General features: G+C 36.8%; 12 protein-coding genes and 5 long non-coding RNA genes across 31 annotated transcripts; 5 read left to right on the top strand and 12 right to left on the bottom strand.

Annotated features, from left to right (window-relative positions):
• Positions 1–1,312: 1,312 nt before the first annotated feature.
• On the bottom strand, positions 1,313–10,401 carry LOC106159360 (cytochrome P450 2J4-like). Its single transcript, XM_013535631.2, has 8 exons — positions 9,732–10,401; positions 6,751–6,982; positions 5,757–5,862; positions 5,383–5,539; positions 4,985–5,121; positions 3,877–3,973; positions 3,407–3,613; positions 1,313–2,688 (listed from the first exon to the last, which is right to left on the bottom strand). The coding sequence occupies exons 1-8, from the start codon at positions 10,114–10,116 to the stop codon at positions 2,507–2,509; spliced, it is 1,503 nt and encodes a 500-aa protein (XP_013391085.2). The 5' UTR covers positions 10,117–10,401; the 3' UTR covers positions 1,313–2,506.
• Positions 10,402–22,086: 11,685 nt separating this feature from the next.
• Positions 22,087–23,832, top strand: LOC106159247 (uncharacterized). Its single transcript, XM_013535470.2, has 3 exons — positions 22,087–22,390; positions 22,701–22,899; positions 23,172–23,832. Exons 1-3 carry the CDS (start codon positions 22,328–22,330, stop codon positions 23,702–23,704), a joined length of 795 nt encoding a protein of 264 aa, XP_013390924.2. The 5' UTR covers positions 22,087–22,327; the 3' UTR covers positions 23,705–23,832.
• A 2,364-nt stretch (positions 23,833–26,196) lies between these two features.
• LOC106159141 (uncharacterized) lies at positions 26,197–44,398 on the top strand. Of its 3 annotated transcripts, none has more exons than XM_086994914.1 (19): positions 26,197–26,789; positions 31,781–31,930; positions 32,407–32,516; positions 32,778–32,951; positions 33,567–33,654; positions 34,679–34,808; positions 35,333–35,517; positions 35,877–35,999; positions 36,626–36,763; positions 37,571–37,659; positions 37,770–37,949; positions 38,518–38,596; positions 38,906–39,196; positions 39,922–40,278; positions 41,339–41,404; positions 41,918–42,056; positions 42,433–42,552; positions 42,815–42,956; positions 43,279–44,398. In XM_086994914.1, the coding sequence occupies exons 1-19, from the start codon at positions 26,717–26,719 to the stop codon at positions 43,444–43,446; spliced, it is 2,802 nt and encodes a 933-aa protein (XP_086851040.1). In that variant the 5' UTR covers positions 26,197–26,716; the 3' UTR covers positions 43,447–44,398. The 3 variants fall into 3 exon arrangements, with proteins under 3 accessions (XP_086851040.1, XP_086851041.1, XP_086851042.1); XM_086994915.1 differs by having other exon boundaries at positions 26,198–26,789; positions 39,922–39,978; XM_086994916.1 differs by lacking the exon at positions 39,922–40,278 and having other exon boundaries at positions 26,200–26,789.
• A 40-nt stretch (positions 44,399–44,438) lies between these two features.
• LOC106159133 (polycystin-1-like protein 2) lies at positions 44,439–81,539 on the bottom strand. Of its 6 annotated transcripts, none has more exons than XM_086994908.1 (28): positions 81,397–81,539; positions 80,740–80,966; positions 74,587–74,802; positions 74,116–74,261; positions 73,159–73,279; positions 72,570–72,640; positions 72,038–72,163; positions 70,973–71,064; positions 69,735–69,840; positions 68,719–68,838; positions 68,002–68,184; positions 67,158–67,308; positions 66,620–66,810; positions 61,634–61,802; positions 61,219–61,341; positions 60,879–60,985; positions 60,461–60,691; positions 59,908–60,028; positions 59,284–59,786; positions 58,305–58,931; positions 55,564–55,622; positions 51,625–51,799; positions 50,813–50,894; positions 48,376–48,680; positions 47,895–48,063; positions 47,440–47,646; positions 46,632–46,866; positions 44,439–46,186 (listed from the first exon to the last, which is right to left on the bottom strand). In XM_086994908.1, exons 1-28 carry the CDS (start codon positions 81,510–81,512, stop codon positions 45,337–45,339), a joined length of 5,829 nt encoding a protein of 1,942 aa, XP_086851034.1. In that variant the 5' UTR covers positions 81,513–81,539; the 3' UTR covers positions 44,439–45,336. The 6 variants fall into 6 exon arrangements, with proteins under 6 accessions (XP_086851034.1, XP_086851036.1, XP_086851035.1 ...); XM_086994910.1 differs by having other exon boundaries at positions 59,608–59,786; XM_086994909.1 differs by lacking the exon at positions 61,219–61,341.
• A 3,761-nt stretch (positions 81,540–85,300) lies between these two features.
• Positions 85,301–94,354, bottom strand: LOC147759935 (semaphorin-5B-like). Its single transcript, XM_086994907.1, has 2 exons — positions 91,275–94,354; positions 85,301–90,355 (listed from the first exon to the last, which is right to left on the bottom strand). The coding sequence occupies exons 1-2, from the start codon at positions 91,597–91,599 to the stop codon at positions 89,763–89,765; spliced, it is 918 nt and encodes a 305-aa protein (XP_086851033.1). The 5' UTR covers positions 91,600–94,354; the 3' UTR covers positions 85,301–89,762.
• Positions 94,355–96,991: 2,637 nt separating this feature from the next.
• On the bottom strand, positions 96,992–99,563 carry LOC147759934 (semaphorin-5A-like). Its single transcript, XM_086995618.1, has 2 exons — positions 98,593–99,563; positions 96,992–97,584 (listed from the first exon to the last, which is right to left on the bottom strand). The coding sequence occupies exons 1-2, from the start codon at positions 99,161–99,163 to the stop codon at positions 96,992–96,994; spliced, it is 1,164 nt and encodes a 387-aa protein (XP_086851744.1). The 5' UTR covers positions 99,164–99,563.
• Positions 99,564–99,980: 417 nt separating this feature from the next.
• On the bottom strand, positions 99,981–102,549 carry LOC147759933 (semaphorin-5A-like). Its single transcript, XM_086995617.1, has 2 exons — positions 101,579–102,549; positions 99,981–100,573 (listed from the first exon to the last, which is right to left on the bottom strand). The coding sequence occupies exons 1-2, from the start codon at positions 102,147–102,149 to the stop codon at positions 99,981–99,983; spliced, it is 1,164 nt and encodes a 387-aa protein (XP_086851743.1). The 5' UTR covers positions 102,150–102,549.
• Positions 102,550–106,304: 3,755 nt separating this feature from the next.
• On the bottom strand, positions 106,305–170,347 carry LOC147759929 (clotting factor C-like). Its single transcript, XM_086995616.1, has 9 exons — positions 170,221–170,347; positions 126,377–126,609; positions 121,767–121,946; positions 120,992–121,171; positions 120,662–120,883; positions 114,705–114,885; positions 107,611–107,846; positions 106,815–106,994; positions 106,305–106,606 (listed from the first exon to the last, which is right to left on the bottom strand). Exons 1-9 carry the CDS (start codon positions 170,274–170,276, stop codon positions 106,341–106,343), a joined length of 1,734 nt encoding a protein of 577 aa, XP_086851742.1. The 5' UTR covers positions 170,277–170,347; the 3' UTR covers positions 106,305–106,340.
• On the top strand, positions 129,769–132,667 carry LOC147759932 (uncharacterized). 3 transcript variants are annotated; one of them, XR_015331128.1, is made up of 4 exons: positions 129,769–130,034; positions 131,431–131,523; positions 131,635–131,715; positions 131,934–132,667. It is a non-coding gene; the product is annotated as an uncharacterized LOC147759932 (long non-coding RNA). The 3 variants fall into 3 exon arrangements; XR_015331127.1 differs by having other exon boundaries at positions 129,771–130,034; positions 131,635–131,708; XR_015331126.1 differs by lacking the exon at positions 131,635–131,715 and having other exon boundaries at positions 129,783–130,034.
• Positions 131,943–133,144, bottom strand: LOC147759931 (uncharacterized). Its single transcript, XR_015331130.1, has 2 exons — positions 132,344–133,144; positions 131,943–132,035 (listed from the first exon to the last, which is right to left on the bottom strand). It is a non-coding gene; the product is annotated as an uncharacterized LOC147759931 (long non-coding RNA).
• On the bottom strand, positions 133,863–136,890 carry LOC147759930 (uncharacterized). The gene is made up of 3 exons (XR_015331129.1): positions 136,708–136,890; positions 135,208–135,300; positions 133,863–134,795 (listed from the first exon to the last, which is right to left on the bottom strand). It is a non-coding gene; the product is annotated as an uncharacterized LOC147759930 (long non-coding RNA).
• On the top strand, positions 140,391–145,166 carry LOC106159264 (uncharacterized). Its single transcript, XM_013535488.2, has 2 exons — positions 140,391–142,130; positions 143,786–145,166. The coding sequence occupies exon 1, from the start codon at positions 141,007–141,009 to the stop codon at positions 142,123–142,125; it is 1,119 nt and encodes a 372-aa protein (XP_013390942.2). The 5' UTR covers positions 140,391–141,006; the 3' UTR covers positions 142,126–142,130; positions 143,786–145,166.
• A 189-nt stretch (positions 170,348–170,536) lies between the features above and the next one.
• LOC147759928 (uncharacterized) lies at positions 170,537–177,593 on the top strand. Of its 2 annotated transcripts, none has more exons than XR_015330983.1 (3): positions 170,537–172,003; positions 173,829–174,027; positions 174,410–177,593. It is a non-coding gene; the product is annotated as an uncharacterized LOC147759928 (long non-coding RNA). The 2 variants fall into 2 exon arrangements; XR_015330982.1 differs by lacking the exon at positions 170,537–172,003 and adding an exon at positions 173,188–173,570 and having other exon boundaries at positions 173,879–174,027.
• On the bottom strand, positions 176,430–178,278 carry LOC147759927 (uncharacterized). The gene is made up of 2 exons (XR_015330981.1): positions 177,714–178,278; positions 176,430–177,051 (listed from the first exon to the last, which is right to left on the bottom strand). It is a non-coding gene; the product is annotated as an uncharacterized LOC147759927 (long non-coding RNA).
• A 2,443-nt stretch (positions 178,279–180,721) lies between these two features.
• On the bottom strand, positions 180,722–187,526 carry LOC106159272 (lysosomal amino acid transporter 1-like). Of its 2 annotated transcripts, XM_086994906.1 has the most exons (5): positions 187,442–187,526; positions 186,988–187,122; positions 185,866–185,997; positions 185,251–185,421; positions 180,722–184,284 (listed from the first exon to the last, which is right to left on the bottom strand). In XM_086994906.1, exons 4-5 carry the CDS (start codon positions 185,389–185,391, stop codon positions 184,159–184,161), a joined length of 267 nt encoding a protein of 88 aa, XP_086851032.1. In that variant the 5' UTR covers positions 185,392–185,421; positions 185,866–185,997; positions 186,988–187,122; positions 187,442–187,526; the 3' UTR covers positions 180,722–184,158. The 2 variants fall into 2 exon arrangements, with proteins under 2 accessions (XP_086851032.1, XP_086851031.1); XM_086994905.1 differs by lacking the exon at positions 185,866–185,997.
• Positions 187,527–189,661: 2,135 nt separating this feature from the next.
• Positions 189,662–232,554, bottom strand: LOC106181901 (polycystin-1-like protein 2). Of its 4 annotated transcripts, XM_086994899.1 has the most exons (25): positions 232,391–232,554; positions 231,870–232,015; positions 222,888–223,008; positions 222,416–222,498; positions 221,945–222,070; positions 220,929–221,020; positions 219,683–219,788; positions 218,641–218,760; positions 217,936–218,118; positions 215,667–215,817; positions 215,127–215,317; positions 214,346–214,514; positions 213,433–213,539; positions 213,013–213,243; positions 212,460–212,580; positions 211,837–212,339; positions 210,852–211,478; positions 210,658–210,716; positions 209,790–209,964; positions 209,033–209,114; positions 208,490–208,794; positions 207,284–207,452; positions 196,810–197,016; positions 196,010–196,244; positions 189,662–195,556 (listed from the first exon to the last, which is right to left on the bottom strand). In XM_086994899.1, the coding sequence occupies exons 2-25, from the start codon at positions 231,897–231,899 to the stop codon at positions 194,707–194,709; spliced, it is 5,043 nt and encodes a 1,680-aa protein (XP_086851025.1). In that variant the 5' UTR covers positions 231,900–232,015; positions 232,391–232,554; the 3' UTR covers positions 189,662–194,706. The 4 variants fall into 4 exon arrangements, with proteins under 4 accessions (XP_086851025.1, XP_086851026.1, XP_086851029.1 ...); XM_086994900.1 differs by lacking the exon at positions 213,013–213,243; XM_086994903.1 differs by lacking the exons at positions 220,929–221,020; positions 221,945–222,070; positions 222,416–222,498; ... (1 more) ...; positions 231,870–232,015; positions 232,391–232,554 and adding an exon at positions 220,390–220,852.
• On the bottom strand, positions 232,422–249,721 carry LOC106179922 (uncharacterized). Its single transcript, XM_086995610.1, has 11 exons — positions 247,268–249,721; positions 239,250–239,491; positions 238,462–238,641; positions 238,074–238,253; positions 237,370–237,496; positions 236,904–237,017; positions 236,608–236,721; positions 236,238–236,351; positions 235,607–235,833; positions 234,076–234,213; positions 232,422–232,606 (listed from the first exon to the last, which is right to left on the bottom strand). The coding sequence occupies exons 1-11, from the start codon at positions 247,360–247,362 to the stop codon at positions 232,422–232,424; spliced, it is 1,716 nt and encodes a 571-aa protein (XP_086851736.1). The 5' UTR covers positions 247,363–249,721.
• Positions 249,722–252,187: the final 2,466 nt, after the last annotated feature.

The raw sequence follows: 252,187 nt of genomic DNA, 5'->3' as shown, positions 1-252,187 counted from the left end.
TTGTGATTTTGATATACATGTAATGTAATGTGATAGGAACATTTTGTGTGTACATATATATATATATATATATATATATATATATATATATATATATATATATATATATATATATATATATATACTGGGAATAGAAAAACACAAGTGTTTGACCGCTGTAAAGCTTCATTTGTGACTCGGTAAAAAGAAATGGTTGCAAAATATGCTCTTTCACGTTTTTATGTGGTTGCACAAAGCGTTTGGTTGCGAAATGCGGCACTACAGCCACATTCAAAAAGGTTTTCACAAAAACTCATTATAAAACTAAATGTTAGGGAATAACTGCTTGGTTGCATCCGCCACTATATGAAATCTGGGTGTGATGCATTCGAAGTTAGTTATACGTATATTCTACTTGGTATCGGTAATTTAGCCCTTGGTACATAAGGTGAGCTGGGACAAGTAGCGGTAGTTGTAGTGCCAAGACTGATAGAGGTCAAAGTATTTGGAACGATAGGCAAGAAGCACATGAAGGGCGTTTTCCAGGCAAGATGTCTAGTATCTAGAACCTAGCGATGTTTCGATGTTTCTTTGCTCTCCTTCTTTTCGTTATTTAGTTGTTGATAATACTCCAAAATGTCTCTGGGTAATTCAGCCCCTCCCCCAAGATAAAATAATTATAACACAATAAAAGATAACTAAATAAATAAATAAATTGTGAGCTATCTGTTCCGAAATGTATGTCAAGGGGATGACAGTAATTATGATTTATACACATGATTTATACACCAGCATGACGGTAAATATTGGAACAGTCTTTAGATATATGTACGTTGAACTTTCCTGGCTTCGCACACACATTCTGCCTAATATGAAACGGTCCCAGATATCAATTACAAGCGATGTTTGTGTTTCGATTAGCTGTCTTTGGGTTAAAAAGTCTATGACAAGTTTGCGCGTAGACAGCAGAGCTGTGCCAAAGTTGACACTAGGACTTGTGACACCGATTCCATTGTCGATGGCACTTTTCGGTGTGGTGTTATGAACACTCGAAAGCACTCGTGGATGCAGGATTTTCACAAGCAGCAGGTGGAAGGGGTGGCAAAAAGATAAAATATTTTGCTTCACGACAACAATAAACGGGGACAGTTTCACTGGAATTAATATAAAGGAAAAGAATTTGGTTTTGTCTTATTTCGATCGTTTTTTGTTTTTAACTTTCATTAATATTAATGCCTTATCGTCGAAACTTCTTAATCGAAATCACCAAACAATGAAAATAAATAAAAATAATAAATAAATGATTCATTTAAAACTTTAAAGTTAAAAAAGATGTTTTTCGTTTGTTTTTATTCTTAAAGGCTTCATATTTAAAGGCCTTGGACCTTTATAAATATAAGAAATAGCAACACTGCTGGCCTTTAAGTAAACACATACTACACTGTAAGTACATGTAAAATTAGCGATTGTTGTCAATGTTGTATGATACACATGTACAGTCAGGCCCGTAGCCCCCCTCACACGCACACACACACACACACACTCACAACCATACCCTGGCTACGGACCTGACAGCACAGTGTTTCTCCATTTCGCAATCTGCTGATATTGATACAACTCGTGCACTCGTGGATCCATAAATTTTGGAAAGTAAGGGGGCAAAAGTGAAATACTGGGTAGCGGGGTTTTCCCTCCAAGTGAAAGCAAATTAAAATCATCAAAACTGTATGTGGGTCACATCAATTATATGTTTAAAATGATTATTCACCTCAATTACGTATTAGTATACATAGGGATATGATCAATGGACGTAAAAGAAACATCCTCGGGCTCTAGATGATAACTGAGGGAGAAATAATTTTGTTTTCTGGACTAATGAAGATACTCTGACAATAATGAGGATTGTGTGGCTGGTTCAACAAGGTGCAAATCAAGTACAAGCTGTCAATGACATCTTTGCTTTTCCAGTCCAAGTGCAACGATGAGTTACATTGAGTTACGTGAAACACCCTCTTCAGCGCCAGCTGCAGCTACAACTGAAGCACCAACAGCCACTTATTTTGCGTATGTACAAGACACTCAACAAGAATCCAAATTTTACACTAAATTGTTTCAGCTCCCCAGGGAGCTTCAGAGTAAAACGCACGACAAGAGGTGACACCCTGCCGTTCATTTGCTTCCAAATTACCGTTATCCACGAAAAGAGGACCAGAGAACCGATTAGTTATTTACTCTGAGCCTCACCGCCACCCGCTCGCGTTACCACTTCACATGCCACTTCACCGTTGAATCTCCCACTTTCTTACTCGAGATTATGTGAGATTTCGGATAAACCCACGCTGTATGATAAACTGATCCTTTGGCCACAAGTCCGACATATAGGATCATCAACTGACCGCTGGACACTTGATACTTGAACCACGGAACAATACGTTAAATATTTGGGTTACGAGACCGTACGTTAAGGCTAAACTGAAGTTCCTTGACAGCTTTGTCGTTTTGTCGTTTGGGTCTATGTGCCTTCATTTTAGCGTCTGACGGCGCACACGTTATAGGCGTATGGTGAAAAGGTGGCTGCGTTGAAACCTTTTACTCCATCCGGAGGTTTCTCGCCCTCTGGTACCTTGAAGGTAAAATTCTGAAGCAACGTGGTGAAGAAGATGAAAGATTCCATTTCAGCCAGCCCCTTGCCCAAGCAAAGACGAGGTCCTGATATGAAATAGACAATAATGGGATAAATACATTAGTAGAAAATTATAAATAAATGAAATAAAAAATGATGCTGAAAAGGAAGTTAGATATCAGTACTTTTGACGCTAAAAAGCATGTGGAGTATGGTGTCCAAGAACTGAACTGAATTTAAATTTAATATACACTTTTGATCAAAAATGTCATTTCACCTTCAATTCTAGTGCACTTGTGTTTGTTTACTGACGGGTACCGACGGCTAACTCTAAGAGCCCATTCCCATACCCTGTCGTACAAACTGTGGATCAATCTATCTCCGGGGGGATTCTCGCTAAATTGCAATCAACTTATGCTGCTTAAATGTCTGTCACGCCTACTGAAGCTGCTAAGGGATATTTCATTTTTAAGTCGCTAAAGCTGAAAGCAATTTAGCGAGAAACCCCTCGGAGATGGATCGATCCTGTTACATCGATCCAGGTATGGAAACCTACACCCCATTTCCATAGATTTTTAGATCGATCTATCCCTGTGGGGAGTCTCACTAGATTACTGTCAGCTTGGCCGGCTTAAGCGTCTGTCCCGCCTACTAAAAGCTGTAAAGGGGTAATTAACTATGGTGCCCGCTCGGCTGACTGCAATTTAGCCTGAACCCCCAGGGAGTTAGGTCGATCTAAAACTTAATCTTTAGATCGATCTAAATCTCTGAGAAAGCACCCTAGTCTTACATAAAACAACCTACCAATGGAAAACGGTATCAGTTTGTCGGACTTGGTCACTTTACCGTCACCATCCAGCCATCTTTCTGGTTTGAACTTGTAAGGATCCTCGAAGTTACTCTTATCGTGGAGAACCCGGTACAAATCTCCCAGTATTATGGTGCCCTTGGGAATGGTGTATCCGCCCAATTTGGTTGTTTCACTGGTGGCATGTGGAACTCCCAGGGTGACTAATGAGAGGGATAAAAAAAGATTATTTTAACTTTTAAAGGTTTAAAATGCGTATTTTATTCTCTTATAAAAGAAAATTTCCTGGGAGTCTCTGCAATTGCCTCATATGTCAATAGCATAATCTACCCTAAAGTTAAAACCGTTACCGAAATTACGATGTATAAACCGGGTCTCTACAGAGTTATTCTATCTCGAGGTAGACTCATAGAAAATGTGAACATCTAAATTGGAAATATGAAATAAATGCAAATAAATTACTAACCGACAGTTGACATACGAAAGACTTCCAAGATGGTTGCCTCAGTGAATGGCATCCTGGCCTTGTCCTCCATCTTGGCAACACGACCTTGACCTATGACCTTAATAAAGAAACATTTATCAAAATATTAATTAAAAAGACTAAATTGAGCACATTTATCGTAGCATGAATGTTATTTTGATAAAACCCACAAGTTTTTAGTTAGCACACTACATTTATATTGTAAATTATTTGAAACACAGACGTGCACGTGTTCGAATTGCACACGTTGAGCACACAAGCCGGTCGCTGCCCCCCTCTCCCCGTCTCTCTCTCTCTCTCATTAGCACAGGATTCAAACGACTGCGCATGCGCGAAACGTGCGCTGTTTGAAATGAACATAGAATTTTCTCTACTTCTATGAAATGAACAAGTTGGTGAAATTGACAAAGCCTGCCGGTGTTTACCGTCTGGTTGATTTTATTTCATTACCTCTCTGGTGTCTTTTTGAAAGTTTATATAAGAAATGTTCTATTGATTTTATGTTGTAAAAAGTAAATCCGTCTGAATTCCTTAGAAAAACATTTATTTTACCTTCATTTTAAGGGGATTCCCATTGTATTTATAGTGTTATATGTGGCCCCAATGGGGATTTTCACACCTCCCCCACTCTTGATTAATAAAATTCTTCATCTGGAGGATTGTAAATTATATTGCAAAATACATTGAAAATCGTAGGAAGGTTAACTGCAGATAATGCTTCGAGGATATTCTTAACAGTGGGGGAACTCGGCCAATATAAAATTTTTAACTTCGTTTTACGATTTTGGAGCGCCTGTTCTAATTTTTGAAAGCGAGGCAATGGAACCAAACAATGCGATACAATTTGTAATCTCGTACAAATTGCTATTTTTAAAATAAAGGTCATAGCATGGAGTACATCGAAATGCGACTTGTTTATTATTATGATCTTAAATAATAATTAATATAAAACAAACGATATAATACGTTCTTAACGTTAGCCTATTTATTAGCTTAATTGATTTTTTTTCGTATTTGGAGATTAAAAACACAAAAGTTGTCTGATTTCATATCGAGGCACTACGTTTCGTTCGTGTGCTTCTCTCATTACCTGATCAATTTCCTGTTGCACCCTCTTCTGAACGTCTGGCTGATTTACCATATGGATGAGGGACCATCTCAAAGTGTTAGAAGTTGTGTCGGTCCCGGCCAAATAAAGATCAATAATGATTCGGAATACGTTCCATTCTGAAAAATACATCAATTTAAAACTAGGAGATTAAAAGCAAGTTCTTAATATCTCTTTTTAGGAGACAGTACATTAACCTCTATTCGCTTAACAATGACTTTATAAAAGCAAATTAGCTGGCGTGCGTGTCTGATTGAATGTGTGTAGTCGAATACACGTCGTTGTTAACAAGTCTAAGGTGATTGGCAATCATCGATTAGTACATGGGGGTATAAGTTGTAGAACCAGCGTTGTATTATAAAAAATCGTCTGGGGCACACCTGTGTAAATCTCGGGATCTTGTCCCTCTTGGGTGACCTTTATGAAGAGGTCAATAAAGTCCCGGATGTCAGTTGGATCAAAAGACTGGCGGTGTCGTTCAACTTCTTGTCGTGCCAAAGAATAGAACTTGTCAATGAGAGCGAATATCTTCTTCAGCTGCAATACAAAGCATCCAAATTTATAGGGCACAAAACTTTATGTTAGAAATTTCTATTTAAAAGTACGCTTATGAAGTAAATAATTAAGATAAATTAATAAACCAATAGTCTTTAAAGACCGTATTTAATATGAGAAATGATTAAGGTATGAACAAATAAATGCAGGTGAAATAAGAAATTTTGTAGAAAAATATTGATTAAAGCAAAATGTTTACCGGTAGAAAGAACCGTGCCAAGTCGGTAAGGGAGAGTGCCCCTTCCCCAAGTTGCATGAATTCCTCCAAAACTGGAAGCATTTCTGGGGTGTCATTGTAATCATATCTAAAATCATTGCAAAGAAAAAAATCGTTAATGATATTTTACATTTTTAAATATAATGCAAAATGGTTCAGTGGATTATAAATTCGTGTATTGTCTTTTGGGAAAATTTGATTTCATGTGTGTGCTGGTTAACAGCGGCTAAATCCAAAATCAATGAATTTGCTGAGTACGTTGTTAAATATCATATGTACTAGGTAACTGTTAGATTATTTTACCATCTTTTGTTAATCCACTTGAGAAAAGACAATAGGCATAAAAAACGCTGGAATTCAATTTTAGTTAGCTGTGAATCTCAGTTTCAGAATTGGAGGTAGTGTAATGCAAGCAAGCATCTCGACTAGAACGCCAGGTCATCAATATATGGCCGATCCGTTTAAAGAGCAAAATTTGCTGCCGATTCCGGCATTTATATGTATTCTTTTTATAAATTAATTTTAAATTTGTGCACATTCATGTTTATATGTATTTTCTCTAATCTTTGAGAACTACATTCATTTCATTATCCCTTTGGTCGCTTACGTTCCCTGATCATTCGATTTTAAAATTAAAACCTGGCTGACTAAAATTCTAAGGTTTTAAAGCTCTACTGTATATAAAACTATTTATATACCTTAAATGCGCCCTTTAATTTAATATCTTAATTGTGGTTTTATAATTTTTATCTTAATTTAAAACTTAAAATCGTAATTATTTAACATTGCATAGTCCACGGATCTTCTGAGGTTTTAAACATTAAATAAATAAATAAATATTATGACACTTAAAATAGATATTATTATACTGGTACATGTAGCAGCATATCTCTGTATGTAACGACATCCCCTCTTTTCTCATCAATTATTTTATAACATGTACAAAAATGTAGTGGTGAAAGTGCTCTTTGATTACCTTGTTCCAAATACAACGATAGAAATAATGTTGCTGACAGCTTTTGAGATCTTGAACCTTGGAGAGAAAGGCTTTCCATTTTCATCTTCAATGTTTTGCACCAAGTATCTTGCCTCATCCTGAATTCTCTCTTGTAGACTCTTTCTCCCGAGGCCGAGATCTCGGAGAGACGAGAGCGTGAATCTCCTCAGCTCTTTCCATTCGTGCCCGGATTTTAATAGAACTCCAGCCCCTGCAATTTAGATTTCCTCAAGTTGAGTATATGCTCGCTAAAAAGACCAAAAATGCACGTACATGTACTTGTACAACCTTCAAATATACTTTTTTTCAAATTCTGTTTTACACTGGATAATACCATCGTTTCCAAGGAGCTGCAAGTTTTCATCTGATAACAAGTATTACATCATTTCTTTTATGCTCACCATGTCTTCCTTTTTCGTTGTATGTTTCTTTATTCATTTTTTATTATTGTTGTTGATGATGATGATGTTGTTATGTTTTGGGTGAAGACAATCTTTCATATCTGTGCCTTCGTGCCTTTCACACATAAAACATTGAAAAGGGAAAAATGACGTTGTCAACTGGCATCTGTTTTCGCCCATTCCAAACAACACACGTGCGACACCTGTCGTCTTTTTGAACAGTTCAAAGACAGAATTCGGAATGTTTTTGAACAATAAGTAAGTTACTACTGGTTTCTCCATCCCGTCTACACCAAACAACCAATAATGAAGTCCTCGGGTTCTTAACGATAACATAGATAATAAGAAAACTTGTCAGATGCAGGGGCACATCCAGGATTATTTGAAGGGGTCCGGTTATCAGGAATGACAGGCCGCGGACGTAAAGCCGACCTCCGCCCCCCCCCCCCCCCCCCCCCCAATAGTTAAACTTAAAGGAAATTAGCTGTCTGATAGCTATTAAAACCTGTCACCCCTCACATTTGTTGGTTTAGTTTAAAGCGCCAAGCACTATCAGATCATGCAGTCGGATTACTTCAGCGTATTTTATTCTGTCGACATTCGGGATGTAGGCCCTAATACATAGTAGTAAAAATAGAATAATTTCAAAACGGGACCATTGGTGTGATTTTTCTTTCAGGACCCCCCTGACACCTAAATCCGCCACTGAGATGTCATGTCTGGAAATCGAAGTGGCGAGAAAATGCGTCAGTTGTGATCTTCCTGTTCAATCCAAGCTGTGTGCATAGCCTACACAGGACCCCCACTTCAAAAATACTACATCAACGGGTCACGAACTTCACTATAAAAGTTTGAGGACAAAAAGTAAATTATGTTAGGAAGGGCAAAAACTAGGATACTGCTGGATTATACTAGGGTGGGTGAGGGGGGCACAAAGATTTTTAAAAAATTAATAGAAATGTAAAACCTGTTCAATTTCTAAAATAACTTGGTTTTGTCTGGTTCCGCTCCAGTAACTCTTTCTTGGGGTTGAGAGAGAGAACTTTAGAAGCTAAGCTTGGGACAACTAAGCAAGACAGATTATTGATGTTTTGTATGTACTATATGGGATCAAATTTGAACAGGAACTTGAATAGTTTGATATAGTGTGTAAAATGTTTACTACTGGGACGTCCGTTAATCCAACATCATTTTAGAAAACCGGTTTTAATTCGAATAATCCACAAGTATGCATTCTACGAGAAGAACGACTTTGTTGTTCGGAATAACAGAAATGAAGTTTTCCTAAGACTTCAATACAGTTATGAGTGCATGCACGTTCGCATTCCACCCAAGCCCACGGGGCCTAAGACTGGGTTCCCATTCCTCGATCTAACAGGATCGATCCATCTCCGATGGGTTTCTCGCTAAATTGCTTTCAGGTTAAGCGGCTTAGATGTCTGACACGCCTACTGAAGCGGCCAAACGATAATTATTTACCCCTTAGCAGCGTCAGTAGGCGTGACAGACATCTAAGCGGCTTAAGTTGATTGCAATTTAGTGAGAATCCCCTCGGAGATAGATCGATCCACAGTTAGAACGATAAGGTCTGGGGATGGTTCCCAATGTCTCAGTTCCCGTATAAATGTAGGTCAAAACCTGGATCGATAAATTGAATCTTAGGTTATGTAAATACTACAAGTATTATATGTGCGGCTTTTGACACTTGGTGGAGATAAGTCTATCCTGTTACCAGATGAAACCTAGACAAGTCTCGGCTGCTTCTCTTTCGTATCAAGATTCTATTCTATGAAATTTTCAGGAAAAAAATGTTCCGTCTGCTTAATGTAACGACTGATACAATGTAAGTATTTGTATTTCAATATGCCGCACCTTTAGGTGATTACTTAATTAAATTTTATTTATCGTGCTTGCTTAATGTACTGGCGTTACATAAGTTTTAATCAGTATAATTTTATGACGGACTTTAATAAATATATTAAAAACAATTTTAAAAACTAATATTCAGCACGCCGATTGTCTCGAGTAGCTAGATTCCTTGAATATTAAATTCAACCTACATGATAATGATTGTTACTCCACAGGTGATTAAGAGCGGTGACAATAAGAAGGATGTCTAGAATATTGGACATATCTTGCTGTCAGACCAAAATATTGATCTTTTCCTCTGTTATATGACCATGGCAATCTTGGCATTAAATCTCTCTAAGAAGAACAGATTAACATCACCGCGAATACTTGGAAGTGACTATGGGTTTTCATCTGAGCGCCACAGGGATATCAAAGAAGCCATGGAGTCGAAACGGTTTTATTCTGGACACTATATGATTAGTAAAATTAAAATAAGGTGAAATTTGTGAACTATCCTTAAAATCCCATCAAAATCAGTCCATAAGTGTTTGCGTAATGCTGTACAAACAAACAAATCCCACTAAATAACGCAAACAAAAACATAACAGCCTTGTCGGAGGGAATAATAATAATAATAATTTTGCAACAATCTATACGACATATAAAAAACGTAACATGGGATTACCCTGCTACATTTCACTTACTTACCGTCCTTTCCAACTACATGTTTCAGAAGATATATCCAAGTAGGTCTAGCGCTGACTGTGGCTGCATTCTTCACGAAAGCCTCTTGGATCAGCTCATAAGTCCCCAGCATTATCATGTGTTGCTCACCAATTCTTACGTGCATGATATCTCCGTATTTATCATACCAAGGAAAAAGATCTGTCGGTTGTCGTCTCCTACCAGTGTACATCAGCTGTGGGAGGCATCCCACCACGGGGAAACAGACAGGTCCGGGCGGCCATTTCACCCGAGGATTCCTCGACGACAGCATCCACAGACTTAACAACAACACTGCCACGAATATCAAAACAGTCGGCAGACCGACAGGAGAAATATACGCCAAGAAGTCCTGCACGAGGTTGGCCATGTTGGCTCGCTGGTATCGTTTGGGAAGTGCTTGAGGACGACGTAAAATCGCCGACTAAATATCTATCAGATCTATCAAAGTCCAAAGTAAAAAATCAGAAAGATCTATCTAGTATTGCAAGAGCTATATAATGCGCTCACGTCATTTGTCACTAGCGGCTCAAGGTCACTTCTTGAAAGTTGGGTCAAAAACTGGGTCGATGTTTTGAAATTGTCATGTAAACACTAATATATATAACATTTACAGTACTTAGTGAATGTCAGACAGTTCACGAGTGCATGGTCATCGTCTCATTTCTGGTGAATTTTAAGAAAAAGTTTCAGTCGTCTGTCTCCACATGCTCACTGTGTTATGACACGACCAACAGACATGTAGGCTAGTTATCTGAGCGGATTCAGATATCTTTACCCCTTCTTACTCTTGGTGATAAAATAATAGCATTCAAGTAGTATTTTTATTATATTGGATAAAAATAAAGATGAATAATAATAATAATAATAATTGTATGTGCTTTTACGCAACTCAGAGTTGGTGTTATGATACTTAAATTGTTATCATGCTCAAGGAGATATATATAAGAGACATTTTCTAGAACATCATAAAATTTCATATTTTATATTTTAAAAGATAATCGTTAACAAAATGACAAGGTTGCCAATGCCCAGGGGAAAAAAGTCTTGTAAATTTCACATCACTTTTTGGGCACTGGTAATTCTTAAAATTACTTTGGTTACTTCCAAGCCAAATTATTCTATATTTATTTATTTATTTATTTATTTGAGGATCTCTTGTTTGCCTGAGCAAAGGCCTGGCTGAAATGGAATTATTCATTTTCTTCACCACATTGCTTTAGAATTTTACTTTAAAGTTACCAGAGGGCTAGAAACCACCCGTTAGAGTGGAAAGCTTCCTCGTGGCCACGTTCACGCCAAACGCCTACAACGTGTGCGCCGTTAGAAGCTAAATGAAACACACATTTGGTCCCAAACGACAAAAGGAGGTACGCTCACAACCGTTTATCTTCCAATATTTCTAAAACTATTGATGTTCAAATGAAAAGTTTTTCGCCCATTTTCTCTGGTAGAAACGTTCTTTATATTTGTCATGTTTTCTAGACATTCCTTCCTACAACTGCTGGCATCTGGTCACGGATTGTGTTTGCAGCTAGAGAACAGATTGAACTCAGACGCGGTGTGGTTGAGACGTTCATTGTGATTGAGATATCCATGTTACGTGATACATTGTAGGTACATTTTGTACATGTATACTGGCACTAGAAAAGCAATGACAAGTGTTTGGTCGTTGTAGAAATTAATTTGTGACTAAGAAAAAAACTGGTTGCAAAATGCGCTTTCACGTATTTATATGGTTGCACAATGCGTTTGGCTTCAAAATGCGGCTCTACAGTCACAGTATTCACACTTACCCACTGTAAGATGAAATGTTCAGAAATAACTGCCTGGTTGTATCCACCACTGTATGAAATCTGGATGTAATGCGTTCGAAGTTAGTAATACGTATATTCTAATTAGGAGTTGTAATTTACCCCCCTGTATATATGGCGCGCTGGGATAAGTAGCCGTAGTTGTAGTGCCAAGACTGATAGAGGCCAATCTATTAGGAGCAATAGCAAAGAAGCACATGAAGGGCGTTTTCCAGGCCAGATGTCTAGTATCTAGAACCTAGCGGGAGGAATGTCTATGCTTTCCTTCTTTTCCTTATTAAGTCGTTGGTAATACTTCAAAACGCCTCTAGAAAATTCAGCCCCTCCACCAAGAAAAAATAATAGAAAACAATAAAAGATAACTAAATAAATAAACTGTGAGCTATCTGCTCCGCAATGTATAACAAGGGGACGACAGTTATTATACTCACAATGGACAATAGAAGCAGGCCCATAGCCAGGGGGGTTCGGGGGGTTCGGAAGAACCTCCCCTTTTGCTGGGAAAAGGTCCACTTTGGGTAAAATTTGATCTAGGTACTTGGCGTTTTTATGGGAAAAGGTCCACTTTTTCAGAAAAAGAACCCCCCTTTTGAAATTGCTGGCTACGGGCCTGAGAAGTGTCACCCCCTGAATCAGAGTAATCAAATAATAATCAAGTAATCAATAATCAAAGTAGGCAGATCTTGAGTAGTTATAATGCCTGGTCTACATTTTTTTCTTGTGAAATTTGATGTTAATAAAATGATACCAGGAGCATATCATTCCACAGTCATTTATCTCCCCCAAAGTATTGGTTCAGTAGGGGTGACACTTCCAACGTCCAGTGTGTGTAGTTTATTTAAATACACATGTGCCAGTAAATGTACAAATGTTGGAGCAGCCTTTGAATACTTGTACGTTGAACCTTTCTCGCACACATACCGCCTAATTTGATACGGCCCGAGAGAAAATGACAAACAATACTTGTGTTTCGATTAGCTGCGTTTGGGCTAGAAAGTCGATGACAAGTTTGCGCATAGATAGCTGAGCTGTGCCAAAGTTGACACTAGGACTTGTGACACCGATTCCATTGTCGATGACACTTTTCGATGTGGTGTTATGAACAGTCGAAAGCACTCGTGGATGCAGGATTTTCACAAGCATGAGGAGGAGGGGTGCAAATGGATAAAATATCTTGCTTCGCGACAACGATAAACGGGGACAGTTTTACTGGAATTAATATGTTGTCTTATTTCGATCGTTTTTAGTTTTTAAGGGGTGGAGAGAGGGATATTTCTAAAGTTAAGGGGGTGGCCCTTGTCCGCGGTGACCTCTCGTTTTTCGTGCTCAAGGAGCGCATACACGTTTGCAAGGGGAGTTAGCTTCATGCACTGGTGTAATGCCCGTTATGTGATACATTGAGATTATACTGTAAGTCAGCTTAATGCCTTATCGTCGAAACTTTTTAATCGAAATCACCAAAGAATGAAAATAAATAAAAGAATATATAAATGATTCATTTGAAATTTTAAAGTTTAATAATATTTTTTTTTTTACTTTTACTCTTAAAGACTTTATTTTTAAAGGCATTGAACCTTAATAAATCTGAGAAATAGGAACATCTGCTGGTCTTCATGTAAACACATACTACACTGTAGGTACATTTACATGTGAAATTAGCAATTGTTGTCGATGTTGTGAGATGTACATGTGCAGTCAGGCCAGTAGCCCCCCCCCCCCACACACACACACACGCACACACACACGCACACACACACACACACACACCTGGCTACGGACCTGACTGTAGAGTACGTGTATCTCGCAATCTTGCAATCTGCTTACATTAATACAACACGTGCACTGGTGGAAAGAAAGGGGCCAAAAGTGAAATACTTGGTACCGGGGTCTTCCCTCCAAGTGAAAGCAAATAAAAATGATCAAAACTATTTGTGGGTCACATCAATTATATGTTTAAAATGATTATACACCTCAATTACGTATTAGTATACATAAGGATATCAATGGACGTAAAAGAAACATCCTCGAGCTCTAGATGATAATTGAGGGAGAAATAATTTTGTTTTCTGGACTAATGAGATTCTCTGACAATAATGAGGATTTTATGGCTGGCGCAACAAGGTGCAAATCAAGTACAAGCTGTCAAGGATAGTTTGGCCTTTCCAGTCCAAGTGCAACGTTGAGTAACAGTTACGTGAAACACCCTCTTCAGCGCCAGCTGCAGCTACAACTGAAGCACCAACAGCCACTTGCATATGTACAAGACACTCAAGAAGAATCCAAATTTTACACTAAATTGTTTCAGCTCCCCAGGGAGCTTCAGAGTAAAACGCACGACAAGAGGTGACACCCTGCCGTTCATTTGCTTCCAAATTACCGTTATCCACGAAAAGAGGACCAGAGAACCGATTAGTCCACGGGGTTTATCTACCCTGAGCCTCTCCGCCACCCTCTCGCGTTACCACTTCACATTGCCACTTCACCATTGAATCTCCCACTTTCTTACTCGAGATTATGTGAGATTTAGGATAAACCCCTCTCACGCTGTATGATAAACTGACCACTTGGCCACAAGTCCGACATATAGGGTCATCTACTGATCGCTGGGCACTTGATACTTGAGCCACGGAACAATACGTTAAATATTTGGGTTACGAGCCCGCTTGAGAACCTTACGTTAACGCTAAACTGAAGATCCTTAAGAGCTTGAGTTAATCTTAAACGATAAGCTGCTTTACACCACTTTGTACAGCGCTGTTGCATCGGGTTGCGTGTTAAATGATACGAGATTTATGTTCTCGCTCTCTATTTGTATTGTGTTATTCTCACTTTCTTTATTCTCCCACACAACATGTTGTCCAAAGGGGTTTATATTAAAAGATACAGCGCACGCGCGGACTTATAACCGCCCAAACTGTACAAAAGTAATGTTTGTTAGATTAATATTATATGTGGACATTTTACCTAGTTTGTGTACATAAATAATCTGAATTATTTCTGTCAATTTATAATGACGTAGAAATCTTAAGTGTGCCATGTACCAGTACAACTTACAAATCATTTCTTAATTCTGATTGTTCTGATGGAAATTGGTCATAGAGTGAGGCTACCAGTGATACCTTTGGTGTTTTTCATTTTTTACTTACTATTAGCATTTTTTGTTTTTTGTTTTGTTTTGCTAGCAAAACTGAAAATCAATTGCCTGAAGTATAAGGGAATTTTGACGTTGATTCGTAACGACTAGAATACTGTATTGTTGATCTTATTGTTACAACAGATGAAAGCCATAAATATTCAATACTGAATAATGTTATGTTCAACTATTTTTGTAAACATATTCTTACCTTCATTTAAGAGTAGAATATGTTATTATTGCAATAGATAATTATTAGCCTGTGGCCGTTTGTAAAAAAAAGTGTACTAGAACCAACAATAGATAGAACCTTTATTGTGATAATTAATAATTTTATTTAAATTTGCTTATTCTCTTTTTACAGGTGCCCATCGTGTTTTTTCCCGTCATATTCGACATGTAAAGAGGTTCCCACATTTATCCCCCTCAACCTCCTCTGCATTTATTTTATACAAAACGATTCATCCCCGGGCAAAAGCCAATCGCGTTAGGTTACAAAAAAGACGCCAGCTAATCCCTTAAGGCAATTACTACATCTCTTGCTGTCTAATCGTTGTATCTTGGCGAGAAGTTTGAAAACATGGGACCCAAAGTTGTCCCTTTGTCAGAGTGTAACCATTGAGTAATTGCCGCGCACCCCGGGCGATAAAACCCGGTTATTAAAATTTGCCCAGAATAATGAAGACAAAATTTCTGGTCTTAAGCCGGTGTTTTGAAAGGAGCGCTCCGCGTCGTGCAGCGCGCCATGCGCTGATGGGTCTTGCTGCTGTGAATGTCGTTACGAGGTCTTTCAGTGAGCCACGCGGGGCGCTCTCGCCTTCCATCAACAACACCATATGGTCACCTTAGCTGAGGGGGAATACCCCGCACCAATGACTTTTTGGAATTCAATTTTTGTTACATATCAAAAATATCTTTTAAATGACGTTTCAAAAAAAAAACTAAATATTGCAGCTTAAACCTCAGAAGACTAGTGTGACGGTGTGCATTATTAACATAAATACTGTTTATTTTACAATTATAAAATAAGAGTGAATCTAAAACAATGTACTGTACTGAAACAAATTATTTTAATAAATAATAAGAATGATGACTATTTTTCACCTTTAAACTACTGATAACTTTCTTGTGATTATCAGTTGAACTCCATTGCAAAATTGAAATACACTTAGTGATAGATGTGTCGGCATGTGATATTATTTATGAACCAAAATAAGAAAGTGAAATCGAAAATCAAAAGAGTTTATTAAGTTTCAGACACAGAATATCAAGATGAGAAGGGTGCACATGCTGAAAATGTCTTAAAGCGGTGGCATCTTAAATGATCCTCTTGTAAGGATATAGAAAAGCTAAATCTGATAGACTTATGAACGCTATACAGGTGAATCAGTGTTTTAGTCAGGTCGAAAAATTATCAAAATTTAACATATTTACTAATAACAAAATTAATATATAAATCATAAAAGGGAAATGAACTAAAGGAAATATATATTGATATTGCGAAAGGGAATGCTTCTCACGACTACGCTTAAAATATATCGATGATTATACAAATGGATTTCAAAAAGGACTATAAAGCAACTTTTTTCCTCAAATTTGAAACTTGAAAGTTCCTTGCAAAAGGAAACATGTAAAACGATTGAACACAAAAATCAAACCATAAAAATCTATAAAATATGATGTGATTTCAAGAAGAATGTATTAAAGCGAAAAAATGAGCTTCACAAAGTGGGATAACTAATGTAAGTATCAGTGTGTAGAAGCAAACAGTCATTCCGAATATGCTGCTCCGCCCAAGACGAGCCGCTCTCGGCGGATTAATTGAACATCGACAAATAGCTCCCTGAAAGGGAGGCGCAAAACGCGAGATAGAATAACAGTTTCCCATTTACCTCCTTGTCACAGTAGGCGCTGGAACTAAGAACTCTTCACAATAGAAAGATCGGAAACTCAATTACGCCCGTCAACAATCGAGCTCCATTGAGAGTTGACTCGGTCATAAAATTCATTGGTCAGGTTAACATATGGGCGACCGCTCGCTGGCATGTTATCTCGCTTCAACAAATTGCCTCGATTTATTAAGCTCGGATAAAAGTCGACGTCTTACCTTGTTTGTTAAATCCTATTTGATGTCTAACCTTTCGCTGCCCCAGGAGAAGGGAACGATCTTTTGTTAGTAATTTCTCAATTAGCGCACCTCGTGCTGAGAGTTAGGGGACTTTGCGCGCGTTCAGCGTTAAGCCAGAGTACACGACAAACCTTTCTCGTGGTTAGATACACATAATACTATCAAGTTATCCTTAAGGATCTGAAATAACATTTCTGATAAGTATCTGAAGAAGAACTTACCAGATTTTATTCAATGATTGCGAAGTGACACTCTTTGATAACACTTGAGATTACATCAGAGTTGATGTTGAGTTAGAAGTCATGGCATTTTAGGAACAAAATACCCACTGCTGCGATTCTTTAAACCGCAGATGTTTTGCTCTTAAAGCTATCATTACTTCTTCTTATCATTGTGGGTATTACCGATCCAGTTGCAAATATGTTGCTCAATTTTCAATCACCCTGTTAACAGAAACAAATTTCCTAAGCCAAAAGAGCGTCGATAAGGAAAAAGGTTGTAATCACTTCACAGATTTATGAAAATCAGTAAAAAATGAGTTAACAATTTGTTTTTAATTTGACATAAGGTTTTGTTGAACAAAGAATTAGGAACATAGCAGATTATTCATTTTAGACATATTTTGCAAAATGGTAATATTTCCTTTAACAATTCGCCCTCTTCACAAAAAACAGTGAGTAAGTAGCTTGTGTATATTTTTATGTCACTTTTCGGACTTTCACTTATATTTTTAACAGAAAAGACCGATATGAACAAGAAGTGAACAGGAATAATACTATTTGCTAGTGTTTTATCAGAGAAAACACTATTTTTCATATAAGTTAAGCACTTTCTGTTGTGTTGTTTTGTTTTGTCTGTTGGGGGAAAAAAGAAACATTTTTTGTCTGCAGATATCATTACAGGCAATTGAGAAGACTCATTTGTCATTTTATCAGAATTAAATTCAATTCAGATTAGCATCAGAATAAAGCATTTTTGCAAAAATTTGTTTCCTTCCTTGCGCTTGTTTCCCAGGTGCGTCTCACGCCGCGCTCTCTCTGCGCTCACGCCGCGTGTTGTACAACTTTCGACCTCCGCCATTGTGCTCTCTCATATCCCCGCTCTCCAGGAGACGCTGCGCGCGCCGCGTGACCACCTTTGTCGTCTGCGCGCTAATTTTTGGTGTACAGGACAAGGAAACAAAGGCGCCGCCGGAGGAACGCTGCAGCTATGAGATTCCCTGACATTATTTTATAAAATTCTTCTGGATTCTCCCTTCGGGAATGCCTTATTACAGCACGGAGGCCATATGCTGTTACAAAGTTCCCACGCTGGCGCTCTTGAAAAATGAGCAAAATTGCTGAAAAACGGCGAACAAAGGAACAAGCCATAATGAGCGGGGAATCAAATGAAATTTCACTAAATTGATGGGCAACCTTATGTTTTGGCCATACAAAGGCAGATGGGCCCCGCGTTGGGGAATGTAAGTGGCTTCGGGCACGTGCTACTGCGACATTCCACCGCATGTAGAGATTTCGTCCGTTATCTTTTCTCTTAGAATATTCTTGCAAAATTTTCTATCGTATCTCTTTGTCTATTTGTGCACAAAGGACTTAGTTATAAGAAATACTTTAAGAGAATAAAATTATTTCACAATCTGAACTACCAAACTGCCATATTAATACATGTACAAAAGATTGAAAAAATGGAAACAACAGAACTTTTTTTCATCTATGTCAACCGATAACATAAACGTAAAAAAGAGGGATTTATAGTTTAATATGTAGCAAAATTATTCTTTTTTCCATCACATCAAAGTAGAAACCCGTTTTCCGTTTCTCAGTGAACTTAAACAGAAATGCATAAGGACCCAAGGCAGTCCCCTTCGATTCAAGTCACACAAACTGTTTAGAGCTAGGAAAAATCAACTGAACCAGCTCCACAAAAAAGTAAAGGAATAAGAGGAAAAAGAGATAACATAGATATAAGAAAAAGCTATACCTACTAACGAATTTTGACCCTATAAAAGATAATACCAAGTTTTACCATATTTTACAATAAGGTGATGTGCCTTTCCTGTTTTTTTGTTTTTTTTTTTTCAATTATCCCACCTGTTTGGTAATGGTCCACGTAGGCCTACTTTTAGACTTGATCGGGAATGAATAAGAATGATTGATCGAATCAATAAAAAAACAGGTGCTTGTTTGCTCTCTTTGTTACAAAAAATGTGAACTAAAATGAGCAGCAAAAAGAACACAAAGGTGATGGTGATGGCGGTGATCGACTGAGAAACCAACAGGTGATAAAAACGGAGAGTGGAGGGAATTGAGGATCGTTTTCCGGCAAACACTGTTTAACGAAATATAAAAACCGTCGCAGCGTTCGTGGACAGGGGTGAGAGCAGTGAAATTCTAATTACAATAATTTGTCAGCGATTGACTGCTAATTGACCAGTTGACATCTCGTTTAGCAGCAGGGAAAATCGCCGGGCATGCGGAGAGATCTGGTAATATTAACCCTGGATTTCTTCCAAATGATCACCCCGGGTAGACGACACAAGGCCGTAAACAGACGACAATTACTGGAAGCAGACGATGCGCCGTCGCTCTAATCGTCACGCGCAGACGGAGTAGAAATTAAAAATGACCAACGCTGACAAAATAGTTAATAATCACAACTTCTTTCTCGTCACTGACTGCGGGAGGGAAAATTGGACATTTTGTTACGCAGACGACGCCTCGTGCCATTTTCTTTCAGGGAGGGGTCTGAGATACCATGTCGACACTTGAACGTGCTTTCCGTTAACTGGACCCATATAGGCTAATGAATTATCAAATGAGAGAAGAAATTATAACTTAAGGCAGACTGAACGCCAAAAAGCGTGTCAGACAATCATAATGAGGAAAAGCGTTTTGGTGCAATTATGTATTATTATAAAACTTAAGTGCTCAGAGTGCGTGCCGTTAGTGATTTGTCAACGATTTACCATTAACAGTCTCTCAAATGCAATTCATTCCCAATTACGCTCAACGGGTACAATTTTCTGGATTTGAAAACCCCGATAGACTGTTAGATGACAAGTTAAAGCTGAGAGATAGCTGGTCCACATCACTTATTCCTGAAGCAAAGAAAAACATGCAGCGCCTAGTTGTTGTAATTTGAAATATATGTGCTTTCAAATTGTGTTTCAATATTTAATTCACATTTTATTCTTTCATTTTTTCCTGATGTATTTTAAGAAATGTGTTAAAATCTAAGCAACACCATATCCAACTTCAGAGTGATGATTGATGTATGGGTGTGTTTAACATATACATATATATATATATATGTATGAGATATTTCTCCTTTGAAATACCCATACGTTTTTTTCCAATTGTGCATTGGTGAGTAATCACTCCAAAGAAACAAACTAGAGTTGGCCGGTTCTCTTAAATCAATACTAATGATATGAGACATATTTAATGTAAACAATGCATTTCATCGATATCTCACTAGCTTTCGCAAGCATGTGTGAAACTGAATCCCTTTATATAATTCTATTATATTTTTCCCGATTTCTTTTTTTACGTAGTCCGAGCACACTTACTATATTTCGCTATGAACATCTCGTAACTAGGATTTATATGTCATCTACTAATTGGCGTGTGGACAAAAATAAATTATAGTAAGTGCGCTATTGCAAACAAACAAATCTCAGATTTTCGCGCCAATTTATCCTCTTAGTTTTCGGCTTATCCTTCTAATGCTCTGGCGGATCAGTGTCAGGGTATTTTACCTGTAAACCCAATGGTCAGTATCATAGCCGCTGGTCAGTACACGCCCACGCGGTGACCAGTGAGAGCTCGGACGGTATTAGGGGCTTTGTGCGCGTGCCAATGTATCTCATGCCACAGTGGGAAGTTTATTAATTATAGATCGTGTGTGAGTAGTGGTTTGGGGATTATGTAGGAAATTATTATTCGGTGAGGTTGATAAAGACGGTTATGTGAAATCGCTTATGGCAGGCAGGTGCGGCCGCTGAACGTTGTAAATGAAATTGTGCTACATCCTAAGTCTTAAACTGTTAGAAATTTATCTTAGCCAGGGATACAGTGTCTTTCCTTTTGATCTGGAATGAATGCCTCCCATCGTTAAAAAGTATAATATTGGTCGTTCCTTAATGTTTCCACGCAACAGCTTTCTAAAAATAATGTTGAACATGAAATAAAATACAAAAAATATCTTTTGGAATCGTCACAAGGCTTCCATTCTATGACTTGGGTTTGTCGTAGTCTCTTTTGTAATAATGACAAAAAAAATGTATCTTTCCCCCCAAAAAAATCATGTGTAAGAGCAATAACACATTTAACCTCTTTAGAAACCATTCATTTTTTTATCAAGGATCGTATTGTGGAAAATGCGTCGGTTTTTATCCCGTTTATTGTGGTCTTCAATCTGCTTAAAGTATTTTGCATCCATTAAACTAGTAGACTGCATTTAAAAACAAGTCAACGAACAGCGCAGTCGGATGTGGTAACATTTCCACAAAGTGACAAATAACGGAGATGCTGAAGGACACCGAAATTGGACATTCTTGCGGTCAGTTTGTATGCAAACTCTTGACGGAAACTGAAGTGGCCTGACTGGGGCAATCATTTGCTCTTTCACTTTTTTAATCATCGTGTTTAACAAGCTATGGCCAGCACGAATATACTTTAAAATACGTATGTCTTTTCTCACAGATTTTAAAGCAAAATTTAAAAAAGGACAAATGTGGTGTAAAAAATCAAAATCTAGGACCCGACTTTATGTAATTTTTCATATATTATCACCATTAAAATCGCCATTTTGATGACTGACCACAGACGCTGATTTCATGTTAAGATAAAGAATATTATCTTTATTTTTCTTCTCGTGACGTTTTTATTTGACAGTGTCAGCATTAGTCTGTGGTGCCAAGTTTGTTCCAAGGTACATAATTCTTTTCTTATGATTCTGTCGTTATCCATATTGTTGGCACAATTTTAAATCTTATTGGCCCGGAAACGGGATAACATTAGTAATTTCTTTCACATACTGATTGATATGCTTGAAATGTATATGATTAAGATTGGGAACCTGGATAATAAATAACAGAAATGTTTCGAAAGTGAAAACAAACATCACATTTGATTGGTTGAATACAACGGCTAGCCCCGCCTGCCAAGTAATCTCCATGGTTACGATGATTGATTAGTGAGCAACAAGTGGATTAGCAACACGTGGGTTAACTCTGCCGGCGTGTGGTCACCCCCTCCACTTAAAAACTGGACATTCCGCCAGACGAAGACAGACTGCCTCAGATCATCAGTTGGTCTCGGAAAGCAGTTTACTGTGTACTTTACTGTAGGACGAAGGCAATATTCAACACTGGTGGATAAAACACAAAATCAACGAACGAATTCTAAGACAGAAAATTAACGCTGGCCGCACCGTTGGATTACTTGTGGACCTGCGAAGTGTAATTAACAAGATTTTACAGCAGTGGTCAGTACTGTCGGCTAGCATGGGTTGTACGCGTGAGATCTCTACAGAAGAAGACATTGGAAAAGATAGAAGTCGTAGAAAGGTAAAAAAAACGCTCAGTTATTCAATAGCCAATGGATTGTATGTGCCCTGTTGCACAGTTTACATTTATGCAAAATGCGTTCTTTCTTGAAAATTATTTATGACTGATTTTAAAATGCCTGAAACGGCATTTAACTTACATGTTGCATTACCCCATCCATCTAAATTTTACCATCACAGATTGTGAGTATAATTCTTGAAAATATTAAAATGAGGTGAAAATGAAACGCAATTATTTTCAATCCTAACAAATAAATGATCACATAGGCCTTCTTCCTGGTTCTATACATCTGAATGATTTTTCTTCACAGTGTGCCAAATCTCTGGCCGAGAAACGCCGCCGGGGTCGAATCAACTCGTGTCTGGTTCAGTTAAAGCGGTTGCTGCTGGCCAGTCAGGAGGGGGCAGACGACAAGGCCTCCAAGATGGACCAGGCTGACGTCCTAGAGATGACGGTGAAATACCTGCGACGGTTGCGGCGGGATGAGACGCAGGGGAGGGGTGATGAAGGTAAGCGTGGTACGCAGGGTACTTACGGCTGAATTGAAAGCAGTTTAAGGCCATATTTTGATTATACTTGGAGTAAGCGGCGAAGTAGGACCTTAAATGAGATAAGGTCAGATATAGGCCTATCCTCAAATTATTAAGGCCACGACACGTAATCACCCAGGAATTTATTACTTTTTGTTCCTTTTAAGACCTCACACGCAATATTTAACGACACTAACAACATCACGTATTAAATTTTGTATGTAAATTAAAGCTCCGTTTGTTATTTTCAGAACACACACCGTCAAAAGAAAGCGACAATTACATACAGGGATACATGGATTGCACAGACGCTATTACGACATGTCTGAAAAGAGAGGGGAATCTAGACAAATTTATTAATTTTAGAATGTTGGATGAAGTGAGAAGTTACCACCGGTCTCACAACTCTCTTACTAAAGATGACTCCATCCAGGCAGATTCAGCATTCATTTCATCTACTCGGGGCCTGCATTATAAACACGAGGGGTCACGTGAGGAAAATCTGTCGTCTGCTTCACACAAGACAAGCCTCATGTCTCCTAATGTGCAAAAACTTGGTACCTTAACTGGAGAAGAATTGCCAAACAGTCCCACGACGAAAAAACTAACATGTTTACCGTTGTTTGTTTTTGTGAACACAGAACTCAAAGGCTCTTCAGACGTCGCAGACGGGAAAATCGTAACAAAAGGACAACCTTTCGAGTTTATGCCATCGCCGACTGCCGCCAGGGAATCCACGGAAAATTATAGCGACGAAAATGCATCAGTTTGGCGACCATGGTAGACTGTAATGAACCGATATCTTTATTTCAATTTGACAGACATTTAAAAATGCATTTCTTTGTATTATATTCTGCATTTTCAGAGACATCTGTATGTGTCAATAAAAGTGTGTGAATAGATTCAAGACCATTTAATGATTTATTAGGCTAGTTTATTATTGGGCCAGATTTATTTGTAACCAAGAGACAGCAAAACAGATGCTGTATTTGAAAGAATAATAGTTTTGATATTATTTTTGTTAACATAATGATACATGGTGTCTTTCTGGCCTAGTACTTAACAAATAAATTTCGAAGTCAAAATGGAAAATAATAAATTCTTTGATTCGTAGCCTACCATTTGTGTTATGTTCTGTTTCAACAGCGTCACAAAAATTATTCAAATACGCTTTGATGGCACTTGACTGAACCAAAGTCAATGAGGAAAAATAACTTTAGAATAAAAAAATAGAAAATGGAAAAAATACTTAAACAATGGAAGTATTGCACTGTAGTTACTGTATAGGGCCTACACAGTAACGCAGCAAACGATAATTTACATTTGATATTTTTCCAATATGTAATTGAATTTCCCTTTGTATTCAATAAGTGCGTAAGTCACGTCATTCATGAATTGGTCGGTATATTTCAACGGATTAGGTAAAATAGTTTCACTATCAGCGAGTGCGTACAGTGGGAAGGCGGGTTAGGGGGAGGCGCCTCCCTCCAGCTATGATGATGATCATGAAGGCATGGAGTTTTATTTTAATTTATTTTTTATTTATTTTTACTTTATTTATTTATTTTTTGTTAATCCTGTTTCACCCTCATCTCCCCTCCCCAAAGCATATTAGATACGCCAAAGCATTTCGTTCACAAAATTTTCGAAGCTTTACCAAGATAAACACACAAATAGTCACCTTTCTTGTGAGTGAGGCAACACAACCAAGAATGCGTAGCGGCACAACTGCTGCAATTCAATCTACCGCGCTGTATCTGCGTCCAATAGCCAAATCAGGTTTCGTAAACTTCTTTATGCTGTTTCAAATGAAATTAAGATAAAATATCAAAATACTGGAAGACGTAGAAATTGCCAAGTGGTGAGTGCATTATACATTAACTTATCTTAAAGAGGTAACATTATTGATCAATGTTTTGCATGCTTCTCTTCTCTTGCAGTATGAATGTGTTAATCATTAATAACGAAATTAAGAGGTTCACGAAAAATAACTTAATTTTAAACAATTATACAGTAAAACTGAGGCATGAGTAATAATAATAAAGTTTAAGATAACCGTTGACTGCACAATTTATCAAGCACTTCAAGTAACACCTGCTGATAATCAACATCGATAATAATTGAATTTTGAGAATAATAAACTAATGTAAGTTAGGTATTGGCAGCTTCATATTATCAAGGAGTTCATTGAAATTCATGAGTCAAAAATATGTCTGGATTTCGAGATTGGTGTGTCCATATTTGATCAATGATAAATTCGTAGTAATCCACCGTAATGTACACTGTAGTACCCTCGACAAGGGCCACAGATTGATTTTTCACCAGATATTCACAGATATGTCTTTGGTGAAATTCACAATTATTCTCCGTAAACCTCAGAGAAAATGTCCACATAATAATAACTGCAGCCCTGGTAGAGGGTAGCAATGTAGCAGTCGTCCAGGGCCGTACCCTCCGGGGGGGGGGGGGGGGGGGGGAGCAGGGGGGGCAGCTGCCCCCCCCCCCCTGGAATTTGGAATTTTACACACCACACCCTCCCCCCTCGGTAGCTTCGCCCCCTCGTGTCCGCTTACTGCCCCCCCCCCCCCCTTGCATTTTGCTCAGGCTACGGCCCTGGTCGTCGCCTTGAGACATTAGTCATTTCATAGTATTTATCTTCTCGTTGTCCGCAGGGTGCGTTACTAGTCCGTTACAATACTTAAATTTTGTATACTAAGTTAGAAGCCCATGATACAATGTATCAGAGGGTAGTATTCATCCATTATCCTATAAAGAGAACTGTTTTTCACCCTGAGTTCTAGATCTCAGTCCTTTTATACGTCCTTTTATACGAGTTTCGATGTTCTCTCGAAAGCTGAATTTGACTACATAAACACAGAAGGTGGGCGGGCCTTATTTGTTTCCTAATTTTATATCGATTATGCTTATTTCATATTTTTTCAACTGATCTTGTATTTCAAATGATGTATTTTCTTTTATAAATGGTACCCATGCACTGGAGGAAATAATTTACACAAGTGGCCGATTCAATTTCCCCCCCAAACTACTATTATGCAACAGTGTGCTGATAGTAGAGAGGAGAGTCAGGGTCCTCTAACACTCGGGACGATTGCTCGTAGTTTGGGGAAATTTACGGAAGACTCTTCCGTGATCCGCCCTGCGTTTCACAGAGTTTCTAGAAACTCAGCTCTGTTATGAGAGCTTCCAGAAAACCATCTGAAACACAGGGTGCTGAGGTCACACCAGGAAGTTACTCTTGTTGCTATATTGTCCTGATAAACCTATCCAATATGCAGCTCGGGTCTGGCCTGATAACACCACGCTATGAACGCAAGCTTGGCACATTGAAATCCGCGATAAGCCCCGTTGAAGTTTGTCCTGCGCAGAGAAAGCCATTTGTCATTTGTCAACATGGAGTTATAAGACGTCTGTAAGCCCGAGTATAAAAACGAAGTACAGTGTAGTCGTTTACATGGTTTTCTCTTAAGTACAACAGAATTATTACCGCACTTCTTTGCGAACTGAGGACATGCGTCAAGTCGATACAAAGGAATTTCGTGTACAACTGACAATTATCATGAAAGTAAAATTGGAACTGGACTCCACACATTTTAGTTAGAAGTCCATAGAATATAACAGCACGACATTTTGGTGACATTGGGGATGTTCGATTGGTGATAAATATTTCGGCTGGTGATAAATATTTCGACTGGTCTAAATATTAACACGGCGTATCTCTGTCATTAACACGACGTGTGTTTAATAAGGCACAAATGGTAGAGACGACACTGAAAAGATGGCGACGCGGATGTCATGGAATATACGTGTACTGCTAGCAATACTAAGTGTGATGAGATGTGCAGCAATAGGTAAGGTATAGCCTTTAGTCCTGACCATACATGTTACTGTATGTACAGAAGTTATAATTTGAAGTTAAATTAAAGAAACTGGAGTTTGGGGAGGGGGTTATTAGATCTAAAAGAGATCGCTTTCGTTCTCATCGTTATCATGTGACCATTTTCCACCATACTGGAGTATATGCCCTACTATTTTTTTTCGTAATTAAAGCGAGAATCGCCGGCTTAAAAATGCCCTTTTTCGAATGAATAACAAAGAAACGAAAAAGAAATAAAAAATCACAACACAAGTTTTTTATTCTCTCTTTCATGGTAATGATAATTGCGCGTAAATCATTTTCAAGAGACTAAACTCTGTTTTCCACACATTTTAGTCACTTCAGAAACTATTGGATTTCTGAGCATCAAATGCATCAGTAGTTATATCTTATATAAGACCACGACACTTGTTCATAATATCAAAATGCACAACTTCACTTTTTTTCATTTGTTACGAAGAAGAAAAAAGAAGAATTTTTTTTTTTAAAAACCAAGAAATTAAAAATTGTTTGGAGACCCACTACTCAACTGCTGTAAATTAAAACTGACGTAAATGCGCTTATTGTTTGTTTCCTATCTCCCCTCCAGATGACCCAGTTGATTATCACAATATATTGGAATACTTGGGCAGGTATTTTATTAGCCAAATATTTGTAGATTATTTTCCAAAGGTTGCAAGAATCAGAGAACTCGGAATGATTTATTTCGTTCAAATAACAACCATTAGAAAGGCACCACGAAATTTACGCAAAAGAAAGCTGAGCAGCACTGTCAGTAATCATTTTTCCTTTTTGTCTATTACTGCTTATTACAATGTACCATGATTTACATTTATTTGTTTGTTTGTTTTGTATTTATTTATTTATATCACCTTTTATTTATTATTATTATTTTTTTTGCAAGTTCCCTGCTTTACTGTTCGAATACTCATCATTTTTACTATGCAGAATTATTACCGCACTTCTTTGCGAACTGAGGACATGCGTCAAGTCGATACAAAGGAATTTCGTGTACAAGTGACAATTATCATGAAAGTTAAATTGGAACTGGACTCCACACATTTTAGTTAGAAGTCCATAGAATATAACAGCACGACATTTTGGTGACATTGGCGATGTTCGACTGGTGATAAATAGGCCTATTTCGTTCAGTTTAGATCATGTATAAAAGTTGAAAAGCATGACAAAACGTAACCAGTCTAAGTGTAAATTAAACAATCTCACAGTAACATTTAGCTGCCAAACAGAAAACAATTGCACTAGACAACCAATTTAAGGCCGGTGATAGTAAAAGGACCAAAGTCATAGAAACAAAGCCCTGGGCTTATAAGTTTTTATAAAAAATTAAAACAAACTTCCCAAAAGGCCAATTAAAGACGGGGATTAAGTACAGTGTCCAACGGAAGACGCTCTGGCGCCAATTTGAGGGGAAAAATGCCGTTTTCGGTATTGGGATTTTCTCTATAACCAAGACAGCTATTCAAGTGATTCAAAAGGCCTCATAAAGCTGGGTGAAAGCACTTCAGCGCGGTACCAGGGAATTGTCTTAAACTATTTACTTTTGATATTATCATCTTTTACGTTAAATTACCCCATATTTCAATGGCTTATTCACTTCAAAAGGCGATATCTTTCAAACAAACAATTTTCTCTTAAACCCCTGATATCATGCTGTAGTCCACATTCCTAACAACAATAGGTGCAACTTTTGTAACGATCGGTTGCTCAGATAGTGAGATATACTTGGCAGCGATTCACTTATCTCGTCAATATAGAAAGCTGTTAAAACAGCCAAAAACGTTCACAGGTTGGTTAACAGGGCTTATTAGTCAAATGCTTAGCTGGCAAATTTACCTGTTATCGGTTATACGATCAGCTGGAACCATTGCTTATTGTCATCTAAAAATATTTTGTTTGGGTGCTTTGAAGGGGCAGAAAATCGTGCTTTTGTTACATTTTCCGACCACTCGTTAGGCATGTAAGCGTGCCGCCATTTTGATTGACAGCTCTGGAGAGGGCCCTAGCCTTGTGATGCCCAGTAGGGTGTCAAGGATATGTAGAAGGAAGCGCTAACAAAGGCGATTACGTTTAACCGCAATTAAGAGGTGTGAAGTTGCATTTGAACGTTTCAATGGCTCTTCCTCGGCAATCGAGTAATTTTACCTGAGAGATTCCTTCTTTGTTATCGGCAAAGTGATCAGATAAAACTGTGTCGAGAGCAAGTGTCCGTCACTTGTGTTGATACGAGTTTTTTGACGGGTAACGCTGCAGGATTATTTTGCACGGCACTTGGTAGTCGTCAGATCAACGGAAAAATCCAGTGATTACTTCAGAGCGGTCTCGCTCAAAATGCCAGCTAAGATAAAGCGGAGACGCTCAGCTGCACAAGATTCAGCGGTAAAAGTGGCTGAGAGAAGGCTTTTGAATAAATATTTTATTTTTACACACATGACACTTAGACCCTATTTGCTTTTTACCTGCTAGCCTTGACTATTCTCGGGGTCTTTTTGTGATTTTCATTTTTGGACACTTGAACTCTTTCTTCCCGCTTGATCAGTGATTTTGAAATTGTTTTTCTCCAAATATCGCAAAATGCAAAGCCGCTAACATGCGTTTTTATTTTTATTGTTTTAATCATGCTGTCAACCTTGGATTTCTCTTGTTTGGATTTCTCTTGCTTGGATTTCTCTTGTTTGGCCATTCAAATCACAATTTTTCGCGTGTCTCTCAAGCTCCATGATATCATATCTTGGAGAATAAAATTTTATTTTGTCAACATTAGATTTACCTTTTGCAAACGGCGACCAACAATCATTTCCGGTTTCGTAACGTGTCGCAGATACGCTCGACGATATATATCGCAAAAATTAAAGGCTAGGCTAAAAGTATCCTTTTTTAGCTTTTTTTATTTATGTTTTTATCGATTTTTCTTTCATTTGTCAATTAATTTGGACGTTTCGATTAACTCTTTCACCCATTTATTAGGTATACAGAAATCAGTCATCCGACTGAACAAATAGGGCCGGTTTTCCCCAACCATAGGCCTTACTCTCAAAATTTTCCTTCTTTCCTCTGGAAAGGGACTTTTAACACGAACTTTTCTCTTCCCCATAGTGTACTAGCTAGACTTCTTCGCTGCTAAGCTGATGTAAGACTTATGACCTATTACCGCACACGTAATCGGCTTATAACTCATTAACTGTGCTCCGACCCCCTCATGGCAACGGCCCTTAGTAACAGAGGCGTGGCTTAGTTGTCAGCCTGACTGGGGCGCGTGCCGGTTGAAAAACTCATCAAAAGACGCATTTTGCGATGCAAATTCATAAAAATTATTACATCCAACGTTAGATACTTTTTTGATTAATATAAACACACAAAAAACTCAAAAACACGATTTTAAGCGTATTTAACCCTATCACCGGCCTTAAAATACTACTCCTGCGCATACGGCGATGTGCCTGCTGAGTTAGTGTCCAAGCGAGGAAAGGGACATGTAGTGTGCGTCAGATTAGCCGCATTCAGAACATTGGACTAACAAGTCTGCAGGTCAAATATGGCGACCCAGTACAAAGCATGCCGTCTAATCCGCTAATAGACATTGAATAGATATCCTGTGGGGAAGTATTCAAGTGGGTCGGCCATATTGAACCCTCGGACTAGTTAGTTCACTGTTCTGAATGCGGCCATTGATCCAAAGAACACCTTACTTATATAATCATATTATCGGCAGTGAATAAGAAAACAGTCATCTGAGCTGAGCTGTATGCACTGACGCCGGTACATCAGCATGTCGCTAAAAGTGTAAGCCGGCCTTAAGAGCCCTGTCCTGGTCCTCAGAAGAGGTACACTGTTAACACGGTAGCTTTGTTTGCCGAAGATTTTGCCGCTTATCACCACAATATTGATTTTAAAACACGTGTTGTGTTTGGTTTCGAACGGACGTGCATTATCTCAAGCCTAATTTGTATACGACGTTACCCAATAAACTCTGTACCTACATCCGAAAATACATAAATGTGTTACTTATAAAGGTAGGTTTTAAAAAGCAAACAGAGATATAAAAAGTCGCTTCCGTTGCAAGATATTTCAACATTTAAAGGAATGAGCAATTTGTTAACGTTCACTTGTAAAGAGGGGCAAGGGTTAAACCAAAAGCGCGTCTCCTCAATGTTCGTCCGGAAGAGTTGTAATTTGGATTCCGAACGTGCATTTAATCAACTGCAGCTCTGGCAACTTTTTAAGTCTGTCACCTTTATCAGGGAAAGTGGATTTCCAGAGAACAGTGCACACTGCCGTACTCTTGTTGACCTACCGTCCCCACGCACACTGCCGTACTCTTGTTGACCTACCGTCCCCACACACACTGCCGTACTCTTATTGACCTACCGTCCCCAAGCACACTGCCGTACTCTCGCTGACCTACCATCCCAACGCAAACTGCGGTCATCTGGCTGACCTACCGTCCCAGCGCACACCACGGTCTTCTCGCTGACCTACCTTCACAAAGCACTCTGCGGTCCTCTCGCTATGCGACTCATAGTTGGTTTAAAAGTTGGGACCTGTATTTTAGCCTGCTTGATCCAAGATTAATCAGCTGCAGCCCTGTCAATTTCTATAATCTGTCACCTTTATTAAGGAAAGTTAATGGCTTTCCAGAGAACAGAGCACACTGCGGTCCTCTCGCTGACATACCGTCCCAACGCACACTGCGGTCGTCTCGCTCACCTACCTTGCCAGCGCCCACCACAGTCTTCTCGCTGGCCTCCCTTCACAAAGCACACTGTCGCTCTCTCGCTGATCTACCGTCCCGGCGGGATCTTTCCACTAGATATTTTATTGATATATAATGCCCAACTGCCTTTCTTATACTGAACTCACTTCGTGGTTTTCTTTTTATTTGTCAGTTTTATTTTGCTGTTGCCATTATTAAATTTTTCCTAAATTGAACATTCACGTTACCCTTAGATGCCATCGTTCCACCGGATTGCAGCTTCGAAAGTGGCGACCTCTGCAGTTGGATCCAGATGTCAGACGATGATTTTGATTGGTCATTAAGGCGGGGAAGGACGCCCACTGGAAGAACTGGACCTGATGCTGACCATTCATATGGAAACAGTGAGTGTAATGGCTAAAATGCGTCTTAACTGCCTGGCCACAGTTAACATGCAAGTAATCAGTATCGTGTTTAAGAGTCCTTGGGTCTTATTATTATTATTATTATTATTATTATTATTATTATTATTATTATTATTATTATTATTATTATTATTATATGATGTTTTCCAGGGCGCAATGTTGGTTGTATTGACAATATCCATTGTTACTTGTGCGCCTTCAAAGAGTTATGTCTAATCAGCATATTCGGAGGGATTCGGTATTTTGATGAGGAAGAGGGTTTCAGGGGTTGGGGATCAGAATATAAGGACAACGCCTGATACCGATATTGTTTTAATTCGCAACCACGACTGAATTATGCGAAACAATTTTTGTATTTAATGATTAACTGCTTCATCATTTATTTATCTATTTATTTGTTTGTTTGTTTTCTTATTCATTTAGCATTTACTTTATTTATTCATTTATTCATTTAGCTTCCGGAACCTACATCCATATAGAATCTTCTAACAGGCTTTTCATGGAAAGGGCGAAAATAGAGAGTCCGATAATGAATTCGTTCCTCCTCGGTCAAAACCAATGCGAGGTATGTCTGCACTGAATAAAAAAGATAAACATGAAGTATCTGTATTGATCCAAACGAACTCATGTTCAGAATTTTGTTATTTCTAAATTCCAATACATGTATACAAACTGTAGTTAGATGTACGTATAATCAAAACTGTGAGACGGTTAAAGACATTCTGTTACTCATCATATTTCCACGCCAAGCCAAGCACAATTTTAGATGTTTTTTAAAATACCGGTAATTATAAAGGATAAGTTTTGTCGTCATTTCTATCCACAGTTCAGTCTCTACTATCACATGTACGGAGATGATGTCTGGGAGTTAAGGGCATGCGTACAGATGTTGGCGGACGGTAGCTGTTTCCAAGGCAACCCAGTTGTCGCAAGTTCCAACCAGGGAAATATATGGAAAAAATACACGCAGGCACTCCCCGCCTCACAGGGGCAGTTTAAGGTACATATGTACAGTAAGAACAACATCAGATTAATGTAAGAACAACACACGGACAACCAGCAATACCCACTGCCATGTTCCCCATTCCACGGTTCTTTCTCGTCGTAACAGATCTCTTTGTCTCATTCACAGAAATTTTGTCGCTGTTGCTCCAACCGATTTTAAGAACTAGACTGAGTATTTTCTATTAAAAAAGAATAATAAAAATATTTTCCTGAACCAAAATCATGTACCTGTGTAACAAATAAAATAAATGCGAATGTCAATGGGGCTGTATATAAAAAACAACAACAACAATTTTTAAATAATTCCCAAACCTTTTCCAGTTGTTTTCTGAATAAGCCCCGTATACAGAGGCTCTGTTTACATTGTATAACATATGTCTACTGGTATAAGTTCTTGGTTTGAACATCTGCCAGTTAAATTAAATTCACTATCTGGGCCAAGCATTTTAATGGTGCTAAATTTTACCACTTTATGAAATCTCCCTAGCCAAATGTCATAATGCTTACATTGCAATATAAGTAAGACAAATACCATTATTTCCAGTTTGCATTTCTCTTTAAATTAATTGCATGATTAAAATGTGCTATATTTGATTCCATCACCTTGCAGATCGTGATAGAGGGCGTTGTTGGCACAGGCAGTAGAGGAGACATCGCCATAGATGACCTGGTGTTTTCAGAAGGCTGCCATCTCACAGGTGAGGACGAATACAGCCGGAAAACTTCGGCTAATTCCGTAATTGAATCATACTAGTGGCGTGGGGGTACGCAAAGGGCCGGGATTACCCGAATGGCAGACAATCTACAATGCTTTCATCTTGTGGAGTTTCTCAATCGTGCGTACTTGGCCATGAATACATTTTGAATTTTATGGTCTATTGGAAAATACTCGAAGGAGGATCTCAAACAGAAAGTGTAAATTTGGAAGACAGAAATAATCTTCAAGAGTACTAGTGTTTTAAACGTCTGTCATATAAAAAAAACTCTTGCCACCTATCCTAGACACAATTTTGGGTTCAGCCATAATCCGTGACCACGAAAAGACAGAATATTATCTTGGTCCCACAATTCCAAATGCCCCTAGCTGCCCCATACTGAAATGTTTCTTAGCAGTAAAACAGGTGTTGCGTACTGATATTATTTCACTTTCTGACAGTGCCCCCTCCCACCCGGTTTGTAAAATGCATGCTATAGATAAAGTATGTCATATTGGCCTAAAATAAAAAGAAAATCAAAAATAATCAACTAGACAAAAGTTATTTCACTAAAATGAGAATCTGAATGTAGGCATTACTTACAAGAAGTGAAATGTAGTTTGTAAGAATGAGAAAGATACAGTATATTTGTCACCCTGTCTGTAACATACCACAGTGGCGGATTTAGAGGGGGCTCAGTGGGGTCCTGACCCCCCCCCCCTTCGATTTCTGGTCCCCTCTTGAAATAAGAATCATATTTCTAAACCGTACTAAATGGCACCGTTCGCCCTTTAAAATACCAAAATTTTTCGGGGCCCTTCGGCAGACAACGAACCCAACGCCAAGTGACATCCGCAGACCCCCTTCAAATAATCCTGGATCCGCCCCTGTACCATCACCCACCCCACCCGTTCCCACCCCTCCTCCACCCCCACCCAGCCAACCCCACTCCCACCTCCTGTGTTTTCGTCTTTGCCACAAGGAACACGTGGTTTCATAGACATATGGTTTCACTATGTACTTTCAGGGGAGTTCTCTGTACTTTTGGACTCCGATGCAAGTCTGTCAGCGGGGATTCTTCAAGTGTTCCACGGGGGTGTCACAAAGAGAGTTTGCGCATCGCAGAATATGGGAAACATCGCCACCGTCGCTTGCAGGTATGATACTACATGTACATACATGCAGCTGAACAGTCAATATATAATTACGGTCAATATATCTTCCTTTTTATCGTCATCGGTACTTCTCATTTTTTTACTACGACATGAAATTCATATTTTTTCATATACATAGTCTGTACTGTTAAAGGTTATATATCAATCCATATTTGACAAGCACTATTGCAGCAGAGAACATCAATTGACTTCACGCTACCCCACATATGGAGGCCATCTTTGATTTGAGACACAAAATGACCGCCGATTGCTTCCATAACGTTAAAAAGGCTTCCTTGTCCCAAATGTACAGTAGTCAGGTTTGAAAATCTTCACATGTCTTAAGGCAAAAAACCTGATAAAAATATGAAATTTTATATTTATGGCATCTAATTTTGCATAATTTATGCTAATTATGCTAATTTATGCATCAATAGAGATTGTCTCCATGAATAAGAAAGTTAGACATTTGTAGTAAAAATGCAGCGTTTGACCCCTCAACAAGCCTGCTCTACTTTTTCCGCCAGGGAATTGGGGTACAAGTCCGGGACAGCACAGAGGTCTACAGTCACAGCTCCCTTGCTGCCATTACTGCCCTTCACCTTCGAATGTACCGCAGTCTCGAGGAGACTTCGAGACTGTACGAGACAATCCGCCACACCGTCCTGTCAAACTGCCGGGGAACAAGAGGTGATAAATGTACAGTGCGAGGGTAAGTTCTGCAGTAGCTGGGCCCAATAAGGGCCCTTTATGGGTAAAACGTGGCTTCAGTTAGACTGGGTACCAGCGGGATCGAACTGTCTCCGAAATGATTCTCGCTAAATTGCATTCATTTTAAGCGTGCACGAAAGTTAATTACCCCCCCACCCTTAGCGTTTCGTGCCAGACATTGAAGCCGCTAGCTTTTATACTACAAGCCGCATGGTCTTCGCTGAGTGTGTTTACAGACATTTTTATCACATGAGGAGTTTACAATGTACTCGTTAAGTACTTATTTATATCTTCAGTCATGTTATTACTTATATGGTTCTCCTTACGCTACTTTTTATAAAAGTTTATCGATTTCCCTAGGTTATCAGAGACAGTGTCAATCGCACGACGAGTTCACGTGTGACAACGAGAACTGCATACCTCAGAGCGGTGTGTGTGACTTCAGGGACACGTGTGGAGATGTCTCGGATGAAAAGAACTGCAGTGAGTTCATTGATGTTTGTAATAGTTTTGCAAGGGCCGATAAAATGGAACAAAGAGGACATGTGCTGTTTGCCCTCGTCAAATTACCTTTTAGGGCACCTCCTTGATTCCCCCACGTCTCCCTCACAAAATATTCTGCAAGTACAGGTAGCTTATACTGGCCGATGCCAGAGAAAACCGAGTTTTTTTTTCCACCACCATCATCATTCAAAGCTTAAAGTGTTCCACTACTGGACAAAAGCCTCAGCATGCTTCTTCCAGTGTTTCTGTGTATTCTACCCTCATAGCAGTGTTTATAAGGTATTTTAATAAAATAATTAAATAATTAAAATTAGGCCTAAGAGAACAGTCTGAGTATATACGATGGTCTGGGCATGGTTCTTCCCAGCCATGTCACATCGCCAATACGCCATTATGGCCCCATTCAGAATAGGGGACTAACTAGTCCGAGGGTCAAGTATGGCCGACCTACTTGAATACTTCCCAATGGGGAATCTATTCAGTGTCTATTAGCGGATTGGACGGCAAGCTTTGTAATGGGTCGGCCATATTTGACCCTCAGGCTAGTTAGTCCCCTATTCTGAATGAGGCCTATATGTGTATTGTATTTTCATTCTATTTTACAGCACATTTTCCCGCCAGATGTGATTTTAACGAAAGCTCTGCTTGCATGGCGCAGTGGATTGTGGGAACGGGTTGGACCTCGGCAAGGGGAGACTCGTCAGGGTCAGGGGGACCAACTTCTGACCATAACGGAAGAAATGGTATAGGCTAGCCGTGTTTGAACAAAAGCAGTTGATAGCGTTTGAGTTCATGGATAACTTGTTTAGATTAGACTTTTTATTTCAACGATGTCATAATGTTCAACATGTTTATGTTTATGCTTTAGAAATCGATCAAGGGTTATGAAAAAGCATTCATTTTGTGTTGAAAGAAAGTGATTTGATTTTTCTGTTTACCTATCTCCCACGTGAATAACAAGCATTTGGCATCAGTTTGTTATTCCCTTTTTAATTTAGCGGGGGTTTTCATAATTCTTAAAATAATTCATCACTTATTAATATACAAACATACGACAAACATGCTAAAATGTTTGACGTGATATTTTTTTGTATTGACATACAAGCCATTTCATATTTTTCTGGGGTTTATTTCCAATGTAGACCATTTACTCAAAGATTAGACGTACCTTCAATAAAATGATAATCAATTTTGTCACAACAAATAAATTTCATTGGCACATTCTCATTTTTATGACATGTATGACCCGAAGCTTTTGGACCCTGTATTGAAACATAAATTTGTAATTATTTTCTAGTATATATCCCGTTACATAAGATTTCGATTGATCAAAACATCACACATTTTATATCCGAGTATACGTTTCGTGTGTGTGACATTCAAACAGACAGAAAAGTGGTAAGCTTTAAATACGATGCTACATAAACATTTGCATTAAAAAACTGCAGAATAACAGTACATATGTGAACATGTCTTATGACGCTCTCTGTTAAACGTATTATTGAATTAACAAAACTGGCGATATGAAACGTTGTTTTCTTTTTATGTAGATACAAATTATCTTCTCATGGCTATCACGTCAGCTGGACAGAAAACAGTCACCTTCCCACATACTATAATACCAGACCAGCATTGCAAGGTACAATAATAGAGAGATTAAGTTTTGGCATAAACATATTAAGCTTATTAGTTCGCCATATGGGTGGTAAAACCGCATTACAATTTAAATCGCGCCTTATCTACTTTCAGTTTCGTTTCTACTATTGGGCCAACAGACATTCGTCTGTGATGAGCGTATCAACGCCATACGGCAGACTGATGTACCCATTGTGGTCAAGTTATGGGCGGTACACAGTGGACATGGCCGGGACGTGGCAGTATTACGAGGTCCCCATCAGTGTTGTGAACTCCCAACTTCCAAATGCAAAGGTACGGAAAAAATTTTTCCTTTGGCCCGAGAAACATTCATGTCAAGTTAGACATTTGTACTATAAAATGCAGCGTTTGACCCCTTAACAAGCCTACTATATTGGTATACATGTAATTGTTCGTTTTGTTAGGGAAATTTGCTGTGCCACTGTCAGGTTAACCACTACTCTCACATTGGGAAACGTCAAGGACCAATATCAGAGGCATTTCAAAATTAAAATTAATAAAAGTATACCGCGGCGATTACAAATGTCCTTCTACGGTAGATCACGAATTCCGGATAACTGGAGGCTCGATCGTCTCTGACTGACTCGTTTAACTTCAAACTAAATTCTTAAAGGTCAGATTTTAAAAAAAGCGTGCACATACCGAGTACAGCAGTTTGAAGGTAAAGAAGCTGACGCTGCTTGAGCTTAGAGTAGGCAAAACTTTGATCGCTCGGCAAACTGATTTTCATAATTTTAGTTGTAATGACATCAAAAACGATCAGATGTAAAACGCATTTTCTTTCCTTATCTTTGTAGATTTATAGTTGCTCTTTAATGATAATATTTCCACATTTGTTTAGATCTCTCTGACGGCCAATCCAGACGGCCATACTGTCGTCGCCATTGATGACGTCACTCTGACCCCAAGCTGTCGACTGGGCAAGTTATATTCCTTCATTTACCGTTTTCTGTGTCATTTATTGTTTCCTGTGTGATTAAATTAAGTTGTGATTTATTGGGGTTTGGTACCTGTACGGGAAATAACAAATTTCAGGATAAAAAGAAAAAGGAAAAAAATGGGTTTAGTCGTAACTGATTATGAGCAATTATTATGCGAAAATAATCATTGTGAGAAGCAAGACAGCGTATTCGTCAAGATCTTAAAAGATCTTTACTTGTGATCTTGGGCACATTTAACTACTGTTTTGGTGGGACTTTTATGTTATAGACTATGTTTTCGGATTTTAGTTACTTCGGTAACCACCGCCACTTCTTCAATACACACGACGAAAAACACCGCACGTGTGACGTTATCGTCCACCCTTCCAAGTAGGTCTACAGTGCGGTCAAGCACGACCACGAGACCGCTCGTTACAAAAACTTCTAGCCGTATCACGCACAGTTTCACCACCGAAGAAGGTCCCTTAACATCGACCTCGACTACAGAAGGACGGGCAAAATCAACGGCAAAACTGGGGACCGTTGGTTTGACCACCAAGATGAAGCAACCGACGACAACAACGCCAAAGGGTACAACCGGTAATTTAAAAAAATGGCACCTGGCAAATGAACAATTTTAAAGAATTTCTTAATCTAGACCATAGATGTAACAGGAAGAGTTGAATAGAAATGCTTTATGTGAAGTGCGAGGAGCCATTCAGAAAAGAAGATCCAAGTTTCAACTGACCCAAGGATAAAATGTGGCGGACTCTACAAGAAAGGAAGACCGCTTAATCCTGAAATGGTCTCCCACGCGTCATCCCTCTGAAAGGACACAGTAATTAAATCTCGGCTCCATTTGACCGGACGCGTGGGGAGGCGTGTGAGAGGATAACGCCGTCTTCCTTCTATGGAGGGTCCGCCATATTTAATTCTTGGATCAGTTGATACTCGGGTCTTCTATTCTGAATGGTCCCTAAGTTTTGATCTAAATTTTGGTTTTGTGTCTGTCGAAATGTATGCTCTGTGCCTCCTCCAGTTGTGTTCTGTTTTTTGGCGTTGCTGTGTAATGTGTATGAAAAACCCATCTCCTCCGCTCTCACTCACTCTCTCTTTCTCTCTTTCCTTTCCCACTTTTTTCTTTACTTGTTGTTATTTTAGTTTGCTTGGATTATTGGCTTGCTTTTGTTTGGCCAGTGAATGATCTAGCTACTAAAAGTACAGTACTACTTTCAGAGTGCAGTGATTTATTAATGGTCATTTTCATCCGTGTGCAAGTCGCCAATAGCAAAAATAAATGAGAATTATAATTGTTGGTTTTTCAGATATTCCTAAACTCAAAACGGAAACAATGGAAATTTCTAGTAGTAATATAAACATAGGTGCATCCTCGGCGATCAAAACGCAATCCACCACAACCACACTGTTCTCCTCTAACACAATGCAATCAATAATAACGGTATCTGACTCCACGCAATTACCCACATACGCTGGAAACACATTAATATCAACAACAAGAACAACACCAACATCACCTGATAGTAAAGCAAGTACTCCGAGACAGACTGCTTACTGGACTGCGTCTTCTGCTGCTTTGCCTTCGTCTTCGTCCACTGCTTCGGTGGGTTCTTCTCGGCAGGTTCTCTCCTCTTCGCCAACGCTCGTAGGATCCACCTCTTTGTGTAGGCTTTGGTTTTTTACTCAGAACCATGCTAGTGAGGCTGAAACCTCGCAAGTGTTCGAAAATTCATAGGCCCACGAGATGATAGACCTTTTGCGATCAATGCCACTTGTGATTTGCCTGTCTGTCGTATATTCGAGCTGAGCCGACTAATTACCTGGCTAATTACGACACGTGACCCTATCTGAGAGAGCGGGTTTGATTTTGTATACTGGCAATATTTTGATTAGCGACACATGATAAGATTGATAAGCAGGTACTTTAAAAAATTTATTTCCATTTTCATGAAAATTCTGAAGACACAATGATGACATAAATAGACCTGTAGGAGAACAGGGATCCCCTCATAAAACCTCGAACTCCGCACGCTTTCAAAGAAAAAAAAAATAGATAATAATAATAAATAAATAATAAACAGAAACAAGGCTGTGGTTTGGACATCTCGGCACCTGCCAGTGAGTGGTTTCAGAAGTGATGCTTTGTGGCATTGATGCAAAAGGTCTATTATATAGTGTGCATTTTGTTAAGGCTAAGCCTCGTGAAACAGTTTTCCAAAAAAAGAACCCCAGCAAGCACGTCACGTTCGGATCGCGTGGCTAGCACGTTGCTACCACATTATAATAACGTCATAACCACGGATTAACCACGTGGAACCAGGAACCAACGTGACGTGTTTGCTGGGACCATGCTGTGAGTTTACTTACATTACGGTTTCACCTCACTAGAGTGCACGCCTTTTTATGCTTTGTCATGCTTGTTGTGTATCATTATGGGATGTATACTGAGGTATGCAAAACGCGAAGCTCAGATTGACGACTTTAACAAAAAATGTTGATGTGAGTGTCTAAATAACGGCAGTCTTGTTAACTATAAGTAAAATTACCATGCTGAACTTTTGTATACATGTGATCAAACATTGTTTATTTGTGCAAATGCTAAACACGTGTTTTTGTACCTTTTCTAATTATGTTAATTAAGTCTTAGACATCATACCCCAAGGGTATCATGATTTGCATTTATGGCTCCAATTTTTAACATCAATTGTTTGCTAATGTTTCCAGTTACCGAAAAAACTACGCCTAAAGCTGTACACGGGCAAATCACGACTTCATCTGGAAACATAAAAAGTGGGTGTTAATTCAGGAGCAAAATAGTACGGTTGACTGCTGGTATACTAGAAATCAAAGTGGTACTTCAGATGTTTTAATAAATGTTTTTATTCCATTAACTAGTATGCGTACATATTTATTCTTATGTTAATTTAAAAGTAATTTTCCCTTTTCATTAACTTGTTCAGTAGTTTTTAGATATATAGTACCTGTTGATTATCAGTTCTTCGCTTAATCATTCATGTTCTTATCTGTTCATGAGTAAATGTCTGTCTATTCGTTTGTTAGTTGTCCGTCCGTCTGCTGCTTTATTTATTGTTCCTTCTTTATCGCAGATATGCTTGCGGTTACATAGTAGGCCAGCATCTACCGGACCTACTTGATATAATCAGGCACAAATACATGTACCATAAAAAACTATCAACCTTGTTTTAATGTGATGTCCACTCAGTCAATTTATTCATTCTTAATAGAATAATTTATTCATAAAGTCTTCGTTTTTTCTTCTTTTATTTAATGATGGGCGGTTAGGTACAAATAGCGGTCAAAATAGTGTAGATGGAGGCCTCATGGCTGGTATAGTGGTCGCCGTGCTGTTGCTGGGGATCATCGTTGGGGGCCTGGTGATATTTTTTGTTTTCCGGGCGAGGAACCAGAAACCAGCCCAGAGGTAAGTACCACGTGACCCAACGTGGCTGACTACGTCATACCTCGTGACCACAACATGACAGACCATTGTCATCTCCGTGTTTCACTAAGGACAGATCTTATATTATTTTACAAAATGCGGAGATTTGTAATTGTTCGCCTGCAGCTTAAATGTGCCGCATGTCGATGAAATAGTTTAGAATTTGCCTAGATGTTTTGACAACCCTACAGATGGTGTGCCAGTTAGTGTCACACAAGAATTGCCTTAAATAACTAGAGGAACCCCAAAAAAGTATTATACAAGTCAATTTTTTTAATAAAATAACCATTTATATATATATGTATATAAATTTACATTGTAATTCACACGTTGTTCTCCTTATGTATTCACTGTGCAGTGGCAGTGAGCCGGCGGTGGCCTATTATCCAGAGCCCCATTACCAGTCGCCAAGTGACTACGCCGATGTAGAAAACACTTACGCAACTCTCGATTCTATCCACGGGGAACCCGATGACGGGTAACTTATGCTCTCTCTCTCATCAGCATATATCAATAGAAATGTGCTTTTTTTAGAAAGCATTATCAAAAACGTTTACATTTTGAATAAAAAAAATAGTAACAGCCTTGATAAATTCATAAGTTATTAATTACTTTTAATGGAAGCATTGTGAAACCTGTTTAGATTTTGCAGTTTTAAATATTGTCACAGCCTCGATAAAATCAGATACTTCATTGTGTGATGCTCAACCTTAAAGTATCACTGCATGTTTTGTATACAGTTACTGCTCGCCCTCGTCGCACTATATGACGCTGAACAACGCAACATCTCGGACGCCAGATGGCGGGAGTGACGATTACGACGATGACGCTCCTTATGCCAAACTGAAAGAGAAGACTTCAGGAAACGCTAGAGTCAGAGAGGTAAGAGTACTCTTGAAAGGAGAAATTTCAGTCGTTTTTTTTTAAATATTTGTACCATGTGTACTAGTATGCACTGTGCTTGGGAAGCATTGTGGCGTTACAGGTACCTAGGCTCATAATGACCATTGTGCATGGTGTTTCTGGAAAAGAAAAATGAACTGGGTCTAAAACGCAACCAACATTAATTCCATGAAGAAATAACAAGTACGTGTTGTACATGTGCGGGTCACTCATTCTGAATGTAATTAACTGGTTTTTCTTCGGCTTCATATACATGTAATTATCGAGTTCACATGCCTTTTTTTTTTTGCTCTATTTTCAGGGTACCAACCTAAAAACGGAAAACCCGAGTTATGGAATGGCACCGCTCCCACCTGCCCCTCCCCCGCCACCACCGCAAGCTACCCCATATAACAGACAGTCCAGCTTTAGAAACCCTCTTTACGGCAGCCAACTGACAGCAGCAACTATGACAGAAATCGATATGTGAAAATAATCATAAAAAAAAAGGATGAATTAGGAAAGTTTTTTCAAACAAAAGATGTATCAACAACCGTTGAACCATGAAAAAAGTGCGAAAAAAATAGTGACAGGATAAAGGCTGTTAGTTTGGATTCTTCTATTCTGAACAATTTGTATCAGCAACCTTTAATGGTACATACTACAGTATGAACCAAACACCGGTGGAGCGTGGATTCCCGATAACACGTATAAACAACTTCTACTAGTTTCTTATACAGCTCAAATTAAGTCGACATGCCAAGGGATAAACTGCATAAAACACTCGATCAGCTATAAAAGAGCTTTAGACTGCTCCCTTCTTTAAATTTTTGGTCAGAAATTTAACCTACTTATGTGACCTACTTTTCTGCCCCACGTGTAAACAGCATAGAAAGCTAGCAGAAAATCAGTTCAAATATCATTTTTCTGGTAATATTAAAGAATGTCTTTTGGTAATTCTCTTAGTTATACTATTTGAAATTAAACTATATGGCATTTGGTTGGTTTTTGCGGCAAAACATTGACTTCATATATACATACATGTATATAATGCATCTTTAAGTTTTTAGCTTCAGCCTTTTTTAAATTTTCAATTTGAGATCTATATTTAAGAACAATATTTTAGTATTTTTTACAGAGAAAGAATTGTGAAAAATGTCCGCGTACAAACTCAAATAGCTTAAAATAATAGGGACATTGGTAATAACTTTTAATTTTTGAATGTTTACAAGGTAGAACTATATTTTTGTGGCTTAGTTCCCACAGACATCTAGATCAATCTATCTCTCTCTCTATATATATATATATATAAAGCCCATAATTATCTTTGATAAACTTTTTTCATATCAATTGTTTGTGCAGGAGTATAACCATGTGAAACATGCAATATACCTAACAAAGACATAACTGCAGTTTATTTCTTAATAAATTCATACCAAATGCTTCTTTAACATGTAAAAATTCCATAAAAACCAGAAACCTTATAATTAGTCGAGTATTACAAAACCTGCAATTACATTTAATTAACAGGAAAGATAACATTAATCATGACACTAAATTTCAAAAAGTGAATATCAAATTATTGGAATAAAATACAATATTAAGAATATCCACAAATACAGCAGCAACTATGACAGAAATCGATATATTTAGAATATCCACAAATACATAAAAATTTAAAACTGAGGGGTCACAACAACAACAACAAAAATAAAAATAATAATAACAACAATATAAAGAGTCTTAAAATGGGCAAACATTGTGTCAATTTTTCTCTCTTGATCTAGTGTACTTCTATTACTAAACATGTTCACACCAGAAACTCAAGTCAAACCCATTTCTTTCTTAAGTAGTACTGTCTTAATATCCAAACTGAGTTTTTACTGCATCTTAAATTTGGCATTTAGTTTATTTAACCCAAAATGTCTCTAACTGGCTTTTTAAAATGCAAATTGTGACTTTAGTGGATGCTGAAAATAAATAATACTTAAAAAATCAAATAAAAGTCTGCTACTAGTAAACACAAAACATACATCCATGTGGGGACCACCAACAGTCTGGTCCATTTAAAGTATACAATTTCCTGCTTTCAGCAAGCGGCAATAATAAGTCAATTATACACAGAACTCTGATCATACACTCAATATACATATCAAATATTGTTACCTGTTGAATTATTCAAACAAAATTAACTAAACATAATTCTAGAATTATATCAACTAGTTTGGAAAATTTCAAAACTAAGCTTCTTGTGGTTGTCAAATTCAAAAAAAAAATAGTTGTTTGTGGAATAAGTTTAAAATCAGTTCTGGTGCTTAGATTCCTACAGCATCAATTTGTTCAGAAAAAGAAAATGTAAAAAAATCAATTCTCTAAAATGTCAGTTATTTGTATTTGAACCAACTTCACCCTGAGTCTCTTGTTGCAGTGTCTTCAAATCAATACTGGAAGGAATGGTGACCCCTGCCCCTGTGTGGAGACCAAGAATCACCAGTAATCTCGTCCACATAAAGTCCACCATCTCCAGCTCATTGGAAGTCTCCTTGGTGGCCTTCAGAACATATCTGAATGACTCGTCAATAATGGCAATGAACATATTGATCAGCGTCACCTGGATTATCATGGCAAAGGTTATCAGAAACACAATACCAATGACACGGTTTGAGTCTCCCAGAATTGCAAACTCAAATCCTCCCATGATCAGAGTGAACAAAGTCTGTAACGTGTCTATTAAGGATTTGAATTTTTCAATGTAGTGACCAAAAGCACATTGCCCAAAGAAGGCATAGGCCATCATGAGGAGAGCTAGAACTAGATAGAAATGTAGTGTAGGCTTCCATGATTTCTTTAAAGTGGCAGACAACATGTTCATGCGGACATTAAACCGTAGCAGCTTGAAAAACTTAAGCACTGTCAGCACCAGCATGGCTGCCAAGGTGTAGCCCAGGATGTAGTCCCAGAATGCTGCTGGGAAAAAGTTCACAAATTCCTCTCTGCCATGTTCATGGAAATTGGCAATGGTGAAGTTCACTATGACTAAACGTTGAAAAAACAGACCAATAGCTGAGTATCCCAGGCAGACAATTGCCACCTCTGTGTAACTCCAGGGATCTGAGAAGTATTCCTTAGAACCAGTGTTTCTGAATTTGCTGAACTCTCGGTATGTGGATGTCAGTATAAACAGGATGAACATAACTTCACAAACTGCGACAAAGATTTCCAACCCATTCCTGAAATGAAAATAATTAAAAATAAATAATAAAGAGATTGATACCTGATCAAACTCACAGAAATGATAAATTGCTGATGAATAAAATTAATGATGAAGATTTATCAAATCACCACCTTTCTGGCAACAAATGTATACCTACTGACTTCAGGGCTGTTGTTATAAATTTGTTCTAAATAAAATTTCATTTTAACTGTATCTCTTTACTTGCATTGCTTTATAATGTATATTTTATAACACTTTATTCATTTTATACTAAAATTATTATTATCCTATATATATATGTACTTAGTAGTTAGAAAGCCTTAAAATTATAAGTTAATCCAAAAATTTTAAAAATAAGCACATAAGCCTCCACTTTATCTTTAACACTCGTTCTTTATGAGTATTAAGGTTAATTGCTGAAGATGTGATAGAACAAGAAGACAGCCCCAGCAATAACTTACCCATATTGGTAAAATTTACATGTAAAGATTTGATAGAAAGGGAAGATGGCCCCAGTGGGGTGGAACTCAAATAGTAACTGTGCCACACTAAACAGGTTAACCTGGGGGTTGTACAGGGTAAACTCCAGGAACACGGCACGTGTCCTCTGGTCTATCCACTTGAACTCCTGCAGGTCCGCAAGAATTGACAGGCTTTTATTTCTGGTGTCACCAAGGAGTTTAACATATCCTCCACCTAAAATATCATATACATATAGTCATAGAGAGTTTTTTTTCCTCCAGTGTCATCAAGGAGTTTTACACATCCTCCAACTAACATGCTAAAGTATGGATACAGAGAATGTTATTTTTTTCTTACTTGAACCAAAAATGTGCCCTCCAGGTTCAAAATATACATGTATGGTCGTGTATTGGTTTATTACAACTGCTTTAACATTCTAATCAATATTTTCATTTCATTGGTATTTTTCTTGTCAACAAATTCAGCATAATACGGATTCAACAAAGACAGCCCAATAAAAACACAAACCTATATTTATATAGTAAATATCAAAGGGCAAATAAAGCAAGGATAGCAGCAAAAGATAGAGGGAGATGGTAAAGGATGCTGACAAGTCTTGAAGAGGATAAGTAATAGTAAGCAATGCAAGCATGAATAAAGAACATACATTTTCAAATTAATTACTTTAAAATAAACATTTATGCTATTCTAGAAAAAAACCAAGCCACAAATACCCGTAGCAGTTTGAATTAACCATTATTATGCACTTAATTGCTACATGTATAGTCAAAGGGAGAAATAGTTTACCATTGTAAGTGCCATGTTTTCCAGCAAATGGAAGTGACCTCAGCTTGAAAGCAGACTGGTATGTCCACTGGTCAGTGGGGTGGTCAGTTGTGTTGACCAGGGGTGTCCATGAGGTGTTATAGTCCCTGCTGTCATCAGTGCCCCATTCATATCTCACTGTACAGGAGTGGATCATGGACTGGAACGTAGGGGGCACATCACAGACATCTGAAATACAAGAGATATGATACAGAAGCTCAATGAACTCACTACTGCAGGGTCATAATACGACTACATGTACATACTCTCACAAAGTCATAACATACCCTGTGTGTGTTTGTGTGTGTACAGAGGTATGTGTGCCTGCATGCACTATCTGTATGACAGAAGAAAGAGAGACACACAGATCCTTACAGTAACTCCACAGTTATAATATACTCAGTGTAGAACAGTAGAGAGGGACTATAAAATATAACCTTTCACTCTCAGCTGTCTGAGTCTGGCTGCCCCTACATGGAGTGACACCATGTCAGCTGTCAGGCTGTCACTCTCTGTCACACTGTCACCATTATACCAGGTAGAAGTGAACAGGGAAGGTACAAATGTCTCCTCTAGGTACTCCCACATGGAGTCAACATCACTGACCTGGGGGAATAGTGAAAATACATGTAAAAGGTAAGTGATAGTTTATACGGCAGATTGCAACTGTTATAGTACCAGTAATGATCAAATTATTCTCTCAAACAAACTTTGCAATAGAGAGCCACCAGTACCATGAAACTCAAGGCTCTGTGTAATCTCTATCAGTACAATGAAACTGAAGCTTTTCAAGAATTGCCATCACGTAGTACGTTCCTTGATACTGAAGGTCTTGAAGAATTTGTATCAGTTCCTTAAAACTGAATGATTTAAAGAATCCCATCAGTACCTTGCAATGTCCAGTCCCGTCTAACTTACCTCTTCAAAGGCTGGACCATCTGCATACTCCACCGTGATAAACACATCTTCTGTAGACTTTGTCACATAGAATGCCATAGGGTCTCGGTGGCCATATGTCACAAATACCAGGGCCAAGGTGAAGGTCACATACAGCGCCAGCTCTACCAGTATTTGATACATCCTCCTCTCTTTCATTCGTATGCCGCGCATGTGTTCTACCACGGGCTCTGGTAGAGGCTTGTACATGTGCTGAGCACGCTTTTGTTGAAGATTCTTTCGATAATTAGCTATGTTTTCATCCTTAAGGTATTTTTCATCTTCAGCTGTGGGGGTAAAACAAAATTAAAAGGAATTACTTTCACACTCCTTTTCACTCCAGTTCTAACTAGAAAAATTTTTAATCTGAAATTAATTTTTCTATTTTCAGCACCAACTTAGGAAGTACTTAGTTTAACGTACACAGGAAACTAGAGGATCAGAGAGGCGATACCGCCTCCGAATATTGTTCCACCAGCTGGAGTAAGCGCAATCGTATAGTCCCCACACACACACACACAAAAAAAAAGGGACACCACCACCAGTTTTGTACAATCAAACTTCAGTTAGTAGTAAGGTAGGTCAAAGGTCAATTTCAAGGTCACAGTAAATTTCCAGTATATGACTTCCTATTCAAGTTCAAAAGTAACTATGTACACATCTCTGCCAGTTTTGGGGATAAAAGGGAACCAAAATTTGTAAACTTCAATTCATGATGAAAAGTAGGTCAAAGGTCAATTTCCAGGTCACACTTAGATTGCCTCTAATGACTTCTATTCAAGTTCAATAGTTACTATGGGCGTATTTTTGCCAGTTTTGGAGATAGAAGGGAACCAAAATTTGCAATGTTGTTCATGGTAAAAAGTAGGTCAAAGGTCAATTTTAAGGTCACGAAAAAATTGCCTCGTATGAATTTCTTTTCCAATTTTATAGTAACTATGGGCGTATCTCTGCCAGTTTTGAAAATAAAAGCATTAAAAAGTTGCAAAGTTCAGTTTATGGTGTAAAGTAGGTCAAAGGTCAATTTCAAGGTCACACTTAGATTGCCTCTAATGACTTCTATTCAAGTTCAATAGTTACTATAGGCATATTTTTGCCAGTTTTGGAGATAAAAGGGAACCAAAATTTGCAAAGTTCAATTCATGATGAAAAGTGGGTCAAAGGTCAATTTCAAGGTCACATTTTGATTGCCAGTATATGATTTCCTATTCAACTTCAATAGTAACTATGGACCTATCTCTGCCAGTTTTGGAGATATAAGGGACTAAATGTTATAATTTTGGAGTTACAATAATGTGCCATAAATTTCGTACAGAAAAAATTAATTAAAATAAAGAAAAGGTCATTTTGGTCAAAAATTCTTGAAATGGGAGGTGCTTTGAAGTTCCAGATGTTCAAATTTGATGAAATAATGTCATTTTTGACCACAAGTTGTCTGCCTCGCCAAGCCTTATGTTTTATTTTTCTGGAGTTCAAAATTTATTATCCATTACCGTATTGCACATTTTGCTTTCACCACCAATATGTAATTTTTGAGACAGCGTAACTCGAAAACCGTATGGAATACAAAAAAACGGAGACCACCTTCAGTGTTGGGCTTTACATGCTCTACAAAATGCAAAAAAGAATGGGTCTCTAGCATTAACGGTTCCCGAATTAGAGACAGTTTTCAGTTTCGGTATCTTATGGCCGCTACTCCCGTGAAAATGCACCGATTAACCCCAAATTCACGGAGATGAAAGATGACCTGAAGGGTAACACTTTCCAATAATATTATTGGTTAAGTCTGTGTGGTGTCTGAATAACGGGGCAAATAATTTTTTTTTTTCGTAAAAAATTGTTTTTTCGAAACTTTTGGCCCGTTTGACCTTGAAATAAAGGTCAAAGGTCAAATCCAAGGGCATATTTGAAATCTACATATATGACTTTTGGAAAGCCGTCTGTAGAAATTTTTCCCATAATTCCTTCCGTAGGGTAGATAATTAGCATTTAATTTTGCCATTTTTAGACAAGGGTGCATTGCAATGAGTGCCACACCTAGACCCCAATACCGACAAAGCCCAAATTTTACATGGAACGAGTTGAGATTATAGGTGACCTAAATCCAAGAGATGGGTACGGAGGCCCTTACCATCTAGGAGGAGAAGCGGTAACGGTAGCCGTCCGGCGGAGCCGGCGGAACGATCCGGACGGGACTAAAACCATGTGTACCGCCAGCGCTAACGCTGGTGGTACAAATAGCCAACTTTCCTTAGATTGCAACAATTGAAATGGAAGACTTCTTAATTCAAGTTAGGAAGTACTTAGTTTAACTTACACAGGAAAATAGCCAACTTTCCTTAGATTGCAACAATTGAAATGGAAGACTTCTTAATTCAAAGACACAGGTAACTGATGAGAACATGAACCATATTCTTACTCTGAGGTATATCCTTCTTCCCCTCATTTACTGCAACTGATTTCTTCAGGATCAGACTCACCAACAATGCAATCAGGATGACCTGAATGTGAAATTTTAGATAAGATATAGCAAAATAAATAAATAAATAAATAAATAAATAAGAGAACAAATTTATCAATATCACAGCAATCTTATGCCATGCAAATGTTTTCTTAAATAGATATTCTTCTTCTTATTATTATTATTATTATTTATAGTAACAGTAAATAATTTCTCTCAATATGACTAGAAGTTGTTTAAAAAGTACTGACTGTTGTAATTAATTGAGCTCCAAATCAAGCTGCTTAATTTATATCATACTCTTTATTCCGTTCGTTTTTACAGCTTACATTGTCATTGTGTTGGTATAAATGCATTTTTTTCATTTTTTTTTTCATTATACTTTTTATTTTGTTGTCTGTTAACAAGATAACAAAGATATATTTGCAAATCCCATTTTAACTGCCTGCATTTAACACTTTATACAAAGGTAATCAATGCAAACAAGTAACCTGTTTCACAACATAACTCGATACCAAAATGTAATTTAAATTTCTAATCAATCAATCAATCAATCAATAAATGAATAAATAAATAAAAAAGCTATTTATTTCTTTAAATGAAGAGTCCTACTGCTAGTTTACCCTAAAACAAAACAGCCTAAACATTTTTAAACTAAAAAATACAAAAAAAAAAAATAATAAATAAATAAATAAAATAAAAAATAAAAGCCTAGTAATTATACAAAAAGAACATGAATCTAAAATGGCCTCCTTTTTGCTGCTACTCACCTTAATTGGCTGTGTAATGCACACACTTTGGAAGAACCCTGTAAAGAAGGCAACCACCCATTGCACACTTTTCTTGTGTCCGTACTTGAGTCCGTACAACATGGTGTAGTAAGAGCAGACCAGACAGGTTAACACTGCCACCACCCAGGCTATGTAGATACACCACCATGGAAGTCTAAAGACAAAGTAAAGCTACAAGTTATCACAGCCACCACCCAGGCTATGTAGATACACCACCATGGAAGTCTGAAGACAAAGTAAAGCTACAAGTTATCACAGCCAACACCCAGGCTATGTAGATACACCACCACTGAAGTCTGAAGACAAAGTAAAGCTACATGTTATCACAGCCACCACCCAGGCTATGTAGCAGGGGCGGATTTAGGCCGTCTTCTGGGTCTTCCGGAAGACGGTCAGATTTTCAAGTTTACATTGTCGGGCATCTAATATTTTCTGTCGGATAATTTGGAAGACTGTCAAAAAATATCTCTGGATCCGCCCCTGTGTAGCACCCTGAGCTTCAGATATAACTTGACACTAACCTCTTCACAATAGCCTATCTTCATCGTGTCAAGTTACCTCTGACCACATTCGACTGCCCCCGCCGCCCGCCAATCAAATTTAAAGCCCGCACTCAATGACTCATTGAACGATCTAGCCAATGAACGCGAATGAGTCAAAGTGCGCTTTGTTCAAATCTGGACCAATCAAAGATAAGGCTGAATATCAGGGACTTGCCGTAACCTGTGGGCAGCACGCAAAATACATCATCCCACAGTAGATAATGATGCAGGGCCTCAAACTGCTCTGGTTTGAATTCCGATATACTCATATTTTGCAAAGAATCAAGAGATAACTTAACACATTATTTTACGTAGTCATTCGTAGGAGACGCCATGCTTTCTTTGTGTATGGAACTACTCGGATGTCTCCGCACAAGACAATAACTTTGTTGTTAGTATGGAGCTTGCGGAATCAGACGAGGATTACCGATTGACGGTCAACCAATCAGCGTATTCACCAAACTTTGGTGAAAAATTTTGAAACTTGGATTCGATTGGCTTATATAAACTAGGTCAAACTATTTTCGTCAGAGGTAACTTGACACGATGAAGATAGGCTATTGTGAAGAGGTTAGTGTCAAGTTATCTCTGAAGCTCTGAAGCTGTATCTACATAGCCTGTGTAGATACACCACCATGGAAGTCTGAAGACAAAGTAAAGCTACAGAGCAGAGTCATCTAATAGAAGAACCAGCCAGGGGTGTGTGGATGGGGGTGTCAAACAGTCAAACAGTACATGCGACTAATATTCAGTCCTGGTACCTATACAGCATGAGATCTTTATGTGTGTGTGCGTGTGTGTGTATGTGTGTGTGTGTGTGTGTGTGTGTGTGAGAGAGAGAGAGAGAGAGAGAGAGAGAGAGAAAGAGTGCATGTTCGTGCATGTACCGGTATGTGAGTGAGCATGCATGTTTTTGTGTAATAGGAGAGAAAGAGAGGATAAAAGTTAAATTACACTCACAAGTTCAGTAGTAATACTTCTTTTAATTGTAAAAATAAAAAAGACAAGGCAGCAAAGCTGTCAAATGTACAGACAAAAAGAAGGGAAAAAACAAAATAGGGTACAGTCAATTCTGATGCAAAAGTATATTATGTTAAACTGCAAATCCAACATCAAATTTTAATTATGCTCAACAGGTAATTCCAATGTAAGTAAAATGTGTAACAAGCATAAGGCTTCAGCCCCATAGGAGTTCAAGTTCACACTCTGAAAATGTATAACTTCCAGGAAAGAAGTCAATTAGACTGCTTTTCCAACTCAGGCTGCATTTTAGTCCTGTATTTCTTTTTTGAAAGTTTGGCAATCATAAGTAACATGGTTTTCCCATAATGGTTTTCATGGCAGCAGCACCCAAAATTGTGTGTTCTTCTATTCTGATGCAATATTACATAATGCTTAACAGCATAATGACAATCAATTTTTAATAATAAAATAAAGGTATCATGGATTTTCAGAAAATGTGACTAGCATGGGTCTTCAAGCCTGTGGAACTTCAAAGTCACACCTTGAAAATGCCAATATGTGAAAAATCAAACTTTCACAAAAAAATGTTTAACCGGCAGAAAGAATTACCAAACAGATTGCATTGCCTACTGAAGCTGTATTTAAGTCCCATGTTTCTTTCTGTAAGTTTGAGAACAGTAAATGACATGGTTTTCCTTAAATGGTCATCATGGGAGCAGTGCCCAAAATAGGTTTATTTTCAAATTTTGATGCAATATTACATAATGTTTAACAGCATAATGATCATCAATTTTTAATAATATCATGTATATTCAGAAAATGTGACTAGCAAAGGTCTTCATGCCCATGGAACTTCAAAGTGACACCTTGAATATGCCAAAATGTGAACTAGACAGCACTGTTCTGAAATGGGTTTATTTCCATTTTTAACACTTTTTTAATATAAGATGAAATAAACAGTTTACTGCCATTTTTATATGATCAACTAAGGAAATTGATGAGATGGGACAAATATCAATAGAACTGTGTCAAATGTCCAATTTCCTCCATTCTGAACATAGTAAATGATTGAATCTGACTGATATGAGTTTATTTCCATTTTTGACACTTTATTACACAATACACGATAACAAGTTTACCATCATTTCTACATAATCAACTAACAATGTTGTAAAGATGCAGGAAATGTCAAACAAACACTTTTATGTGTCTTATTAATTAAATAATAAGTATGTTAACATGCCTAAGAATTGAATTTGAGGAAATGTGAAAAAACAGCATGACTTCTAAAACAATGGCCCGATTATACTCATTTTTAAACTCAACCTGCATTTTAGTAAGATTGACCACTCCTGTGACTTTAATGACAATTGGTCTATCTGTTTTTCTTATATTGTGTTTACAGTGTTGCATATATGCTAAAAAGTGAAACAAGGCAGCAAAGCTGTCAAATGTACAGACAAAAAGCAGGAAAAAACAAAATAGGGTACTGTCAATTCTGACGCAAAAGTACATTATGCTAAACTGCAAATTTAGCATCAAATTTTAACTATGCTCAACAGGTAATTCCAATGTAAGTAAAATGTGTAACAAGCATAAGGCTTCAGCCCCATAGGAGTTCAAGTTCACACTTTGAAAATGTATAACTTCCAGAAAAAGAAGTCAATTAGACTGCTTTTCCAACTCAGGCTGCATTTTAGTCCTGTATTTCTTTTTTTTTGAAAGTTTGGCAATCATAAGTAACATGGTTTTCCCATAATGGTTTTCATGGCAGCAGCACCCAAAATTGTGTGTTCTTCTATTCTGATGCAATATTACATAATGCTTAACAGCATAATGACAATCAATTTTTAATAATAAAATAAAGGTGTCATTGATTTTCAGAAAATGTGACTAGCAAAGGTCTTCATGCCCATGGAACTTCAAAGTGACACCTTGAATATGCCAAAATGTAAACTAGACAGCACTGTTCTGAAATGGGTTTATTTCCATTTCTAACACTTTTTAATATAAGATGAAATAAACAGTTTACTGCCGTTTTTATATGATCAACTAAGAAAATTGATGAGATGGGACAAATATCAATAGAACTGTGTCAAATGTCCAATTTCCTCCATTCTGACATTCTGAACATAGTAAATGATTGAATCTGACTGATATGAGTTTATTTCCATTTTTGACACTTTATTACACAATACACGATAACAAGTTTACCATCATTTCTACATAATCAACTAACAATGTTGTAAAGATGCAGGGAATGTCAAACAAACACTTTTATGTGTCTTAAATTACTATTTTAACAAGGAAAGTGCACGGCGCCGGCATCGGCGACGACAGACGCAGGTGATGGCAATATGTACAGACACATGTGTGTCTGTACATAAAAAAACAAGACAAAAATTTCATTCACCTGAAAGGTGTATTCTTTTCCTCCTCCAATGTTATCACAGAAACTTCATTTGAATTGTCCTAAATAAGAAAAAAAGAATAAATTTATAGCAATAAAACAAAAGGAAATGAGACAAAAAAAAGTTTAACCACATTCTATATAGTTTAAGTACACAAACTTATAGCACCTTAAAGTCATAATAACTCTTCGTTTTGGCAAAAAATTAGATTTTCCTGGAGTAAACGGCAATTTTCCCGTACTTACCAATGGTGAACGACCCCATTCCTGCATTCAAAGTTACATGTAGTCCAGGGTTTTTTTCCTAAACGTTTGGTTTTTTGTTAAAATCTCTTGGCTCTCAGCAGTACGGTTTCTTTAATTCTTTTCACAATTTTTGACAAACCATAACTAACCATAGTCATTTTTTATTTGCATTTTATATCATTCATATTTTACTGTATATAAACATAGAGACGAAAGCTTAAAATATCAACATTTTAAGGCTCATGTGATATGTATTAGGTCTCTTGTATTTCTCAATCTCCAAGATGTAAGATTGATTGAATTAAATGATACCTCACGGTGTAACCAACGATAAAAAAAGGTCATGAAATTGTCGGCACTGTTGTAAAATTATAAGAAGAAAGCAATGCTGGCTTTTTTGCATTATTTTCAGACTCAATAGTTTCGATTACAAATGTGAAGGTGTTCAAATCCATTAATAGAAATACGTACTGCCTGCAACGCGTTTTTCTCATTTACAACAGCATACTATAATAGCATACATAGCACACTATAATAATATTTTGATTTGGAATATATTTACAATTTTATTGCTATATATCCAAGGCAACAGCAAAGTTAAAGTATTTTAACGTTCTTATTTCTAAATCAAAATGGAATAATTTAGCTCATGAATTTTTCTGTCACTGAAATGTTCCTTTTGTGTTTATTTATGTCATCATTCCATTATGACTGCAGCTGAGAACTCCTCATTTGCCCAATTATACCATCCACGTATTGTTGGCCAATGATGCAACGGAGCATTACTCGGGCGTAGTTGCGACGATCAGTTTTTGTCTTGGTGCAACTGGCGTAAGCAGGGAGAGTAAACCTGGCGCACGGATGCCAGGCGTTGCGGTTTACAACATTCGTAACCGAGTAAATTTACGCCCTGTTGGTGCAACCAGGCCCTGGACTGTATTGCACCCTGCCCTTTCAGTGCCTCCTCATGTTCTATGCACACAGTGCAAGTCATGCCAATTGGTGTATTTTTTAACCAAGGCCTGCCAACTGTCCACTTTGGCAAAAATTGCCTACTTCTTTTTTGTTTTTCATAAGAAGCATAATATTCTTTCTTTTTATCTTTGTTTGTTTCCTCATCAGGGGCTATTTTTCTTTTTGGTGCAGGTTTTGACACACCTTCAATGAATCGCCACATGTTTTTTTATTAAATGTAAAAAAAAGTACATTTAACATTGCCGTGGTGTGACGTCACGGCTGCTGAACGCAAAACGATCTCTTATTGGTGGACATTTGCTGCAGCGACGCGAGGGAGCCAATCACAGCGCTCGAGCCAAAAGATGTTCGGCCTGCTGTTAAAATGCAATATGGCCGGGCTCATGTGTTTTGATTTGAGAGAGACAAGAAATACTTCAATAATTGACCAGATTTTGCCATTTGATAGTGAAATATATGATGGGATTGGCAATGATGTTCGGCACTTTTCAGCGGTCGCTAAAACGGACCAGTACCCCTGACAGGTAGTCGCCCGGGACATTTCTAAGTCGCATTGGTGAGTGGGTGACCGTCTTTTTCTACCCCTGTTGAGGATTGCATCATGTGTCTGTTCATATGGCGCCATATGTTATTTTGGTCTAGAATGAACGTGAGAATCTGTGTGACACCCCAACGTCATTGGCAACAGTTGCCTTGACGACTGGGAAGAAAGGCATCGAAAGCCCTATTGATTAGCCGTTTTAGGGACCCCTCACATGAAAAATCTATTTTCTAAAAATCTAAAAATCTGGAGGTACTTTGTGATCATGGTCTGTGTCGTGAATACTTCATGGCTTAATTACTGGCAGTGCAAGTCAGTTACTTCCAAAGCTGTAATCAATTCTCAGCTGCGCTCGGAGGAGATTCTGACACCTTGACGCATGCGCAGTAGTATCTCTAAGCTGTGGAGTTCATCAGTTTAGTTGTGATGACTCAACCATACAGACGCGTAATACAGCTAGTGGTAGTGCTTGTTGTTGCACAAAATCGACAAACACATTTTTCAAAGCAACTGCCACCGCCATTTCTAACTTCCTACTGTGCATGCTTCAAGGTATGAGAATCTCCTCCGAGCGCAGCTGAGAATTAATTACAGCTTTGGAAGAAACTCGCTTGCTCTGCTAGTTAATTACGCAGTGAGGTATTCAGGGCACAGACCGTGATCACTAGATACCGCCAATAGATTTTTAGATTTTCAGAAAATAGATTTTTCATGTGAACGGTCCCTTAGTGGTAAAATACAATGTAATATATTTTCATGCGTTGTTTACAATGTATTTCTTGTGAAATCTTTGAATCTCAAAGGAAGAGTTATTATTGCTTTAAATTATTTACAGTACCAGTACAAGAGAAAATTACATGTAGTAGGAGACAGATGAAACAGATGGAAGTGACAGGGGGGGCTTAAATATCCCCCTTTTTGAAAAATTTAAAAAAAATCTGCAATTTTCAAATTTTTCTTTTACTCTGAGCACTGCACCTACCATATGTATCAATGGTATGTCAGGGCTTTCTCCATAAAGTAGGTCAAGGTCAAGGGTGAGATTAAGGTCAGATGGCCTGACACCAGCACCCGATCCACACCATGTGTTGTCCTTCTCCACAGTCTTGCTTTCTTTCTTACACCCAGTAAAACATCCATCCATGTCCAGAGACTGGTCAGTAGACACTTGACCCGTCACTTCTCCTGCAGCAAGGATGGCCACACCCAAAGAACAAGGCCAGGAGTTGTTCTCACTTTCATTTTCAATAAAGAGTGCAATGTTTCTCTCTGTAACAGCCTGGTCATCAGAATTTAAACTATTTTTATTTGCACTGTTAGAGGTTGCATTTGGTAATTTATCTACATCACCATCACCAATCTCACTCTCCAAGACCCTACTGTTATTTCTGCTCCGTGAATGGTTAACATCTGCTCCTAGCACTGACATCTGAGCTGAATCTCTTTGTTCCATGGAAGTTCTGGGCATGACGTCTTCCTTATGTGTACTAACAGGTCTTGGAGCACACATTCTGAATAGCTGCACTATGACCAGGTTCACTGGGAACATCAGCATCCCACTCTCAATACCAATTATTATGTCAGATAGAGAAAACTGGAAATCTGCTACCTGGAATTGACTTCCCCTCATATAAATTCTTAAAATCATGTTTTGAATGTAAGAAATGAAATTACCTAAACCAATAATAAATGTCTTTCCAATAAAAATCATACCTAATACAATGTCATAACCAATCAAACATTTTAAGCAAACATTTTCTAAAGCAAATGCAACAATGACAGAATCTTTTTTTTAAATTAAAATATATAAACAAACAAACAAAACACCTAAAACAAACAAACAAACAAACAAACAAACAAACAAATAAATAAATAAATAAATAAATAAATAAATAAATAAATAAATGAATGAATGAATAAATAGATATAGCTGGGTAAAAAGATTAATCAAATAATTTTACTTGGTACTGATCTTCTGGGTCATCAGTTGGGATGCCATAAAACATGATATTGGTCAGCATGGTGGTCAGTAGAAGGGTCAGAGCACAGGTCAATCTCTGGGTCCTTGTGAAGGGACAGTTTGGTGGACAAGAGAACACACTGACCCACAAATGTTTCTCCCTCATGCTGAAGCCACTGTTACTGGAGAACAGGTACGAGAACTCCTTCATCTCCTCTACTGAGGCAGGGCGCAGTGTGCGCTGGATGCAGAAGTCATCCAGGTCTAGAGCAAGCCAGCGGTTACACAGGAACTCAAACACCTCATTTCTCTGCAAGTCTCTTACCATCAACTTCTCCAGAAACCAGGCAGGAGCAGCTCCAGAGTTGTCATGCCAGATGGTGACAGAGAGGAGGTCACCCAGGCACTGGGCACTGGTCAGTAGGAAACTGTCCACGCCACCACTCTCAAATACTGGACGTCTGGGGTCACTCAGGACATGACGGTCACTTTCACCATTTTCACCTTTGAAATGGAAAATAAAAATTGAAAACAAGCGATAAGTTTGTTACTGTACTATTAAAGTTTGAATTGGTTTGTAATTCATTTTCACCACTTTTTTTTCTAGTGCAGCATTTAAATTCACCTTTAATAAAACAGCCCACATTAGCTGTGGTCCCTGCCCCCGTCCTCCAGCCAGTGATAACTGTCACAAGGTAGCCATACTTATTCTCTGGATCATTGTCTTCTAACACTGTCACTCCAGCCTAGAGACATGAAAAGAATTGTTACTATTAATGTCATTAGCAACAGTGAAGCCCAAAAGCTTGCAACTGATTTAAGCTAAAACTTCTGTTGTGCAGAATGCTCAATCTATATACTTAATCTACATTTAAGTGTTTGAAAACATCAAAATATGAGCAACTGGAAGCTTTGCTTTAATTGAGGGGTTACTGATATAGATAATGCCCGATACTGAGTTTTATTTTGTTGCATAAATACCAAAATAAGTATACAACATCAGCTGTTATTGGGTGGGATGGGGTGGAGTGCATTAACTTTTTCAATCACATATTACATGGCTGAGAAGGAGTCAAAAAGGGACTCTCCTGAGACCCATTAAAGTCATGGTAAACTGAAATAAAATCCCCTCACAATCCCCAAGCAATTTTGTATATCAAAAACAGAGGTTCATTCACCTTAAGAAGGTCTTCCCTGTCCTTCTTGCGTGCCCAGATAACAACTGCCAGGTAGATGCCCCATACACACAGCACAATGCTCACCACCAGTGGGTTCTCCAGTAAAGTCAAGAACAGAGCAGAGTCTGCCACAATGTCAATGGCATTAGGCAGAATAAAGAAACCGCCAGAAAACACAGTCATGTGATGACACATACAGTGTAAAGTAACAGCTGTGCTGAGGGGAGAAACCTGGATACAGGAAGTGGGAAATGTGTTAGGTGAGATATAGTTGGATTGTGTTTGGAGAAGACATCTTCTATAAGAGACTTGGAAGCAAAAATTGGGAAAGTATCAACGAAAACTCTGGTGTTTTCCTATTTATTTATCTATTTATTATTCTATCAATCCATCTATATTTAAACAAAAAGCTGACTACCTTACATCCTTCACTACTCCAGATTTCTTTCTGCTCATCCCAGAACAGACAGGCACTGGAATGGACTGTGACCAGAAGTTGGACATTCTCATTAACATCAAGGTGCCCTGTTGTATTGTAACATAGAAACAATTGCTTATTATCAGAAAGGGGGCACAGTAAAGGGAGATGAGGAAAAAGTCATCAAATTAAAATGATTGAAAGTAAATAAAAATATATTACAGTGTACAGAGAGAGAGTGATGGAGCACAGTATCCAATACCAATAAGCTATCATCCATCACAGACAGTAATGGAGTATAGTACCAATACCGAATCAGCTCAGGGGTATAGATAATTACCCGCTAACAGCTTTATTAGGTGTGGCAGATATTTAAGCAGTTTAAGTTGATAGCAATTGAGTGAGACTCTCCAGGGAGATAGATCGATCCAAATATCTGTGGGAATGGTCCCTAAGATATCAGCTAAAATGTTGAAGAGTGATCTTGTTTTATTGGAATATATTTGTGTTAAAATCCCTAATAAATTACAGTACCATAAAAAATGTCCTGTAGTTATATGAATTTATTTGTACTTGACCAAATGTAAAATTGACTTAAAATAAATTCCATTACATAAATAACTTAACATACAATAAAATGTATAATTAAATGCAGTATATATTTTAAATGAACTTGAAAAATTAAGAATTAGTAAAAGTCCACAATAATTTAAAAAATCAATCTTTTAAAAAATCACTGTTATGTCCATACTCACTGTTCCCCAAATCACTGGTATTTGATAAAGTGATCCCAATGTAATATACAGTGTCTGCTTCAGTGGTTTCATTTTCTGGGACAAACAGAACATAGCCACTGGCACTTTGGTTGCCATGATGATAACGCATCTCCTCGGGAATAGGGATAAGTGTAGTGCTGTTTAGGATCTAGAAAATCAATCAATTAGAAAAAAAATTTAATGAGTACTCACATAATTTAATTGTAACTGATCATATTAATTAATTACTCACTGATTTATTACATTTTTGCATTATGCTTTTGAGGTGATTAAAGGGATAACAACTCTACATGTCAAATCTACATTTCACAATAAATACATAATTGTAAACAACTCACAGAAATATATTTTATTTTACCACAAAAACGGCAGTTGTAGAAATTATTCTGAAATCTGTACCTTGTGACCTACATAGATAGCTATACTCTGTAATAATCTCTTAAGAGATTATAACAAAAAAAAAAAAAAAAACTTTTAGAAAAAAAAGGGACTAACTTTGAATGTAGAGATGGGTTCATTAACTATTGGTTATATGGGAAAATTGTTATTTACCACAGGAATATTCAATTTTTGGTCAAAATGAACAGTTGTTATCCTTTTAAATTTATGTATACTTTTTGAAAAAAGTACCTATTCAATACTTATAATTCAACAATAACTGACCACATAATTTACTTCAGAAAGAGCATATCTGTGAAAAAATATATTAAAAATTTATCATAACTCTTTTTTGGTTACACATAGGCCGCATTTACATCGAGAACAGCCAAGGCTCTTGTTATGTTCCTCATTGAACATTAGGATGGCAGGGAAAATAATAACACACAACAAGCAGGATTCTTAGTCTAGTTTAATGTCTGAGCAACAACGCGTCTCCCGAGATTACATCATATGCTAGTCATGTGACATGTGTAAATACTAGTACACTACGCTTCTCTCTCTTTAAGTCTTTGAGTCCTTGTTCTTGAACATTGCTTCCTTTACTGCAACTTATGGATCGTTTAAAAGACTGCACCATTCTTTCTGCTGCTCCATTGCTAGCTGCTTGGTATGGTGCAACTTTCAAATGTTTGACCCCATAAATTTTCATAAAGTGTGCAAACTCCTCACTCGTGAATTGAGGACCATTATCACTAACAACCTGTAGTGGAATTCCGTATCTACTAAACAAGCCTCTCAGGACATTAATTGTGGCATTCGATGTAGTGGATTTCATTAAAATAATCTCTGGCCACTTGGAATGTGCATCCACAACAATTAGAAATTCATTTCCATCTTTTTCAGCAAAATCAATGTGCACTCTCTTCCATGGCTGTCCTGGCCATATCCAAGGCATTAACGGTGCTACTGCCGGTAGATTCCTGGTTTGTTGACAGCTAACACATTGACGTACGGTGCTCTCAATATCCCTGTCAATCTGTGGCCACCATACATAACTGCGAGCTATTTCTTTCATTCTGACAACTCCTGGATGTGCCACATGAATTTCCTCTAGAATCTCATTCTGAAATTTGGGTGGTATTACAACTCGACGACCCCACAGAATACAGTCTTGTTCCACAGAAAGCTCATGACGTCTGTGAAAATACCATTTGAGTTTCTCGTCATCAACAACTGTTGGCCATCCATATCTAGTAAACTCTAGTACACGCAATAACACTAGGTCTGCTCGCGTTGCCTGACTGATCTCTTTTCTGGTAATTGGCAAACTGTTGATCATTTTGTCTTCCACCTGGTACACAGCATCTTCCACATCAGCGGTACTGGGCAATGGTAATCGTAACAATGCATCCGCAAATACATTCTGCCTTGATGGTATGAACTTAAAATCATAGTCAAAAGCAGACAACATAATGGCCTATCTCTGTAATCTTTGTGCGGCCAAGGTAGGTATTGCTGTCTTGGGTCCCAGTATACGTTCTAGTGGTTTATGGTCAGTTCTAATTGTAAAGTGCCTGCCATAAAGGTATGTTCGGAAACATTTAACACCAAACATAATGGATAATGCTTCCTTATCCAACTGCGCGTAGCTCTTCTCGTGTTTATTAAGGCTTCTCGATGCATACACAATGGGTCTACATGTGCCATCATCATACACATGCAATATTGCCGCGCCTAGGCCGTAAGGTGATGCATCTGTAACTAATTAATTTCCACTGGCAGTCTTCCATCAAAGTGTGCCAGCACTGTCTCAGAACTAATAGCTGATTTCAGCATCTTGAATGCCCTGTCACAGCTTTCCGTCCACTGCCATGGTTTGTTACCCAAGAGTTCATTCAGTGGATGTATCATTGTTGATAAATTGGGAATGAACTGCCCTTGAAAATTGACCATTCCAAGCCATACATATAACCCGATAACATTTTTTGGAATTGGAGCGCTGTGAATAGCTTCAACTTTGTCTTCAGTTGGCTAAATATCCCTCTTTGAAATCTGACTTCCCATATACACCACACTTTCTTGCATAAAGAGGCGTTTTTCTGACTTAAGTCGGAGACTGTAACTTCTGAATCTCTCAAACCCTCTTTCCAAATTGCGCAGGTGTTCTTCATCATTCCTGCCTGTCACCAACACATCATCCATTGTAGCACATGTGCCCTCTAAACCTTGCAACACTTGCTCAATGAATCGCTGCCCTATTGCTGGACTAGAAGAAACACCAAAAGGTAAACGTGTGTACCTGAATAAACCCTTGTGAGTGTTTATTGTGACCAGTTCTTGTGACTTCATGTCTAGCAATAGCTGTTGGTAGGCGCATTTCAGATCTAGTTTTGAAAATTTTTTCCACCTGTTAGTGTGCTGAAAACTTGCTCAGGTGTAGGTATGGGAAATTGATCTGTGTGGATGGCTGTATTCACCGATACCTTGTAGTACGTCTCTACACAATCTCACAGTTCCATCAGTTTTAGGTATGCAAACTAATGGTGTGGCCCAATCACTGAAGTTGACCGGATAAATGATTCCCTCTTCCTGCATTCTGCTTAGTTCTCTTTCAACTGAATTTCGTAATGCGTAGGGAACTGGCCGTGCTCTATGAAAAATTGGAACTGCATCTTCCTTGACATGTAGTGTAGCTTTAACATCAGTTACACACCCAACGTAATCCTGCTTGGAAAATGTCACTATAGTTCCCCTTTAATTCTGATACTGGATCCATGTTCACAGCATTCACCACTGGATACTGGGAAAATAACTCCGTCCAGTCCAACTTGAGAACTGTCAACCATTCATGTCCCAACAAGGTAGGTGTATATCGCTCGGAATCTCCATGAATAATAAACAATGTTAACTTAGCACTTTGCTGTTGACTTTCACTTCAACTGTGCCTGCAATTTTCAACTGATTACCAGAGTGACCATATAATTTGCGTTTCGTTGACTGCAAAGGAATTCTGGGAAGTAAAGTCTCATAGTCCCTGAAGCTCATAATAGACACACTTGAACCCATGTCCAACTCCATCTTGACATTAACTCCCTCCATTGCTACTGGTACCTTGATTCTGGGTGCTCTGTCACTCTCATTGTTGACCTTCAATATTGACAAACAAAAATCGCCTTCATCTGTGGCCACACTACCAGTTCCACTATCAACATAATGTGCCCTGTGCTTCTGGTAACTTCTCTTGTAACTCTGGGGTTTCTTGATGCCATCCGGATTGTGACCCTTACTCTTTTTGATATCTTTCTCAGGCCCGTAGCCAGGGGGGGTTCGGGGGGTTCAAAAGAACCGTCCCTTTTGCTGGGAAAGGTCCACTCTGGGTTAAATTTGAACTAGGTACATGGAGTTTTTATGGGAAAAGGAACACTTTTTCAGAAAAGTACCCCTCTTTTGAAATTGCTGGCTACGGGCCTGTTTCTTACAGATACCTTTCAAATGTCCCACTTCTCCACAATTGAAACATTTCTTATCTTTGTGTTTATATTCCACAGTCCTGTGATTTGTGTTGGCACAGCATTCACAAGGTTTGACATAACGCACCTGCTGCTTGGGCTGGAACACCTTATGTACTTCTTCACCTCTTCTATTGAGATCAAGCACATTTTTCTCTGCACACTCTTGAGCTAGAACTATATCCACAGCTTGCTGTAAATTGACATTTTGAGAGAGCAATTTCTTCTGGATATTTTCTGACTGAATCCCAACTATGAACTGATCTCTTAGACTATCTTGAAGATTTTCTCCAAAATTACAGAACTTTGCTTTCTGCCTTAAAACTTGGGAGAAATCTGTCACTGACTGCCCTGGAAGCTGCACTGTCTTATGAAATTTAAATCTTTCAGCCACTACCAGTCTTTTAGGCCTAAAGTGCTGCTTAAGCAATTCCACCAGCTGGGCATAACTTTTATCTTTCGGCTCGTCGGGAAAACACAAATCTCTTAACGTGCGGTAAGTGTCAGAGCCAATGCTACTAAGTAAAACTGCTCTTCTTTTACTTCTGTTATCGGCATTATCTAGTATATCCACCGCTATGAAGAATTGATCTGATCTGTCCAAATAACTGTCAATATCACCGGATTTTTCGTTAAATTGCTCGAAAACAGTCTTATTAATACCTGCCATGCTGAACTTTCATAACGTCACAGTTACGTTTTCCACGTGCTTCATTTCCCCAGACCGTTTTCATCTAACTGTCCTTCAGGCTTACGACGGCAACTCCCTGAATTGTGAAGTCTTGTCACTCGGTGTTGAAAGATCCATCATCCTCGTCACCAGTGTTATGTTCCTCATTCCTCATGGTCTCTCCGCCTCTCACACGCCTCCCCACGCATCACCCCTGTGTGGGTACAGTCATTAAATCTCGGCTCCATTGGGATGACGCGTGGGTAGGCGTGTGAGAGGTGGAGAGACCATTAAAGGATTAGGTGATTTTCCTTGTACGTCCACCATATTTAGTTCTCAGCTTTGTAGAGCCTCAGCTTTTCTCGATGCGAATGCGGCCATAAATGCACTGACTAAGCAGCATACCTCTTCCTTGCTAGGCCTGGCATTGGCTTTCAGGTAAACTTGCAAGGTGGTATTATTGTCTACTGGCCAGATGGTGATCTGATGTGATTTGTTGGTCTCAGCATCAAACTTGAAGTAAATGACGTCCTCCATGGTCCCGTTAGTCCTTCCTTCAAGTTGGAGGAGGGTGATACCACAGTTCATGTCAGCTTCTGTGAAATAGAATTAAGGTTTTTTTCAAATCTTTTTCGTGGTTTTATTTAAATCTCATGTAAACTTGTTCCCAACTGAAACTGTAAGCCAGCTTGCCACATGTAGCAGTATCTCTATACTCATGTTTTAAACTTGTTAATTCAAAATCCAATATCTAGCAGCATGCCAAATTTTTTTTACAAACATGTAACATGGACAATATTTGTATAAAGTGTATTGAGAGAATATGAAAGTAAAACTGAAATTTGAGGACAAAGTATCAAAAGTATAAACAAAACAAATCCCTTTTATGGAATATTTTGTAGCAACAAGTCACTAGTCTACACGACATCTTTTAGTTTCTTACTTCCAACAGGGATGTAAATATCCATTGGTTCTGGCAGCCAGGCAGGCTGGTACCTAGCACCATCTATAATCACTTTAATACCAGAGCAGCTGGAGGTGACATCTTGAGCTGAAACATCCCAGGTGAATGGATTCTCCGGCATGTAGAACATCTGATAAATAAATTAATTAATAAACACCCATTTTACTGTAAGATACTAAAATGTGCCTTTGTTCAGGGAATCATATGTAAGGAGGGCTCTCTGAAAGCATTTACATTGTTAAATAAATGAAAAAAATAAAATAGCATCAAAGAGGCTGTCTATCATTACAACCCCCCCCCCCCCCCCCCCCACACACACACACACACATAAACACACACTATAGTGATGCATGTGACATGCTGGTATTCAGTAAAGCAGTAACAGACTGTGCCATTAACTTTTCAACCTACTGGCCAATTGGACAACCACTTTTCTTAAATGAATTGGTCCAAAGTGATGCATGAGTCCAATAAACATCAGAAAGACTCAACATTTTCTCTCTATTACAGTGATATCATAAATAATTAAACCATGTTTTTGTCATGTATTTTTAATAAGAATATTCATGTAACAGTAACTTTAAAAAAATTAAATCAAATCAGCAGCTCTTTTGAAAAAATCTTAAGCCCCTGTCAGACCACTAAATTCACACGTTCTGAAAAATCTACTGGTCTAATCAAAGTTTTACCATCCCTGGGCTTAGAACAAATGGATAACCTTGCAGATTGTGCAAGCATGTGAGCAATGAGCAGTTAAATAAATAAATAAATAAATAAATAAATTAATTAATTAATTAAATCAAATTAGAAAAAAATATAGTACCTGCAAATCAACTGCAGTGGATATATTTTTATGCCCATCACGAAGCACATTTTGAACAGGAGGTAAAGCAAAGCTGCCGACCATACATGGTGGTGTCTCATCACTCCCCCCTTCTGCTGAAATAAGCTGGGGCACCTGCAGTTGGCGGGAACTACTCATTGTGTCCAGGTCCAATTTTTGACACTAAAACACAATTTCTCATGGCATAAAGTATCTGATGCCAAGGTTGAGTTTTAAAAATGAGTGAATCACAGAAGAATGGTGCAAAACTGATTCAAGTTGAAATAAAAATTGATAGGGAAATATTTTTTGGGCTCTCTATCAAATGATAAGAAAGTTGCACAAAAGGGTTTAATTTCTTTTCAACAAACATTTTTGCTACCATATTACTTACAAATTGGTAATTGTTTTTTAGGTAATAGTCAATATGATTAACTTTTGATTAAATGATAAAGTAAATATTTGTGTCTAACCATATCATTTCTATACTTAAAGATGCTGAACATTTCTTAAATTTTCATGAGTACGGCTTTAATTAGCATTCTACTCTAGCCTTTTAATGAAACTGGGGCATCATTACTGAAAGATACATATTCTGTAACCCTTTGAACCAAGGCGAGGGCAAAACTGACAGCCTTACCACAATAGTGAAGACATACTACATGTTAAATCTTCAAGCATGTGGGTTCAATTTTGTTCTTGGCAAAGCTCACCCACCTTGACACTCAAAGTCTTGGTGGCTATAACAATGGGTTCCTCTCCTGGTACCTTCTTTGCCAGCACAGTGTCTGAGATAGTGCTGATGACATTCAGTGCTTTATTTGCTATGTATCTGGTCTGCAAGATGAAAATATACATTTAACATCTTGTTTGGAGAGGTTTATAATTAGGGATTGGACTATTTGGTATAGGAACTTTTTCTTCCTTGCTTTTGACTTATGGGATAGTTTGTTGTTGGTTGTTTGCATGTTTGGTAGAGGCAATTGTTTTGTTTATTCTGAGCAAAGAATGTGCCAATTTTTCTTCTTTCTCTTCCTTTTTTGTGTTTGGTACAATAAATGTGATTTATTTGGTTGACGTTGTCGGTTGTTTGGTTGATCTGGATGGTTGTTTAGTTGATGTTGCTGGTTGTATGTTTGACCTGGCTGGTTGTTTAGTTGATGTTGCTGGTTGTTTAGTTGATGTTGCTGGTTGTTTGGATGATTTGGCTGGTTGTTTGGTTGCAGCTTTTTTGCCTGTTAAATTGCAGGCCCATAGCCAGGGAGGTAAGGGGAGTTCAAACATTTGCCCTTTTTGTTGGAGAAAAGGTCTGTGAAGGTAAGAATTATTAACCTACATGTATAGGTACTCTAAGTTTTGTGGTAAAAGATCCACTTTTTCAGAAAAAGACCCCCCCCCCCTCTTTAAAATTCCTGGCTATACAAGCTTGTATTGTCTGGAAGAGAAATTAATCAGACAGCTGACTAAGACTAGGTTCCCATACCAAGATTGATCTAACAGGACCTATCCATCTCCAAGGGGTTTCATGCTAAACTGCTTTCAGCTTAAGTGGCTTAGATGTCTGGCATGCCTACTGTAGTTGCTTAATGAGAATTAATTATCTACTAGCAGCTTCAGTAGGCATGAAAGACATCTAAGCTGCTTAAATTGATTGCAATTTAGCAAGAATCCTCTCGGAGAAAGACTGAACACAGTTAGTACAATAGGGTCTGGCTTCTGATCTTTCTTCTCACCTTCTGCACTTTGACCCTCTCAGGTTGTGTCATGTTGGTGATATTCAGTTCTCTCGACTCCTCCATGGAGGCATTTAACAAGTTAGAGGTGGATTGTAGGATCATACTAAATAATAAGAAACAATATTTTAAGTTAAACGATGAACATAACTACATTTATTTTTAATTTTGTTAAATATGATCAATAAGGAGTTTTCAAAATATTGTTTGTTTTTTGCCTCAGCCAATTGAATGCAGAGAAGTCCTCTTGTTTGCCTTATAGTTCCTAGTTTGAAGTTTCTTTTTTTTTTTTTTTTACTTTAAACATTTAAATCACGGAAAAGAGCAGAAAAATTAATATTGTTATAAATAATGATACATGTATATCAAAATAGAAAATGCACTTAGAATGAGATGGATCTGATGCCATGAAAACAAATCAAAGCTTATAAAGATATTAGTCCAATGTAAGTGTTCAGGGCTCCATTTCACAAAAAAACCTAAGTCGGGTTCCCTGACTAAAAGCTTGATTATCAATGTGATTAAGTCCTTACTTCACTTAGTCATGTTTCATGAAGAATCTAAAAGGTCCCTTACATCGGTTTTTTCTTAGCTGCTAGTCGACAAATCCTAGCTTCCTTGGGAGGTGTCTAAGTCAGAAAGCTCAACTAAAACTTGGTAAATGAGGGCATAATCAACAAAAATTGGGAAAGAACATACCTCCATCAACATATTGTGTTATAATATCCTTGAACAGTACTGAAATTAATTGAATATTTAAATAAAAAAAAAATTAAAATGTAACTTCATCCAGCCAAGCACGGGTTTGTTTATATTTTTGACCACTAGATGTCCTACAGCAGCATTCCAAGACAAGCTAATGTTTTCATGTTACTTTGAAGTTCTTTTGAAGTTAAACTAATCAATAAAGCTCAAAAACAAACTTTGTTTTACGTTTTGACTGATTTTTATTGTTGATTTATGACCGTTCTCGGCCAAAACTTAATGGATTTTTACATCTATTTTTGTTGAGTTTCTTGTGTACATTGACTATGGTAAGAGCACCGAGCTAAGACTTAAGATTCTTTGTGAAACACGCCTAGTTGACTGCAGAGTAATCGACCTTGTAATGTCACTCAGCTCAAGCCAGTCAACTACGGATTTAAGATTCTTTGTGAAATGGGGGCCAGGAAGACTGGTGTCTCTTCAAGTCTTAGCATGCTACAAAGTTTTTTAAAAGAGTTTCTTTTCTGGCTTACGTGGCAGTGTCCTCTACTTCAGTAAAAGTTGCATTCCTCTGTCCACTGCTCAACACTAGGGATAACCTTTCAACTGTGTCCATGCCTGAAGTCTGAAAATTAATCTAATCAATATGGAGGTATGGTAATCTTCGATCTTTTCAATAGGAAAAATGATGTCTGAGCAGTGTACACATGATACCCATAAATTCCATTTTGTGCAGAATAACAATAGTGAAGATTTGTACAACTTAGTGTAATTCACATGTATGATTTTTATGTTGAGTTTCTGTAAGTTGACGACGTGGGTGCAAAAAATCGTAGGGGGGGGGGGGGGCTTCCCAAACACGTATGGATCCCCTTAGCAAAATTTAAAGTTTGCAGCAATATTGCAGCAAAATTGCTGCAAATTAAAAGTTTGCAGCAACTAGTGAGCAGGAGTTTGCAAGAAAAATATGTATTGCTGCTAATTTGCAAATAAACTTACGTTTGCAGAAAGTTTGCAAGAAAAGTTTTATGTTTTGGCGAATTTGCAACAAATTAGCAGCAACTTTCATTATGACAAGTACATAACACATTACATAAAACACTACGAAATGAATCCACTTGCAGTGTCTGCAGATAAAACAAAAAAATCCCTTAGCAAAATGAAACGTTTGTGGCAAATAGTTTGCAAGGAAATTCTTTTTTGCTGCTGATTTGCAACAAATTTGCAATAACAACTAAAGTTTACAGCAGGTTTGTAAGAAAGTTTATGTTCTGGCAAAATTGCTCCAAATTCACAGCAAATTAGCAGCAAGCTTGCAGCAAATTAGCTGAAAATTCACAGTAAATTAGCAGCAAGCTTGCAGCAAATTAGCTGCAAATTCACAGTAAATTAGCAGCAAATTTGCGATGAATTTGAGAGAGAGTTCCCAGAAGGCCTGATATTTTGCTAAGGGAATTCATTTACCAGAACCAGCATGTACAATTTTTAACCTGATATAACAAGTTTTGAGGATTAAACATAAAAACTGAGCCTGAAGAATATAAATACTAGATTAAAGGCAACTATCTACAAAGCCAAAGACACCAAGTGCTCAGTACCTGTGAGTCTGCAGTAATCTCTTTGGTGTGTTCTGTGAGTTTGGTCAATGTCTCTGCTGCTTGCTGGGCAGTAGATAGGCTGTCAATAGTTAAATTACCTACTGCCTCCATCATATCACTGCGTATCTGTGGAAGAAAAGACTTCCTGGTGCTACACAGTAATTACTCGCTCTTTTAAATATAGGACAATTGTGAATTTTACGTATATAGTATTTTTAAAATTGTAATTTCTTAAAATTAGCTAGAACATTCATATTGTACATGTGGTAGCCGGCTAGCGTGTAGTTCTATTATGTGAATTAAAACATCACAAAACTATACAGAAATACAATTTTTGTGATTATTAAATGATTTGCATGAAAGTTTGATAGTTTTTGCCCATAGAAAAGATTGACTAATTACAATACCTTTCCTTTGTATCCGTCAATCAAAATGTTATTTATTTCATTAATATATTTTCATTTATTTGTCCATATATTTCTGACATTTATCTTTTTTTGTCTTTTTCATTTTCATTTATCTATTTATTTACCTGTTCCCTTGCTAATTTTTCTGTCCCAGAATTCAGCAAGGAACTGACAGCATCAACCAACTGTAGAACAGCTAAAAGCCAATATCACAGGGAAGTATGTGACCCAAGGTAATAACATATAGATCTTAACATATGACTGACAAATTCAAGGAGCTGCAGGACAGCTATAAGCCAATATCACAGAGAAGAATGTGAATAACATACAGAACTTAACACAGAGAAGGATGTGAATAACATATAGAACTTAACACAGAGAAGGATGTGAATAACATATAGAACTTAACACAGAGAAGGACGTGAATAACATATAGAACTTAACACAGAGAAGGATGTGAATAACATATAGAAATTAACACAGAGAAGGATGTGAATAACATACAGAACTTAACATAACTGACAGATTCAAACAGCTGTAGGACAGCTAAAAGTCCATACCACAGGGAAGGATGTGACAAAATATTAACATATAAAACCTAGCTAGCAAACATTCTGTTATTCAAATAAATACACTTTAAAAAAATAATGATTAAGTAAAAAAAATCACAACCCAAGGGTTGACGGTTTACAATTATATAGACAGAAAGAGAACCTGTGTAGTCGCCTTCTCTCACAGCAGTCCACAAGATGCCGTTCAAATCCCCTGTTATCTCCTCCAGAAAGGTACCAACATCTCTGTCCGCTAAATCAGGATGGTCACCTAATGGACGGACCTTAAACAGAAAATACAGGTACACCAAATCTAATCTAAACTATGAATATGTTGATCAGTAGACCAACAGATCTGCAGATCAAAAATGGCTCACCTACTTAAAAGCAATGCCAACTGATCTACTGATGGTCTCTCAACATCCTGCAGGGGCCTAGTAATAAAACCACTGAGCCAAGATTTAATCCACTTTATGGTGTGTGGAGGCGGGATGACCATCAGTGGATTAGAATGCTTGCTTTTAAGTAGGGTTGGCCATATTATGTCTACAGATCAGTAGCTACGTGGATCATGTGTTCTGAATGTGACCACACACACACACACACACACACACACACAATAAAAAGAAAAAAATAACAGCAGCTATTTTGCCCAACCGGTTTCATTGCATCTTCAGGGGGTTTAAAGGCTGAATGTGTTGTTATCAGTCGTGGCAAAATAGCTGCTGTTATTTTTTTCTTTTTATTATATATATTTACTCGTACAGGAAAAACACTTTTACTTTATATATATATATATATATATATATATATAGTAAATTTGGTATCAGGGTAGTGTAAATAACATAAATTTGTTCAGTTGCTGTCCTTAATATCCCAAAGGGCCAGTAGGTTTGAAAGTTCTTCTGGTTGACATGGACTGCATATTTAATGTCAAATTATTTCCACAGTGGAAGTCACCAGTATCCCCATACCATTGTCATTGACAGCATGCACACACTAACCCCGGCCTACAGATAATGTCAACATACCTGGACAGTGGAAGTCACCACTGTCCTCATACCATCTTCATTGACAGCATGCACACACTAACCCTGGCCTACAGATAATGTCAACATACCTGGACAGTGGAAGTCACCACTGTCCTCATACCATCTTCATTGACAGCATGCACACGGACCTCTCCCTGACTGTTCTCACTGGCTGGGGACACAGACAGGGCAGAGATGTGGATATAACCACCAGAACTGCTGCCTAACAGGATACCTGAAGGAAATATGAACATTTTTACACAAATATTGGTGGATACAAACAGGTCAACCCTCAGTGCTGGAATATTACAATGCGCTTCTGAATCAGGTATGATACATGAAATCAAAGCTTCTCCATCTCCATATGTGGATACATATCACACTCAGATATTTGGCTAAAGTTTGGTTGAAATTTCCAAAGACCATATGTTATGCAGATCCTATGATTATGTAAGATCAACTTGCCTAACAATTTTAACTGCTGCCATTTATAATGAAATGGCTAACAATTTTAGCTATTGCCATTTAAACTATTCATTTACAAAATGCAGACCAGTTACCTGATTGATTCTTGGTAGCAGGATCTCCATCCCAAAAATGGTAGTTATAGTGGAGTTGACTAGTGCTGTCACTGAACCCAGAGCAATTCACTGAGAAATTGGTGACAATCTCAAAGCCAGTGGAAGGAGAAACTGTGCATATTCCTGGACTAGGGCTGGTCCCCATTTGTATGAAACATGATGTAGACAGCACTGTACCAGCAGACTGACTTGTACCTACAGATACACATGACATGTTGAAGACCGCACTGTGCCAGCAGATTGGCTTGTACCTACAGACAGACATGACATGATGTAGACAGCACTGTACCAGCAGATTGACTTGTACCCACAGACGCACATGATATGATGTAGACAGCACTGTAACAGCAAACTGACTTGTACCCACAGATACACATGACATGATGTAGACAACACTGTACCAACAGACTGACTTGTACCCACAGATACACATGACATGATGTAGACAACACTGTACCAGCCGATTGACTTGTACCTACAGACACACATGACATGATGTAGACATCACTGTACCAGCAGACTGACTTGTACCTACAGATACACATGACATGATGTAGACATCACTGTACCAGCAGACTGTTTGTACCTGCAGACACACAATATGATGTAGACATCACGGTACCAGCAGACTGTTTGTACCTGCAGACACACAATATGATGTAGACATCACTGTACCAGCAGACTGTTTGTACCTGCAGACACACAATATGATGTAGACAGCACTGTATCAGCAGAATGACTTGTACCTACAGATACACATGACGTTGAAGACAGCACTGTACCAACGTTTTATGTTCATCTACGAATACGAGTCAATTTGTTTATTCCTCACTTTATTTACATGACATTTAAAATAGTTTCACTGCTTCCATTAAAATCTACCAACAGTTTATCTAAATGACTCTTAGACATGATGTAGACAACACTGTACCAGCCGACTGACTTGTACCCACAGACGCACATGATATGATGTAGACAGTACTGTACCGACAGACTGACTTGTACCACAGACACACAAGACATGATGTAGACAGCACTGTACCAACAGACTGACTTGTACCCACAGAAACACATGACATGATGTAGACAACACTGTACCAGCAGACTGGCTTGTACCCACAGAAACACATGACATGATGTAGACAGCACTGTACCAGCAGACTGACTTGTACCCACAGAAACACATGACAAGATGTAGACAGCACTGTACCAGCAGACTGACTTGTACCTACAGACACATAAGACATGGTGTAGACAGCACTGTACTAGTAGATTGACTTGTACCTACAGACACATAAGACAAGATGTAGACAGCACTGTACCAGCAGACTGACTTGTAGCTACAGACACATAAGACATGGTGTAGACAGCACTGTACTAGTAGATTGACTTGTACCTACAGACACATAAGACATGATGTAGACAGCACTGTACCAGCAGACTGACTTGTACCTACAGACACATAAGACATGGTGTAGACAGCACTGTACTAGTAGATTGACTTGTACCTACAGACACATAAGACATGGTGTAGACAGCACTGTACTAGTAGATTGACTTGTACCTACAGACACATAAGACAAGATGTAGACAGCACTGTACCAACAGACTGGCTTGTGCCTGCAGACACACATGACATTATGTAGACAGCACTGTACCAGCAGACTGACTAGTACCTACAGACACATAAGACATGGTGTAGACAGCACTGTACTAGTAGATTGACTTGTACCCACATACACATATGACATGATGTAGTCAGCACTACAGTTATTACATCCCAAAGCTTCAAGCTGCTAGATCGGCAAGAATTTTATCCAATGGACCCTCAAAAATTTTAATGTACAAGCTATTAACTACTTTAATGAAACTGAATGAAGTGATAATTTAATAATTGAATTCATGTTATTTTTCTTTTTTGGAGAAACTGATTGATTTAATATTTTCATAGTGATTGAGTCTGTTTGGTATAATTGAAGCAGCAGTTTTGAAGTTACTAGCAGTAACCGTTTTTCTAACCACCAGGCAAATCGGCCAAAAAGTGGCAAGGTTGGGTTCTCACGGTATACACTCATTTTGCTCACAGTTAATCACCTTTGTGACCTTAATTAAACTGTAAAATATTAAAGCTTTCTGTTGCGTTTTTGTCAAGATACAGCCACATGCGCATTTCACTGCCTTGCGTGGCTCCCGTCTCAATTTTCAACTGTGTGAGTGACACCTTAGATATTATCACTGATATTTACTGAAAATATGGACAAGGGGTCTATCATAAATAAAAACACTGGCATGACCTTTTGAAGCTTTTCCCTAAAAATCTTTGCTTCCCACAGTTTTGATTTGCATTCAGACTTTTTAAGTTAATTTCAATGTTGGTTAGCGACTGAACGGCTGAAATAGTCTTCTGTAGTTTTTATTCATTGATTCTTGGATATTAAGTATATACCAAGTTCAAGTATGGGGGTAAACAAGCATTCAAAACTAAATTCGATTAGGCAGCAATTACAGTTTCAAGTAGCAGTGGTGGAAAACACACGATGAATGCACTGCAGATTTTCCAAATTTCAAGCAGCAAAGAGCACACTTAGTTTTTCTGTAGACCATTACAAAGACAAAAAGGTTGTGTGATACTCAGGAGATACGACAAAGATGATTGGGGTCACCTCTCTATGCTAAGACTTGCATGCAGATGAGAGGCCAACGATATGTACAAGGTACAATAGGCCGACCAGCATCGGCAATATCATCATCAGAGGAAATGGAGAGTGAGCTCAACTCAGTCGTGTGTCCAGCGCATCATGACATGCTATGGATCCTTTGGGGAGCTGCAAGAACACGTCAACTAATTCTTCGGACCAAGTAACTATTGTAGGACTTTCTTTGCTCGGACCAAGCGGGAGCTTTCATGCACAGTGTATCCAAATTTTTATCAAGACGAAGCAAAAATATTCTTTTCATCGGGCTCAGGTAATTAAGAAGTTGACATTCATCACATCTTTATTATTAATTTACATACCAAATTCACATCAGACAGAAGGTTGATAATGATATGATATCTGTGTTGTTTGAATTAAATATGCAAAGTATTTGGACAAGTTAAACTACAGGTAAGTCATCATCTAAATACTGCTATCTTTGACCCTCAGAACCATGTAAAATTTCTTATTACATATAGTGAAAAGAGCTTATGTTTTGTACTGTACATGTTAGCACTGTAAACTTTTTTGTTTGTAAGAGCAACAAGTTACAGAACCCTCACAACTAAATAATACTGCTTTTGTAGATCATTGCTGGTGATTAAAAGAGTAACAATCATGTCACAATTATATGAATAATATTTTATATAAAGGCCTATATTTGAAATAAAGCTTAGTTGTAGTCTAAAATGGGGTTTCATGGTAAATTTTGTTGGTTGAAAATTAAAAACATTTAATAGATAGGAGAATAAATTTTTGTTGTTATTTTAGCTATAAAATGGAGACTGGTCAGAAAGAGCAGCCAGGAATCGGATATATGGCAAAGAAAATAAAGTGATTAATCCAAGCACTGGAAAAAGAAGTTTTGTGAAGAGGATTGACTTACCGGTACTGCCCAACAGACTGAAATGTATTTTTGATGTTTATCTACCTTGAACAATTATTTGTATCTACAGTTGGAGGACACCAATGACCTGACAGATAGCTAATGTCAGCCATGAAGATCCAAGCAAACAGCAAGAAGATCCCCCACAAGAAAGTACAGTAATGTATTGGAGCTTCATTAAATGATGAAAACTGACACTTTTTGATGAACTTTTTTTTTTTTTTACAAGGAGCTTTTCAGACATGAATTTTTGCCCCAGAAATGTGGAATTCCACATTTTTTAATTCAATTCAAAGGCATCCCCGGACCTCTGGCCGCTTAGGTGTTGGATCCCATGATAAATGTTCGGAGTTCTTTTTTTTTTTTTTTTTTTTACTCTGAAAAATAGGATCATGTCTGCTTTTTTTCTGTTTCATTTTACAGAAGATATCCGTAAATGCCAGCTTTAAATGGGATAAGATCTTACTGAGATATTGAATATTGAATATCATATTTTTATTCCTTGGAGCAAAAGATCAGTTTGACTTAAATATTTGAAATCAGCAATATATGTTCCTGGTCCTGGATAATGCAAAATAATCCATGAATTACACCATTACATAAGTTCTTCACAACTTATTTCTTCATTCTTCTCATAAAGGGGAATCAGTTGGATAATATAGATTTGCATTTCTTTGATGTTTTTGTAGAATGAAAATCAAGTGTACTTTTCTTTCTTTGAACTTTCTTTGAAACATTCACTTTTGAGGGGTTAATAACTCTTTGTTTCGGCCAAAAAATGAATTTTCCTGGAGTAAACAACAAATTTCCCATACTTACCAATGGTTAATGAATCCATTTTTACATTCAAAGTTTGTCCCTGTTTTTATTCTAAAAAGTTTGGGTTTTTGTTAAAATCTCTTAGGAGATAATTACAGAGTATAGCCATCAAAGGAAGTCACGTGATCTGAAGACAAGCTCAGATATCAGAATAATGGCTACAACTGCTTTTTTCATCGTAAAACAGAATATATTATATTTCTTCATTCTTCTCATAAAGGGAATATATTATATTCTGTTTTACGATGAAACAGAATATATTATATTTCTATGAGTTATTCACAATGTTTTTATTGTGAAATATAGATTTCATACGAAGAGTTATTATCCCTTTAATCTTGAGTCAAAACTTTGCCAGTGTCTTATTCAGTTAAAGGTGACAGGTGTAGTCTTGAATGGCAGTTACAATGCCTTCCACCCATTTATTAAGTTATCCGTTATAAGCATTTTCCAGTATGAAGGTTTGTATTGTTTGCCATACTTCCAAATAATTTGCTTACTTATACTTAAAGATCCAATAAAGAGATGATTATGCACTATAAAACATTGTTGATTGATTATAAGCTTTGTGTGTGGTTGGTGCCCATTTGTGTCCAATAATTGTTGAAGTAGTAGATCTAAAGAAATGTTAAAGAAATACAGTTTTCTTTATATGATTAAATATATGAAAAATATGGGTTGTTTGTTGTTTTATTTTCTGAATAATTAAATTTATTAGACCAAAAATATTTTAAATTCATTTTGTAAGCTACAGTATTACAGGGAATCCCATTCCCAGTTGTACAATCGAGATGGAAGCTACTGAGCAAAGGGTATACAGAAACTTGATGCCAAGTAGCAAGTTGAAAAGGGTTAATTAATTTGTCTTGACCAAAGCTACATAAATTTCTATCACAAGTCATCAAAATATGAATATGAATGTTTAAATCCCAAAGGTAGGCTCTGTTAGAGGGCAATTGCCTACTCTTGTAAAGCATATTGTTCAATTCTGCCATGATTAGAGTAAATGAGCAGGTATTACTGGCCAAGACAAGAGCAACACCCATCCAAATTTTACAATTTTCAGATATCAATATATCGTCAACAAAAGAAAAGGCCATGAGGATCTCTTTTGTTATTTATATCTTTTTGACAGTCACAGGACCTCTACTAGTGGGTATATGACTCTCTGAAAATTGCCATGCTTAAGTTTTGGGGGGGCGGGGTAAAAAAAGTGGGTACAGTGTGGGCAAGGTGGGTTATATTTTTTGTTTGAATGCCTTGAGGGGAAGAATATTGATCAACAAAATACATCATATATGTACATAGTAATTATATAACTAGATAAGAGTATAATACATATGTATGTCTGATTTGTATGATGACTGAAAATCTGCTTTGAAAGCTAGAAAAACAGAAAATTGGGCATAAATCCCCTGAAATACAGTTTTGGGGCATAACATTTGGCAGAAGTGAAAAGGGTCCTCAGGCAAGTATTTCAGCCCAATAAGATTAAATTCTGTGAACCTTCACCTTGCCGCACTTGTCTGGTGCTTAGAAAAAAACTGGCACTTAATATTTTAAGTGTTCTATTTTTTCATGTTATAACATGTTTCAGTTGTTTTTATCTCTGTTTATAAGTCACATGTAAAATCCAACTTCAAGTGACAAGAATAAACATTATTGAATATACAGCATGCCCAAAAGGCTAATATTAAGCTTAAAATTTGCATCTGTTCTTACACTACTTACCATTAGCTGTGACCTGGTAGAGCTCCCCAGGTACAAGAACACCTGGTTTAACACCCAGTCCTCTCTCTGTTCTATCAGTGGTGGTGTCCTGCCTCCAGTCCAGTCCCTGCACTGTGGTGTTCACTGGGCTGAGGTCCCATAGATAGTCCATAGGGTCACAGTGATAACACACAGCCTCTAGGGACACCTTGGCTCCAGGGTCAGACAGCTTACACTGACCAGTACACCTAAAGAAACAACTGGACAATTAAGTATGGACACCTTGGCTCCAGGGTCAGACAGCTTACACTGACCAGTACACCTAGAGAAACAACTGGACAATTAAGTATGGACACCTTGGCTCCAGGGTCAGACAGCTTACACTGACCAATATATCTAGTTAACAAACAAGTAAGGTATATTTTTAATTCTAAGTTATTATCATATTGTTATAAGAATATGTTTACTTTGAAAAAACAACTGAACCATTAAATAAAGTGACTCATTAATCTTAACTTGTTAACAATAAGCTATATTATGTTGATTGAGTATGCCAAGTTCTACATATATAAGCAATCAAAAAAGAATATTACTCAGAAGTAAGCAGCCCACAATTTAAGAGCAGTAAGGAAAAAGACAACATTATGTTGTGAGTGGTTATAATATATTGTGAGTCACCTCTGTGTTATGAAGAGTGCTGAGTCTTCAAAGATACCAACTTTATCTTTCACGCTGTCAGGGCAGAGACAGTAGGAGTGTTGATCTCTGACAATACACGCCCCTAAGCAGTTCATTGTGCTGCAATCTGTAACAATGTTTAACAGTAGCTTGTGTGGTCACAAGATTCAACAGAAACTAGTGGATCAGAGAGGCAATGCTGCCTCCTGGTTATATCCCACCAGCTGAATAAGGGCAATAAAGAGGATAATAAAACAGAAAACAAAGGTGAAAAAAAAAGAATATTATTCAGGTCTAGCATGTAATATCCTCTCCTCTGCTAAAAATGCTCCAGTTGATTTATTAGTTTTTCGTGCAATTTTTGTTGAAAACTTTGTCACATTTTACAATATGAGTTAAGAAGTGGCAAGTGAAATTTATGTGCAAGTATATGTTCAATATTTCTCAATGCCTTGGCAATATTTTTCAAAGCAGGGCAGATTCTGGGTGAAGAATAAATACCTGGACAGTATTGTTCAAAGCAGGGCAGTGTCTGGGTTGAATATAATTACCTGGACAGTATTGTTCAAAGCAGGACAGTGTCTGGGTGGAATATAATTACCTGGACAGTGTTGTTCAAAGCAGGACAGTGACTGGGTAGAGTTGGTGGCTCCACCTGTACATAGTGCCAGTTCACTGGGCAGATTTGGATCATGACAAATACGATTTCTAAAGGAGGTTCCTGTACCACATATCACTGAGCAGCTGCTCCAGGCTCCCCAGGCCAGCCAGCTCCCTCCAACTGGATGGAGAAACGTATAATACTTGGTCAAAAATGATCAATCAAATTTCTAAAAATTATTCCTCACTACCCATACCTTCAATATGATGTGTCTCAGGTGTTTGAACCATGGATATTATTTCAAAATAATAAATCTTGCACATTCAACATTATATTGGCAGACATAAAGTGCTATGAAAAAAAGAGGAGTTAGTTTTCCACCATATTCTTACAGTCGCAGACAGGGGGTGAACCGCTCCATGTTCCACCAGTTAGACATGTCCTCATCAGGTCTCCAGAGATCAGTGTGTAACCTGCATGGCAGGTGTAAGTTATAACATCTCCTTCCAAATTCCCGCCCAACACTTCATCTGTATTTGGAGGACTGCTTGGGGAAAATTCACACACTGGAACAATCACAATCTTACATACAGCAATAGAGATGTCAGTCTATACAAATCACCATGATATACTGATCTTCTGCTTCAACTAAATTCCTCTAAAAGCCAAAATACATTGAATTCTAAATTATATAAATAAAAAAAAAATTACTACAAATTATGCCAGGTGGCCCCCCAAAAATTATATAAACATCAGGGCAAACAGAACAGAGAGAATACAGGCAGATAAATAATGGATAAAATTTTTAAGATGCTGGTTGTATTTGTAATTTTTTATTGATATACATTACATATTATCATTAAGTTTGTAGAAAAAAGATGTTTTTTCAAACAATACCAGGATTTTAAATTCATGCAGGATTAACAGTTTTGTATTATCAGTTTATAGAGATTAAAATTATTAAATGATCAAAAAAAAAAAAAAAAAAAAAAAAAAAACATTTAGAGAAAATGGTTATTGTAAATAAGGTGCTTTTTCAATTCGGAACTCAAATGATGGTCTGTCAAACTAACATAAAAACAAACAAACAAAAAATATAGATTGAAAAATGTTGAAAAATAACCCTTTTTAAACCAAAGTGATGAAAACTATAAAAATGTGATCAAAGCATTTATATTCTAATTCGCTTACGCTTAAACATATATCAATTATTTATCGTCTAATAACTCTCAACGAATAAAACCACTTCATCTTCAAACACCAAATCATTTATTTATAAATAGGAATGAGTCGATGTGCCTCTGCCTGTGTACAGATGATACAATATTACATACAAACATTTGCTCCGTCACCAGTTACATTTCCCGCATAGCCTAATTCCAATTCCGGTATAGTTCGTACTTATATGAATCTGATAATTGTATAACGCATAATCAAACCCCATCTTTATACAAATGTTTTTATACAAAAAATTTTATTTGGAATAAACTGGAATGTCTGTACAGTAGCGTAGCTCGACTTCGAATGATCGTTTCCCTTCCTCACGTGATCTGTTCACCTTTTGAATACAGCGCCCCCTGTACATCCTAATGACCTTTCTCCTAAGACACGTCATCGTTGACCCGTTAAACGACAATAAATACATGAAATTTGTGTACAAATATATAGTCAACATACCTAAATACCTGGACAGTATTGGTCAAAGCAGGACAGTGTTTGGTTGGAATATTAATACCTGGACAGTGTTGGTCAAAGCAGGACAGTGTCTGGGTGGAATATAATTACCTGGACAGTGTTGTTCAAAGCAGGACAGTGTCTGGGTAGAGTTGGTGGCTCCACCTGCACATAGCGCCAGTTCACTGGGCAGATTTGGATCGTGACAAGTACGATTTCTAAAGGAGGTTCCTGTACCACAGGTCACAGAGCAGCTGCTCCAGGCTCCCCAGGCCAGCCAGCTCCCTCCAACTGGATGGAGAAATGTATAATACTTGGTCAAAAATGATCCATCAGCTAGGGATATTAATTTAAAATAATTAATCTTGAAAATTAGACATAATATTGGCAAACATAAAGTGTCATGAAAAAAAGTAGAAGTTAGTTTTTTTATCATATTCTTACAGTCACAGACAGGGGGTGAACCGCTCCATGTTCCACCAGTTAGACATGTCCTTGTCAGGTCTCCAGAGATCAGTGTGTAACCTGTTTGACAGGTGTAAGTTATAACGTCTCCTTCCAAATTCCCACCCAGCACTTCAGCAGTATTTGGAGGACTGCTTGGGGAAAATTCACACACTGGAACAATCACAATCTTACATACAGCAATAGAGGAGATCAGTCAGTCTATATAAATCACCATACTACAATTGGCTGGTAACACAACTATGATGTTCTACCTTATACATGTGTACTTAAAACTGAAGAAGGAGTAGTATTGATCCTCTGTTTCAACTAAATTCCTCTAAAAGCCAAAATACACTGAATTCTAAATTCAAAAAATATTTTACTGCAAGTTATGCTAGATGGCCCAAGAAAAAAAAATAAATATCATGGCAAACAGAACAGAGAGAATGAATGCAGGGGAATAACTGATGAGAGTTTTAAGGTGCTGGTTGTAATTGTATTTTTAGACGTATATTACATATTATCATCAAGTTTCTACAGAAAAGTGTTTTTCAAATAATACCAGGATTTCAAATCCATGCAGGATTTACAGTACCCTAGGTTCTAGATTCCGGTATTGCCAGCTCGATCTTGATTTCATATATAACCCATAGTAGCAATACCAGACTCTAGCGAACAGTGGCAACTCGGGGGCATTCTTCTTCAAAATTATGCCTGGGGCGCTTCCATATTTGGAAGTCACACGTCACAGCTGTGTCCGCCTGGATCCATATTTGGAAGTCATAAGTCTGGTACGTCACAGGTTTGGCCGCCTGGAGCAGCCTTGCGCTGAAGTCTCGTGCAGGCGAGACAAGAAGCAATTAAAGTGCCTGACGCGGAGTTAGATGTTTGAAATGAAAATATCTTGCAGTCGAAGGTCAGTGCCACAATACAAGCAACATTCTGCTGTAAAAACTTATTTTCGTGTAGCCATTGCGCAGCCCTTATAGTGGTATCGGGCATACAGTGTAGCTGTCAAATTTGGCACACGGCAAGCACATGTATTGTGCACGTGTAGGACTAAATGTTCTTTGATAAGCAAAAAAATACAAAAACATTGGATATACCTTTTCTTTCAGAAGAATTTTATTTATTTTTCACTTTACATCTTAAATACAGCAAATAAAATTAAATAAAGCAGAATTAAATTTGTTTTACGTTTTATTTTGGTCTGATGACATTCAACTGCATTTTCACTGCGGAGCAGTTCTATTTGATTGATGGAAAACTTTCATGGCCGCTGGTCTTCAGAGTTAGTAAAAGCGACTCCACCACAAGGTATATTTAGCAAGCTAGCTTTTACGTTGCTCTGACGCTCAGGGTAGATTTACAGGTACCGTCTAGCTCTTTAGTCCCCGGTCACTTTAATAGCCCACGCTGCCTACATCTAACTTGCGTCCTTCAGTCTTGCTGTTGCGGAAGCGCCGGCGGGACATATCTCCACCTTGCCGATATTTATCCCGACTCTCGACTTTAAAAGTATTATTGGTTTTGATTTTATCAAAGTCTTATTATATCAGAAAACCTGCATATTTTCATACGTAAAGAGATTATAGAAACTGTAGAAAAAGCTACTCGTACATCAGGGATAGAAAACAAGACCTTGCAGCACTATAACCTATTATTCATCACCAGAAGTTCCTGTTTCACTTTTTTCTCCCAAATTACAAAGTCTGATGACAACTGAAAGGTTTTAGCCATACCTCAGGGCAGTGGGAGTCTGGATTTGATTAAAAGTAAGAAAAGTATATTTTGAAGAATTTTCCTAGCCTTCGGCAATTTCCGCAAAGCTTCGGCATGCGCGGCAATACAGAGCTGTCGATATCAGCGCGAGAGAATAATAGAATTGGTGGAACAACGGTTTACGTCGTTGCATACTCAGTAGTTTACCCGACTGGAGTTCGTGCCCCTAAAGGTACTTTTGAAGATTTTGAAATTGTCATTAATATAGATATCTATTAATATAAAACAATTGTGGCTTATTGTTTTTGCAACGGAGCACAGAGAAGGGAGGTTTGTTGTTATTGTTGAAGTTATTATGACTGGGGACATAAATTAGTATGCTAATCTCTTATCAAGGTATAATGATTGATACGATGGGTATCAGCTAGTTTTCATTTCATATAAACAACGAAAGAGGGGCCTTCCAAATATCTTTGCTGAATGTTTATAACATAGATACTATTATGCGCATAAATATTGATACATGACGCAAACGACATTTACTAATTTCGGTAATTTCAATTTTAATTAAAATCAAAATTAAAATTAAATTTAATTGAAATTAAAATTAAAATTCGTCTAAACGTGCATATTACCATACACCGTGTTTAAAGGGTTCTCAACACTTAACATCCTAATACAGTTTGCCAATTTTCATGTTTGCTGGTTTATTTTGATTTGAGAGAAAGCGAGAGAAGACCCTCTACTAAGGCCACAAATTAATTATGAGTATTTTTTTTCAGTGCAAGAGACTGTGTAATGAAAAATCAATATGTAACTCTGGTATAGGGTGGCCTTGTGTGTGTAATGATATACAAGTTGGGGCAAGGGTACAGTTTTATAGTACAATAAGTCATTTTATACTGTACATCTAATTGATCTCATCGTCGGGGCATTGTTTACAATAGCGCTTTTTCGCTGTGCATGCGTACCTTTTTGCATTTGAGTTAGACTCAGTCAGTAACAGCTGGTGATTTTGTCTTTTTTGCGTTTCATTGACAATATTTTGGTCACCTAAGTAGGTGTTTTGAAATGACATTTCCATTGTTCCTTTGAACACGCAAAAGTCTTCACAAGGAAGCAGATAACACTTACGTCAACATACTTGCTTTGTAATAACCACCAAGGGGAAGAAACAAAAGCCTCATAAGGAGTCGTCCTTCACTCTGTAAAAGGTGTTAATTTCTTGCTTCTATTGTTTGCCCATGAATCATTGTAAAATTGTAGGGTTGCCAGATCACTCGCGCTTCATTCAATTCTCCATATCTGCCCTGCAGCCTGGGATGAGTGATACTTGACTGACCTTTGTTTACATATGGAGCTTCTCTTTTTAATTCGATCAGTATGCATAAATTATAATATTTTCCACCTGGAAAAATATGTGATAATGTAACGACTCTTATTTTACTGATACATAATTACAAAAATTAATTCCTGATATAATACCCCCTTTTTCAGCACCTATTCCTGGCTGCGTTAATTATGGGGGGTTAGAAAGTTATCCGTTAGGACGCGGGAGTGATGATTGCTACTCTTACCAACGGTACATCACCGATCATCTAAACTCAGCCACCAGATTTCACGATCGAGCAAGTGATCATGAGGAGAGTGTAGCATGCTATAGTAAACTACCCCAAATATATACCCAACACCTACAGGGTTTCACGATCGAGCAAGTGATCATGGGGAGAGAGTGTAGCAGAGAACTTCATTAATGGTCGTCATAATTGGTGGTTGCCTTGGGAAAATGAGTTACATGATTACATAATACAGATACATGATAACATAAGATTAATACTAAAATTTTCCCTGATACAAAATCCCCGATTTCAGCGCTTATTCCTGACTGCGTTAATTGCGGGGGATTAGAAAGTAATCTGTGAGGACGCAGGAGCTATGATTGCTACTCTTACCAACGGTAAATCACCGATTTACTTGACTCCGCTACTTCGAGCAAAATCAACACCAAAAGACAAATTAGACTACGTTCGTCCTCTTATTAAAACAAAGAACGTAAAAATGTGATGTCGGTCAAAGAAGAGGCCTAGGCTACGTGCTTCATGGTTTATTAGATATTCACCGTATTTTTTTAGTTCATTATTATAGCTTCACCTCGCGAGACCCTTTTTATATATTTAAAACACACCACTCCACGGGTTTCGCGATCATGAAGAAAGGGAGTGTAGCAAAGAACCTCATTAATGGTCGTAATAATTGGCGGTTGCATTGTAGGCCTAAACTTGTTCATTTTAGTCAACAGACTAAGCTAGAAGAAAGAACAGATCATTATCTCCTCTCTTTACTTAGGAACAATAACATTGGCTAGTGGCAGCATTTATAAGTTCTTTTATTTGGAAACTTTCCGATCCTTTGTCTGGGACTGCCGTTCAACGCCGTATAAATGACGTCCGAGAAATGGCGATAACGACAGAGACGTCCTCGAACAGTATTTGACTCAGTGAAAATAAAAAAATCCGTTAAGAAGTAACCTATTCATGTCCTGGCAAATAATGTTTCGATGGCTCAGAGAGTTCTAGAATGAATGACAAGAAACAGCATTAGGTTTAATAATATACTAAAAACTATCAGAGTGTATGCCTGTCTTAGGCCTACTTCATTTCTAAGGCCATCTTGTGATGCGAGCCATGCTACACTACAATAGAGGGGGTAGCAGGTAGCAGTGGATGATTTAATACAGGGATACCATCGGTAGTATATCAGTAGAAAATCGTGATCCTCAAATGTTTTTTAATTCATTAAATATAAACAGTCTTTTCTCATGCAATGGGTCTGGTATAGTTGTATTGGCCTATCAGTTGGAAACCCGTGGTTCGTCTACAATTGCAAATGGCGGAGGTGCCGTGGAAGTTATTGTCCTAAAATTAGCTGGATACGTGCACGTGAGAAAATTATTCATTAAATTTAGTTTTCGAGCGTCAGCTTAACCTGGTAAAATGCGAGTCGAAAAAAATCATAGATAGAGCCTTATGACCCACTGTAGAATGATGCCGAATAATACATCAACGACGTAGTTTATCGGCAGATAAACGTGTTTCCATTCTCGGCTGACTGAGGAAAGGTTTGAGAGAGCATTTAAAGAAGAGGCAGGCGAACCAATAGTGAGTAGGAAGTGTGCTGCAATCAAGACGAACAATACCGATCATAAGTGGACAGCCAATAACCCCTAATTAAGCCCGGGTTACGCGCTGCTGTGTTGACTCCTTGCTGGGGAGCGGTAGCGGCCTCCTACTGCTATGAGTAATCACGCATTGTCTTCTAACTTGCGGCTTAGTTGACTCCTTGCTGGGAAGGGGTAGCGGCCTCATACTGCTGTGCGTAACCAACTAACTTGCGGCTACACGTCGGTTGCATTGTATTAATAAAGTAATACCTATTCATAAGGAAGGGGGTGGATGGTAATCTTACGAGAATTAAATCAGTTATCGTTCTAACGCGTAACAGTAGTCCTGTTTTTTAATAGCTATACTGTATGTAGTAGCCTTTTAAAGAAATTAAAATTATTGAATTATCAAAATAAAAAAATTGAAAAAAAAAAAAAAAAACAATTTGTAGAAAATGGACATTTTTAATGAGGTCCCTTTTTATTTCAGAACCCATACGATGGTCTATTAAAATAACAACAACACAAAAATAAGATTTAAAAATGCAGAAAAATAATCCTTTTTATATCAAAGTGCTGAAGACTATAATAAAGTGATCAAAGGTAAAACATAAAATATGTGTACAAATATTAGTCAACATACCTCAATACATGGGGAGCGTTGTTCAAAGCAGGACAGTGTCTGTGTAGAGTATTACCTGGACAGTATTAGTCAAAGCAGGACAGTGTCCGGGTGGAATATAATTACCTGGACAGTATTGGTCAAAGCAGGACAGTGTCTGGGTGGAATACAATTACCTGGACAGTGTTGTTCAAAGCAGGACAGTGTCTGGGTGGAATACAATTACCTGGACAGTGTTGTTCAAAGCAGGACAGCGTCTGGGTAGAGTTGGTGGCTCCACCTGCACATAGCGCCAGTTCACTGGGCAGATTTGGATCGTGACAAGTACGATTTCTAAAGTAGGTTCCTGTACCACAGGTCACAGAGCAGCTGCTCCAGGCTCCCCAGGCCAGCCAGCTCCCTCCAACTGGATGGAGAAATGTATAATACTTGGTCAAAAATGATCCATCAGCTAAGGATATTAATTTAAAATAATTAATCTTGAAAATTAGACATAATATTGGCAAACATAAAGTGTCATGAAAAAAAGTAGAAGTTAGTTTTTTAATCATTTTCTTACAGTCACAGACAGGCGGTGAACCACTCCATGTTCCACCAGTTAGACATGTCCTTGTCAGGTCTCCAGAGATCAGTGTGTAACCTGTTTGACAGGTGTAACTTATAATGTCTCCTTCCAAATTCCCACCCAGCACTTCAGCAGTATTTGGAGGACTGCTTGGGGAAAATTCACACACTGGAACAATCACAATCTTACATACATTAATAGAGGAGATCAGTCAGTCTATACAAATCACCATATTACAATTGGCTGGTAACACATCTATGATGTTTTACCTTATACATGTGTACTTAAAACTGAAGAAGGAGTAGTATTGATCCTCTGTTTCAACTAAATTGCTCTAAAAGCCAAAATACACGAATTCTAAATTAAAAAAAAAATTTACTGCAAGTTATGCTAGATAGCCCAAGAAAAAAATAAATATCACGGCAAACAGAACAGAGAGAATGATTGCAGAGAAATAACTGATGAGAGTTTTAAGGTGCTGGATGTAATTGTATTTTTAGACGTATATTACATATTATCATCAAGTTTGTACAGAAAAGTGTTTTTCAAATAATACCAGGATTTCAAATTCATGCAGGGTTTACAGGTATGTAGTATCCTTTTAAAGAAATTAAAATTATTGAATTATCAAAAAAAAAAAAAAAAAAAAAAAAAATTTGAAAAAAAAAAAAACAAATAAAAACCAATTTGTATAAAATGGTCATTTTTAATGAGGTCCCTTTTTATTTCAGAACCCATATGATGGTCTGTTAAAATAAAAACAACAGTAAAAGAAGATTTGGAAAAGCAGAAAAGTAATCCTTTTTAAATCAAAGTGCTGAAGACTATAATTATGTGATCAAAGGTAAAACAAAATATGTGTACAAATATTAGTCAACATACCTAAATACATGGGCAGTGTTGTTCAAAGTAGGACAGTGTCTGTGTGGAGTATTACCTGGACAGTATTGTTCAAAGCAGGACAGTGTCTGGGTGGAATATAATTACCTGGACAGTATTGTTCAAAGCAGGACAGTGTCTGGGTGGAATATAATTACCTGGACAGTATTGTTCAAAGCAGGACAGTGTCTGGGTGGAATACAATTACCTGGACAGTGTTGATCAAAGCAGGACAGTGTCTGGGTAGAGTTGGTGGCTCCACCTGCACATAGCGCCAGTTCACTGGGCAGATTTGGATCGTGACAAGTACGATTTCTAAAGGAGGTTCCTGTACCACAGGTCACAGAGCAGCTGCTCCAGGCTCCCCAGGCCAGCCAGCTCCCTCCAACTGGATGGAGAAATGTATAATACTTGGTCAAAAATGATCCATCAGCTAAGGATATTAATTTAAAATAATTAATCTTGAAAATTAGACATAATATTGGCAAACATAAAGTGTCATGAAAAAAAGTAGAAGTTAGTTTTTTAATCATTTTCTTACAGTCACAGACAGGCGGTGAACCGCTCCATGTTCCACCAGTTAGACATGTCCTTGTCAGGTCTCCAGAGATCAGTGTGTAACCTGTTTGACAGGTGTAACTTATAATGTCTCCTTCCAAATTCCCACCCAGCACTTCAGCAGTATTTGGAGGACTGCTTGGGGAAAATTCACACACTGGAACAATCACAATCTTACATACATTAATAGAGGAGATCAGTCAGTCTATATAAGTCACCATATTACAATTGGCTGGTAACACATCTATGATGTTTTACCTTATACATGTGTACTTAAAACTGAAGAAGGAGTAGTATTGATCCTCTGTTTCAACTAAATTGCTCTAAAAGCCAAAATACACTGAATTCTAAATTTAAAAAAATATTTACTGCTAGTTATGCTAGATGGCCCAAGAAAAAAATAAATATCACGGAAAACCGAACAGAGATAATGATTGCAGAGAAATAACTGATGAGAGTTTTAAGGTGCTGGATGTAATTGTATTTTTAGACGTATATTACATATTATCATCAAGTTTGTACAGAAAAGTGTTTTTCAAATAATACCAGGATTTCAAATTCATGCAGGATTTACAGGTATGTAGTATCCTTTTAAAGAAATTTATATTATTGAATTATCAAAAAAAAAAAAAAAAAAAAAAAATTTGAAAAAAAAAATAAATTAAAACCAATTTGTACAAAATGGTCATTTTTAATGAAGACCCTTTTTATTTCAGAACCCATATGATGGTCTATTAAAATAACAACAACACAAAAAGAAGATTTAAAAATGCAGAAAAATAATCATTTTTATATCAAAGTGCTGAAGACTATAATTATGTGATCAAAGGTAAAACATAAAATATGTGTACAAATATTAGTCAACATACCTAAATACATGGGGAGCATTGTTCAAAGCAGGACAGTGTCTGGGTGAAATATAATTACCTGGACAGTATTGGTCAAAGCAGGACAGTGTCTGGGTGGAATATAATTACCTGGACAGTATTGGCAAAAGCAGGACAGTGTCTGGCTGGAATATAATTACCTGGACAGTATTGGTCAAAGCAGGACAGTGTCTGGGTGGAATATAATTACCTGGACAGTGTTATTCAAAGCAGGACAGTATCTGGGTGGAATACAATTACCTGGACAGTGTTGTTCAAAGCAGGACAGTGTCTGGGTAGAGTTGGTGGCTCCACCTGCACATAGCGCCAGTTCACTGGGCAGATTTGGATCGTGACAAGTACGATTTCTAAAGGAGGTTCCTGTACCACAGGTCACAGAGCAGCTGCTCCAGGCTCCCCAGGCCAGCCAGCTCCCTCCAACTGGATGGAGAAATGTATAATACTTGGTCAAAAATGATCCATCAGCTAAGGATATTAATTTAAAATAATTAATCTTGAAAATTAGACATAATATTGGCAAACATAAAGTGTCATGAAAAAAAGTAGAAGTTAGTTTATTAATCATTTTCTTACAGTCACAGACAGGCGGTGAACCGCTCCATGTTCCACCAGTTAGACATGTCCTTGTCAGGTCTCCAGAGATCAGTGTGTAACCTGTTTGACAGGTGTAACTTATAATGTCTCCTTCCAAATTCCCACCCATCACTTCAGCAGTATTTGGAGGACTGCTTGGGGAAAATTCACACACTGGAACAATCACAATCTTACATACATTAATAGAGGAGATCAGTCGGTCTATACAAATCACCATATTACAATTGGCTGGTAACACATCTGTGATATTTTACCTTATACATGTGTACTTAAAACTGAAGAAGGAGTAGTATTGATCCTCTGTTTCAACTAAATTGCTCTAAAAGCCAAAATACAATTAATTCTAAATTAAAAAAAAATATTTACTGCAAGTTATGCTAGATAGCCCAAGTAAAAAATAAATATCACGGCAAACAGAACAGAGAGAATGATTGCAGAGAAATAACTGATGAGAGTTTTAAGGTGCTGGATGTAATTGTATTTTTAGACGTATATTACATATTATCATCAAGTTTGTACAGAAAAGTGTTTTTCAAATAATACCAGGATTTCAAATTCATGCAGGATTTACAGGTATGTAGTATCCTTTTAAAGAAATTTATATTATTGAATTATCAAAAAAAAAAAAAAAAAAAAAAAAAAAATTTGAAAAAAAAAATAAATTAAAACCAATTTGTACAAAATGGTCATTTTTAATGAAGACCCTTTTTATTTCAGAACCCATATGATGGTCTATTAAAATAACAACAACACAAAAAGAAGATTTAAAAATGCAGAAAAATAATCCTTTTGATATCAAAGTGCTGAAGACTATAATAATGTGATCAAAGGTAAAACATAAAATATGTGTACAAATATTAGTCAACATACCTAAATACATGGGGAGCGTTGTTCAAAGCAGGACAGTGTCTGTGTAGAGTATTACCTGGACAGTATTAGTCAAAGCAGGACAGTGTCTGGGTGGAATATAATTACCTGGACAGTATTGGTCAAAGCAGGACAGTGTCTGGGTGAAATACAATTACCTGGACAGTGTTGTTCAAAGCAGGACAGTGTCTGGGTGGAATACAATTACCTGGACAGTGTTGTTCAAAGCAGGACAGCGTCTGGGTAGAGTTGGTGGCTCCACCTGCACATAGCGCCAGTTCACTGGGCAGATTTGGATCGTGACAAGTACGATTTCTAAAGTAGGTTCCTGTACCACAGGTCACAGAGCAGCTGCTCCAGGCTCCCCAGGCCAGCCAGCTCCCTCCAACTGGATGGAGAAATGTATAATACTTGGTCAAAAAAATGATCCATCAGCTAAGGATATTAATTCAAAATAATTAATCTTGAAAATTAGACATAATATTGGCAAACATAAAGTGTCATGAAAAAAAGTAGAAGTTAGTTTTTTAATCATTTTCTTACAGTCACAGACAGGCGGTGAACCGCTCCATGTTCCACCAGTTAGACATGTCCTTGTCAGGTCTCCAGAGATCAGTGTGTAACCTGTTTGACAGGTGTAACTTATAATGTCTCCTTCCAAATTCCCACCCAGCACTTCAGCAGTATTTGGAGGACTGCTTGGGGAAAATTCACACACTGGAACAATCACAATCTTACATACATTAATAGAGGAGATCAGTCAGTCTATACAAATCACCATATTACAATTGGCTGGTAACACATCTATGATGTTTTACCTTATACAGGTGTACTTAAAACTGAAGAAGGAGTAGTATTGATCCTCTGTTTCAACTAAATTGCTCTAAAAGCCAAAATACACAAATTCTAAATTAAAAAAAAAATTTACTGCAAGTTATGCTAGATGGCCCAAGAAAAAAATAAATATCATGGCAAACAGAACAGAGAGAATGATTGCAGAGAAATAACTGATGAGAGTTTTAAGGTGCTGGATGTAATTGTATTTTTAGACGTATATTACATATTATCATCAAGTTTGTACAGAAAAGTGTTTTTCAAATAATACCAGGATTTCAAATTCATGCAGGATTTACAGGTATGTAGTATCCTTTTAAAGAAATTAATATTATTGAATTATCAAAAAAAAAAAAAAAAAAAAAAAATTGAAAAAAAAAAATAAATAAAAACCAATTTGTATAAAATGGTCATTTTTAATGAGGTCCCTTTTTATTTCAGAACCCATATGGTGGTCTGTTAAAATAAAAACAACACTAAAAGAAGATTTGGAAAAGCAGAAAAGTAATCCTTTTTAAATCAAAGTGCTGAAGACTATAATTATGTCATCAAAGGTAAAACAAAATATGTGTACAAATATTAGTCAACATACCTAAATACATGGGCAGTGTTGTTCAAAGTAGGACAGTGTCTGTGTGGAGTATTACCTGGACAGTATTGTTCAAAGCAGGACAGTGTCTGGGTGGAATATAATTACCTGGACAGTATTGTTCAAAGCAGGACAGTGTCTGGGTGGAATATAATTACCTGGACAGTGTTGTTCAAAGCAGGACAGTGTCTGGGTGGAATACAATTACCTGGACAGTGTTGATCAAAGCAGGACAGTGTCTGGGTAGAGTTGGTGGCTCCACCTGCACATAGCGCCAGTTCACTGGGCAGATTTGGATCGTGACAAGTACGATTTCTAAAGGAGGTTCCTGTACCACAGGTCACAGAGCAGCTGCTCCAGGCTCCCCAGGCCAGCCAGCTCCCACCAACTGGATGGAGAAATGTATAATACTTGGTCAAAAATGATCCATCAGCTAAGGATATTAATTTAAAATAATTAATCTTGAAAATTAGACATAATATTGGCAAACATAAAGTGTCATGAAAAAAAGTAGAAGTTAGTTTATTAATCATTTTCTTACAGTCACAGACAGGCGGTGAACCGCTCCATGTTCCACCAGTTAGACATGTCCTTGTCAGGTCTCCAGAGATCAGTGTGTAACCTGTTTGACAGGTGTAACTTATAATGTCTCCTTCCAAATTCCCACCCAGCACTTCAGCAGTATGTGGAGGACAGCTTGGGGAAAATTCACACACTGGAACAATCACAATCTTACATACATTAATAGAGGAGATCAGTCGGTCTATACAAATCACCATATTACAATTGGCTGGTAACACATCTGTGATATTTTACCTTATACATGTGTACTTAAAACTGAAGAAGGAGTAGTATTGATCCTCTGTTTCAACTAAATTGCTCTAAAAGCCAAAATACAATGAATTCTAAATTTAAAAAAAATATTTACTGCAAGTTATGCTAGATAGCCCAAGTAAAAAATAAATATCACGGCAAACAGAACAGAGAGAATGATTGCAGAGAAATAACTGATGAGAGTTTTAAGGTGCTGGATGTAATTGTATTTTTAGACGTATATTACATATTATCATCAAGTTTGTACAGAAAAGTGTTTTTCAAATAATACCAGGATTTCAAATTCATGCAGGATTTACAGGTATGTAGTATCCTTTTAAAGAAATTTATATTATTGAATTATCAAAAAAAAAAAAAAAAAAAAATTTTGAAAAAAAAAAATAAATTAAAACCAATTTGTACAAAATGGTCATTTTTAATGAAGACCCTTTTTATTTCAGAACCCATATGATGGTCTATTAAAATAACAACAACACAAAAAGAAGATTTAAAAATGCAGAAAAATAATCCTTTTTATATCAAAGTGCTGAAGACTATAATAATGTGATCAAAGGTAAAACATAAAATATGTGTACAAATATTAGTCAACATACCTAAATACATGGGGAGCGTTGTTCAAAGCAGGACAGTGTCTGTGTAGAGTATTACCTGGACAGTATTAGTCAAAGCAGGACAGTGTCTGGGTGGAATATAATAACCTGGACAGTATTGGTCAAAGCAGGACAGTGTCTGGGTGGAATACAATTACCTGGACAGTGTTGTTCAAAGCAGGACAGTGTCTGGGTGGAATACAATTACCTGGACAGTATTGCTCAAAGCAGGACAGTGTCTGGGTGGAATACAATTACCTGGACAGTGTTGTTCAAAGCAGGACAGCGTCTGGGTAGAGTTGGTGGCTCCACCTGCACATAGCGCCAGTTCACTGGGCAGATTTGGATCGTGACAAGTACGATTTCTAAAGTAGGTTCCTGTACCACAGGTCACAGAGCAGCTGCTCCAGGCTCCCCAGGCCAGCCAGCTCCCTCCAACTGGATGGAGAAATGTATAATACTTGGTCAAAAATGATCCATCAGCTAAGGATATTAATTTAAAATAATTAATCTTGAAAATTAGACATAATATTGGCAAACATAAAGTGTCATGAAAAAAAGTAGAAGTTAGTTTTTTAATCATTTTCTTACAGTCACAGACAGGCGGTGAACCACTCCATGTTCCACCAGTTAGACATGTCCTTGTCAGGTCTCCAGAGATCAGTGTGTAACCTGTTTGACAGGTGTAACTTATAATGTCTCCTTCCAAATTCCCACCCAGCACTTCAGCAGTATTTGGAGGACTGCTTGGGGAAAATTCACACACTGGAACAATCACAATCTTACATACATTAATAGAGGAGATCAGTCAGTCTATACAAATCATCATATTACAATTGGCTGGTAACACATCTATGATGTTTTACCTTATACATGTGTACTTAAAACTGAAGAAGGAGTAGTATTGATCCTCTGTTTCAACTAAATTGCTCTAAAAGCCAAAATACACGAATTCTCAATTTATAAAAAAATTTACTGCAAGTTATGCTAGATAGCCCAAGAAAAAAATAAATATCACGGCAAACAGAACAGAGAGAATGATTGCAGAGAAATAACTGATGAGAGTTTTAAGGTGCTGGATGTAATTGTATTTTTAGACGTATATTACATATTATCATCAAGTTTGTACAGAAAAGTGTTTTTCAAATAATACCAGGATTTCAAATTCATGCAGGATTTACAGGTATGTAGTATCCTTTTAAAGAAATTAATATTATTGAATTATCAAAAAAAAAAAAAAAAAATTGAAAAAAAAAAATAAATAAAAACCAATTTGTATAAAATGGTCATTTTTAATGAGGTCCCTTTTTATTTCAGAACCCATATGGTGGTCTGTTAAAATAAAAACAACACTAAAAGAAGATTTGGAAAAGCAGAAAAGTAATCCTTTTTAAATCAAAGTGCTGAAGACTATAATTATGTGATCAAAGGTAAAACAAAATATGTGTACAAATATTAGTCAACATACCTAAATACATGGGCAGTGTTGTTCAAAGTAGGACAGTGTCTGTGTGGAGTATTACCTGGACAGTATTGTTCAAAGCAGGACAGTGTCTGTGTGAAATATAATTACCTGGACAGTATTGTTCAAAGCAGGACAGTGTCTGGGTGGAATATAATTACCTGGACAGTATTGTTCAAAGCAGGACAGTGTCTGGGTGGAATATAATTACCTGGACAGTATTGTTCAAAGCAGGACAGTGTCTGGGTGGAATATAATTACCTGGACAGTATTGTTCAAAGCAGGACAGTGTCTGGGTGGAATACAATTACCTGGACAGTGTTGATCAAAGCAGGACAGTGTCTGGGTAGAGTTGGTGGCTCCACCTGCACATAGCGCCAGTTCACTGGGCAGATTTGGATCGTGACAAGTACGATTTCTAAAGGAGGTTCCTGTACCACAGGTCACAGAGCAGCTGCTCCAGGCTCCCCAGGCCAGCCAGCTCCCTCCAACTGGATGGAGAAATGTATAATACTTGGTCAAAAATGATCCATCAGCTAAGGATATTAATTTAAAATAATTAATCTTGAAAATTAGACATAATATTGGCAAACATAAAGTGTCATGAAAAAAAGTAGAAGTTAGTTTATTAATCATTTTCTTACAGTCACAGACAGGCGGTGAACCGCTCCATGTTCCACCAGTTAGACATGTCCTTGTCAGGTCTCCAGAGATCAGTGTGTAACCTGTTTGACAGGTGTAACTTATAATGTCTCCTTCCAAATTCCCACCCAGCACTTCAGCAGTATTTGGAGGACTGCTTGGGGAAAATTCACACACTGGAACAATCACAATCTTACATACATTAATAGAGGAGATCAGTCGGTCTATACAAATCACCATATTACAATTGGCTGGTAACACATCTGTGATATTTTACCTTATACATGTGTACTTAAAACTGAAGAAGGAGTAGTATTGATCCTCTGTTTCAACTAAATTGCTCTAAAAGCCAAAATACAATGAATTCTAAATTTAAAAAAAATATTTACTGCAAGTTATGCTAGATAGCCCAAGTAAAAAATAAATATCACGGCAAACAGAACAGAGAGAATGATTGCAGAGAAATAACTGATGAGAGTTTTAAGGTGCTGGATGTAATTGTATTTTTAGACGTATATTACATATTATCATCAAGTTTGTACAGAAAAGTGTTTTTCAAATAATACCAGGATTTCAAATTCATGCAGGATTTACAGGTATGTAGTACCCTTTTAAAGAAATTTATATTATTGAAGTATCAAAAAAAAAAAAAAAAAAAAAATTTTGAAAAAAAAAATAAATTAAAACCAATTTGTACAAAATGGTCATTTTTAATGAAGACCCTTTTTATTTCAGAACCCATATGATGGTCTATTAAAATAACAACAACACAAAAAGAAGATTTAAAAATGCAGAAAAATAATCCTTTTTATATCAAAGTGCTGAAGACTATAATAATGTGATCAAAGGTAAAACATAAAATATGTGTACAAATATTAGTCAACATACCTAAATACATGGGGAGCGTTGTTCAAAGCAGGACAGTGTCTGTGTAGAGTATTACCTGGACAGTATTAGTCAAAGCAGGACAGTGTCTGGGTGGAATATAATAACCTGGACAGTATTGGTCAAAGCAGGACAGTGTCTGGGTGGAATACAATTACCTGGACAGTATTGTTCAAAGCAGGGCAGTGTCTGGGTGGAATATAATTACCTGGACAGTATTGTTCAAAGCAGGACAGTGTCTGGGTGGAATACAATTACCTGGACAGTGTTGTTCAAAGCAGGACAGCGTCTGGGTAGAGTTGGTGGCTCCACCTGCACATAGCGCCAGTTCACTGGGCAGATTTGGATCGTGACAAGTACGATTTCTAAAGTAGGTTCCTGTACCACAGGTCACAGAGCAGCTGCTCCAGGCTCCCCAGGCCAGCCAGCTCCCTCCAACTGGATGGAGAAATGTATAATACTTGGTCAAAAATGATCCATCAGCTAAGGATATTAATTTAAAATAATTAATCTTGAAAATTAGACATAATATTGGCAAACATAAAGTGTCATGAAAAAAAGTAGAAGTTAGTTTTTTAATCATTTTCTTACAGTCACAGACAGGCGGTGAACCGCTCCATGTTCCACCAGTTAGACATGTCCTTGTCAGGTCTCCAGAGATCAGTGTGTAACCTGTTTGACAGGTGTAACTTATAATGTCTCCTTCCAAATTCCCACCCAGCACTTCAGCAGTATTTGGAGGACTGCTTGGGGAAAATTCACACACTGGAACAATCACAATCTTACATACATTAATAGAGGAGATCAGTCAGTCTATACAAATCATCATATTACAATTGGCTGGTAACACATCTATGATGTTTTACCTTATACATGTGTACTTAAAACTGAAGAAGGAGTAGTATTGATCCTCTGTTTCAACTAAATTGCTCTAAAAGCCAAAATACACGAATTCTAAATTAAAAAAAAAATTTACTGCAAGTTATGCTAGATAGCCCAAGAAAAAAATAAATATCACGGCAAACAGAACAGAGAGAATGATTGCAGAGAAATAACTGATGAGAGTTTTAAGGTGCTGGATGTAATTGTATTTTTAGACGTATATTACATATTATCATCAAGTTTGTACAGAAAAGTGTTTTTCAAATAATACCAGGATTTCAAATTCATGCAGGATTTACAGGTATGTAGTATCCTTTTAAAGAAATTAATATTATTGAATTATCAAAAAAAAAAAAAAAATTGAAAAAAAAAATAAATAAAAACCAATTTGTATAAAATGGTCATTTTTAATGAGGTCCCTTTTTATTTCAGAACCCATATGGTGGTCTGTTAAAATAAAAACAACACTAAAAGAAGATTTGGAAAAGCAGAAAAGTAATCCTTTTTAAATCAAAGTGCTGAAGACTATAATTATGTGATCAAAGGTAAAACAAAATATGTGTACAAATATTAGTCAACATACCTAAATACATGGGCAGTGTTGTTCAAAGTAGGACAGTGTCTGTGTGGAGTATTACCTGGACAGTATTGTTCAAAGCAGGACAGTGTCTGTGTGAAATATAATTACCTGGACAGTATTGTTCAAAGCAGGACAGTGTCTGGGTGGAATATAATTACCTGGACAGTATTGTTCAAAGCAGGACAGTGTCTGGGTGGAATATAATTACCTGGACAGTATTGTTCAAAGCAGGACAGTGTCTGGGTGGAATATAATTACCTGGACAGTATTGTTCAAAGCAGGACAGTGTCTGGGTGGAATACAATTACCTGGACAGTGTTGATCAAAGCAGGACAGTGTCTGGGTAGAGTTGGTGGCTCCACCTGCACATAGCGCCAGTTCACTGGGCAGATTTGGATCGTGACAAGTACGATTTCTAAACGAGGTTCCTGTACCACAGGTCACAGAGCAGCTGCTCCAGGCTCCCCAGGCCAGCCAGCTCCCTCCAACTGGATGGAGAAATGTATAATACTTGGTCAAAAATGATCCATCAGCTAAGGATATTAATTTAAAATAATTAATCTTGAAAATTAGACATAATATTGGCAAACATAAAGTGTCATGAAAAAAAGTAGAAGTTAGTTTATTAATCATTTTCTTACAGTCACAGACAGGCGGTGAACCGCTCCATGTTCCACCAGTTAGACATGTCCTTGTCAGGTCTCCAGAGATCAGTGTGTAACCTGTTTGACAGGTGTAACTTATAATGTCTCCTTCCAAATTCCCACCCAGCACTTCAGCAGTATTTGGAGGACTGCTTGGGGAAAATTCACACACTGGAACAATCACAATCTTACATACATTAATAGAGGAGATCAGTCGGTCTATACAAATCACCATATTACAATTGGCTGGTAACACATCTGTGATATTTTACCTTATACATGTGTACTTAAAACTGAAGAAGGAGTAGTATTGATCCTCTGTTTCAACTAAATTGCTCTAAAAGCCAAAATACAATGAATTCTAAATTTAAAAGAAATATTTACTGCAAGTTATGCTAGATAGCCCAAGTAAAAAATAAATATCACGGCAAACAGAACAGAGAGAATGATTGCAGAGAAATAACTGATGAGAGTTTTAAGGTGCTGGATGTAATTGTATTTTTAGACGTATATTACATATTATCATCAAGTTTGTACAGAAAAGTGTTTTTCAAATAATACCAGGATTTCAAATTCATGCAGGATTTACAGGTATGTAGTATCCTTTTAAAGAAATTTATATTATTGAAGTATCAAAAAAAAAAAAAAAAAAAAAAAATTTTTGAAAAAAAAATAAATTAAAACCAATTTGTACAAAATGGTCATTTTTAATGAAGACCCTTTTTATTTCAGAACCCATATGATGGTCTATTAAAATAACAACAACACAAAAAGAAGATTTAAAAATGCAGAAAAATAATCCTTTTTATATCAAAGTGCTGAAGACTATAATAATGTGATCAAAGGTAAAACATAAAATATGTGTACAAATATTAGTCAACATACCTAAATACATGGGGAGCGTTGTTCAAAGCAGGACAGTGTCTGTGTAGAGTATTACCTGGACAGTATTAGTCAAAGCAGGACAGTGTCTGGGTGGAATATAATAACCTGGACAGTATTGGTCAAAGCAGGACAGTGTCTGGGTGGAATACAATTACCTGGACAGTGTTGTTCAAAGCAGGACAGCGTCTGGGTAGAGTTGGTGGCTCCACCTGCACATAGCGCCAGTTCACTGGGCAGATTTGGATCGTGACAAGTACGATTTCTAAAGTAGGTTCCTGTACCACAGGTCACAGAGCAGCTGCTCCAGGCTCCCCAGGCCAGCCAGCTCCCTCCAACTGGATGGAGAAATGTATAATACTTGGTCAAAAATGATCCATCAGCTAAGGATATTAATTTAAAATAATTAATCTTGAAAATTAGACATAATATTGGCAAACATAAAGTGTCATGAAAAAAAGTGGAAGTTAGTTTTTTAATCATTTTCTTACAGTCACAGACAGGCGGTGAACCGCTCCATGTTCCACCAGTTAGACATGTCCTTGTCAGGTCTCCAGAGATCAGTGTGTAACCTGTTTGACAGGTGTAACTTATAATGTCTCCTTCCAAATTCCCACCCAGCACTTCAGCAGTATTTGGAGGACTGCTTGGGGAAAATTCACACACTGGAACAATCACAATCTTACATACATTAATAGAGGAGATCAGTCAGTCTATACAAATCATCATATTACAATTGGCTGGTAACACATCTATGATGTTTTACCTTATACATGTGTACTTAAAACTGAAGAAGGAGTAGTATCGATCCTCTGTTTCAACTAAATTGCTCTAAAAGCCAAAATACACGAATTCTAAATTAAAAAAAAAATTTACTGCAAGTTATGCTAGATAGCCCAAGAAAAAAATAAATATCACGGCAAACAGAACAGAGAGAATGATTGCAGAGAAATAACTGATGAGAGTTTTAACGTGCTGGATGTAATTGTATTTTTAGACGTATATTACATATTATCATCAAGTTTGTACAGAAAAGTGTTTTTCAAATAATACCAGGATTTCAAATTCATGCAGGATTTACAGGTATGTAGTATCCTTTTAAAGAAATTAATATTGTTGAATTATCAAAAAAAAAAAAAAAAAAAAAATTTGAAAAAAAAAATAAATTAAAACCAATTTGTACAAAATGGTCATTTTTAATGAAGACCCTTTTTATTTCAGAACCCATATGATGGTCTATTAAAATAACAACAACACAAAAAGAAGATTTAAAAATGCAGAAAAATAATCCTTTTGATATCAAAGTGCTGAAGACTATAATAATGTGATCAAAGGTAAAACATAAAATATGTGTACAAATATTAGTCAACATACCTAAATACATGGGGAGCGTTGTTCAAAGCAGGACAGTGTCTGTGTAGAGTATTACCTGGACAGTATTAGTCAAAGCAGGACAGTGTCTGGGTGGAATATAATTACCTGGACAGTATTGGTCAAAGCAGGACAGTGTCTGGGTGAAATACAATTACCTGGACAGTGTTGTTCAAAGCAGGACAGTGTCTGGGTGGAATACAATTACCTGGACAGTGTTGTTCAAAGCAGGACAGCGTCTGGGTAGAGTTGGTGGCTCCACCTGCACATAGCGCCAGTTCACTGGGCAGATTTGGATCGTGACAAGTACGATTTCTAAAGTAGGTTCCTGTACCACAGGTCACAGAGCAGCTGCTCCAGGCTCCCCAGGCCAGCCAGCTCCCTCCAACTGGATGGAGAAATGTATAATACTTGGTCAAAAAAATGATCCATCAGCTAAGGATATTAATTCAAAATAATTAATCTTGAAAATTAGACATAATATTGGCAAACATAAAGTGTCATGAAAAAAAGTAGAAGTTAGTTTTTTAATCATTTTCTTACAGTCACAGACAGGCGGTGAACCGCTCCATGTTCCACCAGTTAGACATGTCCTTGTCAGGTCTCCAGAGATCAGTGTGTAACCTGTTTGACAGGTGTAACTTATAATGTCTCCTTCCAAATTCCCACCCAGCACTTCAGCAGTATTTGGAGGACTGCTTGGGGAAAATTCACACACTGGAACAATCACAATCTTACATACATTAATAGAGGAGATCAGTCAGTCTATACAAATCACCATATTACAATTGGCTGGTAACACATCTATGATGTTTTACCTTATACATGTGTACTTAAAACTGAAGAAGGAGTAGTATTGATCCTCTGTTTCAACTAAATTGCTCTAAAAGCCAAAATACACGAATTCTAAATTAAAAAAAAAATTTACTGCAAGTTATGCTAGATAGCCCAAGAAAAAAATAAATATCACGGCAAACAGAACAGAGAGAATGATTGCAGAGAAATAACTGATGAGAGTTTTAAGGTGCTGGATGTAATTGTATTTTTAGACGTATATTACATATTATCATCAAGTTTGTACAGAAAAGTGTTTTTCAAATAATACCAGGATTTCAAATTCATGCAGGATTTACAGGTATGTAGTATCCTTTAAAAGAAATTAAAATTATTGAATTATCAAAAAAAAAAAAAAAAAAAAAAAAAAAAAATTGAAAAAAAATAAATAAAAACCAATTTGTATAAAATGGTCATTTTTAATGAGGTCCCTTTTTATTTCAGAACCCATATGGTGGTCTGTTAAAATGAAAACAACACTAAAAGAAGATTTGGAAAAGCAGAAAAGTAATCCTTTTTAAATCAAAGTGCTGAAGACTATAATTATGTGATCAAAGGTAAAACAAAATATGTGTACAAATATTAGTCAACATACCTAGATAGCCCAAGAAAAAAATAAATATCACGGCAAACAGAACAGAGAGAATGATTGCAGAGAAATAACTGATGAGAGTTTTAACGTGCTGGATGTAATTGTATTTTTAGACGTATATTACATATTATCATCAAGTTTGTACAGAAAAGTGTTTTTCAAATAATAACAGGATTTCAAATTCATGCAGGATTTACAGGTATGTAGTATCCTTTTAAAGAAATTAAAATTATTGAATTATAAAAAAAAAAAAAATTTGAAAAAAATAAATAAAAACCAATTTGTACAAAATGGTCATTTTTAATGAGGTCCCTTTTTATTTCAGAACCCATTTGATGGTCTGTTAAAATGAAAACAGCACTAAAAGAAGATTTGGAAAAGCAGAAAAGTAATCCTTTTTATATCAAAGTGCTGAAGACTATAATTATGTGATCAAAGGTAAAACATAAAATATGTGTACAAATATTAGTCAACATACCTAAAAACATGGGCAGTGTTGTTCAAAATAGGACAGTGTCTGTGTGGAGTATTACTTGGACAGTATTGTTCAAAGCAGGGCAGTGTCTAGGTGGAATATAATTACCTGGACAGTATTGTTCAAAGCAGGACAGTGTCTGGGTGGAATATAATTACCTGGACAGTATTGTTCAAAGCAGGGCAGTGTCTGGATGGAATATAATTACCTAGACAGTATTGTTCAAAGCAGGGCAGTGTCTGGATGGAATATAATTACCTGGACAGTATTGTTCAAAGCAGGACAGTGTCTGGGTGGAATATAATTACCTGGACAGTATTGTTCAAAGCAGGACAGTGTCTGGGTGGAATATAATTACCTGGACAGTGTTGTTCAAAGCAGGACAGTGACTGGGTAGAGTTGGTGGCGCCACCTGCACATAGCGCCAGTTCACTGGGTAGATTTGGATCATGACAAGTACGATTTCTAAAGGAGGTTCCTGTACCACAGGTCACAGAGCAGCTGCTCCAGGCTCCCCAGGCCAGCCAGCTTCCTCCAACTGGATGGAGAAATGTATAATACTTGGTCTAAAGTGATCAATCAAATTTCCAAAAACTATTCTTCACTACTCATACCTTCAATATGATGGTTCTCAGACGTTTGAACTATGGATATTATTTCAAAATAATGAATCTTCCACATGTAACATTATATTGGCAGACATAAAGTGCTATGAAAAAAGGAGGAGTTTTCCACCATATTCTTACAGTCGCAGATAGGGGGTGAGCCGCTCCAATTTCCATCAGTTAGACATGTCCTTGTCAGGTCCCCAGATATCAGTGTGTAACCTGTTTGACAGGTGTAATTTATTGCGTCTCCTACCACATTACAGCTCAGTGATTCCAGAGTATTTGGAGGAGTGCTGGGAAATTCACAGCCTGTTGGAGCTAAAATCACATAAACAGCAATAGAACAGATGTCTATATACAAATAATTACAAAGCAATCTGCTGCCAACACAGCCAGTTTCATTGAATACACCTGATACTGTAGTAGGAGTGGTAATATCACTCCTCTTCATTAACTAAATTCTTTCAAAAGTCAGAAATATTTGAATACTAAGGGGTCATCCATTTTAATCACAACTTTCAAAAGTCTACAACCTTACATTGGGGGGTTGGGGCTGGGGGAGGTGAAATTCCCTCTGTAAGCATTTGGAAAAATGATTAAAATCATGATCTTCATCAGCAGAGATGTGTTGACAAAGATTATAGCCTTTTTTACCTTTTCACCTTGTAACTCTCTGAAGCGGTGGTGGTGGTGGTTGCCAGGGGGATGGGGGGGGGGGGGGGGGGCGAGCAGTCTACAAAATGTCTAGACTTGTAAAAATGATTACAAAAATACACTGCCCCTTAGCTAAAATATGATAATATTTACATGTAGCCCAAGGAAAATAATCTAAACATCAGGGTAAATACATGCAAAACAGACTGATGGTAGAAGAAAAATGGATGACAATTTTAATATATTACAAATAATAATCAAATTTCAATTTGAACCCCACCTGTTTTTTCACATATATAAAAGAGATATTGATTACAGTCATCCCTTATCCACTGGAAGGAGACACTGCTATCTAAATAGAAACAGGGAGCTATGTCTGTGTGAACACAAGTAGGGCACATGTTGCTGTACGTTACTGGTGACTTAGTGTAGTCATGCCATATAGTTGCACCACTTAAGGACACATACAGACCAATCCAATACCTAGGATGTTGTCCATGACTGGGAGGTGGTGGCCTGGAGTGGAAGAAGAGAAAATGGTTCTTTTTTTTTTTCTTTTAAGACTTAATTTTTATCATTTACTGTTAGGATGGTTAAAGAAGCGAGTAAAGCTTTCAAATTACCAGACAAAAGCGAAAAAAGGGTAATTTTGTCAATTTTAATAATGGTTTTATACACATAAGGTAACAGAGATATTAAGAATATGAAACTAGAATAGGGCTTCAGCCCCCATGAGAGTTCAAATTCATACATAAAAAAAGGCCAGAATGACAAAATTAAAATTTTCACAAAAACTGCATATAGTTCAAGAAAAATAATCTATCAAGCTGAGCTGAACACATTCTGAGCTGTATGGCAATCCTAAGAATCATTCTTTAGAGTTAGAAAATAATTAACCAACGGTTTTCCTTTTCTAATTATTTAAAGGTCAGTTTACTAACAGACTATTAAGGTCTGGTTAGAGTTAAACACTGGTTAGTGCTAAACGTCCTTTATAAAACTGGGCCCAGAAGTTTTTAATTGTGTAATATATATGTAATATATATATAACCACACCAAGTCATTAAGGGACAGAAAAAAAATACTGTAGAAACTGAGCTATCTAAATATACTTGGAAATTAAAAGAAAGTAACATTCAGTACGACATTAGGTGGGAAGTCATAAAAAAAAACCTGTACTACAAAGGAGAAATCAATACCTATGCAACCTTTGCCTGGAGAAAAAAATGCTAATAATGATGCAGGAGATCAGGAAAGTGAAGCTGACCTATTTGAGCAGTGGAAAAGCTCTACACATACGGTACATCAAAAAGGTAACAATATAGAGAACTTTATTAAATACTTTCATGACTAAAAAAAAAAAAAAAAAACTATAAGCATATCAGGAATCCACATGTAAAAACTCTCAGCTGCAGTTTGCTGTATTGTGACAAAAGTGACTAAAACTGGTGTGGATCTCTCACTCACTTTGTTCTGGAAAAACAAGATGGCAGCCCTCATACTTTGAGGAATTATTTTAAGCTGGTTGCAGTGTATCAAAAAGTCTAGATCTAGACCTCTTCAACTGCAAAGGAACTCCTATTTAACCTTAAGAAAAGCAGCTTATATATTCCAAAAGAAATTTTTGGCAAAAAAAGTGATTTAACAGCCGTCCTAAACGTGCAGAGAAATCTAAGCAAAACCCTGACTTTGTTTATGATTAACCATCATCACCAGTGCAAATGCCAAAATCTCCAGGAAACAAGAAGAAGACTGCAGGTACATAAACTTATGCTCCAAAAACCCTGAATCTATATACTTTGGCAGACAAGTTAGATGCAATTCTGAAAATATTGAATTTGAAGAGGACATTATTTGCAATGCATGATTCCATACTACAAGACTGACACAGTGGGGAAAATACTGCCAAAATTTATTTCCAAAGAAAGTTTGAAAACAAAGAGTTGTCTTCACACCCATTATACCAGAAAACAGATGGAGGCTTTCACCTAAAGATGCAGACCACAAAGGAAGATGGAACTGAAATTACATATACTGTGCTGAGCTTTTACACCAACAAAGGAATTATTGTGGCAAATGGTGCCAAGTTTATGGACTTTGTAGAAAATGATTTTCCGAATATCAAATTACTTGTTGACGAGACAGAGCAAACAAAAATGAAGAACTTACACCCCATTCCCATAGATTTTTAGATCGATCTATCCTTGTGGGGAGTCTCACTAGATTACTGTCAGCTTGGCCAGCTTAAGCGTCTGTCCCACCTACTACAAGCTGTAAGGGGGTAATTAACTATGGTGCCCGTCAGCTGACTGCAATTTAGCGGGAACCCCCAGGGAGTTAGGTCGATCTAAATTTTAATCTTTAGATCGATCTAAATCTCTGGGAAAGCACCCTTAGAGGCAGATCTCAGCCACCTTTGTTGCCCAGCCTCTCCCCAAAGGGTCGTCTGGAGTTTCTACCCAGGGGGGACACTGATGTGGAAACAACACCATCTCCCTATGAAGCCACTATCAACCATGACAACTTGACCCCCCCTACCAGCTTCACTTGATCTCAGTGAATCAGACCACGAATATTTGATGGATTTTGAAAATATTGAACAAAATGAGATTGAAAATCCAGCTTGGGATTTGCAGAAGCGCTGACATCTGTTGCATTGGAAGTTGCATGGTCTGGCTGGTGAGTGGCGACGATCATGTGCACGTTGGTATTCTTGCTGGCGCTGATCTTCAACAGCTGACAGGGTCTTTTTAAGTAGAGCATGCCATTGTTCTCTCTGGAGAGCCTCTGCCTCCCAGGTGTCTTGTGGGATGCCAGCTCTCTTCATATGGCGCTTTATAACATCCTTGAAGAGAGTCTGTCCACCATGGCTCCTTTTTCCTTGGTATAGTTCAGAGTATAGTACAGCTTTTGGCAGTCTGTCATTTGTCATCCGACAGACATGTCCAGCTCAACGGTGCTGTGACACAGTTATCAGGGCTTCAGCACTGACTGTGTGAGCATGTCGTGGTACTTCAACACCAGGAATATGGTCTTGCCACTTGATATTGAGGAATGCACGAAGATGACGAAGCTAAGGCTCTGGTCACTTCTTGGTGGTTCTTCACATCTGACAGCTTATTTATGTCCAGTTTCCTAGGTTTAGCACTTGTGGGAGTTTTTCTCCATGGCAGATTGATTCTCATTCTAAGTTGGCAGCTAACAAGATAGTGGTCTGTAGCACATTCTGGTCCGCGTTTTGCTTTTGTACATAGTACGTCGACCATATCTGACTTTCTCATGATGACATAAGCAAGCAGATAATACCCCGGTAGTGACCTGAGCGTGGGTGTTTCCAGGTGAAATAGTTTTTGTCAGGTTGGAAGAAAAAAGTGGTGGTTATGCTGAGATCTAGTTGTCCACAGAGATTTAGCAGAAGCTCCCCATTAGAGTTCTTTTTCACATTCCCAAATTTGCCAATGACACCCAAGTAGATTTTCCAGTCAGCCCCAACTCTAGCGTTGAAGTCTCCTAGTATAAGGAGCTTGTCTTCTCTGGGGACCTTAAGCACTACATCAGTGAGTTCTTGGTAAAAGGCCTCCTTCTCATCAACTGTGTAGGTCATCTTGGGTGCATACACATTCACTAGAGACAAATAACGTCCTCGCTCAATAGGTATTCTCATGGACATAAGTCTGGGTGAGATCCCAGTAGGAAGTGTTGTTAACTTCTTGGCAATCGTGTTGTGAAACGCAAAAGCAACTCCGGCTTCTCTGGGTCCAGTGGTCTTCCCAACCCAGAAGAAGGTGTATTCGGCTTCTTGGAGTTAACCCTGTGCATCAAGACGCGTTTCTTGAAGGGCTGCAATGTCAATGCAGGACAGCTGCAGTTCCCTTGCAATCAGGGCAGATCAAGTCGATCAAGTCGATCATTTTTATCAAGCATGGTACGCACATTCCATGTTGCAACAGTTATCCTCTTCTTCTTTGATTTGGAGTTTCTACCGCATCAAGCGAAGTCCTGCTGACCTGAGTATGCTTTCTTTACACCACCTTTTCTAGGGGCTTCCCTTACAAGGGCAGGCAGTGCTATCCCTAAAAAGGGCTGCCTGGACACTCGCATTGCTGCCTCAACGTACTGGTACTCAGGAGTCAGTTCAGTTGCGACCATCAGATGCGAGCCGCCTGAGTGCAGAGCTTCTAGCAGCTCCCAGCTACTTGAGCCTGCTGCCGTTACATAGACTCCATTGCCCCAGGACTTTCCCACACTCAAAACAGAACGCCGCGCACAGAAATAAAATCCAGTTGGTGTTGTACCTTCACCAGACTGCCTCTCTGGTCCTCATCACCTAATACAATGCGGTACGCAATAGCACAACATGCCTTGCTGGAGAAGAGGTTGCCCCGCAGTAACAGCTAACTTGCTAGTCAATGCCATCCGTTGGCCTCATCTGTTGAGGCTCCTCCGCATGCCATCTGGAGTTCACGCCATTGGCTTGGGAGCTCATCTGCTGCTTGCACCGCTAAACATCCTGCTGCCGATGTCTAGACCTGTAACCCAGGGTAGGGAGGCATGAGGGTACTAACACTTGCCCAAGGTGAACCCCCAGACTAGTGGAGGGAAGGAGTCGTCTTACTTCTCCATTCTAAACTGGCATTTCAGTCTAGCCACCGCCGTCAGATGACATAATGTCTTGTAGTCTAATAGCTCTTGAGTAATGCGGCGGTCTCTGTGTATGACACGGAGTTAAAGAAATTACTTATACAATTATCGACCATATATGTACATAAGAAATAAGTATATAAGCGATACCTGGAGACATGTAGAGAGATGTAGAGGGAGACATGGAAGGAAGCAGCAAAGGAGGTTGGGAGCGGCAAACTACAAAGCAAAGTAATTACGAGCTAGACTTCACTAAGAATATGTAGCTACTGAGCATCAACAAATAAATCATTTAACTGGTCATTATGTGGACTTGTGTTTTCTTTGCACGACCTTACGTAAATTTGACACAAAGCGTGGAATCTTTGGATTACGTTATCCTTTAAGTTAGACGGAAATGTTATGTCCTATTTCAAGCCCACACTTGAATTAAGCATACAAAATCCTATAAATGTGTGGAACTTCCGTCATGTGTATATGAAAATTAAGGTTCATTACAACCCTCCATCCCTACATGTGCACGTAAAAACAAAATTGATAATAATACATGATGTAAATTGAAAAAATTAAAACCTTGTTAATTTGGATTTGCTTTATACACAATATGATCATGTTACGTATTGTGTTCACGACAAAAGCCAAACAGGTGTCATTTACTCCTAATGATATGTTGGGTCGCACTCTCCTTGACAGAATTTGCACATGTATCAGCTGAAGATATTTTTTTAAATTAATCTATTTCATAACTCAAGGAGTTGTAGTAAGCAAATGCGGTTATATGACCGATCTAGCACAAAACTTAAGCCCTTGCCATTAGGCAAATTGACACATTCTTAAGTCATTTTTAATAATTTCTTCTAATGTCCCAAAATAATTTTTGCTTGGAATTACTTTTGAACTGCTCCAGAAATATATTGTGAGTGCATTGTAGTAACTGATCAGAGGCCATGGTAGATACAACACTCGTCACCGAGCTGTACCTGAAAATTACTCAACCTGCGGCTTGACAATACACTCGTAATATTTCACGTTTGGCTCAGCGACTTGTACTGTATCTATCATTAATTGCAATGTTCAGGGCCCGGTTTTATCAAGGCTGAATAGCACTATCCTATGGATAAAAATGGCTGCTACACTCTGGATAGAGCTATCCAGAGGACAATGTGTTTCATCAACAGTGGATAGTGTTATCCAGAGGATAAACTTGTCCGCTCAAAATAGGTGGGCTAAGTCTCCTATCATGCTGTCAAATCATCAAAAATGGCAAACCTTCCTTTATGAGTAAATCCTATGAGATTTCACAGGTATAGAATTGCCCTTCAACTGCAAATTGTAAACATTGCATGAGGCACAACTAATGCAATGTGGTCTGTTTTTGACACTGACACTAAAATATCCTGTAGATATTATTCCCATTATTTAAATGAGGGTACTATCTTGAAATAAACTTATAATGTTTATTATGGGTAATTTATTTTTCAAATATAGTATAGATCACTTTTTTGTTAGCAATCGTCATATGGCTTTTATAATGTTTATAGCAACCAACTGCATTATGGAAATGTCTTTTTCCAAATATGGAACTGGATAATTTCTTTATCCACTGGATTACTATCATGCTTTTTATCCAGCCTTTGTGAAACAAATTTATACAGAGGATAACTATACAGAGGATAAGAAATTTATACCTTGGATAGTGTTATCCATGGGATAGCCTATCCAGCCTTGATGAAACCGGGCTCTGAATGCTTACCCAGCTGTGGTTTTATTTAATTACCACTGTTAAGGTTTCTTTTGGAACCAGCTTCGTCTCCATGAAAACAACATACCTGTACAGCGTTTAAGATGTTTCTCACACAACGACCAGGTGCAGCTTTGTCATTGGCAATTTTCTTTTTATTGTTTACTGCTATCTATACCCCCATAACTAAACTGAGAAAGCAATTATGTTACAGCGCATTTCCGTGGATAAAATCACTGAGCCTCCTAATGAAAATACAAGTGTGATAGAGAAGAGTGTGATATAAAGATTTTTAGTGTGAATTGGGAGATCAATAGATATGTCCCCAAATTAGGGAGACCCCCGACAAGATCGGGAGAGTTTACTGGTATGGGCCACAGACTGATCGGCGTTTGTGAAATTCATAGAAACTACAAAAAAAAAATAATAAATAAATAAAATAACTCCATCAAATTTTAAAAATAGATAGTATAAATAAAAAATAAAAAATAAATAGATCTTTTTTCGGGAAGAAATTCTTCCTCTAAATTGTTTTATTATTATCATCTTCATCATGGGCAACGTCTGCCATATCGACCATATGATCTGAATTCTAAGCTTCACTGGCATTATCCGCAATCGTGGATGCGCCATTTTCATTTCCCACAATAACGTTACTCAGGGTCAATTTTCAATTCTGTGTTATAATAAGTGATGCTTTACTTTTGACTTCCCATTGGAAGGTTTTGTGGCCATGCGGAATTTTTTATTATTTGGTCTACTTTCTACCTTATCAGCCATAATATTCATTGAGTTTTGTGCCGCTCTCTGGTCACACATGCCATGCTTGATCGACGAAAATGAAAGTGAAGAAAAGAGATGCGTAAGTGTATAGAAACAAAATAGAAGTAAGATCGCTTGTCATTATATAGTTCAACAAGAAGTGGTATAAGCACTTATTAAAAAAATAATAATCTTACGTTCTGTCCCCTTCATTTAATGAACATACGTACGTTACTACAGCTTCCAGTGCTGCCTGTAAGTCTTCAGTCTTTGGCATGGCTAGGAGTGCATCCATATCCCTGCAACTCATGTATGCATCAAGTCGATTATCTTGCCTACTGGACACATTATAACATCTCCCTATGACATTATATATCCATCCACTGGGGCAGGGAGAGGAGGATACACAATCTAAAGTGAAAAATAATAAACAGGGATATCATCCTAAGTCTACAGAGAGTCCATCAACTGCACCCTGAGCTTCGGAGATAACTTGACACTAACCTCTTCACTATAGCCTATCTTCATCGTGTCACATTACCTCTGACCACATTCAATTGCCCGCACTGCTCAAATTTTAAGCCCGCCCTCAATGACTCTTTGCCAATGAACGCGAACGAGTCAAAGCGCTTTGTTCGAATCCAGACCAATCAAAGATAATGGAGATATTTTGTGCTGCGAATATAAACAAACCCACGTGCTAGTGAAGATGACGTCGGCAACCGGGATGGCAGAGCCTATCTGCAGCCCGTCAAAAATTCCAGTTGTTAGTTAAATACGACATGAAGTAGCCACTACACCGACGAAGAAGGTAATAGGGAAGGAGTGTTTACTTTGCAGTCAACAAATATCGGTTTATTCCCGTCACTATTTATAGTTATGCGGTAAATCAGAAGAAGACCAGGGGAAAAGTAAGCTATATATTGACGGACTCTCTAAATTGTTTAAATATGAATTGACTGGGGATAATTGCCCCTCACATACAGTGTGCCTGAAATGTAAGAAAAAGGTTGACCTGGCACTAAAGAGTGAAGAAGAAACAGAGAACATGTGGCGTGTTGTTGGACAAAAGATCCTAGAAAACCCAAGAACTAAACCTTCTCTTCCAACCGATGTGCAAAGGTCACCTGTAGCTCTGAAGTCAATTTCGTTTGCACGCACAGAACCTCTGAAGTCACAAGATGCAGCATCGTTTCCTTTTACCGAAACCAGTGGTGCCCGCAAAATCAATTAGCTTTCCAGAAAAAGACAGGACCCAGCACTGGGAAAGTTGAAGTAGATACACCGTTTTCGTTTTAAAAAATGTTGTTCAAATTATTTTAAATACCGACCCAATATGTAATTCTAATTTATTATTATAGTATGTTTATTGCCAGTATAATAATTTACGTTTATGTTAATATATATATATATATATATATATATATATATATATATATATATATAATGTTTTATTGAAGAGAAATTAAAATTAAAAGGTGAGTCAATTAACTATTTAGGGAAAGCTAAAGGATTTGCTTCATACCGTCAGAATGGCCTCAACGGAACATATTCTTCAGAAAACATGCCCAACTAACGATATCTTTATCCAAATACACAAATTAAAAGCTCATTTTGTAAATTTTTGGCTTTAAAAAAACGTACTATTTGCTCGGCCTGGGAGTTAATGAGCTACGTGGTCACGTGGTCCGATGACGACAATCGAGCCACTGGAGAACAGAGCGTGCTTAGCTGTCAAACTGAGCTGCATTGTCTACCTGTAAGATGACTTCTCTGGCTTCTGATAAAAGTTAATACTCATTCAAATCTCTTACCCGAGGGATCTAAATCCTCATGAAGCTGTGTAAAACCATTCCCGTCTAGTCAATTCTTTAACGAGCATTTAATTATGGTTATCCCAAGTTGTATAAAACACTGCATTTGAATGAGTAAAGGGTACTGTGGATTATTGCATATGAGGGCCATGTTATTTGTGAAATTCAATTAATTTTATTAAACCGCTGACACTCTGTCTTGGATACTTTTCTTAAACTGAGGTAAACGATGCCCGTTACCTTTACAAGTCCCATCTTAATCATCCATCTAACTGGAACTTCCTTTACCTCTTAATTAGAGGGTTAAATGGCTGGCGATATTTATCTCAGGTAAAAATCTACCTGTGCTTTAGTTTCAAAGAGCAGCTCCCGCAGACCTGAGATTATGCAACTTGTGTAAAAATGAAATAGGGGATGAATTTCATTATGTCTTTAGATGTACCTTTTTTGCAGAAAGTCGAAACTTATGTATTCCAAAAAAAGCATGTATTAGACCGAATGTAATTAAAATGTATGAAATATTTTCAACGAAAAATAAGAAAAAACTGAATAATTTGTACAAATTCATTAGTATTGTGAATAAGGGGGTCAAGCCTTCAGGTTGATGTATATATATATATATATATATATATATATATGCTCTCTAAACTGTAAATGTACAGTAAATGAGAATAAACTATTTCAGGGTACTAGATAAAATCTGAACACCGGGCTTATTGAGGAGCTAGAGAAATAAAGGAAGAATTTTTCCTGCACAGCTTCATAGGAATTTTAGCACGGACTTGATCCAGCTTAGACCTTCTAATTAACAGGGTGACATGGGCAATTTTCAAAAACAAAATAAACAAATAATAAAACTATATTTCAGTTAGCCTCCTCTTAAATAAATATACCGTTCTGGATAAATTAGAACATTTATTAAATCGACAGAAAATTTTTGACTTAAATGATGATTTTATTATTAATGGAAATTAAGCTACTATTTGGGGCACATTTGCTGAGATTACGCTGTTCTTGATGTTTTGCGTTAGTCTACATTTTGCTGTGCGTGCTTGGAATTTTTTTATTTTTTATACTCACGCATGTAAAACTGCACAATTAGTAAACATTCAAGTAATGATTTTTCCCATGCTACTTATAGCAAACAATGCTCTTTTACCTTGATCTGCTACATGTTTTTGGGTTTGACAAAGCATACAAATTTGCAAAAAGTTTTGTGTACAGACGCAGAACTTGTATTTCAAGGTATAAAATGATAAATCTTTTAAATTATTTTATACTTCAGATGAAATAACATTCAGAAACAAATCTTCAAAGCATAAACGAATTAGGTTTACGAACCATTTTAGTACATAAGTTCCTATTTTTTCTTTAATATACCGCTCTTTTTTTCTGTTTGTTCTTCAACACGTTTTCTTCCACGGAAGTAATGCCTGGGCATACGCATGCTTCAAGTTACCCTGAGAGCAATTACTTTTATTAATGTTCGCGGCAGTGTTTGAACTCAATTGTTTAAATATTGATATTAAACGTCATTAACAAATACCAATAAAATCACCCCGTGAAATAAAAGAGATATTTTGAAAAATATGAAAGCCCACAAGACGATTTCGATACCTGTTATTACCTGGGTTGGGAAGTGCAGCGGTGCATAATTAACAGGTTTGTTGTAAACGAGCTTTTGGTCAACTACAATGCATTTAAAATGCATCAGCAATCAGTAAGTTTGCCAACTGATGACAGTTAATCTGAAAGACTACCACCTCTTGATATGATCTACATTGTAAACCACCTGAGGTGACCATGATCTAGAGCATCGCAACTATTGTCACCGAAGTTAGTAAGTCACGGAAGACCCTCACAGACAAAGAAAGATTGTCAAAGAGAGCTGCAATTTTGGTCAATCCCACGGCAACACACCGAGGCATAACGAAAATTCCTCAATTCCGTTCAACACAACTTTCCTTTAACTTCTCCGTCTGTATGCACCATGCAGCTCAGTTGAGTCTCATAGACCTTTATCGTGATTGTCGTCACAGTACCACGTGACCCAGACCTGTTGCTACGTTTATGCATATCAAGAAGTTATAATGAGATATATAACTTCTTGTGCATATTGAGGTGAGGTTTACTAAAACGCTTTTTGTCTACTAATAGATTGTTTTTATAATTTTTAAATTACGGGGATCGATTAAAACATAACTGTAGTGTATAGATTAAGTGCTGGATCTTCAGAATTCGAGAAATAGATTTTTATATGATTATTGTCCTTTAACTATAGAAATGCAGCTCGTACTACTACTACTACTACTACTACTACTACTACTACTAGAATCTGTATTTCTATATGCTTTATTGCTATAAGATGATCTTTGAAAGTCTTAATTTAGCCTTTATGCTTGCAACAGATTTGGGCTGCTTTGAAATTGACATGGTATTCCAGAACTTGTTTTTTACTCAACTCTTTGGTAGATTCTTGCTGAAATGCATTCACTGTACTCAGCTTGATAGTTTAGCATGTCTCCTTGAGTGGCTGGAGTTCAGTGAATTTCCCCCAAGCAGCTCAATGCAAGAGGCATGTCAGACATTTAAGCCATTCAAAGTTCTTGCACTGAGGGAGAATCTTCCCCAGAATTGGATTGATCCAGCTATTACTTTTTGCCAGCTTCATGGTATAGAAAATGCTATCATGTAAAATGCCTATATCAAGTTTTTACATTAAAAAAAATAATTTGAGAGATTCTTATGATGAAAATATTTTAGATGCTTCAGTATATATGCTTATAGGTTATGGCTTATGTGTTCTGTGCTTATTTTCAAGTGTGTGTAGTGGCATCCCCCCCAGTAACTCACAAAAAAAAAAAAAAAAAAAAAAAAAAAAAAAAAAAAAAAAACAGCAGATATTGATTGTGAAAAGACTTGAAAGTGATCTTATAGTTCAAATCACTAGAAGGGTTCGTTCACGTGAAGAATCTATTTTCTAAAAATCTATTGGCGGTTTCTTGTGATCACGGTCTGTGCCCTGAATGCCCACGGCGTAATTACTGGCAGCACGAGGGAGTTACTTCCAAAGCTGTAATTAATGCTCGGCTGTGCTCGGAGGAGATTCTGATACCTTTATGTCTAGTCTCTTATTAAGTGTTTTGTCTAATTTATGTACGTTACACGTTCATTTGAGCACTTACTTCTTTTAAAAATGCACAATTGATATCAAAAGTCCTAATCATCAGTGTTTTCTTTACTATTTTCCATTAATCAATTTATTGAAATTATACATTATTATTATTATTATTATTATTATTATTATTATTATTATTTTATTTATTTACTTTTTTTTTTGGTTGGGGTGGGGGGGGGGCACCCTCTGTTGATCAAACTGAAATCTCCTTTCTTGGCCTTACAAATAATTTAAACAAATTGTCTCTGCTACTCTTTTTTTAAGCACCCCGCACACGGTGAGCACTTGCGCTGCGCTAGACGCTCGCGCTCCTCGGCTATACAAATCTATACAAATCACCATACTACAATTGGCTGGTAACACATCCATGATGTTTTACCTTATACATGTGTATTTAAAACTGAAGAAGGTGTAGTATTGATCCTCTGTTTCAACTAAATTGCTCTAAAAGCCAAAATACACTGAATTCTAAATTTAAAAATATACTAGTATTTACTGCAAGTTATGCTAGATGGCCCAAGAAAAAAATAAATATCACGGCAAACAGAACAGAGAGAATGAATGCAGAGAAATAACTGATGAGAGTTTTAAGGTGCTGGATGTAATTGTATTTTTAGACGTATATTACATATTATCATCAAGTTTGTACAGAAAAGTGTTTTTCAAATAATACCAGGATTTCAAATTCATGCAGGATTTACAGGTATGTAGTATCCTTTTAAAGAAATTAAAATTATTGAATTATCAAAAAAAAATAAATAAAAAAATTTTGAAAAAAATAAAATAAAAACCAATTTGTACAAAATGGTCATTTTTAATGAGGTCCCTTTTTATTTCAGAACCCATATGATGGTCTGTTAAAATGAAAACTACACAAAAAGAAGATTTGAAAAAGCAGAAAAGTAATCCTTTTTATATCAAAGTGCTGAAGACTGTAATTATGTGATCAAAGGTAAAACAAAATATATGTACAAATATAAGTCAACATACCTAAATACATGGGCAGTGTTGTTCAAAGTAGGACAGTGTCTGTGTGGAGTATTACCTGGACAGTATTGGTCAAAGCAGGACAGTGTCTGGGTGGAATATAATTACCTGGAAAGTATTGCTCAAAGCAGGACAGTGTCTGGGTGGAATATAATTACCTGGACAGTATTGTTCAAAGCAGGACAGTGTCTGGGTGGATTACAATTACCTGGACAGTGTTGTTCAAAGCAGGACAGTGTCTGGGTAGAGTTGGTGGCTCCACCTGCACAAAGCGCCAGTTCACTGGGCAGATTTGGATCGTGACAAGGACGATTTCTAAAGGAGGTTCCTGTACCACAGGTCACAGAGCAGCTGCTCCAGGCTCCCCAGGCCAGCCAGCTCCCTCCAACTGGATGGAGAAATGTATAATACTTCAAAAATGATCCATCAGCTAAGGATATTAATTTAAAATAATTAATCTTGAAAATTAGACATAATATTGGCAAACATAAAGTGTCATGAAAAAAAGTAGAAGTTAGTTTTTTAATCATTTTCTTACAGTCACAGACAGGCGGTGAACCGCTCCATGTTCCACCAGTTGGACATGTCCTTGTCAGGTCTCCAGAGATCAGTGTGTAACCTGTTTGACAGGTGTAAGTTATAACGTCTCCTTCCAAATTCCCACCCAGCACTGCAGCAGTATTTGGAGGAGTGCTGGGAAATTCACAACCTGTAGGAGCTAAAATCACATAAACAGCAATAGAACAGATGGCTATATAAAAATAATTACAAAGCAATCTGCTGCCAACACAGCCAGTTTTATTGAATACACCTAATACTGTCGCAGGAGTGGTAATATCACTCCTCTCCATAAACTAAATTCTTCCAAAAGTCAGAAATATTTGAACACTAAAGGGTCATCCATTTTAATCACAACTTTCAAAAGTCTACAACCTTACACTGGGGGTTGGGGTGGGGGGGGGGGGTGAAATTCCCTCTGTAAGCATTTGGAAAAATAATTAAAATCATGATCTTCATCACCAGGGGTGTGTTGACAAAGGTTATAGCATTTTTTTTACCTTTTCACCTTGTAACTCTTTGAAGCGGTGGTGGTGGTGGTTGCCGGGGGGATGGGGGTGGGTGGGTGGGTGGGGGGGGTGTGGCAAGGAGTCTACAAAATGTCTAGACTTGTGAAAATGATTACAAAAATACACAGCCCCTTAGCTAAAATATGATAATATTTACATGTAGCCCAAGGAAAATAATCTAAACATCAGGGCAAATACATGTGTCATGAAAAAAAGTAGAAGTTAGTTTTTTAATCATTTTCTTACAGTCACAGACAGGCGGTGAACCGCTCCATGTTCCACCAGTTAGACATGTCCTTGTCAGGTCTCCAGAGATCAGTGTGTAACCAGTTTGACAGGTGTAAGTTATAACGTCTCCTTCCAAATTCCCACCCAGCACTTCAGCAGCATTTGGAGGAGTGCTGGGAAATTCACAACCTGCAGGAGCTAAAATCACATAAACAGCAATAGAACAGATGGCTATATAAAAATAATTACAAAGCAATCTGCTGCCAACACAGCCAGTTTTATTGAATACACCTGATACTGTCGCAGGAGTGGTAATATCACTCCTCTCCATAAACTTAATTCTTCCAAAAGTCAGAAATATTTGAATACTAAGGGGTCATCCATTTTAATCACAACTTTCAAAAGTCTACAACCTTACACTGGGGGTTGGAGTGGGGGGGGGGGGGGGTGAAATTCCCTCTGTAAGCATTTGGAAAAATAATTAAAATCATGATCTTCATCACCAGGGGTGTGTTGACAAAGGTTATAGCATTTTTTTACCTTTTCACCTTGTAACTCTTTGAAACGGTGGTGGTGGTGGTTGCCGGGGGGATGGGGGTGGGTGGGTGGGTGGGGGGGGGGTGTGGCAAGGAGTCTACAAAATGTCTAGACTTGTGAAAATGATTACAAAAATACACAGCCCCTTAGCTAAAATATGATAATATTTACATGTAGCCCAAGGAAAATAATCTAAACATCAGGGCAAATACATGCAAAACAGACTGATGGTAGAAGAACAAGGCAGCAAAGCTGTCAAATGTACAGACAAAAAAAAAAAAAAAAAAAAAAAAAAACAGAAAAGAAAGATGCAAAATAGGTCATTTTGTCAATTTTGATGCAATAATAAATTATGCTTATAATAGCACAGTCAGTCAACACTGATTTTTAATCATGCACAACAGGTAACATGGTCAATAACAGGAGCAGATCCAGAGATATTTTCTGACAGTATCCCAAAGTATCTTTGTTGATCTATCCTCCATTTTGATGGTCTTCCAACAGAAAAAAATAGATACCCATCGATATAAACTTTAAAATCTGACTGTCTTCCAGGAGACCCAGAAGATGGTCTCAATCCACTCCTTCAATAAGATTACAGTTTCATGACCATAAGAGTTAAAATTCACATGATGAAAGTCCCAATATATGAAAAATGATGACAGTGCATAAAATAATATTACATAGTGTTTAAAGACAAAAATACCAATACAGCTGCTTATGTGGAAATACAGAAAATGTGCAGAGTCTCAGGTAAAAGTCATATCTTATAAATGCCAATGTTGGAGAAAAAATTAAAAAGAAAACAACAAAAATATATAATTCCAATGAAGCTGCTATTCACTGCTTCCTTATTATGGACATTATGTTATCTAGCAGAGAGCTTAACCTTTGGGAGTTTACAGGGAAATATCAACAAGTGTGCTTCATTAAATCTCATTTAATGGTCAATTAATTAGGCAAATGAGTTTATAGCACTGAACTTAGCCCAGTGAATACCCAAGGGGAATTTACAGACTGACCACAAGGTCAAAGGTCTTCAGGCCCATAAGTCACACCTTAACAAAAGCAGAAAACAATAATGCACAAAAACAGGAGAAAATTCTGATGCAATAATATATTATGTTTTACTGCACAGTCAACATCAAATTATAATTATGCACAACAGGTAACACTGATGAAAGTAAAAGCATAAGGCTTCAGGCCCATCTGAGTTCAAGTTTACAGTTAATAAGTGCCAGAATGAGAAAAATGAAAATTTCACAAAAAATGCAAAAATTTAATAAAAATGATAATCCAATAGAGCTGGTTTTCTAACATGAGCTGTATGTCAATCCTAAGAATTATTCTTGTAAGACATGTTAAAAAAATAGAAAGTAACACTTTACATAATATTAATGGCTGCAGAGCACAAAGTAGGTTTTTTGTCAATTTTGATGCAATATTACATAATGCTTAACTGTATAAATACCACCAATTTTAAAATATCTACTATTAAAAACATGGACGTTAAGAAAATTTGATAACCACTGGGCTTCATGCCCAAGGGAGCTATAAGTTCCACATTGAAAATTGCAAGTTGTGAAAGATAAAAATTTTCACAAAAAAAACCTGTATTACTTCCAAACAATTAACTAATGAGACAATTTTTCAACTAAAGCTGTATTTCAATCGTATGTTTCTTTCCTGTAAGTGTGAGAAGAGCAAGTCACATGGTTTTCCTTTCACCGCCACTACGGAGGCAGTGCCCGTAATAGGGTTTTGTTCAATTTTGATGCAACATTACACAATGCTTAACAGCTTAATAACCGTAATGGATATTAAACCGTAATGGATATTCAGAAAATGTGACTAGCCCATTGAGTTCAGAGTCATACTTTGAAAATCCCAAAATGTAAACAAGAGAAAACTGTATTGAAAGAGTTTTTTTCCATTTTCAACATCTTTTTTACATAAAACAAAATTATCAATTTACTGTCATTTTTATATGATCAATCAAAAAATATGTTGTCAAAGCAAAAATATCAACAGAACAATTATAATTGTCCAACTTGCTCCATTCTGAGATTCTGAACATAGTGAATGGTTGAATCTGACAAACTGTAAAGATATGAGTTTTTTTTTCCATTTCTGACACTTATTACACAATACACAATATCAGGTTTACCATCATTTTTATATAATCAACTAACAATGTTGTTAAGATGCAGAAAATGTTAAAAGAACAACTTAAAATATCTGTTGTCGACATCGACAAATACCGTGTATATCACGTTATCACACCTGCTACAATGTCGCTGTAATAGGGTCATGAATATTTGAGTACTTTTTGCCAACGCTCACTATAAAAGCGAGCACACACCACTTCTGGGTGCGGTCAGGTTTTTTATTTCTTCTAAATGTAATAAGGTAAGACACGTAGAACACTTTGGATATGTACATATTTAGTTGTTCATTTATTTTGATATAAAAGATTTGTAAACCGTCGTCACCTATTAGTTATTCATTAAGTCAGGTGATATTAGTATAAAGTCATCTTTTTTATATCAATATATATATATTTAGTCGACATGTACGTTATCCTTCTAGACAATTGCTTTCCTCGCCGCCACGTTACTGTGTACTCAATCTTTAAGTTGCCGAATGTTGTGTAAGTACTATAGCTATATATTTAATTTCATAGTTTTAGTCATATTGTCGATATTTGCGAGTTTGTATCTCTCTCTCTCTCTCTCTCTCTCCGTTCTTTATATTTGCATTTGTGTGTACACTTAATGTAATATATTTATTTATTTATTTATTATTATTATTATTATTTATCTATTTTACTTATTTTTTATTTAGTTTCACCACATCAGAAAACACCTCAGAACTCACTTCAGAACTCGCCCTAGAATTCACTCCAGAATTTACCTCAGAATTCAATATAGATAGCTACAATGTGTGCCTGAAAAATAAAGGTGAAATTTAAAGATTTGTTGTTGAGTTAGTGAATGGTACGCAGTAACAATATCTAATTAGTTAAAAAATGAGACTGTTAACATGCCTGAGAATTAAATTTCAGGAAAAAACACTTATATACAAATAAAATGGCATAACTTCACCAAACTTTAACTGATCAAGCTTATTTTCAAAACTTAATCTGTATTTCAGTAACAATGATCACTACTGTGAATTTCAAGACAATTGGCCAATCGATTTAAAATGTGTTATAGGTGTTGCATATATGCTGAAAAAAGTGAAAAAACAGCAAAACTTTTATAAAAATGCCCTGATCATGCCAATTTTCGAACTTGACTTGCGTATTATAGATATTCATCAGTTCTGTAAGTTTCAAGCCGAAAAGTAAAGTGGTTTTTCACTTATTGTGTTATCAGGGTTGCATATATGCTGAAAAAAGTAAAAAAACAGCAAAACTTTTATAAAAATGCCCTAATCATGCCAATTTTCGAACTTGACTTGCATATTATAGATATTCATCAGTTCTGTAAGTTTCAAGCCAAAAAGTAAAGTGGTTTTTCACTTATTGTGTTATCAGGGTTGCATATATGCTGAAAAAAAGTGAAAAAACAGCATAACCTCCATAAAAATGTTCCTATCATGCTGATTTTCGAACTTGACCTGTGTATTATGAATATTTATCAGTTCTGTAAGTTTCAAGCCAAAAGGTAAAATGGTTTTTCAAATAATGTGTTATCAGTGTTCCATAAATGCTGAAAAAAGTGAAAAAAACAGAATAACTTCCATATAAATGGCCCAATCATGCTGATTTTCGAACTTGACCTGCATATTATGAATATTCATCAGTTCTATAAGTTTCAAGTCAAAAGGTAAAACGGTTTTCCACTTATCGTGTTATCGGTGCCACATAAATGCTGAAAAAAGTGTAAGTTAGTTCTGTAAGTTTCAAGCCAAAAGAAAAACGATTTTCCACTTATCGTGTTATCGGTAAAAGTGCACGACGACGGCGACGACGGCAACGACAGACGCAGGTGATGGCTATATGTACAGACACATCTGTGTCTGTACATAAAATGGATGAAAATTTTAATATATTACAAATAATAATCAAATTTCAATTTGAACCCCACCTGTTTTTTCACATATATAAAAGATATTTTGATAACAGTCACCCCTTATCCACTGGAAGGAGACACTGCTATCTAAGTAGAAACAGTTACTAGTGTGAACACAAGTAGGGCACATGTTGCTGTATGTTAGTGGTGTCATTCCTCCGGGGCTCTGCCATGCCATTTCTTCACGATAGTTAATTGTCAGACTTATCCAATACTTAGGATGTTGTCCATGACTGGGAGGTGGTGGCCTGGAGTAGAAGAAGAGAGAATGGTTCTTTTTTTTCTTTTAAGACTTAAGTACCAGTCTCTGAAAGGTTCAGAATAGGGTGGCACATGACCCTCTCAGATTTTGATGAAAATTGGTGTATTTGTTCATTATAGCCCCAAACCAACATAATGGATATTGGTTTGTTTGAATCAACCTCGGTTGCCATGGTAACAGTACTTAAAAATTTTCACCAAAGATGGCGGAACCCAGATTGCAATATTTCAATTTCAGCTATATTTGAGCTAAAAAAACCATAAATGTGGATAAATAATCATTTTTCATTTTCAGACATTGTTAAATATCATATCCTATGTGAATTAAAAACATATAAATAAATGTTTTTGGTGGCCTTTAAAAGTTAGAAAAATAACTTTGAAAATGGGGAATTTTCAAAAATTCAAACTTTTGGTAAAGTGCCCAAATATGCCATTTTCAAATACATTTTTCATAAACTGGCCAAAGCCACCTATTATCGACATACATAACATAAGGAAGTACATAAACGGAACTGTTTTAATCAAAAAAATTTTTTTTTTCAAACACATTTTTCAAAAAATTATTCAAATTTTAAAATTCTTAATCCAAGATGGTGACAATCAAATGACAAAATGTCCCTATTTCTGCTTTAAACTAAACAAGCATGGATAAAAACACACATTTCTTTTCTGTATCCTGCTAAATATTATATCTTAATTTAGTCAAAAGCATATTACTTAATATTTTAAACAGTCCTAAAAAATTAAAAAAAAAAAACAACTCTAAATATGGCAGATTTCCAAAATTTCAAATTTTAGCTAAAATGCCCAAATTTTGCCATTTTCAAATACATTTTTCATAGACTGGCCAAAGCCACCTAATATTGTCATACATTAAAAGTGAATGTTTTGAGTTAATATTTAAAAAAATCTTTTTTTCAAACATTTAAAAAAAATATGCAAAATTTAAAATTCACAATCCAAGATGGCGTCAACCAAATAGCAAATTTTCCGTATTTCCCTATTTCTGCTTTAAAAATGGATTAAAATACAAATTTGTACTTGTGTCCTGATAAATAACTTGATTTAGTCAAAAGCACACAGGTAAAAATTTTTGTGATCTTTAAAAAAACTTTAAATGATGAATTTTCACAATGGGACAATGGGTGTTAATCTTTCAGAGTCATACAATAACAGCAATGTGGTGGTATTCTTTTGGTTGACATCTTATAGTTGAGAAATATCTCCTGCCGATCTCAGCTTCAGTTTCAATCTCTTGTGGACATTCTACCACTGTCCAGGAAAAAAAATTCCCTTAATCATTATCATAAACTACTATCTATAATGTGCGTGGATTTAGCAGTGCCCACCCCAGATTAATTAACATTTTTATTTGATTCTTTTAATTGTATATGAATATATTGTAAACAAGTCACAGTGAAATAAAACTTGTATTTAGTCTTTCTTATTTGAAGGAAATGAGGCATCTTTTCTGCATAGTAGTAAATTATATGAATATTTATTATGGTGTTCAGCATTTTTGTCACAAACTTAAAATACCAATATATATTTTCTCTCATGCTCCTTGCCCTAAGATGTTCATAATTTATTAATTTTGCTAATTTTCTTTTGGTATACAACTTATTTGTAAGAAAATTTGGTGTATAGGTAAAGTCCATTGGTAACCAGCTACACTGTTAGAAGTTGTGATATCAAAGCAAAGCAGTTATCAATGTTAAGGGTGCCTCAACATGATAGTATTTGATGCTTTTTGTCCCGAGAATCATGCATGATCATACATTTTGACGATTCCAACATCTGCCTCAGCACTGAGGACTAATTTGGCATGTTACAATCAGGTAGAAAGTATCGATCATTATGATAATTTCCCCTATTTAAGTTACTATTTACAATTTTTAATGTTCAGAGTAAAGTTAGGTCACGTACCTGCTAGTTTTCAGTAAAGAAATATGAGAAAAATTTATGGATAACACAGACTTTATGATATCAAAACTGTGGGAGCATTATACCAAGCAGGACTTGATTAGGTGAGTCTTTAATACAATTAGCATGATTATCAAGGCTTATAAAGCAAATCGTAAAGTAATGCTATCTTGTTTTCTCATTTAGTATTTTTTTGTGACTGAAAATCTAATGTACTGCTATATCTTTCCGAGAAAAACTGAGCTGCAAGACTGGTTTGTCAAATAAAGTGCAATAGTACACACCATATCACTCCCATTCTGAAAGGATAAAACTGGCTGCCTGTGAAGCAGATGATTGAATATACAGTACTTTGTATCATTTTTAAGGCGATACATACACAAGGACCATTATATTCATCTGATCCTATCTATTTTAACTCACCATGGCAGTCCACACATTTTAATACTGAGAATGACCTTATTTTAGAACAGTCCATTTTAGAGAAGGGTTGCTTCAAAAGTTATGGAGATCGGGCTTTTATAATCTATGCCCCCAAATTATGGAACGCCTTACCAAATTTAATAAGAAAAGCAGACAACTTTGACAGTTTTAAATCCCTTCTTAAAACTCACATTTTTAAATCTGTCTATATATCTTATATATATATATATATATATATATATATATATATATATATATATATGTTTATAATGTTTTAGTAGTGTTAATTTTAAATGGTTTCCAAGTGTTACAGATTTAAATATTGTTGTGATTTTAATGATTTTAGTTTTATTATTGTAAGGCACCTTGAGGTAGCACGTAAGGCACCATATAAGAATATTATTATTATTATTATTATTATTATTATTATTATTATTATTGACAGATATCTTTTACATGTCTATTTTATTTTACAAGTTTTTTTATTTAGAATCCTGGTTGTGAAGAAGTAGAAATTTCTTTCACTTGTATGAGTACCAATTTCTACTACATATATTAAGTATTCAAGTAATCTGTTCTGTTATCGACTTCAAGTACCTGAGAGGGCACGACGGGCCTTACAGGGCGCTGTTTTAAATTGGAGGTAGACCATACTCAAGCAGTAAATAGCCATAAAACACAAACTCACGTTGAACATCAAAACTTTATTAGAAAACCTGTATCAAAGTTGACACTGACTGTAATTTAGAGTATAGAAACTGACAATAATTTACTTGTTTGTCGATTATATCAAGGAGTTATAACAGAAGGAGATTACACGCGTGGGGGCGGAGCCCGTATTACGGTCTCTCATTGGTCGGAATGAATAGAACCCAGAGAACAATAGATGCCTATCTCTGTTACGCTTAATTGCTACTCTCGTTTAAATCTCGTTTGTTAGTATCTGTGCCTTCGTCTGTTGATTTTTGAGGACAGACACAGAAACGGAGTCCCAAGTTTCTAAAAAATGAGAGAAATACAGAATTTATATGATATTACGTTGGACAAGGTTTTCAAAAAACAGGTAAGTGCTTTTAAATGCATAACTACACGAAATATGAAGATAAATTGCAACTTTTATGTCGTAGGGTCTCACTGTGTAAGTGTCCCGCTACACGTTGATCTCGCGAGGTGGTGTGTGGAGAATAAATATTGCACGAAAAATATTTCCCACTCATAACAAGTGCCTATAAATATAGTATCAGATGAAGAAAGTTTGGTCTTTATACAGTTGCAATTGTTAAGTAATTTGTGGCAATAGCAAAGAATAAAACTTAGGTGCACTTTCAGTAGCCGAATAACAAGCAGATGCTTAAGCCGCCATCTTGTTAATATTTCGAAAAAAAATTACTCCAAAAGACATTTTCCTCCTACTTTTGGAAACTTGTGTCACATGACAGTCATAAAATTTAACTAATTGTTATGTGTGCAACACACTTGCTTGAGCAGTATTGTTTTTTTTTTGCGATTTTACATGTGGTCTAGCTTGGATACGACAATTGACAATTTTCATGAGTTCCGATCAAAAGTGTTACGCTTGTTACGGCCAAAAGCCTTACCGCTTTTTGTACTTTTTAAATGCAAGATTATAAAAATTGTGGTGTGTTTAGATTCTTGAACATCTTGGTCGTGGCGTGGTATATATTGCATGGGTATTGCTCCAATATTTCTTGAAAAAAATAACCTGATTTGTTCAGAATACCAATTTTTTACTCTAGTGTTATGGGTAAATGTACCATTTTGGCCTTTACCTTTTTCGTGTTTAAAACTAAAAAGACTTATCATGACAGTTGGTCATCATTTTTCTTCTCACCATGATGGGTGGCTTTGGAGTGGTAACTTTGTTGTTAAAGTAAGGTGCCCAGTTATTTTGACTGGAAAAGTTTTGCCTCCACCCAGCATTTTCCATCATGGCGGTCCAGTATCTTTGGTATAGTTATTTTAAACTTATTTAGTCTTCCTTTTACATATATATGTTTTAATTCATATTAAACCTTTGAAAAAAGAACACACATGAATCCTGGTGCTGTCTTAATTTAAAGTCTTAAGGTTTTAAGTTCACCTAGGCTCCACCAATTACTCTACCTGTTATCTCACTACACATCTCCCTTTGGGTCAAGGTGTGTAAGACACACCTTATTGTGTAAGACACCTCTATAATTAAGGGTACTTGCTTCTCTACTTTAATTATACTTCACTACTTTGGCATGTTAGGTGGCAAGCTTGGATGTTTCAGTTCATTTTAAGAAAGAAGCTTTGCCTTGGTGGTTACAAAAGAATAGAACTCTATTAAGGTTTATTCATTACTTGAAAGTAAATATTTCATCTTGCAGTGTTGAAACAGAAATTCTCTCAAAATTGATAATGAATTTTACATGCTTATCTTAACACTGCTCAAGTTTTTTTCCCTTCTATTATAGATATGGGAGAAGGCTGCATTGAATGTATGAATTATGGTCAGGCTGGAAAAAATTAAAAAATGTCAATGAAAAAAGGAGGTCAGCGTGTCTGGGGTAAGTTACTTTTCTCATAATGCCTACGATGCATTAAACATTCACTAACAACAGTACCCTTTTTTTTTAATTTTTTTCAAAATACAACAACCTTGGGCATTTTCCTTTTAGCAACCGGCCTCTCTGAAATCCCCTTTTTGTCCTGTCAGAAGAGTAGGAACCAGGGCGGATTTAAATAATTTCTTGTAATAAGTACAATTTCTTTCAATTTCTTGGAGTTATTAGCTTGTGATCATGAATCTTGATATTCTATATAAATTTAGTTGTAAATTGTTCATTTATGTGGTGAACATTATTTCAGTCAAGTCATAACAAGATACATTAAACTTCACTGCGTAATTCCATAATGTCTACATGGATACTAGTAGTTCATTATACTATTATGATGTTTGTTTTTTTCTAACCTACAGGTTTCTCTCTTTTCTGAGTGGCATGGCATTGGCAGGCAGAAGAAAAGGTCCTGAAGAAATTCTCACTTGAGTTGTCCTTTTTGGAGAAGAAACTGGATAAGACTGGCCAACAGAGATTGCATTAAATTAAAAGTGCTCCTTCATGACATTTTAAAATATTTTCAGTCACCTAACTGATTCTATACATTTCAAAAGTTGACATAAATTTTATGTTACTGTCACGTGGAAAAAAATTCAAAACCTATATATAATTTGTTGAGTGCCATGGTATAACAGTCTAATTGATTGCAAGTAAAATTTGGACTGTTTCAGTGAAATTTCTTTAAAGCAGTTAATTTTTTCAGCTGTAACATGTACTCCAGTTCATTTTATAAATGTTCTTACTAAGTGTTGTCTTTACTTATAATTACCTTTTGAAAATCCCATGTTTTTTATCCTATTTGTAAGAATTAGCCACTTTAACTTCTAGGTTTTTTTTTCACCCAGCCCATTAGATTCTCAGACCTTGCTGGCCTGTGAGTGGAATAGTATCTGGCACAGACTGGTATCAGCAAGTCAGATAAAAAAGAATATAATTATTTCTATTTGCTCGGTTGAAAAAAATGCCAACATAGACTGCATAAAACTGGAAAACTATAGCAACTTAATCATTCTTATGACTTCATTAATTACTGCTTATGTGTAAAATTTTGTTTTTGTTCTTCTATTGATATAATAAAATGGTTTTACTCACAGATGCTACTATCATGATGCTTGAGTATAGAGTTGACTTAAAAGATATTTTAAGTGAATATAGTAAATAATACTTTGAAATTAAAAATTCTCATCTTTATTTGTTTCACTTTAAAAAGCTCAGTTAATACTAAAATTTCTGATATATTTTGTACATAAATATATTTATGAATGAATATTCATAATGTTTAGCACTGTGTACTTGTTTACCGACAAATATGAAGTGTTAGTATGTGTCAAAATAATCCTAAAAAAAAGGGAGATTTCCAAGATAAAGAAATTTATAATGAGTATTTAGTAAATTGACATGTCGTGGCATTGCTTCAACCTTTGATTAAAATTTCACTTCAATGCATTAGGATATTAAAATTATACCGAGTGAGAGAAAAAAATACTTAAAGAAATTTAAAACCATGCAGTCACAAAGCTTAGGCACTGTCTCAATGTATATGTTTATGGGACCCAAGGGCAGGAGGGTCCAAACGTTTACGTATTAGTATTATGTTCTTTGGCAGTGAGGACAGACGTTCACTTGAATGTCATTTTCACAAACCACAGTTGGGACGTTTTCTTTTGACTTATCCTTGGTGATTTTTCACTGTGTTGTGCAAAAGAAAAGCCATCTATCACCGACTCGAAAAAACTCATGGCGACCATGTATGCTGACGATTTTTTTCACAGGTAATTATTTGGACGATGTGCTGGAAGGGAACGATATCATAGAAAGCAGTTATAAGGTGGTGACTGAGGATGGTCGCCATGAGCTTTTTTGAGTCGGTGATAGATGGCTTTTTTATGGCACAACCCAGTGAAAGAAAACGTCCCAACTGTTGTTTGTGAAAATGACATTCAAGTGAACGTCTGTCCTCACTGCCAAAGGACATAATATTAATACATAAACGTTTGGACCCTCCTGCCATTGGGTCCCATAAACATATACATATACATTGTGACAGTGCCTAAGCTTTGTGGCTGGTTTTTAATTTCTTTAAGTATTTTTTCTCTCACTCGGTATAATTTTAATATCATAATGCATTAAAGTGAAATTTTAATCAAAGGTTGAGGCAATGCCACGGCATGTCAGTTTACTGAATACTCGTTATAAATTTCTTTATCTTGGAAATCTCCCTTTTTTTCAGGATTATTTTGACACATACTAACACTGTTCATATTTGTCGGTAAACAAGTACACAGTGCTAAACATTAAGAATAATTTTTATTCATTCATAAATATATTTGTATACAAAATATATCAGAAATTTTAGTATTAACTGAGCTCTAAACAAATAAAGATGAGAATTTTGAATTTCAAACTATTATTTACTATATTAACTTTAAAAATTTTAAGTCAACTCTTTACTCAAGCATCATGATAGTAGCATCTGTGAGTAAAACATTTTATTATATAAATAGAAGAACAAAAAAATTTACACATAAGCAGTAATTAATGAAGTCATACGAAAGATTAAGTTACTACAGTTTTCCAGTTTAATGTTGTCTATGTGGCATTTTTTTCAAACATGCAAATATAAATAATTTTATTCTTTTTTATCTGACTTGCTGATACCAATCTGTACCAGATACTATTCCACTCACAGGCCAGCAAGGTCTGAGAATCTAATGGGCCGAATGAAAAAAAAAAAATCCTAGAAGATAAAGTGGCTAATTCTTACAAATAGGATCAAAAACATGGGATTTTCAAAAGGTTATTATAGATAAAGACAACACTTAGTAAGAACATTTATAAAATGAACTGGAGTACATGTTACAGCTGAAAAAATTAACTGGGCCAGTAAGTGACTGCTTTAAAGAAATTTCACTGAAACAGTCCAAATTTTACTGGCAATCAGGTAGACTGTTATACTATGGCACTCAACAAATTATACATAGGTTTTGAATTTTTTTCCACGTGACAGTAACATAAAATTTATGTCCACTTTTGAAATGTATAGAGTCAGTTAGGTGACAAAATATTTTAAAATGTCATGAAGGAGCACTATTAATTTAATGCAATCTCTGTTGGCCAGTCTTATCCAGTTTCTTCTTCAAAAAGGACAACTCAAGTGAGAATTTCTTCAGGGCCTTTTCTTCTGCCTTGCCAATGCCCTGCCACTCAGAAAAGAGAGGAACCTGTAGGTTTGAAAAAAAAAAAAACAACATAATAATAGCATTATGAACTACAAATATCCATGTAGACATTATGGAATTATGCAGTGAAGTTTAATGTGTCTTGTTATGACTTGACTGAAATAATGTTCACCACATAAATGAACAATTTACAACTAAATTTATATAGAACATCAAACTTCATGATCACAAGCTAATAACCCCAAGGAATTGAAAGAAATTGTACTTATTACAATAAATTATTTAAATCCGCCTTGGTTCCTACTCTTCTGACAGGACAAAAAGGGAATTTCAGAGAGGCTGGTTGCTAAAAGGAAATGCCCAAGGTTGTTGTATTTTGAAAAAAAAATTAAAAAGGGTACTGTTGTTGGTGAATGTTTAATGCATCGTAGGCATTATGACAAAAGTAACTTACCCCAGACACACTGACCTCCTTTTTTCATTGACATTTTTAAATTTTTTCCAGCCTGACCATAACTCATATATTCAATGCAGCCTTCTCCCATATCTATAATAGAAGAAAAAAACTTGAGTATTGTTAAGATATGCATGTCAAATTCATTATCAGTTTTGAGAGAATTTCTGTTTCAACACTGCAAGATGAAATATTTACTTTCAAGTAATGAATAAACCTTAATAGATTTCTATTCTTTTGTAACCACCAAGGCAAAGCTTCTTTCTTAAAATGAACTGAAACATCCAAGCTTGCCAAAGTAGTGAAGTATAATTAAAGTGGAGAAGCAAGTACCCCTTAATTATAGAGGTGTCTTACACAATAAGGTGTGTCTTACACACCTTGACTCAAAGGGAGATGTGCAGTGAGATAACAGGTAAAGTAATTGGTGGAGCCTAGGTGAACTTAAAACCTTAAGACTTTAAATTAAGAAGCACCAGGATTCATGTGTGTTCTTTTTTCAAAGGTTAAATATGAATTAAAACATATATATGTAAAAAGAAGACTAAATAAGTTAAAAATAACTATACCAAAGACACTGTGAGGTCAAACTTCCTGTTAGACCGCCATGATGGAAAATGCTGGGTGGAGGCAAAACTTTTCCAGTCAAAATAACTGAGCACCTTACTTTAACAACAAAGTTACCACTCCAAAGCCACCCACCATGCCGAGAAGTAAAATGATGACCAACTGTCATGATAAGTCTTTTTAGTTTTAAACACGAAAAGGTAAAGGCAAAAATGGTACTTTTACCCATAACACTAAAGTAAAAAATTGGTATTCTGAACAAATCAGGTTATTTCTTTCAAGAAATATTGGAGCAGTACCAATGCAATTTATACCAAGCCACGACCAAGATGTTCAAGAATCTAAACACACCAAAATATTTTATAATCACGCATTTGAAAAGAACAAAATACGTTTAGGCTTTTGGCCGTAACAAGCGTAACACTTTTTGATCTGGACTTGTGAAAATTGTCCCTTGTCGTATTCAAGCTAGACCACATATAAAATTGAAAAAATCAACAATACTGCTCAAGAAAGTGTATTGCACACATAACAGTTAGTTAAATATTATGACTGTCATGTGACACAAGTATCAAAAAGTAGGAGGAAAATGTCTTTTGGAGTTATTTTTTTTCGAAACATAAACAAGATTGCTGCTTAAGCATCTGCTTGTTATTCGGCTACTGAAAGTGCACCTAAGTTTTATTCTTTGCTATTGCCACTAATTACTTCACAATTGCAACTGTACTGTATAAAGACCAAACTTTCTTCATCTGATACTATATTTATAAGAACTTGTTATGAGTGGGAAATATTTTTCGTGCAATATTTATTCTCCACACACCACCTCGCGAGATCAGTGTGTAGCTGGACACTTACACAGTGGGACCCTACGGCATAAAAGTTGCAATTTATCTTCATATTTCATGTAGTTATGCATTTAAAAGCACTTACCTGTTTTTTGAAAACCTTATCCAACGTTATATCCTCTGCACTCTGAAATTCTCTCATTTTAAGAAACTTTTGACTGCGTTTCTGTTTGTGTTCTTTCCAAACGACAGACGAAGGAACCTATTCTGACAAACGAGATTTAAGCGAGAGTAACAGAAAGGGTAACAGAGATAGGAATCCATTGTTCTCTGGGTTCTATTCATTCCGACCAATGAGAGACCGTAATATGGGCTCCGCCCCCACGCGTGTAATCTCCTTCTGTTATAACTCCTTGATAATATCGGATATTAACGGTGACGGCACGTGAGGGAGAAGACGAGGTTTTCACAGTGGTACATGTACCTGGTAGTTTTCTTGATACTCCAGGGCTAAGCACAATATATGACTGTAATTTCTTGTTCTTTGTTGATAAACAGATTTAACAATATTTCTGTTGGCACGTCTTTAAATGTAACTCAGAACCTGTCTTTGTAGAATTAATATAAACTGATTGAAAACGAGTGAATAAATTTAAATTGTGCCATAAAATATTTAAATTAGTGTGCAAGAAAGTATGCAAAAAAAGCGCAGGAGGTGTGCAAGAAGTGCTCAAGAGGTGTGCAAAAAGTACGCAGGAGGTGTGCAAGACGTACGCAGGAGGTATGCAAGAAGTACGCAGAAGGTATGCAAGAGCTATGCAAGAAGTGTGCTGGTTGGGGTGTAGGGGTATGCAGGAAGTGTGCAGGAGATGTGCAAGGAATGTGCGGGAGGTGCATATTTTACCATGCAAATGAGGCGTGCTGCACATCCGCAGAAACCCTTACTGTGAATCTGCTGCGCATCCGCAGAAACAGTGTGCGGGAAGCTTTAAAATTTTGCTAAGGGTATGCCACCACTGGCCAACAACAGGGTAGGTTATTACTACATAGAAGACAGTACCTGAAATAGTGGCAGAACCGACTTTGTCTGTTTATATATATATATATATATATATATATATATATATATATATATATGATCACTTACCTTACAACAAACATCCAGAGCTAAATCCATGAGCTGGATATATTGAGGAACCCAAGCCTGACAACAGTCTGAAGTCGGTTCAACAAAAAAATGCACATTCTAAGGACGACCAGCTGGCAGTGGCTGCACAGCTGCTATGGTCATTTCTTGTTATATTCTGGTGCACACTAATCCTAAGCATCTCTAGTGCGTGTTCTTCATAAAGTTAATAAAGTATTATGTTTTAACACTGTAAAGACGATGTGCTTTGCTCCACAGTTGCTCCGGTGATAATCCTAGTACCCGCCATGTTGAAAATAGGTCACAGAGTTAGCATTGTTATTTTACATTTAGTTTCTACAACATAAACAAATTTTTAAAAAATGTATTTTTGCTTCATAAGTTTGTCTGCAGGGCAAACATGATCATTTTAAGGGCTTTTCACAAACCTATACATGATTTTGACTTATTAATTTAGTTGAAGAAACAGTTTAGCATTTAAGTATTATGAAAATATTCATTTTTAGGCCCTTTTTAAAATTGTTACAGTTCTAATTTTACAAGGTTTAACACAGATTTTATTTCACAAAATTTATTTTTCAACCCTTTTCTATCAGCACATACCAAAATCATGTGGATACAACCTGCAAAAAAGAAGTTGTGTGCATTTAAAGAAGGGGGGGGGGTCAAGCATACGGAAAACAATCCTTTATTATAATCAACCTTGTGTGGCCATGTCAGTGCCCTTTCGAAAAATCTGTACTGGGTATTAAAGGTCTTTCCTTAACCTATCATGTGGCTTACCTAAATAATTCCTTATGATGTACATGATTTTTTAAAAGAATATTTAAAATTATAACTTTTCAAGAGCTAAAAAATGCTATATTTTGGCAAAATTGCCAATAAAAGATCTGCCCCCATATCTCTAAAACTAATGATCCAAAATAAGAAAGCCAGTGGCTCACAATATCTTTCATGTTGATGGTTACCACACCAAAAATTATTAAAATCTGCCGACCCCCACCTTGCCACCTTCTGACCGATCTGTCTGGCTTTCTCATGGACGCGCTCTTAATACATCCCGATCAAAAATAGCTTGGAGAAGTGCAGCATATATGTTGTCTGTCTGATAAATTCTTCTAATCCAAGTACATTTAAGAGAAGCAATAAAGTCAAATAAATTTAACATCTTAAGACCACCTTGTTCATAATTACCAGTTATTACACTCCTTTTCACTTTTTCCGTCTTTTTGACCCATATAAATTGAAAGAACATTGTGTTTAATATTTTCATGTATGTTTCATCTGGATTGGGAGGGGAAATGAATAGGTGGTTTAACATGGGTACAACAAGGGTTTTCAGTACAGTGATTTTGCCAATGGGCGTCAAAGGTCTCCTTTCCCATTGTTGCAACATTCTTTTAATTTTTACGATGTATTGTTCAAAATTAATTTTTATCATATCCTGCAAATTCAATGTAAATTCAATACCTAACAAATTAAAACTGTCATAAACCCAATTCATCTTCCATCGTACATGGTGAAATACCTCCTTGCTAAACTCTTTTACACCAATCCAAATTAGTTTAGTCTTAGATCTACTCTTATTTATTGCCAAACCTGATATTTTTGAAAAGAAATCAAGTGTATTAAATGCTGCAAGAAATAAGAGTCTACTGCCGTTGAGAATGAGGGAAGTGTCGTCAGCATATTGTGATATTCTAAATTCTGTATTCTCTATCTTTATACCAGTAATATCACTATTATTCTTGATCAGTAACGAAAGTATTTCAGCACATAAAATAAAAATGTACGGGGAGAGGGGGTCACCCTGTCGGCATCCTCTTGAGATTCTGAAGTATTCGGATAAATGACCGCACTGACTAATGGAGGCGCTGCAGCCGAAATTTAATATCCTAAACCATTTTTTAATTGCGTCACCAAAATTGAAGAAGTCCAGGGGCAGTTTTCTCGAAAGGTTGTAACTTACAAATTCTTGTAACTTTTCACGTAAGTCTGATCGTTCTTCTAAGTTGGTATTCTCGAAGGTTTGTAAGTTACAAACTCTTGTAAATATGCACGTAAATTTACAACTGCCTCCGACCTGTTGTAAGTCGATACGAAAAGTTGTACGCATGCGCACTTGGTGAAAAGTCGGGGAGAAAGTGTTGTCTGCGGGAATTTTATGCTTGTGTTTATTGTCGGATATTTTTGACAGCAAGTAAAATTATTAAAACATGGATGTATTATTATCAGCGAGAAAGGCTAGCCTTTCGGATATTTCAGGTTAGTTGCCTAAAGTTAACGATTTAGTCTGTCGATCGCGCAATGGCAACATGGCAGTTTGGTAGGGTGTCCGAATTTTTAAATTAAAACGAAAACTTGTATTTTTTAAAGAAAGTGGAAGAACTATTAGTGCTGTGAGAAAGCCAAGTTAATGAGCTTTTTGGTTATATAAGGCACTTCAGTTGTTACTCAAGATTAATAAATTGAGCCGCGGTTGAATTTCAGATTTTGAATCTTCGACTTTTTTTAGGGTGAAGATACATGTTTAGTCAGTGAATAAATTAAAATTATATCAAAGCACCAAGTTTTATAGATGAGGTTTTGTTCGGAATATTGTTGTCTTTCAACTGATGTATAATGTTTGCTGTCATTATATTATTTACAAAAATTCTGTGAGATTTTGTCGTGAAGGTGTGTCTAAAAATCGCCATTTTTATCGGCAATTCATTGACTCAGGTTCTTGTGCCTCTATTCCATACATGTGGTGAAGAAAATATATGTATTCTATTCACTCATCCAGCATTATCGATCAACCGAGATTGCGCATGCGCTCTGGGAACGTCATTGCGTGGTCATCTTTGAGGACGTCATACACGTGGGAAGAGACGCTCTAAGTTTTTGACGGTTTATTATTTTTTTTGTCAGGAAGACATTTATACCGTATTTACATTCTAACTGGGGTGGTACTGTGCCTCGGCAGGCGCACCTCAAGTGTCAACTGAACGCTCTTATACTGCGTGACACAAATATTTTTATCTGAGCCATGGCTGAAACGGCCAATATGGCTACACGTGCAACTTCAGACAGCACGCTAAATCCACCTGTTGTAGTCGCGAAAGGCGACTTGGTGGGTGAAATTCTATCGAACTCGATGAACGAAGTGCCACTGAGAGTCCTATAATAGACTTCTCTCACAAGAAGGCGAGTTCGGACAAAAGGAAGGCCGAAAGGTCAAACAGCTCGGCTGCTAAGAGCAAATCTAAATCTGAACTGACAGAGATTAAAGATCAGTTAAAAAATATCAATGCAGCAATGGCAAAACTGACGCCTGTTGTAGCCGAGATGAAGGCCGCGTATGATGAGGCAAGATGTTACCATTTACAAGATAATGACTCTGACTCCGATGGGGGCAGAAATGACAGTGAGTTACAAGTATTGTCTGATGGGGAATTACAGGAAGATCTGCCAGATCTAGAACCCCATAGGAAAAAACACAAGCCTGATACTCAGGGTATAGAATTGTGTGACAGACCTCACGTAGCCGGCGCAGTCAAAACCGGAATTGGGGACGTTTTACGCAACCAAAATGGCGGCGCCCAGTCACAGAGCAACGCCGAAACGAAACTTAAAACCTGCGACAGGTTTGTTGTAAAAAAGAACGTCATGTCTGGTAAAATAGACAGCGCTCTAGCAGAGAAAATTTCCGGTTATTTGATGAATGGGATTGACAAAACTGAGAAAGAAATCACTATGAAAAACGTTCTGTTTTTGCCACCAATAAACTGCCCGCGCCTAGATGTGGTACTTGTTAATCAAGGTGTGTTCAACAAAGCGGACAGGGAAACTAGGACGGGGGATGTGATCCTACAGAATTTCCAGAAATCCCTTCTTAAAGGTATTACTATTTTAGCAAAATCCATGGATAAATTTATTAAAGCTGAGGAAGGTGAAGCTGACCCTCCGTCTATTGAGGAAACTAAAGATCTACTTTCAGAGGCATTAGCTATTCTGGGAGACACCTCCCATGAAATTGATCTCAGGCGGAGAGTTCTTTTTCGTCCTACCATTGATCCTGCACTCGCACAGGCTCTGTGTGGGGACAGTGCACCAGTTGAGGGTCAACTTTTTGGTTCAAACTTGTCTCAAAGAGTTACAGAGTTAAAAGACATTAACAAAGTAACCAACAGTGTGGTAAAACCAAGCACCAGTATTTTAGGAAAAGGACATTATCCTAACTATAAGAGACTACATTCACAGGCTGCCCCTCGCTACAAGCTCAAACATGGAACTGGTAACCCTTTTTTAGGGCCAAGCTACCTGTCTCCACACAAGAAGGCAGGGTATCAGAGCAACCGGGGAAAGCAGCAGGTACAAAGGTACAAACCAAAGCCCCAGTACCCACAGAAACAGCAAAAACATCAGTGGTACTAGATCAGGTGAGCTTGAAGCCTTTTCAGGCTGGCAATATTAAAAAATTTCTACAAGAATGGAGAAATATTACATCTGATTCTAACATTCTGAACATAGTGTCTGGCTGTGACATTGATTTCGAAAAAATCCCTTCACAAAATACTGTAACACCCTGTTTTTTCTCTGAATCTGAATCTGCTCAGATAAGGATTGAACTGGGAAAACTATTAGAGAAAGGTGTAATTTCTATTAGTAAACCAGAAATGGGTCAGTATATTTCACCCATCTTTCTTAGGCCCAAAAAAGATGGGAGTCACCGGGTAATTCTAAATTTGAAAACTCTGAACAAACACGTCAGGTACAGGCATTTCAAAATGGACAGTATTCATACTTGCACACAACTTATGACTCCTAACTGTTACATGGCTTCTATAGATCTATCAGATGCATACTATACAGTGCCTGTCAGTAAAGATGCACAAAAATACATGAAGTTTGAATTTGAAAACACCTTGTATCAGTTTCAGTGCCTAGCTAATGGATTGTCATCTGCTCCTTTTCTGTTTACAAAATTATTGAAACCTGTGCTTGCAGAACTGAGATCTAAGGGTTTTGTTTCTAGCAATTATTTGGATGATTTTTTCCTCACAGGGGACAATTTTGAACATTGTTTACAGAATGTACAAGAAACTTTGAATTTACTTACAAAAGTGGGTTTTTTCATCAATATCAAAAAATCAGTCATAACACCAACAAAAGTTCTTGACCATTTGGGGTTTATATTGAACTCAGCTGACATGACAGTCAGCATAAATGAGGATAAAAAACAAAAAATTGAACTTTGGGCAAACAGATTGTTATCACTCAAACAGACTAACATTAGAACTGTGGCCAAAGTAGTTGGCATTCTAGTTTCTTGCTCTCCTGGAGTGCAGTTTGCACAGCTATACTATCGACAGTTGGAAATTGATAAAATCTTTGCACTCCAGAAAAGTAAAGGCAATTTTGAAAAGAAAATGACAATTTCACTCAAAGCCAAACATGATCTCCACTGGTGGATCGATAATGCGCACAAGGACAAAAACCCCATTTCTCATGGAAATTCAATGTTCACCTTACAAACTGATGCTTCCATGCAAGGTTGGGGGGCAAAATGTGATGGTTTTGAACCTACAGGGGGAAAATGGGCAGGCACAGATTGTTTTGAACACATAAATTTCCTTGAACTCAAAGCTGCATATTTGGGGATACAGGCCCTCTGTCAGAACATTACAAACTCCCATGTGCTTCTTTAAATGGACAATGTCACAGCCGTTGCTTATGTAAAGAATATGGGGGGTACCCATTCTCTTTGCTGCAATAATCTAGCAAAACTTATCTGGGAATGGTGTAAGGAGAAAAACATTTGGTTATCTGTTACACATATACCTGGAATTATAAATGTTGATGCTGATCGAGCAAGTAGGAAATTTGATGATCGAACTGAATGGATGCTAGATAGTTGTGTTTTTCAGAGGTTAACAATGTTGTGGGGGAAACCTAAGATTGACATGTTTGCCTCTAGACTTAATTTTCAGTTAGATACGTATGTTTCATGGAGAGCTGATCCGGGGGCAGTAGCAATAAATGCTTTCTCGGTTAGTTGGAATGATAATTTTATGTGGATTTTTCCTCCTTTCAGTTTAATGAGTGCAGTATTGAGAAAGTTGAGAGAAGACGAGGGGGAGGCAATAGTGATAGCACCAGTCTGGAACACTCAACCTTGGTGGCCCCACATTTGTCGAATGCTGGTAGAACAACCAATCCTTCTACCCAAGAGGAAAGACTTATTAAGGCTACCGTCGGATCCTCTCAGGATACACCCACTGTGGCCAAAACTTCAGATGATGGCCTTTCGCTTGTCAGGGAAAGATTACAAAAACAAAGTGTATCAGTACGAGCCCAGGAAATTATATTGAATGCTTGGAGATCTGGCACTAAAGTTCAATACAAAATATATTTGAACAAGTGGGAACAATTTTGCACACAACGTAACCTTGATAAATTAGATCCCATGATCAGTGATGTTCTAGATTTCTTAGTATTGCTTTATGATTCAGGTATAGGTTACTCAGCATTGAACACTGCCCGGTCAGCACTGTCAACTATTGTCAGAGTTCAAAATTGGACAGAACCTCTTGGAACTCATCCACTCATAAAAAGGTTTTTAAGATCTGTATTTCAATCCAGACCAAGTTTGCCGAGATACACAAAAACTTGGGATGTCAGAGTGGTTCTTGATTACCCTAAATCTCTTAAAACACCATCAGAACTCACATTAAAACAGTTGACAGAAAAACTGGCCATGTTGTGTGTTCTGGTGACTGGTAACAGATGCCAATCTATCACATTAATGGACATTGATCACATGGAAAAACTAGATACACACTACAAGTTTCATATTAGAGATTTAGTTAAACAGTCAAAACCAGGCAAGCATATGGCAGACCTGCTTATACCAGCATATCCTGTGGACAAAGATGTTTGTGTCGTGACGTTATTAGAGGAATATCTTGTTAGGACTTCTAATATTAGGAACAGTAATAGATTATTTGTGAGTTATGTCAAGCCTCACAAGAACATAAGCACTGCTACCTTAAGTCGTTGGATAAGAAGTGTGCTCAGTAAAGCTGGTATAGACACAGACATGTTTAAGGCACACAGTACACGGGCTGCATCAACTTCAGCAGCGAAATCGATGAATGTACCACTAGAACAGATTATGAAAACTGCAGGGTGGAGCAGACAATGCACATTCAGCCGATTTTATGATAAACCTGTTGATGAACCAAACTATGGTTGCAAAATTTTGGACAGAGTGAAATAAAAAAATAATAATAATAATAATAATAATAATAAAAAAAAAAAAAAAAAAAAGTTGAAGTAGTTTAGGTATTTTGAAGTTCAGGTTGATGTAGTTAAACTAGTTAAAGTTCTGGTTAGAATAAAATATGTCGCTTATTACATTTTGATACCAGTTAAAAGTTTTATTCAGATTTTGTAATAAACAAAAGTTGAATCTGTTTGGTTGTTTTTTGTTGTTACTATTGTTGAAGTCAAACCATGTGAGCTTTGAAATCTCGGTTGATCGATAATGCTGGATGAGTGAATAGAATTTTAAAATTAAACAAGACTTACCTGTAAGTTGAAGTTTGATTATAATTCTATTCACTCATCAGCAGCATAGAGATCAATCGCCCACCTCAGATCCCACCCTGACAACATCTTTTCACATGGTTTTTCCTGCTTTAAATAATGACGTTCCCAGAGCGCATGCGCAATCTCGATTGATCTCTATGCTGCTGATGAGTGAATAGAATTATAATCAAACTTCAACTTACAGGTAAGTCTTGTTTAATTTTAAAATTCTACATCACAAAAAAATACATTTCAAATGCTTTAAAATGATATACTGCACACTATGTATCAAAAAGTATCGAGAGGCTGCCAAAGGAATAGCTGATGACTGCATTTAAAACTATGTATAAGTTTCATTAACTTTATTTTGTAGGTTTTGTAAATAATAATGTATTGGCAGCATTCAGGGATGATTATAATGACTTATCATCTACTTTCGAATGATTTTTATATTTTAGCAGTATTTTAACTAATTTAAAAGGCTCGGTTTATCCATTTAAACGAAGGAGATCCAGTTCAAATAATGAGGTAATCATCATTAATGGAAAAAACAAATGACTTAAAACTATTTTAAATACCCAAAATGACTTAGGCCTACTAGTAATGTGTGAGTTAGTAAAAGATTTTACATATTGGCATTTGTGATAGTATTCCACTTATGACTTACCTTGCATAACACTGTAATTATTAAAAAGTTACAGAAGAAAATTCCAATTTAGAGTAAAATGACACTTGCTTAGGTTACACTTTTAAATTGATAATGACAACTGTAGCTGTTTTCTTGGTACTATTTCATTTTGTAAATTGATTCCATATTGCAAAATAAATTCCCTGCATTAATTTAGTACCATGTACTTGCTGCAGTCCTAGGGAAAATAAAACCAGAATACAACTTAATTAAATCTTTAACCAAAGGAATCACTGCATGTACATATTCATTATTAACCTTCGATTTTCATCATGAAATAAAAATTTTCAGTCTTGTTACAATAATAATGAATGTAAAATGATTTATTTATTTCATCACAATAAGAATAATAATAACTAAGTTTAAATGCTTATTATTTTGAAAAAAAGCATGCTGAAACATTTCTCTTTTATGATGCCTGTGCACACACTCACACATACATGCGCACACAAACAAGATTGTCTCTTTCCATCATATATATTGCTTATTAGGAATTATTTTGGGTTTTGTTTTTGGATAAAGATAAAATATGCATTTCTTATCACAATCGTTATGGCTAAAACTAAAATTGCAGTGTACTGTACAGTGAATTTTATTATATTTTCAGGTAACTGAATTATTCAATTTGAGTAAACAAAAAAAAAATCTTATAATTATGCTTTGAAAAATATTTCAGCTATCGCTTGTAATCAGTACTCACAGAACAAGTTGGTTTAGGGATAATTACTACCTTTCACTTTATATTTCATTTATCATGAGTTATCATGGATGTTTGTACAACTTTCTATGATTAAAGTGTGCAAAGTAAAGATTCATATATGAACACTAAGGACAAATTTAAGGATTTTATAAGAATTTTGAGACAGTCACTTTAATTCAATAACTTTTCAAGGATTCTCTGAATGCAAATGAGAACAATGTACAGTCACAAGTTTACATACCAAAGGAAAAAAAAAACAAGAAAGATATCATTTAAATAATTTTTACACACTGGTGATGAAACATTAAAAAAAAAAGAAATTAAATGATGTCCAAAAAAGGGTCATCTCCCTACCTGTGAATTACTGCCTTCATGCATCCAGGTTAAAAACTATGTAAGATCAAATTCAAGCACTTTTCAAGGACAAAAATGATTGAATACAACTAAAATGACATAATTTTGGGTGTACACAGCAACAGAGTCATGTGTCATTAATGTATACTGTGTCACACACACATAAATATACAAACACTACTTAAATCTTTGTCAAGATTTTGTAAGTCTCAGCTGCAGTGAAATAAAACAAGAACACGGGCACTTGCAAAGTATTTACATTTCATATGACAACTTTTGGTGAAAAATTCAGAAGGAAAGAAAATATTTGGTTTTCAGTGAGTGTAAATTAGTAGATATTATAAATATAAAAAATACCTGAAATTATTGAAAATGTGATTGAGTAATGAGTGATCAATTTTATTATTATTATTATTATTATTATTATTATTATTATTAGGTTTTTATTTATTTAAAATTTCCTTAATTTTCATTTTTCTTTATTGATTGCACTAACCAACCTGTAGGTACATGTTCATTTGTACCAGTGCAATGTAACTTGCATTTTTTTCTGACATGAAAAAAAAATGTACTCACTCTTCATGGTAGCAACAAAAGTATAAAGAAAGAAATATTTCTACATTTACATCACCCCCATTAATGAATCAAATGTATCATTTGTATTAAAGGAAATGTCATTTTTGGGGAAAAAAAATGGGCCATTAACTTATTCATGTGACTTTATTTCTATTATTAATATTATTTGTGGCTTAACATGAAAATAACATTCACTTCTCATGATAAAAATTGATATCACAGGAAAGAAAAATCATTTATACACACTCACACTTAGTAACAATGTTTATATATTAAATTTTAAAATACATTTTCATATCAAATTGAATGTCATATATTCAGTGAACTTATTTGTATGACTTTGGAACTTTGGTGTACTAAGACAGCATGAAATCCACGCAGGTGTCAAATTTGAACAGTGTGGTGAGTGTTTATTATAAACTACTTACTTTAGGGAATATATTCGAACGTTTTCATTGCAAATTTAATGAATTACAGTGCTTTTTGCCAGCGGCAAACGTGGGGAATCCCAGCTGGGGGAACCCCACAAGAGGAGCCAAGTCCGATTTCTGAGCTTGCATGTCGGAGGATGCACATTCAATATGAGTGGATTTTATGATGAGAACTTGAAAGAAGATGTCGGGGCACATTTTTCTGAATGATTCTCAATACATTTCAATAGACTTTTTGTCTAGATAATCGTTTTATCGATGCAAAGCATGGCAGTGGAATACGTCGTTGTGGGTTATTCATGGACCAAACGTCACTTCTGGAAAGTTACGTGAAAAGTTACAAGAGTTTGTAAGTCCGAGACTTACAAGAGTTTTGAGAATACCGTGTAAGTCTAAGTTACAAGTTCACGTAAATAGTTACAAATTGTTGTAAGTTACAAAGTTTTGAAAATACGGCCCCAGTACATTAATTATAAAATCCCAGTCAACCGAATCGAAAGCCTTTTCAAAATCAATTTAAACAAGCAAGCCTGGAATATTTCTTTTTTTTCTGTGATGTGCATTAGGTCATATATCAACCGTGTGTTTTCTCCTATATAGCGGCCAGCTAAAAACCAACATTTAGAAGGGGAAATTAGTTTGTCTAATATAGTTTTTATTCGTTCAGCTATATCCGGATATTAGTTTATAAAATACATTTAATAATGTTATAGGTCGCCAATTTTGTAAAAATTTTCTATTCTTGTCCCCTTTCGGGATACAAGTAATAATGCCAAGTTTCTCGCTAGTTGGTAACCTTTCTTTACGAAATACTTCATTTACCATTCTGATCATAAATTCTTTCAAGTCTGACCAAAAAAATTTGTAAAACTCAGTTGTAAAACCATCGGAACCCGGAGATTTGTTATTCTTCATTTTCTTTAGGACTGTAAGAAGTTCTATCTTGGAGATTTCTCCCTGTAACAGTTCTTTTTCGGTATCATTTAATTTAGGCACGTTAAATTGGTCAAGAAGGACTCGAAGATCAGTTTTTTCTACAAATTCTTTTTTTGAGGAATACAGACGTTCATAAAATAGTTTAGCTTCATTAGGTATTTCCCTTTGATCAAAAATAACAGTGCCGTCTTGCAGTTCTAGATTTTGTACAGTTTTGTTCACGTAATGTCTAGATTCTAGAAAATGGTGCTTTCTTTCAACACACAGTCCATCTAGTACAAATCCTGAAACGTTTCTAGATAGACTTGGGAAAGCTGTTGATTTAGTCCTACGAAATTGTGAAAATGTTGCAATAATTGGTGATTTAAACTGTGATATGAAACATGAGCATTGGAATGGTAAAATTCTACAACAGTTCTGTGATATTTATGATCTAAGAAATATTATCACTGTGCCTACTTGCTTTAAATCCTCAAACCCTACCCAAATAGATATTGTTTTATGTAACCATCCCAGAAAATTGAGAGAAGAGCTTCATTAGCTCTGTATGTATCAATTAAAATTATTGTTTTTCTTTTTATCAAGAGCTTATAAAATATGTAGGTTTTACCTCCAATATTTCTGTGACTGTCAGTCACCATCATCAGGGAGTAAATGACTAGGGTCATTTCACCTGGAATGAAAATCCAGGTCAATTGCCCCTAATCACTATCTCACGGTGCTCCAGAGGGATGCAGAGGAGCCCCGGGGGGAAGGTGTAACAGTTACAACACAAGGCCAGTGATTAGGGGCAATTGACCTGGATTTTCATTCCAGGTGAAATGACCCTAGTCATTTACTCCCTGATGATGGTGACTGACAGTCACAGAAATATTGGAGGTAAAACCTACACATTTTATAAGCTCTTGATAAAAAGAAAAACAATAATTTAAACATCCCAGAAAACATTTAAAAACAGGGGCCTTTTATTGTCAGGCCTACCCAACTACCAGACTTGGCACCTAAGGATCCTGAATTAACCGGTATATCGGACCACACTACCCGTTTTCAAGGTGTGTGTCAGATCGCATTTCGGAGTATCAGCCAGAACATCGACAGGATGAGCCCTGGCATGCTCGGCTGTCAGTGTGTCACCTTGATTGGATAGTAAACAATTGTCATAAAATCGCTATATGATTTTAAAACTGGGTGCATAAATTTGAAAGCCACCTAGATGAACCTTACACTGCCACATTAATCTAATACAATGCAAAAAAGCCCTATCAAAAGTGGTTAAAACATTCAAACCAAATGTCGTAAAGTCCCCATCAGTCCAGGCAATCTAAGCCATTTTAGGGCCAAACCTCAAAGTAATTGCAACAGTTTTTATTTTACCACAATGCTTTCCTTTGAAGTCCCCAAAATGACATACTAAAAGTCCTAAGGAATCCTAGCATGGGAAATATGAAAAAAACAAGATGGCCGCCAATGCCACAGAAATATATGGACAGCAGGGGTATGAACTACAAGCAGGGAGACAAAGTACCCATAATTCGATTTAGATTGTTAATCAGTGTTTTCTAAATTTTCAATAACCCTATATCACATTTATGAAACATTTAAGTTGTGTTTTCCTCAGCACTTTGAGAAAATCCAAGATGGCTGCCGTTTTTTATAGAAATTTATGGGTTTAAAATATAAAAATACCTGAAGGATAATGTTTATTATCAAATAAAGTTTCTTTTTGAAAGTGTTTTCCAAACCCTAATTAACCTTTTGGTATATATCTGGTGGGGAACAAGTGGATTTCAGTGTGTAACCTTAGATGGATGATTAGGTATTTAGAGAAAATCCAAGATGGCCGCAATCTACCATTGGACATGGGTTCTTACTACCCTCAGGTAGATATAGTGTCTATTGTCAAATTAAGTTTATTTCTCGGTGTTTGCCTCTCCCTTATTACTCCTTTAATATTTATCTGTCGGATAACAAGCATGTTTTAGAAGGTTTCTTGAAAAAATCCAAGATGGCAGCAATTTACCATTAGAATACAGTACATGGATTTCAGATACCATCAGGGATATTTATTGTGGTTACAAGTGGGTATGTAAGAGCATTTTTAGACATTTCAAAATGGCCTCCATTTGACACAATATTACCAGCACATGGGATTTCAAATACTGCCCGGGGCATATGATGTTCATAATCAAAATATTTCATTGTTTTCTTCAAATTTATCACCACTATGATTTAAATCTATTTGGTGACAAGTGTGAATCCTTAGTATTTTGAAAAAATCCAAGATGGCTGACATTTGCTATATCAATATACACATTCATAGGTTTCTATTATCCACGCTCATTCTCAATATTCTGAGAGGCCAGCAAATGAAAAAAAATCATTTCTCATGGGATCAGTATACCGATCTCAAGGACGCGGTAGACCTTAAAGGACAATAATCATATAAAAATCCATTTCTCGAATTCTGAAGATCCAGCACTTAATCTATACACTACAGTTATGTTTTAATCGATCCCCGTCATTTAAAAATTATAAAAAACAATATATTAGTAGACAAAAAGCGTTTTAGTAAACCTCACCTCAATATGCATAAACGAAGCAGCAGATCTGGGTCACGTGGTACTGTGACGACAATCACGATAAAGGTCTATGAGACTCAACTGAGCTGCATGGTGCATACAGACGGAGAAGTTAAGGAAAGTTGTGTTGAACGGAGTTGAGGAATTTTCGTTATGCCTCGGTGTGTTGCCGTGGGATTCACCAAAATTGCAGCTCTCGTTGACAATCTTTCTTTGTCTGTGACGGTCTTCCATGACTTACTAACTTCGGTGACAATAGTTGCGATGCTCTAGATCATGGTCATCTCAGGTGGTTTAGATCATATCAAGAGCTGGTAGTCTTTCAGATTAACTGTCAATAGTCATCAGTTGGCAAACTTACTGATTGCTGTTGCATTTTAAATGCATTGTAGTTGACCAAAAGCTCGTTTACAACAAACCTGTTAATTATGCACCGCTGCACTTCCCAACCCAGGTAATAACAGGTATCAAAATCGTCTTGGTGGGCTTTCATATTTTTCAAAATATCTCATTTATTTCATGGGGTGATTTTATTGGTATTTGTAAATGACGTTTAATATCAATATTTAAACAATTGAGTTCAAACACCGTCCCGAACATTAAAAAAAGTAATTGCTCTCCGGGTAACTTGAAGCATGCGTATGCCCAGGCATTACTTCCGTGGAAGAAAACGTGTTGAAGAACAAACAGAAAAAAAGAGCGGTATATTAAAGAAAAAAATAGGAACTTATGTACTAAAATGGTTCATAATCCTAATTCGTTTATGCTTTGAGGATTTGTTTCTGAATGTTTTTTCATCTGAAGTATAAAATAATTTAAAAGATTTATCATTTTATACCTTGAAATACAAGTTCTGCGTCTGTACACAAAACTTTTTGCAAATTTGTATGCTTTGTCAAACCCAAAAACATGTAGCAGATCAAGGTAAAAGAGCATTGTTTGCTATAAGTAGCATGGGAAAAATCATTACTTGAATGTTTACTAAATGTGCATTTTACATACGTGAGTATAAAAAATAAAAATAAAAATTCCAAGCACGCACAGCAAAATGTAGACTAACGCAAAACATCAAGAACAGTGTAATCTCAGCAAATGTGCCTCATATAGTAGCTTAATTTCCATTAATAATAAAATCATCATTTAAGTCAAAAATTTTCTGTCGATTTAATAAATGTTCTAATTTATCCAGAACGGTATATTTATTTAAGAGGAGGCTAACTGAAATATAGTTTTATTATTTGTTTATTTTGTATTTGAAAATTGCCCATGTCACCCTGTTAATTAGAAGGTCTAAGCAGGATCAAGTCCGTGCTAAAATTCCTATGAAGCTGTGCAGGAAAAATTCTTCTTTTGTTTCTCTAGCTCCTCAATAAACCCGGTGTTCAGATTTTATCTAGTAACCCCATGTCTGCGGGAGCTGCTCTTTGTAACTAAAGCACAGGTAGATTTTTACCTGAGATAAATATCGCCAGCCATTTAACCCTCTAATTAAGAGGTAAAGGAAGTTCCAGTTAGATGGATGATTAAGATGGGACTTGTAAAGGTAACGGGCATCGTTTACCTCAGTTTAAGAAAAGTATCCAAGACGGAGTGTCAGCGGTTTAATAAAATTAATTGAATTTCACAAATAACATGGCCCTAATATGCAATAATCCACAGTACCCTTTACTCATTCAAATGCAGTGTTTTATACAACTCGGGATAACCATAATTAAATGCTCGTTAAAGAATTGACTAGACGGGACTGGTTTTACACAGCTTCATGAGGATTTAGATCCCTCGGGTAAGAGATTTGAATGAGTATTAACTTTTATCAGAAGCCAGAGAAGTCATCTTACAGGTAGACAATGCAGCTCAGTTTGACAGCTAAGCACGCTCTGTTCTCCAGTGGCTCGATTGTCGTCATCGGACCACGTGACCACGTAGCTCATTAACTCCCAGGCCGAGCAAATAGGACGTTTTTTAAAGCCAAAAATATACAAAATGAGCTTTTAATTTGTGTATTTGGATAAAGATATCGTTAGTTGGGCATGTTTTCTGAAGAATATGTTCCGGTGAGGCCATTCTGACGGTATGAAGCAAATCCTTTAACGCGATACAGCGACGATCTGACGGACCTCTGCAGGTCCATGGTTCAAGCGGGTGGGGGTCGGCACCAACCAAACCGTTCTTCATAATTGATGATGATTCTCATTATAAAAGTTCATTTGAAGAAAACAAAAGTGAAAAATGAAGTTAAAGATTTAGTCACAAATTCTACTTTTTTCTGAATCTCTATGGACAAAAAGTGATATGGACAATTAAAAAAATTAATTCATGCCTTGCTAGTATGGGGTTGATGAAACGTTGGTGTTTTGGTATCAAAAGTTTTAGAAATTACAATCTTTTGGGATACTATCTCCAAGGTATTAAAAATATTTACAAAAAATCATAGTGTGCCAAAGGAGTATACGATGTACTGTACAAAATGCATGTTTCTTTTACTGAAACATTTTTTCACAATGCCTGCAAACGAAGGTGTGATAAATATTTGGTAGATAGCAAGTGTGTATCCTTGTGTATTTTGAGAAATTTTTAAATAGCTGTCGCTTGCCATAGGAATACTTATTCACGCGTTTCTACCAAAGAAACTAAGTTTTTTTCAGTGTTTGTTAAATCCTTATAACTTCTATTATATATTTCTAGTGTGTATCCTTGTGCATTTTGAAAAAACTCAAAATGGCCACCAATTGACATAGGAATACTACTGGTAGCTCTCGGAGTTCAATTACTTTTAGAGAATCATATGGTTCATTATAACATTTAAATTAAATTCAGTTTGTTTCTCAGTCTTTGTAACAGCATTATTAACCCTATGATACATATTTTGTTAAAAACAAGTATGTATCCTTTGATATTGAGAAAAATCCAAAATGGCTGTCATTTCCCAGAGTAATACTATTAACACAAGGGATTCAGTTTCTGCCAGAGAGACGTATTGGATCCATTCTCAACTGAAGGTACCATAACTTAAGGTTGTTTTCCAGTTTTTACTTATCTTTATTTCTTCTGTGTGCATATCTGCTGTTTTAACAAACTCCAAGATGGCTGTTATTAACCTTAGGAATAGTAGTACATTGGGTTTCAATTGCTGCTAGGGAGAAATAAGTTTTGTTTGTTAGTGTTTTCTCACATCATTAATATCCCTTTGACAAACATCTGTTGTGGATCAAGTGCATTCACTTGGGTTTTATGAGAAAACTGCTAGGTGACTGCCGATTAGTAAGTAAGTTTATTTAGGCATAGCAACCAAAAGGTTGAAGTGATACATAAAATGGAGTAAGAATAAAATTTAAAACTTTGCAAATTAAAATATTGATATATAATACAGGATATGCGAATAGATCTTAATGAGATTAAAAAAGGATAAAATAAGATAAATAAATAAAATAAATTTTTGCACAGGCATCTGCAAGTTAATGTAAAAGAAGATCGAGTAATGAAAATTAAATACAATAAAGGTCAAAATAAGTTTCAAAGGTAAAACTCAGACCATTAATGGTTTAATAAAGAGAGTGTTTTTAAAACGTTGTGTTCTACTTTTTGGTATGGTATATGACAGGCTATTTCTTAGTCTCATGTGTGGATTGCAGGTTAAAAGATAGTTCAGCTTGTCTGTGTCATTTTTTACTTTTGCAAAGAATGATTTGCAGAGTTCAAATCTGCGCTCTTTTAATGTAATAAGTTTTGCTTTGGCTAGAGCATCAACATAAGTTAATTCAGGGAAAATGATCCTAAGTGCCCTTGACTGGATGGATTCTATTATTTTACATTGTTCTCCAGTTAATCCAGGGTGCCACACAGGACAAGTATATTCAACCATGGTCCGAATTAAACTCTGATATACCTGAACAAGATGAGATGAGGACAGTTTAACACGTTTAAGCTGGTGCAGAAAAAACAATCGTGTGCATGCTTTTTTATAGATAAAATCAACATGTTCAGACCATTTTATCAGGAAAACTACATGTAGTATATCCTCATTTCCTCAAGCACATGGTAGCCATTTTTCTTTCTCAAAATTCTCAAAGATATACACTTTTAACATACCAGCATCATAGGGAAGATAGAAGTATGATAAATAATGAGGAACAGACTAAAGTTTATTACATACAAAAATTTTGTCTCGCTGGCAGTAATTGAAACCCATGTACCAGTATTTCAAATGAAATGGTGGCCATCTTGGATTTCCTTGCAATACCCAAGGTGTCATGTTTGTTCCCCACTGGATAAATATCATGTGTATATCAAGGATGTTATAAAAGCTAAGAAACCAATTAACTTTTACTTAATTTTGGAATGGCTTTTGTATCACCCTGCAGATGTTGAAACCTATATGCAGTATTTATAAAGCAAATGGCGGCTATTTAAAAATTTTATTCAAATACCTAAGAAAACATACTTGTTACTCTCCACACAATAATTTATATTCAATGTGGGTAACAAGGAAAGATTCAGAATCAAACTATATTTGTTAATGGACAATAAATTCCTGGCAGTAGTTAATGTTATCGTATGGTAAATGGTGGCCATGTTGGAATTTTTCAAAAAATAATCGAAGAATATACTAGATACCAACAAGATATATATTATAGGTCTTATAACCATGTTGGGAGCAAAGTAAGTCAAACTTTATTGTATAATGAACACTTTTCCCGCAAGCATATACTTTCGTAGCTGAAGCACATAAAATTACTATGGGAAATGGCAGCCGCCTTTGATTTTCTCAAATTGCTGAAGGATACACAAACTTCTGCCAACATATACATATATTAAGGGTACTGAAGATATAGAAATTGCTGAAAAGCTATTTAAATTTGATATTGGGCACTTTTTCTCCCTGGTTATAGTTGATAGCCATTTATAACTATGGAATTGGTGGCCATCTTGGATTTTTTCATATTTCCCATGCCAGGATTCCTTATAGGACTTTTAGTATGTCATTTTGGGGACTTCATACAAAAGCACTGTGGTAAAATAAAAACTGTTGCAATTACTTTGACCTCAAACCACAGATTGCCTGGACTACATATATCCCTATAGAGACAATAAAATAGAGTACTCTAAGAGTACAGTTTAAGGTTGTTCAGCAGAGAGTGGATGAGCCCGCAGTCGTGCTACAAAATTTGTTCTGGGGTATGATACTCCGAAATGCGATCTGACACACACCTTGAAAACGGGTAGCGTGGTCTGATATACCGGTTAATTCAGGATCCTTAGGTGCCGAGTCTGGTAGTTGGGTAGACCTGATTGTGGTCTGAGTGATTTTCATTATGTGGTATATGTAGTTTTTAAGTTGTATGTACCTGTAGATGTAGAGAAAATCACAACTTATAGAAGTTTTAAAATTTTTGATGTCCATATGTTTAAAGATGAACTTGAGAATGCTCCTTTTGAACAACTATGTGAACTTTTTGATGATGCAGAAGACTCATATAATGCTTTCAGTCAGCTTTTCTCTGAGACAAGCATGCACCACTCAAAACAAAGAAGGTAAAGGGAAAAATGCCCCTTTCATGAACAGAGAATACAGAAAATGTATTCATAGAAAACATCAACTAAGAAACAAGTACTATCAAATCAGAACGCCTCAGAACTGGGAAGCATTCAGAAAAATGCACAACAAATGTGTCACACTTCCGAGACAAAGTATAAAGAAATATTTCCTGGAAAGGTGCTCAGGAGGTGCAAAAAATGGTGACTTTTGGAAAACTATCAAGTAATTTGTAAGCAAAAAACTGACTTTGGTAGCAAAGAAATTGTTTTGATGGAAAACGACTCAATTCAGGCGAAAGTGTCAAAGTGGCTGATATTTTTAATGAACATTTTGTAAATGCTGCTAAGCATATAGGAAATGGACACAATCACACAGCCAGAGACCACAATGAATATAAAAAAACATCTTGTCATTGATAAAATAAGGGACAACATAACAGAAGGAAAATATTTGAGTTTCAACCAGTTACTGAAACAGCTGTTCTGCAAAAGCCGAGAAGTGTAAGTGCAAAAAATCTACAGGCCACGATAACGTCCATAAAAATTATGAAACATATAACAGTGAAAAAACAGCATAACTTTCATGAAAATGGCCCAATCATGCTGATTTTAGAACTTGACCTGCGTATTATGAATATTCATTAGTTCTGTAAGTTTCAAGCCAAAAGGTGAAACAGATTTTCACCTATCGTGTTATCGGTGTTGCATATATGCTGAAAAAAGTGAAAAAACAGCATTACTTCCATACAGATGGTCCGATCATGCTGATTTTCGAACTTGACCTGCGTATTATAAATGTTCATCAGTTCTGTAAGTTTCAAGCCAAAAGGTAAAAGGTTTTTTCACTTATCGTGTTATCGGTGGTCAAAGTGCACAACGGCGACGACGACGACAGACGCAGGTGATGGCTGTATGTACAGACAGATCTGTGTCTGTACATAAAAATGTTTGTCTTTAAAAGAGATTTAAAATTGTCAATTGTCTGTTTTTCTAATAAAATTTGGTAGGGCATTCCACACTTTTGGGGCGTAGATTATAAAAGCACGATCTCCCTAACTTTTAAGGCACCCCTTCTCTAAAACAGAATGTTCTAAAATAAGATCATCCTCAGTATTAAAACGTGTGGACCACCGTGGTGAGTTAAAACTGATAATATCAGATAAATATAATGGTCCTTGTGAATGGATCGCCTTAAAATAATACAAAGAACTTTAAAATCAATCCTCTGCTTCACAGGCAGCCAGTGTAATTCTTTCAGAATGGGAGTAATATGGTGTGTACTATATTGCACTTAATTTGACAAACCAGTCTTGCAGCTGAGTTTTGAATAACTTGTAACTTTTTTTATCTGATAGTCACAAATACCAAAGAGGAGACTATTGCGGTAATCTAATCTTGATGATATAAATGCACATACTAATTTTTCAGTGGTTTTGTTATTTAACACTTTAATTATTTTTCCAATGCGCCATAGTGCATAAGATGCTGATTTTCACACTTCAGATACATGCTTCCCCACAGTGCCATTTTCATTGAGGGTAACTCCCAGATCTTTTACAGAACTAGATGGTTTTAAAAGAACATCTCCTATGCAAATGTTGGCATTACCTGCATTTGTATAGAAACGAAATAGAAGTAAGATCACTTAAAGAATCACTTGTCATTATATAGTTCAACGAGAAGTGGTATAAGCACTTATAAAAAATAACATTCTTACGTTTTGTCCCCTTCATTTAATGAACATACATACGTTACTACAGCTTCCAGTGCTGCCTGTAGGTCTTCAGTGTTTGGCATGGCTAGGGCTGCATCCAAATCCAAGCAATTCCAATAAGCTTCAACCCTACCCACTGGCATACTGGACACATTATAACATCTCCCTATGATATTATATATCCATCCACTGGGGCAGGGAGAGGAGGATACACAATCTAAAGTGAAAAATAATAAACAGGGATATCATCCTAAATCTACAGAGAGTCCATCAACTGCACCCTGAGCTTCAGAGATAACTTGACACTAACCTCTTCACCAAAGCCTATCTTCATCGTGTCACGTTACCTCTGACCACATTCAATTGCCCGCACTGCTCAAATTTAAAGCCCGCCCTCAATGACTCATTGCCAATGAACGCGAACGAGTCAAAGCGCTTTGTTCAAATCCAGACCAATCAAAGATAATGGAGATATTTTGTGCTGCGAATATAAACAAACCCACGTGCTCTAGTGAAAATGACGTCGGCAACGGCAGAGCCTATATGCAGCCCGTCAAAAATTCCAGTTGTTAGTTGAATACGACATGAAGTAACCACTACACCGACGAAGAAGGTAATAGGGAAGGAGTGTTTACTTTGCAGTCAACCCATATCGGTTTATTCCCGTCACTATTTAAAGTTATGCGGTAAATCAGAAGAAGGCCAGGGGAAAAGTAAGCTATATATTGACGGACTCTCTAAATTGTTTAAATATGAATTGACTGGGGATAATTGCCCCTCACATACGGTGTGCCTGAAATGTAAGAAAAAGGTTGACCTGGCACTAAAGAGTGAAGAAGAAGCAGAGAACATGTGGCGTGTTGTTGGACAAAAGATCCTAGAAAACCCAAGAACTAAACCTTCTCTTCCAACCGATGTGCAAAGGTCACCTGTAGCTCTGAAGTCAATTTCGTTTGCACGCACAGAACCTCTTGAAGTCACAAGATGCAGCATTGTTTCTTTTTACCGAAACCAGTGGTGCCCGCAAAATCAATTAGCTTTCCAGAAAAAACAGGACCCAGCACTGGGAAAGTTCAAGTATATACACCGTTTTCATTTTAAAACATGTTGTTCAAATTATTTTAAATACCGACCCAATTTGTAATTCTAATTTATTTTTATAATATGTTTATTGCCTGTATAATAATTCACACACACAAACATATATATATATATTCAAGTTCAATAGTAACTGTGGACCTATCTCTGCCAGTTTTGAAGATAAAAGGGAACAAAAATTAGCTAAGTTCAATTCATGATGAAAAGTAGGTCAAAGGTCAATTTCAAGGTCACATTTTGATTGCCAGTATATGACTTCGTATTCAAGTTCAATAGCAACTATGGACCTATCTCTGCCAGTTTTGGAGATAAAAGGGAACCAAAATTTGCCAAGTTCAGTTCATGGTGAAAAGTAGGCCAAAGGTCAATTTTAAGGTCACAGTAAATTGCCAGTATAAGACTTCCTATTCAAGTTCAATAGTAACTATGGACCTATCTCTGCCAGTTTTGAAAATAAAAGCATTAAAAAGTTGCAAAGTTCAGTTTGTGGTGTAAAGTAGGTCAAAGGTCAATTTCAAGGTCACATTTAGATTGTCAGTATGTGACTTCCTACTCAAGTTCAATAGCAACTATGGACCTATCCCTGCCAGTTTTGGAGATAAAAGGGAACCAAAATTTGCCAAGTTCAGTTCATGGTGAAAAGTAGGCCAAAGTCAATTTTAAAGGATTTGCGTCTTGCCGTCAGAATGGCCTGAACGGAACATATTCTTCAGAAAACATGCCCAACTAACGATATCTTTATCCAAATACACAAATTAAAAGCTCATTTTGTAAATTTTTGGCTTTAAAAAACGTCCTATTTGTTCGGCCTGGGAGTTAATGAGCTACATGGTCACGTGGTCCGATGACGACAATCGAGCCACTAGAGAACAGAGCGTGCTTAGCTGTCAAACTGAGCTGCATTGTCCCTATAAGATGACTTCTCTGGCTTCTGATAAAAGTATATACTCATTCAAATCTCTTACCTGAGGGGTCTAAATCCTCGTGAAGCTGTGTAAAACCATTTCCCGTCTAGTAAATTCTTTAACAAGCATTTAATCATGGTTATCCCAAGTTGTATAAAACACTGCATTTGAATGAGTTAAGGGAAATGTTGATTATTGCATATGAGGTCCATGTTATTTGTGAAATTCAATTTATTTATTAAACCGCTGACACTCCGTCTTGCATACTTTTATTAAACTGAGGTAAACAATGCCCGTTACCTTTACAAGTCCTATCTTAATCATCCATCTAACTGGAACTTCCTTTACCTCTTAATTAGAGGGTTAAATGGCATTCAATTTGTCTTGCTTGTATCGAGCGCACTCTCTATCTAAGTGTGCGCATGCGTCAAAGCTTGTGGACGCGAATTTTATGAAGTCCAGATGTAACCTTGATATCTAAAGTTTCTAAGGGAGTGGAATGTCGCAAAGGCTACAAGATACGGTAATTCTCCAATCTATACGAACGATTTAAATTAATTATTTTTGGAAGATAATCGTTTTGTTCGTAAGGCTTGAAATTCAGTCTGCTAAAAATTGCCACGCGTTCGTATCCATTGAAATACGAATGGAATACGGCTGTACCGGAAGTTATTTCCACTTACCTAACATTGCTAAGTGTAAGCATTACTTTCAGATTAAATCACTGTGATCAACTTTTAGCACAAACAAATTATTCTTGCGATATTGCAATGAATAAAAACAAACTAAACAAAAGTCGGGAATTCAACAATTTCTTCATACTAAAGAGTTACATTTCTCCCAAGACAAGACAACATCGTTTTTCCCTGTTATGTTTTACCAAGACAGGACAACATCGTTTTTCCCAACTTCTGTCAAAAACAGACAAGAATATTTGCGAATCCAGTTGCATATTTTATTCATTGCGTGTTTACTTTTAATATGATTTCACATATAGAAAATTTGCAATATTAATAATGTCACCCCCCATTAGGCTTACATAAATTTCTTCCACCAAAACAAAATACTTGAAACTCCTCACAGTAGATATCACTGATGTTAATAGAGATTATACTTGATATAAAAAATAACATCAGCTCAATTCACGTCTATTTATGAAAGTCTTTTACAGAATATTAATTTGCACGCAATCAATGTATACTTTATTAGAAAAAATACAGAAAACTGCAGGCAAATTTGTATAAAGTCATACGACACCTTTATTTTTCACAATCACCAATATCAGTAAGGTTTACCTAATAGTTGTTGACAAGGTCTTTAACAAGGAAAAACAAACAAACAAACAAAAAAAGCATGAACTTTGTCACAACTCAAATTAGAAAAATAAATACAGTACAATACAAGAAGGAACTTCTCTTAAAAAAATTAATTTCCGAATGACTACCAAAAACAAATAAAAAACTCGATCATTGACTATGGATTTCTCATACTCTTCTGTTGTGCGTGGGGTTTCACGTTTATAGATTTTACTGGAAACCAGATATCGGTGAAACACCGATGGTGGATGTTGATGATCTAGTCGGCCGGCAGAAGTTAAGAAATGATAATAAACAGTAAGTAATTTATGTGTACTGATGCTTTCAATAATTTCTAAATAACAATAGGGTTTTAAAACTGGCCTGCAGCTGCCGGCGGGCAGGTTGAGTCCTTCTATCGTCTCATTCAAAAACAGCACAAATACATGATAACAATCTCTCCTGTCAAGTGGCACTTCCTTTGTTTAGAACGGTGGTCTAAAAACTCGCTTTGACGAATCATGGGGCGAATTTCTTGCGTTCGGAAAATTTAAATTGTGCCCAAGGTGAGTTTAGCGATCGTTCGTACAGAACGGAGACAAAAAATTCAGATTCAGAGATAAAACGTTTCGTTCGTAATTATTGCGGCGTTCGTATAGATTGGAGAATTACCGTACTCATAAATCGCCCAGTGGAAGAACGCCACCCCGAAAGAGAACTCGGAACAGTAGTAAACAAGCCCCCTGCCACCCAGCCGGAGAGATTGTCGACTCCGAACAAATAAAAATGGCGGACAGTGGAGTAAGTACCGCAACCTCGCTCATCAGTAGTCAGTACTTAGACCTGGACACCCAAGAAACTGTAACGCTCACACAGATGCCTGAGACTCAAAACACTATGGCACAAGATTTCGTTGACGCGGTAATGACTCCAACCCCCACTTAAAACGAGCCAGGTGACCACAATATCATGTCTACGGCCCCCCAGTGGGCACAGTTTTTCGCTGCCCAGCTCAATGATCAACTCAACGAAATAAAGATGACTACAACTGAAACACATAACACAATACAGCACCTTACTGACAGAGTATTTCAGCTAGAAACTGAAAAATATTCACTTAAGCAAGAGATAGCCCAACTTTCATCCGATGTGGATAAATTAACCAAGACCGTGGCATGCCAGCAGAAGTTTCTGGAGCACCTAGATTACAAAGAATGGGAATGCAATCTAATCATTACTAATTTGCCTGAGGATGGAACACCCGTTCATAATGCATTAAACGATACAGAGCAAATGGCCAGTCTTTTTCGGATTATCAAAAAAGGGAACCCAAGCACCAGTGTTATCAAATGTTTAGGAAAAAAGCGTGTAGATAATACCCCCCGACCGTGTTTGGTCACCGTACAGTCAGGAACGGAAAGAAATGATATAGTGAAAAACGCTGCTAAACTGCAACAGGATCCATCGTGCGCAGAGATTCGCCTAAAAAAGGACCAACATCTGGCATTCCGCAAAGAGTGGCGCAGATTATTTTCTTCTGAAACGATAGAAAAGCAAAAGCCTGAAAACGCAGGCCACCAGATCGTACTTGACAGAAAAAAACGCGTTTTACTAAGAGATGGAGTAGTCATTGACCGTTGGGACTTGGGGAATTTTTAATAAAAGGGCAAAGTGATTGTTATATACTTAGGGTAGCGCATTGGAATATAAATTCCGTAAAAAACAAATTAGAAAACACTGATGTAAAAACATTATTTAACCAAGCGGATATAATTTTATTGAATGAAACAAAAAGATGCATGATGTTTTATATCCCCGGCTATAAAACGTATCTTAGCGGCGGGGAAAATCGTCACCGAGGAGGTTGCGCAGTGCTTTTGCGGAATAGCCTTGACTTTCAGATCGAGCAAATGAACTGTTCTAAAACAGACATGATAACTTTCAGTTTAAAGCCTTATCCTGACGTTATCTTTGTGTCATGTTACATACCCCCCAAAGGGTCACCTTATTTTAATGTAGACACAATCTCTGAGCTAAGCAGTCTCGTGAACAACGACGTAGTCCAAAACAACAAGTCCCTTGTATTACTGGGAGACACAAACTCTCGTTTCTCACATCTGCGAAAATCGTTTTCAAATTCTCTAGGCAGGGGCTACTCATATAGGATGCCAAACGATAGGGTGAAAACTCCAAACGAAAACGCAGTACTTATCGTGGGAGCATTGAAACCGTTAGTGCTGGTGAACGGCCTACAGTGCAACAGAAAAAATTATCCCTGCGATCTTACTTTTAGAATGAGGGATAGATGGATATCTGAGTTAGACCATTGCTTCATATCACCTGACCTAATACATTGTGTTTTAGAGTTGGATATCATGCGTAACCTCACCTTACCATCTAACCACGCACCAATTTTCATCAAATTTGACACGCGCGGATGGTCATCGAGAAGGGGAACGCTTTTAAACGCTACGCTAGAACGCGCTCAGTTGTTATGTGATCACACCACAAGCGGTGAAGCCGCCAGAAACGCGAAAGTTCACAAGCACTTCACATGGTCGAGTGTAGACCACAAAACATTCTATGAATCAATCGAACGGACCGACCCACCTGATATTGATACAGAAAATTTCGATGTGAACAAAATCTGTAACGAATTAGATCTAAAGATGCGCGAGGCATTAACCGCAGCATCGACCAGTCAAACCAATAATGCGACAGACAGAACTTCTAGTCCATGGACATCGCAATGATTCATGACTCAAGAGCCTTGTGGCAGAGAATAAATTGGAACGGAACCGTTAAGTCGCGGAGCGAACCTGAGAACATAACCCCCAGCGAATCAGATTTTAAAGTGCACTTCGAGAATCTACTAGCCCCAGCCGGAGCGGAACCGGCTCCCAACGAGATCGCGTGCCCCTACGTCCCAATCACCGACGATCCTATAAATCCAGGGGAGATAGTGGATGCTATAAGGTGCGTAAAAAGTGACAAGAGCGGTGGTCCATCAGAATCCCCCCCCCCCCCCCCCCCGGGGGTACTGAAAGCATTCTCCGCCAAGTGGTTAATTTTTATCACCATTATATTTAACCTAATATTTGTTAACACAGTTGTGCCAACTACATGGACTGTGTCGAGACTAGTAGTTTTATTCAAGAAAGGCGCACGGGACGTCTGCGGAAATTATAGGGGGATCTCGATTATGGACACGTTTGCCAAGTTGTACGACCTTGTATTGTTTAAACGGCTCGAAAAATGGTTTAAACCTCACAGAGAACAAGCAGGGGCCCAAAAAGGCAGAAGCTGCTCCGAACATATTCTCACTCTCCGTTTATTGATCGATTACGCAATGTGCAAACGTCAAAAACTGTACATTATCTAAGTGGACTTTACTAAAGCGTATGACAAACTTCCAAGGGACTCCCTCATTAAAGCCTTGTGCAGCCGGGGGTGCGGTCACGCGATGACCGCCGCCATCGCAGCTATGTACTCGAATACAAAACTAGCACTCGGGACCGCGATGATTTCAACTAAAATAGGAGTACTCCAAGGATCACCGTCGAGCTGTTTTCTATTCACTATGTACATCGACCAATTAGTGCGCGACCTGCGTGATCAGTGTCAGCCGGACGGCTACCTCGGCCGACTGCACGCCCTACTTCTTATGGACGATACTATTTTACTTTCCACAACCAGAGAAGGGATCACGCACAAATTTAACATCTTAAAAAACTTTTGTTTGCAGTCTGGGATGGTAATTAATGAAACAAAGACACAGTTTATGGTTATCAACGGTGACGCTAGCGACCGGGAGACAATTCATGTGCCAGGCTACAATGTGGAAAATTGCGAATTATATACATACTTAGGCGCTGTGTTTAGCCAGGACGGCAAAGTCTCCACCTCCGTAAAAGAACAGGTATTACACAAACATTCACATTTATTCAAATTTGCCGCATTTATACAAAAAAAACCAGGACTTCCCTTTTTGGATAAAACGTAAAGTGCTTGACGCCGCTCTTATGAGCTCCATTTTGTATGGCAGTGAGGCATGGCTGTGCGGCGGCGCTATGCCAGCCAATGTTATATACCTGGCAGCATTAAAAATCCTACTGGGAGTTAGGACATCGACGCCTAACGACCTCGTATTGGCAGAGCTCGGTGTTCCTTCGTTGTCAGCCAGAGTTAAGAAAACGCAGAAAACATTTATGTCCAAAGTACTTTCTGAAAGATCAGATCTACCAGACGACCCCCTGATGACTGTGTGGACACTCTGTAAAAATGCCCGGACGAAGGGCGCCAATTACTTGACCAACGTGCTAAACGAGGTTGATGACATTTGTATCTCTGACATCACTAAGAGACAGTTAGCTATTAAGAACTCCCGAAGTAGTAAAAGTGTGTTTTATACCGAGATAAACCCCAGTGTGAGCGTACACGCCATGTACGAAGGGGCGGTTCGGGAGGAGGACAGAATCCCAGCCACTAGATTAAGATTATCTGCACACAGTCTGGCTATCGAGACAGGCAGATGGGCGAAAAAGCCACGCGAACAAAGACTCTGTGAGTGCGGCAACATACAAACGGAGAAACACGCAATATGTGATTGTATTTATACGGCTATTTGCCGCAACAAATTCCCTACAATAGACTTTACAAACTTAGAAAGGGTTTTCAATGACGTATGCAGATGTATAAGAATGTGTTTAACTAAATATTAAAGAAAAACGAAAGAAAGGTCAAACCCGTATACAACAAAATCTTTGCCCGCGCAATGTAATTCGTTTTGCTTATATGGGAATAAAATTAACTAACTAACTAACTAAGCTTTACTCCAGTTATCTCAGGTAAAAATCTACCTGTGCGTTAGTTACAAAGAGCAGCTCCCGTAGACCTGGGGGTACTAGATAAAATCTGAACACCAGGTTTATCGAGGAGCTAGAGAAAGAAGGGAAGAATTTTTCCTGCACAACTTCATCGGAATTTTATCACGGACTTGATCCAGCTTAGACCTCCAAACTAACAGGGTGACATGGGCAGTTTTCACAAACAAATCATAAAGCTATATTTCAGTTAACCGCCTTTAAAATAAATATACCGTTCTGGGTAAATTAGAATTGTTATTAAATCGCGAGAATATTTTTGACTTAAATGATGATTTTATTATTAATGGAAATTAAGCTACTATATGAGGTACATTTGAGGTACATGTCCTTCATGTTTTGCGTAAGTCTACATTTTGCTGTATGTGCTTGTAATTTTTTAAAATATGTGCGTACAATTTTTGCAGGTCTAGTTACCCCCCTGTTATATGATGAGAGTATAAATTTGGCAATTAGTTCCTTAGCTTATTTAAATAGAATTGCAGTGTAAAATTTTCAACAAGATGTTGGCGAAATAGCCCATTACTCTTTGTAGGTATTTCCTCCGTCAAAGTTTGTCTAAAATTATCTTTCAATCTTTACTCTTTCAAAGACAGTATAAAGTTACCTGACATATTTTCGTGTAAACTTAATGACAAGCCAAGTGTCTCCAGTTCATTCCGTACTCAATTTTACCCAAGCAAATTTTTTCTTGAGTAGATCTTTATAGCACGGTGTTCTAAGCTTACAAATTTGCAAAAAAAAAAAAAAAAAAAAAAAAAAAAAAAAAAAAAAAAAAAAATTGCGTACTGACGCAGAATTTGCGTTTCAAGTTATAAAATGATCAATCTTTTAAATTATTTATATATATGTATTTTATATTTCAGATGAAATAATCTTCAGAAACAAATCCTCAATGCATAAACGAATTAGGATAACGAACCATTTTATTACAGCAGTTCCCATTTTTTTCTTTAATATAACGCTCTTCTCTCTGTTTTTCCTCAACACGTTGTCTTCCACGGAAGCTTCAAGTTACCCTGAGAGCAATTTCTTTTATTATTGTTCGCGACCGTGTTTGAACTTAATTGTTTAAGTATTGATATTTAACGTCATTTACAAATACCAATAAAATAACCCCATGAAATAAATGAGATATATTGAAAAATATGAAAGCCCACCAAGACGAGTTTCATACCTGTTATTACCTGGCTTGGGAATTGCAGCGGTGCATAATTAACAGGTTTTATTGTTAACCAGCTCTTGGTCAACTACAATGAATTTAAAAATGCATCAGCAATTAGTAAGCTTGCCAACTGATGACAGTATCTAAAAGACTATCAGCTTTTGATATGATCTAAAACACCTGAGGTGACCGAGATCGCGAGGATCTCAACTATTGTCACCGAAGTTAGTAAGTTAGTCATGGAGACCGTCACAGATAAAGAAAGATAGTCAAGTGCTGCAATTTTGGTGAATCCCACAGCAACACACTGAGGCATAAAGAAAATTGCTCAACTCCGTTCAACATAACTTTCCAAAATCATTCTGTCTGTTTGCACCATGCAGCTCAGTTGAGTCTCGTAGACCTTTATCCCAATTGTCGTCACAGTACCGCGTGACCCAGATCTGTTGCTTCATTTATGCATATTGAGGTGAGGTTTACTAAAACGCTTTTTTACTACTAATAGTTTGTTTTTATAATTTTTTAATGGCGGGGATCTAGTGTATAGATTGAGTGCTGAATCTTCAAAATTCGAGAAATGGATTTTTATATGACCATTGTCCTTTAAGGTCACAGTAAATTGCCTCCTATGACTTCCTATTCAAGTTCAATAGTAACTATGGGCGTATCTCTGCCAGTTTTGAAAATAAAAGCTTTAAAAAGTTGCAAAGTTCAGTTTATGGTGTAAAGTTGGTCAAAGGTCAATTTCAAGGACACATTTAGATTGCCAGTATATGACTTCCTATTTAAGTTCAAAAGTAACTATGGACCTATCTCTGCCAGTTTTGGAGATAAAAGGGAACAAAAATTAGAAAAGTTCAATTCATGATGAAAAGTAGGTCAAAGGTCAATTTCAAGGTCACATTTAGATTGCCAGTATATGACTTCCTATTTAAGTTCAAAAGTAACTATGGACCTATCTCTGCCAGTTTTGGAGATAAAAGGGAACAAAAATTAGAAAAGTTCAATTCATGATGAAAAGTAGGTCAAAGGTCAATTTCAAGGTCACATTTAGATTGCCAGTATATGATTTCCTTTTCAACTTTAATAGTCACTATGGACCTATCTCTGCCAGTTTTGGAGATATAAGGGACTAAATGTTATAATTTTGTAGTTACAATAATGTGCCATAAATTTTCTACAGAAAAAACTAAATAAAATAAAGAAAAGGTCATTTTGGTCAAAATTCTTGAAATGGGAGGTGCTCTGAAGTTCCAGATGTTCAAATTTGATGAAATAATGTCATTTTTGACCACAAGTTGTCTGCCTCGCCAAGCCTTATGTTTTATTTTTCCAGGGTTCAAAATTTACTATCCATTACCGTACTGCACATTTTGGTTCCACCACCAATAGGTACTTTTTGATACAGCGTAACTCGAAAACCGTATGGAATACAAAAAAAAAAAAAAAAACGGAGACCACCCCCAGTGTTTGGCTTTACATGCTCTACAAAATGCAAAAAAGAATGGATCTCTAGCATAAACGGTTCCCGAATTAGAGACAGTTTTCAGTTTCGATATCTTATGGCCACTACTCCAGACTTTACGAAAGGCCAAAAAATCTGTCAGACATTCGGTCTGACAAGCCTGAAAATTTTGTCAGACCGAAACAAAATCTGTCAGACCGAAGTAAAATAATAGAAATATAAACCATTATTCGTGTTTTCATGTGTATTTTCTAATGTTTTAAATCATTGACATTAAATCAAATAATAATTTTTTGATAAATATTTATCTGTAGAAAAGTAAAATAAGAAAGAAAAAAAATAGGCAAAAAATTACTTGCATAACAAGTTTTTTTTTTTTTTATTATTTAATGAAAAAGACGATGTGGAATGACACAAGGACTAAAAACATTACAAGTATGAAGAATGTGTAGCTAGTAATATCAAGTGGGAAATATTTTTCGTGCTATATTTATTCTCCACACACCACCTCGCGAGATCAACGTGTAGCTGGTCACTTACACAGTGAGACCCTACGGCATAAAAGTTGCAATTTATCTTCATATTTCGTGTAGTTATGCATTTAAAAGCACTTACCTGTTTTTGAAAACCTTATGCAACGTTATATCCTCTGCACTCTGTAATTCTCTCATTTTAAGAAACTTTTGACTACGTTTCTGTTTCTGTCCTCTCCAAACGACAGACAAAGGGAACTATTCTGACAAACGAGATTTAAACGAGAGTAACAGAAAGCGTTGTTCTATGGGTTCTATTCATTCCGACCAATGAGAGACCGTAATACGGGCTCCGCCCCCACGCGTGTAATCTCCTTCTGTTATAACTCCTTGTGGTAACTAACTAGTAAGATCCACACCCCCATTGTCTGATGCTAGAATCCTTAATTTTCCTTGAAACCACAATATAACAATGACATTTTGTGTAATTTAATTTTCTGGCACCAGTCCACATTCATTAGTTTAACTGTTTCCGCTGAAGCAGATGAGAGATAGAGAGCTCAACTCTAAAAGAGCAAGCTAGCCATTCATGAGAAAGTACTGACAGTTTTATTCAATAATTATTAAAGTGGATCATTCAATCTGTAATCATTCATCTAACCTAAATTCATTTCTACACATGATTTTCACTGAAATATCTATAATTATGAAAACATTGGGGGTGCATTTAATTGATGTTGTTGTGGCAAAAAATATAATGTATGAAATATCATTGATTTAATTAATTTATTCAACAAAAGTTTTCCTACCTATGAGCACGGCTAGGAGCCAAAACGGAACTACTATGATGTGACCACTGATAAAATTCACTGAGAGATTATTCTTCTTAATTTTTTGGCAAAACATGGACAACATGCTGGCTTCACTGCATCATCTTGGACTGAAAGTGAAAAAGACACCTCTTTTCATTTGCCTAGTGTACCCATAACATTCAATACTAAGTGCTGTGTACTGTCAAAGCAACTCACAAACCTTAATCTATAAACTGTAATGTGCACAGCCAGTAGCATTTCAGAACTGTCAATAGGAGTGCTACGCATGAATTTTCGTGCTATCGCTGATGATGCTTCACTCTTAATTTTTTACGAAAAAGGCGAGAAAAAGATGTTTCAGGTTGACTTATCCCCCAAAACGTTCTTAAATTGAGGAAAAAATTCAACAGCGTTAAAAATTCTTTTAGGTTTACTACCTTGTTGCTAACTTTATACTTTTGGCAACTAAAACTTTTCCATCGTCTGCGCCGTGGTGTTGTGCTTATATTGACGATAGGTGGCAGTATGAAATATCGTTTTAAATAAAATTCCAAAGTAAAATTCAAGTTAATGTCTCAAAAGTAATCGCTGAACCATAAGAATTGTTATTGTAATCAAAAGAAAAAACACCTCCCGATGCATTTTGACAAACTTACGAGTTACAATTGGAACTGCATTCTAGCATTTCCAGCAAGGTTAGCTAGGGCCCATACGTAGCAGTGGCAGGTACTCGGAGAGTGCGTCTACCAGTATTTTTTCAATCATTTTCGTACTTCCAACATTTTCTTGTACATTTGTGTCCAACAATTTCCTAAATTTGTGTCTGCTAACTTATTAGGTCGTCTGTTGAATTTGAGACAAATTACTGGACAGTTCCCACACCCCTTTGCCTACTATTTCAATCATTTGAAAAATCTTGATGGCAATGAATGCCCTCTATCGAGTGCTGTACTCAATTTTCCAGGAAAAGCCAGCACATTAGTACTCAATTTTCCAGGAAAAGCTAGCACATTAGCTGAGCGTGAAATACGTCACGACGTTGAAGACGCCGGGATTAATATCAAACTTTCTCTGCAGTGAGTCTATTCTTCATTAGGAGCGAAAACTAAGATGGTTGTACTTTGATTTGCCTCAGTTTTCGGCCTTACAAGCTCACGGTACCCTTACCGCTGGTAAGGCCTCATAGCAGTATGTACAAAAAACTTGAGACACTTAAGTACCTCGAAATGTCCACGTTCTGACAATCTCTGTGGGTCCTCCGTTGTACCTTGTAGTATGTAAATCCAATTAAAAGTGTTTTCGTGTACCTTCAGGCACGAAGTTCATAAAGTTTTGGTCACTTTATTTCAGCTTCCTCCTGCACCGACACAACAGCACGCCATATTGTGGTACACTTGCGGAAAGGACGACCACCTTTTCAAGGTCGACCTCGAAATGGAGTTGACCTGTTTCACGTTTCCAATGTAAACTTTTAGCGCCCTCGGGTGACGAGTTGTGAAAAATGGTGTTTGATCCATGTAGGCAACCTAGCTCCAGTTTATGTTTTACAAGCATTTGGGCATCCATTTGCGCTTCTGACGAATTTGGCCTACCTTTGCCCTAAAACCTACTTGAATAAATATTTGAGAAATTTTATAATTATAGTATTTTATAGCAATAAAAATATATTTAAAAATCACGTATTGTTTTATATTTTTTAATTATTAGTAGTATTATATTTTCGCCCTTAATCAAAATACATACATGAATTACATTAAAAGGAAAAAATGTTTTTTACTTATTTTTTTTATCAATTTTTTTATTTTTTTATTTTTATTTCTTTGTTTTGTTTATTTATTATTTTATGGATGACATGCTCGAGCTCTGGTGTTCCAAACACTCCTGGGAGAGGACAAAAAATGATAAAATAAAAATAAATAAATAAATTGCAGCTCAAGTCAAAAATACAAGACTGGAAATGAAAAATGAACCGCAAAACGAATAGGCGTCATTCACTCTGGGAACATCAAACAGTTACCAGTCATTTATTTCATTTTTGCATCACACAAACGACTTCAAGGCCTCTGTACACCTTAACCTCTTCCTCAAAAGAAATAAAAATAAATAAATTGAGAAAAAAATAAGTAAAAAACATTTTTTCCTTTTAATGTAATTCATGTATGTATTTTGATTAAGGGCGAAAATATAATACTACTAATAATTAAAAAATATAAAACAATACGTGATTTTTAAATATATTTTTATTGCTATAAAATACTATAATTATAAAATTTCTCAAATATTTATTCAAGTAGGTTTTAGGGCAAAGGTAGGCCAAATTCGTCAGAAGCGCAAATGGATGGCCAAATGCTTGTAAAACATAAACTGGAGCTAGGTTGCCTACATGGATCAAACACCATTTTTCACAACTCGTCACCCGAGGGCGCTAAAAGTTTACATTGGAAACGTGAAACAGGTCAACTCCATTTCGAGGTCGACCTTGAAAAGGTGGTCGTCCTTTCCGCAAGTGTACCACAATATGGCGTGCTGTTGTGTCGGTGCAGGAGGAAGCTGAAATAAAGTGACCAAAACTTTATGAACTTCGTGCCTGAAGGTACACGAAAACACTTTTAATTGGATTTACATACTACAAGGTACAACGGAGGACCCACAGAGATTGTCAGAACGTGGACATCTCGAGGTACTTAAGTGTCTCAAGTTTTTTTGTACATACTGCGGGGCCGTAGCGATAGTCCGAAGGTTCAATAGTCCGAATGTTCACTATAGAACCTTCGGACCAATGAACCCTTGATTAAAAAAATCGACGAAAATGTTACCACTTTTCGGACCAATGAACCTTCGGACCAATGAACCTTCGGACTATCGAGACGCCCCCCATACTGCTATGAGGCCTTACCAGCGGTAAGGGTACCGTGAGCTTGTAAGGCCGAAAACTGAGGCAATACTTTGATTAATTTCCCGTAAAATGCCATTGAATTCTTTCTTCAGTGTGAAAACTGTAAAAAGTCGGAAACGCTACACTAACAATGAAATGATGAGGCTGAAAAACCGTAGACTTCGTGGGAGCAATTTGAGTCTTTGTAAAACGTCATTCAAGCTTTATTTTGACGAGATGGGAGTACATCTGGACCAAAAAGGTGAAGGACACATGTTATAAAGATTGTTTCAGCTGCGCTCTAGACGTTCTCATCACGATGCAATGTGCTTTTGACTATTTATTTTACCATATGCCTCAGTACGTACAGTAGGACGACGTTGAAAAAAAAAAAAAAAAAAAAAAACAATACATTGTTAGTGTTCTTTGCCATTTTGTTTTCATCTGTCTCTATGCGAAATTTGGACTATGAGGCTGAACTGATAAATCTGGTTGTGTCAGTACTAATGTCAGCAGTGGACTTAGACTCGGATGCTCTCAGTGATGTTACTGTTAATTTGACTTCCAAGTTTTTTTTTTCTGCTGTAATTCATAATGACATCTGCTGTGGTTTTAATGTATGAACTAATACTTTTTTCTTTCAGATTTCTTTTGGCAACAGAAATTCTCGTAGAATGACCACATATATTTTTAAAATAGAATTGATGATGCTATAAACTTAGTACATAGATCTCTGACTCTGGATGTGATTGCCAAATTTTTTGTCATGTCAGGCTTAATGACACAGAGGATAGTGCTGTCTAGTGTTGATGAAATTGGGACCAGGATTGCTACCACAATGGAACTACTGCCACTATAGTATAGAACGTCATAAGAACTCTTTTATAGACACTGATCGAAAAGTGAATTATTGATTTCCGCCTTGGATGTACAAATGACAATCAAAGCATCTTAAGTTAACAGACCAACTGGAAGGCCATTCTGAAATTTTACATGGAAGACATGAACAAGAAGAACAGCCTAGTTACTGTCTTTATCCCTTTCTGCATTGGGAAGGTGGTTGTCCCACTGTGTGTCCCAGACTCCAAGGACAGTTCCCCTGCCCACAGCCATTGTACCGCCACTCAGATGTGGATCCCTTGGGTAAGAGTAGGTCTGCATTGAGGAGGTGGTTGTCTCACTGTGTGTCCCATCTTCCAAGGACAGTTCCCCTGCCCACAGCCATTGTACCACCATTCATGTGTGGATCCCTTGGGTAAGAGTAGGTCCTCATTGAGGAGGTGGTTGTCTCACTGTGTGTCCCATCTTCCAAGGACAGTTCCCCTGCCCACAGCCAATTGTACCTCCACTCAAATGTTGATCCCTTAGGTAAGAGTAGGTCTGCATTGGGAGGTGGTTGTCTCACTGTGTATCCCAGCTTCCAAGGACAGTTCACCTGCCCACAGCCATTGTACCTCCACTCAAATGCTGATCCCTTAGGTGAGAGTAGGTCTGCATTGAGGATGTGGTTGTCTCACTGTGTGTCCCATCTTCCAAGGACAGTTCACCTGCCCATGCCATTGTACCGCCACTCAAATGCGGATCCCTTATGTGAGAGTAGGTCTGCATTGAGGATGTGGTTGTCTCACTGTGTGTCGCAGCTTCCAAGGACAGTTCCCCTGCCTACAGCCATTGTACCTCCACTCAAATGTGGATCCCTTGGGTAAGAGTAGGTCTGCATTGAGGAGGTGGTTGTCTCACTGTGTATCCCAGCTTTCAAGGACAGTTCACCTGCCCACAGCCATTGTACCTCCACTCAAATGCTGATCCCTTAGGTGAGAGTAGGTCTGCATTGAGGATGTGGTTGTCTCACTGTGTGTCCCATCTTCCAAGGACAGTTCACCTGCCCACAGCCATTGTACCGCCACTCAAATGCGGATCCCTTAGGTGAGAGTAGGTCTGCATTGAGGATGTGGTTGTCTCACTGTGTCGCAGCTTCCAAGGACAGTTCCCCTGCCCACAGCCATCCCAGATAGCATGCAAACGTTGGGCCAACGTTGGCCCAACGTTGCCTTGGTTGACCATGCATACGTTGGCCCAACGTTGGGTTTCCATCTAAGTGCTCACTTTGGCCAACGGTTGGCTGAACGTATTTGGCCAACGTTGGCCCAACGTTGGTCAATATCAATGCTAACGCATTGCCAACATATTCCCAACCAAACTACGTTGGCCCTACATTGGGCCAACTAATATTCAACGTTGGCCCAACAATTATCCAACCTGTAACCAACAGTGTATTTACGTTGGTTCTACTAATAACCAACATCGACCCAACGATTACCCAACCTCAAACCAACATTGCATTAACATTGGGCCAACGGTAGGCCAACTGGTATCTGCAATTTGCACAATGATTAATGACCCAACCTAAAACCAGGGGCACAGTGATTTACATCATTGAACCAATGGCAAAATAATTTTATCCAGAATCACATACAGTACATAGTAGGGCACTGTAATAACATGTCTGATGCACAGGCAGATCAATGTCCTGATGAAATATCTTAAGCATCTGAAATCTGCAGACTGCAAGGTATAACTGAAAAATTAGCAAGGTAATTAATGGATGAATTCTTCAGAGGACTTGATCTGCCTGTGTTGCAGTAGAAACAAAAAGATTAGTGATATATTTTAAACTGTTTAATTAATTCATAACATTACACTGAACAATACCTTCAACCAACTATATAATGTGATGTGAATGGGAAAATAATACAAAAAGACATCTCAAAGAAACTTTTTTTATAAAAATATTATAATATTAAATTTAAACAATCATAAATGTATTTTATATGAATTGTTTAATGATTCATGTCAAGAAAATTATTACCAGTCCTGTGAAAGAACTTCCCACCTTATTCCTGGAGTCAAGGCAGTTTTTTTCACTATTATGGTATTTTTCACCCAATCCAAGATTCACGATTATTTTTAAAAAATCTTCATTAAATTAAATTTGAATCCAGAAACCCTTGATTAATATCAGGCAAGGTGTTTAAAATTCAAAAGAACTGTCATTAAGTAGATAAGTTACTAGTAAGTCTATAAAATCACATAAAGTCTCTTTCTTCAGGCAAAATCTCAGACATTGTCTCTTCAAATAAAATCAGTGGTCATATGAATGCAATCTTCATTTTTTCTCTCTCGATCTTTCCAGTGTCCTGCGCCTGCATGATCTTTGGCAAAGCACGATTAGTTAGGTGTATCTTCAACATCTTTTTCTGAACAGTCACAAAAGAGTGTGCTGCATCTACAAATTTAAATATAAAAAATTTAACTTGAAATATAATGCTGGAATTATTATGCATATGTATCATATGCATAACATTTTTACATGCTCTTCCCACATCACTTTGTTCATATACATACTAGTAGTTGTGTATTATAATATAATATGATAATCTCCCCATGTTCTCTAAGTTAGGCAAAAGCTAATATCTTTAACTTTTACAAGTGAGTGTCTGTGTGTGCAGTAATTTATAGCAAAATTACTAGTAGTTCTTCCATGTACACTTGACCATGGATTCAGTTTTAAAGGGTTCAAAATCTCATACAACTGTACTGTACAACTGAATACTATATTATTTAGTACTACCAACAACTCTATCACAGAATTCACTGGCAAGGATTCATACAGACATTAAGGCTCTAATTCAAGTAATTTTCAGGGAAAGGTATTATCCCCATCTGTGAATTATTGTCTGTATATATGTCAAGCTTGAAGTAATATTTTACCAAGGGCAAAAATGGTGAAATACAAACCCTTTTCAAACCTAATAGCAATGCAAGTACTTTTCAAAGTCACAAACAAAAATCAAAGTGCTGGACTAAATTTGAATACTGTTCAAGGCTGTATGGATCCTGGTGCATCAGTAAATTATATGGAGAAATACAAAATTGAAAGACACTTACATGCTCACTTCTTATCCTGTCTCTTTATCTCTTCATTTTCTTTCTAGTTTCCAAAAGATGTATTCTTTTTTAATCCAGAAATCAATGTTTTCAGTCTCTTCCTTATAGAACATTCTTGACCCTCTGGCTTGGATGTTTGAAATGGCTTAACCGTTGCGCGCTTAAACTGACCTGATTGAGCATGCTGTAGGCAAACAGTTTATGTCAAACTGACAGTTAAGATAAACACCTGGCTTGAAATGAATTTGGTCTATTGAAAGTTACCAGTTTATTTTAATCACAAGTCCAGCTTAAATTGATGCTAACTATGAGGTTTACAATTTATATATCATATATACAATGTATAAATCAATTGTCTGATTTCAATAATAATAATAATAATAATAATAATAATAATAAATATAATGTTTTCGCAGCATTATTGGAAAAATATTTTTTTTCATTCAGTTCTTTATATAGGTGAAGTACTTGTAGTAGTACTATATATGAATGTTTATTGCTTGGAGGATAAATTAAAGCAGAAAACTGATTTTAACTCAAGGAAATTAAACTCATAATGAAAAAAAAATTATATTTTTCTTTTAAGCCTAATAACACTATGTATATGATCAAAAGATAGGTATATGTGCTTCTCAGTTGTGAACAGAAACACTTTCAAATTAACTATTGGGTTGTTAATTGCATACGTTGACTACGTTGGCCCAACGTTGGCCCAACGTGTGCATATTGCAGTTACGTTATTTCATAAAATGATGTGGTTGGGCCAACGTTGGGCCAACGTGTACATATTGCAGTTACATTATGCATATAATGATGTAGTTGGGCCAACGTTGGGCCAACGTAATATTGCCAACGCCAACTATGTGCCAACAAACCAACCATTCCCCAACGTTGGCCCAACGTATGCATGCTATCTGGGATTGTACCGCCACTCAAATGTGGATCCCTTGGGTAAGAGTAGGTCTGCATTGAGGAAGTGGTTGCTCCACTATGTGTCCTGGCCTCCAAGGACAGTTCCCCTGCCCACTACTTTTGCCTTTAAGATGTTTTCCTTATATTAAGGATTACTTTCACCAATTATCCAGGTGATGGTTTGCTACAATTGTACAGTTTAGTACAAGATTCAGGTCTCTGCAAGTATCAGTGTATCTGTCCCTCTACCTATGTCTATCTTGTGAGACTCTGCCTTGTCTTTTATGATTGATTTTTATTTACATATGATAATTGACATGCAACCTGACGGCTACCATGCTTATACATATCAAATTAAAACATTGCACATGCATTCCAAATAAAGCATGACATGCAAAGTAATAATTACCAATACCCACTTTTTGGGTTAAGTATAGACTTTCACATTTTATGGTTTTTTGAAACTGACACTTCTTTTTTTTTCTGCATTGATTAATTTCCACCCTATGGTTGAGCCCTTGGGCAGAAGAATCTCCACCCTTAGATAAGGATGTCCTTATCAGTGTATCTTGAGAAGTTAACTCTACGCTGTGTTCCTCAGAATCCCTGGGCAGTTCCATGGTCCACAACCTTGCATTTTACAGGGCTGGTTTTTTTAAATCATTTTCTGTGGCCATGGCTGTTATCTTTTATTAATTTTTCATTTTCATATTGCTTTGCAAATTATAAGAAAGTCTTTTTAATCTAGGATCATTATTGAGTTATTTTAGTGAATAAGACTGGCTAATCCATTTTCTGCATTGATAATAATTTCCACTCTATGGTGGAGCCCTTTGGCAGAAGAATCTCTACCCTTAGATAAGGAACGTTCATATCAGTGTACCATGGCTGTGTTTCTCAGCATCCCTGGGCAGTTCCATGGTCCACCACTGTATTTTACTAGGCTATTTTTTAAAACCATTTTCTGTGGCCATGGCTGTTATCTTTTATTATTTTTTCATTATCATATTGCTTTGCAATTTACAACAAAGCCTTTTCTCCTGGGATCATTATTGAGTTAATTTAGTGAATAAGACTGACAGTTCTATTTTCTGCATTGATAAATTTCCACTCAATGGTGGAGCCCTTGGGCAGGAGAATCTCCACCCTTAGATAAGGGACGTCCATATCAGTGTATCTTGAGAAGTTAACTCTACACTGTGTGCCGCAGCATCCCAGGGCAGTTCCCTTGTCCACCACCTTGCCTTTTATGAGACTTCTTTTTTCAGAATTACTCCCTTAGTGACCATGACTGTGATCTTTTATTTATACATTATTATTATCATTTTGTAATTTACAAGAAAACATCATGGTGTTATTTTAGTAGATGATACAGTACGACCTACAGACACTTTCATGTTGTGGCTTGATAAATTTCCACTCTATGGCAGAAACCTTGGGCAGGAGAACCTCTACTCTCAGAAAAGGGACATCCAAATCGATGTACCTTGATAGATTAACTCCCCACTGGTTGCCCCACACCCTCCCTTGCTCACTACTTTTGCCTTCTGCATATTACTTGAAATCTTTTTCCTCATAATAATAATTTCACCTATGATAGGGGAGTGTGGGAAGAATTCTTTGCACTTTTTTTTTTTTTTAGTCATATTGGAGTTCAAAATGGCTGCAAACAAAAATGGCAGTGATAAGCATATTCATTTGTTTAGCTAGTTTTGTGACCACTTGTTTCTCTCCGCGTCTACCTTGAGCAATTTTTTAAATAAAAAATGTTTTCTACTGTTTATGTACTGGTATAGACCAAGCATCACTTCTGTGACTTTTTTTGTAAAACTTTCACTTGGTAAGAGTTTTTTCTTATCTGTGAGACTGGTGTGGATTTATTTTCTTCTAGTTGTACAATGTGTTTAAATGAATGCAAATGTATGGTTCCAAGTGTACTGCACCATTATCTCAACCAAGAAATTGTGTTCTTGAATAGATTTGTGTACATTCCATCGGTATATTAAATGAACACTGTATTTACATATAATATGTCATAGTTCCTTCATCATGTCTCTTTTTGTTTATAAAAATGGCTTCAAATAAAACTCTGAGACTGAGAGAGAGAATGGGAAGTTCTTAGAAATAAAGATTATCTTGAAATCACATACTAGTTAGTATTGTATGACATAGAAGTCACAATGTAAAATGTAGAATAAAAGTTGTATGAGTGACCTCGTTCCCTCATGAAGATGCTCTAGACAGACATTGAAATATTGGAGATAAAAATTTCAATATTAGCTCCTTACTGAAGAAAAATTACTTCCTTCTTAGACAAAAATACATCTTTAAATTACTAGCAATCCAGCAAAATACTAGTATATTTATTCACTTCACATAGTCTCCTAATAAACTTATTTTCAAAACATGATTGGACTTGGCTTCTTGAACAACTTAACCCCCAGTTAATTTGAAAACCTCCCTTTAAGGGCAACTCACTTGTATGGTATTGTTAATAATAATAATAACATGTAACTGCACCCATAATACAATAAGAATTAAAAATCAAAATAATAATATTAACAATAGCATGTCACTTCATGCTCATAAAGAGTGCTAAAATTTCAGCAGCAAATTTCATAAGAAAAAACAGATGATAACTATAATAAAATAAGTACTATAGTAACTAATTAATAATAACAACAAAATCCCTATACTGACAAATACTGTGCATTTATGAAAACCCTGCATATTAATCAGTTTGGCATTTAAATGTTTTTAAACTAATGTGTGAAGGATTAGTGATATAAAATAACCTAATAATTTAAATGCTGGTTTAGTGCTATAGATCTATATGTACTGGAAAACCAAAAACATTAACATCGCCTTGCCTTATTACTTGGAGTGGAAATGGGGAACATCCCAGAGAGACCAAAGCACAGTTCCACGACTGTGTCATTTCACCTTATCATTGTTTTGTATTCATTTTTATAGGACAAATGAAGAATGGTCGACATGTTTTAGTGACATACATTTAATGCTGATGATGTCAAAATTGCAATAATTACACCATAAATCAAAACTATAGCCTCGGGTATACGTATCTGCTACTACTTGTATGTAGCAAGCAAGTTATAAACTTACAGTAAATAGGGTATAAGACTGATGCATCTATGAAGATCTACTAGGCCTTCTTCAGGGATTTTGAAAAAAAAATAGACATTTGAAAAAAATGACTTCATAGATCTTCATAGATGCATCAGTATTATAACTTATTTACTCCTTAAAGATCTATAGGTGATCTGACATGAATAAACTTACTGTGATATATATACTTATACATTCAGCAAAGCAATGTTAAAGCATTCATTGGTATATGTTCATGTTATTTGAGTTCAAGGGAAGACAACTTAATCACAAAATTAAGATAAAATACTAACAGCTTTTAAACATTAAGAAGTGAATTGTAGCATGTGTAACTTGCTTGCAGTTTACCACCACAATTTCTTTATTTCTATGACATGGTCTGAGGTGGCAGATCCATCCCACACTGGATACAAATATACAGTAACTCTTTCTGACAGCTGATGTATGTGAATTGTCAGAGATGAAATAGTGCTTACCCTCTACCGGGGTGACTGATAGATTTTTACAGATCCATATTCACAGATATGTCTCTAGCTAGATAGATGGTCATTTTGGGCTAGAGTCACCCTGTTGAGAAATCTCAAGGCTGATTACATGCCTGGTAATTGTCTGCATAACTGCTCAGGCACTGCCACTAAGCAGGTCCAGTCTTAGTCTGCGTGACAGCAATCAAGACAGTTTTAATATTGCTCTGACTTTAATCACTTGCTCTTCTGTGACAGATAAAAAGCCTTAGACTGGTTGCGTAATGAGCAGTTATCACATTGTTGTGAAGCTCAGCTCATGCAGAGCGAGTACAAAGCCTTTGGCGCGCGCACAGAGATAATTGTTTCCACATGGGATTTCTCAACAGGGTGACTTTAGCCCAAAATGACCATCTATCTAGCTAGAGACAGATCTGTGAATATCTGTAAAAATTTATCAGTCACCCTGGTAGAGGGTAAAATACTGCTACATCAAGACATTTCAGCCAGATTAGACTAAAACTCTATTGTTTATTTGTCAACTGTTGATTACTTTGTCAACATAACCATAGCATATACAACTTTTTAAAGCAGTAAATACTATGATCGGCATCTATGTATAAATTATATTTCATCTTCTACTACTTGTAAGAGTTTCAAGTGCAGCTGCCCTTGGTTCTCCACCTACATTGTATTGCCTGACAAATTCTTTTTTCCCCTACTTTTCCTCATTTTAGGCCACCTAAAATGTTCCCCATTAAAATAGTATTCAATATTTTTAACACAGTTACAGTGAACACAAGCAAGCACCTTCAGATTTTACCATAAGAATAAACAGGACTTAAAAAATAACTTTTTGAACTTGAAATGCTTCCTGTTTTATCTCTTTCTTTTTCCAATAGTAAGTAAACCTATACCAAAAAATAAAATTATTTTATAAACATGCCTTTTTTCCAGCCCCCTCCGACTGAAATAAATTGTTATTGCACTATGTTTGTTTGTTTGTTCTGAAAAGGTACAATATCAAAGGCATAGTAATAACTTCTTAAATTCAAACAATTATTTACTCCATTTTTTTAACTGCCCACAAAAAGTATACTCTAACTGGAATCCAAGAAACATGGAGGAATCTGTGTATTGGAGTATTATTTAAAAAACAACTTTTTGGAAAAAATGTCCATTTTGTTTGAATTCTGGAAGTATTTACCATAGGTCTATGAATATCATGCTCATTCCAATAATTTAAGGCAGTTCACTGCTGTATAGCAAAGATTTCCTTTCCCATAATAAACTATTTGTAGTTGAACTAAGGGAGAAATCTTTGAAAAAAAAGGATTGACAGTGTTTGCGGTTTTCTGAACACAAATATTTTTCAAGTTTAATAGAATATCAACTTGACTACCATACATAACATTCTCAGCACCCCCCCCCCCAAAAAAAAAATTTTTTTTTTAATTAACTTTTGCATCCGTGCATAGTAGAATGGAATGTCAAACATTAAAATCACCTAAGTTACGAATGCCTGTTTATCACTAATATCATCTAATTTTGTTCAAATTCAATGAGAAATAGAGCTCCACTGGGATGTAAAGCATCAGTCATACATAATTTTAATGACTCTAAAACACCCAGTTTGTATGACATTTTAAAGTGCTTCAGAAAAATAAACAGCTTTCAGTCTAGAATTACGATCGTCTCTTAAAGACCTTTAAGCCAGATTTCAGCATCATTTACATTAAACCCTACTTTATCATATAAATGAATGAAAAGAAATTAATCTAATAAAAGGTTTGAATATCACAATTATATGGCAGCTGTACATAAAGATTAATAAAGCAATGAGTACAATTTTAAATTTCCAGTCCATGTTTTTCTTTTGATGAAATACTGCTAATTTCATACTTCTAAGACCTAAAACCAAAACTTTTAGCACCAAAATAATATCAGTATTCCACACTATGCTCATCTTCATCCAATAAAGGTTTCTCTGATTCATTCTCATAATCCTCAGTGTTTTCATCCAGGTGTATTGCCTTGTTGCCACGGTAATAGTAAAACTGAGAGAATGTCTGAGGACATAATCAAGGAAAGATGTGGAAACTGAACAACGGGCGTTTTCAGAACAAGTTCATCAGTGGACCTCCTGATATGGGGATCAAATAGGGCCAACCCCTTTAAAAGCAATGCCGCCAAATCCCTTAACTCCCACTCTTGTCGTCCTAATAATCAAACCTAGGAGTTTAATTACTAGGCCCCTGCAGAGCTGGGTAGGCGGTGAGACCATAAGGGGATTAGCAGTATTGCTTTCAAGTGGGGTCTACCATATTTGATCTGCAGACCAGGGGCCCGTTTCACGAAGCAGTAGTTTGTAAGAATAACTAACTACTGAACTATCTCGCTAACGAGAAAACTTTAGGGGTGTTTCACGAAGCAGTCGTTTACTCATCGCTAAGTTCAGTTGTAAAGTTCGGTCGTTAGTTCTCTCGTTATTCACCGTAGTCTCTAAACAGTTTACCGGAAGTGGAACTCTTGCAGAAAAGTGTCGCGAAAGCACTAACTCTTCAATTTCCGGCAGCTGGTCTGACCAGTCGTTAAATATCCATGGTAACAACGACACAATAACGAGCAAGAGAACTAGTGATAGCTTCGTGAAACGGCTCTCATAACTAGCGAGAGGCTAACTACCAATCTCCAACTAACTACTGCTTCATGAAATGGGCCCCAGTTTGCCTGCAAATCATCTGTTCTGAATACTGCCTTTGATGGGGGGAGATCAACAATGACTGAATGCTTGACCTGAAACGAGTTTAAAAGTGCAAATTATTCTGTTTGACATTGAGAACTGAAAAGAAAGAGAAAGTTTAGATTTGAAAATATGAATCATGCAAAAAGAATCCCTTAAAATAATATCAATAACAAAAAAGTTGCAAGATCCCTTTGGCCCCCACCCTTCACAGTTAAATAGATCATACAGTAAAGGGCATGGAAATGTTCTTACTAACATCAATTATAAAACAATATCACTCCAAGGATACAATGATATCAATGAGAATCATGCCATAGCTTCCTACTATCCAGGGTAAGTGTTGGAGTATAAACACCTCCTCCGTGGACTTCTTAATTATGCTGCTGCTATAGGGCAGGTTGCCGCTCACAATCAGGATGAACATGCCCATGTTAACGCCCTCTGTTGACTTACGGCGGAACTGGAAGTAAAAATTATTGGGCCCCAATCAGAATGGATGATCTGAGTGCTTACTGATCCGCCAACTAAATACGGCCGACCAAAGTTCAAAAGTGATGCCATTGGTTCTTGATGGTCTCTCATACTCCGCATGACTTTAAATGGATTGAATATCTGCTCAAACGACCATGCGTGCATGTGGAGGCGTGAGACTATCAAAAATTGGCGGCATCGCTTTTGAACTATGGTCAACCATATTTAGTCGGCGACTCAGTAAGTACTTGTATCATCCATTCTGAATTGCCATTGAAAGACATGTTAAGTGTTTATAAATGCAGTATAAAAAACATAATTTACAGACAATTTACAGTCACCCCAACTTAATGTCCTTCAGTCTGGCTAATTTTTCATAACTGCAGGTCTGAATTTTTCAGCATGTCTGTAAAATCAGGCACTTGTGAAATACCTTAAAAAACTAGAGGATCAGAGAGGCGATTCCGCCTCCGAAAATTGTACCACCAGCTGGAGCAAGCGCATTCGTATAGACCCCCACATACACAAAATAAGGGACACAGCCACCAGTTTTGTGCTTGACAAGCTGTAAAAATGCAATCAACAAGAATTTTCAAAATATGCCAAAAATATATATGACTAAAAATGGTACAATCAAAGTTAAGTCAACGTAAGGTAGGTCAAAGGTCAATTTCAAGGTCACAGTACTTTGCCAGTATATGACATCCTCAAGGTTCCCAAAAGAGCAAAACTTACACCCCATTTCCATAGATTAGATCAACCTACTTTAGATCAACCTAACTCCCTGGGGGTTCACGCTAAATAGCTGTGAGCCGTGCGAAACGAAAGTTAATTACCCCCTTTACAGCTTGTAGTAGGCGGGATGGACATTTAAGTCGGATTATCTGAAAGTAATCTAGTGAGACTCCCCGCGGGGATAGATCGATCTAAAATCTATGGGAATAGAGCCTTACTTCTTAAAGGATAGTGATGAGTCCATCCACTGGAGCAGGGAGTTTATAACTTATAACAGGGAGGTGATCAGTTAATCATGTCTACTAATTAAAGGATAGTGAGGTGTCCATCAACTGGGGCAGAGAGTGTAGAATAAGAGAGGTGATCATTTCACGTCTACTAAAGGAAGTGATGAGTCCATACACTGGGGAATAGAAGGGAGGTAAAGGGTTGTAAAAAAAAACTTAAGACTCCCCCCCCCTTCCCATAAAAAGTAATTTTATTGTGCTTTGATGCTAGAATCCTGAAGATTTTCTCTCAAATCACAAAATAACAATGTTTCAGCTGTAGCAGATGAGAGATACTCAGTAGAGAGCTCAACTCTTAAACAGCAAGGCCATTCATGAGAAAGTAATGACAGTTTAATTCAATATAATTATTGAAGTGGATCAACCAATCCGTAATCATCCAACCTAAATTAATTTCTACTTGTGTACTCATTTTCATTGCAATATCTATAATTATGAAAACATTTGTGTGCATTAAATGTTGTTGTGGCGAAAAATATAATGTATGTAATATCATTGAATTAACTGATTTATTCAACAAAAGTTTTTCCTACCTATGAGCACAGCAAGGAGCCAAATCAGAACGAATATGATGTGACCACTGATATAACTCATTTAGAGATTACTCTTCTTAAATCTTTGGCAAAAAATGGTCATGCAACATGCTGGCTTCACTGCATCATCTTGAACTGAAAGTGAAAAGATACTGTACCTCTTAAAAAACTAAAAGGTACCCATAACATATAATAATAAGTGATGTGTACTGTCAAAGCAACTCGCAAACATTAATCTGCAAACTTTAATTCATCAATTGGTGTCTCGGATGCCAGTTTCCCTGTCACTGAGTGTTACTGTCAGCCACTGGTTTTGCTTCCCTCTTATTATTTTAGACATTCTACGAACCTGGTTAGAAAAAGATGTAACAGCTTGAATTGACCCCCAAAATGTGCATGAATTGCCACAAAATATTAACAACGTTGAAACTAATATCAGGTTAAGATCTACTACCTTGTTGCTAAAATTTTGGCAACTATAATTTTGGTAAAAGCATTTTCCATCGTCTGCGCCGTGTTGAGCTTATATTGACGATAGGTGGCAGTATGAAAGATCGCTTTCAATAAAATCCCAAGCTAAAATTTTGGTTAATTTTTAAAAAGTAACAATACCGCTGAACCATATGAAGTGTTATTGTAATCAAAACAAAATCCCCCTCCCAATGCATTCAGACAAACTAACGATTTACAGCTGGACTTGCATTCTAGCATTTCCTGCAAGGTTGGCTGGGGGCCATAGCAGGGGCAGGTACTCGGAGAGTGCGTCAACCAGAATTTTAACATTCATTTTACTGCTTCCAACATTTGTGTCCGCTGACTTTTTAGGTCACTGTCTAAATTCCCATTTTTTAAATTTGAGACAAATAACCGGGCAGTTCCCACACCGCTTTGCCCGCTATTTCAACAAATTTTGATGGCAACGAAGACTGCCCTGGGCGTTCCCCAGGGGGGGTCAATGGGAGCACTTGACCCTCCCCCCCTGAATTTTGGAACTGCATTTTTATTGCGGGTACCCAGCCAATCATTATCTCCCCGTATGACTTTGACCCCCTGGAAAATTTTCTGCGGACGCCCATAAAGACTGCCCTTTGTCGGGCGCCGTGCCCAAGGGTGAATGCGCCGTGACGTTGAAGACGCCGGAATTATAATCAAACTTTCTCTGCCTGAGTGAGTCTATAAATTCCTCACGAGGAGAAATGTAAGATGGTTAATTTTCTATTACTTCCCCTGTAAAATGCCATTAAATAATTTCTCAAGTGGGATATCTGTAATGTGAAGTCGAAACGCTACACTGAAAATGAGATTACGAGACTGAAAAACATTAGGCCTACATAGCAGCAATTTGAGACTTTGTAAAACGTCATCTAGGCTTTATTTCGGCGAGATGGGAGTACATCTGGACTATATACTATAAAGTGAAGGACGCATATTGTAACGATTGTGTCAGTTGTCCTCTAGATGTTCTCAACACGATGCAATGCGCTTGTGACTATTTTTTTTTTACCAACGGTATCTACGGTTTCAACTCATCAGGGTACACAGCTTTTATGCTTTGTCATGCTTGTTGTGTATCATTATGGGATGTATACTCAGGTACAATGTAACATGTATGCAAAAATGTTAGCTTACGAAACGCGAAGTTTGAAGTAAATTTTAAAACGACTTAAACTAAAAATAGTGTTGATACGGGTGCCTAAATAGCGACAGTCTTGTTGAGTGGAGTTGCTTTTGAAAGGAAAAGTTTCAACCGTTTTGCGAGAAATCGAAAGAAATGATTCTTAAAACAAGAAATAATTGTTACACAATGTAGAGTCAACGGATATAATTCCTAGACCACGCATTGCTTACGAGTTATGTGATCAGAAAAATCGTCTAATACCTTGCGACGCCCTTTTTTTAAATAATTATATAAATGGTGTTCGTGGGAAGAAGACAGTGCACCATAAGAAATAAACGCGGCGGCGTCAAGGTGAAACAGTGATGTTTTTCTCAAGCCAGCATGTAGCGCGAGTCTTGTTAAAACAAGAAGTTGAAGCCGCAGTGGGACGCCAACACCACTTTATCATTGACTGTTATGTAATTCGGTAAAGGACTCGTTGAATCATCTAATAATGATTAAATCATATATCTCGCTAGACAACTTAATTGACTTATTTCATTATGGATTTGTCGAGCAATACTAAACATTTTCCTCAACAGTTTTCCGGGCGATCTCGACAGCGTAACCCTCACATTGCAGGGCATGACTCGTGTAAATGCGCAGACCCTGCCTGTTATGAATTATACTAAAGCTGTAGTGGTTTAATATGTTCCTTAAAGTTTCACGTACGTTACACTGCTAACATCTCTTTGACAGGCCATCTTTCACAGTAAACTTATTTACAAAACATCAACTACCGTACATTCTGTATCAGGATGCGCTATTTTTAGCGCGTATGCAATAACCTGTTGCACTTTTTGGTAAATGTATGCGCTATTTAATATTAGCGCAAAAACGTGACCCAACCTAATCCCTGGGAAAGTAACGAACACTTTGCAGGACTGATTTAGCAGAGCATTTGTTTTGCGGGGTTTTTATCAATAAAAATGTACAGCCAATAATTATCTTTGATATAATAATTTTCATGTCAATTGTTTGTGCAGGAGTATAACCATGTGAAACATTCAATATAACCAAAAAAAAACATAACTGCAGTTTATTTCTTAATATATTCATACCAAACGTTTCTCTAACATGTAAAAATTCCATAAAAATCAGAAAAAAGTTTCTAAACCTTATAATTAGTCCAGTATTACAAAACCTGCAATTAAATTTAATTAACAGGAAAGATAACATTAATCATGACACTAAATTTAAAAAGACTAAAGTGAATCTCAAATTATTAGAATAAAATACAATATTAAGAATACCCACAAATACATTAAAATTTAAAACTGAGGGGTCACAACAACAACAAAATAAAATAATAACAACAACAATATAAAGTGCCTTAAAATGGGCAACTATTGTGCCAATTTTTCTCTCTTGATCTGGCCCCCTTTTCACAAAAAAACTTAAGTCGGTTTCCCTGACTAAGAACTTGGTTACCAACGTAATTAAGTCGTTACGTCACTAAGTCCCGTTTCACAAAGAATCTAAAAGGTCGCTTACGTCGTTTTTTTATTAGCTGCTAGTCGATGTCTAGCCTCCTCGGGAGGAGACTTAAGTCGGCAGGCTCAACTAAAATTCAGTAAATGAGAGTATAAACAACAAAAATTTGGAAAGAACATACCTCCTTTAAGATACTGTGTCATAATATCCTTGAATAGCACTGACATTTATGGAATATTGAAATAACAAGGCAGCAAAGCTGTCAAATGTACAGACAAAAAACAGAAAATAAAGATGCAAAATAGGTCATTTTGTCAATTTTGATGCAATAATAAATAATGCTTATAATAGCACTGTCAGTCAACACTGAATTTTAATCATGCACAACAGGTAAAATGGTCAATAACATGAGCGGACCCAGAGATATTTTCTGACAGTATTCCAAAGTATCTATTTTGATCCATCCTCCATTTTGATGGTCTTCCAAGAGAAGAAAAAATAGATACCAGGCAATATAAACTTAATAACCTGACTGTCTTCCGGAAGACCCAGAAGATGGTCTCAATCTACCCTTTCAATAAGATTACAGTTTCAGGACCATGAGTTTAAATTCACATGATGAAAGTCTCAATATTTGAAAAATGATGACAGTGCATAAAATAATATTACATAAGTAACATAATGTTTAAAGACATAAAAAGCTATACAACTGCTTATGTGGAAATACAGAAATGTCAGAGCCTCAGGCGGATGAGAGTTAAAAGTCACAAATGCAAGTGTTTGAGAAAAAATTATAAAGGAAAACATAACAAAACTAGAAAAGCGCTCCGAGAGTGCGGACCTCTGCCAAGGTAGCAATTGTTGATTATTATTGATTATTGTCCTCTTTGGCCCACTTCTGACAGTTCCTGAAAATTTCAGCAAAATCGGTCCATAACTTTTTGAGTTATGTTGAAGACAAACAGGGATGAAAATATAACCTCCTTGGCAGAGGTAAAAATAATTCAATGAAGCTGCTATTCAAACTTTTAATCTTTGAGTTTGATATATATATATATATATATATATATATATATTAAAAACTTATTTGCAATATTAAACAAAATTCACCTGCATAATTATCACTGCTTCCTTATTATTAATCTAGCAGAGAGCTTAACCTATGGGAGTTTACAGGGAAATATCAACAAGTGTGCTTTATGTAATCTCATTTAATGGCCGATTAATTAGGCTAATTACTTTATAACATTGAAATTAGCTAAGTGATACCCAAGGGAAATTTACAGACTGACCCTCTCAAAGGTCTTTCAGGCCCATAAGTCACAACTTAAGAAAAGCACAAAACAATAATGCACAAAATAGGAGACTACCAATTCTGATGCAATAATACATTACAGTCAACATCAAATTTTAATTTTGCACAACAGGTAACACCAACGAAAGTAAAAGCATAAGGCTTCAGGCCCATCAGAGTTCAAGTTTATACTTAGAAAGTGCCAGAATGAAAAAAATGAAATTTCACACAAAACTGCATAAAATTCAATAATAAATGATAACCCAATTGACCTGGCTTTCTAATTTGAACTGCATGCCAATCCTAAAAATCATACTCATAAGTTAAATATAATAATAAATAACACAGTTTTCTTTTCATAATGTTTGCAGTAGCAGTGCAAAAAGATTTTGATGTAACATTACATATTAAATTATAGAATAATTATCACCAATTTGATTATTGACTATAAATAGCATGAACATGTAGAAAATTTGATTACCATCCGGCTTCATGTCCATGGGAGCTCCAAGTCCCACAATGAATATGCCAAAAAGATAATGAATATTTCACTAAAATGTATAACTTCCAGAAAAAGAAGCCAATTAGACTGCTTTTCCAACTCGGGCTGTATTTTAGTCCTGTGTTTCTTTTTTGAAAGTTTGACAATCATAAGTAACACGGTTTTCCCATAATGGTCATCATGGCAGAAGCACCAAAAATTGTGTTTTCTTCTATTTTGATGCAACATTACATAATGCTTAACAGCATAATACATCAATTTTTAATAATAAAATATATGTGTCATGGATTTTCAGAAAATGTGACTAGCATGGGTCTTCAAGCCCGTGGAGGTTCTAAGTCGCACCTTAAAAATGCCAACGTGAAAAATTTAATTTTCACAAAAAACTGTTTAACTGCCAGAAAAAGTTACCAAACAGACTGCATTGCCTACTGAAGCTGTATTTTAGTCCCATATGCTTTTTCCTGTAAGTTTGAGAACAGTAAGTGACATGATTTTCCTTAAATGGTCATCATGGGAGCAGTGCCCAAAATAGGGGTTTCTTCAAATTTTGATGCAATATTACATAATGTTTAACAGCATAATGACCATTAATTTTTAATTATAAAATATTAGTATCACAGATATTCAGAAAATGTGACTAGCAAAGGTCTTAATGCCCATGGAACTTCCAAGTCACATCTTGAAAATGCCAAAATGTAAACAAGACAGCACTGTTCTGAAATGGGTTTATTTCCGTTTTTAACACTTTTTTAACATAAAACAAAATAAACATTTTACTGCCATTTTTTTATGACCAACTAAGAAAATTGATGAGATGAGAAAAGTATCAATAGAACAGTGTTAGATGTCCAATTTCCTCCATTCTGAGATTCTGAACATAGTGGATGATTGAATCTGACAAACTGCAATGATATGTGTTTATCTCATTTTTGACACTTCATTACACAATACATGATAACAAATTTACCATCATTTTTACATAATCAACTGACAATGTTGTAAAGATGCAGGAAATGTCAAACAAACACTTTTACATATCTTATTAGTTCAATAATGAGACTATTAACATGCCTAAGAATTGAATCTGAGGAAATGTGAAAAAAAAAAAGCATAACTTCTAAAATAATGGCCTGATTATGATGATTTTCATACTCAACCTATGTTTTAGTAAGATTGACCACTCCTGCGAGTACAATGACAATTGGCCTATCCGTTTTTCTTATATTGTGTTATCAGTGTGCATATATGCTGAAAAAAATGAAAAAAAAGCATAACTTCCCTAAAAATGACCCGTTTTGCACTTATCGTGTTTACGGTGTTGCATATATGCTGAAAAAAAGTGAAAAAAAAAAAGCATAACTTCCCTAAAAATGACCCAATCATGCTGATTTTCGAACTTGACCTGTGTATTATGAATGTTGATCATTTCTGTAACTTTCAAGCCAAAAGGTAAAACAGTTTTCCACTTATCGTGTTTACGGTGTTGCATATATGCTGAAAAAAGTAAAAAAAAAACATAACTTCCCTAAAAATGACCCAATCATGCCGATTTTCGAACTTGACCTGCGTATTATAAAAATTCATCAGTTCTGTAAGTTTCAAACCAAAACTGTTTTCCACTTATCGTGTTTACGGTTAAAGTGCACGCCAACGGCGATGGCGACGACAGACGCAGATGACGGCTATATGTACAGACACATCTGTGTCTGTACATAAAAAATAAAATGCCCCTTCACCCAGCCGATCGCGTGTTTGTTTATGTTTTTGACGGCTAGACGTCCGTCAACAGTGTTCCATGACAAGCTAATGTTTAACTGTTACTTTGAAGTTGTATCGAAGTTAAACTAATCAATAAAGTTCAAAAACAACTTTGTTTGTGTTTTGGCTGATTTTTATTGTTGATAAACGTTCATTCTCGGCCGAAAGAGGCCATGAAACGTCATGTCTTGTGAAACTTTTCAAATTTTACACTTCCTTTTCTTGAAGAGTTTCTCGTGCGCGTCGACTACCGTAAGCACGCCAAGCTAAGACGTTAGATTCTTTGTGAAACACTCCTAGTCAACTGCAGCATAGTCGACCTAGCTAGGTCACCTAGCTCGAGCTAGTCGACTAGAAATTTAAGATTCTTTGTGAAACGGGGGCCTGGTGTACTTCTTAACATTTTCACACCAGAAACTGGTTTAACTGGTAACATGTAACACCTGGATCTCCAAGGTTATATGATTACCCAAGTCAGACCAATATCTTTCTGAAGTAGTTCTGTCTTAACAGATCTGAACTGAGATTATTTAACCTAATAAGTCTCTAAGTTAAATGGCATTATTTTAATTTTCTTCCTTTTTTTTTTTTTTTTTTTTTTTGATCATGCAAACTGTGACTTGAGTGGATGTTGAAAATAAATAATACTTACTAAATCATTTACTATAATTAACTAAATATACTAAATCATTTACTATAATTATTCTAGTAAACAAATATACATCCATGTGGAGACCACAAACAGTCTGGTCCACTTAAGGTATACAATGTCCTGCTTTCAACAAGTGACAATAATAAGTCAACTATACACAGAACTCTGATCATATACTCAATATGCATATCAAATATTCTCATTTATTGAATTATTCCAACAAAAATTATCAAACATATTTCTAGAACATCAATTTGTTCAGAAAATCCCAAAAGTTAGCTTCTTGTGGTGGCCAAAATTAAAAAAAAAAAAAATAGTTGTTTGTGGAATAAGTTAAAAATCAGTTTTGTTTATTTTATTCCTGCAGCATCAATTTGTTCAGAGGAAAAAATAAAATAAAAAATCAATCCTTAAAAAGGTCAGCTGTTTGTATTTGAACCAACTTCACCCTGAGCCTCTTGTTGCAGTGTCTTCAAATCAATACTGGAAGGAATGGTGACCCCTGCCCCTGTGTGGAGACCAAGAATCACCAGTAATCTCGTCCACATAAAGTCCACCATCTCCAGCTCATTGGAAGTCTCCTTGGTGGCCTTCAGAACATATCTGAATGACTCGTCGATAATGGCAACGAACATATTGATCAGCGTCACCTGGATTATCATGGCAAAGGTTATCAGAAACACAATACCAATGACACGGTTTGAGTCTCCCAGAATTGCAAACTCAAATCCTCCCATGATCAGAGTGAACAAAGTCTGTAAGGTGTCCATTAAGGACTTGAAGTTTTCAATGTAGTGACCAAAAGCACATTGCCCAAAGAAGGAATAGGCCATCATGAGGAGAGCTAGAACTAGATAGAAATGTAGTGTAGGCTTCCAAGATTTCTTCAAAGTGGCAGACAACATGTTCATGCGGACATTAAACCGTAGCAGCTTGAAAAACTTAAGCACTGTCAGCACCAGCATGGCTGCCAAGGTGTAGCCCAGGATGTAGTCCCAGAATGCTGCTGGAAAAAAGTTCACAAATTCCTCTCTGCCATGTTCATGGAAATTGGCAATGGTGAAGTTCACTATCACTAAACGTTGAAAAAACAGACCAATAGCTGAGTATCCTAGACAGACAATTGCCACCTCCACATAACTCCAGGGATCTGAGAAGTATTCCTTAGAACCAGTGTTTCTGAATTTGCTGAACTCTCTGTATGTGGATGTCAGTATAAACAGGATGAACAGTACTTCACAAACTGCGACAAAGATTTCCAACCCATTCCTGAAATGAAAACAATTAAAAATAAATAATAAAGAGCTTGATACCTGATCAAACTCACAGAAATGATAAATTGCTGATGAATGCGATTAATGATGAAGATTTATCAAATCACCACCTTTCTGGCAACAAATTTATACCTACTGACTTCAGGGCTGTTGTTATAAATTTGTTCTAAATAAAATTTCATTTTAACTGTATCTCTTTACTTGCATTGCTTTATAATGTATATTTTATAGGACTATATTCATTTTTTCATTTTATACTATAATTATTATTATCCTATATACATATGTACTTGGTAGTTAGAAAGCCTTAAAATTATTAGTTAATCCAAAAATTCTAAAAATAAGCACATAAGCCTCCACTTTATCTTTAACACTCGTTCTTTATGAGTATTATAGTTCATTGCTGAAGATGTGATAGAACAAGAAGACAGCCCCAGCAATAACTTACCCATATTGGTAAAATTTACATGTAAAGATTTGATAGAAAGGGAAGATGGCCCCAGTGGGGTGGAACTCAAATAGTAACTGTGCCACACTGAACAGGTTAACCTGGGGGTTGTACAGGGTAAACTCCAGAAACACGGCACGTGTTCTCTGGTCTATCCACTTGGACTCCTGCAGGTCCGCAAGAATTGACAGGCTTTTATTTCTGGTGTCACCAAGGAGTTTCAAATATCCTCCACCTAAAATATCATATACATATAGTCATAGAGAGTTTTTTTTCCTCCAGTGTCATCAAGGAGTTTTACACATCCTCCAACTAACATGCTAAAGTATGGATACAAAGAATGTTATTTTTTTCTTACTTGAACCAAAAATGTGCCCTCCAGGTTCAAAAGATACATGTATGGTCGTGTATTGGTTTAATACAACTGCTTTAACATTCTAATCAATATTTTCATTTCATTGGTATTTTTCTTGTCAACAAATTCAGCATAATACGGATTCAACAAAGACAGCCCAATAAAAACACAAGTAAATATATTAAATATCTAAGTTAAGGCAAATAAAGCAAGGATAGCAGCAAAAGATAGAGGGAGATGGTGAAGGATGCTGACAAGTCTTGAAGAGGATAAGTAATAGTAAGCAATATAAGCATGAATAAAGGACATTGATTTTCAAATTAATTACTTTAAAATAAACATTTACGCTATTCTAGAAAAACCAAGCCACAAGTAGCCGTAGCAGTTTGAATTAACCATTATTATGCACTTGCTACATGTATAGTCAAAGGGAGAAATAGTTTACCATTGTAAGTGCCATGTTTTCCAGCAAATGGAAGTGACCTCAGCTTGAAAGCAGACTGGTATGTCCACTGGTCAGTGGGGTGGTCAGTTCTGTTGACCAGGGGTGTCCATGAGGTGTTATAGTCCCTGCTGTCATCAGTGCCCCATTCATATCTCACTGTACAGGAGTGGATCATGGACTGGAAGGTGGGGGGCACATCACAGACATCTGAAATACAAGAGATATGATACAGGAGCTCAATGAACTCATTACTGCAGGGTCATAATACGACTACTTGTACCGTATAGCTAAAAAAAAACACGACTATTGGTACGCGTATGATCGATAACTGATTTAATTCTCGTAAGATTACCATCCGCCCCCTTCCTTATGAATAGGTATTACTTTATTAATACAATGCAATTGTCGTGTAGCCGCATGTTAGAAGACAATGTTTGATTACGCACAGCAGTAGGAGGCCGCTACCCCTTCCCAGCAAGGAGTCAACACAGCAGCGCGTAACCCGGGGTTAATTAGGGGTTATTAGCTGTCCACTTATGATCGGTATTGTTCGTCTTGATTGCAGCACACTTCCTACTCACTATTGGTTCGACCGCCTCTTCTTTAAATGCTCTCTCAAACCTTTCCTCAGTCAGCCGAGAATGGAAACACGTTTATCTGCCGATAAACTACGTCGTTGATGTATTATTCGGCATCATTCTACAGTGGGTCATAAGGCTCTATCTATCATTTTTTTCGTCTCGCATTTTACCAGATTAAGCTGACGCTCGAAAACTAAATTTAATGAATAATTTTCTCACGTGCACCGTATCCAGCTAATTTTATGACAATAACTACCACGGCACCTCCGCCATTTGCAATTGTAGACGAACCACGTGTTTCCAACTAATAGGCCAATACAACTATACCAGACCCATTGTACGAGAAAAGACCGTTTATATTTAATGAATTAAAAAACATTTGAGGATTGTGATTTTCTATTGATATACTATCGATGGTATCCCTGTATTAAATCATCCACTGCTACCCCCTCTTTTGTAGTGTAGCATGACTCGTATCACAAGATGGCCTTAGAAATGAAGTAAGACAGGCCTACACTCTGATAGTTTTTAGTCTATTATTAACCCTAATGTCGTTGCTTGTCATTCATTCTAGAACTCTCTGAGCCATTGCAAAATTATTTGCCAGGACATTTAAAGGCTACTTCTTAACGGATTTTTTTTTTATTTGCACTGAGTCCAAAATGTTCGAGGACGTCTCTGTCGTTATCGCCGTTTCTCGGACGCAGTCCCAGACAAAGGATCGGAAAGTTTCTAAATAAAAGAACTTATAAATGCTGCCACTAGCCATCCTTATTGTTCCTAAGTAAAGAGAGGCGATAATGATCTTTTCTTTCTTCTAGCTTAGTCTGTCGACTAAAATGAACAAGGTTAGGCCTACAATGCAACCACCTATTATTACGACCATTAATGAGGTTCTTTGCTACACTCCCTTTCTTCATGATCACGAAACCAGTGGGGTGCTGTGTTTTAAATATATAAAAAAGGGTCTCGCGAGGTGAAGCTATAATAATGAAATAAAAAAAAAAATCCAATGAATAGGCCTATCTAATAAACCATGAAGCACGTAGTCTAGGCCTCTTCTTTGACCGACATCACATTTTTACATTCTTTGTTTTAATAAGAGGACGAACGTGGTCTAATTTGTCTTTTGGTGGTGTGTGATTTTGCTCGAAGTAGCAGAGTCAAGTAAATCGGTGATTTACCGTTGGTAAGAGCAGCGATCATCGCTCCTGCGTCCTCATAGATTACTTTCTAATCACCCGTAATTAATGAGTCAGGAATAAGCGCTCAAATAGGGGTTTTTGTATCAGGGAAAATTTTAGTATTAATCTTATGTTATTATGTATCTGTATTATGTAATCATGTAACTCATTTTCCCAAGGCAACCACCAATTATGACGACCATTAATGAAGTTCTTTGCTACACTCTCTCCTCATGATCACTTGCTCGATCGTGAAACCCTGGAGGTGTTGTATATATATTTGGGGTAGTTTACTTTAGCATGCTACACTCTCCTCATGATCAGCTGCTCGATCGTGAAATCTGGAGTGAAACCCATGGTTTATCTAACAATGGTTTAAATAAATAAAAAGGGTGTCACGGAGGTGAAGCTGCTTAACTCATAAGAATAACGAACGAAAAAACACGATGAACATTTAATAAACCACGAAGCACGTATGTTTTGACCGTTATCGCCTTTTTTACGTAAGATGTCTCAACAAGAAGGCAGATGTAGTCCAATTTGTCTTTTGTTGGTGATTCTGCTTCAGCTGGCTGAGATTAGTTGATCGGTGATGCACCGTTGGTAAGAGTAGCAATCATCACTCCTGCGTTCCAACGGATTACTTTCCAACCCCCCATAATTAACGCAGCCAGGAATAGGCGCTGAAATAGGGGGTATTAAATCAGGAATTAATTTTTGTAATTATGTATCTGTAAAATAAGAATCGTAACATTATCACGTATTTTTCCTGATGGAAAATATCATAATTTATGCACACTGATCGAATTATAAAGAAAATCTCCAGATGTAAACAAAGGTCAGTCAAGTATCACTCATCCCAGGCTGCAGGGCAGATATAGAGAATTGAATGAAGCCCCAGTGATCTGGCAACCCTACAAATTTGTCATAATGATTCATGGGCAAACAATAGAAGCATGATATTAACACCTTTTACAGTGTGAATGACGACACCTTATGAGGCTTTGTTTCTTCCCCTGGGTTGGTATTACAAAGTAAGTATGTTGACGTAAGTGTGTTGACTTTTGCATGTTCAAAGGAACAATGGAAATGTCATTTCAAAACAAAGAGCCACATTTCCCTACTTAGGTGGCCAAAATATTGTCAATGAAACGCAAAAAAGACAAAATCACCAGCTGTTACTGACTGAGTCTAACTCAAATGCAAAAAGGTACGCACAGCGACAAAGCGCTATTGTAAACAATGACCCGACGATGAGATCAATAAGATGTATAAAATGACTATTTGTACTATAAAACTGTACCCCTGCCCCTACTTGTATATTATTACACACACAAGGCCACCCTATACCAGAGTTACAGATTGATTTTTCATTACACAGTCTCTTGCACTGAAGAAAAATACTCATAATTAATTTGCGGCCCTAGTAGAGGGTCTTCTCTCGCTTTCTCTCAAATCAAAATAAACTAGCAAACATGAAAATTGGCAAAATGTATTAGAATGTAAAGTGTTGCGAACCCTTTAAACAAGGTGAATGGTAATATGCACGTTTAGATAAATTTTAATTTTAATTTCAATTAAATTTAATTTTAATTAAAATTGATATTACCAAAATTAGTAAATGTCGTTTGCGTCATGTATCAATATTTTTGCGCAAAATAGTACCTACGTTATAAACATTCAGCAAAGATATTTGGAAGGCCGCTCTTTTGTTGTTTATATCAAAGGAAAACTATTTGATACCCATCGTATCAATCATTATACCATGATAAGAGATTAGCATACTAATTTATGTCCCCAGTAATAATAACTTTAACAATAACAACAAACCTTCCTACTGTGCTTTCCGTTGCAAAAACAATTAGCCACGACTGTTTTATATATTAATAGATATTTATAATAACGACAATTTCAAAATCTTCAAAAGTACCGACAGGGACACGAACTCCCGTCGGGTAGGTTGCAGACGACTCAACGACGTTAACCGTTGTTCCACCAATTCTCTTGTTCACGCAAACAGATATCGACAGCTCTGTATTGCCACGCATGCCGAAGCTTTGCGGAAATTGCTGAAGGCTAGGAAAATTCTTCAAATATATTTTTATTACATTTAATCAAATCCCACTGCCCTGAGGTATGGCTAAAGGCTTTCAGTTGTCATCAGACTTTGTAATTTGGGAGAAAAAAGTGAAACAGTAACTTCATATTCAAGTTCAATAGTACCTATGGACCTATCTCTGCCAGTTTTGGAGATAAAAGGGAAGAAAAATTTTCAAAGTTCAGTTCATGGTGAAAAGTAGGTCAAAGGTCAATTTTAAGGTCACATGTAGATTGCCAGCATATGACTTCCTATTCAACTACAATAGTAACTATGGACCTATCTCTGCCAGTTTTGGAGATAAAAGGGAAGCAAAATTTGCAAAGTTCAGTTCATGGTGAAAAGTAGGTCAAAGGTCAATTTTAAGGTCACATTTAGATTGCCAGTATATGACTTCCTATTCAACTTCAATAGTAACTATGGACCTATCTCTGCCAGTTTTGGAGAAATAAGGGACTAAATGTTATAATTTTGGAGTTACCATAATGTGCCATAAATTTCCTACAGAAGAAATTAATTAAAATAAAGAAAAGGTCATTTTGGTCAAAATTCTTGAAATGGGAGGTGCTCTGAAGTTCCAGATGTTCAAATTTGATGAAATAATGTCATTTTTGACCACAAGTTGTCTGCTTTGCCAAGCCTTATGTTTTATTTTTCTGCAGTTCAAAATTTATTATCCATTACCGTACTGCACATTTTGCTTTCACCACCAATATGTATTTTTTGATACAGCATAACTTTGGAGATAAAAGGGAAGCAAAATTTGCAAAGTTCAGTTCATGGTGAAAAGTAGGTCAAAGGTCAATTTTAAGGTCACATTCGGATTGCCAGTATATCACTTCCTATTCATGTTCAATAGCAACTATGGACCTATCTCTGCCAGTTTTGGAGATATAAGGGACTTAATGTTATAATTTTGGAATTACCATAATGTGCCATAAATTTCCTACAAAAAAAAAATTAATTAAAATAAAGAAAAGGTCATTTTGGTCAAAATTCTTGAAATGGGAGGTGCTCTGAAGTTCCAGATGTTCAAATTTGATGAAATAATGTTATTTTTGACCACAAGTTGTCTGCTTTGCCAAGCCTTATGTTTTATTTTTCCGGGGTTCAAAATTTATTATCCATTACCGTACTGCACATTTTGCTTTCACCACCAATATTTCCTTTTTGATACAGCGTAACTTTGGAGATAAAAGTCAAGCAAAATTTGAAAAGTTCAGTTCATGGTGAAAAGTAGGTCAAAGGTCAATTTTAAGGTCACATTCGGATTGCCAGTATATGACTTCCTATTCATGTTCAATAGCAACTATGGACCTATCTCTGCCAGTTTTGGAGATATAAGGGACTTAATGTTATAATTTTGGAGTTACCATAATGTGCCATAAATTTCCTACAAAAAAAATTAATTAAAATAAAGAAAAGGTCATTTTGGTCAAAATTCTTGAAATGGGAGGTGCTCTGAAGTTCCAGATGTTCAAATTTGATGAAATAATGTTATTTTTGACAACAAGTTGTCTGCTTTGCCAAGCCTTATGTTTTATTTTTCCGGGGTTCAAAATTTATTATCCATTACAGTGCTGCACATTTTGCTTTCACCACCAATATTTCCTTTTTGATACAGCGTAACTTTGGAGATAAAAGTCAAGCAAAATTTGCAAAGTTCAGTTCATGGTGAAAAGTAGGTCAAAGGTCAATTTTAATGTCACATTAAGATTGCCAGTATATGACTTACTATTCAACTTCAATAGTAACTATGGACCTATCTCTGCTAGTTTTGGAGATAAAAGGGAAGCAAAATTTGCAAAGTTCAGTTCATGGTGAAAAGTAGGTCAAAGGTCAATTTCAAGGTCACATTTAGATTGCCAGTATATGACTTCCTATTCAAGTTCAATAGAAACTATGGACCTATCTCTGCTAGTTTTGGAGATAAAAGGGAAGCAAAATTTGCAAAGTTCAGTTCATGGTGAAAAGTAGGTCTTAGGTCAATTTTAAGGTCACATTTAGATTGCCGGTATATGACTTCCTATTCAAGTTCAATAGTAACTACGGACCTTTCTCTGCCAGTTTTGGAGATAAAAGAGAAGCAAAATTTGCAAAGTTCAGTTTATGGTGAAAAGTAGGTCAAAGGTCAATTTTAAGGTCACATTTAGATTGCCAGTATATGACTTTCTATTCAAGTTCAATACTAACTATGGACCTATCTCAGCCAGTTTTGGAGATAAAAGGGAAGCAAAATTTGCAAAGTTCAGTTCATGGTGAAAAGTAGGTCAAAGGTCAATTTTAAGATCACATTTAGATTGCCAGTATATGACTTCCTATTCAAGTTCAATAGTAACTATGGACCTATCTCTGCCAGTTTTGGAGATAAAAGGGAAGCAAAATTTGCAAAGTTCAGTTCATGGTGAAAAGTAGGTCAAAGGTCAATTTCAAGGTCACATTTAGATTGCCAGTATATGACTTTCTATTCAAGTTCAATAGTAACTATGGACCTATCTCTGCCAGTTTTGGAGATAAAAGGGAAGCAAAATTTGCAAAGTTCAGTTCATGGTGAAAGTAGGTCAAAGGTCAATTTCAAGGTCATATTAAGATTGCCAATACATGACTACCTATTCAAGTGCAATAGTACATATGGACCTATCTCTGCCAGTTTTGGAGATAAAAGGGAAGAAAAATTTTCAAAGTTCAGTTCATGGTGAAAAGTAGGTCAAAGGTCAATTTTAAGGTCACATGTAGATTGCCAGCATATGACTTCCTATTCAACTACAATAGTAACTATGGACCTATCTCTGCCAGTTTTGGAGATAAAAGGGAAGCAAAATTTGCAAAGTTCAGTTCATGGTGAAAAGTAGGTCAAAGGTCAATTTTAAGGTCACATTTAGATTGCCAGTATATGACTTCCTATTCAACTTCAATAGTAACTATGGACCTATCTCTGCCAGTTTTGGAGAAATAAGGGACTAAATGTTATAATTTTGGAGTTACCATAATGTGCCATAAATTTCCTACAGAAGAAATTAATTAAAATAAAGAAAAGGTCATTTTGGTCAAAATTCTTGAAATGGGAGGTGCTCTGAAGTTCCAGATGTTCAAATTTGATGAAATAATGTCATTTTTGACCACAAGTTGTCTGCTTTGCCAAGCCTTATGTTTTATTTTTCTGCAGTTCAAAATTTATTATCCATTACCGTACTGCACATTTTGCTTTCACCACCAATATGTATTTTTTGATACAGCATAACTTTGGAGATAAAAGGGAAGCAAAATTTGCAAAGTTCAGTTCATGGTGAAAAGTAGGTCAAAGGTCAATTTTAAGGTCACATTCGGATTGCCAGTATATCACTTCCTATTCATGTTCAATAGCAACTATGGACCTATCTCTGCCAGTTTTGGAGATATAAGGGACTTAATGTTATAATTTTGGAATTACCATAATGTGCCATAAATTTCCTACAAAAAAAAAAAATTAATTAAAATAAAGAAAAGGTCATTTTGGTCAAAATTCTTGAAATGGGAGGTGCTCTGAAGTTCCAGATGTTCAAATTTGATGAAATAATGTTATTTTTGACCACAAGTTGTCTGCTTTGCCAAGCCTTATGTTTTATTTTTCCGGGGTTCAAAATTTATTATCCATTACAGTGCTGCACATTTTGCTTTCACCACCAATATTTCCTTTTCGATACAGCGTAACTTTGGAGATAAAAGTCAAGCAAAATTTGAAAAGTTCAGTTCATGGTGAAAAGTAGGTCAAAGGTCAATTTTAAGGTCACATTCGGATTGCCAGTATATGACTTCCTATTCATGTTCAATAGCAACTATGGACCTATCTCTGCCAGTTTTGGAGATATAAGGGACTTAATGTTATAATTTTGGAGTTACCATAATGTGCCATAAATTTCCTACAAAAAAAATTAATTAAAATAAAGAAAAGGTCATTTTGGTCAAAATTCTTGAAATGGGAGGTGCTCTGAAGTTCCAGATGTCCAAATTTGATGAAATAATGTTATTTTTGACCACAAGTTGTCTGCTTTGCCAAGCCTTATGTTTTATTTTTCCGGGGTTCAAAATTTATTATCCATTACAGTGCTGCACATTTTGCTTTCACCACCAATATTTCCTTTTTGATACAGCGTAACTTTGGAGATAAAAGTCAAGCAAAATTTGCAAAGTTCAGTTCATGGTGAAAAGTAGGTCAAAGGTCAATTTTAATGTCACATTAAGATTGCCAGTATATGACTTCCTATTCAACTTCAATAGTAACTATGGACCTATCTCTGCCAGTTTTGGAGATAAAAGGGAAGCAAAATTTGCAAAGTTCAGTTCATGGTGAAAAGTAGGTCAAAGGTCAATTTCAAGGTCACATTTAGATTGCCAGTATATGACTTCCTATTCAAGTTCAATAGAAACTATGGACCTATCTCTGCTAGTTTTGGAGATAAAAGGGAAGCAAAATTTGCAAAGTTCAGTTCATGGTGAAAAGTAGGTCTAAGGTCAATTTTAAGGTCACATTTAGATTGCCGGTATATGACTTCCTATTCAAGTTCAATAGTAACTACGGACCTTTCTCTGCCAGTTTTGGAGATAAAAGAGAAGCAAAATTTGCAAAGTTCAGTTTATGGTGAAAAGTAGGTCAAAGGTCAATTTTAAGGTCACATTTAGATTGCCAGTATATGACTTTCTATTCAAGTTCAATACTAACTATGGACCTATCTCAGCCAGTTTTGGAGATAAAAGGGAAGCAAAATTTGCAAAGTTCAGTTCATGGTGAAAAGTAGGTCAAAGGTCAATTTTAAGATCACATTTAGATTGCCAGTATATGACTTCCTATTCAAGTTCAATAGTAACTATGGACCTATCTCTGCCAGTTTTGGAGATAAAAGGGAAGCAAAATTTGCAAAGTTCAGTTCATGGTGAAAAGTAGGTCAAAGGTCAATTTCAAGGTCACATTTAGATTGCCAGTATATGACTTTCTATTCAAGTTCAATAGTAACTATGGACCTATCTCTGCCAGTTTTGGAGATAAAAGGGAAGCAAAATTTGCAAAGTTCAGTTCATGGTGAAAAGTAGGTCAAAGGTCAATTTCAAGGTCACAGTAAGATTGCCAGTATATGACTTCCTATTCAACTTCAATAGTAACTATGGACCTATCTCTGCCAGTTTTGGAGATATAAGGGACTAAATGTTATAATTTTGGAGTTACCATAATGTGCCTTAAATTTCGTACAGAAAAAATGAATTAAAATAAAGAAAATGTCATTTTGGTCAAAATTCTTGAAATAGGAGGTGCTCTGAAGTTTCAGAAGTTCAAATTTGATGAAATAATGTCATTTTTGACCACAAGTTGTCTGCTTTGCCAAGCCTTATGTTTTATTTTTCCAGAGTTCAAAATTTATTATCCATTACCGTACTGCACATTTTGCTTTCACCACCAATATGTACTTTTTGATACAGCGTAACTTGAAAACCGTATGGAATACAAAAAAACCGAGACCACCTCCAGTGTTGGGCTTTACATGCTCTACAAAATGCAAAAAAGAATGGGTCTCTAGCGTTAACGGTTCCCGAATTAGAGACAGTTTTCAGTTTCGGTATCTTATGGCCGCTACTCCCGTGAAAATGCACCGATTGACCCCAAATTAATGGAGATGAAAGATGACCTGAAGGGTAACACTTTCCAATAATATTATTGGTTAAGTCTGTGTAGTGTCTGAATAACAGGGAAAAAAGAAATTTTTTCGTAAAAAATTTCATTTTTTTGAAAATTTTGACCCATTTGACCTTGAAGTAAAGGTCAAAGGTCAAATCCAAGGGTATATTTGAAATCTACACATATGACTTTTGGAAAGCCGTCTATAGAAATTTTTCCCATAACTCCTTCCGTAGGGTAGATAATTAGCATTTAATTTTGCCATTTTTAGACAAGGGTGCATTGTAATGAGTGCCACACCCAGACCCCAATACCGACAAAGCCCAAATTTTACGTGGAACGAGTTGAGATTATAGGTGACCTAAATCCATGAGATGGGTACAGGGGCCCTTACCGTCTAGGAGGAGAAGCGGAGCCGGCGGAACGATCCGGACGGGACCGAAACCATGTGTACCGCCAGCGCTAACGCTGGTGGCACAATAATACTTTTAAAGTCGAGAGTCGGGATAAATATCGGCAAGGTGGAGATATGTCCCGCCGGCGCTTCTGCAACAGCAAGACTGAAGGACGGAAGTTACAAAGCAAAACATGTTTAGTCAAGTTAAAGACTTAATTACCGGTTTAACTTCGGCGGCAGTGCCTACTGCTGTGAGCAACATGCGCTGTCCATCGTAATCCCCCTATCATTAACACTGTCGGAGACGTGCGCATTAGCGCGTCTGATGTAGACAGCGTGTGCTATTAAAGTGACCGGGGACTTATTAGCTATAGTGTACATACTCTCACAAAGTCATAACATACCCTGTGTGTGTGTGTGTGTGTGTGTGTGTGTGTGTATGTATGTGTGCCTGCATGCACAAAATCTGTATGACAAAAGAAAGAGAGACAGAGAGATACTTACTTTAACTCCACAGTAATAATATACTCAGTGTAGTTCAGTAGAGAGAGACTATGAAAATCTAACCTTTCACTCTCAGCTGTCGGAGTCTGGCTGCCCCTACATGGAGTGATACCATATCAGCTGTCAGGCTGTCACTCTCTGTCACACTGTCACCATTGTACCAGGTAGAGGTGAACAGGGAAGGTACAAATGTCTCCTCTAGGTACTCCCACATAGAGTCAACATCACTGACCTGGGGGAATAGTGAAAATACATGTAACAGGTAAGTGATAGTTTATACAGCAGATTGCAACTGTTATAGTACCAGTAATGATCAAATTATTCTCTCAAACAAACTTTGCAATAGAGAGCCACCAGTACCATGAAACTCAAGGCTCTGTGTAATCTCTATCAGTACAATGAAACTGAAGCTTTTCAAGAATTGCCATCATGCAAATACTGGAGGTCTTGAAGAATTTCTATCAGTTCCTTACAACTGAATGATTCAAAAATCTCTATCAGGCCCCCGTTTCACAAAGAATCTTATCCGTAGTTGACTAGCTCGAGCTGAGTGACCTAGCTAGGTTGACTACCCTGCAGTCGACTTGGAGTGTTTCACAAAGAATCTAACGTCTTAGCTTGGCGTGCTTACCGTAGTCGATGCGCACGAGAAACTCTTCAAGAAAAGGAGGTGTAAAAATTCTAAAGTTTCACAAGACATGACGTTTCATGGCCTCTTTCGGCCGAGAACGAACGTTTATCAACAATAAAGATCAGTCTAAACATAAACAAAGTTTGTTTTTGAACTTTATTGATTAGTTTAACTTCAATGCAACTTCAAAGCAACAGTAAAACATTAGCTTGTCTTGGAACACTGCTGTCACACATCTAGCGGTCAAAAACATAAACAAACCCGCGATCGGCTGGGTGAAGGTGTATTTTATTTTTTATTTAAATATTCAATAAATGTCAGTGCTATTCAAGGACATTATAACACTATATATATTGAAGGAGGTATGTTCTTTCCAAATTTTTGTTGTTTATGCTGTAATTTACCGACTTTTAGTTGAGCTTGCGGACTTAAGTCTCTTCCCGAGGAGGCTAGACATCGTCGACTAACAGCTAAGAAAATAAAGACGTGAGCGACCTTTAGATTCTTTGTGAAATGGAACTTAGTGACGTAACGACTTAATTACATTGGTAACCAAGCTCTTAGTCAGGGAAACCGACTTAAGTTTTTTTGTTTAACAGGGGCCAGTACCTTGAAATGTCCAGCCCCGTCTAACTCACCTCTTCAAAGGCTGGACCATCTGCATACTCCACTGTGATAAACACATCTTCTGTAGACTTTGTCACATAGAATGCCATAGGGTCTCGGTGGCCATATGTCACAAATACCAGGGCTAAGGTGAAGGCCACGTAGAGCGCCAGCTCCACCAGTATTTGATACATCTTCCTCTCTTTCATCCGTATGCCGCGCATGTGATCTACCACGGGCTCTGGAAGAGGCTTGTACATGTGCTGAGCACGCTTTCGTTGAAGATTCTTTCGATAATTAGCTATGTTTTCATCCTTAAGGTATTTTTCATCTTCAGCTGTGGGGGTAAAACAAAATTAAAAGGAATTACTTTAACACTCCTTTTCACTCCAGTTTTAACTAGAAAAATTTTTAATCTGAAATTAATTTTTCTATTTTCAGCAACAAGTTAGGAAGTACTTAGTTTAACTTACACAGGAAAATAGCCAACTTTCCTTAGATTGCAACAATTGAAATGGAAGACTTCTTAATTCAAAGACACAGGTAACTGATGAGTACATGAACCATATTCTTACTGTGAGGTATATCCTTCTTCCCCTCATTTACTGCAACTGATTTCTTCAGGATCAAACTCACCAACAATGCAATCAGGATGACCTGAATGTAAAATTTTAGATAAGACATAGCAAAATAAATAAATAAATAAATAAATAAATAAATAAATAAGAAAACAAATGTATCAATATCACAGCAATCTTATGCCATGCAAATATTTTCTTAAATAGATATTCTTCTTCTTATTATTATTATTATTTATAGTAACAGTAAATAATTTCTCTCAATATGACTGGTAGTGGTTTAAAAAGTACTGACTGTTGTAATTAATTGAGCTCCAAATCAAGCTGCTAAATTTATATCATACTCTTTATTCCGTTCGTTTTTACAGCTTACATTGTCATTGTGTCGGTATAAATGCATTTTTTTCGTTTTTTTTTTTCATTATACTTTTTATTTTGTTGTCTGTTAACAAGATAACAAAGATATATTTGCAAATCCCGTTTTAACTGCCTGCATTTAACACTTTATACAAAGGTTATCAATGCAAACAAGTAACCTGTTTCACAACATAACTTAATACCAAATTTTAATTTAAATTTCTAATAAAAAAAATAAATAAATAAAAAGCTATTTATTTCTTTAAATGAAGAGTCCTACTGCTAGTTTACCCTAAAACAAAACAGCCTAAACATTTTTAAACTAAAAAAAAAAAAGCCTAGTAATTATACAAAAAGAACATAAATCTAAAATGGCCTCCTTTTTGCTGCTACTCACCTTAATTGGCTGTGTAATGCACACACTTTGGAAGAACCCTGTAAAGAAGGCAACCACCCACTGCACACTTTTCTTGTGTCCATACTTGAGTCCGTACAACATGGTGTAGTAAGAACAGACCAGACAGGTTAACACTGCCACCACCCAGGCTATGTAGATACACCACCATGGTAGTCTAAAGACAAAGTAAAGCTACAAGTTATCACAGCCACCACCCAGGCTACATTGTATGTACATACACCACCATGGAAATCTGAAGACAAAGTAAAGCTACACGTTATCACAGCCACCACCCAGACTATGTAGATACACCACCATGGAAGTCTAAAGACAAAGTAAAGCTACATGTTATCACAGCCACCACCCAGGCTATGTAGATACACCACCATGGAAGTCTAAAGACAATGTAAAGCTACATGTTATCACAGCCACCACCCAGACTATGTAGATACACCACCATGGAAGTCTAAAGACAATGTAAAGCTACATGTTATCACAGCCACCACCCAGACTATGTAGATACACCACCATGGAAGTCTAAAGACAAAGTAAAGCTACAGAACAGAGTCATCTAATAGAAGAACCAGCCAGGGGTGTGTGGATGGGGTTGTCCTGGTACCTATACAGCATGAGATCTTTATGTGTGTGTGTATGTGTGAGAAAGAGAGAGAGGGAAAGAGTGCATGTTTGTGCATGTACTGGTATGTGAGTGAGCATGAGTGTTTCTGTGTAATAGGAGAGAAAGAGAGAGAGAGAGAGAGAGAGAAAGAAAGGATAAAAGTTAAATTACACTCACTCACTCAAATTCAGTAGTAACACTTCTTTTGTGAAAATAAAAAATAAAAAACAAGACAAAAATTTCATTCACCTGAAAGGTGTATTCTTTTCCTCCTCCATTGTAATCACAGAAACTTCATTTGAATTGTCCTAAATAAGAAAAAAAAAGAATAAATTTATAGCAATAAAACAGAAGGGGGGGGGGGGGGGAGAACCCTTAAACATCCTCCTTTTTGAAAAATTTCATTAAAAAATTCTGCAACTTTCTCTGAGCACTGCACCTACCATATTTATCAATGGTATGTCAGGGCTTTCTCTGTGAAGTAGGTCAAGGTCAAGTGTGAGATTAAGGTCAGATGGCCTGACACCAGCACCCGATCCACACCATATACTGTCTTCTTCCACAGTCTGGCTTTCTTTCTTACACCCAGTTAAATGTCCACCCATGTCCATAGACTGGTCAGTAGACACTTGACCCGTCACTTCTCCTCCAGCGAGGATGGCCACACCCAAAGTGCAAGGCCAGAAGTTGTTCTCACTTTCATTTTCATTAAAGAGTGTAATGTTTCTATCTGTGACAGCCTGGTCATCAGTATTTAAACTACTTTTATTTGCACTGTTAGAGGTTGCATTTGGTACTTTATCTACATCACCATCACCAATCACATTCCCCGAGACGCTACTCCTATTTCTGCTCTGTGAATGGTTTACATCTGCTCCTAGCACGGCCATCTGAGCTGAATTGCTTTGTTCCATGGAAGTTCTGGGTGTGACATCTTCCTTATGTGTACTAACAGGTCTTGGAGCACACATTCTAAATAGCTGCACTATGACCAGGTTCACTGGGAACATCAGCAGCCCACTCTCAATACCAATTATTATGTCAGATAGAGAAAATTGGAAATCTGCTACCTGGAATTGAATTTCCTTTATATAAATTCTTAAAATCATACTCTGGATGGAAGAATTGAAATTACCTAAACCAATAATAAATGTCTTTCCAGTAAAAATCATACCTAATACAATGTCATAACCAATCAAACATTTTAAGCAAACATTTCCTTAAGCAGTTGCAACAACGAAAGAATTTTTTGTTTCGGTACAATATACAACATTTTAAGCAAATGCAACAATGACAGAAACTTTTTTTTTTGATAAAATACATAAACAAACAAACAAAACACCTAAAACCAATAAATAAATAAATAAATAAATAAATAAATAAATAAATAGATGTAGCTGGGTAAAAAGATTAATCAAATAATCTTACTTGGTACTGATCTTCTGGGTCATCAGTTGGGATGCCATAAAACATGATATTGGTCAGCATGGTGGTCAGTAGAAGAGTCAGAGCACAGGTCAGTCTCTGGGTCCTTGTGAAGGGACAGTTTGGTGGACAAGAGAACACACTGACCCACAGATGTTTCTCCCTCATGCTGAAGCCACTGTTACTGGAGAACAGGTACGAGAACTCCTTCATCTCCTCCACTGAGGCAGGGCACAATGTGCGCTGGATGCAGAAGTCATCCAGGTCCAGAGCAAGCCAGCGGTTACATAGGAACTCAAACACCTCATTTCTCTGCAAGTCTCTTACCATCAACTTCTCCAGAAACCAGGCAGGGGCAGCTCCAGAGTTGTCGTGCCAGATGGTGACAGAGAGGAGGTCACCCATGCACTGGGCACAGGTCAGTAGGAAACTGTCCACGCCACCACTCTCAAATACTGGATGATTGGGGTCGCTCAGGACATGACGGTCACTTTCACCATTTTCACCTTTGAAATGGAAAAAAAATTTGAAAACAAGCGACAAGTTTGTTACTGTGCAATTAAAGTTTGAATTGGTTTGTAATTAATTTTCACCACTTTTTTTTCTAGTGCAGCCTTGAAATTCACCTTTAATAAAACAGCCCACATTAGCTGTGGTCCCTGCCCCTGTCCTCCAGCCAGTGATAACTGTCACAAGGTAGCCATACTTATTCTCTGGATCATTGTCTTCTAACACTGTCACTCCAGCCTAGAGACATGAAAAGAATTGTTACTATTAATGTCATTAGCAACAGTGAAGCCCAAAAGCTTGCAACTGATTTAAGCTAAAACTTCTGTTGTGCAGAATGCTCAATCTATATACTAAATCTACATGTAAGTGTTTGAAAACATCAAAATATGAGCAACTGGAAGCTTTGCTTTAATTTAGTGGTTACTGATATAGATAATGCCCGATATTGAGTTTTATTTTGTTGCATAAATACCAAAATAAGTATACAACATCAGCTGTTATTGGGTGGGATGGGGCGGAGTGCATTAACTTTTTCAATCACATATTAAATGGCTGAGAAGGAATCAAAAAGGGACTCTCCTGAGACCCATTAAAGTCATGGTAAACTGAAATAAAATCTTCTCACAATCCCCAAGCAATTTTGTATATCAAAAGCAGAGGTTCATTCACCTTAAGAAGGTCTTCCCTGTCCTTCTTGCGTGCCCAGATAACAATTGCCAGGTAGATGCCCCATACACACAGCACAATGCTCACCACCAGTGGGTTCTCCAGTAAAGTCAAGAACAGAGCAGAGTCTGCCACGATGTCAATGGCATTAGGCAGAATAAAGAAACCGCCAGAAAACACAGTCATGTGATGACAGATACAGTGTAAAGTAACAGTTGTGCTGAGGGGAGAAACCTGGATACAGAAAGTGGGAAATGTGTTAGGTGAGATATAGTTGGAATATGTTTGGAGAAGACATCTTCTATAAGAGACTTGGAAGCAAAAATTGGGAAAAGTATGAGGTGAAAATCCTGGTGTTTTCATATTTATTTATCTATTTATTATTCTATCAATTCATCTATATTTAAACAAAAAGCTGACTACCTTACATCCTTCACTACTCCATATTTCTTTCTGCTCATCCCAGAACAGACAGGCACTGGAATGGACTGTGACCAGAAGTTGGACATTCTCATTAACATCTAGGTGTCCTGTTGTATTGTAACATAGAAACAATTGCTTATTATCAGAAAGGGGGCACAGTAAAGGGAGATGAGGAGAAAGTCATCAAATTAGTGTACAGAGAGAGAGAGAGAGTCAGGCCAGTAGCCAGGGGGGGTTCGGGGTTTCGAAAGAACTGCCCTTTTTGCTGGGAAAAGGTCCACTTTGGATAAAATTTGATCTAGGTACATGAAAGTTTTATGGTAAAAAGTCCACTTTTTCAGAAAACGAACCCCCCAATTGAAATTGCTGGCTACGGGCCTGAGAGTGATGGAGCACAGTATCCGATACCAATAAGCTGTCATCCATCACAGACAGTAATGGAGTATAGTACCATTACCAATACCGAATCAGCTCAGTGGTATAGATAATTACCCGCTAACAGCTTTACTAGGTGTGACAGATATTTAAGCAGTTTAAGTTGATAGCAATTTAGTGAGACTCTCTAGGGAGATAGATCGATCCAAATATCTGTGGGAATGGTCCCTAAGATATCAGCTAAAACGTTGAAGAGTATAAATCCTGTTTTATTGCAAAATATTTGTGTTAAAATCCCTAATAAATTACAGTACCATAAAAAAAAAATGCCCTGTAGTATATGAATTTATTTGTACTTGACCAAATATAAAATTGACTTAAAATAAATTCCATTACATAAATAACTTAACATACAATAAAATATATAATTAAATGCAGTATATATTTTAAATGAACTTAAAAATTAAGAATAAGTAAAAGTCTACAAAAAATCAAAATAATCAATTTTTTAAAAAATCACTGTTATGTCCATACTCACTGTTCCCAAAATCACTTGTATTTAACAAAGTGATCCCAATGTAATATACAGTGTCTGCCTCAGTGGTTTTATTTTCTGGGACAAACAGAACATAGCCACTGGCACTTTGGTTGCCATGATGATAACGCATCTCCTCAGGAACTGGGATAAGTGTAGTGCTGTTTAAGATCTAGGGAATCAATCAATTAGGAAAAAATTAAATAAGTACTCACATAATTTAATTGTAACTGACCATATTAATTAATTACTCACTGATTTATTACATTTTTGCGTTATGCTTTTGAGGTGATTAAAGGGATAACAACTCTACATGTGAAATCTACATTTCACTATAAATACATAATTGTAAACAACTCACAGAAATATAATATATTTTATTTTATCACAAAAACGACAGTTATAGAAATTATTCTGAAATCTGTGCCTTGTGACCTCCATAGATAGCCATACTCTGTAATAATCTCTTAAGAGATTATAACAAAAAAAAACTTTTAGGAAAAAAAAGGGACTAACTTTGAATCAGAGATGGGTTCATTAACCATTGGTTATATGAGAAAATTGTTATGTACCACAGGATTATTCAATTTTTGTTCAAAATGAACAGTTGTTATCCTTTTAAATTTCTGCATACTTTTTGAAAAAAATCAAGTACCTATTCAATACTTATAATTCAACAATAACTGACCACATAATTTACTTCAGAAAGAGCATATCTGTGAAAAAATATATTAAAAATTTATCGTAACTCTTTTTTGGTTACACATAAATGCAAGCAGCATACCTCTTCCTTGCTAGGCCTGGCATTGGCTTTCAGGTAAACTTGCAGGGTGGTATTATTGTCTACTGGCCAGATGGTAATCTGATGTGATTTGTTGGTCTCAGCATCAAACTTGAAGTAAATGACGTCCTCCATGGTTCCATTGGTCCCTCCTTCAAGTTTTAGGAGGGTGATACCACAGTTCATGTCAGCTTCTGTGAAAAAGAATTAAGGTTTTTTTCAAATCTTTTTTGTGGTTTTATTTAAATCTCATGTAAACTTGTTCCCAACTGAAGCTGTAAGCCAGCTTGCTACATGTAGCAGTATCTCTATAACCGTGTTTTAAACTTGTTAATTCAAAATCCAATACCTAGCAGCATGCCAAATTTTTTTTTTACATACATGTAACGTGGAAAATATTTGTATAAAGTGTTTTGAGAGAATATGAAAGTAAAATTGAAATTTGAGGACAAAGTATCAAAAGTATAAACAAAACAAATCCCTTTCATAGAATATTTTGTAGCAACAAGTCACTAGTCTACACGACATCTTTTAGTTTCTTACTTCCAACAGGGATGTAAATATCCATTGGTTCTGGCAGCCAGGCAGGCTGGTACCTAGCACCATCTATAATCACTTTAATACCAGAGCAGCTGGAGGTGACATCTTGAGCTGAAACATCCCAGGTGAATGGATTCTCCGGCATGTAGAACATCTGATAAATAAATTAATAAATAAACACCCATTTTACTATAAGATACTAAAATATGCCTATGTTCAGGGAATCATATGTAAGGAGGGCTCTCTGAAAGCATTAACATTGTTAAATAAATGAAAAAAATAAAATAGCATCAAAGAGGCCGTCTTTCATTACCCCCCCCACACACACACAAACATAAACACACACTATAGTGATGCATGTGACATACTGGTATTCAGTAAAGCAGTTACAGACTGTGTCCATTAACTTTTCAACCTACTGGCCAATCGGACAACCACTTTAATTTCTTAAATGAACTGGTCCAAAGTGATGCATGAGTCCAATAAACATCAAAAAGACTCAATATTTTCTCTCTATTACAGTGATATCATAATAATTAAACCTTGTTTTTGTCATGTATTTTTAATAAGAATATTCATGTAACAGTTACTTTAAAAAAATTAAATCAAATCAGCAGCTCTTTTGAAAAAATCTTAAGCCCGTGTCAGACCACTAAATTCACACGTTCTAAAAAATCTACTGGTCTAATCAAAGATTTACCATCCCTGGGCTTAGAACAAATGGATAACCTTGCAGATTGTGCAAGCATGTGAGCAATGAACAGTTAAATAAATAAATAAATAAGTATATAAACTAGAGGATCAGAGAGGCGATACCACCTCCGAATATTGTACCACCAGCTGGATCAAGCGCATACGTATAGACCCCCACATACACAAAATAAGGGACACAGCCACCAGTCTTGTGCTTGACAAGCTGTAAAAATGCAATCAACAAGAATTTTCAAAATATGCAAAAAATATATATGACTAAAAATAGTACAATCAAAGTTAAATTCATCGTAAGGTAGGTCAAAGGTCAATTTCAAGGTCACAGTAAATTGCCAGTATATGACTTCCTATTCAACTTCAATAGTAATTATGGACCTATCTCTGCCAGTTTTGGAGATAAAAGGGAACCAAAATTTGCAAAGTTCAGTTCATGGTGAAAAGTAGGTCAAAGGTCAATTTTAAGGTCACATTTAGATTGCCAGTATATGACTTCCTATTCAACTTCAATAGTAACTATGGACCTATCTCTGCCAGTTTTGGAGATATAAGGGACTAAATGTTATAATTTTGGAGTTACCATAATGTGCCATAAATTTCCTACAGAAAAAATTAATTAAAATAAAGAAAAGGTCATTTTGGTCAAAATTCTTAAAATGGGAGGTGCTCTGAAGTTCCAGATGTTCAAATTTGATGAAATAATGTCATTTTTGACCACAAGTTGTCTGCTTTTCCAAGCCTTTTGTTCTATTTTTTCGGAGTTCAAAATTTATTATCCATTACCGTACTGCACATTTTGCTTTCACCACCAATATGTACTTTTTGATACAGCGTAACTCGAAAACCGTATGGAATACAAAAAAAACGAGACCACTCCCAGTGTTGGGCTTTACATGCTCTACAAAATGCAAAAAATAATGGGTCTCTAGCATTAACGGTTCCCGAATTAGAGACAGTTTTCAGTTTCAGTATCTTATGGCCGCTACTCCCGTGAAAATGCACCGATTGACCCCAAATTCACGGAGATGAAAGATGACCTAAAGGGCAACACATTCCAATAATATTATTGGTTAAGTCTGTGTGGTGTCTGAAAAACAGGGCAAATAATTTTTTTCGTAAAAAAATTCATTTTTTTGAAAATTTTGGCACGTTTGACCTTGAAATAAAGGTCAAAGGTCAAATCCAAGGGCATATTTGAAATCTACACATATAACTTTTGGAAAGCTGTCTGTAGAAATTTTTCCCATAATTCCTTCCGTAGGGTAGATAATTAGCATTTAATTTTGCCATTTTTAGACAAGGGTGCATTGCAATGAGTGCCAAACCTAGACCCCAAAACCGACAAAGCCCAAATTTTACGTGGAGCGAGTTGAGATTATAGGTGACCTAAATCCAAGAGATGGGTACGGGGGCCCTTACTGTCTAGGAGGAGAAGCGGTAACGGTAGCCGTCTGGCGGAGCCGGCGGAACGATCCGGACGGGACTAAAACCATGTGTACTGCCAGCGCTAACGTTGGTGGTACAATAAATAAATTAAATCAAATTTTAAAAAAAGTTATAGTACCTGCAAATTAACTGCAGTGGAAATATTTTTATGCCCATCACGAAGCATATTTTGAACAGGAGGTAAAGCAAATCTGCCGACCATACATGGTGGTGTCTCATCACTCCCCCCTTCTGCTGAAATAAGCTGGGGCACCTGCAGTTGGTGGGAACTACTCATTGTGTCCAGGTCCAATTTTTGACACTAAAACACAATTTCTCATGGCATAAAGTATCTGATGCCAAGGTTGAGTTTAAAAAATGAGTGAATCATAGAAGAATGATGCAAAACTGATTCAAGTTGAAATAAAAATTGATAGGGATATATTTTTTTGGCTCTCTATCAAATGATAAGAAAGTTGCACAAAAGGGTTAAATTTCTTTTCAACAAACATTTTTGCTACCATATTACTTACAAATTGGTAATTTTTTTTAGGTAATAGTCAATATGATTAACTTTTGATTAAATGATAAAGTAAATATTTGTTCTAACCATATCATTTCTATGCTGAACATTTCTTAAATTTTCATGAGTATGGCTTTAATTAGCATTCTACTCTAGCCTTTTAATGAAACTGGGGCATCATTACTGAAAGATACATATTCTGTAACCCTTTGAACCAAGGCGAGGGAAAAACTGACAGCCTTACCACAATAGTGAAGACATACTACATGTTAACTCTTCAAGCATGTGGGTTCAATTTTGTTCTTGGCAAAGCTTACCCACCTTGACACTCAAAGTCTTGGTGGCTATAACAATGGGTTCCTCCCCTGGTACCTTCTTTGCCAGCACAGTGTCTGAGATAGTGCTGATGACATTCAGTGCTTTATTTGCTATGTATCTGGTCTGCAAGATGAAAATATACATTAAACATCTTGTTTGGAGAGGTTTATAATTAGGGATTGGACTATTTGGTGTAGGAACTTTTTCTTCCTTGCTTTTGACTTATGGGATAGTTTGTTGTTGGTTGTTTGCATGTTTGGTAGAGGCAATTGTTTTGTTTATTCTGAGCAAAGAATGTGCCAATTTTTCTTCTTTCTCTTCCTTTTTTGTGTTTGGTACAATAAATGTGATTTATTTGGTTGACGTTGTCGGTTGTTTGGTTGATCTGGATGGTTGTTTGGTTGATGTTGCTGGTTGTTTGGTTGATGTTGCTGGTTGTTTAGTTGATGTTGCTGGTTGTTTGTTTGATCTAGCTGGTTGTTTAGTTGATGTTTGGATGATTTGGCTGGTTGTTTGGTTGCAGCTTTTTTGCCTATTGAATTGCAGGCCCATAGCCAGGGAGGTAAGGGGAGTTCAAACATTTGCCCTTTTTGTCGGAGAAAAGGTCTGTGAAGGTAAGAATTATTAACCTACATGTATAGGTACTCTAAGTTTTGTGGTAAAAGATCCACTTTTTCAGAAAAAGACCCCCCCCCCCCTCTTTAAAATTCCTGGCTATACAAGCTTGTATTGTCTGGAAGAGAAATTAATCAGACAGCTGACTAAGACTAGGTTCCCATACCAAGATTGATCTAACAGGACCTATCCATCTCCAAGGGGTTTCATGCTAAACTGCTTTCAGCTTAAGTGGCTTAGATGTCTGGCATGCCCACTGAAGTTGCTTAACATCTACTAGCAGCTTCAGTAGGCATGACAGACATCTAAGCTGCTTAAATTGATTGCAATTTAGCAAGAATCCTCTTGGAGAAAGACTGAGCACAGTTAGTACAATAGGGTCTGGGAATGGTCCCTAAGGCTCTGACTGGCTTCTGATCTTTCTTCTCACCTTCTGCACTTTGACCCTCTCAGGTTGTGTCATGTTGGTGATATTCACATCTCTCGACTCCTCCATGGAGGCATTTAACAGGTTAGAGGTGGATTGTAGAATCATACTAAATAATAAGAAACAATATTTTAAGTTTAACGATGAACATAACTACATTTATTTATAATTTTGTTAAATATGATCAATAAGGAGTTTTCAAAATATTGTTTGTTTTTTGCCTCAGCCAATGGAACGCAGAGAAGTCCTCTTGTTTGCCTTATACTTGTAGTTCCTAGTTCGAAGTTTCTATTTTTTTTTTTTTTTTTTACTTTAAACATTTAAAGCACGGAAAAGAGCAGATAAATTAATATTGTAATAAATAATGAGATATCAAAATAGAAAATGCACTTAGAATGAGATGGATCTGATGCCATGAAAACAAATCAAAGCTTATAAATTAAGATATTAGTCCAATGTTAGTGCTCAGGGCTCCATTTCACAAAAAAACCTAAGTCGGGTTCCCTGACTAAAAGCTTGATTATCAATGTGATTAAGTCCTTACTTCATTTAGTCATGTTTCATGAAGAATCTAAAAGGTCGCTTACATCGTTTTTTTCTTAGCTGCTAGTCGACAAATCCTAGCTTCCTTGGGAGGTGTCTAAGTCAGGAAGCTCAACTAAAACTTGGTAAATGAGAGCATAATCAACAAAAATTTGGAAAGAACATACCTCCATCAACATATTGTGTTATAATATCCTTGAACAGTACTGAAATTAATTGAATATTTAAATAAAAAAAATTAAAATGCAACTTCATCCAGCCAAGCACGGGTTTGTTTATATTTTTGACCACTAGATGTCCTACAGCAGCATTCCAAGACAAGCTAATGTTTTCATGTTACTTTGAAGTTGTTTTGAAGTTAAACTAATCAATAAAGCTCAAAAACAAACTTTGTTTTATGTTTTGACTGATTTTTATTGTTGATAAATGACCGTTCTCGGCCAAAACTTTATGGATTTTTACATCTATTTTTCTTGAAGAGTTTCTTGCGTACATTGACTATGGTAAGAGCACCGAGCTAAGACTTTAGATTCTTTGTGAAACACCTCTAGTTGACTGCAGCGTAATCGACCTTGTAATGTCACTCAGCTCAAGCTAGTCAACTACGGATTTAAGATTCTTTGTGAAATGGGGGCCAGGAAGACTGGTGTCTCTTCAAGTCTTAGCATGCTACAAAGTTTTTTAAAGAGTTTCTTTTCTGGCTTACGTGGCAGTGTCCTCTACTTCAGTAAAAGTTGCATTCCTCTGTCTACTGCTCAACACTAGGGATAACCTTTCAACTGTGTCCATGCCTGAAGTCTGAAAATTAATCTAATCAATATGGAGGTATGGTAATCTTCGATCTTTTCAATAGGAAAAATGATGTCTGTGCAGTGTACACGATACCCATAAATTCCATTTTGTGCGGAATAACAATAGTGAAGATTTGTACAACTTAGTGTAATTCACATGTATGATTTTTATGTTGAGTTTCTGTAAGTTGACGACGTGGGTGCAAAAAAATCGTAGGGGGGCTTCCCAAACACGTATGGAAAGTTGAAAAATGAAAAGTTTGCAGCAATATTGCAGCAAAATTGCTGCAAATTTAAAGTTTGCAGCAACTAGTGAGCAGGAGTTTGCAAGAAAAATATGTATTGCTGCTAATTTGCAAATAAACTTACGTTTGCAGAAGGTTTGCAAGAAAAGATTTTATGTTTTGGCAAATTTGCAACAAATTAGCAGCAAATTTCATTATGACAAGTACATAACACATTCCAGAAAACACTATGAAATGAATCCACTTGCAGTGTCTGCAGATAAAACAAAAAAATCTCTTAGCAAAATGAAACGTTTGTGGCAACTAGTTTGCATGAGTTTGCAAGGAAATTTTTTTTTGCTGATTTGCAACAAATTTGCAATAACAACTAAAGTTTACAGCAGATTTGTAAGAAAGTTTATGTTCTGGCAAAATTGCTGCAAATTCACAGCAAATTAGCAGCAAGCTTGCAGCAAATTAGCTGCAAATTCACAGTAAATTAGCAGCATATTTACGATGAATTTGAGAGAGAGTTTGCAGAAGGCCTTATATTTTGCTAAGGGAATTCATTTACCAGAACCAGCATGTACAATTTTTAACCTGATATAACATGTTTTGAGGATTAAACAAATACTGAAGCCTGAAGAATATAAATACTAGATTAAAGGCAACTATCTACAAAGCCAAAGACACCAAGTGCTCAGTACCTGTGAGTCTGCAGTAATCTCTGTGGTGTGTTCTGTGAGTTTGGTCAATGTCTCTGCTGCTTGCTGGGCAGTAGATAGGCTGTCAATAGTTAAATTACCTACTGCCTCCATCATATCACTGCGTATCTGTGGAAGAAAAGACTTCCTGGTGCTACACAGTAATTACTTGATCTTTTAAATATGGGACAATAATGTGAATTTTACATGGTAGCCGGTTTGCGTGTAGTTCTACTCTGTGAATTAAAACATCACAAAACTATGCAGAAATATAATTTTTGTGATTATTAAATGATTTGCCTGAAAGTTTGTTAGTTTATGCCCATAGAAAAGATTGACTAATTACAATACCTTTCCTTTGTATCTGTCTATCAAAATGTTATTTATTTCATTAATATATTTTCATTTATCTATCTATATATATTTCCAACATTTTTTTTTGTCTTTTTCATTGTCATATATCTATTTATTTACCTGTTCCCTTGCTTCTGTATCAGGTAATTTTTCTGTCCCAGAATTCAGCAAGGAACTGACAGCATCAACCAGCTGTAGAACAGCTAAAAGCCAATATCACAGGGAAGTATGTGACCCAAGGTAATAACATATAGATCTTAACATATGACTGACAAATTCAAGGAGCTGTAGGACAGCTATAAGCCAATATCACAGAGAAGAATGTGAATAACATACAGAACTTAACACAGAGAAAGATGTGAATAACATATACAACTTAATTTAATTAACATATAACTGACAGATTCAAACAGCTGTAGAACAGCTAAAAGTCTATACCACAGGGAAGGATGTGACAAAATATTAACATATAAAACCTAGCTAGCAAACATTCTGTTATTCAAATAAATACACTTTAAAAACAATAATGATTAAGTAAAAAAATCACAACCCAAGGGTTGACAGTTTACAATTATATAAACAGAAAGAGAACCTGTGTAGTCGCCTTCTCTCACAGCAGTCCACAAGATGCCATTCAAATCCCCTGTTATCTCCTCCAGAAAGGTACCAACGTCTCTGTCTGCTAAATCAGGATGGTCACCTAATGGATGGACCTTAAACAGAAAGTACACCAAATCTAATCTAAACTATGATCTTATATAGCGCATTCAGAACGTTATATAATTTTCAAGCTTAAAGTTATAATTTACATTTCAGCAAAGATGGAGGGAAAAAGGGCCCACACATGGCAATATGTTTTAGATAAATTTTATGTCCAAAATTCGGCCGAGGCTGAGAGCGAGCTGCGCAACCCCTACCCTCAGGAAGGGGACGTAGGTTTCCTCAGTGCTCTGACAGCCCACTAATAGAGTTGTCTCTCTAGGCCTTATAACTGCCATATGTGCCCTATGCTAAGGTTATGCCCTGTATGTTGACTTAAACAAAATGAGAACTGCTAACACATAGTGGCTTACCTATATGTCAAATGTTTCTAAACATAAATACCATACATATAATAATGATACATAGAATTAATAATTGTTTTGTAGTGTTAATTAATCAGGGAACATTAGGGAGGGACAGAGTTGGGTTTGAGAAACTTTATGAAATTCACTAAAAACTCTACTCTCCTGAGCATGTACTGCTAGGTTAAAATTTTCTAAGGAAGTGAGAGAGAGTGTTCTTTGTTCTTGGTGAAGCTGAACTCCTTATGATTCTGATTGGCTGATCATAATGAGACTAAGTTGTACTGTCCAATCAGGTTTTGCTATACTGGTATCTGACCAGTGTCACTTGGTAGTAATAGTAACTTAACAGCGTGAAATACAAAGCGAAGACATCCTGTCTGTAATAAGGGAAGAAACATCTGGAGCTTATCTTAGTCTCTGGGAGTTTCCCTGGGCATCTTACATCACATTAATACCCTCATCACACATAAATCCCTTTATTGTAACCAATAAATTATATTTATGAGTGCATGAATTGAGAGGAGTCGCCGAGGCTAGTTTGCTGTCAAAATTTGTTATCATACACAAAACAACAGAATCAAATAGATGTAGGTTGAAAATGTCATTTTATTGACATTTGCACTTTGATTTATGTTCAAAGTACGAATGAAAAATACTGAGAGTTAGATATAAATCTATGAATGACAATCATGCATGTTATATAATTTTCAAGCTTAAAGATATAATTTACATTTCAGCAAAGATGGAGGGAAAAAGGGCCAAAGATACAGACTGTCCGCAGTCTGTATCCCCCCGCGCGACTCGTAATACGTGTCAAAGTTTATAGCTCTTATAATCTCTTTTCATATCTCATCTCCTTTAAAGTTAATAGCTCTTATCTAAGGTTTATCTCTTTTCATATCTCAACTCCTTTAATTATAAAGTTTCAATAAAGATATTCAATAAAGTCTGTCACGCAAATTTAAGTATAAAATCAGGCTGCAACCTGGATTTTGTAACTAAACAGTGGTGTTGCGTTACTCTTCTCTCCGGGCATAACCCAAGTCGGGAATCGCGTACCGAACCTAGGATCTTTCGATGGTGGATCAGAGCCCCTAGTGTCAGAGCCCCTAGTGTCTAGATTTAGACCCGCGGTATATCTAAGAACTTAGTACAAGCTGCAGTATGCTGATGACACTACTATTGTGTTGGATGGGACTGAAAAAGTTTAAGAAATACCCTTAAGGTTCTAAATGAATTCTCACAATTTTCTGGACTACAAATGAACAATCAAAAAACTTAATTAAACTGGTTTGGAAGCAAGAAAGATTCACAAGAGAGCATGTGCAAAGAATCGAACCTCGATTGGAATGAACGTTTTTTCAGAATCCTTGGAATAGATTTCTCAGTAAATCTACATGAAATGATTGAGAAAAATTATAGAGAGAAATTCGAAGATATGGAAAGAATTATAAAACAAAGGACTCACCGATTGCTAACAGTTTTGGGGAAAAATGTAATTTTTAAATCATTGATCCTTCGAAAAATGACCCACTTATTTCGACATTGCCAATACCAAACAAATATGTAAACAAAATACAAAAAATGTGCTTTAATTTCATATGGAATGGAAAAATTGAAAGAGTAAAACGAGATATAATGACACAGTCATACTCAAATGGAGGTATAAAAGTCCCTGATATTAGAAACTATATTGATTCCCTAAAAATTTCATGGCTCAGGAGAATCATGCACAAAAAATCAAAATGGTATTTCTTTTTTCTTAGTCTGATCCCTGAAAGTAAGGGTGTACACTGGTCTGAAATGGGAATATCTGAAATGCAAAAAATAAAGAAAGGATCAAAAAACGCTTTTTGGAATCAGGTCATTGATGCATGGTGCAGACTGTTAAACAATAAAAAGATTGATACAAAAGAAAAATTTTTAAAAGAATGTTAATGGCTAAATGATAAAATACTGATAAAAAACAATCCTATTCTTATAAGAACCTGTAATAAAATAGGTATTAGAAACGTAAATGACTTGATAGATACAGAGGGAAATTACCTCACATATGAACAGTTCAGGCACGGGAATATAATAAACTATGTTACATTCACAAGTATACTATGTGCAGTAAAAAAAATTTCAAAAACAAATGAATTTAGATAATTTACACGAAAAAATTGAGCTCCCTATAATTTCAACCCAACTTTAATGGTTACTTAAATTTACAAAAGGAGGGAATTCTTTTTACAATATTTTGAACTCAAACGAAATGAAAAAGACTAATGCAATGTCAAAATGGGAACTCTTTTCTAAAGAACCTCTCACAGCTGAAGAGTGGAAAATCTTGAATAACATTGCTTTCCAATGTACTTTAGATACTAAACTGCGCTGGTTTCAATTTAGAGTATCAAAAAGAATTTTAGCTACAAATAATTTTTTACGAAAAATTGGCTTAAAGACACAGAGACCTGCTCCTTCTGTAATGAACACACTGAAACTATTCAACACTAATTATTTATTGAGTGCAAAGTAATTGCTCCCCTTTGGGCACAAATACAAGACTGGATCCACTTAAAGACTGGACAAGTATTACAATCAACAGCATCTGATATGATTCTAGGAATTCCAAATTTGAAGTGCAATGCACTCAACAGTTTGCTGATCATAACAAAATTTATTATATATGAAATATATGAAATATATAAATAAAAAACATTACCCCGAACATAGAAAATATTAAAACAGAATGGAGACAGGCCTACATCGCAGAGAGAAATATAAGTCTAAGAAATATGACAATAGATAGATTTAATGAAAAATGGAAAAAGTTGCAGCCTCTCTTCCTGGACTGATATCTTCTATGGTATGTTCCCCTGCAGATATTTGATAGTAAAACACATATTAGTTTTTATCTGAATTAGATCATAGTATTAATTAGTTATTATATTATATCAAGTATTTTACTATTAGATTATATATCATTGTTGACAAATATTTTAAATGATACAATATCTATCTATCTATATATATATATTGCAAATGACTGAGTCTCTTTGTGAGTAAGTGAGAGAGTGAGTGAGAGTGATTTTTATTTAGTTATTTATCAATTTTGTATTTTTTGTTGAGATATGCAATAAAAAAATTTAAAAAAAAAGGCCTATTGGTTTTCCTTGAAATGTGTTGTCAGTGGTGCATATATGCTGACAAAAGAGAAAACCTAGGGGCAACAACGGGCACATCTCTGCTAGTTTTGAAGATATGAGAGGCAAGAAAATATGCAAGGCTCAGTTTATGGTGAAAAAGTAGGTCAAAGGTAAATTTCAATATCATAGTATAAGAAGTTCAATAGTAACTATGGACATATCTCTGCCAGTTTTGGAGATAAAAGGGAACGGAAATTTGCAAAGTTCAGTTCATGGTGAAAAATAGGTCAAAGGTTAATTTAAAGGTCACAGTAAATTGCCTCTAATGACTTTCTATTCAAATTTAATAGTAACTATGGGCATATCTCTGCCAGTTTTGGAGATAAAAGGGAACAAACATTTGCAAAGTTCAGTTCATGGTGAAAAGTAGGTCAAAGATCAATTTAAAGGTCACAGTAAATTGCCTCTAATGACTTTCTATTCAAATTTAATGGTAACTATGGGTGTATCTATGCCAGTTTTGGAGATAAAAGGGTATGAAAATTTGCAAAGTTCAATTCATGGTAAAAAGTAGGTCAAAGGTCAATTTCAAGATCACACTTACAGCTAGGTCAATAAGACCGTTCACAGTAGGTCACGGTCAGTGCGACCGTGACTCCTGATAACCCCCGCGTGGATAATAACAGGGCAAATAGCGACAGTTTAAGCTGTTAAGTTATCAATCGTAACCATCTCGGACTCCCCGCTGTCTACATCGTGTCCCGTCAAGCAGCCTGTGCAATCATACGCCCCACAAGTTCCAAGCATTGTTCTGGTGTAGAACGGCACGTGCCTTTTGTTAAGACATGGAAGACTAAATGTTGGGTTTAACCATGGTTCAAGCACTGACGATATTTCTGTTTATTCACCGCATTCCGAACTTCGTAGACATTTTCAAAAATAGAATTTTGTAATTGAATGAAATATAATTAATTTACCGATGTTGCCCTTTCATCTTATTTTGGCTTAGGTGAAACGATAAGAGTCACGATAACATGCTCAAGCCAATTGAAAAAGTGAAGTATGAATATGGCAGAATTATGCGGTGATTGTCTTTTTCAATGAAGTGGAATGTGACCTACATGTATATATAATGAAACAAAGTATTGCAGTCAATGAATAGTCGGTTTATTCACAATTAACACGGAACGTCCATACAGTAAACTACAACAATTTTATAAAAAATAAATTTTAAAAATGGCAAATTAATAAAATGGCTATCACGAACAGTCATTTAATTGAAAAAGTGCATTCTCCTGATAATCATTAATCTAATATCCGGATGCACGGCCTTCCCTTTTCAACACCTCCGGAATAACTTTGTTTATATGGTTTATGTACTTTATACATTCCTCAGTTGTGACCGTCTTCCAGAATTCCTGCATCCCACTTATAAGTTCATCTTTTGTTTTTGGCTTAGTGTATTTTCTTAAGCGGTGTTTCATCGTAGACCAGATGTTTTCTATGGGATTTAAGTCTGGACTCTCGGGGGGAGTTTGAAACCAGTTTATTGCATTTTCCTTAAGAAATCCTTTAGTTTTCCTGCTTGTGTGCTGGGGGGCATTGAGCCCTGGCTCTCTCGAAAAAGTATACCCCCCCCCGCCCCTTATTTATTTAACCATTCCACCTCTTCAGCCCTGATTGTTTCATTTAACATAATAGGAAAGATGTGAATTAAATTTCTTGTTGCTGAACCCAGTGACATTAATATAAGGTTGTTTTAATAGTACATAAAATCGCACCAAGACCTCATTGGAGTACATATATATAATTACACCCTTTACAGCAACCGGACCCCTTAATTGATGTACACTGTACAATGCACGTATATATACTGCAATTGCCGCTTTCACCTCCTTTATTGTTCTGTATGAAAAGGAAGGAAGTTGTTTGAGTTTAGTTCAATAAAGGCAGTCCCTTAGTCCGAGGTGCACAGCTTTTAGCTTCTGTTGCAGATGATTTCACTTAAAATAAATTAATTGATATGCTGTTTTTCTTTATGGACTTTTAATCAGGCCACATTTGGAGTAAATATGAAATTATACTTGAAACATCTAAGTGAAATCTATCTTGACGTCCTGACAGATGTGTTTAGATAAACGTTTATGTACGAACGTTGCTTAGTACTGTATAGCAAATGCACATCTCCCGTCTGGACACAATGAAGAGATAACTTTGAGGGAAACTGTCAAGACTCTTTCTTCTATCATACCGGTATATTAATTATCGACGGAGACGCACTACCAGAAATTACCTCGTTTCGATGTTTAACGCACTAATGTAGATCAAATTAACCTTTTCAGGTCTATGCCTGACATTACTTAACAAAACTCCAGCATAACATTGATTGCCAAGTGTGGTTGTTTTATGTCGGCGACACCATTTCAACCTTTGTAAAGTGTGACTTACTGCATTTCTTCAGAAATGCGGGCTATAAGCAAGCAAAATGATATACAGTATTTGCCCTTATAAATGCATTTGTATTTAAATATTTAGAATAATGATAAAGTTGTTTTAAGACTGCCTGTTTTTCAAAATGTCCTCAACATTCCTCATATAACGATGATAGTTGTCGAGAGAATTGTGCGCGATATGTTTCGAGAGGAGAATAAATACGTACGTAATTACATGTATACACAAGTACAGTTAATGTACGCTGCAGGAACAGGAAAATATTTCGGCGTCATTCTTCAAATATCAACTGTACAAGTGAGTCCCTTTCTTGATGCTTTTTAAGTTTCAATACAAGTAAATGACTGTCCCACAGACCAGTTGTACAAATGTTTTTCGATTTTTTCTTAAATATGAATGTTTACATGTGTGGTGTATCAAACTCCATCGCATTGAAGGATGAGACCAGCTTGTGACCACCATTGCAGATAAAATCGCAACTACATTGTAGGGCTTCTTATCTGATGCACGTTTGCACGTTGTAATTGCTCCTTTCGCCCCCGTTATTGTTCCCTCGGAAAAGAAAGGAAGTTGTCTTTGTCTTCAATATGTTTAAGCTTAGGCATTCCCTTAGTCCCAGGTGCACAGCTTTTAGCCTCTGTTGCAGATGATTTTATTTAAACTAAATTAATTGATATACTGATTTTTTCTTAATGCAATTATAAGTAAGCAACATTTAGAATATATATGAAACAATTATTACACTTGATACATCGTAGTGAAATCTATCTTGTCGTCCTGACAAATGTGTGTATATTTGTTTGTGGACCTTTGACAGTGCTGGAGAGGGTACACATTTGCACCCATCTTAGTGCCATGAAGAGTTTACTTCCTAATCTCTGTAGTGGCGATGCTCTTCATAGTAAATTTTTTAATATCATTCAACTAGAAAAAAAGACATTTTCATAAATTAACCAAGGCTTATAAACACGTCCTGAAATAATGATAATGTACAGCGTATTTATTTATTTTTGTTATTTTTATTGACTTGTAGATTGAGTGTAATGTTGCCAAATACTATTATTTGCAGACAGATATGGAGTGGTAGAGTGCGATGATGGTGGGGTCGTTAGTGTCGACACGTCAAAGTTAACGACGGTAGACGGGGGGAAAGTAATGGTTGGGGCCTAAATTGTATTTTCTGCTAAACCCGCTTTATATATTCCCGTTTAACTGACGAAGTACATTAAGTAGATGCTTTGATTTTTGAAGTAATAAGAAGCGGTGCAATATTTACCGGACAGCAATTAGCGGCTATTAATGCCATCACGCCTAAATGCACACGCTTCCTGAATAAGACGGTCGCCCCCTGCCAGGTTGAGAGATCGGGACACGCTCTCCTGCCTCGCGACTGGCTAAATATCCATTGTTAAACGATCCTCCTACTTCCATTGTTCAAAAAGTGGGCGGTAGGCTTGGTCACGGTGAAGAGTAACCGTGTCCGTAGACACGATCACGGTAGTGAGAACAGATTAAAAAGCCTAGCTGTAGATTGCCAGTATGTGACTTCCTATTCAAGTTCAGTAGTAACTATGGCCCTATCTCTGCCAGTTTTGGAGATAAAAGGGAGTGAAAATTTGCAAAGTTCAGTTTTAGGTGAAAAGTAGGTCGAAGGTCAATTTCAAAGTCACTGCTAAATTGCCAGTATGTGACTTCCTATTCAACTTTAATAGTAACTATGGACCTATCTCTGCCAGTTTTGGAGATATAAGGGACACAATTTTACAATTTTGGAGTTACAAAAATGTGCCATAAATTTCCTACAGTAAAAATTTAATTAAAATAAATAAAAGGTCATTTTGGTTGAAATTCTTAAAATGGTAGGTGCTCAGAAGTTCTAGATGTTCAAATTTATGAAATAATGTCATTTTAGAAAGTTGTCTGCCTTGCCAAGCCTTATGTTTTATTTTTCCGGGGTTCAAAATTTATTATACATTACCGTACTGCACATTTTGCTTTCACCACCACAATGTACTTTTTGATACAGCACCTCCAGCGTTGGGCTTTACATGCTCTACAAAATGCAAAAAAGAATGGGTCTCTAGCCTTAATGGTTCCCGAATTAGAGACAGTTTTCAGTTTCGATATCTTGTGGCAGCTACTCCCGTGAAAATGCACCGATTGACCCCAATTTCACAGAGATGAAAGATGACCCAAAGAGTAACACTTTGCAATAATGTTATTGGTTAGGTCTGTGTAGTTTCTGAATATCTGCGCAAATAATTTTTTATCATAAAAAAAGTTCATTTTTTTGAAAATTTTGACCCGTTTGACCATGAAATAAAGTTCAAAGGTCAAATCCAAGGACATATTTGAAATCTCCACATATGACTTTCAGTCAGCTGTCTGTAGAAACTTTTCCCATAATTCCTTCCGTAGGGGAGATAATTAGCATTTAATTTTTCCATTTTTGGACAAGGGTGCATTGCAATGAGCGCCACACCTAGACCCCAGCATTGATGAAGCCCAAATTTTATGTGGAATGAGTTGAGATTATAGGTGACCTAAATCCAAGAGATGGGTACGCAGGCCCTTGTAGTCTAGGAGGAGAAGCGGTAACGGTGACATGGCGGCGGAGCTGGCGGAGCCGCAGGAGCCGGCGGAACATACGGATCGGGACTAAAACCATGTGTACTGCCAGCGCCTACACTGGTGGTACAATAATATGAATTTGTTCAGTTGCTGGCCTTAATATTATTTTAGGCCAGTACATTTTTGGCCCCTGGTATCCCAAAGGGCCAGTAGGTTTGAAAGTTCTTCAGGTTGACATGGACTGCATATTTAATGTCAAATTATCTCCACAGTGGAAGTCACCAGTATCCCCATAGCACTGTCATTGACAGCATGCACACACTAACCCCAGCCCACAGCTAAATGTAAACATACCTGAACGGTGGAAGTCACCACTGTCGTCATACCATCTTCATTGACAGCATGCACTCGGACCTCTCCCTCACTGTTTTCGCTGGCTGTAGACACAGACAGGGCAGAGATGTGGATAAAACCACCAGAACTGCTGCCTAACAGGATACCTGAGGGAAATATGAACATTTTTACAAAAATATTGGTTGACATGAACAGGTCAACCCTCAGTGTTGGAATATTACAGAGTTTCAGGTCTGAAACATGAAAGCTTCTTCATCTCCTTATGTGCATACATATCAGACTCAGATCTATTCGGCTTGAGTTTGGTTGAGATTTCGAAAGACCATATGTTATGCAGATCCTATGATTCTGTAACATCGGCTTACCTAACAAATTTAACTACCATTTAAAATGAAATGGCTAACAATTTTACTATACTGCCATTTAAAATGAAATGGTTTTGTTTTGTAATTTAAAGCTGGGGGTATTATGTTGTCTACATGTGCTTTAAATTATTCATCTACAAAATTCTAATAAGTTACCTGATTGATTCTTGGTAGCAGGATCTCCATCTCAAAAATGGTAGTTATAGTGGAGTTGACTAGTGCTGTCACTGAACCCAGAGCAATTCACTGAGAAATTGGTGACAATCTCAAAGCCAGTGGAAGGAGAAACTGTGCATATTCCTGGACTAGGGCTGGTCCCCATTTGTATGAAACATGATGTAGACAGCACTGTACCAGCAGACTGACTTGTACCTACAGATACATAAGACAAGATGCAGGGATGCTAGTGGGGTCCGGAAAGAAAACCTGAACTTTTTTTTGGCAAAGAGGGGGGGGGGGGGGGGGTACAAATTGATTATGAAACAATTACTATATTTCAAATTTTATTTAATAAATATATTGCAATATATGTCATCACAACTTCATGGTAATTTTCAACAGTTGTTTCCAAGGATAATCTTGACATTGACAAGATGGAAGTGCCATCAGTACATAAACACCTACCACCCATAGTAGACAGTAATGATCCCTCACGTAAGCTTGATAATCACCAGCATGATAATGATAGTCACTAAATGTTAATCCCTTTCATTTAACATTTTCAAAGATTGGTAATGGCTTTCGTGGTAATGCCCAAGCAACAAAAATGTGTAAAGACAACTACGTGCTTTGGCATGCTTAGTTGTTTTAGCATGGTTTTTCAGAGCTTTTTTACCACTGCTTCCGTACCGGATCACGTCGTTGCACCATACACACCAAGCTTCTCCGGGGGACTTTCGCTTCCGAACATAGGTAGAAAAAAAATCGTCATTATTGTCCTTTTCCTCCAGCCAACTCCAACTAAATCTATTTTTGACAGTAATGTCGATGTTTCTAATATCGTCTGTTCCCCTCTCCGCGAAATCCATTTAGTTTGGTTTAGTTCAAAATTCCGCGCACGCGGTGTCAAAACTTTCCACATGGGTGCCGACATTAAAGCCTACATTTCCAACCAATCAAGCGCCATAAATAAATCACGTGCTACGGTTGTGACTAGATATTGTGTTGAAACGCAGCTCTGTCGCAATGGTTGAAATGCGACGTTCCTCTGACGCATCGTTCGTCCAGTCCGCGACCACGTTAAAAACGAGAATTCCGGAACAAAATATAGTACCAGAAAATTTTATAACTGGACGCAAAAAACCGGAATTCCGGTAAAAACCGGAAGACTAGCATCCCTGAAGATGTAGACAGCTCTGTACCAGCAGACTGACTTAATTGTACCTACAGGCACATAAGACAAGATGTAGACAGCACTGTACCAGCAGACTGACTTATTTGTACCTACAGACACATAAGACAAGATGTAGACAGCACTGCACCAGCAGACTGACTTGTACCTACAGACACATAAAACAAGATGTAGACAGCACTGCACCAGTAGATTGGCTTGTACCTACCGGTACAGACACACGTGACATGATGTTGACAGCACTGTACCAGCAGATTGGCTTGTACCTACCAGTACAGACACACATGACATGATGTAGACAGCACTGTACCAGCAGACTGACTAAATTGTACCTACAGACACATAAGACAAGATGTAGACAGCACTTTACCAGCAGACTGACTTTATTGTACCTACAGACACAAAAGACAAGATGTAGACAGCACTTTACCAGCAGACTGACTTAATTGTACCTACAGACACATAAGACAAGATGTAGACAGCACTGTACCAGCAGACTGGTTTGTACCTACAGACACATATGTCATGATGTAGACAGCACTGTACCAGCAGACTGCCTTAATTGTACCTACAGACACATAAGACAAGATGTAGACAGCACTGTACCAGCAGACTGCCTTAATTGTACCTACAGACACATAAGACAAGATGTAGACAGCACTGTACCAGCAGACTTACTTAATTGTACCTACAGACACATAAGACAAGATGTAGACAGCACTGCACCAGCAGACTGACTTGTACCTACAGACACATAAGACAAGATGTATACAGCACTGTACAAGCAGATTGACTTGTATCTACAGACACATAAAACAAGATGTAGACAGCACTGCACCAGCAGATTGGCTTGTACCTACCGGTACAGACACACATGACATGATGTTGACAGCACTGTACCAGCAGATTGGCTTGTACCTACCAGTACAGACACACATGACATGATGTAGACAGCACTGTACCAGCAGATTGGCTTGTACCTACAGACACACTTGACATTATAATGTAGACAGCACTGTACCAGCAGATTGGCTTGTACCTACAGACACACTTGACATTATAATGTAGACAGCACTGTACCAGCAGATTGGCTTGTACCTACAGACACACTTGACATAATAATGTAGACAGCACTGTACCAGCAGATTGGCTTGTACCTACAGACACACTTGACATTATAATGTAGACAGCACTGTACCAGCAGATTGGCTTGTACCTACAGACACAGTTGACATAATAATGTAGACAGCACTGTACCAGCAGATTGGCTTGTACCTACAGACACAGTTGACATAATAATGTAGACAGCACTGTACCAGCAGATTGGCTTGTACCTACAGACACACTTGACATAATAATGTAGATAGCACTGTACCAGCAGACTGGCTTGTACCTACCGGTACAGATACACATGACATAATGGTGACAGCACTGTACCAGCAGACTGACTTGTACGTACCAGTACAGATACACATGACATGATGGTGACAGCACTGTACCAGCAGACTGACTTGTACCTACCGGTACAGATACACATGATATGATGGTGACAGCACTGTACCAGCAGACTGGCTTGTACCTACCGGTACAGATACACATGATATGATGGTGACAGCACTGTACCAGCAGACTGGCTTGTACCTACCGGTACAGATACACATGACATGATGGTGACAGCACTGTACCAGCAGACTGGCTTGTACCTACCGGTACAGATACACATGATATGATGGTGACAGCACTGTACCAGAAGAAAGAAGAAACTAGTTGATTTCATGCTTTCACACTGATTGAATCTGTATGGTATTGAATTATTTTGAAGAAGCAGTTTGGATTTAATAATAAATCAGTGAAATAGTCTTTTTATGTTACAACATAATTCAGTTGCTTTTATCTCTCTTCATAAGTTACATGTAAAATCCAACTTCAAGTGACAAGAATAAACATTATTGCTGAATATACAGTATTCCCAAATGGCTAATACCAAGCTTAAAATTTGCATCTGTTCTCACACTACTTACCATTAGCTGTGACCAGGTAGAGTTCCCCAGGTGCAAGAACACCTGGTTTAACACTCAGTCCTCTATCTGTTCTATCTGTGGTGGTGTCCTGGCTCCAGTCCAGTCCCTGCACTGTGGTGTTCACTGGGCTGAGGTCCCATAGGTAGTCCATAGGGTCACAGTGATAACAAATAGCCTCTAAGGACACCTTGGCTCCAGGGTCAGACAGCTTACACTGACCAGTACACCTAGAGAAACAACTGGACAATTAAGTATGGACACCCTGGCTCCAGGGTCAGACAGCTTACACTGACCAGTACACCTAGAGAAACAACTGGACAATTAAGTATGGACACCTTGGCTCCAGGGTCAGACAGCTTAAACTGACCAGTACACCTAGAGAAACAACTGGACAATTAAGTATGGACACCTTGGCTCCAGGGTCAGACAGCTTACACTGACCAGTACACCTAGAGAAACAACTGGACAATTAAGTATGGACACCCTGGCTCCAGGGTCAGACAGCTTACACTGACCAGTACACCTAGAGAAACAACTGGACAATTAAGTATGGACACCCTGGCTCCAGGGTCAGACAGCTTACACTGACCAGTACACCTAGAGAAACAACTGGACAATTAAGTATGGACACCTTGGCTCCAGGGTCAGACAGCTTAAACTGACCAGTACACCTAGAGAAACAACTGGACAATTAAGTATGGACACCTTGGCTCCAGGGTCAGACAGCTTACACTGACCAGTACACCTAGAGAAACAACTGGACAATTAAGTATGGACACCCTGGCTCCAGGGTCAGACAGCTTATACTGACCAGTACACCTAGAGAAACAACTGGACAATCAAGTATGGACACCCTGGCTCCAGGGTCAGACAGCTTACACTGACCAGTACACCTAGAGAAACAACTGGACAATTAAGTATGGACACCCTGGCTCCAGGGTCAGACAGCTTACACTGACCAGTACACCTAGAGAAACAACTGGACAATTAAGTATGGACACCCTGGCTCCAGGGTCAGACAGCTTACACTGACCAGTACACCTAGAGAAACAACTGGACAATTAAGTATGGACACCCTGGCTCCAGGGTCAGACAGCTTACACTGACCAGTACACCTAGAGAAACAACTGGACAATTAAGTATGGACACCTTGGCTCCAGGGTCAGACAGCTTACACTGACCAGTACACCTAGAGAAACAACTGGACAATTAAGTATGGACACACTGGCTCCAGGGTCAGACAGCTTACACTGACCAGTACACCTAGAGAAACAACTGGACAATTAAGTATGGACACCCTGGCTCCAGGGTCAGACAGCTTACACTGACCAGTACACCTAGAGAAACAACTGGACAATTAAGTATGGACACCCTGGCTCCAGGGTCAGACAGCTTACACTGACCAGTACACCTAGAGAAACAACTGGACAATTAAGTATGGACACCCTGGCTCCAGGGTCAGACAGCTTACACTACCCAGTACATCTAGAGATCAATCATTTAATGTATATTTTTAATTCTAAGTTATTTTTATAGAAGGATATAAGTTTACCTAGGAAAAACAATCTAACTATTGAATGACGTGACTCATTTTAAACTTGTTAACAATAAGCTATATTATGTTGATTGAGTATGCCAAGTTCTATATAAATGAGGATTCAGGAAACTATTACTTAAAAATAAGCAGCACATAATTCAAGAGCAGTAAGGAAAAAGACAATAATTAATATTATGTTGTGAGTGGTTATAATATATTGAGTCACCTCTGTGTTATGAATAGTGCTGAGTCTTCAAAGATGCCAACTTTATCTTTCACGCTGTCAGGGCAGAGACAGTAGGAGTGTTGATCTCTGACTATACACGCCCCCAGGCAGTTCATTGTGCTGCAATCTGTAATAATGTTTAACAGTAGCTTGTGTGGTCACAAGATTCAGCAGAAACTAGTGGATCAGAGAGGCAATGCTGCCTCCTGGTTATTTCCCACCAGCTGAATAAGGTCAATGAAGAGGATAATAAAACACAGAAAAAGATTGGTGCAAAAAAATTAAATAAATAAAAACATTAATAAGGTCTAGCATTTAATATCCTCTACTAAGGTAAAAATGCTCCAGTAGGTTTATTTGTTTTTCATGCAATTTTTATTAAAAACTTTGCCACAATTTATAAGGTGAGTTAAGATGTGAGAATTATACCAGTAGGTTCAATATTTCTAAATACCTGGGCAATTTTTTTCAAAGCAGGCCAGTTTCTGGGTGAAGAATAAATACCTGGACAAAGTTGTTATAAGCAGGACAGTGTCTGTATTGAATATAATTACCTGGACAGTGTTGTTCAAAGCAGGACAGTGTCTGTGTGGAATATAATTACCTGGACAGTGTTGTTCAAAGCAGGACAGTGTCTGTGTGGAATATAATTACCTGGACAGTGTTGTTCAAAGCAGGACAGTGTCTGTGTGGAATATAATTACCTGGACAGTGTTGTTCAAAGCAGGACAGTGACTGGGTAGAGTTGGTGGCTCCACCAGCACATAGCGCCAGTTCACTGGGCAGATTTGGATCATGACAAGTACGATTTCTAAAGGAGGTTCCTGTACCACAGGTCACAGAGCAGCTACTCCAGGCTCCCCAGCCTAGCCAGCTCCCTCCAACTGGATGGAGAAATGTATAATACTTGGTAAAAAGTTATCAATCAAATTTCCAAACACTATTCTTCACTACCCATACCTTCAATATAATGGTTCTCAGATGTTTGAACTATGGATATTATTTCAAAATAATGAATCTTGCACATGTAACATTATATTGGCAGACATAAAGTGCTATGAAAAAAGGAGGAGTTTTCCACCATATTCTTACAGTCGCAGATAGGGGGTGAGCCGCTCCAATTTCCATCAGTTAGACATGTCCTCGTCAGGTTCCCAGATATCAGTGTGTAACCTGTTTGACAGGTGTAATTTATTACGTCTCCTACCACGTTCCAGCCCAGTGATTCCAGAGTATTTGGAGGAGTGCTGGGAAATTCACACCCTGTAGGAGCTAAAATCACATAAACAGCAATAGAACAGATGGCTATATAAAAATAATTACAAAGCAATCTGCTGCCAACACAGCCAGTTTCATTGAATACACCTGATACTGTAGTAGGAGTGGTAATATCACTCCTCTTCATTAACTAAATTCTTTCAAAAGTCAGAAATATTTGAATACTAAGGGGTCATCCATTTTAATCACAACTTTCAAAAGTCTACAACCTTACATTGGGGGTTGGGGCTGGGGGAGGTGAAATTCCCTCTGTAAGCATTTGGAAAAATGATTAAAATCATGATCTTCATCAGCAGGGATGTGTTGACTAAGATTATAGCCTTTTTTACCTTTTCACCTTGTAACTCTCTGAAGCAGTGGTGGTGGTGGTTGGGGTGGGGGTGGGGGGGGGTGGGGATGAGTCTGCAAAATGTCTAGATTGTAAAAATGATTACAAAAATACAAAGCCCCTTAGCTAAAATATGATAATATTTACGGGTAGCCCAAGGAAAATAATCTAAACATCAGGGCAAATACATGCAAAACAGACTGATGGTAGAAGAAAAATGGATGAAAATTTTAATATATTACAAATAATAATCAAATTTCAATTTGAGCCCCACCTGTTTTTTCACATATATAAAAGAGATATTGATTACAGTCATCCCTTATCCACTGGAAGGAGACACTGCTATCTAAATAGAAACAGGGAGCTGTGTCTGTGTGAACACAAGTAGGGCACATGTTGCTGTACGTTACTGGTGACTTGGTTCCAGAGAAGTCCTGCCATGACATAACATTAGTAAAACTCACACGCAGACCTATCCAATACCTAGGATGTTGTCCATGACTGGGAGGTGGTGGCCTGGAGAGGAAGAAGAGAGAATGGTTCTTTTTTTTCTTTTAAGACTTAATTTTTATCACTTACTGTTATGATGGTTAAACAAGGCAGTAAAGCTGGCAAATTACCAGACAAAAGCAAAAAAAGGGTAATTTTGTCAATTTTAATAATGGTTTTATACACATAAGGTAACAGAGATATTAAGAATATGAAACTAGAAAAAGGCTTCAGCCCCCATAAGAGTTCAAATTCATACATAAAAAAGACCAGAATGACAAAATTAAAAATTTTACAAAAACTGCATATAGGTTCAAGAAAAATAATCTATCAAGCTGAAATCATTCTGAGCTGTATGACAATCCTAAGAATCATTCTTTAGAGTTAGAAAATAATAACCAACGGTTTTCCTTTTATAGAATTTGTGGTGGCACTGCAGTTTTTTCTCACTTTTGCAATAACACATTACGATTAACAGCATAATCACCAGAAGTTTTTAGTTGTGTAATATATATGTAATATATATAACCACACCAAGTCATTTAGGGGCAAATAAAAAAAATGCTGTAGAAACTGAGCTATCTAAATATACTTGGAAATTAAAAGAAAGTAACATTCAGTATGACATTAGGAGGGATGTCATAAAAAACCTGTGCTACAAAGGAGAAATCAATACCTATGCAACCTTTGCCTGGAGAAAAAAACTGCTAATAATGATGCAGGAGATCAGGAAAGTGAAGCTGACCTATTTTAGCAGTGATCTTGGAAAAGCTCTACAAATACATCAAAAAGGTAACAATATAGAGAACTTCATGAAATATTTTCATGACTAAAAAAACTATAAGCATACCAGGAATCCACATGTAAAAACTCTCAGCTGTAGTTTGCTGTATTGTGACAAAAGTGACTAAAACTGGTGTGGATCTTTCACTCTCTTTGTTCTGGAAAAACAAGATGGCAGCCCTCATACTTTCAAGGATTATTTTAAGCTGGTTGCAGTGTATCAAAAAGTCTAGATCTAGACCTCTTCAAGTGCAATGAAACTCCTATTTAACCTTAAGAAAAGCAGCTTATATATTCCAAAAGAAAATTTTGGCAAAAAAAAAAAAAGGGATCTAACAGCCGTCCTAAACGTGCATTGAAATCTAAGCAAAACCCTGAATTTGTTTATGACTTACCATCATTACCAATGCAAATGCCGAAATCTCCAGGAAACAAGAAGAAGACTGTACATAAACTTATATGCTCCAAAACCCTGAATCTATACTTTGACAGAAAAGTTAGATGCAATTCTGAAAATATTGAATTTGAAGAGGACATTATTTGCAATGCAAAATTCCATACTACAAGACTGATACAGTGGGAAAATACTGCCAAAAATTTATTTCCAAAGAAAGTTTGAAAACAAAGAGTTGTCTTCACACCCAGTATACCAGAAAACAGATGGAGGCTTTCACCTAAAGATGCAGACCACAAAGGAAGATGGAACTGAAATTACATATGCTGTGCTGAGCTTTTGCACCAACAAAGGAATTATTGTTGCAAATAGTGCCAAATTTGTGGACTTTGTAGAAAATGACTTTCCGAATATCAAATTACTTGTTGACGAGACAGAGCAAACAAAAAAATGTGCGTGAAGAACTTAGAAGCAGATCTCAGCCACCTTTGTTGCCCAGCCTCTCCCCCTCTGGAGTTTCTACCCAGGGGAGACACTGATATGGAAACAACACCATCTACCTATGAAGCCACTATCAACCATGACAATTTGACCCCCCCTACCAGCTTCACTTGATCTCAGTGAATCAGACCACGAACATTTGATGGATTTTGATAATATTGAACAAAATGAGATTGAAAATATTGATTTGGTACTAAACAGTCCTCATATAGCAGTGAAGAAAATCAATGAACATCACGAACAACTACAAAAAGAAAGAACATCATGTAGCTCAACTTCAATCTGCAAAAACAAGTCACCCTACTACATTTACTAAGGCAAAAAGAAACTCAAGAAGTAGAAAATGGAAACCTTATCAAAGAAAAGGAACAACACCAAAGCCAGATTTATTAATTGAGGAAACAATTACATGCAGCAATAGAGGAAAAAGACATTTTGAAAGCCTTTCTCAGCTTGGAAGGCAACCCCAGTACTCAAACTCAGTCGTCATCCCCAGAACAGCCAGTGGACATAGCCATTAAACACAGCTGCCAACCCCTAGAACAGTCGGTGGACACAGCCGTCAAACAAAGCTGCCATCCTCTAGCACAGACTCCAGACAGAAAACCTACCTTATCATAGGGGACTCCATGATAAGAAACTCCCGTTCTCAAATAACTCAGCAAAGTGAAAACACATCTTTTAATGTTTATTATGGGTAATTTATTTTCCAAATATAGTATAGATCACTTTTTTGTCATATGGCTTTTATAATGTTTATAGCAACCAACTGCATTATGGGAATGTCTTTTTCCAAATATGGTACTGGATAATTTTTTAACCACTGGATTACTATCATGCTTTTTTATCCAGCCTTTGAGAAACACAAATTTATACGGAGGATAACTATCCAGAGGATAAGAGATTTATACCATGGATAGCATTATCCATAGGATAGCCTATCCAGCCTTGATAAAACCAGGCCCAGAATGCTTACCCAGCTTGGTTTTATTTAACTACCACTATTAAGGTTTCTTTTGGAACCAGCTTCGTCTCCACGAGAACAACATACCTGTACAGCGTTTAACCCTCATCCACAAGGAAATGGAACCCTACGTAAACCCTGAAACCGGGCCTCAGAGGCCCGGTGAACCATGAAAATCTGATTCCCATCAAAAAACATTCAAAAATCTAATTTAATTTGAGTAAATGACTATGATCTTGTAGTATGCATAATGGAGGACACATGGGCACTTTTTGTTAGTTTGCAGGTGAAAATTTTCATGAAAGAATAAAAAAAATTAAAGATTTGTATTTTACCACCCAAGGACTCCCCTATGAAAAAGCTATTTATTTGACATTTGATGACCATTTCAACATCTTTTCTTTGAGGATACTTTATGAGGAATATATTGAAAGTACTTGAAAGTTTAATGGTTAAAAAATTGGTTGAAAAAAAAATAATAAAAAAAAAACATTAAAAAATAAGAAAAATTAAAGATTTATATTCGAACACCCAATGACCCCCCTATGAAAAAGCTATTTATTTGATGAACATTCTGACATCTTTTCTTTGAGGACACTTTATGAGGAATATATTGAAAGTACTTGAAAGTTGATGGTTAAAAAATTGGGTGAAAAAAATAATAAAAAACACATGAAAAATAAGAAAAATTAAAGATTTGTATTCTAACACCCAATGACTCCCCTATGAAAAGGCTATCTATTTGATATTTGATGATCATTCTGACATCTTTTCTTTAAGGATACTTAATGAAGAATATATTGGAAATATTTGAAAGTTTGAATGGTAAAATACTGGGTATGCTATATTAGAAGAATTCAGTAAAAAGGCGATGGGGCCAATTTCTTGAGTTAAAAATGTAGCATTTTGACATGGAAGTGCAAAACCTACAAGTAGTAAGAAGAATACTTGTTTTAAAAATATTCACCAAAATTTTCACCACCAAACATTCAAATAATAACAAAATGTACATCTCTGTGCAAACTATGTAGAAAACAATGGTATGGTGACTGAATATAAAATAGGTCCTTTTCTTTATGGGAATCCAAATCTCATGGGTATAAAAATGAAGATTTTCATGATTTATTTTTCATTCTTTTACTCACTATTTTATCATCAAACTTTTAGATATTTCCAATATATTTTTCATAAAGTATCCTAATAGAAAAGATGTCAGAATGATCATCAAATATCAAATAAATAGCTTTTTCATAGGGGAGTTATTGGGTGATAAAATGCACATTTTAAATTTTCTATTTTTCATGTTTTTTTTTAGTTTTTTCACCCAATAGTTTACCATCAAACTTTCAAATATTTCCAATATAATCTTCATAAAGTAAATTTAAAGGAAAGATGTAGAAATGATCATCCAATATCAAATAAATTGCTTTTTCAAAGGGGAGACAATGGGCGGTTAAGTGCACATTTTTAATTTTCATATTTTTTTCATGAAAATATTCACCTGCAAACTTTAAAAAAAAGTGCCAAAGTATCCTCCATTTTACATACTACAATATCACAGTCATATACTCAAATAAAATAAGATTTATGAACATTTGTGGTGGGGGAGTCAAATTTTCATGGGGATTCAGATTTTCATTATGAAAATCTGACTGGGGGAGTCAGATTTTCATGTTACACCAGTCCCTTGCTCCCTTTACCTCCACCTGGGTGCATGAGTATACACTGTGTATGGAAAATGCAGAAAAACATTTTTTTTTTTCTCAAAATGGAAAGTTTCGCAAAGGTAGCGCAGTCTATCATGTATGTAATAATGATAGATTTAAACTGATATCTGCATATCAGGTGACCGATTACTCATATATAATAATTTCTCCAGGTCTTGAATCTTTCACAGGCAGATTTCATTGACCATACTGATAGTCATAGCACACATGATATTGCTTGTGTAAAACATTTTATAGCAAAGCTATTTGAGGTAACATGGACTTATTTATCCCATGTGGAAGTAAAATTATCAAGCGACCGGGCCTAAGAGGCCCGGTTTCCAGGAAATGGGACTAACTTTTGGAAAAGTTAATTTCTACATATGTTGAAAATTATTTCAAAACTAATTATTTATCCACTGATGGGGTATAAGTTGCTTGAGGATTACATGAAAGGAATAGGCTCAAAACCTCATGCGAACGAAGAGAGAGCAAAAGATACATGGGTCCGGGCCTGCGAGGCCCCTGAAAGGTGATTGAGGGTTAAGATGTTTCTCACACAAAGACCTGGTGCAGCTTTGTCATTGGCATTTTCTTTTTATTGTTTACTACTATCAGAGATGCCTACCTAAAAATGTTAAAATCAGGACTTTTGGTAAAATTTTCAGTATTTTCTAATAACTTTCAGTAACACAAATCCAATTAATCAACACCTTATTTAAATCATTAAATGTTATTAAGCACTACCTTATTTTTTTATTTTTCCTTATTTATGAAAAAACAATGAATGAAATGGTAAAAAGTTTAGGATAATCATTATTTATTTCATCAGAATTTATTGATACACAATTTTATTATTCACAGATTAAATTCATTGTATGATTTAACAAATTACACATTCACTGTAAAAAGTTGTTAATAAAACCACAGCTTTATAGTTCGTCCAACTTGTCACTTCGTTTATCAATTGGTAACTTTTTTAAGATAAATGATTTACTATAGAAAATTAAGTTAAAGATTTTCTACAAGACAATTCATAGAATGAAATATTTGCAAAGTCTAAATGTGTAGAAATTAAATTGTCCTGTGCTAGCAACTGTATGATGCACTAGTTTCTAAAACTAAAGCATGATCACACTCCTAGAGGTTTCCCTATTGTTTATTTCTCTACACATGCTTACTGAGTGATTGAACATAACAGGATTTAAAGCTATCTAGTTGTTTCCTGGTGTAACTCCTGGCCCCAGCATTCCCTGATCTTGATTTGTTTTTTGAGCGCCCGCATGCAAACGATTTGGCGATTTCAGAGTCACTGAACTTGGTTTTACATATGGCTGTTATTTTGTCCATAATTGAAAATGGGAGATTTTGTTCCACACAGAGATCGACGAAGGCAACCTCCGCATCAATCACATTATATTTCAGTTGAGTCGTCTTTTGTAAGAACTTGCTCATGTTTGAGCTGACTGCGGCCTTCGCCAACTTGGCATATTCAGCGTGTTTCTTCGACTGCACATGTCGGCGGCAGTCATCCCGGCCACCGTGCGCGATGGAAATGTCCAAGCGGCACACTTCGCAATACGTATGACAACTGCCTTGTTTGCTTGCCTTTAAGCAAGGCCACTGTAATGTGTAGCTGGGGATAAAGTTTTGGCTCCGTTTCTTCGCGCTTTTGTCATTTTCTTCGCCTTTACGCTTCTCCGCCATTTCTGACAACACGTGTGTAGCAGAATGAAACTGGTGATCTTTTCAATACGCATGCGTCAGTCCCTACATAGGTTACTTACACTAGACATGATTGGATAGTTAGATACGACACTTCCGCTATTGTATTGTGGACTCTACTTACTACGGTATAAACAAAAACAAACAATTCAATCAATGGTTATATTAAATATACCCTAATAAAACGTATTTCAAAACTATTCTTCCGTAACATCGTATTTTATTGTCAAATCCGTACAAAATACGGCCAAATCGTAACGATAGGCATCTCTGTACTATCACTAAACTGAGAAAGCAATTATGCTACAGCGCATTTTCATGAATAAAATCACTGAGCCTCCAAATGAAAAGACAAGTGTGATAGAGAAAAGTGTGATATATATATATAGAGAGAGATTTTTAGTCTGAATTGGGAGATGGATAGATATGTCCCCAAATTAGGGAGACCCCCGACAAGATCAGGAGAGTTTACTGGTATGGGCCACAGACTGATTGGCATTTGTGAAATTCATAGAAACTACAAAAAAAAAAAAAAAAAACTCCATCAAATTTAAAAAATAGATAGTAAGAAGCAAACAAAACAATGAGAGGACGTGTTTGGAAGGTCTACATTCATCCTACAGCAAGGTGCAACACTGTCTAGTTAAAAGCTTTTCATAAAGTCAGATTATAACGCACATCAATTTTCTTCCTGTCGCATTTGGCAAGGACGAACTCCCATCTCATGGTCAACCGATGAATAATACGCTTCTCCTCTGTTTGCTAAGTCCCTGTGGAAGTTCACATCGCTATTGTTTGCTACCCGCACAATATATATATTGTCAGCTTATGCACGTTTATAAACACAATGTGTCTCTAAGGGGCATGAGTACAGAATAGATATGTTTATAAATTAATGAATATGTATTGTTGCGCGACTTATAGGCACGATCAATATGGGATGGAAATTGCACATAAATGTAAATATTGAGCAAAAATGTTCATTAACTTGGTAGTTGGATCATACATGAAAATTATCAAACACAAGCCTAAAAATGTCCGTACCGTTAGATTACGGCCAACCTGGTCGAAGGCCTTCATCAGACCGATGTGAGTAGTTGTTTACACTCATTGACCGCTAGTTTAGGTGGTATAGCGGCCAGGACCCTCTTATATATTTTTAGGCTTGTGTTTGATAACTTTCATGTATGAAATGTAAATATTGTTTATCCATGTGAGGTCTTAAAGCCTCTTTCCTTCTTGTACAAAGTCCAAAGGTTGTGCAACCAAGTGCATTAATTCGTAGCATCTTTTTTGTGGAAGAAATTTTTCCTCTAATTTCTTTTTATTATTATCATTTAGCATCTTCATAATGGGCAGCGTCCGCCATATTGACCACAATAACGTTACTCAGTGTCAATTTTCGATTCTGTGTTATAATAAGTGATGCTTTACTTTTGACTTCCCATTGGAAGGTTTTGTGGCCATGTGGCATTTTTTAATTTTTGGTCTACTTTCGACCTTATCAGCTATAATATTCATCGAGTTTTGTGCCGCTCTCTGGCCACACATGCCATGCTTGATCGACAAAAACGAAAGTGAAGAGAAGAGATGCGTAAGTGTTTAAAAACAAAATAGAATTAAGATCGCTTAAAGCATCACTTGTCATTATATAGTTCAACAAGAAGTGGTATAAGCACTTAAAAAAAAAATCTTACGTTCTGTCCCCTTCATTTAATGAACATACGTACGTTACTACAGCTTCCAGTGCTGCCTGTAAGTCTTCAGTCTTTGGCATGGCTAGGAGTGCATCCATATCAAAGCAACTCCATGTTGCAGCACTCATACCCTCTTGCCTACTGGACACATTATAACATCTCCCTATGATATTGTATATCCATCCACTGGGGCAGGGAGAGGAGGAAACACCATCTAAAGTGAAAAATAACTAGAGGATCAGAGAGGCGATACCGCCTCCGAATATTGTACCACCAGCTGGAGCAAGCGCATTCGTATAGACCCCCACATACACAAAATAAGGAACACAGCCACCAGTCTTGTGCTTGACAAGCTGTAAAAATGCAATCAACAAGAATTTTCAAAATATGCAAAAAATATATATATAACTAAAAATGGTACAATCAAAGTTAAGTTCATCGTAAGGTAGGTCAAAGGTCAATTCCAAGGTCACAGTAAATTGCCAGTATATGACTTCCTATTCAACTTCAATAGTAACTATGGGCCTATCTCTGCCAGTTTTGGAGATAAAAGGGAATCAAAATTTGCAAAGTTCAGTTCATGGTGAAAAGTAGGTCAAAGGTCAATTTTAAGGTCACATTTAGATTGCCAGTATATGACTTCCTATTCAACTTCAATAGTAACTATGGACCTATCTCTGCCAGTTTTGGAGATAAAAGGGAAGCAAAATTTGCAAAGTTCAGTTCATGGTGAAAAGTAGGTCAAAGGTCAATTTTAAGGTCACTTTAAGATTGCCAGTATATGACTTCCTATTCAAGTTCAATAGAGACTATGGACCTATCTCTGCCAGTTTTGGAGATAAAAGGGAAGCAAAGTTTGCAAAGTTCAGTTCATGGTGAAAAGTAGGTCAAAGGTCAATTTTAAGGTCACATTTAGATTGCCAGTATATGACTTCCTATTCAACTTCAATAGTAACTATGGACCTATCTCTGCCAGTTTTGGAGATATAAGGGACTAAAGGGTATAATTTTGGAGTTACCATAATGTGCCATAAATTTCCTACAGAAAAAATTAATTAAAATAAAGAAAAGGTCATTTTGGTCAAAATTCTTGAAATGGGAGGTGCTCTGAAGTTCCACATGTTCAAATTTGAAGAAATAATGTCATTTTTGACCACAAGTTGTCTGCTTTGCCAAGCCTTATGTTTTATTTTTCCAGAGTTCAAAATTTATTATCCATTACCGTACTGCACATTTTGCTTTCACCACCAATATGTGCTTTTTGATACAGTGTAACTTTGGAGATAAAAGGGAAGCAAAATTTGCAAAGTTCAGTTCATGGTGAAAAGTAGGTCAAAGGTCAATTTTAAGGTCACATGTAGATTGCCAGTATATGACTTTCTATTCAAGTTCAATAGAGACTATGGACCTATCTCTGCCAGTTTTGGAGATAAAAGGGAAGAAAAATTTGCAAAGTTCAGTTCATGGTGAAAAGTAGGTCAAAGGTCAATTTTAAGGTCACATGTAGATTGCCAGTATATGACTTCCTATTCAAGTTCAATAGAAACTATGGACCTATCTCTGCCAGTTTTGGAGATGAAAGGGAAGCAAAATTTGCAAAGTTCAGTTCATGGTGAAAAGTAGGTCAAAGGTCAATTTTAAGGTCACATGTAGATTGCCAGTATATGACTTCCTATTCAAGTTCAATAGAAACTATGGACCTATCTCTGCCAGTTTTGGAGATAAAAGGGAAGCAAAATTTGCAAAGTTCAGTTCATGGTGAAAAGTAGGTCAAAGGTCAATTTTAAGGTCACTTTAAGATTGCCAGTATATGACTTCCTATTCAAGTTCAATAGAGACTATGGACCTATCTCTGCCAGTTTTGGAGATAAAAGGGAAGCAAAATTTGCAAAGTTCAGTTCATGGTGAAAAGTAGGTCAAAGGTCAATTTCAAGGTCACATTTAGATTGCCAGTATATGACTTCCTATTCAAGTTCAATAGTAACTATGGACCTATCTCTGCCAGTTTTGGAGATATAAGGGACTAAATGGTATAATTTTGGAGTTACCATAATGTGCCATAAATTTCCTACAGAAAAAATTAATTAAAATAAAGAGGTCATTTTGGTCAAAATTCTTGAAATGGGAGGTGCTCTGAAGTTCCAGATGTTCAAATTTGAAGAAATAATGTCATTTTTGACCACAAGTTGTCTGCTTTGCCAAGCCTTATGTTTTATTTTTCCAGAGTTCAAAATTTATTATCCATTACCGTACTGCACATTTTGCTTTCACCACCAATATGTACTTTTTGATACAGCGTAACTTTGGAGATAAAAGGGAAGCAAAATTTGCAAAGTTCAGTTCATGGTGAAAAGTAGGTCAAAGGTCAATTTTAAGGTCACATGTAGATTGCCAGTATATGACTTCCTATTCAAGTTCAATAGAGACTATGGACCTATCTCTGCCAGTTTTGGAGATAAAAGGGAAGAAAAATTTGCAAAGTTCAGTGCATGGTGAAAAGTAGGTCAAAGGTCAATTCTAAGGTCACATTTAGATTGCCAGTATATGACTTCCTATTCAAGTTCAATAGAAACTATGGACCTATCTCTGCCAGTTTTGGAGATGAAAGGGAAGCAAAATTTGCAAAGTTCAGTTCATGGTGAAAAGTAGGTCAAAGGTCAATTTTAAGGTCACATGTAGATTGCCAGTATATGACTTCCTATTCAAGTTCAATAGAAACTATGGACCTATCTCTGCCAGTTTTGGAGATAAAAGGGAAGCAAAATTTGCAAAGTTCAGTTCATGGTGAAAAGTAGGTCAAAGGTCAATTTTAAGGTCACTTTAAGATTGCCAGTATATGACTTCCTATTCAAGTTCAATAGAGACTATGGACCTATTTCTGCCAGTTTTGGAGATAAAAGGGAAGCAAAATTTGCAAAGTTCAGTTCATGGTGAAAAGTAGGTCAAAGGTCAATTTTAAGGTCACATTTAGATTGCCAGTATATGACTTCCTATTCAAGTTCAATAGTAACTATGGACCTATCTCTGCCAGTTTTGGAGATATAAGGGACTAAATGGTATAATTTTGGAGTTACCATAATGTGCCATAAATTTCCTACAGAAAAAATTAATTAAAATAAAGAAAAGGTCATTTTGGTCAAAATTCTTGAAATGGGAGGTGCTCTGAAGTTCCAGATGTTCAAATTTGATGAAATAATGTCATTTTTGACCACAAGTTGTCTGTTTGCCTAGCCTTATGTTTTATTTTTCTGGAGTTCAAAATTTATTATCCATTACCGTACTGCACATTTTGCTTTCACCACCAATATGTACTTTTTGATACAGCATAACTCGAAAACCATATGGAATACAAAAAAACGGAGACCACCCACAGTGTTGGGCTTTACATGCTCTACAAAATGCAAAAAAGAATGAGTGTCTAGCATTAACGGTTCCCGAATTAGAGACAGTTTTCAGTTTCGATATCTTATGGCCACTACTTCCGTGAAAATGCACCGATTGACCCCAAATTCACGGAGATGAAAGATGACCCATAATGTAACACTTTCCATTAATATTGTTAGTTAAGTCTGTGTGGTGTCTGAATAAGAGCGCAAATAATTTTTTTTTCGGCAAAAATTTTGTTTTTTTTTTAATTTTGGCCTGTTTGACCTTGAAATAAAGGTCAAAGGTCAAATCCAAGGGCATATTTGAAATCTACACATATGACTTTTGGAAAGCTGTCTGTAGAAATTTTTCCCATAATTCCTTCCGTAGGGGAGATAATTAGCATTTAATTTTGCCATTTTTGGACAAGGGTGCATTGCAATGAATGCCACACCTAGACCCCAATACCGACAAAGCCCAAATTTTACGTGGAACGAGTTGAGATTATAGGTGACCTAAATCCAAGAGATGGGTATGGGGGCCCTTACCGTCTAGGAGGAGAAGCGGTAACGGTAACATGGCGGCGGAGCCGGCGGAATGGAACGGACGGGACTAAAACCATGTGTACCGCCAGCGCTAACGCTGGTGGTACAATAAACAGGGATATCATCATAAGTCTACAGAGAGTCCACCAACTGCACCCTGAGCTTCAGAGATAACTTGACACTAACCTCTTCACTATAGCTATCTTCATCGCTTTATTGCTATAAGATGAACTTTGAAAGTCTTAATTTAGCCTTTATGCTTGCAACAGATTTGGGCTGCTTTGAAATTGACATGGTATTCCAGAACTTGTTTTTACTCAACTCTTTGGTAGATTCTTGCTGAAATGCATTCACTGTACTCAGCTTGATAGTTTGGCATGTCTCCTTGAGTGGCTGGAGTTCAGTGAATTTCCCCCAAGCAGCTCAATGCAAGAGGCATGTCAGACATTTAAGCCATTCAAAGTTATTGCACTGAGGGAGAATCTTCCCCAGAATTGGATTGATCCAGCTATTATTTTTTGCCAACTTCATGGTATAGAAAATGCTATCATGTAAAATGCCAATATCAAGTTTTTACATTAAAAAAAAATAATTTGAGAGATTCTTATGATGAAAATATTTTAGATGCTTCAGTATATATGCTTATAGGTTATGGCTTATGTGTTCTGTGCTTAATTTCAAGTGTGTGTAGTGGCATCCCCCCCAGTAACTCACAAAAAAAAAAAAACAAAAAAAAAAAAACAGCAGATATTGATTGTGAAAAGACTTGAAAGTGATCTTATAGTTCAAATCACTAGAAGGGTTCGTTCACATGAAGAATCTATTTTCTAAAAATCTATTGGCGGTTTCTTGTGATCACGGTCTGTGCCCTGAATGCCCACGGCGTAATTACTGGCAGCGCGAGGGAGTTACTTCCAAAGCTGTAATTAATGCTCGGCTGTGCTCGGAGGAGATTCTGATACCTTTATGTCTAGTCTCTTATTAAGTGTTTTGTCTAATTTATGTACGTTACACCTTCATTTGAGCACTTACTTCTTTTAAA

Source organism: Lingula anatina, chromosome 9, assembly GCF_051362555.1.
Source record: "Lingula anatina isolate TDL-2025a chromosome 9, LinAna3.0, whole genome shotgun sequence".
Lineage (NCBI taxonomy): Eukaryota > Metazoa > Brachiopoda > Lingulata > Lingulida > Lingulidae > Lingula > Lingula anatina.
The sequence above is the reverse complement of the archived record's forward strand: the minus strand, read 5'-3'. Positions and strand labels throughout refer to the sequence as shown.

Excerpts from the sequence above, each read along its gene's own strand:
- LOC106159247 (XM_013535470.2), top strand. The coding sequence starts at position 22,328 with ATGGGTTGTACGCGTGAGATCTCTACAGAAGAAGACATTGGAAAAGAT. Across the intron at positions 22,391-22,700 it reads AAGATAGAAGTCGTAGAAAG|TGTGCCAAATCTCTGGCCGA; the intron begins GTAAAAAAAACG and ends TTTTCTTCACAG. Across the intron at positions 22,900-23,171 it reads GCAGGGGAGGGGTGATGAAG|AACACACACCGTCAAAAGAA; the intron begins GTAAGCGTGGTA and ends TGTTATTTTCAG.
- LOC106179922 (XM_086995610.1), bottom strand. The coding sequence starts at position 247,362 with ATGAGTGCTGCAACATGGAGTTGCTTTGATATGGATGCACTCCTAGCC. Across the intron at positions 238,254-238,461 it reads CTCACCCCCTATCTGCGACT|TTGGAGGGAGCTGGCTAGGC; the intron begins GTAAGAATATGG and ends TTCTCCATCCAG. Across the intron at positions 236,352-236,607 it reads TGTCTGACCCTGGAGCCAGG|GTGTACTGGTCAGTGTAAGC; the intron begins GTGTCCATACTT and ends TTGTTTCTCTAG.
- LOC147759929 (XM_086995616.1), bottom strand. The coding sequence starts at position 170,276 with ATGAGAGAATTACAGAGTGCAGAGGATATAACGTTGCATAAGGTTTTC. Across the intron at positions 121,947-126,376 it reads TTATATATGTGAAAAAACAG|CTCCTGCAGGTTGTGAATTT; the intron begins GTGGGGTTCAAA and ends ATGTGATTTTAG. Across the intron at positions 106,607-106,814 it reads CTCACCCCCTATCTGCGACT|TTGGAGGAAGCTGGCTGGCC; the intron begins GTAAGAATATGG and ends TTCTCCATCCAG.
- LOC106159141 (XM_086994914.1), top strand. The coding sequence starts at position 26,717 with ATGGCGACGCGGATGTCATGGAATATACGTGTACTGCTAGCAATACTA. Across the intron at positions 42,057-42,432 it reads AACCAGAAACCAGCCCAGAG|TGGCAGTGAGCCGGCGGTGG; the intron begins GTAAGTACCACG and ends TTCACTGTGCAG. Across the intron at positions 42,553-42,814 it reads CACGGGGAACCCGATGACGG|TTACTGCTCGCCCTCGTCGC; the intron begins GTAACTTATGCT and ends TTTTGTATACAG.
- LOC147759935 (XM_086994907.1), bottom strand. The coding sequence starts at position 91,599 with ATGATTAAAAAACTAACTTCTACTTTTTTTCATGACACTTTATGTTTG. Across the intron at positions 90,356-91,274 it reads CTTTGATCAACACTGTCCAG|TGTGTGAATTTTCCCCAAGC; the intron begins GTAATTGTATTC and ends TGATTGTTCCAG.
- LOC106159264 (XM_013535488.2), top strand. The coding sequence starts at position 141,007 with ATGGCAAAACTGACGCCTGTTGTAGCCGAGATGAAGGCCGCGTATGAT.
- LOC147759934 (XM_086995618.1), bottom strand. The coding sequence starts at position 99,163 with ATGGTGATTTGTATAGACCGACTGATCTCCTCTATTAATGTATGTAAG. Across the intron at positions 97,585-98,592 it reads CTTTGATCAACACTGTCCAG|TGTGTGAATTTTCCCCAAGC; the intron begins GTAATTGTATTC and ends TGATTGTTCCAG.
- LOC147759933 (XM_086995617.1), bottom strand. The coding sequence starts at position 102,149 with ATGGTGATTTGTATAGACCGACTGATCTCCTCTATTAATGTATGTAAG. Across the intron at positions 100,574-101,578 it reads CTTTGATCAACACTGTCCAG|TGTGTGAATTTTCCCCAAGC; the intron begins GTAATTGTATTC and ends TGATTGTTCCAG.
- LOC106181901 (XM_086994899.1), bottom strand. The coding sequence starts at position 231,899 with ATGACGACAGTGGTGACTTCCACCGTTCAG. Across the intron at positions 214,515-215,126 it reads CCAGGCCTAGCAAGGAAGAG|ATCTTAAACAGCACTACACT; the intron begins GTATGCTGCTTG and ends TTGATTCCCTAG. Across the intron at positions 195,557-196,009 it reads TGTAAATTTTACCAATATGG|GAATGGGTTGGAAATCTTTG; the intron begins GTAAGTTATTGC and ends TTTTCATTTCAG.
- LOC106159133 (XM_086994908.1), bottom strand. The coding sequence starts at position 81,512 with ATGAACTGCTTAGGGGCGTGTATTGTCAGAGATCAACACTCCTACTGT. Across the intron at positions 60,986-61,218 it reads CCTAATAAAGCTGTTAGCGG|GGCACCTTGATGTTAATGAG; the intron begins GTAATTATCTAT and ends ACAATACAACAG. Across the intron at positions 58,932-59,283 it reads ACCCAGAAGATCAGTACCAA|GTAGCAGATTTCCAGTTTTC; the intron begins GTAAAATTATTT and ends AGTCAATTCCAG.
- LOC106159272 (XM_086994906.1), bottom strand. The coding sequence starts at position 185,391 with ATGGGCATGTTCATCCTGATTGTGAGCGGCAACCTGCCCTATAGCAGC. Across the intron at positions 184,285-185,250 it reads TGATTCTCATTGATATCATT|ACATTCTCTCAGTTTTACTA; the intron begins GTATCCTTGGAG and ends TTATGTCCTCAG.
- LOC106159360 (XM_013535631.2), bottom strand. The coding sequence starts at position 10,116 with ATGGCCAACCTCGTGCAGGACTTCTTGGCGTATATTTCTCCTGTCGGT. Across the intron at positions 5,863-6,750 it reads ATCGTTGTATTTGGAACAAG|ATATGATTACAATGACACCC; the intron begins GTAATCAAAGAG and ends CAATGATTTTAG. Across the intron at positions 2,689-3,406 it reads ACTGATACCGTTTTCCATTG|GACCTCGTCTTTGCTTGGGC; the intron begins GTAGGTTGTTTT and ends ATTTCATATCAG.